At 43.1% G+C, this 260,753-nt stretch overlaps 6 protein-coding genes and 1 long non-coding RNA gene across 32 annotated transcripts; 4 read left to right on the forward strand and 3 right to left on the reverse strand.

The window, feature by feature from the left end:
- Positions 1-484: 484 nt before the first annotated feature.
- Positions 485-15,760, forward strand: JPT2 (Jupiter microtubule associated homolog 2). The gene is made up of 5 exons (XM_035131159.3): positions 485-588; positions 9,061-9,209; positions 10,400-10,542; positions 11,101-11,158; positions 13,332-15,760. The coding sequence occupies exons 1-5, from the start codon at positions 545-547 to the stop codon at positions 13,526-13,528; spliced, it is 591 nt and encodes a 196-aa protein (XP_034987050.1). The 5' UTR covers positions 485-544; the 3' UTR covers positions 13,529-15,760.
- A 1,094-nt stretch (positions 15,761-16,854) lies between these two features.
- LOC118092717 (lysosomal dipeptide transporter MFSD1) lies at positions 16,855-33,445 on the reverse strand. Of its 2 annotated transcripts, none has more exons than XM_035131157.3 (13): positions 33,235-33,445; positions 31,926-32,026; positions 30,398-30,519; positions 29,479-29,534; positions 27,975-28,118; positions 27,458-27,616; positions 25,988-26,103; positions 24,700-24,800; positions 22,049-22,160; positions 21,678-21,815; positions 21,288-21,427; positions 20,287-20,398; positions 16,855-19,374 (listed from the first exon to the last, which is right to left on the reverse strand). In XM_035131157.3, the coding sequence occupies exons 1-13, from the start codon at positions 33,257-33,259 to the stop codon at positions 19,261-19,263; spliced, it is 1,440 nt and encodes a 479-aa protein (XP_034987048.3). In that variant the 5' UTR covers positions 33,260-33,445; the 3' UTR covers positions 16,855-19,260. The 2 variants fall into 2 exon arrangements, with proteins under 2 accessions (XP_034987048.3, XP_088513477.1); XM_088657351.1 differs by lacking the exon at positions 33,235-33,445 and adding an exon at positions 32,933-32,951.
- Positions 33,446-45,700: 12,255 nt separating this feature from the next.
- MAPK8IP3 (mitogen-activated protein kinase 8 interacting protein 3) lies at positions 45,701-117,462 on the forward strand. 18 transcript variants are annotated; one of them, XM_088656537.1, is made up of 32 exons: positions 45,701-47,802; positions 58,187-58,307; positions 60,259-60,329; positions 60,649-60,740; positions 64,973-64,996; positions 68,456-68,597; positions 71,399-71,642; positions 72,006-72,105; positions 72,222-72,340; positions 77,074-77,085; positions 86,229-86,286; positions 87,155-87,307; positions 87,986-88,067; positions 90,887-91,038; positions 92,065-92,121; positions 94,122-94,292; positions 95,274-95,433; positions 96,053-96,148; positions 97,636-97,797; positions 98,934-99,099; positions 100,469-100,654; positions 101,813-101,999; positions 103,230-103,352; positions 104,214-104,294; positions 105,264-105,331; positions 106,283-106,431; positions 107,019-107,190; positions 107,326-107,439; positions 108,989-109,027; positions 110,838-111,020; positions 111,436-111,579; positions 112,532-117,462. In XM_088656537.1, exons 1-32 carry the CDS (start codon positions 47,485-47,487, stop codon positions 112,651-112,653), a joined length of 4,068 nt encoding a protein of 1,355 aa, XP_088512663.1. In that variant the 5' UTR covers positions 45,701-47,484; the 3' UTR covers positions 112,654-117,462. The 18 variants fall into 18 exon arrangements, with proteins under 18 accessions (XP_088512663.1, XP_034986694.3, XP_088512667.1 ...); XM_035130803.3 differs by having other exon boundaries at positions 95,307-95,433; XM_088656541.1 differs by having other exon boundaries at positions 90,908-91,038; positions 95,307-95,433.
- A 226-nt stretch (positions 117,463-117,688) lies between these two features.
- On the reverse strand, positions 117,689-124,159 carry NME3 (NME/NM23 nucleoside diphosphate kinase 3). The gene is made up of 5 exons (XM_035130800.3): positions 124,075-124,159; positions 122,873-123,003; positions 121,162-121,263; positions 120,534-120,646; positions 117,689-119,230 (listed from the first exon to the last, which is right to left on the reverse strand). The coding sequence occupies exons 1-5, from the start codon at positions 124,115-124,117 to the stop codon at positions 119,113-119,115; spliced, it is 507 nt and encodes a 168-aa protein (XP_034986691.1). The 5' UTR covers positions 124,118-124,159; the 3' UTR covers positions 117,689-119,112.
- Positions 124,160-125,138: 979 nt separating this feature from the next.
- ERCC4 (ERCC excision repair 4, endonuclease catalytic subunit) lies at positions 125,139-147,401 on the forward strand. 2 transcript variants are annotated; one of them, XM_088656550.1, is made up of 11 exons: positions 125,139-125,482; positions 128,715-128,895; positions 131,233-131,428; positions 132,450-132,657; positions 135,957-136,137; positions 137,290-137,424; positions 138,416-138,526; positions 139,898-140,621; positions 140,935-141,027; positions 143,314-143,426; positions 144,160-147,401. In XM_088656550.1, exons 1-11 carry the CDS (start codon positions 125,267-125,269, stop codon positions 144,891-144,893), a joined length of 2,892 nt encoding a protein of 963 aa, XP_088512676.1. In that variant the 5' UTR covers positions 125,139-125,266; the 3' UTR covers positions 144,894-147,401. The 2 variants fall into 2 exon arrangements, with proteins under 2 accessions (XP_088512676.1, XP_034986690.2); XM_035130799.3 differs by having other exon boundaries at positions 125,142-125,482; positions 139,898-140,468.
- On the reverse strand, positions 136,057-144,642 carry LOC148683696 (uncharacterized). The gene is made up of 3 exons (XR_015946771.1): positions 144,509-144,642; positions 138,404-138,474; positions 136,057-136,194 (listed from the first exon to the last, which is right to left on the reverse strand). It is a non-coding gene; the product is annotated as an uncharacterized LOC148683696 (long non-coding RNA).
- Positions 147,402-160,815: 13,414 nt separating the features above from the next.
- On the forward strand, positions 160,816-255,233 carry MRTFB (myocardin related transcription factor B). Of its 7 annotated transcripts, XM_060282875.2 has the most exons (18): positions 160,857-160,968; positions 166,883-166,944; positions 183,698-183,755; positions 187,620-187,786; positions 225,078-225,143; positions 227,718-227,773; positions 228,986-229,061; positions 229,618-229,779; positions 234,450-234,628; positions 238,011-238,151; positions 242,136-242,383; positions 243,925-244,078; positions 245,524-246,549; positions 248,242-248,385; positions 249,430-249,585; positions 250,400-250,537; positions 251,515-251,575; positions 252,710-255,233. In XM_060282875.2, exons 3-18 carry the CDS (start codon positions 183,709-183,711, stop codon positions 253,243-253,245), a joined length of 3,357 nt encoding a protein of 1,118 aa, XP_060138858.2. In that variant the 5' UTR covers positions 160,857-160,968; positions 166,883-166,944; positions 183,698-183,708; the 3' UTR covers positions 253,246-255,233. The 7 variants fall into 7 exon arrangements, with proteins under 7 accessions (XP_060138861.2, XP_060138858.2, XP_060138860.2 ...); XM_060282877.2 differs by lacking the exon at positions 183,698-183,755; XM_088656551.1 differs by lacking the exons at positions 160,857-160,968; positions 183,698-183,755 and adding an exon at positions 162,723-162,809.
- The last annotated feature ends 5,520 nt before the right edge of the window (positions 255,234-260,753 follow it).

Consider the following 260,753-nt stretch of genomic DNA (forward strand, 5'->3'; position numbering starts at 1 on the left):
CCAACGAAGTTGATGTTGAAGAATTATTGCTTCAACACTGGTGATCTTTGCTTCTTCCAGCACACTGATATTAGTTCGTCTGTCTTCCCAAGTGATGTGTAAAAATTTTCGGAGACAGAGTTGATGGAATCTTTTGAGGAGTTAGAGATGGCGTTAATAAGTGGTCCATGTTTCACAAGCATACAGTAAAGAACAATAGCTTTGTAAACAAGTATTTTGGTTTAATGTCCCAGTCCTCAAACACTCTGCACTTCAATGCACTCCTTCCAACGAGAGCGCAGAAAACTGCGCGCGCTTCAGGCATCTCGCCCCTTCTTCCCGCCCCCAAACCCCATCCTTGTATTGCGCTCATTGGGCACAGATCACCGAGTCGTCGATTGGTTGGCTGGCCATGAGCGGCGACTCCAACGGCCAATCGGCTTTTAAAGACTCCCCGGCGCCCTGCCTGAGGAAATCACAGGCGCGGAGCTGTAGCTCCGCTCGCAGTTGAGGAGCGCGTTGCTTAGCATCCGCTAGGCCGTTGGTCGCCGCCGTTCCCGCCACCATGTTTCAGGGACCCGAGACCGACTCGGCGAAACCCAGCTCGAGGTAAACGTGCTCGTTCATCTGAGGAAGGGCGGCCTTCGCTTCGTGGGGTGGGGTGGGGAGTGGAGGAGACGCCGGGGTCCCTCGCTCCGTTTCCCGCCTTTGTGGCTGAGGGGAGGCTCCTCAGGGGCGGAAGCTGGTGACTTGGCGGGGCCACCTCGCTGCAAACGAAGGGAAAAAGAGAACGCCGTCCCGGTGTTTGTTTCGTTTTTAAGAACATGTTGTGGGTTGTAAAAGCAGACCGCGGAGGACGCTTTCGATTCGAATTAAAGCCGTGCGTGTCTAGTTCGGCCTCGCTGCGCTTTGAGAGTGGGGGTGGGGGTGTGGCAATATGCCGGTTCAGGTAGGAGGCCTTCTGGTGCCGTCGGAAACCGGATCTCTTACCTAGCGCTGAGGCTGCAATCTTTTGCAGGCATACATGGGAGTAACCCTGATGAAATCGCCGGGCTTGCTTCTAAGAGACTTCTGTAAGGGGTGTGGCGGAGGTATGGGGGTGTTTTTTTGTTTTGTTTTAAAGAGAACAAAAGCTTTTATGGTGCCCGCCCTGTTCTCTAGCCTGCTCAAGCAAAATAAAGCCGGGAGGGTAATACTTATATTTCTGGGTGGTTTTTTTTTTTAAAAAAAATAAGTTTCTTGCCTGTCTTTCCCCCCCCCGCCCCCCCCAGCGGAAAAACTTAAAGTGACTGACGAAAATTTTAAATATGGAATCTGAATACACCAAATCAAGGCAACAATGCTGATCCACATTGTTTGGCAGTCATAAGGATTCTAGTGATAATGTATGGTGCTGTTTCTGAACTCCCCCCCTGAAATGCATACTGTATAGGTAGATGCAAACTTAATGCCTTTGCACTCAAAATGCTGCATTAAAGATCCCAAGGCCTGTCTGAGGAAGAAGGTATAGCACAGATGCCTGGAATTAGCTTTGTTGTGGTTGCAACTGGAGTAGTACTGTACCAGTATTTGTGATAAGGTGTCCTGACTTTCTTCTGCTTCCTCTGTCCATGCCCATGTGTAGGTGGAGTGAGTTGGCTTTGATTTTGCCTATTCTTGGAAGCTATAAATGGATTTGTCCTTGTCTGGAACATGTATTGCATATAAATGAAATTGATTCAGGTTACTGGGGAGGAAGAAACCAAATGCACTGAGCTGCATGTCCCCAAACTGTTTTGCTATCAACCTCCTGTTATAGCTAGATTATTCCAACTGATAGTGAAGATTGGAAGAGATTTTATTCTTTTCTTTTAAAATCATTTTATCTTTCAACACAAGAGCATGGAAAGTCATCAAAGAGTAATGGTCAATACAATTCTACATTGGAATAGGTTTTAGATATACAACTATGTAATTATTTTTCTTGTAATTGATAACTGTAAATCTTTACTTCATGTAAGAGTGTGTGTTCTTTTTGAGGTGTAATATCCTTTTTAATAATTTCCTCTTACTACTTCCATTGGATCTCATTTTTACCTGTGTCTAGTATAGTACAGTGGTACCTCGTATTACAGACACTTCAGTTACAAACGCTTCAGGTTACAGACTCCGCTAACCCAGAAATAGGTTTAAGAACTTTACTTCAGGATGAGAGTTTAAGAACTTTACTTCAGGATGAGAACAGAAATCGTGCGGTGGCGGCAGTGGGACGCCCCATTAGCTAAAGTGGCACCTCAGGTTAATAACAGTTTCAGGTTAAGAACAGACCTCCAGAACGAATTAAGTTCTTAACCCGAGGTACCACTGTAATCACTTGGATTGCTTTGAATGCTGAACTCACTTTGTTAATTAACCACCCCATGTGTGTGTGAGAGAGTGATATGCTCATTTGACAATTCATTTATATGTCACATTTATTGTGCAAGAATCCCATAGCTTTTATTAGTAGGTCCCTATAATTTCTGACTGTCCTTGCCTAAGAGACTTGGGAGTTGCTGAAACCTGGCTGCTGATAGGCTTCTATTCAGTTCATGCAAAATGTTTTCCTAGGAGAAGACTGTTTGCCACATAACTAAGTATATGATGCAATTACTAACTCTCTCTACTAGACCACATTGGGTCTTCTCTGAACTTTGTTTGCTGTGTCTGTCCCATGTGCATTGCTTTGTATGCAGAACACTTCTGGTGCCTATAAGCTGGAAGTGTCTTGGGACTCAAACTCTGATTTCTATAATGGCAGTGGAACTATTGTAGCAGAGATTGTTTTACATGCTATGGTAACCTTCCCCAGGAATCTAGTCAAGAGTTGTAGTCTAAAACATTTGGAGTGTGCCAGTTAAGGCAAGGCTGCTGTAGGGTATACATTCAATTAGTGACTCCAGTGTCCAACCCCAAGTACCACCAACTCTATTCATATCAGTTGCTATGCTAGAAGGTACAGAGTTGTGTGTATGGAAGAAGTAGTGCCTTTAGGTACTGTATATGATTTGTTGACATTTAGCTTGTGTGTGTGTGTGTGTGTGTGAGAGAGAGAGAGAGAGAGAGAGAGAGAGAGAGAGATGGGATAGTCTCCTACTTCACAATAACTTAATCTCAAAGTGGTCCTGATTGATTGCTGACTTAGACTTCAATGCAGCTGCTTAATCTCCAAAATAAACATTGAATATTTTAATTGTATATAGATTGGCATTTATAATTGTAAGTACCTATATATTTCTACTATTTCCATGATATGTAACTTCATGGAGGTGGATCAGTCTGTTAAGATTTGAATAACAGACTCATTAGCACTCCTCCTTTTGGATTCCTTTGGGGTTTAATAATTCATGCCACCCACTGTTTCAGAATAGATTTTTGCTGTAGGAGGTGGCTGCTGTGCTAAAGGGCACCAGACCGCACTGTCTGGTAGTATTTTTTTTCAGGGAGGCTCAGTTGTGACACCAGGCTTTGTTTTCCAGAAACCAAAACTCACTTTGAAGTCAACATCTTGCTGCATTCCTCTACCGTCCTTTAGAGAGTTTTGCTTCTTACCAGAGACATAAAATATTAATTCTAAAACTGCCTGTTAATCTCTGCTTCAACCAACCTAGAGTTCTTTACTTTTCTCATGAAGCAATAACCTTGGAGAAAACCTGGATTCTCTATCTCCTCTCCTCCTCCATCCCCATAACTTAGACCAGCATATGTAGAGAGACTTTGATAACAATGGGTTGGGTTACTTAAATCAGATCTTGCCACCTGAACACACACTACGGTAGTTAGAAAGCAGTGTACCATTTGAGTGACATCATTATTTTGGATATCAATGATTAATTTTTTAAAAAATTGCCTAGATGTCCTTTTGCACAAGGTGACTCATCATAACGTAACAATATATTCATACTGAATTGGTGTCAGGAAAATTTTTGAAATTTAGTGGATTTTTTACATTATCAGAATGCTCAAGGAACTTACTCTTGGTGTTTGCAATACTGTGAGGACATCATGGTTATTGAAAGCACAAGGGATTGGGATTGAATTTTCTGACTCAGAGCTCAGCCCTGGAATACATGATGTAAGAGATTTAAGAAGAGCCTGCTGGATCAGGGCAGGGGCCGTCCAGATGCCTGTGGGAAACTCACAAGCAGAATTTGAGCACACAAGAACTCTCCTCTCCTGTGGGTTTCCAGCAACGAGTTTTCAAAAGCATTGCTGCCTCCAAGTGTAGAGGCAGAACATAACCATCATGGCAACTAGCCCTTGTTAGCCCTCACCTCCATGAATTTCTCCAGTCCTTCAAAGCTATCTAGGTTGATGGCCATCACTGCCTCCTGTGGGAGCAATGGACTTAGTTTAACTGTTGTGAATCTTCCAACATTAGATGTCCATGAGAAAATCTTGTCTCTATTCACTTTCTCCATGCCATGCATAATTTTATAAACTTTTATTGTACCGTATTACCTCTTACTATATTTTCTGTGTATGAGACTATATTTTTTCCCTAAACTTTTAAAGTTTAAAATAAGGGGGCATCTTATCCACGGATAATGCATTTTCTTAATTTTGAGTCCCAAAAAATAGGGGGGCATCTTATACATGGGGGCATCGTATACACAGAAAAATACGGTACTTGCCTTTTTCTGTACAAAAAACTTATTAGATCATTTTGGTTGCTCTTTTCTGAACCTTTTTGAGGTGAGGTGACCAGAACTGTGCACAGTATTCTAAATGCAATCACACCATAGATTTGTATGAGGGCATTATGATTTTGGTAGCTTATTTAAAATTCCTTTCCTAATAGTCCCTAGCATAAAATTCTCTTTTTTCACTGCTGCTGTTCACTGAGTTGACATTTTCATTGAACTATCTATTACAACCCCAATATCTCATTCTGGGCCCATCACTGCCAGTTCAGACCACATGTGTAAATAAGATCCCCCCCCAAAAAAACACACACCATGCAACACTTTAATCTAGTTTACCCTGAATTGCATTTGCCATTTTACTGCCCATTCAATCAGTTTGGAAAAGTTCTTTTGGAGCTCTTCATGATCTATCTTTCTTTCATTGGCCCTGAATGATTTAGTATACAGTTGGCCAACTCACTTGTCACTCTAAACTCTAGGTTGTTTATGAACATGTTAAAAAGCACAGGTTGCAATACCAATACTTGGGGGACTCCACTTTCTACATCTTTGCTTCGTCCAATTTAACCAGTTTGTGGTCCACAAGAGGATCCCTCCCCTTATTCCTTGATGGCTAAGCTTCCTGAGGAGACCTTAGTGAGGTACTGGTTCAGGCACTGGACCAATCTGTCCTATTTCTTCTATTGTGAAGACAGAGGCAAATAATTCATTAAACTTCTCCATATCCTCCTTTCACATTCCTTTTACTCCCTTGTCATCCAAGGTTTGAACTGTCTTCCTAGATGGTTTCCTGATACCAATTTATTTAAAGAACTCCTTATTGGTCTCAGAATTTTTTTAAAGCATCTCTTACTTGCACTTTTTTGCTCCTTTTTTCTCTCTTCAGAATTGTGTATGCAGTAGCATTTCCAGCTAAAGAGGAACAGTCTGCCACTACCTTCATAGGATATGGCAAAGTAGAAGAAATTGATTCTATATGCAGTACAATAAGCGCATCAATAGAACTTCTAATGTAAAACATCATTAAAATCGGCAGTCATTAAAGAGCAGCAGAGTTCTACTGTATATTAAAAGTCTGTTTAAAACGAAAGTATTTCAGCCTAGGAGATAGTATGAGATCTTCTCTCCCCATAGACTATTGGATGGAACAGCAATCTCCCAGCATCACCTTCTGGGACTGATCTTCCAACAATGTAAGGAGCCACTGTAAAACAATATGCCAGTCTTCCCAGCTTCCTCAACAAGATAGTGTTTCATCACCAAGGTGACTAAGACACTTTCTGTTCCAAGGAGAAACCTTGTACAGAGTGATATTTCCTACTACGAGTTATCTCTTGCTTGGACTACTGCAATGCGCTCTATGTGGGGCTACCTTTGAAGGTGACCCGGAAACTACAATTAATCCAAAATGCGGCAGCTAGGCTGGTGACTGGGAGCAGCCGCCGAGACCACATAACACTGGTCTTGAAAGACCTGCATTGGCTCCCAGTACGTTTCCAAGGAACAATTCAAAGTGTTGGTGCTGACCTTTAAAGCCCTATACGGCCTCAGTCCAGTATACCTGAAGGAGCGCCTCCACCTCCATCGCTCTGCCCGGACACTGAGGTCCAGTGCCGAGGGCCTTCTGGCGGTTCCCTCGCTATGAGAAGCCAAGTTACAGGGAACCAGGCAGAGGGCCTTCTCGGTAGTGGCACCCGCCCTGTGGAACGCCCTCCCACCAGATGTCAAAAAGAAAAATAATTACCAGATGTTTAGAGGACATCTGAAGGCAGCCCTGTTTAGGGAAGCTTTTAAACTTTAAGAAATCAGTGTATTTTAATATTTCTGTTGGAAGCCGCCCAGAGTGGCTGGGGAAACCCAACCAGATGGGCGGGGTATAAATATATTATTGTTGTTGTTGTTGTTGTTACTGGTTACTGGTTACCTGGATCCAAACCTTACTACTTCAGGAGGGAATTCATCACAGCCTCTTTCCAGGACTGTAGGAACCATCCCCTTTCCTCAAGCAGTTTGGGATTTGTGTGTCAACTGGTGTCAAACAGCCTATATTGCTGAAAGGACTTGTGGTGCTCATCGTATGATGCTTTCTGAATTTGTTTCTGCTTATTGACAATATTCATGCAGAATTTGCAATGAAAACTCCCTCTGTTGTGTATACAATGTGTATCTTCAGTCAGGCACACTCATGTTACTGTTGCAATGCTTGGAACTGTGGTGTTGGAACAGTGCCTAAATGTGTAGTTCAGTGATCTCAGATAATCAGACAACCTTTTGTGGTCCAAAATGCAATCTTGCCAGTATTTATTTTCATTTATTTTGTTTTTGCATTCATATGCAACATTTCCTCCAGGGAGGTTAGGGAGGTGTATTTGGCTCTCCCACTCCCTACTTTATTCTTTCAACAAGCATGTGAGGCTGAGAGATGGTGATTGGCCCAAGGACCCCTTGTGAACGCAAATCATAGTGAGGATTTGAACCCTGAATGATTTCCTAGTCCAACACACTAAACCAGCCTTCACCAACATGGCCATTTGGTAGCTGGAGCTAATGGGGATTGTTGAAACCATAGCTAATTTATTAGCATGATACTGCCAAGCACTGCATTGTCAGTTGAGAAAGTTTGAATTTAAATTGCATGAGTGATTCTGTTATCTCCTTTTGATGAAGAGAGAGGTGATGACCACTGCAGACTTCTTTGCATTGTGGCATGTTGACAGAAAGCAGCAGTAACTTAGAAGCAGAATGATATTCTTACATAGTTTTTTCCTCCCCACCCCCACCCAACTCTTTATTCAGGCACTCCGATTGCACAGGAAATTCTCTTCCATGACTTTTGGAGAGCAAAGGTTTTATGGTCTGGAATGCCGTATAGCTGTGTCTTAAATCTGAACATATCCATGTCTCCTTCCTGGCAAATGATACAAGAAACATCTTTTCTCCCACCCTTGAATTAGTCTATCAACTTCCATTGTATTGTGAAATTGCTTCAAGGGTGCAAATGTTTGCATAGATATTGACTATTTGTATGGAACCAGCTTGATATTAAGTCAGCAATATAGGGTCAAAACTTGTAGTTTTGTTGTGCATGTATTGTACTGAGTGTCTGTCCTAGTTACCTCTTAACTGGTCATTTGCAATGCATTCTTTAATGACATTTTCATTCCATTCCCTGCAAACCTTGGCCTTGCTCTGGAATGTTTCTTTCCACAGAAAGCTGAATAACAGATTCCAAGATTGCAACAGTCTTAACAATATGTGTGTATGCTGCTGTGCTAGTCATGTACCACTGCCAGGCAATATAAGTACTGCTGTTGGACTGGTGTAAAGATTGTCTATTTCTTGAGGTGCCCTTATTTTGGCTGGTGAGATCTGGGGTTTATTTATTTTTTTGTCTCTGTGTCACATTCATATTTTGAACTCCATATCTCTTAGCAACTTTTGAGAAATCTAAGTCAATACAAAACCCTAATCTGTTATAACTTTTCCTTTTCCCAAATGCAGCAGTCAAATATCTCATATTTTGATTTAAAATGCTTGTGGATGGAGATGATAATCCAGTAAACTAATAAGAAAAATACACTTCATATACATCTTGGCATACTGCTGTGAAGTAGATTTCAAGATGGAAAGACTTTTAATAAGCCTATAAAAGGGTGTGGACTAGTTTGTAAGAAGTAAATGCATTCACTCTTGTTCAGTTTGAATTTGGGTGTGGTAATAACCTCACCCAACAATGGGAAAATATCCATCAAGAAGCATCAAACCAAACTGCTTATTGGTGCCTGATATGTTTTGCACAGACCTAGTTTGGGGATTTTTTATTGTCGAGAAGTATGTAGAGTTATGAATTATTTGCCCTATTTAAACTTATCCTGACCATCATATTCTTTATGCATTTAAGCTAGGGGTAGGCAACCTAAGGCCCATGGGCCACAAGCGGGGTCGTTTAACCGGCCCACGAGCTGCCCCCAAACCAAGCTACCCGCTCAGTGAATCCCGGCGCACTGCGCTAAACCAGCGCAGCACAATGTGGGCTCACGCTTCCGTGGCACCAGAAATCGTGTCAGCGCAGACACAGGCACCGGATATCGTGTATGCTCAGACACCAGAAATCACGCATGTGCTCACAATCCAGCCCACAGAGGGATCTCTGCTGGAGTAAACCAGCCCAGGCGAAGTAAACCTTACAGACCTCTGATTTAACCAAAGCTTAACTTTACAGAGACGGCATTAATAGGATGTGTAGGCTTACGGTATGCAATATTTGAACCATTAAGGTTTCTGCTTCCTACTAACGGAGTTATTTCCTTCCCCTCTCTCATAACCTTTGGATAAATCTCTCCATTGACTTGTCTGGTTGCACACTGCCTGTTTTCACTTATATAGGGGCTGACTATCATTTATTTTCTGTAAACAGGGTCCTGCAACCTCCTGGAGGAAGCTCCAGCAATCTCTTTGGAAGCCCAGAAGAAGTCAACTCCCCTTTCAGGCCGCACAGAATGACATCTAACATATTTGGAGGAGCTGAAGAAACTCAGAATGTTTCAAAGAGAACAAACCCTCCAGGTGAGAGTCATCTTCCTGAGGAACTTTATGTAAGGGAGTGGCAGGTTTGGCTTTGCCTGTGAATACATAACCTATAACTTGTCTTTCTCTATTCTAGCAGAGTTTTACCATATTGTATCGCCATTGAAAGCCTCTGTATGTTTCTGTCTATATCCTTGTTAATCAAAGAGGTGCTTAGGTTGTGTTCAGCCAATATCTTGCATGCAAGAGATGAATTGCAGTGCTTTGCTAATGGATGTAATTCAGCCTGACAAACAGATGTTTATCAGTTTGCACAATCTTGCAGTATAGATTGCATCTTACAAATGTAGATTGCAAGTGTGTGCTTTGGCAGAGGGGGGACCAAACCAGTAATTCAACCCTGGAAAGGCTGCATAATAAAACTTGATGAAAATGATCATTTAAATATGGTGGCAACAGATTGCAATGCATACCACCCTCACCCAAATACCACTGTTGTGCCGAGGATGTGGTAAGATAAGGTGTTTGATCTCATACCACCTAGGCTGGCTGATATTAAAAGCACAGGTTTCTAATTGATATTGGACTTCTAAACATTGATGTGTGTGGGATGTAGGACTCAAGCTTTCTGTTTATGGTAGTAACATATAATCTTTCAGCTGTGTTTAGACAGTGCTGCATTAAATGGTGGCTTAGGCAGAAGCAGTTCTTGGCACTCTCCCAGTGAACAAAGAGGTTACTTTTTAATAAATTGTATAAAGCAATTTGAACAATGGGCTTCAGTTTTAGAGCATGAAGGTGAGTCAAACCATTTCTAGAAACATGTCCATGCATGTTCATTTCCATACTGCTGACATCTGCATCCACTCGCAAACATTGTTGCAGCATATAGCTGTTCTTATTGCAGTATTGTGTGACATTGGGAATCAAGTGGAATGAACGTTCCTGGAATGGTCCGATGCATAACAAATGCTACAGTCAGTGCTAGCTGGGCAGCTTGTCTAGCAGTGGAACCGTTTACACATTAGACATCTTCAAAATAGTTTTGGTTGATTCCCAGCCTATTAGGTCAAAAGTCAGTGCACATTGCTCAGGGAAACTAAATCTGAATCCATCGAAAATACAAACAATGCTGATAATGGACTGACTCCTGGAGCTTATCATGAGCTACCTGGAAGAATCTGAAGGAGAAGTTCTTAGTAACTTCCATTAGTACTGCTGTCTTGCAGGTGGGAAGGACAGTGGAATATTTGAGGACCATAAACCTAATCCTTCTCGTCATCTTACAAATCCACCTGGTGGAAAAACAAGCAATATTTTTGGGTCTCCACAGCCTGTCGACATTGTCAAAGCTCACCCAAACAAACCCAAGGTAACTGTATTGTAGATTTTGCCCATTTCCTTTCCCCCCTTTTTAATAAAGCCACAGGAGAACTCAGATCAGGTCATAGGAAGAATGATCTGTGTAAATGAAGCAGCAATGCATTCATTTGTATCATTGAGGTTGCTGAATCTGGGGGGCCCTGGGTATGGAATTGAGAAGCTTTTGATTCATTGCATTCATTCCTGATCATGCTGACCCAGCCTTCTGTCCACTGCAAAGTGTTGAATTAGATTGCACATCTATTTAGAAGAAATGTTGGTCACTGTGAGATCAGGATGCTGGACTAGATGGGCCAGTGGCCTGCTGCAGCAGTCTCTTGAGTTCTTACAATAAGCAGAATCCCTTCTGCCTCATGTGTAGAAGACATCCCTGCAGAAATGCAAGCTACGTGGTAGAAGTTCTGCCCTTAAAAAAAGAGAATGGTAGCAGAAATTGCTTGTCTTTCTTGTGTGAAGGAAGCCTGAGCAAACCTAGAGTTGCTTTTTTTAAAGGGACAATACATTACCAAAGAACTTGGTTTTTTAAAAGCGTTTTCCCCCCTTACAGGATCATGTTGTTATCCTGAATGACAGAGGGGATGTGCCACAAGAACTAAAACCAAAAGGTAAGTGGAACAGGTTTTCTGGGAAGCAGAGGATTTCTTAAGGGTGGACTGTCTTTTAAAACCAGTATGAAATCAGAACAGAATGAAAAGCTAGGAGCAGAATGAAAAACATTTTCATACATATAAAAGTCAGGTGTAACACATCCAATCCACTGAAAGACGCCAAAAATATCTAAAACTCTCCAGACTAAGGGACAAAAGCCAGGGTATAAAGAAACATTCTTATCTGGTGCCTGAAAGTAAATAGTGATAGTGTCAGGCTGTAGGTCACTTTGGGACACTCCTCTGTGTGTCAAAAGTAATAAATAATAATAATAGTGTGTGCAAGCAAGACTTCTGTGGCTGATCCTGAGGCCCCAGGAGGTTCATAATTGTAGGCATTCTGTCAACTGCAGATGCCTAATACAGCTTGTGGGTGGCTATAGGTAGATAGAATCTAGACCAGGCATCCCCAAACTTTGGCCCTCCAGATGTTTCAGACTACAATTCCCATCACCCCTGACCACTGGTCCTGTTAGCTAGGGATCATGGGAGTTGTAGGCCAAAACATCTGGAGGGCTGCAGTTTGGGGGTGCCTGATCTAGACAAACATTGAGGACAACCTATCTCTTCAGTATACATGGGATGAACAAAATTCCTGGGAGGCTTGTTAAAATGAGATTTATCACAAACCACAGAAAACACCTTTAGGTTGAAGAGGATTTTTTTTTTATTTTCCAAAGAAACCAGTCGTTGGTATGTTAACTTTCTAATGGAAAAATGACTTGGTCAGTTTCTGGCTCTGTCAGCAGCTCCTTAGATGCTAGTTACCCACAGTTACAGCATTCAGTGCCATAAGTAGAAAAGCAAGCTCCTCTTTGGAATGAACTAAGAGTCCTTTAAATGCTTCAGCAAAATAGTCAAAGATTATTCAGAAATCTTCAGCTTTACAACAGATGCCAGAGCTAGAAGAAGAAGTTGGATTTGATATCCCACTTTATCACTACCCTAAGGGGTCTCAAAGCGTCTAACAATCTCCTTTCCCTTCCTCCCCCACAACAAACACTCTGTGGGGTAAGTGAGGCTGAGAGACTTTAAAGAAGTGTGACTAGCTAGCCCAAGGTCACCCAGCAGTTGTGTGTGGAGCGGGGAATCGAACCCGGTTCACCAGATTACGAGCCCACTGCTCATAACCACTTTACTACACTGGCTCTCAGAAGCTAAGCCTGATACAAATAATATGTATCTGATCTGAGCTTCTATCTACCAGTGTGTATTACCGTCTCCTAAGCTAGATGTCTGAGATTATTTCTACTTAATTGCTAATTATTATACAGTCGGTAGCACTAACCTTACTTTCTCCTGGATATGGCTTACCACTAAGAAGTAGATGAGCATAGTTCTTTATGAGCTGCACAGGGCTCGGGGACCACTCTGTAGGTGACAGATTGTTCACCTGTTGTTGCTATAGGCCAGGCATCCCCCAAACTGCGGTCCTCCAGATGTTTTTGGCCTACAACTCCCATGATCCCTAGCTAACAGGACCAGTGGTCAAGGATGATGGGAATTGTAGTCCAAAACATCTGGAGGGCCGAAGTTTGGGGATGCCTGCTATAGGCTTTCCAGGATGGATGAGTCAAGGGCAGTATCCAATTTTTATTTGAACTGGTTTTTTCCCCTGGGGTTTTTTGTTTGTTTGTTATATTCAATGTTTTACACAGCTATTATTATTCCAGATCAATAAACCTAAATGAAAAGACTTGTGGAGTAAGCCACAAGTATTTAGTGTGTGTCTATCTGCAGTTGTGACTGTATCTGTTCCTTAAATGCCTGGGAATGGTCTTCACACACTTTCATAATACTTATAGTGGCCTTCTTGGTGGGCCGATTTAATACATTTTTAAAGGTGTGTGTGTGTGTACGTGTACACGCGCATGTGTTCAGTACTGGGTGCCCTTCCATGCTCCTTGTAAAGCTTTTTAAGCAGAGTATTATTGGGGAGCAGCATTTCACAATGCTTCCGCAGCACACATGAAATAACTCTTACCTTGTTAACATGGAAATGGAGTGCTAATTGGGGGCTGAATGAAGTGCAGCTGGGTAAAATACATGTAATGCAAGATATAATTGTCATAAGACTGGGTGAATATTCTGGCATGGCCACCTAACAACATATCTTAATTTACAATTACAGAAGACCAAAGACCACAGGTGGAGGATACTAGTGAAAAGAGAGATACTAGTGAAAAGGGAGAGCCACAGAAGAAGGAGAGCGCCAAAGAGCCTGGAACCAAAATGGATGATCATGAGCCCAGGCTGGGGCCACGGCCACGGTCACACAACAAAGTCCTCAACCCTCCTGGGGGCAAATCCAGCATTGCCTTCTATTAAGGAAAGTGTTCTCTTCCCTTCCCCCTCCCCACAATAGAGTCAGCACAGAAACAGTTTTCAAGGTTTGAACCAGAAGTCTAGCCTCCTGGTGCTTGAAGAAAGAGCCACTTAGTGGTTTGGCATATTCAGTATGTGGCAGAAGTTAGCTTGAGTTTCTCTGGCTTTTAAAGTTGCAGAACAGACTTCTGAGAGTACCCTGAGCTCATGCACTTCGGAGGCTTGATGCACAGATTAGGTAATATAGCCCTGAGGGGATTTTATTTGTACTAGAGGAGGAGGAAGGCTGGTCTAAACTCTGACGAAAGATCTTCCTGAACTGTGGACTAGAGCTGCCCTTTGTCATCTTGTAAGAGGGAGAACCTTACTAAGCAAGCAGATCCTCTTCTGGAGAGTAACTGTAGTCAAAATGTACCGTGCAAGAATTCATTTTTTGAACTCTTGAAAGTCTTCAACCTTTTGGCTAGTTAAGGAAGGTGCATGTTGAATGACAAGATATTTGCAGTTCTGGATGGGATGGAATGATCTGAAAATTCAGCCAAACCACTCTTGTCTATAATCAGACCTTGAATCTTGTCCAATGAGATGGTTACAAATGTAGTGTTCTACCCCATAATTAGCCTCCAACAGAAGCTGTTTGTACTCAAGGTTCTTTCTGCCCTATAAGTGTCTAGTCTTATCTAATTCTGTGCCGACTCTGTTAGACTATCTGCCTTCCCTCCTTATTGACCACTTCATCCTATAATTTGGATAGTTTCCAACTCCTCTTCCCCAGAGACAGCACCTTTAACTATGCTGAATAAGGCTGCTGTGCTGCCCACCCTATTCTTCTAGCTCTCCCGACCTTGACCACCAACAGTACTTCAGAATTAAAAGTCCTGATTGTAGCAGGCAGAGGAGAACCTGGAGAAAGGCTGCAGCCCTGGTTATTGCAGTTAAAAGTATAGATAACATATTGGTGACCCCATCTGGAAGCACGGACTATCCCACCTGGTTACTTCTTTGCATTGTAGCTGCCTTGAGACTTCTGTTTGTCTCTTTCACTCACTCCATCCAATTGGGGATGGTTCCCGGATTTTTGCAATACAATACTCCTGGTGCACAGACTTCATATTTTTTTGCAATAACTTTATTGTTTTCTGGAATTTCATTATGTGGGTTTAGGGGGTGGGAGGGGCTCTTAAACTTCATGTATTTATCATGATGGATTCCTGACCAGCTGTACTTTAAGACTTGTTCTTTTTTAAAAAGATCAATTACAGTGGCATGCCTTTAGAACTCCCATTATATATAGAAGTTCATCAGGCTTGCCAAAGAACTAGTGGCCTTTCTTGCAAAATGGCTCTAGGTACCAGCAGAAAACATTTTGCAAATTAATTCTGAGAAACAAGCTCTGTGCCAGATATTAAAAGTAGCTTGGAGTTCTGTCCAAGTTAAGTTATTGTTTTGACTAAAAAGTCACCACAACTGGGGAAGAATAATTCTCCATTGCCATTCTTCAAAAACATATGTAGCACCTCAAAAGAAAAAGGGGGAAACCCCACAGTAGAACAGGGAATAAGAAGAGTTTGGTGTGGGGTGGATGTTGAGCTTTGTGGTGGATTTGTTCTAAAAAGGTGCAACATGGGAAGAGTTGGTTCAAACTTGCTTCTCTGGCACTATTTGCATTGTGTTGTGGACTTCCTCTTGTCGAAAGCATCAAGCTTTACCTGGGGCTGAAGTATTAAAAGGTGCATTTTCACCAGTGCCTCTGTTTTGGATAGCAGTTTTCCAGAAAAGCCTTAAATTATTACTGATTTAATTATACCTGTGCCATTATTTTTCTCAAGGGGTGCCTGGGGAGTACACTATGTATCCATAAAGGATGGTTTTATTATTAAAAAAGGTGGGGTTAATGAAAATTCAGAATGTGTTGAATCATGTACTGCTCAATAAACAGCTGCATTTTGTCACTTCATTATCGTGTGCCAAGGCTGAGAGTCCAAATAGTGTTCTTGTGTGTCTTAAATCACCTTTTGTGTTTAAATCATACTGAGACATGCGGACTACCAATTGTTCCATTAAAATAACTCTGGTGGACATATTTATATATTGCCATTCATCTGTACTGTACTGGGTAACTTTAAGCAAAAAGTAAATACAATTCCCTGTCCTGACAAGTTTGTAATGAAATTATGGATGAATGCATCAATTTCTTGGTAGAGAATAAAATTCAAATATTGTTTGAAATAGAAAGTATCTTAATTCAGAATCAAGAGATTCAGGTGTCTGTCTGTACAATCAACACTTGTAAGGAGGGCCTTTTCTAGTTGGAAGTTGCCACACCTGTGGTTCATAGCCCAAACTCATGCTTCCATTCTTCTAAATGACATTTCTCTGTTCCTTCAAAACCATCCTCTCAAAAATTCCAGCTCTTCTGTGAAGCATGTTTGGCACAACCTTCTCAATTCCTACTGTGCCCTAGCCCAAATACTTGCAACTGAATGAACTGCATATCATTTGTTTACCTCATCCCCATCCTTTTTCAGTTTCCACTTTGTCAACTTTATGATTGTAACCGTCTTCTAAGACCTGTCCTTTTGTACTCAGTGAAGCACCATCCAATTTGGCTATGCAAGTTATTAGAAGAGTTCCCCATGCTTTGCTGTGTAAATTCACTGATGCCAGTACTATTGCAAGAAAAAGTAAACAGAATACGCAGAACTTTATTTTGTGTGTTATTGGCCAGTGAAGTGGTATTGTCATTAGCTATGCTACAGTGACTTGAAACCCTTTACTGACTTGTTCTCACCTTAACCTTAACCCCTACCTTAACCCCTTTAGTGTTTTGTTGGAAGCCACCCAGAGTGGCTGGGGGAACCCGGCCAGATGGGTGGGGTATAAATAATAAATTATTATTATTATTATTATTATTATTACCTCAACATCTTTGGAGCAGGTTACAAATAGTCCATTTTCAAAATATATACAGTATGCAAGGAGGGGATTTTTTTCTACCTCCTTCACTTTTTAATATTGCTAACAGAATGTTTCTTTTGCAGTAAAATACCTTAAGGCTGACTCGGTCTTCAATCACTATGAAAGAAGCGTTAACTTTATTGGATTCATTTCTGTACCATCTGTTCTGTCCTCACATTAGCTGAAGATAGTAGCTGCCTTTCAATACAGTTCTCTGGTTGCCTGCAGATGGTTCTTAATTTGACCTCTCAGCAACATTAAGCAATACTCTTTTCTCCAGTACTTGAAAATGAGCAGTGTTGTCATTAAGTTAATCAACTTGTGCTAGTGATTTAACACTAAAGTGTGGTCACACAACTTCAAGGAAATCATTTAAGAAATATTAAAAATCTTTAATTCATTTCTCCTAGTGGCGTTAGCAAGCCAAAATCAGCATTCTGTTAATGTTGTTGCAGTATAGCGTAGAAGATTCTGTACATAATCACGAGGTGTAAAAAGAGATATTGTGGCAAAGGGGGAAAGACTGGAAGTTGTTCTGGGTAGAGTACTACATTTTAAACTTGTGTGTTATTAATCTGACAAGCCTCTCTTTGAGGCTTCTAAGAATCAAAGTACTGTCCTGCTTCAGATTTTTCTTTAGCCTTATGACCAAAAATATGGCCTACACTTTTCCTATAAATTTATGTTTACATTACTAAACTCTAGTACCACCGAAGGATGATGCTGGTAATAGCTGCCACCTTACCCATTGCTGGAGTAGGAATATTTAGTGATGTACATCATTCCTTTTGGAAGACTTGGAAGTACTTTCTCCGTAACAGTCCTATGTTAGTAATACTGATGTGGTGTGTGCTGGAAAGCTACATGAGCACAAAAGCCTCAACTCTTTGGACATCAGCAGAGCAAGAACTTCATAGCAGGTATGGGGGGGGGGAAATACTTTACTCCAAACACTGTATTGTTGGTGGAAGCTCTCTGCGTATGGGCATTTGCAGACTGGGCAAGGCCCACATTCATGCAATAGGTAAGACCTATTAGGTGAAAACCTTTTAAACTAAGGGCATTAATCAAATTCAGCTTTCTGAACAATTTTTACTGCAGAGCAGAGATAACTAGTAGTATTCCATATATTGTTGAATTCCCATAAGCCCCCAGCCAGAATGGCTAGTAGCTGGGCATAATGGAAGCTGTAATCCACCAATAATCTAGAGAGCCACAGATTCTACCACTCCTGATATTATAGATATGTTATTCAAATAGCTCACAGCCAACATTATCCATTTAAAAGCCTGGGATGAAAGCCAAGTACATGTTGTGTTGCTGGCTCCACATCCAAGCTCTTGAATGTAATCATGGACAAGTTTTGGCAAGATTTAATAGCCTGAAGGAAGGTGCTAGCATCTGCTTCACAGAATCGTAGAACTGTAGAGTTGGAAGGGACCTCAAGGGTCATCTAGTCCAACTCCCAGCAATGCAAGAATGTAGGAATTTGCAGGCAGGCAACCAACTCACTGAAAACTTCTCCATAGTGGATCTTGATCAATTTGCACTTATGTTTGTCAATAATTCTAAGACCATCAAATAAGTAAAGTATTTCTTTTCATCCACTGCATGTGCATGTATGTCCTATATACTAATAGCAAGCTCACTCTCCAATTGTCAATCTAAGCACTACAAGAGGCAGATAGCAGCTTGAGGGAAATGTTAAGGAGTGGATGCCCAATGAGTAGCCATCTTGGGATGGAATAAAGCATTCTGGAAAAGGGCACGGCTGACTGCAACCCAAGCAGTGCATGGTTAGAACTACCACAAAGTGTAGCGATAGCCCTTTCATCTGTAGTCTCCCTCACTTTCAGATGCAGTATGCCTCCGAATGTCAACTGCCAGGAATGACAGGTGGAGAGAACACTATTGTGTTCAGGTGATGCTTGTGGGCTTCCCATAAACATCTGATTAGTCACTGTGAGAATGGAATACAGGACTGGAGGGGCTTTTGGACAGACCTAGCAAGGGCTGCTCTTGTGGTCTTATAACCTTGAACTGGAGCAGTCCACAATGCAGTATTTTGCTGCAGTTCCTATTTGTTATTTTGGCTAACATCAAGGAATCAGTGTGCATACACACTAGGTTTTGTTTGGGGCCTCTGTCATAGAAAACGGATTAGGTCAAGACATGGGCATGAACCAGCATGAAATAATACTGACTCCTATTCATTCCATAGCTTTTTGAGGCTCACATTCACCAAGAGATTGTGCTACGTTTGAAGGGGATGTCCACACTACCTGCAAACATAAGAACAGGATAGATACCTAGGCCTGCAACTGAGATTCTTAGAAGACATGTTTTGAATATCCCAATGCTTAAGTGGGTCTTATACGATAAAGATGTAACTTGCAGATTTACTCACTGAATTCCCATTGATTTCAGTAGGATTTCAGTAGGATTTGACTTGACTTCTGTGCTTTTCAAGACTGCAACATGCAGAAAAATTCTGCCTGTACTGGAGAGCCAGGAGCTGGAAATAACTGTCCTCTTGTTCAAGTATTCTTCTATGACCGCAGCTAAACTGCTCCAGTGCCCAAGAGGCAGTATTACAGGGTTTCTTGGCACATGGCAGATTTGTAGAACCTCGTAGTGTAAGATTTCCCTTTTGTTCCTACCGGTAACATAAGCCCGACTTATATTTATACGAGGGCCTAAAAAGGGACTGTGCTGTAAGTTGGACTTATGTTTAGATTCCTTAATGAAATATTAGACAGTAGCCCACAGAGGGCTTCCTAGTTGATGGATCCTTCATCTTCCACCTCACTTAGGAGTGGGGCTGTGTCTACAGGCAGCCTGGCAGGCTCCTCTGTTGATGAGCGCTTTGTTGAGCGGTTCAATGTTCCACCCTAGAAAAAGATAGAAGTCAGGAAAATGAAACTGGGCATTATTTTGGGGTTTTGGAATCTCGCTGTCAGCTGGGGTGCTAGACTATAATTTTTACAAACCCTATTTCACCACCATATAAAACAGGAATCACATTCTATCAGGTCTGCCTGAGAAGCTTTACCTCCTGGTCATAATTACACCCCGTGGCCTTATTCAGGGAAGTTGGTCGTAATGACAGCAGCAGCAGAGAAGTTTTAACACCATATCTGCCACCGCCCACAAGCCATATCAAGAGGTAAAGGCTGCAACCTCCTCATCTCTATTTTAAATAAAGTAATTAGCAGTAATAACGAGTCAGGCTGGGTGTGTCTAAAGTTAAGACTCATTTGTTTAGCGACCTGCTTCCCCTCTTGCTCTACAGTTCTCTCATGAAAAAGGTGCCTAAGAACAGAAAGCAACTCCCTAAAACATTTATTTCTTACTAGAAAATGCAGCAAGACAAAACCCTCCATTTCTGGATACAGTGTGGAACCTCGTAGCTTTGCATAAAGTCATCCAATGTTTTCTTAATTAGCAACAACTAAATTTTAAAAAACCAATGTGCCGTGATATTGTTTTGGTAGGATTTGGGATTACCTGCACTACAGCATCTTTGCTGGGGAAACCTGACTTATTAGCATATGGCATAAAGAACAAGAGAGGACCAAAAATCAAAAGAAATGGACAGAACTCTGCTGCCACCGCCAGTCTTATTAATGGCTCAGTTTGGGATTCTGAAATTTTAGCCAATCTTCGCTGTGCAATATGATGCTTTCCTTAGGAAAACTTTGGGGCAGAACCTCTTTTTTTATTTAAAAAGGAAAGATATCAGGCAGGAATGTGGAGCAGAATTAGGCTTCTTTATGGCAAATGCCCCAAATACTGATCCTTACCTGCTTCTTGTCCACTATGTTGAGGCTGATGGAGGCAACAATGCAAGCAATGGTGTTTGCCAGCATGAAGACCATCATCTGTTGCCATCGCCACAATGGGATCTTTAACTCACTGCAAGGTAAATAATAATAAATGTACATATAGCAAACAAGACAGCCAATTGCTTGAGAATTTACATCCCCTCATGTAGTGGGGTTGCCATAATTCGAAGAAGTGAAAATCTGGAATTATTCATTTTTGGCCAAAATTGTGGGCTGCGTCTTCTTCTTCTTCTTCTTCTTCTTCTTCTTCTTCTTCTTCTTCTTCTTCTTCTTCTTCTTCTTCTTCTTCTTCTTCTTCTTCTTCTTCTTCTTCTTCATCTCCCCCCACCCAAAAATTCACCAAATTCACCAAAAATTCAACACTTCCAATATGGGCTGCCATACGCCTGGGTTTCCCCAGACATTTTAACTGGTTTCCGAAAATTCCACCCAGATGCCATTTTCAACAGACGAAATCGCGGAAATATGGCAGCCCAATCATGTAGACCAGGGGTCAGCAAACTTTTTCAGCAGGGGGCCGGTCCACTGTCCCTCAGACCTTGTGGTGGGCCGGACTATATTTTTTTGGGGGGGGGGGATGAACGAATTCCTATGCCCCACAAATAACCTAGAGATGCATTTTAAATAAAAGGACACATTCTACTCATGTAAAAACAAAAGGCAGGCACCACAAATAACCCAGAGATGCATTTTAAATAGGAGGACACATTCTACTCATGTAAAAACATGCTGATTTCCAGACCGTCCGCGGGCCGGATTTAGAAGGTGATTGGGCCGCATTCGGCTCCCGGGCCTTAGTTTTGGGACCCCTGATGTAGACATATGCAAAATAATGTGAACCCATCACCAAGCCTTGGAGCAACATGGGATCTGGGGTTCGGGAGTGATGGTGACAATGGTGTCATATTTTTTGATGGCACAACGGTGAGGGAGGAAGGAAGGAAGGCAACTATTCTCACCTCGACTTCGTTCCCAGAATCCGTCCCACAATCACATTAGAGAGGCCAATTCCAATCATCTGTACGGATGTTGCAAGCCCCATGGCTGTTCCCAATGTTGCCTGGGGGACCACAAGGGGTATAGAGGGCCACATGCTAGCCTGTTAAGAGGTGATTGAAGCAACAGAAACAGTGAGAAAATAGGTGATTTGAGAAGTAAGATTGTTAAACTAGGAGGAATGGGTTTTTTCAGCTTCAGCTTTTGTTTCCACCAATGTACCTAAAAGAGGGAACATGGAAACTTCCTCTAATGAGGCAAGTGCTAGGGTAAATGATGTAGAACCAATCCCATGTATTCTAGGGAAGAAGAAACCAGGAAGGGGAGATAACATCACATTTCTGATAACTTACTGCTGCAAAGGAGTAGGTAATGCCCAGCCAGATGGTAGAGACAAGTGGAGGAACAAACGTGAAAGCCAAGAGGGCAAAGACGGGCAAAGTCAGCACTGCGCAGCCAACTGCAAATACACCTCTCAGTCCAACATAATCCTGAAAGATGAAAAAAGTAGTAATTTTACATACACTGCTGTATTGCTTGGTGATCTGCTTGGTTGTCTAAAATGCAGTAGTTTTCCGTGTATAAAATGAGATTTCGATTTGCAAAATCCTGCTACTCCACTGGAATAGCTGAATGTGCAGCTCTCACCCTGCAGAAACCATGCCAAGGAATTCCAACCCCCCGCCCCAAGCATTATGCCAAAGCCAGTGACACAAGTACTTACGATCAGTATGCCAACTGCCGCTGAGAGAACAAGGGAGCTGTCGTAAACCGCACCAGCAATGTAAGCAGCTGCCTGTTGGCTGTAGCCAGGATACTTATCTTGGATAAACTTGCTGAAAAGGGTTGCATGAGAGAGAAAGCCCATTAAGATTCAAGATTACGTGACAGAAAGTTTTCCTCTTCATCCATATGGAAACAATTGAGCTCTTCTGCCTTGCTTTCTTTCAAGGGCCTCTGCAGACAAATGGCCACATCTGCACCATATATTTTAAATACTGTTTAACAATCGTGGCTTCCCCCAGGGAGTCCCTGCAGTTTCCTAAGGGTTCTGGGAGCTATTAGGAGACCCTCATTACAATTGCTAGAACTCCCTGAGAATAAAAACAATAGCTGATCAGCGCTATGGTACAACAGCATCTGGAGGCCACCACACTGGCTACCCCTGCCGTAGACCATGCCTGTGCCCAGAGAGTCTTTAAATCCCTAGCAAAACTCCTGTTCTGCTTTGCACTTACCTAACATAGTGGTGCTATCAGGGCAGGACTTTGAGGCAGACATCAAAAGAATGAGGAGGATGCCCCCCAAAACACAGCATGGCTAGCTTGCCACATTTCATAGTAAGTGGCGTAATACACATGACCATCTAAAGACAACCCCCCCCCTAAAAAAAAAAAAGACCCATTAAGTCCAGAGTCTAAAACTGCCTTACTGTACCTTAATGTCACATCTCAACCCCTCCAATCCAATGCTCATTTTGCTGATGTAGAAAAGCAGTGCAGGAAATCTGCCAAGGTCACAGCATTTTAAGGTGGAATCCAGAAGGATGAGATCCAAGCCTCCCAAGGCCAAGAAAAGGAGCCCCAGCCTGTGAATTTGAGGAAGCTGCAATACGACCCAAGAGCTGCCATGTAGGGCACTTTGAAGACCAAGCACAGCCCAAGAAGCTGGCCGGGTGCCAGGGGGCTTTTTGGCTGCAGCCACTCAGGATATATTGAAAGGAGGACTCTTTCCAGAATTAATGACTTCTGAAAGCTCTGCAAAAGTATCAGGCCTTTGGTTTCTACCCTCCTGCTTGAGGAAGAGGAGGAGTTGTTGCTGCTGCTATTATTAGGATTGATCTCCCACCCTTGAAGAACTTTCCCGAAACAGTAATGAGTTGAGGTTTGTCTGTCTCCCTCATTATTGGCTTAGCAAGAATTTTAAAACATTCCCGCTTACCCAGACATTTGATGGCTACAATGCAGTGCTCCTGAGGTCACTGGCTGAGAGAATGTCTTTAATGTTTTAGAATGTTTTATCTGTTTTAGAATGCTTTTTAAAAAAATACAGTGGTAACTCTACTTACGAATGTTTCTACTTACGAATGGAGCTCCGTCCGCCATCTTGGATGCGGTTTAGATAGGATTATTTCTACTTACGAATTTTTAGATAGGGTGGCTTCGACTTCCGAATTTTTTCTCCCAATGCATTCCTATGGGATTCGACTTACAATTTTTTTCGACTTACAAATGTGCGTTCGGAACACATTAAATTCGTAAGTAGAGGTACCACTGTAATAATAATTGTATATGGTTTTTACTGCATTTTGAAATCACTGAGATGCTTCATAAGACATTGAAAGACAGTCTTCTGATAATCATCTCATGCAACAGAAGCAAAAAGTCAGACCTTCATCTCCCCTGGTTCCAAGCCATAAAGTACTTTGAAGCAGGGATGGGGAACCTTGCAAACCTCCAGATGTTGGACTCCCAACTAGCACCAGCCAGCATGGCCAGTGATATAGGGAGTTGTAGCTGGCAACACCTGGGAGGGCCACAGGCTCTTCATCCCTCCTTTGAAGGTGTGCACTCCGAGACCAGAAAGAAGAGTCGGTGGAGGAAGATTGGAACAAGTTTAAAGTATATCTAGGGAAATATTGTGGTGTACAAGTGTGGACTTCTGTGGAAGATATTTATTTTAGGCTTGGGGATCTAGATAGATGTTAGGAGAGATATAAAGGTGACTGTAATGTGAAGTTTTTGATGTAAAGAATTGAAATATATTAAGGTGGAAAATGTTTAAGGCGACGATTACGAAACTGCTAGTGATGGTTGGAAATGGAAATCAGATAGGGGGGACTTGGGGAAGTCCCAAAGATAATGGTAAGAGAAGTTAAGGAAAAGTGTAAATGATTTTATGTTTTGTTATTGTTTGTAAAGTATTTGTTCTTTGTTATGTTGTTGTTTTCTGTGTTTATAATATTATAAAAGTAATAAAGTAATAAAAATTTCTTTTTTTAAAAAAAATGAAAGTGTGCACCAGTATTTTGAACTGGGCCCAGAAATGGACCTGCAGCCATTTAATCATAGTTCATCCTACAAGTTTAAAGTCCAACGGGGATGGTATTGATTTGCCAACAGGGAATACATTGGAAACTAGTAATCCTGAACCCTTCTAGGCCTAGTTTGTTCTACGGCCACATAGGAGAACCAGATTGGCAAGGCAGAGCCAGCCAAAACTAATGTAGTGGAGGGGACTCTGCTGCCCAGTCCATATGAGTTTGGGCCAGTCTGCCTACTTCTCACTTATTTCTTAACATTCATACTTCTTCCTGCTTCAACCAAACCTCAGCATTGGGACAAGTCACTAAAAGCACCACAGTAAACCGTTTACCTGGCATCCGCCACGAAAGGAAAGATCCCGTTGTAGAAAAACATGATGGTCAGGACCAGGAGCCAATAGCGAAGTGGCAGGTGTCGGACATCCTGAACCCGCTGCCAGTTAGAGAAAAAAAAATGCACATCATAGAATCACAGAGTTGGAGGGTCTTTTTCAACTATCTGGTTCACTTCGCTGCTCCATGCAGGAGATCCAGATATAAAGCATCTCAAGCAGATGACTGTCCAGGCTACATCTCCCAAGTCATTGGTTCAGTTGTCAGTCTGCTCCTAAGAGGTTTCCTGTAACTTACGCAAATGGCAGCATGTCCTCCTCCAAAACTCTGAAGGTTTAAAGCTCCAGGGCAGGGATGAAGAATCTCTGGCCCTTCAGGTGTGCCTGGACTACAATTCCCATCATTCCTCACCACTGGTCATGCCAGCTCTGGCTGATGGGAGGTGAAGTCCAAGATTACCTGAAGGGCCTCAGGTCTTCTGTCCCTGCTCTAGGGCTGAATTTTCACCACTACCACCTAAGGAAGGAGGATCACCACACAGATTATTATTATTATACCTTTTTAGTCAGGAAGGATAAAATCGGAAATATTCTGTGACAACACTAGTTCAGGGACAGAGCAGGTATCATATCAGAGACTCTGTTTCCCCGTTTCTTTTATTTTTAAAAATCAATTATGTAAAACTTGGGATATAGTGAAAAATATATATTTTGGGCCTGTAAACTATGGAATACTTAGCCTGTGCATAAATCCAGCACTAAGCCTAGTGCAGCATTTTGGTTTCATTCAAATCTGGCTCTGGCAGTTCATGCCAGTATCTTTATAGCCTGCGTTAGGGGCTCCCTACATTGAATGTAGGGGGGAAAGAGACCCTTTCCTGTTCTTCTGGTAATAAACCAACAGTGCATGAAGCTGCAGAGCAAAGCAGGGCCCCCACAAATAAGATTACATCGTGCCATGGCAATGAGAACCAAAAATCCAGGTCACTGCGGACTCAAAATCAGGGTCCAAATTCATGGGGCTGTCCTAGATGGGCCAAACAGCTGCCAGTCAAACATACTTGCTGGGCAAAAAGCTTTCAGGGTCACAGGCCACTCAGATAACTGCCACCCCACCCCTCTTTGCAGAAAAAGGAAACTGGAGAGCTACAGCTTGGAGACTTTTGCTAAAAGGCACTTGCTCCCTCTCCTGGCTGCCAATGATAAACGAGGCTCTGGGCCTTTACACACAAAGCTCACAATGGAAAAGCAAGCATATGTGGCTCAATGCAACTTCTGCCTCACGTACCACTTTCTTGGACTCTTGCTGGATAACTCCATCCAATCCGAGCTGCTTCGTGCCCACCTTGTCCAGCACACTGACGACGACAGCAGAAAGGAAGCCCAGGACACATAACAAAGTCCCTGCAGGCAGAGAGAAACGACTGATGGGTGGGACTGTGATCACTGGAATGCTTTAAGGGTGTGTTAGACAAGAACGTGGTTTGGGTTCTGTCAGGGGACCTCCGTACAGGGAGCCTCCGCCTCTCCTGTTGACCAGCACTTCGCACAGTGAGTGCAGCAGCAGCGGGTCAGGTGGGGGGAATGAGGAAGTTAATAGGATGGAGGAGTCAGGGCTCGGAGATATTAGAGAGCCTTTGCAATGCCCTGGCCAGCAGGTGGAGGGGAGCATGCAGCCCCTTCCGGTGCCTGAATTAAGGCGCGCCACCAAACGTAAGGTCGGGAGGAGGCGTTTCGGGGTGCCCGAACTCTTATGCTGGTCACGCAGCCGGAAACATCCACTCCTGGATTCTGCGAGTGACTGAGAGGTCATGTTTTCTGCTATCTCTGCACTGTAAATACTATGAACAATAAACCTCTTAAAGACAGAACGGACGGGGACGTCTTTACTCAAGAGTAGCCGCTACAGCACCATTACAGGTTCATTTGGGGACAGGAAGCCCAGCTAATTGCAAAAAAAAAAATGCTACAGGTGAAACTGGCATGAGTCTTCTCCCCCCGCAACACACACATATATTTTAGCTAGTCACTTATGGTCGTCTTTGCAGGATGACCACCCCTACTGGAACCAAAGCACAATTCCTACTTGGAAGTGCATTAACAATTGTGTTGTTCATCACCAATGATGCCACAGGGCACTAGCTGCCTGCACATGCATGCAACCACATTCCAGACAGCATTTCACATTGCAACGGACCTAATAACCAAGTGAAGAATCATATTGTGTCCAGCAACAAGCATTGCTACTTCTTACTGGTGAAAATATGGTCTTTCGGACACAGAAGTGCTTGTTTGAGGGATGACACAGTGTATTTGCTGCAATATAAACTGACCTTCTTGAAAGGCTCCAATTCAGGAATGGGAAATTTAGGGGGGGGGGGAGTTCCAACACAGCATTCCAGGTCTCTCTATCAAGCCCCTGGGACTCTCCCCAGACACCACACACTATCTCTAGTCACATCTCTCACCAGCCCTGATTGAGTTTGTTTGTTTTGGTCTGGCTGGAATGTTCCCTGGGACTCTGATAATGCTTCTTGTTTTGCCAGGATGGAGCAGAGAGGAGAGTGCGAGAGTGTACGTAGAAAACAGCCTACTGTACAAAGGGAAAATTCATGTTCGCTGTTCTGACCACTTTTTCCTCTGACCACACCGACCATTGGTATGTGGGCCGTGGAAAGTTGTCCAGAATGGAATGTGGCCCTCAGGGTGAAAATGGTACTCCACCCCTGCTGTAGAGGTAAGCTGACATGAAACTCACCTCCCCAGAGAGTCCACTGGATGCCAAAGTGACTTTCAAACTGCTGGGTGAAGAAGAAGTTGAGCACACTTCCAAGCCGGGAAAAGGAGAGCGTTAGCCCAAACGCCAGAGCCAACTCTTTCCCCTTGAACCAGAAGGCTGTGATACGATTCTGCACAACTCAAAAAGCAGAAAAGACAGCAGTGTTATCGAGTGATTTCATGAGAAAGATAGATGCTGAAAATGGAGAAGAGTTGATAACAAAATTTATAGCCCATATTTTCATAAAATACTCAAGGTAATGAACAGAGCAGTCACAAACAATAGCTAAATGTGAAACCACGTGAACACTAGGAGAAGGGAAAAGGCCAGAAATGAAAATCAGAGCGTCTTCAATCACCAGTACAGACATTTATCCATGAAAAACACATATGCTTTTGGATTCCCGGATTCCCCAAGGCAATGCACAGCAATTAAAATCTACAAAATTAAGCCACCCCTGTATTAACTGAAAAAAATGATTTCTTTCTCTCCTTACTTGTCAGTGACCCGTTTCCAGAGCCGAAAAGCAACCTGCCCGTCAGCATCAGCGGCAAGAGGTACGGAGTTCCTCTGAAGTGAGAGCCCAGAGCAAATATGGATGATCCCAGGACAGTGAGGAAAGAGAAGAGAAATACACCAACTAGGGAAGAAGAAGAAGATGGAAGAAGTTCATTAAATCAAGGCAAATGGGCTTTTAACAACTATGCAAACTGGAGGAGTAAGAGGATGCCAGTTCTTGGATCCAGGTCTATGACTATTTCAATAAGACTTGAGCATGCAATGCCTGTCTATTAACTGGAATGACATCCAACAGGGAAACATCACTGACCCATTTTTCATGTCTTTGGTTCACTGCAAACGGGCACATCTCAGGGAACGCTGTTCCCGTGATATTGTGTAATCCAAACCAGTGGCGGCTGGTACCCATTGCAAATGGCAGGGCAGGAGGCAGGAGGCCAATGGTATGTGAAGCCAGAGCAAAGTGGAGACAGAGCCAATGACAGGTAATTGCAGCTCTGTCCCCATCCTCCTCCCCCCTGAATCCCACAAGGGCAACACTGAGACTAAGGAGGAGGAAGTTGACAACCAGTGCTACCTTCTGCGGTGGTTGTAAGTAAGAACATAAGGCAGGTGGGGGTGAGCTGAGGGCAGATTGAGTTGGCCGGTCAGTGCCCCATTCGCTCTAATGGACTAGCCTCCACCAACCCAAACTCCGGATGTGTTGAGCTGGGAAACAGCACATCTGGAGAACCACTGGCAGAAGAAATCCCACATTGGCAGAAAGACTCTCTGCCAGCTTCAGTGTCTCCTGAACTGGGGTTTGGACGCACTGGCTTTTAATAATGATAATTTATTATTTATACCCCACCCATCTGGCTGGGTTTCCCCAGCCACTCTGGGAGGCTCCCAACGGAATATTAAAAATGCAGTAAAACATCAGTCATTAAAAACTTCCCTAAACAGGGCTGCCTTCAGATGTCTTCTAAAAGTCAGATAGTTGTTTATTTCCTTGACATCTGATGGGAGGGTGTTCCACAGGGAGGGCGCCACTACAGAGAAGGCCGTCGGAGCTGGACCTCAGTATCTGGGGCTGAATGGGGGTGGAGACGCTCCTTCAGGTATACTGGTAAGCTGGTGTATCACCAGTGGGAACTTTCCCACAGTTTGGGTTGTTCTGTTAAATGCTGGAATCAACCATAAACTGTGCACAGATATATTCCAATTCACACAGGTTTATTCTAACGCACACAACACCATTCTAAAACAGCTTCATTGGTTTCCAGTTTGTTTCCGGGCCCAATTCAAAGTGCTCATATTAGTGTTTAAAGCTGGGTGCCGCATAAGAAAAAGTCCCGTTTTGCATCCTTGCCAACTGCGTCACAGAAAACAAATGGAAAACAAAGGAGCACACAGAATGGATTCACCAGATGACCTCTGAAAGCAAGCAGTCAAGTGGGGAGGGCGAACAATCAGCCATAGTTCAACGCCTTGGAACTTACAGCGATTTCCCAGTTTGTCAATTAAGAAGCCAGCCATGATCACCACCAGTGCATTGCTGTGGGAAACAAAAGAAAAAAAAGAGTTATTGGGTGGGTTAAAAAAAAGTGTTTGCTTCTACTTATTTACTGTTTCTGTGTTAGAAGAGCCCAGCTGGAGCAGACCAAAGGCCCATCTAGTCTAACATCTAGCTCTCACAGTAACCAACCACATGCCCTATGCAAAGCCCCAAAACATGACTTGAGTACATAGTACCCTTTGCACCTGGTACTCAGATGTATACCAGCCCAGATTATAGCTCAGTTGGTAGAGCATAAGACTCTTGATTTCAGGGTTGTGGGTTCGAGCCTCACGTTGGGCAAAATGATTCCTGCATTACAGGGGACTGGACTTGATGATCCTTGTGGTCCCTTCCAGCTCTACAATTCTGTGATAGGAGAACATAGCACCTTCTGCACTTGCGATTCCCAGTACCTGGTACTCAGATACATGCTGCCTCTGACAGGAGAACACAGTCAACATTGTTAGTAGCCACTGACAGCCTTTCCTACATACATCCCCACATATACAGAGGTATAGTTAAAAGATAAATATAAAACTAGGCGTTTAAAGGAGGGGGTGTTTGCTCAGTGAAGTAGCCCTCTACACTCTGCCAAACCTTGCTGCAGTTGCATTTAATGGAGGGGAAAGCTTCACTCAGTTATTGGCCAAATGGCACTGTGAAGCGCGCGCGCGTGTGCACACACACACACACACAGAATTAAACAGCTCGCTTGGGCCACCTGCCACCCATGCTACTTTCTCACTTGCCTATCTGCCATTTGTCACACTGTAGTTGGCCTATCAGTAGCCCCTGAAACTGCAGCATGCCGATAGCCTTACTTTTTAATGTATATAGGAAGATATAGAAGAATGACTTACGTCCAGGCATAGATAGCATACAGAAGATTGTACTCTTCAGGCGTCATTCCCAGGCCTTCCACACAGTCAGTTCCATTATGCCCTGTGCCATTGTGGTGTGTGCCATTGGGACAGGTTAGATTCTATATAACAAGTCAGAGTAAAAGGAAATGAGTTCCAGAAATAAACAAGAGGTTGAGTAGGTGGACATCTGGATCCAGCCATTCCAAGACACCCAAGCTGCCTGTTTTGCCTTAGGTGGCTAGTGCTCTTTATCTATTTCCTAAGGTTATTTCATATAGCAAACTCTTAGGACTCTTGGGAATCATAGGTAGGGAGTAGGAACTGGTTGGCCCTCATACAAAAGGAGGGAAATGACTTTAAATCATTGGATAAGACATATACTTTTATGACAGGCCAATACCACAGCTCAGCAATCGATCAGTGCTCTGCATGCAAAAGATTCCAGGTCTATCTCTACTGAAAGGATCTTAGCTGACAGAGTTGGAGAGCTGAGAGAGACCTTCACCTTATATCTTGTTCCCCTCCCAACACTAAACCAGTGTTCTGTGACCACTGGGCTCATTCAGTCCTGGCTGGGAAGCTTTGGGGAGTTCTGCAAACCTTCATGTCTCCCTGGAGCCTACCAATACAGTAAAGGTAAAGGGACCCCTGACCATTAGGTCCAGTCGTGACAGACTCTGGGGTTGCACGCTCATCTCACATTATTGGCCGAGGGAGCCGGCGTATAGCTTCCAGGTCATGTGGCCAGCATGACAAAGCCACTTCTGGCAAACCAGAGCAGCACATGGAAATGCCGTTTACCTTCCCGCTGTAGCGGTTCCTATTTATCTACTTGCATTTTGACGTGCTTTCGAACTGCTAGGTTGGCAGGAGCTAGGACCAAGCAACGGGAGCTCACCCCATCACAGGGATTCGAACCGCCGACCTTCTGATCAGCAAGCCCTAGGCTCAGTGGTTTAACCACAGGGCCACCTGGGTCCCTACCAATACCTCTCCTCTAAATGGTACCACTTTGGCCATTCACAGAACTGAGTTTTCCATTTGTACATATGATGATAAACCTATCCTCAGTAAAGAATCCTTCTAATCCAGGGATGAGACACCTCATGTTGCTGGACTAAAATTCCCATAATCATCCCTGACCATTGGTCATGCTGGCTGAGGCTGATGAGGGTTGGTGTCCAACATCTGGGAGGTCATGTGTTCCCCACCCCTGATGTCTAAAGTACTCCAACTGAAGATGAATTCCAGGTCTGTTGCACTTTGCACAAAGATGTACAAATCTGGTCTGTAGAAACGGTGACGGCATTTAAACTATCAGTTTTCCTTGAGTCCTGGTGGCAACAAAAATAATTCCAACATATATGCCCTTCAGCTGTGGAAACAGCTCTCTTCTTTGACCTGGTCAGCTTGAAAAGACTTGGGCTCAGAGACATTTTGTACTTATACCCCACCAACCCATTTTGTCTCAAGACTGCAGTCAATATGACCTTTTACTGTTGCTCGATCCCACCTAAGCACTTACCCCTTGAAACTGCTCTTGCAAAACACTGGGGATATCAAAGCAGAAGTAAGATCCAAAGGTCAGGAGGCAATTGAAGAAGAGCACAAGGAATCTGTAGTAAGCTGCAGGGGGGTGGGGAGGACAGACAAGTTAATATGAACGTAAGGCAAAAGTTGCAAAACTAAGGGAGGGAAAAAGTTTCACAGATGGCAATTTTACCCATGACTGTGTTTCACAATTACACTGTGCAATGAAACAATTGATACTAAGGCAGTTGTGTCCCACTTGGAAATTGTGGGCTGTTGCTGATTAGTTCTACCCAAGAGTAGACTTCTTGAAATTAATAGCCATGGCTAACTTAGGTCCATTAATTCCAAAGGGAAACCCAGCCAGATGGGCTGGGTATACCATAAGTAATAAATTATTATTATTATAAAGGGTCTACTCTTAAGTAAAACTAAGCTGGACACAACACTGTGGTTTTGCTTGCTAACATAATTATGGGAGCACTTAAATCACCACCCTGAAAGCAGCTAATATGTTCACATCAAATATTGCAGTGTATTTCAATGGGACCCTACTTTCATGTGGTTCCCTGGCAGAGATAAGAGGTGGGGCAGGAATCACAGAAAGGAACTTCACATTGACCACTGCAAAGCTTACAATTTGCATGTGCATGCAGGGGTGCATTTGCTGCAGGTTAATTTTGTATTTTTCTTGGAAGTTTCAATATACATTTTCCTAGGTTTTAATATTTGACAGGACATCGAGTTAAGAAGCAGAATATAAATCTTCATATAGGTTAAATACGATATTGGGCTCAAACTGGGGCCACAAAAACAGACTCAGTGGAGCAAGAGAGAACCAAGGGCTCCCTAGAGGCAATGGCAAAACACAGAAACACAACCCCTCTAAAATGACCTGGCGATATTCAGTGAGGGAAGGGGGAGGAAATCTGCCCACTCAGCCCGTAAGAAATTCAGTGTGAAGGCAAGGAGGAATGCTTAAGCAGGGCTTGAGTACAAGACCTTATTTTTAACGCCCGGAGACGTGTGTAAAAAAAGAAGGGCCTCCAGGCAAGCGATCAAGAAGTCTATTCTGAGCTTGTGCACAGTGAACCTCTGAGCATGTGCAAAGAGCCTCGCACGCGCGCTCTTCAATTCTCTATTAATGGGAGGAAGGAACGTGATTTCCAAGGAAGCGCCTCCTTCCTCTTTCTCGCATCGGCAATTAAGCAAAAGAAGAAGAACGGGGGCGGCGGGTAGGGGAAAAGGCATAGCCCGTCACGTGCCCTAACGACGGTCACGTGACAGGCGCGGCTCACGCTCACCTTTCTCGGCTGCCGCCTCCGCCATGGCTTTTTTCAGTTCTGGCTGCTGCTGCTGCTGCTGCTCCGCAAGTTGCAGCTCACCGCGAGGAACCGGAGTCTCCGCCCCTCCACTCGGGCCACGCCCCTCCGCTCGGACAGACACCGGCCGGCACTGCCTGGCACTCAGACTCCGCCCACCTCCGCTCACTTTTCTGCCTTTGTCTCGCCAGCCCAGCCCATGCCTCCTTTGAGTGACAACCCCCCTCCAACTCCGCCTACTGCTGCGGAAACTGGGCGGGCGTTCACCGCCCAGCTTGGTGACGACGCCAACAAATCCGCTCGCGGCTGAGGCTGGGCCCCGCCCACTGAGCTTTCCTCTCTGCTTCGGCAGGCCCAGGAGCCACGCACCTTCCGAGGAGGAGCTCCGTTCTCTAGTCTCGCCTGTGGGCCTGTCACTCTCCCCTCTCCTCTTGCCCCGCCTTCTTAGTGAAATCCCGCCCTCTCAGGTTGGCCTCCTCTCTGAGGTGTGAGGGAATAATAATGATACTTTATTATTTATACCCTGCCCATCTGGCTGGGTTTTCCCAGCCACTCTGGGGCGGCTCCCAAGAGAATATTAAAAATGTAATAAAACATCAAACATTGAAAACTTCCCTAAACAGGGCTGCCTTAAGATGTCTTCTAAAAGTCAGATAGTTGTTTATTTCCTTGACATCTGGTGGGAGGGCGTTCCACTTGTCAATCTGTTTGGTTGTAAGTTACTTTGGTTTGCCCTGGGAAAGAAAAAGCGACGAAGAAATTTAATAAATAATAACAATATTTTAAAGAAAATTACCACACCCTAACTCCTAAATGCCAAGCTGTATGATCAGTACACTTCCCCTGTTGTTCTTCTTTCTTTCCTTTGCATTTAATTCCCCTTGACCTCACTGTTTACACCCCCACCCACACCAAAGCGACCTTGGGAACAGCGTCATTTTTATCAGAGCAACTGATGAAATCTGGAGCCGAAACGTTTTGTAAAGAAGGTAAAATTTCTGTTGTGTTAGTCACTGTTAGTCTCCATGTTTGGAGTCCTCCAATTGACCAAAACCAAATGAGTGTCTGGGCTAAAAACATTCTGAAGTGGCATTTTTATCCGGTAGGCAAAACAAGAGCCTTTCTCCCCCTAATATCGCCCTGCACTGAAATGAAATCCGAAAGGACAAACATGCCCAGGGGCCTCACTGCAATTGTGAGGGAGTCTTTAAAAATCACCGGTTTTCGATAGCTTCTCTGCCCTTTGGGTTAAGTGCAAGTGTAAAAACTACTGGTTTGAATTCACTAAAGTAACATGCATATTGCTCTTTGAATTGTCATTTTACAATGAATAATGTGCTATTAGGTACAAATCAAGGGAATGTGTGGAAGTGGGTCCCATGTTGCAGGTTGGGAGTCAGGGGTGGATCTCGGGTCTGTACCAGGTGCTGCTGTAATAAATACAGGATATGATTTCAGTGATTAACGGTATCCTACTAGGATCCAAAACAAATTAGTCTGAAGTGCTGTTGGATGCCTTCATTACTGTTTGATGCCTTCCTCCAATCCAGGAACCACCCACACCTCTGCTTCCGTCCCCTCTGAAATTCTTCCTGAATTTTCAGCTTTCAATTTGTAAAATAAATCTCTAGCAGACATCTAAGTTTTGCTGTTTTTGATGCCTGCTAAATACTTTCTTGTTTCAGCAAGCCTGTCCAGATTTTTTTTAAAATTATGTGGATTTTATCTGTGTTATTAAATTGTCTGCTTACTCTTAACGTTGACTGGTTTTATAAGTATTTTTGATTAAAAATTATACTATTTTATGTAAACCACTTAGATATTTACTTATTTTGTTACATATTCTATAAATGTTGCTGAATAAACTAACAACAACAACAATACTCTAATAATAATAATAATAATAATAATAATAATTTATTATTTATACCCCACCCATCTGGCTGGGTTCCTCCAGCCACTCTGGGCGGCTTCCAAAAAAACATTAAAATACAGAAATCCCTCAAACATTAAAAGCTTCCCTAAACAGGGCTGTCTTAAGATGCATTCTAAAGGTCTGGTAATTGTTGTTCTCTTTGACCTCTAGTGGGAGGGCATTCTACAGGGTGGGTGCCACTACCGAGAAGGCCCTCTGCCTGGTTCCCTGTAACTTGGCTTCTCGTAGCGAGGGAACCGCCAGAAGGCTCTCGGCACTGGACCTCAGTGTCCGGGTAGAACAATGGGAGTGGAGACGCTCGTTACTCGTTACTCATTACAGGTAGGTAGCCGTGTTGGTCTGGTATGGTCAAAACAAAATAAAAAAATTCCTTCCAGTAGCACCTTAGAGACCAACTAAGTTTGTCATTGGTATGAGCTTAATAAATACTCTTTATTAATTTTAGTGCATAACCAATACAATTACAGTACAGTGGTACAGTACCTCGTTTTACAAACACAATTGGTTCCGGAAGTCTGTACTTAATCTGAAGCGTACTTAACTTGAAGCAAACTTTCCCATTGAAAGTAATGGAAAGTGGATTAATCCGTTCCAGACAGGTCCGCCGAGTACTTAAACTGAAAATTCTCAAACTGAGGCATACTTAAACCAATGTATGACTGTATATTTCAACAACTTTTCTTATCTGTTTTTTCTCCATCCTCATTTAATTCCACAACTTTCTTTCTCACCTTCAACACAGTCATTTCAAATCCTAGGACTAGGTCAAAGTTCCTCCCAGTTAAAATGTCAGACCTTTTAATAAGCCTTTTACACAGTAAACCACCTTTCATATTGCAATGAAGAGATCAGTTGAAAGGCCTGAAAGAGGAAGAGGCGAGAAGAATGACTAAGAGGTAGGGAGACAGAAAAGGGAAATAGAGGAGGGGAATCACATCAGATTATCCTAAACAAACAGTGCAACCTTATGTATAGGAAGTACTGACTAGTAGCAGCTCTGGAGGGTTTCAGGCAATATTCTTCCCACACACCTGGAGATGCTAGGGTTATTGGATAGATTTCTAGCCTGCCTTTCAGGGCATGTTGCCATCACAAGGTAACAAAATAAAAGCATCAAATAAAACATAAAAGAATTATCACTGCAACTATTAAATAAAACAATTTCCATTTACAACTTACAATTAAGCAACAGCAGCTAAACAACATTTTCAAGCAAAACAGATGAACTAAGTGTACACTGGATTTAAAAAAAAACCAATTTCGGGTTTCTCTCTTTTTTCAAAACAAACAAACAAAAAAATTAACAAAAATGATGGTGCCCTATGTACTCCTGAAGAGGAAGTTCAAAATACCTACCAGGCTATCCTTGAAAAGGCTCTGTCTTCCCTGGTAGTAGATCTTTACCCAAAGAGCAACCAACATATTGCCTTTAACAGCAGTAGCTTGTGAGGATCTTTCAAAGTAAATTAACATACTACTATCCAGCACGTGAATCAAAACCATTCAAAACGTAGAATAGTGGGGAGAATGTGGCTCCTGAAGTCATCATTGATATGAGGTCAGGATTGTTGCAGGCACATTCCTATTTTCATCCGTGAAATGTTGGAGGGCATGGATGATATTCAAACTTCTATATCTTTTTCAGTTCCTGTTTCTGCCCCTTTTACTTTTGGAAATAACAAGAAGAGCATCAAAGCACTATGCCACCTAATTGTTGTTCTCTATGAAATAAATTCACTCCAGACTTCCAGCATTCTGGCCAATGAGTGCAAAGGCGGTGGGAAAACTGACAAATCCTATGATTCCTTGTTATGTCATTAACAGTTTACAATTTTTCAATTTTCAACATTTTACGTTATTTATATTCAATTCCAGCTGTTCTACAGTGAATGACCCTCTGCATGTAGACTTCCCTTCCCACCTCCATTACACAATTTCTGGCCAAGGGTTTAGAGATCAGTGGTGGCTGGTGCTCATTGGGAATAATACAGCGGAAGTGGGAAGACCAACACTAGGTGGCGCCCAGAGCCAATAGCAGGAAGAGCCACCCACTGACTGATTGCAAATATGAGGACAAGCCAGTAGGCACTGGCTGAGGACAAACTGAGGCTGGTGGGGTAGTAACCCATTCTCCCTAAAGGACCAGCCTCCACTGGTTTACATGGAGCTTGGATTAACTAGAGCAGTGATGGCGAACCTTTTAGAGACCGAGTGCCCAAACTGCAACCCAAAACCCACTTATTTATCGCAAAGTGCCAACACAGCAATTTCACCTATATATCTCTTTTTTTTCTGTGTGTTTCACGTTTCTTCTTTATGACTGCTGTTGTAATAAATAACCCTTCATGAAAGTTATTGCATTACATTCTTCATTAAACTGTCTTTCCATTGATATATAATTTTATGCTTTAACTCAGTGCTTTTTTCTCCATTAGGTTCCTTTCTCTTTTAAGACATGCACTATTTATTCGTTTATTAAATTTGCATACTGCCCTTCATGTGCAGGTCTCAGGGCAGTTCACAGCATAAAAATACAAGATAAAAAAACCCACAAAATACATAATGAAAACAAGAACAAACCAATAACCCTCCTCCCTTCCAATACTTATTCCATCTACATTCACAAGATAAAAGGATAAACACAAACCACATTACCTCAAAAGGGTCACCCTTTTGCCTGCCAACAATTAAGCACCTGTTTATTGCAAAATGCAACCTGCACAAGCGTGTTTACATGCACTCCTATCAGTCCCAAAGGAAGTCGGCTGGCTGAAGTCCTGTTGATCCACCCCTCAGATACTCTTTATAATGGGAAACAACCCTCCAGAGAGGACACCCATCCCTCACACCCCAGTGTTGCCCACCATGTTGCTCTTAATTCCCTCAGCTACACCTCGTCCCCTTTGAGTCCCTGCCCGGCTTCAAATTCCCACACCAGATCACCTCCCGTCTTGGATTTACAGTGGTACCTCTACTTACGAATTTAATGCGTTCCGAACGCACATTCGTAAGTCAAAAAATAAATAAATTGTAAGTTGAATGCCATAGGAATGCATTGGGAGAAAAAATTCGGAAGTCGAAGCAACCCTATCTAAAAATTCGTAAGTAGAAATAATCCTATCTAAACCGCATCCAAGATGGCGGACGGAGCTCCATTCGTAAGTAGAAACATTTGTAAGTAGCAGTACCACTGTATTTTATTTTTTTGCACTCAAGTTGCCTCCCTTTGTCAGGGGAGGCCGCCACCCTCTTCTTACCCTAACCCTAACCCAGCCCTCCTCTCCTCCTCACTTCACCACCACTGAACTAGAGCATTTAGAGAGCCCCAATTATTATGATGATAATTTAATGAAGCTGTTTACGAATGCTCTGCTAGGGCATGGTGGTTGTTTTTAATTCCCTTTAATTCCTTTAATTGTGCCCTCTTTATCATTTGGAACATTATTTTAGTGAAGAAAAGTTCACTACATATCTGGTCCCTGTGTTTCTTGTTCTAAAAGGCCTTATTAGTTTGCACCCCCTATCTGAATTCTACACCCAGAAGGCTTAGTATTGGATGCAAAAATCTGATGTAGCAGGTTCCAGTGAAGTTCCAACTAAGTCCCTGGTTGTAGAATTCAATAGGTGGTGCAAACCAATCTGGCCCTTACATTAAAAGAGAAATATTTGGCCCTCCAGCTGTTGCTGAACTACAACCCCCATTAGCCCAAGCAAATATAGCCAATGGCCAGGGACGATGGGAGTTGTAGTTCAATTCCTGATGGGCCAAAGGTTCCCCATGCCAACAGGACTTCCTAGTCCTGGTCCACTGTATGTGGATTGGGGCCCTGCATCCCTTCCCCTGAAATATATTGGCAAGAATTGCTTAAGAACATTGTTAATGTATCCTAGCCTACCTCACAGGGCTGTTCCAAAGATAAAGATAAAAAGAGAGGAGGGGAGGAAAAGCAAGATACAAATATATGTCATTTACAGATCACATAATGCAAAATAAACATCCATGAAGGCAGAAAAGTAGCCCCACCTACTGCTTTAACTGCAACATTTTTATGGTCTTAATAATCACAGTAAAATACCACCACCACTTCTGATAAATAACAAAAATGCAAATATAATAATAATAATAATAATTCCAAGTATGTGCAGTTTCACAACTTTGGTGTGAGAACTACCTACTCTCAGCCTAGGCTACCTCACAGGGCTGTTGTGAAAATGAAAAGAAAGACAATGTACACAGCCTTGTGCTCCTGTGAGGAAAAGCAAGATACAAATATACAACAACAAGAAGCAACAGCAGTGCCACAACTCCCTGCAACACATGTGGTTTGTTTGTTTTTTGCCAACCTTGATTAACAAAGGATCCTTGTGCGTTCCATGCCAGCCTTAAAGAAACACAAAGCCCAGTTATGTAGTTAACTTTTTAAAAAACCTCTATGGGGAAAGCAGGAACACCAGCATTCTGCTAACTAAATTGATTTCCCACGAACATATTCCATGTGATTCTTCTTCTTCTTCTTCTTCTTCTTCTTCTTCTTCTTCTTCTTCTTCTTCTTCTTCTTCTTCTTCTTCTTCTTCTTCTTCTTCTCCTCCTCCTCCTCCTCCTCCTCCTCCTCCTCCTCCTCCTCTTCCTCCTCCTCCTCCTCCTTCTCCTCCTCCTCCTTCTCCTTCTCCTTCAAGAGGGAATTCCCCCTGCTCTGCTCTGCCTTGTTCCTGGAGATGGATGCTGCTTATTTGCTGTTTCATCCTGGTCTGATGACTCACACTCTGCATCTCTGGGCCCCAGTGGGTGAAGCAAGGCTGGAGAAAGGAGGCGGAGCAGCTGTGAGGGAAGCTTTCCTCTGACAACCCCAGACCAGACCTGCTTAAATATTGCACAGCCCCCCAACTGAGCAATCCCTTCTCCCTGTGTCATTTCACGCATCGTGGCTCATCGGCAAGGAGAGCTCTAGCCAGATGATGTCATCTCTCATCCTTCCCCTGTTGTGTCTCATTTAGGGCAAAGCTACACGTTAAGAAAGCAGTACGGGGTTCCCAATTGCGAGGATTTCTTCATAAAACAATTGGGAAGTGGGTTGTACTCTTGCAGGCTAGAATTATCACTCCTGATGCTGTGAGGTTCTGGTTCCTCATCTGCTTGCAAGGCAGGGGAGCTGTCCAACAGGGTATAAGGACCCAAGGCAAGGCTGCTGAGGCAGCAAGGGAGCTGTCCAGCCATGTAGAGTTTGTGGACAGAGGTGGATCTGATCAGAATAGGACCTTGCACTAGGAACATCCAGGCAGACACTGAATGGCTCACATAGGCATCCATACAGTCAGGTACCAGGGATTTCCCTTAGCCCTGTATTCTGGGTGCCAGGATATAGTCTGAAGGCACATGTTGTAGCCACCTTGCTGAAAGCAAGTAGGTCTAGATCTGGCCCATTACCTGCATGGGAAACTGTCTGAGAGACCCCGGATGCTGCCTTAAGTTATATCATGGAAGAATGGTGGGGTATAAGTGTAATCATAATGGCTATAATAAAACAGTTTTGCATGTTTGTTTAAACTACATACTACCATGCAAACCCTGTTTAGGAAAGGCCAAAACAAAACAAAACAGCATAGACATCAGGAGCAATACACTTGGGCAAAAAAATGAAAGGCACAAATACAGGATGGGAGACACCTGGCTTGAGAGCAGTACATGTGAAAAGGATCTAGGAGTCCTGGTAGACCACAAACTTGACATGAGTCAGCAGTGTGATGCAGCAGCTAAAAAAGCCAATGCAATTATGGGCTGCATCAATAGGAGTATAGCGTCTAGATCAAGGGAAGTAATAGTACCACTGTATTCTGCTCCGGTCAGACCTCACCTGGAGTACTGTGTCCAGTTCTGGGCACCACAGTTCAAGAAGGATACTGACAAGCTGGAACGTGTCCAGAGGAGGGCCACCAAAATGGTCAAAGGCTTGGAAACAATGCCTTATGAGGAACGGCTTAGGGAACTGGGTATGTTTAGCCTGGAGAAGAGAAGGTTAAGGGGTGATATGATAGCCATGTTCAAAGGATGTCATATAGAGGAGGGTGAAAAATTGTTTTCTGCTGCTCCAGAGAAGCGGACACGGAGCAATGGATTCAAACTACAAGAAAGAAGATTCCACCTAAACATTAGGAAGAACTTCCTGACAGTAAGAGCTGTTCGACAGTGGAATTTGATGCCAAGAAGTGTGGTGGAGTCTCCTTCTTTGGAGGTCTTTAAGCAGAGGCTTGACAGCCATATGTCAAGAATGCTTTGATGGTGTTTCCTGCTTGGCAGGGGGTTGGACTGGATGGCCCTTGTGGTCTCTTCCAGCTCTATGATTCTATGATCCCTGTTTCTATCCAGCTTCAGTTCTGAGGTACAGGGACTTCACTTCTGCTTACATCCATCCTATAAATGCACTGTGCTGTTATATAGTTCCACCAGGTAACAGCAGAGGAAAATATAGGCATGTGGGCTCATTCTGTTGGCTCTGTCAAGAGACCAGGTCCATCAGGTCCCAATTTTCCCTTGCCCACTCTATCAGGCTACAGGAGGTATAGAAACAGGAAGCACCCATCAGCTCAAGTGTGAACCAAGCTCTGTTTGGGTCATCCTTTCCCAGAAGTCAAGCTGGCCATCATAAGAACTTTGGAATAATTTTAGGAGCAGGTGGCTGAATTTGCATGTATTCCTCTTTCCTTTTGTGTTATGCCCTTTAGCTTGTAAGCCTACAGGCAGGGACTGTTTTGTTTGTCATTGATACTATTTAGGCTACCTACTCTGGGAGATTTTTCCACTGAGGAATGAGCTAACATCCTCTATTGGCCAATATCTGGGAAATGAAGGAGATCTAGAGAACTGCTGCCAATCCATAGTCACACTGGTAGCACCAGATACATAATTTTCTTTCTTTAGCACATTTATTTATCTGAGAGAAAATTAGTGGATGTAGAAACCTTTCCAGCAAAAAAACAAAAACAAGGAGGCATAAATAAGCTCAAGCAGAAAGCAAAATTGCCTAAGAGCTTTGTGGCATCATTGCTGCCATAAGTGTGCTGGTAATTAGTGCAATACAGTACAATACAGTCATACCTCGGTTTAAGTACGCTTCGGTTTGAGAACTTTCAGTTTAAGTACTCCGCGGACCCTCCTGGAACGGATTAATCCACTTTCCATTACTTTCAATGGGAAAGTTCGCTTCAGGTTAAGTACGCTTCAGGTTAAGTACGGACTTCCAGAACCAATTACACTCATACTTCGGGTTAAGTGCGCTTCAGGTTGAGTACTTCGCGGACCCGTCTGGAATGGATTAATCCACTTTCCATTACTTTCAATGGGAAAGTTTGCTTCAGATTAAGTACGCTTCAGGTTAAGTACTCTGCGGACCGTCTGGAACGGATTAATCCACTTTCCATTACTTTCAATGGGAAAGTACGCTTCAGGTTAAGTACAGACTTCTGGAACCAATTGTGTACTTAAACTGAGGTACCACTGTAATGGCATAAAGAAAACTACTGTGATGGCTATAGTTGTGCACTTGGTGTTATTTAACAGCTCTTGTGGAGGTTTCCCAGTCTGATAAGACCAGGAGGAACATGCTGCTCTATAAAAAGAAGGTCAAGGGAAGGTCTTTATGATAGCAGCCACAAGCTGAGTGAAGATTTGTAACAAATTATAGAGAACCCATTGCCAGCTTGATCCTGGTCAGCGCTGAGCTGAAAGCAGCTTTCCAGCTGGAACTGAGAATAAAGCTGGAGAGGTAGAACAAGAAGGCAAAGACAGAGCCAGAAGGTATCTGAGTCCTAGGCAAACTCCCAGCCCGAGTAAGAGGTCCATATAGCAGAGCTCAAGAACACAAGGGTCACATTCCCTTCTGGGTAACTATGCCTGGACCCAAATTTGTAATATCTATTTTTTGTTTTGTACACTGTTCCGTTTTATTTATGATATATAGTTGTGTTTTGATTCCATTTTTCTGTAGTTTTAAAGAAATGTTATTAAATGTTGCACCTGGATTGTGTTTATGTAAAATACTTAAAGATTTTATTTTATTGTGTTTTAAGTAGTATTCAGTCCAAAAAAAATAAATGCAACAAATTCAAATTCCTTTCTTTGGTGACCATGTTCATTTGGGGCACTTGGCAAAAGCAAGAAAGACATCCTCCCATATTCTTTAAAATAAATTTAATCTGGAGATTTACAGCAGGCATCCTGACATCTAAAGAAGCAGGGCTCAGACATCCCTTCTGCATAGCTCTAGACAGATCCATCCCTTGTCTTGAATAGAGTGTGTTTTAGAGTGCTATTAGGAGCAACTAAGAGATCTCTCCTGAGGTTTCTTGCAAGCTTTTTGCCTCTCTCCCCATTCCTTTTTCCTTCCTCAGACCAGAACACTGAAGCTCACATTACAACTCTACCCAAATCTTTCTGGTGCCTCATTGATTAGTCATTAGAGAGGTTGGGGGATGGATTTTATTGCAGGGCCCTTGACATGCTGCTCCCGATCTTTCCAGAGATGGCACAGAGAATCTCTCAGCTGATGCTCTTTATTTTATTGTTTGCTTCACAGTTTGGGTTGCTGTTATATGAAACAGAGGTATCCACAGAGGTGTATTCCTAAGTCATGCAACTAGGAAATGTGTACTTTTTGTCAGTGTTAAGTGACATACGGTAGAAGGCTATTTATGTGACCTTGCATAGTAGGATTTTGAATGAGAAATGGCAGTGCCAGATACAGTACAGGGTTTCTTTTTGGGAGGAGGGGTTGGGGGAGGGCCTTGATCAAGATGCCTTCAGCAGCCTTCCTTTTCTATGCTTCCTTGATTTCTGGCTTAATGGTTTAAAGGTAAATTGAGCCTGTAGATTATCTGTTGGAATACAGTACTAAGGTAAAGATGCAGTCAGTCCCAACACATGATCAGGGGAAATATACACTAATTATAGTTAAAGTGGCTGATAAGTCAAAACAAATTAAGATATAACTATATGACTGAATGTGAGGAATATATGTAGGTGACAGAGTAACAAAGTAAAACAGAGAATGATTTCTGTGGTGTGCAGTTAGTTTTACAATATTTAATTAAATGTAAAGCTTGGTCATTAGTGTTTTCCTTAAGCTATTGTAGTTTCTGTTACTCTTGGTCTTCCTATTATAATTGTTATTATTGTTATTATTGTCAGTACCATGAAGATCTGTTACGTTAATTTAATAGAAGGCATCAAAAATAAAAATAAATAAAGGTAAATTGAGAGTATATTATTTCAAATGGTCAGCCAGTATGGATCCAACAGCACCACAGTAATATGCTCTGACTGACCAAATGTAGGCAGCTATCTGGCATTTTGCACCATCTAAAGTTACAAGATCCTTTTTTGAGGGCAGTCCCACAAACAGCACATCACAGTAGTCTATATTAGAGGTTCCTAAAACATGAATGATCAAGGCCTGGGCTGGCCTGTCTTCTCTAGGAAAGGGCACATCTGACACACCAGCTGAAGTTGGAGAAACATATTGCAGCAAACATATTGGGATGTGAAGTAGGGTCTGGTTGGAAGATGAATGCTCACTCCATGGAACCAGTGGCTGAGGGCATTTAAGAGGTGGATTTATCATATGATGTCTCCAGACTGACAGTATTTGTGGGAGGGATTCATGCACACACTGGGAATTGTAGTTTTGTGAAATCAAAGTGGAATTAAGTCATCTGTCACACAATAAATCCACTTTTAAGGAAGGATGGAGTTTTTGCGGTTAGCAAAGTGAATGTGAATTGCATTAAAAAGTGTTTTAATGAATGAACAATTAGTGGGAAGATGTACAAATGTCCTGTAAACAGGTCAGCATGACTGGCCACCTTATTTTTGTGTTTGTAAGTTGTTTTAAAAAGTTTTTAACAATGTGTTTTAATTGTAGTAGTCTTCTCTGGAACCTTAGAGTGAAGGATGGGTAATTAATAACAACAATAATTGTTGTGTAACCTTCCTACAAACAAATCAGACTGAATTTTCAATAAAGATAAGAAATTATCTAACCTCCACATAAACTTTGGGCAAGCAAATCAGGATAAATCTACAATAAATAGGTTGTCTGACGGAGACCTAAATATCTCCATCAAGTGAACTATGTATCAATTTGTTTCCAATGCAGAAACTCAGATGTGAGATGCAAAAAGTTAAAAAGCCGGGATTTCCGTAGAGATTATGATTTCCGTACAGGGTTCAGCCTCATTTGTCTCTCTGAAGGCATTACACATCCTTAATAAAGCATATGGAAGACCACACATTGGGACCTGTTTATATCTTTATCAGATGGAAATATTTTGCAACTGGGTTTTTGTTGTGCAGTAGTTAAAATGTGTTGTATTATGTGTAATGCATTAATTATATGGGTGAGATGATTATTTATTTATTTACAAAATTTACCCCCCCCCCCCTTTAAACTTCACAACTATATATGCATATGGTTTTGTGCACGGCTTAGGCTCCTGGTTTAAGAAAGTGGCTTTAACTGCACTGATCAGAAATGTAATGCATGGGAATTCTACAATGCATTAAAAAAAAAATGCCCAACTTTATCCCTGCAGGGATAGTTTCACCCACAGAATGATCTTCATAGCAATCTATCCTGTGTTCATTCTGAAGCAAGCCCTACCAGGCTGAATGTAGCTTACTTAGTATTAGGTGGTGATTCTTCCAAATCCGTATCTCATTTGCATCTCAGTAAATGGGAGTTTACTGAGCTGCAAATGAGATACGGATTTGTGTCCCTGCTTATTCAACTTATATGCAGAATTCATTATGTGAAAGGCTGGACTGGATAAATCCCAAGCCAGAATTAAGATTGCTGGAAGAAATATCAACAACCTTATATATGCTTATGACACAACATTGATGGCAGAAAGTGAGGAGGAATTAAAGAACCTTTTAATGAGGGTGAAAGAGGAGAGCGCACAATATGGTCTGAAGCTCAACATCAAAAAAACTAAGATCATGGCCACTGGTCCCATCACCTCCTGGCAAATAGAAGGGGAAGAAATGGAGGCAGTGAGAGATTTTACTTTCTTGGGTTCCATGATCACTGCAGATGGTGACAGCAGTCGCGAGATTAAAAAACGCCTGCTTCTTGGGAGAAAAGCAATGACAAACCTAGACAGCATCTTAAAAAGCAGAGACATCACCTTCCCAACAAAGGTCCGTATAGTTAAAGCTATGGTTTTCCCAGTAGTGATGTATGGAAGTGAAGGCTGATCGCTGAAGAATTGATGCTTTTGAATTATGGTGCTGGATGAGACTCTTGAGAGTCCAATGGACTGCAAGAAGATCAAACCTATCCATTCTGAAGGAAATCAGCCCTGAGTGCTCACTGGAAGGACAGATCGTGAAGAGAAGACTCCCTGTAAAAGACCCTGATGTTGGGAAAGATTGAGGGCACAAGGAGAAGGGGACGACAGAGGATGAGATGGTTGGACAGTGTTCTGGAAGCTACCAACATGAGCCTGACCAAACTGCGGGAGGCAGTGGAAGACAGGAGTGCCTGGGGTGCTCTGGTCCATGGGGTCACGAAGAGTCGGACACGACTAAACAACAAAAAAAGCATAAATGGGAGTTTGAGGATATTGTGCCATGTACCTAAAATGTAACCAATTAAATATACAGGCACACGGATTGTTGGACACGACTAAACGGCTTTTGTTGTTTAGTCGTTTAGTCGGACACGACTAAACGACTAAACAACAAAAGCAAGCAGGCTACCCTCATTTCCCCCTGTCTTTTGCCGTCGCAAAGCATTGCTCTGGATCTGCCCCCCACCCCCAATTATAAATAACGCGCCTTCTATACGGCCACAGCTCAGGCCAGCCTAGTAATGATGAAAACCTATTCCATATTGGAGGGAAGGAAGGAGGGATGCGCACGGGAAATCCGATTGTAAACCCACCTTTCTTCCTTCTCTCCCTCCCTCCCCCGCGCCTCCCAATAGCAGCCTGGCCGCAGCGGCGTCTCTGGTGCTGATGCGCCTGTGCGCGCAAGGCAGGGAGAGGAGAGGCGACGGCAACGGGAGTGGCCAGTGGCGCAGCGCAAGCGACGTTGGGCAGAGCCGAGCCGAGCGCTGGGGAGGCGGAGGCCGAAGCAGGAGGCGCAGGAGCAGCATCAGCATCGCCGCCGCCGCTGCCGCCGCCGCCGCCATCCATCTTCTGCAAGCCGGCGGAGCAGGTGCCGCTGTCGGTGGGAGCGCCTTCTATCCGCGGCGCGGGGCTCGTCGATCAGCGGAGGAAGAGGACGAGGCGGCGGCGCCAAGATGTTGGAGATCCAGTTGGACGACGGCGGCGTCGGGGGCTACCCGGGTGACGACTACTGCTCCGGCTCGGTGATGTCGGAGCGGGTGTCGGGCCTGGCCAACAGCATCTACCGCGAGTTCGAGCGCCTCATCCGCTGCTACGACGAGGAGGTGGTCAAGGAGCTGATGCCGCTGGTGGTGACGGTGCTGGAGAACCTCGACTCGGTGCTCACCGACAACCAGGAGCATGAGGTGGAGCTGGAGCTCCTGCGCGAGGACAACGAGCAGCTGCTCACGCAGTACGAGCGGGAGAAGGCGCTGCGCAAGCAGGCCGAGGAGGTGAGCCCGAGAGAGAGGAGCCGGAGAGAGGGAGACCCCTGCGGGCGACGCGCCTGCAGCAGGGGGAGGGTGGGGGTGGGGTGCGGAGAGGCCGCCGCGGCGCGCGCAACGAGGGCGCAGCGCTGGGCCCGGCCCAGGCGAGGAGCCAAGGGGACCCACCAAGGCCGCCGCAGCCCTCCTGCTCCCGAGCAGCCTCATAGGCAAGAGTGGTGTTGCCGTGGCCCAGATCTGGCCAGGAGGATGGCTTTCTGAAGCTCAGGCCCAGCTCATGTGGATTGTACTTGTGATTCATCACCTACTAATAGTGGATTATTATTATTTTTAGTAGTAGTAGTAGTAGTACTGTTGTTGTTACTATTATTCTACAACCGCATGGGATTTGCCATCCAAATGACAGATCCAGGACCTGCTTAGCTGCAGCAGATTCTCCAGGAGGATGAAATGTTCTGTAGAGCCTTTGCTGGACTCCTAAAAAAAACACACATGAGAAAGGGTTAGGAATAAGCCACCGCTTGTCCTGTCTTGTATAAAGAGCAGGTGAAAAGGAGCGAAGGAGCAGCCCACTGGAATCTGGCAAATGCATTGGAGCTCTGTGGATTAAGTTTCTTGAAATGGGAATGGGGGCAGAGGGGAGTCCTTGTGGACACCCAGGTTTCTTTTACTAGACTCCAGGAGACATTTAAAGACCCAAGTCGGAATCCATCCAGAGTGGGATGGGTGGAGGGAGGTGAAGCAAAGATCCAATGCAGTGAAGACGCTGCAGGGATACTTTCCATGGAGTGCTGTGTGCAAAATACTTTCCTTTGCAACCTGCCACCCACCCCCACCAAGTAAATTACCTTCTATTCCTCCTGATCCGCTTCCTAAAATAGTCTGCCCTATTGGTTGGGACCTTGTCCCTGTCTGGGTCCCCATCATCTGTCTCCCTTTTGTATCCTAGTGCCAGTCTTCCCCAGCCTGGTGCTTCTTATTTGTCTTTGGACTGCAACTCCCATCAGCCCTGTTTTACTTGGGGCTGATGGGATTTGTAATCCAGAACAACTGGAGGTCACCAGGTTGGGGGAAGGTGGGCCTAGGATAGCTGCGCCCACCTGCCTCCCCTGTCCATCAGCCCTTGGCAACCAGCCACGTACCTCTGCCACTCATACACTGATTCCTGTGCCAAGATGAGATAAATCTATCGCTAGACCCCAGTAAGTCACTCGGCCGGTTCTCCCCTGTTTTTCTGTTTTCTCTAGATTTTAATTCCCATAAATTCAGTTTGCCCTCTGGGCAATCTCTTCCCCTCCATCCCGCCAATCATTTGTTGGTGAAAAAAGAGGAGGGGAGGCTTGTGTGGCACACTGCTAGGCCCTGGAAGTGCCAGCCTCTGCTATCTTTAGTTCCCACCCTTGTGTGGTGCAAAGGGGGTGTTTGTAAATGCCAAGGAAGTGGACCCAAGTGCCAAAGTTGCTCTGTTTGATGTTGGCTGGTGTTGCAGGACTGGAATTGCTCTTGGTTGATTTCTTAGTGATTTGCCGTAGATTTGCAAGTTCTTCTGACTCCCAATTTTTTAACAGCAGCAACAACAGCCAGTGTGGCCTAGTGGTCAGAGTGTTGGACTAGGGCAGGCATCCCCAAACTTCGGCCCTCCAGATGTTTTGGACTTCAATTCCCATCTTCCCTGACCACTGGTCCTGTTAGCTAGGGATCATGGGAGTTGTAGGCCAAAACATCTGGAGGGCCACAGTTTGGGGATGCCTGGACTAGGGCCTGGAGGACCAAGGTTCTAATCCCCAAGTCTCACTGGGTGACCTTGAGCCAGTTGCTGTCTCTCAGCTGAAGCTACCTTGCAGGGTTATTGTGAGAATAAAATGGAGAGGGGGAGAACTGTATACACTAGGGTTGGGGGATTATTATTATTTAGCTTGAAGGCTGCATTCTCTTCTGGGCAACCTTCCAAGGGTCGCATGTCAGTGGTGGGCATGGGCAAAAGTGGGGGGAGAAGTTAATGTAACTTTTACCTTTGTACAGTAGCCTAGTTTCTACACACATACACACCCCCTTCTATCTTGCATCCAGGTAAGTAAAAAAAGCAACATCAGTAAAATTCCATCTAGGCAAAAAATAGACTTGGGGTGCAAAGGGGTGTGGCCTTGGGACAATTCTTAAGGCTGGATAGAGACACCTGGAGACCCCCATCCGACCCCTAGGCATGAGGTGACCCACTCAAGTTACACACCACCCTGAGGTTCTTGAAGGGAAATTGGATATAAATGTAATAGTAAGTAAAAATAATCAAAGTTGTTTAAAAAAATTTTTTTCTCCTTCCTCAATTAAGATACTGAATCAAGGCTGTATACACTCTATACACTAAAAGCACAGTCAAATCACATTCTTTCCCTCAAATAATTCTGGGCACTGTAGTTTGTTACGGGTTTCTGGGAATTGTAACTCTGCAAGAATTCTTTGAGAGAAAGAATGTGTTTCAGATGTGCTTTAAAGGTATAGTGTGTACACATCCAAAGAGAGTTTTTTTAGGTGGGAGACAATGGCTAGATTTTTGTGTGGAAAGAATTATGAACTTGGTTCTGGTAAGGAAAACCAATTCCTGGTTTTAAACATATGCTCAGTTTTGTCCGGGTTCTTAATTTGTAGTTCTAAGGCAGGCATCCCCAAACTTTGGCCCTCCAGATGTTTTGGACTACAATTTCCATCTTCCCCAACCACTGGTCCTGTTAGCTAGGGATCATGGGAGTTGTAGGCCAAAACATCTGGAGGGCCGCAGTTTGGGGATGCCTGTTCTAAGGGTATATCTGTAGCCAAAATGGTCCCCCATTCGTATATAAGAATGCCTCTGAACCAGCAGAATGAGGAAAACTCTAATGCAGGTGAGGGGAGCTTTTAATCTTTCAGACGTTCAGCAACTACAATTCCCATCAACTCCAGCAAACATGGCCAATGGGCCAGGGACAATGGTCATTGTAGTTCAGCAACAACTGGAGGGCCCAAGGTTCTCTATACCTGCCCCAAGTTTCTAGAAGTGCAAAATATATTTTTGAGCGGGGAAGACTTGAGGGAGGAGCCTCTGCTCACCCCAAAGCAGCCTAAAGAGGACTGAGCATGCTCAGTGGCCATAGAATGCTGATTGACTGTGGAGAGGGACAGACGGAATGGAACCCCTGGAATCTCAAGTGGGAGTATTCAACGCTGCAGCATTTTGTTGTGGTCCCATTTGTTATTTTTAGAGTGTGCTTTCCTTGATGTTTTAATTTGAGGAGGCCCACTGGAGCTGGGAGGTCAGGAGTTTTCTATGCCAAGGTTGCAGTCCTGCTGGAGGGTAAATTCTCTTTGCATCATCAGCCTTGGATGCCTCTTTCCCTTACATCAATTGTCAGGCCATTCTTTCTGGTCCCTTGGGCTGATGCCTGGTCTTCTGGCATCACTTCACAGTTTAAGAAGGATGTTGACAAGCTGGAAGGTGTGCAGAGGAAGGCGACCAAGAGGATTCTGCACTGCAGGGGGTTGGACTAAATGACCCTTGTGTCCCTTCCGGCTACAATTCTATGATTCTATGACCATGATAAAGGGTCTGGAGTTCAAGTCATATGAAGAATGGTTGAGGGAGTTGGTTAGGTTTAGCCTGGAGAAGAGAAGACTGAGAGGTGATATGATGGCCATCTTCAAATATGTGACGGGCTGTCATGTGGAAGATGCAGCAAGCTTGTTTTCTCCTGCTCTGGAGGGTAGGTATTCAACCAATGGATTCAAGTTTCAGTAAAGGAGATTTTGACTAAGCATTAGGAAAAACTTTCTGATGGTAAGAGCTGTTGGACAACAGAAAAGACTACCTTGGAAGGTGGTGGACTCTCCTTCCTTGGAGGTTTTAAAGCAGAGGTTGGATAGCCATCTGTCAGAGATTCTTTAGCTAGGCTTCCTTAACCTCGGCCCTCCAGATGTTTTTTGGCCTACAACTCCCATGATCCCTAGCTAGCAGGACCAGTGGTCAGGGATGATGGGAATTGTAGTCTCAAAACATCTGGAGGGCTGAGGTTGAGGAAGCCTGTTTAGTGGTGATTCCTTTATTGCTGGGGGTTGGACTAGATGACCCTCGGTGTTCCTTCCAACTCTATGATTCTATGGTTCTACATGGCCGTGTGGCAAGGAACAAGATGGGGCAGCTGTGAACTGATGTATAAGAAGCCTGAAACAGAAGGAGAACAAAATAATTCTCTTTGGTATTTATATAAAAGCACTTATGTCAGTGATGTGCTTTGCCAGCTGTTTAATCCTAGGCATATTCATAAAATTCCTTTAATCTTATCTAAATTAGAAACAACTCATCAGATTTCCCCTCCCCATCCTGAGAACCATGGCCTTTTCATATTTTTAATGGCTATGATCTTCCATAGAAGGAGAGATCAAAACTATTAGAGTCACAATCCAACCAAAGTTGAACTCAGTGGTTGAATTTATTTCTGAGTAGACATAGGATTGTGCTGTTTAAAGATTTCAATGTTTTCAGTGGGAGAAAGAGTGGGGTTTTGTAACAGTACAACCCTATGACTGTTTACTCAAAAGTAAGTCCTGCTGTATTCCATGGGCCTTGCTGTTAGGCAACTGTCCTAGAATTGCAGTCTCTTGTGGAAATCAGTGGGACATAGGATGTGCTGAATTTTGGCTGGTTCAGGCCCGAAGGTGCTTTCAGCTTAGAGAAGAGGTGGCTAAAGATTAACGAGTTACTACTGAGAAGTATAGAGAATGAATGGAGATATTGGATTCATGTGTACTTTCTATCAAATTCATTTTATGTGTCTTGATCAGAGTTCAAGAGCCTATTCCAGCAAGGCAAAAAACACTCCGTGTGCAAAGCAGGGCCAATGAGGGGTGTGGCTTGGGGAGAGTTCTGAGGGCCAGTTACGAGAGGCCTGGAGGGCCACATTTGTTCCCCAGCCCTGATGTGCCCCACGCCTGCTTTTAACCAATGATGGGGGCATTAATTGTTTGCCAAAGCTGTTCCAAATCATTACACTGTCAAAAATGACGAACAGGGAAAGGACAACTCAGCTGTGGGACTGGCATCCTGCATTTTTACATACTCCCAAAGTACATGGGAAAGTGTAGTCTAATGTGAGGGTTAGCAGAGCATGGAGTACAGTGGCCAAGTTTTCATCTCTGTCCAAAACTAGCCATAGCTGGCAAACCAGCCATAGCTGGAAATAGGCACTCCTAGCTGTAGAGCAGGCATCCCCAAATTGCCGCCCTCCAGATGTTTTGGCCTACAACTCCCATGATCCCTAGCTAACAGGACCAGTGGTCGGGGAAGATGGGAATTGTAGACCAAAACAACTAGAGGGCCAAAGTTTGGGGATGCCTGCTGTAGAGGTTACCTGAGTTTTCAGGGGCAATGTTGGATCAAGTAGGAATCCCAAGCTATGGACCTGTTCCCTCCAGGAGGATTCAACCATGTCCAAAGCTGATTACCACCAACATATGGCACCAGGGTTGAAAGATGTGCCCTGGCTACTGGTCCAGATTCAGGGTTCTAGAACTCAGAAATCTGAAACCTCCATCTTGTCTGTATTCCATTTCAATTTGTTGGTCCACGTCCAAGGTTGAAGCTCCCAGAGCGAAGGTTGTTGTTTTTTTGTCCCCCCCCCCCATCTTTACATTTTAGCTATCGGAAGGGAAAAACCCCAGAATTTCCAATTCCTAAGTAGCATCAAATTGATTAGGCATGCAGATGGCTAAGCCCTCATGATTTTTCCACCTTTGGATACTTAACGTATAGCAGCATCACAAAGTTTGTGGCTGCTTTGCAGGTGCTCTTTGTATGAGATTAACCTTGCATTGTCATTCTCCAACTGATGCCAATCTATAGTTGGCAGACACATTGCTCTTACTTTTTTTTTTTACAGTATTTATGTAGTGATTTTGAATCTTTCCAAATGTGGAAAATCTTGAATCAGACCCTGAGAAATACCAATTTCACAAGAGACAGAAGTGTATGCAGGTTTTTTTTTAAAAAAAACACCACACACTTCCCTACCTGCAGTCTTTGATTGGTCTTTGGAGAAAAGATGACGGAGGGCACAGACTTTGTTTGCACATCAGGGTGAGCAACTTTTCTTCACCTGAGGGTCACATCCCTTTCTAGGGGCCATATGCCAGAAGCAAAAGTGGGTGAAGCAACAGATGTCAGTTTACTTACCTCTCTGGAAGCTAGAAGCATAATAAGATTTCAAGGTCAAATTCAAAACTCTCAAGGAGGGTGTAAATCTGGGCTGGTGAAAGGTGTGGCTGTGGAGAGCATGTGGTCTAGGGAGAGTCCCGAGGGCCAGAGAGAGAGTCCTGAGGGCCACATCCCATCAACAGACCTGAGGTCCCCCATCTGTACTTAAAAATATAATTTGGCTTAACTATGGTTTGAATGTGTACTGGTGCACAGGGCTAAAATTGCTGGCCCTTAAATCCTCCTTCACTGCAGACCCAGGCTTGTGGTTTTTGTCTCGCTCCAAAACAAAGCCACAAGCAGTAATCCAAGAACAAGCCTTGGCTACAACTTGTGGTTTGTTTGGAGAGGAACAAACCATGAACCTGGATTGGGATGAAACGTGAAACCAAATAATGACTTATCTCAGCAGGAGCAGGGGTGGAGTGCAGCACCCGTGATTTTCTCCCTGGGCACCAGAGCATTGCACGTTCACCACTAAACCATAGTTAAGTTTAATATACACATGCAGACCTTTTAGATATTTACAAGTGGAAACTTCAACAAAATATTATGGTGAGTATGAAATACTCCTGTTTAGGGTAGCAGGCAGCCGTGTCCATTTCCAGGCTACTCCATTCCGTTTCTCTTTCTGGTTTTTATTCCACCCCTATTTACAGGCACTTGCTGTTGTGTGGACACTTGGAATGCTCAGCCCTCTTTGAACTGTTTTTGGGATTCCCCCATTGTGGTGGGGGAGTCAAACCTTGAAAGATGTGAAGGGACTTTTTTCTGATTAATCACAGTTTGATTGTCTCATATCTCAGGTTCTGCAAATGCTAGAAGCTTAGCCTTTTTTAAAAAAAATGAAAGCTGAGGATTATGCTTTATCATGGGGGTGGCGGTCCTTGCTGCATCCCTGCTGGACTCCCATGAGGAGAACATACGTTATTCTTACCATAATACAATTGTTTATAAGTGGAAATGGCTTTTGGAGGAAGATGTACTGTTGGACTGACATGCAGTTAGTTATTCTTATGATATCTTAAAAGTAGGGAGTGGGTGGGATTTTTTAAAATTAGTTTTACTGGCAAGAAAGGGAGAGCTTTAGAGCTCCGCGATTTTACTGCATATGTCTGTGAGGCCTTTATGGAAATCAATGTGAGGTCAAGCAGTTGATGAAGCTTTATGGAGTTGTTACGCTTGCTGATTTAGAAGCACAGAAGAGAAAGCTAAATAAGAGCAAGGGAGCCCATTAATGCGTTCTGTGTCTGAGTTAACATCTTTTGCATCCTCGGGGCAGTCATTCACTTCAGATTTTTGTTCTGAGGATTTTTTTAAAGAGTTCTTCATATTTATTACCCACCTTTCCCCATAGCAAAACTAATGAAGAGCTTTGAGGGCTAATTCTTGCAGGGGGGGGATTGAAGGTTTTCTTTGTTTACAAAAGTACATGCATTCTCTCTCATCTCAGGTTGTATATTTTGTGTAGGCAGACTTTGGGTGTGATGTGTAGTAATTTGAAAGTAACTGGCTGCGTGCATTTAAAGCGGGTGCACACATGCACACACAGCAATCTTGGGAACTGCAGCTTGCCCGTCGCTGTGCTGCAGTTTCCAGCACTCTTAACAAATTGTTGTTCCCAGTATTCATGGGCGGGGGGAACTTGCTTTAAATGGATGGTGTATATGCAGCCAGGATGTGCCTTGGCAAAAGAGAGGCTGAAGAGGGAAGGATCCTTGTCTCTAAACATGTTTCAAAATGTGCTACTAAGTTTTTTGTTTTGGTTTTTTTATTTATGTTCAGAATGCAGGTGGCTGATTTTATGGAAAGCTAGTGTGTTGTTGTTTTTTGGGTTATATAGGAACATAGGACACTACCTTGAACCAGGTCAGAGCAGGTGCCAATTTAGCATAGTGTTTCCTGTTCTGATTGCTAGCAACTCTCCAGGGTCCCTGGCAGAAGTCCTTCCCATTACCTTTTGCCTGGTCCTTCTAAATTGGAAGTGCCAGAGATTGAACCCAGGATATCCTCCACGTTATGCATGTGCCGTCCCAATGAGCTGTGATGCCTCCCGAAGGGACCTCCCTCTCATCTAGCTGTTTCCCCTATGTATGGTTCCAGTGTGATCAGCTTCACGCACTGTCCATTTTTGTACATGACAAACAGACCCTTAAGAAGAAGATGCTCTTGCTGCCCGTAAATATCGCAATGCATCGAGCAATTCCTGCTTGCTTCTAAATTATTTATTTGCACTTCGTTCCTATTGCCAAGATGGCATTCGCTGGTTTTGCTTTCTGGGCTTTGCCTTGCATGTTTACAGGGATAGCACTCTCAGCAGTTTTTTGTTGGGCTTGGGTTGTGAAATTGTTGCTTTTTGCTATGACGGCTCTCCTGTGCGAGAGGGCAAAACCAAAACCTATTCACACACAAACACATATACAAATGTAACTGATCTGTTCTGGTTGCTCAGCACACACCAAGACATGAACTATTTCTTACCAAAGTGTGCAAAGCTCACAACTTAAGTTTTCAATCCAACTGGGTTAAAAACCGCTTACATAACTTTTGAAAGGATAAAATACTTAGGGTAGAGAAGTTCGACACAAGTTTTTAAAAGCATTATATGTGAATATATCCTAAGCATAAATGTCTCTTATAAACATTACCATACTGGGTGGCCAGATACACAAATTGACCCTAGAGCTGCTGCTTATTAGGGTTGCCAACTTATTAAAATCATGCAAGATGCATTTTAATCATGATAACATGATGGTGAACCAGCGGTTGTAAATTGCACCTTTGTACAGTTGGCTGGTTTCTGCACACACTTGCACACCCCTCTCCATCCTATGTCTGGGCAACCCAGAGACAATGCCAGATTTTAAGGCAAAAACTCTTAAGGGAAGCGTAATGCTGTGCTGGTGAGAGGTGTTGCCTGTGGAGAGTTCTGAGGGCCAGGGACTCTCCATTTGGCCCCTACCCTTGTCATAAACCCTAATTTCCGGTGGGGAAACAAACCACAGAGTGACAGGTTTAGCATTGTGGCCTTAAGAATCCAAGGTTTATTGTTTTGTTTTAAAAAAAAAAACACGAGTGCTGGTGCAGACATAAAACTGTGCCACTCTGTGGTTTGCTGAAGAAAAGGAGGCAAAGTGGATGCGTTTGAGCTTGTGGACCTTTCTGACTGCTGCAGGGAGCTGGGCAAGGCCCCATATCTGCTATGCAGGGCCTAGATTAGGTATCGGGGGTGGGGGCCCTGTAGCCTTCCTGTCATTGTGGGACTCCCAATTCTCATCATCGCCAGCCAACGTGGTCAGTGGTTAGGGATTATGGGAGTTGTAGCCCAACAACATATGAAGGGTCACAGGCCCTAGATCTGCTAGTCACCTTTGGAAGCTCAAATGGCTGTGGGAGAACCTAGTTAGGCCCAAGAGATTTTGCCTGAGGGGAACAGCAAATGACTCCCACTGCGCTTCCATGTTCAAGGCAGACCAAGTTAGGCCTCATCTGCATTATACATTTCAGGAAGTATCATACCACTTGTAACAGTCATGGCTTCCCCAAAATAATGGTGGGAACTGTAGTTCGTTAAGGGTCCTGACAGTTGTTAGGATAATCTTACTCCCCTCACATCAGCTATAGTTCCCAGAGCTACCTGGGAGGAGAGCTTGCTTGTTAATCCACACTGGGTTATAATCACAAATTGATGTGGAAATGTAACAAACTGAATTTTAGACTGGAAAGTGAAAGAAACTGAAATCGACAACTTTACCTAATGGTAGGGCTGGCCCTGATAGCCTCTCTTTATTACATATTGGAATGATAATTTCTTTTAATACGGAACTGCATGTGTCCCCCCCCCCTATTTTTAAATTGTAATTATATTGTTCGTTTTCTGAGGAAGATGCTTAATAATACAGTATTACAGAATTCCTCCTCCTGAGCCTCTCCTTGCTATAACACCTCTGAGGACCAGTTCAAACATTCATTCGCTCAAATGACACCAGTCCTCTCACAAGACAGCACCACTTCAGTTTTCACATGGTCAGATGTTTAGGTGGAAGTGTCCTTGTGTGTGATATATCAGAGAAGACACCCCTTCAATCCTGTCACAGTGTCCATTTGATAGCTGTAATTTTCCACTTACATATATCCCGTTTTTCTGTTTGGATTTTTTTTTTGCCCATGTAGAAGTTCATTGAATTTGAAGATGCACTGGAACAGGAGAAGAAGGAATTGCAGATACAGGTCGAGCACCTTGAATTTCAAACACGGCAGCTGGAGTTAAAGGCCAAAAACTATGCAGACCAGAGTAAGTGAAAACCATGTGTACAGTTTGTCTGACGTTCTGTGAATCATACACAAGTTGTGTTTAATTCAATAGGGGTTTGTCCATACTGATTGAACAAATGCAATGGTGAGGAACCTGTGGTTCTCCAGATGACATTGGACACCAGCTCCCATCAGCACCAGCCCATAACGCCAAAGGGCAGGGATGATGGGAGTTGTAGTCCAACAGTACATGGAGGGCTACAGGTTACAAATCTCTTCTAAAGCATTTACCGTTTTAAAAAAATCTTCTATTCTAGGTGGCCACAAAATATCTGGACAATTGAGGGAAGATGGAGCCAGTATTGCTTTTTCCATTCTGTGCTCACACACATACAGTGGTACCTTTGTTTAAGTACACAATTGGTTCCAGAAGTCTGTACTTAACCTGAAGCATACCGTACTTAACCTGAAGCGAACTTTCCAATTGAAAGTAATGGAAAGTGGATTAATCCGTTCCAGACGGGTCCGCGGAGTACTCAGCCTGAAGCGTACTTAACCCGAAGTATGAGTGTAATTGGTTCTGGAAGTCCGTACACAACCTGAAGCGAACTTTCCCATTGAAAGTAATGGAAAGTGGATTAATCCGTTCCAGACGGGTCCACGGAGTACTTAAACTGAAAGTACTCAAACCGAAGCGTACTACTACTACTAATTTATTATTTATACCCCGCCCATCTGGCTGGGTTCCCCCAGCCACTCTGGGCGGCTTCCAACAAAACATTAAAATACAGAAATCCATACTTAAACCGAGGTATGACTGTACACACACACTTGTCTGAGCCAGTAAAATGGATTATCTTGAAATCGCTTATTTTTTCACAGGGCTTATTTTAACCAGCACTATCAAGTCACAGATCACACCAGTCTTTGTTGACTGAACCATAAAGTTTATGGATCCAGTGCTTTACAGTGCTGCCATGGGAGAAAAGTATGGATTAAAGGCGTGGATACTTATGGATTCTCATATTTTTTCAAGAGATCCCCCTTTAAACCACCATCAAATCATAGTCTGCCTCGGTGTTTACAGATGTGCAGTGTGATCTGTCAGTGCTGCTGTTGTCATCCTTGTGAAGAACCACGAGGATCTATACCTTGGATTATCGTTTCTATGGCAAATCCTGATCTGCAGTTTTTTAGTGTGTAGTCCTACCAACGCAAGCTCTAATTTGATGGTGGTTTTTTTTTGGGGGGGGGGGGGGAACCTGCATACAGTCATGCGACTTCAACAGGATCGGCTTCAATCCTACTGGACCCTATGAAAAGCCAGAGACAGAGCTTGTCCATTCTTGGATCTAGGAGAGATGCAGTCAGAAAGGGTGGTGCCTAAAACCAGGCATCCCCAAACTGCGGCCCTCCAGATGTTTTGGCCTACAACTCCCATGATCCCTAGCTAACAGGACCAGTGGTCAGGGATGATGGGGATTGTAGTCCAAAACATCTGGAGGGCCAAAGTTTGGGGATGCCTGCCTAAGAAACTGTTTCAAAATTCCAAAAGGTTGCTGACCGATGATCTATGCTATCCAGGGTTTCAGACTAAAGGGAAGGACCTTAATTTAGAGGAAAGGAACAAGTTTTGCATGCAAAAGATTCTGGATTCCATCCCTCATGTCTACAGTTGGCAAGGACTCCTGTCTAAAACACTGGACCATTGCTGCCAGTCAGTGTTGGTCATACTGAGTTTGATGAACTAATGGCCTGACTCCATGAAGCAGCTTCCTAGCTTGAGTCTTTCCTAGACCTACCTAGAGGTGTCAGTGATTCAACCGGGGACCTTCAGCCTGTCACGCCTCGGCCGTACACTGAGCTACAAATGGCATTCTTGTGCTTGCACCCTCATTCCTTTTGGTGTTTCCATGTTCACCCCTCCTGGAGATGATAGATCAAAAAAAATTATCTTTCTCTCCCTTCTCCTTTTTATTTTCAATGAACAGTTTCCAGGTTGGAAGAGCGTGAATCAGAAATGAAGAAAGAGTACAATGCTCTTCACCAGCGTCACACAGAGGTAAGTCGTCATTTCAGAAGGATAAAAATCCTTTTCAGACTATTTGCATTAGAAGTGCAGAAGGGCACAGATAGAGGAAGAGAGCTCTGCAACCCTGTAATGCTGTAAATTCTGCTCACTCTTGACTCTGGTGCTCAGTTAACTTCTGCTTTGGGCTAGCTGTTTTCCGAGAGCAAATGTTTTCTACAATATCGCTGGCTATTCCGATCTTAAAGGACATCCCTTTCTTTGAAAGAAATGGTTGTCCAGAAAATAAAATGTTGGGATCTTCAATCTTCATTTTTGCCCTTCCTTTTGCATTTCCCCGCTCCTTTCGCAGATGATCCAGACCTACGTGGAACACATTGAGCGATCCAAGATGCAGCAAGTTGCTGGAAATAGTCAGAATGAGAGTGGACTACCTGGAAGGAGGTAATGCGCTGCACCTTGGCTTTGCACCTGGAAAACAAAACAAAACTTAGAAGACTTCTGAACTGTGAATGTATATTTTAGGGGGAAGGCACTGACCCAGTCTCCTGTGCTCTCTGAGTGACCAAAAGTAGCAGTAGCTGATCTCTTTTATGGCTGGTGTCCTAAGTTTGATTGCAAACCATTCTTCTTCTTGTCAATAAATAATAATACTAATAATAATAATAATAATAATAATAATAAATCCACTCTTCACCCTGAGGTCCCACAGTGGATTGCAATAAGTAAAATGCAATATTAAAAACAGTTTAAAATAACTTAAAATCACAGAAATAAGGCGGGTCCTAAACATGGGTCCTGGGAACAGCCAATGAATGAGTCTGCTGCTTTGATCCTCAGCCAGCTCAGAGTGCGCTGGATGGTGATGGGGGCAATTCAGGAGAAGGATGGCAGTTAGGTGACAACCTGGATCTGAGGTCCCAGGCTTTTGTCGAAAAGTGGTGAAGAGAGGGTGTTGTTTGAAGCAGAAGGAGTGGTTAGAGTGCTGAACACTTCCCCTGAGCTGTGGCTTTCCCCTCCCCAACAACCTTCATATCCTGCCGCCCCCCCCCAAGATAACACAGATGGCCAGAGCTTCCCCATCTCTGTCTTATGCAGTTGTGTTCAACCTTGGCTCTCCAAGTGAAGTCCCTCTGGGCACTGGTTGGTGGCTTGCTTCCTCAGGAAAGAGAAGACTATGCCTGGGAGTCTCCCTTAACCAGCTATCCAGAGTCAAGGGGGCTTTTCCTTCATTCCAGGCTGCGCCTTGTGCACTTATGGCTCAAGAGCTGCAAACCTGCTTCACCATAAACCTTCCCCCTGCTTGCTCTCCATATGGCTTTTGTGTCTGTATCTGCTTAGCCTCTTAGGCCCCATCTGCACGATGCATATAAAGCACTATGATACCACTTTAAACAGTCATGGCATTCCTCAAAGGGTCCTGGGAACTGTGGCTTGTTAGGAGAGCTGAGAGTTGTTAGGGCACCCCATTCCCCTCGCAGAGCTGCAATTCCCAGAGATTCCTGGGAAGAGGAATTAATTGTTAACTCGTTCTTGGGACTCTGTGACGGGGAATAGGAGTCTTTTAACAACTCTCAGCACCCCACAGTTCCCAAGACTCTTTGAGAGAAGCCACGACTGTTTACCACTTTAAATCTACAATGTAGATGGGGCCTTAGAGAGGTGAGAACATGTTGTAGACTTCATGTGTGTTTGTGATGCAGCGTGCCTTGCCGCTCTCTAGATTGTTTTTGTGTATTGTTGCACTTTTGTATGTCTTTGGACTTCTTGTTTTCAGCCCCACCTCCAGCTCTCAACTCGGAGCTGGTGAGAGAACCAAGAGATTCTCTCCCTACCTTAGAGGTGTGGCAGGGAGGTTATGGCAATTACAGTTTTGGAGAGGTTGTCAGCAGGACAATCCAACATCCACTAACCCTGCTTAAAGACCTTCACAGCTTGGGACTCGGGTACCTGAAGAACCACTTGTCCACATCTGCTCACCTGAAAGCTATGGGTTTCACCAGAGGCCCTTCTCCAAGCCCCCCTGCCATCAGAGGTGCAGTGGGGTGGTTACTGAGGAATGGGGCTCCCTGACAGTGGAATGCTCACCTGGCCCTAGGCACCTCCTTTGCTGTACTCTTGGCCCCAGACAAAGACCTTTGCATTGCGCCAAGCTTTTAACTCCAGTCTGTTTTCTCTGGGTTATATCCAACTCTATTCCCATGCAGAGCAGATGCATATAAATTAATAGGAGTGACTAACTTTGGCCCATTAATTTGAGTAGAACTTAGTTGTCTACAATCCTCTGTCATTTTTATGCTGCTTATGTTTGCTTTATCTCTGCTGGTGTGCTTTTTTCCTTTTTTTTTATAAAAAAGTTCTGTGTGAGTTTGCTATCCCAGATCTTGCTGGACTACAACTCCCATCGTCCCTGACCATTGACCCTTCTGGTTGGGGCTGATGGGAGTTGGAATCCAACAAAGTGGAAAGTGCCACAAGCCCCCCCCCATTCTATGTTTTGAAAGCTGTTGCTTTTGATGCTTTTCTTTTAAATTGCTTTTTATTGTTTATTTTAATTATTTTGTTGTCTACTGTGGGAACTCCACTGATGGAGTGTGTAAAAATAGAAAGAAAAGCAAACACTCACCCCTTTTAAAATAATAATCACAATATGGAGACAGCCATCAGCCAGCTACCGTGTTTCTCATATTTTAAGGCGTCCCTATAAAATAAGCCATGGCACGATTTTCATGCTTTGAAAAAATATAAGACATACCCCGAAAATAAGCCGTAGTGCTACCGTAAGTGCAGTTCTAGAGGGCATCGCCAAAATACCCAGCAGCGCGCGCCGTGTGGAGCCCCGAGCCAGCGGGACCCAGCTGAAGCGCCGACAAAGCCTCAATCATCCTGTGCTGGGAAACGTTGTGGCTGTGGGGTTGTGGAGGTTACCCTGGCTACCCGGCGCTGCTCCTTTCACCCTCCGCTGTTTGTGGCGTGCAGCAGCAGCAAACTGGAAGGGCCAAGCAGCGCCTCGTGGTCTGCAGAAACGCTCACACAGTGCAGGATTGTTTTCCAATTATCTCGGGACAGTCGCTCCACCTGGAGCCATAACTTGCCTTTCTCTTTCGCCGTGTAGCGTCAGCGATTATTCCCCTCCTCCCTTTCTGCCCGCTCTCTCTCCCCTCCTCCCTTCCTTTCCCCTTGGCACGGGACCCGCTGAAGTGCCGACAAAGCTCCCGGCAGCGCTGCGCAGAGCGCCCCGAGCCGCAGCAGGAGTGGGTGAGGGTAACGGAAGTCGGAAGTGGTGTGTCTGCCGCGCGCCTTTCCTCTATGGTCTCTACGGGTGCCGCGGAGGAACCTCCTGGTGGAATTGCGCTCGCCCCTGGCTTTGCATGGAGCACTGCCGAGCGGGCGAAGCCTGGGACGCCCCGGGAGGGAGCAGGAGGCGGCGGCGCCTGCGGCGGAAACAGGAACGGGACGGCGGAGAGGCCGAGAGCCATTGTGCTCCTCCTGCGGCTCAGGGCGCTCTGCGCAGCGCTGCCGGGAGCTTTGTCGGCGCTTCAGCGGGTCCCGCTGGCTCGGGGCTCCATGCGGCGCACGCTGCTGGGCGCTTTGTCGGTGCTTGAGCAGCAGCAGCAACTTACCGGTTAGTAAAAGAAATAAAATAAGACACCCCCGAAAATAAGCCATAGGCTTATTTTCTTGAGTAAAAATAAATATAAGACATGTCTTAAAATGTGAGAAACACGGTACACAACTGGGGCTGCCGCTTTCCCCAGTTACTGAAGTTGCAGGAAAAGGTGCAGCTCTCTCTGTTTGCATTCCAGACTGTGTTAGGTAACATCTGCACCATACATCTAAAGCACTATGATACCACTTTCACAGACATGGCACACACACCCCCCCCCAAAGAATTCTGGGAACGGTAGTTTGTTAAAGGTGTGTTGAATGTTGTTAAGAGGCCCCTATTCTCCTGAGCTACAGTTCCCAGAGGTCCCTGGGAAGAGGGACCAGTTGTTAAAACCACTCTGTGACCTACCAAAATGAAGGAATAAATAATATTCTGCACGATGCTAATTTTGCAATGGACGGACCATTATGCAGATTTTTGCCTGCCTGCCTACATTTGCTTGCTTTGCAGTATGTATTCTGTTAGGGATAGTGAAGTACTATGTGAGGCAACAAAGCCCTCACCTTTGGAGAGCCTGTTCAGCCTCCCCATCCCTGATCTGGCTTCTGAAATCTTATGAGGCCTTGCTTGTGTATTTTCTTTACTGGCTTAAGGAACAGAAACAGCTCCCTAATCCTTTTTTAAAAACTGGAGGTAAGTTTTAATGCGGTGCCAGAAGGATGTTCCTGATAGCACCAGGCAGGGGTGAGCATTTCACAGATGGGGAGCTACATCTGCAAAGGCCCTCTCCCTCTCTTGCCACCCTCCGAACCTCCCTCACTGGACTGTATGTATAATCATTGTCTGTTCCAGACCCACTGCATGTTCATTAGGCTGGGTGTTTTATATGTGCCAATGTCTCAATCTCTGCTCAGGCAAGCATTTCTGTGAGCACATAACGACATGTCTCTGTGTGTGTGTGTGTGTGTGTGCTTGCATGACTGTTGCACTCTAATGTTTATTCTTTTGTCTTGCTTCTTGTGCCGTTGCGTTTCTTGTGTGGGCTGCTCTCTGTTTGTCACTTCAGTCACCGCCAGTCATGGAGGAAAAGGTAATTTGGGAGAATCTGTATCTGTTGGGTTGGGAGCTCTTTCTTTGCGGGGGGAGTAGCTGTGGCCATCAACAGCGCTTTTGCTGTTTTGTGTTGATGTGAGACAAGCTGGTGAGTCGAGGCGGGGCAGCCTATTTCCCTAGGCTCTAAAGAGGCAGAGGAAATGGTCTCAGATCACACCAAACATACGTTTGACAAAGCACAGGGTCCAGAATTTGAACTGGGCATTGCTGCAGCACTTGATATCCTCACACAGCAACCAGGGCCACACCTGCACCATACATTTAAAGCTGTATTATACCTTTTTAATAATCGTGGCTGCCCTCAAAGAACCTTGGGAATTGTACTTTGTTGAAAGTGCTGAGAGTTGTAAGGAGACACCCCTATTCACGTCACAGAGGTACAATTTCCAGAGTGGCTTAGCAATTACTCTCTCATCGGGGAATCCTGGGAATCGTAGCCTCGCGACGGGGTGAGGTCCCATTGCTCGGTCCCCGCTCCTGCCAACCTAGCAGTTTGAAAGCACATCAAAGTGCAAGTAGATAAATGGCTACTGCAGCGTTTCTCAACCACTGTTCCGCGGCACACTACTGTGCCGCGAGACGGTGGCTGCTGTGCCGCAACGTGAGGCAACGAGAAGGGCGATTTGCGGCCGCCAATAGGCAGCGCTGACCCGCCGGAAAGGAAGCCGGCCGGGTCAGTCTGGAGGGCGCAAGGGCGCGAAGGGTGTTTCTTCGTCATCTCCTCGCGCTCGCTCCCTGAGCGAGGCAGCGCTTCATGGCCAAGGTCGCCTCCTCGCGCTCTCCCCGCGCGCTCAAAGGAGAAGGCAGCGGCAGCAGCGGCGCAGGGCGGCGGGGACTCTGGAGCAGCAGCAGCCCCGTCCAGCGGCGGCAGTAACAGCAGCAGCCGCAGCAGCAGCCGCCCCACCTCGGCGGGCTCCTCGCCGTCCTCCTCCGCCAGCCGGGGAGGGCTCTTGGGCCGCCAAGGAGCAGCGGCGGCGGCTACACCAGCGGGGAGGCCGGAGGGAGGCGGCGGTGGCAGCAGCAGCAGCAGCCCCAGCTCAGCCGCGGCCAGCCCAGGAGGGAGCGGGGGGCTGGCGGCAGGCAGGACGACGGAGGCGGTGCTCGAGGGCTCTCTCAGCAAGTACACCAACTTCATCCTCCCTATTCCTCAGTCCCCCACCCATTCCCAACCCCCAGGATTTGCCCCGTCTTTTAATGGTGGTGTGCCGCGTGATTTTTTTGACGGAACAAGTGTGCCGTGGCCCAAAAAAGGTTGAGAAACACTGGGCTACTGCTCCGGCGGGAAGGTAAACAGTGTTATCCATTTTTTCCCCCTGGAAACTACTGGCAATCAGTTTCCTTAGGTAAAGGGACCCCTGACCATTAGGTCCAGTTGTGACCGATTTTGGGGTTGCGACGCTCATCTCGTGTTATTGGCCGAAGGAGCCGGCGTACAGCTACCAGGTCATGTAGCCAGCATGACTAAGCTGCTTCTGGCGAACCAGAGCAGCACACGGAAATGCCGTTTACCTTCCCACTGTAGCAGTACCTATTTATCTACTTGCACTTTGACATGTTTTTGAACTGCTAGGTTGGCAGGAGCTGGGACTCCGTCGCAGGGATTCTAACCGCCGACCTTCTGATCAGCAAGCCCTAGGCTCTGTGGTTTAACCCACAGCGCCACCTGCTGATCCCAATTAATCTGAGCAGGGGTGGGGGAGAAACCTCCCCCACCTTGCTGAAGTGTTGGATGCACCAGCACAGAAGTTCATGTCTTCAAGCAAGGAAATCTCCTGCTGGGCAATTTTGTCACAATTTCCCCACCCCACCTACAATAAAATTTGTTTGTCTTGACACACACACATATCCTTTTGCTGGTTTGACTTCTCACCCTCAAAGGAGTTTGAGCATGTCTCACCAGCCCTTGCGTTCACTGCCTTTGCTCTTCAGATTTCCAGGGTTTTCGAGTTCCATTACAGCAGCTTCACACAAGGTCACAAACAGACTGCTCATAACTGCCTCTCAGCTGGATCCCTGGGGAAATAGTTTTCTGTGTTCAGCAGAAGCGGTGATCCGTACCAGGAACAGCAGGGGAAAGGCTTGAAGCTTTGCTGCAGCACCGGTTTTGGCATAAGCTCAGAGAAGCTCAAGTGCAGTTAAGGCTGCCAGTCTATAGAGTGTTGCATGAAACTCCACCTCTGCTCCCTGCTCAATTCATGCTGGAAGAAAAGTGTTTTGCAAGTTGAAATCTGCCCTACTCCCTTTGCCAACATAGAGGTTCTAGGCTGAGGATGGGGAACCTCTGGCATGAGGTTGTAGTTCGCTTCCCATCAGCTCCAGCCAGCATGGCCAACAGTCAGGGATGCATTTTATTTTCAATTTATTCAAAATTATATACCGATTGAAATTATCAGTAAAAGCAGCAAAAAACCAAACCAAACCAACAAACAAAAAACCCACGAGACTGTAGTGACAGCAATGGATCTAGGATCACCCCTAAACTAAACACCTACCAGTATTCCTTCAGAGGAAGTGCAGCTCCATCCAGGGCAGGTACCCAACCCAATTCCTGGGGTTGATGTTGTGTGAATCCTGTGCTGAAAGGTTAGGGTTCCACACCAGGAAAGACAGAATTTTGTGAGTAGTACAAACCACGCAGATTTGCATTATGTCTCCCTATTTTTTCATAAATTATTCCACGGTTTTATTCATTCATTTGCCTTTTTGTATAATCAGGTCTGGTTTGACTTCAGAAGGATTGCTGCTCACTGGTGCAGAGCACACACTTTGCATGCCAATGATCCATAATTCAATCTCTGGTATCTTCCGGTAGAGCCAGGAAATTCTCTTTCCTGAGACCCAGAAGATACTCTTTCTTGATACCCAGGAGAGCTGCTGCCAATCAGCATAGACCAGGGATAGCCAACATGGCGGCCTCCAGATATTGCTGTACTACAAATCCCATAATCCCTGGCCATGCTAGCTGGAGCTGATGGGAAGTTCCACAACATTTGGAGGGTACAACATTTGGAGGGTACAACACTGTAGACAGTGTTGACCCAGGTGGACTATTGGTGTGCTCTGGTATAAGGCAGCTTCCTATCCACTATTAATGGAACTATGCAGGTGCCAATACCCCCAACTGCTGCAAAATGTATGCCACCACCCCACTGGCTTCAGAGATTTCAGCAGGTACATACACTTTTGAGCGTATTTTCACACCCAGATGTCTGGAAACTTGGTGTCTGTTTTTTAAAAGGAATTTCCACTTCTCGGGCAGTTGAATCTTATGGGAATGTTAACGGGTTGTCCTTGGGATACTTGGCCCACTGTTAACTACGATGGGTTTTGTTTTGCTGCTTTCTCCATGTCAAGGATCTGCTGGTTTCCTAACTCTTTCCCATGCTCTCTCTTTCTCTCCTTCTCTCTCTCTCTGACTTTCCTTTTCTCTCTCTAGCATGAAGAGGCGTCCCAATTCTCTGAACATCCCCCTCACAGATGACATGGTACGTGGGCAGGTGGGCGCCAAGATCGCCCCCGCAGTGGACCACTGGCACCTGAGTGACCTCGGCCAGCTGCAGTCCAACTCCGGCTACAAGGTTTTTCTAACACCATCATGGAAGCGAGGGCATCCTTGCCTACTTGTCAGCAGCACCTCCATCAGGACAGAGAGACCTCTGTGTGTCTGTAACCCTTTGCAGCCCATAGCCATTTCTTTGCTGATGCTTTGCTCAGCTAAACTCTCGTGTGTGATGAGTGTTCTTTTCCTAAAGGCTTTTATTTTTTTTTCCCTGGGGCAGCAGTATTTTAACATTCGCCCATCAGCTAGCATACACCCAAAGTGTTCCCATCAGGACAATTTATTTTGGACTCGATGTTGCCCCTGCTCAGAATTTTTTTTTGCAGTCTCCATGTTGTCCTAAAAATACTACCCCATGCTTTTTCTTCGTATAGTCATATAACCCAGATTTACCCTTACCCCACAGAAAATCCAGTAATAAAAAATAACCCATTATATATCTGCAATTATTGCTGGTGTGCCAGCTCCTTGGCATAAATGGTTTGGTGGGTGGTTTGTTACATGCATGGCAATGCATAAATGGCTTCCCTCAACAATTGTATCAGGAGTCCTCTATTTCTGACATAGAGCTCCAATTTCCATGGTTCCCCAGGAAGATGGACTGATAATCAAACTACTCTGGAATTGTAGCTCTGTAAGGGGGAATAGAGTCCCCTAACAACTCTCAGCACCTTTAACAAACTACAGCTCCTAGGATGCTTTATTGGGAAGCTGTGTAATATTTAGTCTAAATCCTTTTTGTTGTAACTTTTCTTGTAATCCTGACCTGGATTTCCTTTCCTCTCTGCCGCTGCCTTTTGTTAAGAAGGAGATATGTTATGCCCTGTGCCTTTAAACCATTAATAATTCCTGCCCCCCAACAAAAAAAAGGTTCCCTGAAGTTGGAAATGCAGTATGCTAACATACTTGGTAACAAGGCTTTGTTGGGGTTGTCGTATTTCTCCTCCCAAAAAAGCAATTTTAAGGTTTTGGAGCTGTTCCCACTGCTTTTTTCATTGCGTTGCCAGGTTTTCCCAGACATTTTGCCAATTTGGCTAATTCCTCCCCATGCTGAAAACCAGCACGTCAGGAATTTTCCTGACATATGGCAAGCCTATGCTTTGTTCTCTAGTTGGCAGGGTGCAAACAAAATATCACCTCAGTGTTGTGCAAACAACATTCTGTACCAGTAAAACCATTAGGGAAATAAATGTATTGTTAGTAGAGAACGCACCACTGTCAAATTACATTACTCTGGTTTTTTTCATCTCAGATGGTCCCTTTGTGATGGGATTTCTGCTGCTAGTCTGTTCTTGTTACACACCTGAAAACAACTGGTATCTGAGACCACATAGGCTACTTGAGGCTCCCCAACACAGTATATACAGGACTTGAAATTCTGTTGCTTATTACAGCATGCCATCCTTGCCTTTAAGAAATGTATGGCTGCAAAGGGTTAAGTGGCCATATTTTCAGTCTCCATTGCCATTTTGCTATGCTCTGTATGTGTGTATGTGTGTGCAAGTGTCAGCTGTGGAAGTATAGCTGGGTTTGCAGTAAGGGAATCCTTCTAATGTTAACAAGATCACCCCTGGCCTTGAAGAAATAGCCATTCTGTAAATTGCCTGAACAAAAGCTAAGAGTTCAGTGGTGCTTCTTGTGTTCTTACTTAAGTGGCTGGGATTTGGTGTAGAAGTCAGAAGTGCCTCTAGAAAAGAGAGTCCCCTTTCCTCCAGGGCTAGTCCATTGCTGGCACTGGTCCCACAGTGGTTCCTGTCAGCCATCAAGATAGCTGCAGGATGACTCCACGTGGTGGTTTCTGCAGTGGCCAAATATGGTCCTCATCCAGTCTCCTAAAAATGAACTATGTGTTATGGTCCTAGAACATCAATGGGGAACCTGTGGCCCTCCAGATGTTTGGGTGAAATAGGTGTGGTTTTGTGTAAATGTGTGTCTTTGTTTCAGTTGCGCTGCTTTTCAGATGTGCGTATGCGCTCTTGCTTTTAAAAGTCCTGTCACTAGTGACGGTCCCTTGAATGGATCCTTTGGCTTGTTTGCTTCTGTAGTTTGCCCCTAAACAATGAGTCCAGCATTTGGTCATAATTATGAAACTTGCCACTCTGGGGCAACAACAGCCAGTGTGGTCTAGTGAGTAGAGAGGTTTTGTGCCTTCTGACTGTGTGGTTGATTATTCCTTATATAATAAGCAAGGGTCAAATTATAACTCAGGAAGATGGGATTCACTAGCACCCACAGATGACACAAGGCCTCCAACACATTGTGGCTCCTTGTGGGCCATTATTCACCATTAAGCCCTCAGGCCAAGGGGTGAGCCAAACATATGACAAAAAAAATCTGAGGCGTTCTGGGGGGAAAAGAAAAAAAGAGGATGTTACGTAAGGATATTAAGTAGCAGAGAATACTAAACATAACTTTGGTTAAGCAGCACAATGAATCTCAAAAGCTGCTAACAGGCCATTAATAATCTTGGGAGAATTACAATATTTTTGTATGGTCTAAATTTATCCTTCACAACAACCCTGCAAGGTAGGTTTGGTTAATAGTGACTTGCCCAAGGGCACCCACTTCTCTTGATTGCTAAATGGAGACTTGGACCCGGCTGTTTATAAAAGTCCAGACACAACATTCTAAACCACTGCACCACACTGGCCTTCATTTTTGTAGTGGCCGTTATAGGCTTTTTAGTGCATAGTGCTCGTATATCACAGTACTACAAGGCAGCCACCTGGCCAGTAAATGGGAGGAAAAATTAACTGATGCATGTGATTGCCTCCCCACCCCTTCTCTTCCCACCCCTCCAAACAATGCTGTGCCCCTAAGTGCCTGCCTGATGAAATGTCTGAGTCTGGACAGTCCTCAGCAGCTGCTACGCCCAGCACCACCGGAACGAAATCCAACACACCCACCTCGTCCGTGCCCTCTGCTGCTGTCACCCCCCTGAATGAGAGCCTTCAGCCCATGAATGACTACATCACGTCAAAGAACAACAAGCGGTCGCGGGAGAAACGGAATAGTAGAAATATGGAAGTCCAGGTCGCCCAAGAGACGAGGAATGTGAGCATAGGTATGGCTGGCTGAGAAACTTCTATGTTTAACTTGTTTCCTATAGAAATGTGAGATGTGGACATAACATGCCAAGAAGGAATTCTTGTCCCATAATAGTGTAAATTAGCATATTCCTTATTTTTAGGGCTGCGATTAGATTGCGGTGCCCGGGGTTGAGCAATGGACTGCTTCTTAAACTTAGCTAAGTGCGTGGATGTGTGTGTGGATGAAGAATTATTGGTGGCTGCACAAGATCTCTGCTGGATTGAGCTGTCCAATATCCTCCTTAATAAATGGAGGTGCAAATGCCCATCTCTGATCCGAAACATTGGTTTGGTCTTCCTGACTACGAATATTTCCCTTTTTGCATTGCATCCTACAGGGATGGGAAGCAGCGATGAGGGATCAGATTTTCAAGATATTGATTCTACTCCGGAACTGGATATGTGCCAGGATCCCAGGCTGGAACGCACAGGAAACAGGTTTGGGTGCAGACATTCCCCTTTCTTTAGGCATGTCGCCGTGAGTGCAGAATGCAGCTTTTATTCATTTCGTGCCAGTCTGCAGCATTTCCATTCTTTTTCTCTTTGCACGACAGCCCTACTCAGGGGATCGTGAACAAAGCCTTCGGCATCAACACCGACTCGCTGTACACTGAACTTACTGAAGTCGGCTCGGAAGCCATTGGAGATGTGGATGAAGGAGCGGACCTCCTAGGTAAAGCCTGCTTCAAGAGCGCTGCTTTTGAAATTCTTGTCTTGTTTATCACAAAAGCCCTTTGAAAGTAGAGTAGGTGGAGAGATAAAGAGCTGGAAGACGTAATGTAACTCTTTATGGTCTAGAGCAGGGATAGCCAACAGGTTCCCTTCAGTTGTTGTAATCTAACTCTCATCATCCCTAACCATCCCTAATCGGCCAGGCTGGCTGGGGCTGATGGAAGCCAGCAACATCAGGAGGGCACTGTGTTGGCTACCCCTGCTCTAGATAAGATGCAGAGATTGTGGTGATCAGATGTGATCAGCAAACATCGGGATGAAATATAAAGGGCATTTCCCTCTGAATCATAGAATTGTAGGGTTGGACGTGACCCCAAGGGTCATCTAGTCCAACCCCCTGCAATGCAGAAATCTCAACTAAAGGATCCATGACAAATGGCCACCCAGCCTCTGTTTAAAAACCTCCAAGGAAGGAGAGTCCACCACCATCTGAGGTTCCACTGTCAAACAGCTCTTACCGTCAGAAAGTTCTTCCTAATGTTTAGTCGAACTTTCCTTTCCTGTAATTTATATGCATGTAGTCCACATAATTTTGTGACGCTTATGCAAATTATGCAAATTAAAGCAGAGTTACATAAATTATTTTGCCTAATTTACTCTGCTATTTTAGACTTGGAGGATGAGCCCTGTAGGGCACAGGTGCCTTTCTATGCTTTGATTACTGGGAACCTCGCCCTATGTTTTTGCTTCTGAGATTTCACCACATATTGCCCATATCCTTTCAGCCATACCGCTTCCCAGCTGTAAGGAATATAAACTTTTTAATGAACTGATTTTGGAAAACTGAATTCTGTGATCAGAATTGTGTTCTGTAGTTTTTCTTCCCCATGTGAGGAACTACACATAGCCTTCCACGACAACGACCCTGTGAAGTAAACAGGGTCAAATAAAATTAATAAATAGTTTACCTGCTATATTGCCAAGCTGCTAATAAAAGCAGAGGAACAAGTAGACAGCTAATAAGTGTTACGTTGATAGCCAAAGTAGTAGAATGCAGAATTATCAATGCCCAGAAGTCTTATTTAGCTGTCACTTCCAACACTTTAATTTCCTTTCCTCATCTTGAGTCCTTGTCACACACCAAATATATTTCCATGCTCAAATTCATGCTCATTACCACAGGTTCACTCCCTCTCCCCTGCAACATTCCCACTGAACAGTGCTAGATCATGCATCACCATTTATGTTATCATTATTTCATTAGCTAAATTTATATTGTACCTATTCATTGGCCTGCTCAGGGGTAGCACACCAAATCAGTATTGCCAAAAGCAATGGCAACAGTCAGATAAAAATCATGAGTTGTATCCAACTAAGGCCACATTTACTCCATACATGCACTATGATAGCACTTTAAACAGTCATGAGCTATGGGGAACTAGTTTCTTTAGTGTGCTGAGAATTGTTAGCAAAGTTCTATGAAATATCAACAACCTCAGATATGCAGATGACACAACTTTGATGGCAGATAGTGAGGAGGAATTAAAGAACCTTTTAATGAGGGTGAAAGCGGAGAGCGCAAAGTATGGTCTGAAGCTCAACATCAAAAAAACTAAGATCATGGCCACTGGTCCCATCACCTCCTGGCATATAGAAGGGGAAGAAATGGAGGCAGTGAGAGAGTTTACTTTCTTAGGTTCCATGATCACTGCAGATGGTGACAGCAGTCACGAAATTAAAAGACGCCTGCTTTTGGGGAGAATAGCAATGGCAAACCTAGACAGCATCTTAAAAAGCGGAGACATCACCTTGCCGACGAAGGTCCATATAGTTAAAGCTATGGTTTTCCCAGTACAGTAGTGATGTATGGAAGTGAGAGCTGGACCATAAAGAAGGCTGATCGCCGAAGAATTGATGCTTTTGAATTATGGTGCTGGAGGAGACTCTTGAGAGTCCCATGGATTGCGAGGAGATCAAACCTATCCATTCTGAAGGAAATCAGCTGGAAGGACAGATCCTGAAGCTGAAGCTCCAATACTTTGGCCACCTCATGAGAAGAGAAGACTCCCTGGAAAAGACCCTGATGCTGGGAAAGATTGAGGGAACAAGGAGAAGGGGACGACAGAGGATGAGTCTGACCAAACTGCGGGAGGCAGTGGAAGACAGGAGTGCCTGGCGTGCTCTGGTCCATGGGGTCATGAAGAGTCGGACACAACTAAACGACTAAACAACAACATGCCCCTCACAGGGCAACAGTTCCCAGAATGGTTTAACAACCAAGATTTTTAGAAGACATCTGAAAGCAGCCCTGTTTAGGGAGGCTTTTAATGTTTAATAGATTATTTTATTTCATTTTTCTGTTGGAAGCTGCCCAGAGTGGCTGGGGAAACCCAGGCAGATGGGCGGGGTATAAATAATAAATTTATTATTATTATTATTATTATTATTATTATTATTATTATTATTATTATTATCCCTCTTCACAGGGAACTCTGGGAATTGCAGCTCGGTGAGGGTAATAGGGATCCCCTAACAAATCTCGGTACTCTTTAACAAATGACAGTTCCCAGGATTCTTTGGGCTATGACTGTTTAAGGTGCCATGAGAGTGCTTTAAATGTGTCAACGTGGCTCAGGTTTTACTCAGAGAAGACCCATTGGATTGTGTCCAGTGCTAGTCCTGCTCATAGTAGACTCACTGAAAGTAATGGACATGACTAAGTTTGGTGTGTTAATTTCAGGGGGTGTACTCTGTGTAGAACTTAATTGGATTCAAGCCATCAAAATTAATGGAGTGAGATGTTAATGTCCATTATTTTCAGGGGTTTTTTCTGGAGTAGAACTAGCTTTGAATACCACTGAATGGTTATATCAAATTAGGGCTTAACACAAATACCCTCAAATTTTGTGCCTCTGTGGGCATTTGGATTTGGAGGAATTATTTTCTGGGGGTAAGAGGGATGAAATTCACCTTCAGATTGAGGAAATGGCTGTTTATGGTCCCCCCACATTCCCCCACTGGTGGCCACCATTGTTATGTGATGTTTGTCATTCCTCCCCACCTCCCAAACACAGTGACCCAAAACAAGGGGCATTGTTTGAGTGGGATGGGAGGAAATGGTGGTTTGGTCACTGGAGGAAGTGTTCTGATGTGGCTGCTTGTTTAGCCCTGTAATGGCTAGACCAGGCATCCCCAAACTGCGGCCCTCCAGATGTTTTGGCCTACAACTCCCATGATCCCTAGCTAACAGGACCAGTGGGCAGAGATGATGGGAATTGTAGTCCAAAACATCTGGAGGGCCAAAGTTTGGGGATGCCTGGGCTAGACCAATATCTTTTTTCTTTTCATTATCTGACCAGAATCTAAGAGGGCTGGGCGATTAGCCGATCAAAAGAATAGCTGTGACTCCTCAGAGAATGGTGGGTGGGCAGGGCAACAACTTAAATTTTACTTCTAGGTGGCCAGACTATTTTGGCGTGTAAAACTTATCTTGACCTCAACTAAAAGGGGATATTTGGTGATGAGAGGAACCCAAAGGATTTGCAATTGGTAAGTGTTATGAATTGCCTATCTTAAAACAGAGGAGATTCAATTCAGAGCTTAATACTGTCACGCAGGCCTGCTCAGCTCACATCCCACTGAGCCAAAGGCAGCCCACCAGCATTGCACATAGCCCACCACTGGCTCAAGGAGCCTCCTGTTTTTACTGCTTTTCTTGCAAGTGCACACTATTCCCATCACAAAAAAGGGCAGGGACAATAACCTATTGGTTGATGACCTGCTTTACATGCAGAAAGTCCCAGTTTCAATGCTTGGCATCTACAGTTAGGGCTAGAATAGACCTCTGTCTGAAACCCTGGAAAGCAGCTTCCAGTCAGTGTAGGTAATGCGAAGTTGGGTGGACCAAGGACCTGATGTGGTTGGTATAAGGCAGCTTCCAGAAAGAGCTGTGGCTCTTATTTGCATGCAGAAGTTCCCAGGTTCAATCCCCAGCACCTCCAACAAGGGGTTGCACATGTCCCTATTCTGAAACCAAGGAGAGCTGCTACCAGTCATCACAGGCAGTACTGAGCAGAAATGGACAAATGGTCAGACTTGGTATAAAGCAGCTTCCTATGTTTCTCTGAGAGCTGCTGCCAGACAGAGCCAACAATACTAGGCTAAATTGCCTAACTGTTAGACCTGGGAGAAGGTCATTTCCATTTTAAGGCATTAGGGCCATGATCCAATTCCTGTTGGGCTGCGTTTGATTTAGTGGGTCTCAAGCTGTGCCAGCTTTCATGAATTTTTGGAAAGGCTACATAGAGCGCTGCAGACGGTCGTAAGCATTCCAACAAATTAGGTTATTCAGAACACGTTTTTATTATACCGTTTGCCATGGTTGAGAAGACAAGGCTTAAGTCAGGGTTCATAGGAAGTCTCCAGGCTCCTCACTTATATCCTCATCTGGAAAAAAAAAGTGATTTCCTCACCCTCACACTCCCAAATGTCCCATATGTAGATTCACACCATTTGCAGGCCATAGCAGGTCCTGTCTTTACTATTTCATGCCTTTTGACATCGAAATGGCAAGATCATTGTTAATTTTTTGTTTCTCTTTTTAAAAAAATCCAGATTTTTTTATTTTATTTTGTTGGTTTCGGTCACTGATTGACTCTTTTTCTTTCCTTCCCCCCAATTCCTTCCCCCCTACCCCATCCTGTATCTCTGTGCTTCGCTGGACATGGCCCATAGGGGAGTTTTCAGGTGTGTATCTCTCCTCTGTTCGGATTCTCTGTTTCCTCCAATTTTTCTTTCTTCCTGCTCCTTCCCCCTTTCTTGAATTTTGAATTGAATGATGTGGGTACACACGTGTGATACTCCCCTGCTGTTGTCCAATCACGGTTGGCTTTGCGGACTTTGTCCCGCCTTTCCCTTGTTTGATTGGCTTGCGCGACTTAAGGTTCCGAACCCAATTGAACATTCTCTGCTTTTTGCTCACATGTCTGCTACATTGCGGTAAGCTTTATTTCTAACCCCTACCCACCCACCCCGGCTTTCTGCAGCCTCACTCCACGATCTGCTTTTTTTTACCTCCCTCTTTGAATCCTGGGGTAGAAGGTGGGGAACCATCTGTTACTTTATGTTTCCTGTAAGGTGGAATTTTTCCTTCCTTTTAGGGCAGGCAATGAACCCAAGTGTGGGGTCCTCATTCTGAGAGTGAGCTAAAGATAGGAGGTTTATCCGTCTTGCTGATTCCTTTATTAGTCCTTTCCCTCCCTCAGGATGGCTGCTGGGGTAAGAGAAGGTTTGGGACTTAGTGTTTGCAGGATGGGGGCTGAGCTCTCAAGTTCTGCAGCTTGTAAGTTTGGAAAAGGCTGAGATGGTCAGTCAAGAGTTCTAGCTGAAGGAGAAGTGTTAGAGGTCCAAGGGCATCTTTTCTAGATCAACTTGCTTAAATCAGTAGTGCAGTTAGTTAATTTAAGACTCTAGACCAGGGGTGGAGAACCTGATGTTGTTGAACCACCACCTCCCATCACATGGAAGGCCTATAGCTCAGTGGTAGAACATCTGCTTTGCATGCAGACTGTTTCTGGGTTAATCACTGGCATCTCCAGGTAGGGCTGGACAGTCCTGTCTGAAAACCTGGAGAGCTACTTCCAGTCAGTATAGATCAGGCACCCCCAAACTTCGGCCCTCCAGATGTTTTGGACTACAATTCCCATCTTCCCCGACCACTGGCCCTGTTAGCTAGGGATCATGGGAGTTGTAGGCCAAAACATCTGGAGGGCCGCAGTTTGGGAGTGCCTGGTATAGATGATACTGAGCTAAGTGAAATGCTTCAGTGGATAGTGGGAATTTCTGGAAACTTTCTCTGGTTAGCTATCTTTGCTTTCGTATTGTTTCGGAGAGTGTGAATTTGATAAATTTGACTTTGAACGTGAACTCAATTGCATTTCTTTCCATACCTATTGGCCACACATGATTGCCTGTCAATTTGTGAGCATGTTGGGTGTGCACATTTAGTATCATTTCTGAAGTTGGAGCATCCACACTTCCCTCCATGGAGTGGGACCTCCTCTATCCAGGGCTCTCCCAGTAATGGTGTACATGTTCATTGTAGTTGTGTTTTGAAAGGTTCGCGGAAGGGCCATGGCTCTGTGGTAGAGCATCTGCTCTGCAGGCAGAGGCTCCTGAGTTCTAGCTCCAGTATCTCTGCAAAGGGTTGAGAATATCCTCACCTAAAATCCTGAAGAGCCACTGCCAATCAGTGTAGACAGTATTGAGCGAGGCGGACCAATGGTCTGACTCAGTATAAGGCTACTTCTTATTACTGAATTGTATGACTTCTAAACACAATCCTTTGTGAAAAACGTGTCCAGTTTTGATCGAAGGAGAAAGAAAGAGAAGGGGTGTGTGTGTCTGCATTGGGTAGGATGCAAAAGTTCCCTTCCTTTGGTAATAGCAGTCTATCTCTGCTGAAGAACTCTTTATGCTGGACCCGGCCCAGTGTAAATAGGAAATAGATTCACTTCCTTTAAACATTTATTATTTGCTGTCAACCCAAGATTGCTGCCTTTTTTTCAGCCATCCGTCCAGTTGAAAATCAGATCTCGGGGTCTCCCAACAGCCCCTTTGCCCCAATTTTATTGTCCTCTCCTTCTGTTTTTCCCCTTAACCTGACCCATCCATGCTGTTGCTTTGGTTCCCTTCCGTAGAGGATGAGAGGCCCAAAGGACCTTTGCCTATCCACGGAGGATAATAAGGATGGAACCAGGAGTTGCTAACTTGATCTGTTCATTTCAAAATCTGAGACTTTCTTCCCTGCTTAGCTGGATCAGAGGCAGAGAGTGGTTCTTGTTGCAGCATAACTAATTTCCTTGCACGTACGTGCTAAGAGAACACCACCGTTTTGCTGTTTACAGATTTGTATTTAATGGCTGCTTTTTTCTCTCCCTTTCTTCCCCTATTTTTCTCTTCTTTGTCCCTATCTCTTTCTATACCCCTGACCCCACCCCTCTTTTCTCATATGGAATGACTTTCATAGTGCGGGATGATTTCTTTGGTAAGGCCAAGGCCTTTTTTAAACATATGGGTGTTCTCCTCCTCCTTTCTGTTCATTCAGCATCTCTTCATCCTTTTATTTTCTTCTTCTCTTTCTTTTCTTCTGTGATTTCTCGGGACTCTCTTTTGTTTCGTTCCCGTGATGGTGATGGTGTTGCTTTGTTGAGAATAAGTAGGTGGTTCTTCCATCACCCATTGTTTGGGAGAGATTCTTTTCTGTTTGGGGATGTAGGTGGTCATTCACTTTGATGTTTCAAACAGCTTGCAGGATGCAGGTCAAGAAATATGGCTGTGAAATATAATTCATTTCCTGGTTGGTGTTTTTATGGGAACTGTAAACAAACACACAAAACACATGTAGCACTCTTGACGGAAATATTCTACACAATTGACTCCACCACACTTCCCTTAGGTTGCTAAGGGAGCCAGGGCTTCTTATAACATTCCAGACACACAATTCAATGTGCTACTTTTCATGTTTTGAAAACCCATAGCTTAGAAATCACTTTGTATTGAGAAGAAAAGACAAGACCTGGCCTTTTTTTTTTTACCTGAACCATTAGCTTTCTAGAGGCAAGGAGCACTCAGTTGCAGCCGCGTCGCAAGCCCCCCTGGTACCGGGGGCGGCACCCCACCCCTTGACACGCAGTGCCCCTCCGTAGTGACGTGCTGCATAGTGACATAGGGACGCAGCACGTCACTATGGAAGGACACTGCGCGCATGCGCGCTATGGAGCGGGTTTGGCTGCAGCGGTGCAGGAGCTCTGCCACTGTCAAACTGTGAGCAAGCTGCAGCACAGAGCAAGTTTAAGAGCCTGTAAAACTCGCTCTGCGCCGTGGCTTGCTCGCAGTTTGACGGTGGCGGAGCCAGTGCCAAACCCGCTCCGTAGCGCTACCTGGAGCTTCGCCTGGAGCTCCGCCGCCGTCAAACTGCGAGCAAGCCACGGCGCAGGGCGAGTTTTACAGGGCCGCCCTGTAAAACTCGCTCTTCGCCGCAGTTTGCTTGGCTCGCGCTTTTATTCTTTCTGCTCAGGCGAGGGGGGCGGGCGCATGCGGCGGCCGTCAGTGGAGGTGGTGAGGAGGCGCCGTGCTGCCCCCCAAAGAGTGGAGCCCAGGGCGCCCCGCCCCCCCTGCCCCTCTATTGCGACGCCCCTGCTCAGTTGTGGCTTCTTCCCAACTGTATTTTAAAGCAGTAACAAGGGGGATGCTGGTAGGTGCCATCATCATCATTATTCTTACTATTATTATCATTATTAATCAAATTTATAGATTGCTTCATGGCCCAAGTTGGTAAGTGTGGGAGATAAGTATATGGCCCATTGGCCAGATTCAGTCCTGCAGTAAGGAATTGGCTACACCACCTGAACTGCCATTGTACATCCAGGACTGCCTTCACTCTCCAGCCACTGCTCTTTACTTAGCTCCAGTTCCTGAACTGCAGTGTTCTGGCAAAGTACAGTGGTACCTCTCAAGATGAAATTAATTCATTCCGCGAGTCATTTCACATTGTGAAAATTTCGTCTTGCAAAGCGTGGTTTCCCATAGGAATGCATTGAAATTTAATCAATACGTTCCTATGGGCAAAAAAAAAGCCGCTGCCCTCCGGGGTTCCTGCAGGTCCATCCCCGTGGCATGCTCGCTTCCCCTCCCCCCAGCTCGCCTCGGGAGCCGGAGCTCTTTCCCGCTGACTCACCCGCCGAGCCAGGAGCAGCCACAGCAGCCACATTGCCAAGCGCCACAGCCGCTTTAAGGCTCTTCCGCTCCATGGCCGTTTTAAGGCGCCCGAGAGAGGAAGAGAAGCCTCCCCGCCTCCCTCACAGCCCCGGCACTCACCAGCATCATTACCGGCGCTGCCGCTGAGGCCCGAGCCGGCTGAGCCGAAACTCCGCTCTGAGGGAAAGGGGTGAAGCGGGCGCGCAGCAGTGGGGAAGCGCAGACGGGGCCTGCTGCCGGCCAGCCTTCCCTTCCCGTCGTGAGGCTACTTTGTCTTGCGAAGCACAGCCATAGACAACTTCGTTCTGCGAGTCTTCGAAAAAAATCGCAAAACGCTTTCGTCTTGTGATTTTTTCGTTGCGCGAGGCGTTCGTCTTGTGAGGTACCACTGTAGATCCTGAAATCTGCCTATGTTTACATGCTTGATGTAGTCTGAGCTAAAAGAAATAAAGATTTTGTGCCAAGGAAAAGAAACGTATAAAACTAAAAGTGATGCAGGCCAAGCAAAACTGCATATATTCACTCAGTTTGCATAACTTAACTGCTCATAGCCTTGGGCCTGAGCAAATGTCTTTGCAAAGTATTGACACCTGCTCTTAACTGTCAAATATCTGAGCTTCCGCTCTTCCATGCTTGTGATAACCACTTGGCATTCTTCATACAGTTTCAAGACTATTTTTGCAGTCTTAAGGGCTACAAATTTGCTAAAGCGGTGAGATTTGCAGTATTCTCTGCTCTGTTATAGATTGATGCACACTTGTGATTTTCACATTCCCGATTCATACTTCTGACTTCAACGTATATCCTGTAGGCTCAGGATGATTTCCATTAGTTCTGAAAGAACAACAGACCTTGCCTCTCTGCAATATGTTTGGATTTTTGAGTCCAAGTATCTCCATTTATCCAAGGAAAGAAAATACCCTGCAACCACATTGCCCAGGCACCTAAAGACTGGTGCTAGTGCCTTGAAATATACACCCCCACCAACCTGCAGACCTTGGTAAATCAGTGTGTAAAAAAGATGCTATTTAAATTTCCCCTTCTCACAGCAGCTGGGATATAAAAGGTCATTCCACACTTTCTTTTTTAAAGTGTACTCCTATTTCAAATGTACACCAAGAAACATTATATGGGAATGAAACACATGCATGTGTCATGCAGGTACATAAACTGAGTACCTGGGTTTGGCTCTGCCTCCATGTGGAGTCTACATGAAATGGACTGAGTGTCAGTGAAATGTGCAGAGTGGCCTATAGTTTGCCTTCAGACTGGGATTCTTAAACTCCATTGTTGCATTTAAGTTTGCATTTTTGTTCTCTGCCCCAATAGACAGTATGAAGATCCCATGCTGCCTGAAACATCAGAAGTGATCTATTTCTTCCTGTCTTATTGATGGTTGTAGTGTTGTTGTTTTTCCTTTCTCTATATCTACCTAACTTTATTCTTTAAAAAAAACACCTGCTGCTTCTTTGCCATTCTTGCTGGGGAACTTTCCTCTGCCATCATCAACCCGTCCCATCTCATTGTTGGGAAGAAGGTCTGTGTACTTGCCTGAGTGTGTTGTGCTGTGTTCTCACTTTCTGTACACTGCCATGGCTCTCTTTTTTTAAGCGTTTCATTTGTACTGAGTGTGTGTTTGTCACTTACCAACAAAAGCAAGCAGAACAAACAGCGTAAAAGCATGTTTCTCTACACAGTGTGAAGTGGATGAGTGCGTGAATGTTGAAAGCATCCGTGGGTTCATGAGAACAGTTGAAATGAGATTAGGTGACTAAACATATTTCCCCTTCCATTCTGTAATGGAAGGAAATTCTAGTCCCCCTATACTGCACTCTCAACATTTGGGACGGAGGCTCTCCTTAACTTTGGCTGCAAACACACCCTAAATTTAAAGCACCAGAGAATCCTGTGAAGTGTTATTAAGGTTTGCTGGGGACTACAGTTCCCAGGGTTCTTTGGGGAAAGCCATGTGCTTTAAATGTATGGGGTGTATGCCAGCTTCGTAAGGTCACCCAGTGAGTTTTGCAGTGGAATAGGGATCCGTACTCTAGACCTGGCTCTTTTTTTCTTCTTGTTCTGCATTGGCAACTTTCATGCACAAAATCAGGAACAGCCAAAGAAGGGTTCAAACCAGGCAGAAGAAAACTGTGGCCTACCAGATGCTGCTGAACTGCCATCTAAATTGTAAATCTAATATATTATCTATCATCCATCTATCCATCTATCTATCTATCTATCTATCTATCTATCTATCTATCTATCTATCTATCTATCTATATCATCTCCCACCTTTTCCCCTGATGGAACTCAAGGTAGCTTAGAGATTAAAAAAAAGTGCTAAAAGTTCAGGGTTGTTTAAAAAAGAAAAGAAAAAAAGAGCTTGTGAAGCACTCCAAAAGCATCTCTCAAAACTGAAGGAATGAGCAGTAAAATGGCAAGTGCAATTCAACGTAAACAAGTATAAAGTGATGAATGTCTCCCCCCACCCCAAATATCCTTACATTTGTAACTCCCATTAATCTCTGTCAGCATAGCCGATGGTCAGCCATGATGGAAGTTGTAGTCCAGCAACATTTGGAAGGCCACAGGTTCTCCACCCCTGCCCTACTAAGTGTGTTTAGGATAATGTCATGTGTGGGGAAAACCCAAAGTTTGTGTAAGATGTATCTAAACTTTCACAAATAGTAGCATTTGCCAGATGAACAGAGCTGGAATAGTGATCTGATTTCTCTAGAATTACCTTCACCAACTACCTTATTGCACTCCAGATGATTTGGATAACAGCCGTCATCAGCCCCAGCCTGATGGGAGTTGTAGTCCAAAGCATCTGGAGGGCAACAAGTTGGGGGAAGCTGCTGTAGAGCGTGCAGGTTTAGCAAGTATATTGAGTATGTGGCCAATAGTAAGATTTCATGCTTCCTCCCGTCCTTCATCTTCCCAGCAACAACTCCATAAAACTAAAAATATGGGAGGAGAGAATGCCAGCCTAGTCGCAAATATGGAGCTTGCTGCAGTAGTTATGGAGACTAAGGTCTCTTCACACATCTGTCCTTGCAAAACTGGGAAGTGTAGTTCTGTGAGGGGAGCCAGTGATCTATAAGAGAATTCTTAGCCCCCTTGACAAGCTACAGTTCCCAGCATTCTTTGGAAGGGGCAACATGATAGTTAAATGGAGTGCTAATGTAGCCACAAAGTGGGAAAGACTCAATTGGGATTTATTTTTGGTAATAGCAGTAGAACATTTCAGAGCTGACCTCACTAGCGAGCCCCTCTACTCCTCCCTCACCCTGCCAAACTTCTTCAGGGATAGTTTCCTTGTGATGTCTAGCTGGGATTGGATCCTTCCACAGTGGGGCAACCCACTAATCAGCATAGATGTTCAGGGGAAGTCAGACAGTTAAGCTTCACTGTGTGACATTAGGTACTTCCAGTGAAACACATGGCCCAACAGCAAAGTCTTTAAAGTTTCCCTTTGTCGTTGGCAAACTAGTGACTAAGAGGACTGAAATACCTGACAGATGATCAAATTAGATAAGAGCTGGCTCTTAGATAAACAGAAGAAAGTGGATGAGGAGATGTTTTTCTCGCTTTCTCATCATACTAGAACTTGGGGCCATTCAATGAAGTTGAATATTGGAAGATTCAGGACAAACTCCCACAAGAGGTATTGATGGTTACCAACTTGGTGTGAAAGAGGATTAGACAAATTAATGGAGGATAAGGCTATTTATGTTACTAGCCATGATGGCTATGCTTCTGTCTCTCCTGTTGGAGGCACTATGCCTCTGAATACCAGTGGTTGGGAATTGCTGGTGGGAAGAGTGTTGTTGTGCTCAGGTGCTGCTTTTGGGCTTCCCAGAGGCAACTGGTTGGCTGGCCACCATGAGAACAGGATGCTGGACTAGGTGGGCCAACGGGGCTTTTCTTAACTTGCGTCAAGTGGCTTCTACCCACGAATCAAAGTTGGGTTCTACTTTCCTAGCATGTTCCCCCACAGGGATTGCACATGCAAAGCAGCACCCAGCATGATTGAACCCTGCCCATCAGCTGACAACACCCAGTGATAACAGCTGATTGGCAGGTGGGTGTGGTTTTGGGAAAATGGCTTCACAGGTCAGATTCAACTCCCTGGCAGGCTAAGATTGGTGCATGAGCTGGACTTTTCTCTACCCCTGCACTAATCAATACCCTAAATTAGCTGTGCATAATCTTGAACTTTGCTAATAACACATTGTGCTCATAATCCAGATTGAAAACAAGCAGGGTTGTGCCAAACAGAGGAGTTGAGTGACTCGCTCGTTGGCTGGGCCTGTTCAAAAAGCTTTTAACACATTATAGTGGGGTGGGGCCAGCTTTTAAGTCTAAGGCGGGCACCCCCAAACTTCAGCCCTCCAGATGTTTTGGACTACAGTTCCCATCATCCCTGACCACTGGTCCTATTAGCTAGGGATCATGGGAGTTGTAGGCCAAAACATCTGGAGGGCTGCTGTTTGGGGATGCCTGGTCTAAGGGCTTATGCACAATGACCTTTCCTCCACTCTTTCCAGGCACAGTCCACAATTTCAAGCTCTGTGTCTAAGCAACCCCCCCCTTTTTTGCTCTGGAACTTACTTCTTGAAAACCTGCTCTTTCAAGCTCAATCAGAGCAAATGTCAATCCACAGAAAACATGAATTGGTGTTTGTTCCAGTACAGCCTTAAAGAGCTGTTTTTTGCGGGGAAAGCTTAGGGCAAAACAAACAAACAAAAACCACTTGGCCATAGAGTGTTAATGTAAAGATCTCTGCCTGGGAAGTGTGGGGCAAAAGGTAAGTGTGGATAAGCCCTAAGTATAGCCATTTTAGTGCAGTTGTTTCTTCTGTCCCATCTCCTAAAGGAAGTCTCTGTACTTGAATGAATGAATGCATCCGTCTGCATTTTCAGAAATGTTTGCTTCTGTTCCGTGACCTCAACAGGGCGAGTGGCGCTTTGCACTGTGCAGCAAAACATATACGTTGCAGGCTCTCGAACTACGAGGCTGCTTCTCCTAAGTAAGAATTGGCCAGCAAAGCATAAGGCTTAAATCTTTCCAAAGGGTGCAGATCAAAAATGTGTGTTGCCTCGTGTTTTATTTTTTCTTTTCCACCCCTCCAGGGATGGGCAAAGAAGTGGGGAACCTGTTGATGGAGAACACGCAGCTACTGGAAACAAAGTAAGACACCAGCTCATGCTCTAGAAATACTTTGCTTCTTTGCTTAGGTGTATGGCATGGACATGATTTTCAGAGGACATTTGTGTGTTGCCACTTTGCTTGTTAACATTTCATTGACCACCAACTTCATTGGCTTTAAAAGAGGATTAGACAAATTCATGTATAAGGGTATCAGTGGCTACTAGCCTTGATGGCTGTGTTCCACTGTTAGTAGTTGCATGTTTCTGATAATTGCAGGAAGAACTTCCAAGCAATGGTTCTTAAGAGGGCCAAGAATTGTTTCTGAGAGGGATCACTGCTAGGGGGTGTGGTGAGAAATTAAATAGGGGATCTCACAAAGGTAGACATCCATACTTGGTTTCTGCCAGCAGAATGAGTGCTTCCCACAGAAAAGTCTCAATACAACCTACCATACTGTAAAATCCATACAAATGTAGTTCAAAACAACAAATTCATAACAAATATAACATTTGAAACCAGCAATAAGGCACTAAAAGCACCTGCAATAATCATGAAGAAACAAACCGCCCTTTTCCCCACACAACACAAGGATGATTGACAAGGGAACTAAATATGGTTATGCAAGAACCACAACAACAAGTCCTAAGAAGGTAAAAAATTCTTCAACTGGGGCAGGGTGAAATTCCCTGGGAAACCAGAGCCTACTACCCAAAAGCCCATTCTCTCTCTCACTGCTGTCCTCTAGACTAGGGTTGTAAGAAGGCATCAATTTCAATTCTTCCCTATATTCATCACAGGCTGCACAGGTTCTTCTGTGCTGCAGTTAATCTTCCGCCAAAACGATGCTATCCACCTCACTGTCTGCTGTGGCACATATGTTATTCTTTTCCTTTCCCCTATCTTAAAGAAATGCTTTGAACATAGTGAAGAACGATTTAATTGCAAAGGTAGACCAGCTCACCGGGGAGCAAGAGGTGTTGAAAGGTGAGCTTGAAGCAGCAAAGCAAGCGAAAGCCAAGATGGAAGCTAGAATCAAGGAACTCGAAGAAGAACTGAAAAGGTGAGTGTTCTGCTGCTGCTTGAGCAGGAGTTTGGAATTAAGTATTACTGACTTCTTTTTTTACATATACAGTCATACCTCGACTTATGAAGGCTTCGACATCCGAAGGTTTCGACTTCCAAAGTCGACAACCTGCGGAAGTCTTTTCGGCGCGCACGCAGTCGGCGCATGCACAGAAGAGCGAAATCGCACTTTGCGCATGCACCGAAGCAGCGCTTCGACAACCGAAAACCTCGACTTACGAAGACGGCCGTGGAACGGATTGTCTTCCTAAGTCAAGGTACCACTGCACATAAAGCCAGATAGCCAGATGTTCCCCTCGCCTCATACACTTTCTGTAGCAAATGTAGCAAAATGGCCTAGCTAGGGTTGCCATACATCCGGATTTTCCCGGACATTACAGGAATTTCAGTGGTGGAAGTGCTGTCCGGGGGGAGGGGGGGGGTTCTGAAAAGCGGCAGTATGTTTTGGATTTTCAGCAAAATAACTGAAAAATTGCTTGGGTCATTTCTCAAAAACAACTTTGGCGTTTTCAACAATTTGTTTGTGTCTAGATTTTCACTTCTTGAAATAAGGCAGCCCTAGTGAGCAACTGAGACCCAGGACAGTGTACCCCTGCCAAGAGGGGCTGCTGTTTAGCTTCTTCCCTTCTTTGATGTTCTTTGCTCTGTTTTCTAGAGTGAAATCCGAAGTGATCGTTGCCCGTCGAGAGCCCAAAGAAGAGGTGGAGGATGTAAGCAGCTATCTCTGTACAGAATTGGTATATTACATTATTAAAATGCCTTAGGGAAGGAGGGTTTTTTGCGGGAACGGGGGTGGCTGGGTTTCTTCCTCAGTTACTTGAACACTGACACCAAAGTGCATATTTTATCATCCTCAGGTGTGTGGGCCAGCCCAAAGGGGCTGTTCTCTTTGGGTTGTCACCACATCCATGACTACCGCAGCCTGGGTGTAATCATATCAAAATGGAAGTACTGGATGCCACTGCAGTCCTATCCCCACTTACCTGGGAGCAAGCCCCATTGAGATCAGTGGGACTTGCTTCTGAGTGGACATGGTTAGGATTGCACCATTAGGGTCAGGTTATCCTTACATATGTGGGTTTCCCCCCCCACAAATAGTCTCTGGTATGGAGAAGGTAGGGGACTTCAAGTCTTTGGCTCCCTCATTGTGGTCCCAAACCAAATCTCCCTTGTACGTGCTAACATGAGGAGGAACATAGGAAGCTGTCTTATCTGCAGTTAGGTGACTGGCCCTCCTAGATCAGGGCTTAGCCACACTTCCTTTTTGCACCATTCTGGTCAGGTCTGCATTTAAAAGCTCTATTTCCAAGTGTGGTGTGGTGGTGGTGGTGGTGTTTTTTTGCCCTGGAGCTTTCCCTCATGAAAACCTGCTCTTTACTGCTCAATCAGAGCAAATGTCAATTCGTGTTTTCCCCAAATTGCTGTTTGCTCTGATTGAGCTTAAAAGAGAAGGTTTGCTCCCAGGAAAGTTGCGGGACAACAGCAATCACATTTCTCACTACTGCTGAGCACCGTGTTTCTTCCTACCCAGAAGATTCCATCAGAATGAGGTTGGAAAACATTGCTTTCTGCTCCTGTGCAATCGCTCTGATGACATCATCCCCAAAGCTAGTTTAGAGTGAGGGCAGAAACAGGAAGTAGTGTGTCCTGTCCTCGCTCCCATCTTCTGGGTTACATGGAGCTGCACAGAAAAATTACACAAACCATTTGCGGTGAGAGTGAATGCCATGCTGATATGTGGGACAAACATTTCCCCTTGACACACACAACCTCTGCATACACATTCCTTGTTGCTGAAATGCCTCCCTAAACTTTGCAGCGTATGACAAAGTTGGGTGTGTATTTTAGCTCTTGTAGCTAGTTTTCTAGCTACCCAGCAATGCTTCCTGCAACCTCCTGAGGTAGGTTTTTCGCCTACCTCGTAGCATGTCGTCACAACTTAGGTTAGGCGGTTAGGCGTTGGAAATTTACATAACAATTAAATGGAGGAGGGGCAAGTCACGTCATCAGCTGCCCTAATCTGGAGAAGTAATTCCGTTAAAGGATTCCGGGGGCGAGGCTTGGTCCTGAGCCTGGAGTTGCCTGGGCCGTAAGGCACGCCCCTTCGGTGGCCACAGGGGGAGCTCTAGTAGATTTACGTCGCGGGGCTCCTCGCTGGTGGTTAACTTCTCATAGACTTCAACACACGGGTTGGAGTCGGATATAGTCCGTTAGGTTCCAACGCCTAAGCCAATTCCGCTTTATATGGATTAATAAAGTTGTGGCCTTAACCACCCAATTAATTAAATCTTATTCCGGTGTCATGAGTCTTTATTCTGGGGAGGGAGGGCATATTGCCACACAACTAGTTTTCTAGCTACCCAGCAATGCTTCCTGCAACCTCCTGATCAGCAGCCCATTAGCCTTTAGCACTTACTGTTGGGACGGATGAAAGGGGCTGCATTTCGAACCTGTCCCTTCTCTCTATGCTGTCAGTGGTCACTGGGATCTCCCCCAGAGAATCATCCAGATAATGAGTTTGACCAGGTAAGCTCAGCCATGCTGGGTAAGAAGGTCCAAGCCTTCTTCCGCAATAGAATCAGCAGCTCTTCCCTCAGTCTCCCACCACATGTGTTTTTGGGACTTCTTTGTAGAGAAAGGCAGGCTGATTTTAATCCTGTGAACTACCAATGTGTGTTTTAGTGCTGACTTGCTAATGCGGTTGATATGCCCATGCAGGGACCCTTAGTTCTGATGTAGAATTCCCTGTTCATTCTGATCTTGAGGGTGAAGACAGACGTAGCACTTTTGAGAGTGGCAGAGATTACTTGAATTCGCTTTTGACTTCCTGATCTACACATGCATCATTCTTCTTTTCTGGGAGAGGGAAACTAGAGTTTACACATTTCTGGCATATTGGGGAAAAGAAACTCTTGGTAGTTGCCTGTTGTCTAGTCTGTGAAGTCATTACCTCCCCAGGTCCCCAGAACCATTTTGAAATGGTTTCTTAAAAAATTATGAGTTTATTTTTTGGTAATGTGAAGGGTGAACAAAAAAAGCTTACAAATGCATATTAAATAGAAAGATGGGCAATCTTTATGAATCATGACAGGGAGAGGGATAAGACTGAATTCACGCTATAGGTGCATTACTGCTTTGGCCACTGTTAAGACTGTTACTTCTGCCTTCTCCCTTAAATAATTCTCTACTTTTGCATTGTATTGCACTGTTTACAAATTAGGCTTCCTCCTGTTGTAAGAAGTTTGGCTATGCATGGGCTTAATATGAGTTGACTAACCCATATTAACACTTCACTCCTAATGGCAGGCTAGTTAGACTCGGATGCTAACTAGCATTACCTTGGAGGCTTGCAGAACATGAGTTAGCTTTTCGTTCATCACTTCTCCAGATGTCACGTTTTCATTGCTTATATGACGTTGTAGTTAGATTCTCTTGGCTAAAATTATCGGGGGTGGGGGTGGGGTTTACACCTGGAAGAAGCTAACAATTGCTGCTTTAGTCTCCTGGCTTCATGCTTTACTAACCTTAATCCCCTTCCATTTCCCATTGGTTGAAGCCGTCCTCCTCCCCCCTGCAGGACAACATTCCCATAGCTCAGCGCCGGCGGTTCACCCGCGTGGAGATGGCCCGGGTCTTGATGGAGCGCAACCAATACAAGGAGAGGTTGATGGAGCTGCAGGAGGCTGTCAGGTGGACCGAGATGATCAGGTATGCGGGGGGGGGGAGTGGGGAGTGCTTTATTATTGCAGCATCATGAAAGTGTTGAGAGGAACCTAGCAGGTGGGCTAGAGGTGCTCTGTGGTTCTGGAGTACCTGTGGTCGTTTTGCACCCTGATCATCTCAGCATCAGACAAAAAACCCAGTGGGTTTCTAACTCTCATTGGCTAGGTCTAAATGTATTCCAGCACCTCAAGAATCTTAGTGTTCATTTAAAAGAAGAAGAAATGCAAGAACCCAATTATAGCCTTTACATGTGGCTTCATCTCATGTAATTGGGTTAGGGATTGCAGCCTTAAACTGTGACTATTATTATTTGTTCGTATACTTGGTTTTAACGTGGGGTTTGTTTGTTTTTTGCATTGTAAGTAACTTGAGACACTTTTGTGGGAAAAGCAACAAATAAATATACAGGTAAATACCGGTAAAATAAAATAGTTGCTTGCTTTTGTAGTGTGCAAGAGGTATGTATGATGTGGTTTATGTTGGATTGCATTATAATTAGGTGAGGGTTGTTGCATTAAAGCAGGCACCCCCAAACTCGGCCCTACAGATGTTTTGGGACTACAACTCCCATCATCCCTAGCTAGCAGGACCAGTGGTCAGGGATGATGGGAATTGTAGTCCCAAAACATCTGGAGGGCTGAGTTTGGGGATGCCTACCTTAAAGTATATTCTACGCATAATAAGGTTTTTATCATGGGTTTGTTCTGTCATGCCTAATGATGATATATATAATAATCTGTATTGTGCTTGATCTATTTATTTATATGGATGCTTTTTTTGGCTTTTTTTTAAATACAAATTTATAAAAAATTCTATTTACTGTAATGGTTTCAAGGCTTTCCATTTCTTTTTGCTTCTGGACCTTCATTGCATATGTCATTTGTAGTTGAATCCTGAAACCAACAGGCATACTAGTCTTCAGATCCCCAAATTAACCTTTTTTGGCCATTTTTATTGTCAGCTTATCTGTTGTCCAGCCATTTAATAATTATCTATTGTATTTGTTCACAGAGCCTCTCGGGAGCACCCTTCTGTCCAGGAGAAAAAGAAATCTACTATTTGGCAATTGTAAGTAGTGTGTTTGCTTGTGAACTATGAAATGCAGAAGGACATCTGCAGTAGAGACATTTCCGTACAGTAAAGTAAAAGCACAATAATTCTACCAGTTCATTTTTTACTGACAAACTTGCATATTTGCATGTGAGAAGGGAGGTAACATCACTGGTGCGATAGATAGCCTGTGCTGCCTCTTGACATTCTTTATGTTTAAACCTGGCACATTCCATCAGATGAGGGTGTGTGAAGACAACTTCAACACACTCAGCACTCTTGGGTATCTACGAGCTCTGGAGTTTCCAAAAAGCACATTACCTAACCACCCTTCTCTGTCCTCTCTAGCTGCAAGCTCCCGTTTTAAATTTCCCATTGTGCCACAGAGCACCGTTGTGGTGAGTGCTGCAGAGCATTGTGGGAAGTTTAAAAAGATGGCTTCCAAGGTGCTAACTGATAATGCCAGGTAAAGTAGGGGCCCCCAAGTTGGTACTTTGCCAAGACCCCTCTCAATCAAAGGGAATAAATAAAACATTAAAAGATGAGCAGTTGTGGCAGTGTGCTGCTTCACATCCTCCAACAACCCTGGGATTAGATGGATGGCGTCTTCAAGTTCAGAAGATGCGGCTTTCAGATAGGCATGAACTCTGGTCTGCTGTATATTGCTGAACTATAATTCCTGACCATTGTCCACACTGATTGGGACTGATGGGTATTGTAATCCAACAACATCTGGAGTGCCACAGTTTCCCCACCTGATCAGTTTCAGAAACATGCATACAAACAGCAGATGAAGTGCCAAATTTATTCTTGCACAAGATGCTCCCGCTTGGACTACTGCAATGTGCTCTACGTGGGGCTACCTTTGAAGGTGACCCGGAAACTACAACTAATCCAGAATGCGGCAGCTAGACTGGTGACTCGGAGCAGCCGCCGAGACCACATAACACTGGGCTTGAAAGACCTACATTGGCTCCCAGTACGTTTCTGAGCACAATTCAAAGTGTTGGTGCTGACCTTTAAAGCCCTAAATGGCCTCAGTCCAGTATACCTGAAGGAGCATCTCCACCCCCATCGTTTTGCCCAGTCACTGAGGTCCAGTACCAAGGGCCTTCTGGCGGTTCTCTCATTGCGAGAAGCCAAGTTGCAGGGAACCAGGCAGAGGGCCTTCTCAGTGGTGGCACCCGCCCTGTGGAACGCCCTCCCATCAGATGTCAAAGAGAAAAACAGCTACCAGATTTTTAAAAGACATCTGAAGGCAGCCCTGTTTAGGGAGGCTTTTAATGTTTAATAGATTATTTTATTTCATTTTTCTGTTGGGAGCCGCCCAGAGTGGCTGGGGAGGCCCAGCCAGATGGGCGGGGTATAAATAATAAATAATTATAATTATAATTATAATTATTAATTATTATTATTATCCCACATTAAAACGCAAACATGGTTTGCCTCAGCCCATGTCAGGGAGTTCTCTCTAATGTTTAGTTGGAGAAACTTTCCAGTAACTTCCATATAGGATTATTTCTGTTCCTAATTTTTCCAATTTTAAATTCAGTTCTCATTTTTGCTGCAATTTGCACTTTAGAAAAATCCTCATGAATACTCATCAGCATTTTAGTGCGCATTTCTCCTAATAAATATATATTTTTGGATAAAGTTTTGATTAATATGCACATTTTGCAAGCAATTTTTCCTAAGACTAAGCATTTTGTATGTTATCTTCACCAATAGATAACATTATCTATTTTTATGCATACTTTGCCCTAGTATAGGCATTTTTTACACATTGTTTGGTTGGAGAACAGCACTGCAAAATTTCAAGAAGTGTGAATTTCAAAGGGTTGCTGTGTTTTGATTTGTGTATTGGGTCTGAGAAGCATGAATTAGGTAGTTTCTCATTAAAATGCAAACAAATATTCCCCCCCCCCCAAAAAAATTCACACTCCTGTACCTCTTCTTCTTTGGGATTAACAAAACAAAACTCATGATTTAATACCCTTGGCTTCCGTCTTTCTCCCCAGCTTCAGCCGCCTGTTCAGCTCCTCCTCCAGTCCTCCACCTGCCAAAAGGAGTTACCCATCAGTGAACATCCATTACAAATCTCCCACGGCAGCTGGGTTCAGCCAGCGCCGCAGCCACACTATGTGCCAGATCTCTGCTGGGAATCGCACCCTTGAGTTCTTCCCGGATGAGTGAGTTCATCGACCACTTTGGCTAAAGTTCCTGCTGTGGCTTGTCCTAGTTGCTTGGCGGAAACCCAGAAAGTATACCTTCAAAGCATGTGCTGACCAAACTTTGACAAGGCTGGACATGGTCTGTGGCTGCTTGGAATCCAGCGTCCTGCAAATCTCCTTTTCATTACTTTATAATAATAAAAATAATTCAGGGAAATCTTAAGAATTAACAAGATAGTGAAGCACATCAAAGTAAAGAGGGGAACACATTTTGTGTGTTAATATTGATTCGAATATTTGCCCTGAAAAGCGCAACATGCTTGCCAAAGAAGAGAGGAAGAGATGCATAAATTGGACATATCAATATATTTCCTGCAATGTTATTTTTACTCAGAGCAAACCCATGAAAACATGAGTTAGTCATGTTCATTTGTTTCAATGGATCTTTGAGTAAAACTAAATAGCACATCACAACCCTAATAGTAAAAAGGGCCTATCTTTGATTCCCACAGAACCAAGGTTTTGACGAATGCTTTTTGGATCGATGCATCATGCCTCGGTGGATTTTTAGCACCCGGTGTTGCTCAGGAATTCTAAGGACCACCCCCAATCAGTTTAGTCTGGGAATCAGTAATTAAAATCAGTGCAGTTCAGAAAGGTTCGTTCCACCATCTTGGTTCAAAATGGTGTCCAAGTGTATCCAAACCTAGAAAAAAGAAACCCAGCGTCTTGATTTCAGGATCTATTGTGCAAAAATTGGCCATGCTATTTGAAGAGGTGTCCAAATGCCTGGAGAACAGATGATTTTTTTAATACTTTCTAAAATATATAGTAGGAGATCTCCTTGGTTGACTGCCATAGCTTTCCCCCCTGCTTTGTGTGTACTATTGACTGAGCTTCAACCACTCTCTCTCTTTTTCCTCTCACTCTGTGAATATCTATCTTTCTGCTGCCACGGCAATGCTTCCTTGACCCTCTGCCTCTCATTTCTAACCATAGATTAAGAAGTAACACTGTTGCGTCTCTCCTCAGTGACTGTACGTCATCCGCACGTCGCGAGCAGAAGCGCGAACAGTACCGCCAAGTCCGGGAGCACGTGCGGAATGATGACGGTCGCTTGCAGGCCTGTGGGTGGAGCCTGCCCGCCAAATACAAGCAGGTAGGCCTCGTTCACCGAGAGGCAGGGGAGGTGAAGTTCGGTTTATTGAATTTCCCACAACAACTACAAAAGTCCTAATGTGATTTACAGCAAGAATAAAATGCAGTAATTAAAATACATATGCTGTAACAATTGTCTGGGCAACCCAGGACCTCCAGGCACACTGCCCAGGCTTGCACCCCAGGGAGGTGACTTCAGTGCTGCTAACTCAGTGGTTTGACTTCACCTCCAGAGGCATACTCCATTGTCTCTTGAGGCCAGATGGATGCCAACAATTAACCTGTGGGCACTATCAAAATTGTCAATTAGCATATGAACTAGATAACTTTATTGTTGCCATGTAGCCTATACATCAGCCTTGTTTAGACATAATTGGGGACATATAAGAGTATGCAGTGTAGACCCAAAATTTAATCCTGCTTATCTATATTGTGTGTGTGTGTGTGTGTGTGTGTGTGTGTGTGTGTGTTATTTCTCCTGGTTGGCCACTGAAAGGAGCAGTTTGTTGGGCAAGATGGCCCTTTGATGTGCTCTTCTGATGCCCTTACGCAGTTTGGCAGCTGGAAATCACATTCTGGTTGAGAGTTGAATCATGTCCTGTCCTTTCTGTCCCCCATAGCTGAGTCCCAATGGTGGCCAAGAGGACAACCGGATGAAAAATGTCCCTGTGCCTGTGTACTGCCGCCCACTAGTGGAAAAGGACCCAACCATGAAGGTAAGTGTCATATACGTGCAAAAGCTTCCCATTTATTTTAGCAGATGTTTCTGTCATTGCTGAATGTTGCGTCACAAGTTCACGCATACCTTCATGCGAAGAATCTACTTGCCAAACAGAAGTGACGAAGATGTCCCAACAGTTGACGATCCCCTCCTACCAAGCTTTTCAAGGCAAGGCAAGCTAATTCTCGGGGCTCTCTTGCCCTACAAGTGTGCTGTGTGAACACATGATGCACACTTCATCTGGGAGGATGTGTCTGATTCCACCTGTGAAGGCAGCGCTTGTTTCCTGGCAACGAGTCTGTGTGCTGCCCCTTTGCCTCCAGCTCTACTGCCATCTCCTTCTCTGCCCTCTAGCTGGCCAAAGTCCTCCCACCTCCCTGATGATGCTCTACATTCCGCCAGGGGCAGAGGAGAGCCATCGGATCTGCTACTCACTCTCTGGCATCTAGAGTTCCAAGGGGAGGAGCTCTCCCCTCCATTCCTGGGTGCCAGCCTTCCAGCACCCACCCTTTATCTGCTCCTTCTCTGTTTTCTTCCTCGTCCTGATCTGTCTGGGATTGCCAAGCCATGCCACATCCTGATTGAGCCAAGGAGCCTGTGATGGGAGCTTTCTACACAGATAATAGTTGCCCTGGTTTTGATTGGTATATTTGTGTTACCTTTTAATGGGCATCTAGTATGTTTCCCATGCTGGTTCACATTCCCAAGACTCATCAACCTTTGTTGTGGAGGCCCAGTGGCACAGAGGTCTTTAGAGCTGTACCCTCACTTGCAGCATTTCCTTAGGATGGTTCATTGGGTGTGTGCTGATTTTTTTTAAAAAAAAATTTATTACAATTTTCCAATCAAACCAAATTATATATTCCAAATTATAGAAATTATCCCATATCAAACAATCCCAATGTTATGCCTAATTATAAATTATTATTATTTTTAGCTGACTTCCCATGCTTCGAGATCGGAGGGAGTCCTAATCATCTCATAGTTCTACTGCATTTCAAAATATTACAATAATTCCATTAATACATTCTGATGTTAATCCTTCATTATTTTCAACAGCCTCTGCATTCATTCTGCAAGTGAGTCCAAATAAAATGTTTCTGTGTGGATTTTATGTCTTTACTCTTCTTCTTTATAATCCAAATCTGTAGTCCAAGATTCTCCTCTGTAAATTCACATCCTCTCTTCACAAACTGGTGTTTCTGCCAAATCAGCTAATTTTTTTGGGGGGGGGGGGTAAACCTATAACATTTTACTTTTTGATACTTGTACTTCCAGTTTACTTGATTTTATCTGGACTGTGTGTTGATAAGGCAGCTACCTGCAGTGGGTTTGTGCTGAGTTCTGATTTATTGCAGATCATATTTGCGAACGAAAGCACCGCAAAGATGATCAAGGCATGCCAAGTGGCTCACGTCTTTCTACCCCACCCCATACAAAAAATATCTGCTCTTCTTCAAACTCCTTTCTTTGCCTTTTTAGTTGTGGTGTGCAGCTGGTGTCAATTTGACAGGTTGGAAGCCTGTGGAACCAGATACTGGAAATGGACAGAAACCAGATCCAGGATGTGACCCTCTCACTTGCGACCGAGAAGCAGAAGGAGAGAGCACCAAGAGTAACCACACATCGCCAGAAAAGAAAAAGGTTGGGGAAGAGAGCTGTCCATTTCTCCCACTTTCCTGCTTATATATTTAAGTGTGACTTCCTGAGCTATTTTTCATAAGCTGGATACACAACAAAGCAACAATCACATAATGCACTATAACATCCATTTGGCATTCACCATGCTTTTTTAATGAAGCATTTGTGGTTCTACAGGAGATATAAATACTGGATTTAGTGGCTGGTATCTGGGCTGCACTTAGATGAGAGAGGGGGCTGCAGTAGATTTTTAACAAGATGCAAAAAGCAGCCATGGGGCAGGGGAGCTATTCTGATCAGGAGCACAGTGGGGGCAAAGGGTTAAATCCCAGCAATACCTTTCCATAGCGGGGATCCCTCAGCAGTTATTTAGGTGTTTTGAATCCATAGAATTGCTAATAACATGAATAGCAGAGCCCTAAGAATAACACAGAGGGAGGCGGTTGTAAATTATCTCACCCAGAGACACTGGCAATCTTAAACTTCTGTGAGACCCTGTATATAGAAGCCCTATAGGTATGGGGAATCTCAGGAACTGGGGCTTAGTGTGGCCCTCCAAGCTTCTTTCTCACACCAGCTACCCCTGCTACTCATGCTGCTTTGCATTCCTCGAGTGTTTTTGCCTTTGAGCACCAATACTGCCTTTTGCTTACCTGGATGGAGAAACAGGTGTTTAGAAATGGCTCTACTGTACAAAGCAAACACTTACTGCCAGTGCTCCTCCCAGTTTTACCCCTGGCCCTCTGACGGTTGCACAGAAAAGGAACGCAGCCCTTGAGCTGAGAAAAGTTTCCCCACTCATACCCTAGAAATTCATTGTGAATGTGCTTTTGCACTCAGCGCCTCCCTGCCTCCCGCATTCCATGCCGGAGTGAGAGCCAGGTACCGAGACTAACTGTGAGTGAAGCCCATTCCCCCTGTCCCTAGGGTGAACTTGCAAGGATAATTACCCTCAATCATCCTTGTTTTTCCTTCGCCAACGATCTCCTGCTGTCATGGGAGCTGCCTCCATTAAGGCAGACTGGAACCAGAAGCCTTCCCACCCACCCCATTCTCTTTAATTCCTTCTCTCTCTCTCTCTCTCTCTCTCTCTCTCTCTCTCTCTCTCTCTCTCTCTCTGCATTTTTGTGGTTCTGCAGGCCAGAGAGTTGCACGAGATGGATGCCACATCCAGCAGAGTGTGGATCCTCACGAGCACCTTGTCTACAAGCAAAGTTGTGATCATAGATGCCAACCAGCCAGGGACAGTGGTAGATCATTTCACCGTCTGCAATGCTCATGTTCTTTGCATCTCCAGCATTCCAGGTAAGTGAAGAATTACTGACTCATAGCAGAGTTCAAGTGCTGTTTCCAAAGCTGACAAGCCTGCAGGGAAGGAGACAGCAACCTAGAATATGAAAGGGATCCTGCCAGTTCCACCCATAAGGCAGGTATTTTAAAAACCATAAGTCGTGCACACTTGAAATGTGGTACTGTAGTGAATCAGGGCCTGTGTATTGGCCCTGGGGCTGGGCTCTCTCAGCCCTGCTCTCACTCACTCGTCCACACACAGAGAGATGTAAAGAAACATATAACCTCTCTTGTAGGGGCAGAGGAGAAATTATGTTTGTTTAAGGGTTTTAATGTGAACCTATCTAATTCACACTTTCTGAAACAGTATGCGGATCAAAACATAGCCTATCCTGAAGAAAAGAAACAGAAACATAGCTTTCCTTTCAAATATAAGCTGCTCTGAATTTTGTTATGGAGTTCTCTCCTGAAAAAATGTGTTTAAAAAATTGTATATTAAAGGAAAGGGTGCATAAAAATTAATGAAGATAACATACAAAGCACATGTTTTGCAAAGAGTATGACTATCAGTCAAAAGTGCAAGCAGAATGTATATTAGGAGAAAATTGCACTGAAATGTTGCTTAATTTTATGAGTACATTAAAGAAATGCACCTTAAAAAAAATACTGCAGAAATGTGAACTTAAGCTTGGAAAAGTTAGAATGAAAGAAAACAAAACTGACGAATTTGGCCTACTCCTCCCATGCGCAAATGCGGACATGCACACGCCTACACAGAGCCTCTTCTCCCCCACAAAAAGCCAAACCTCCTTAAAACAACAACCATAATAGAAAACAAATGCTAGCAATACTTGCGGCTGTCAGGGTAAAGGCCAAGCTAGACATGACATTAGGTGTGTGTTTGCATTTAACATGTACGTTTTTAAAAATACAAATAGTTGCTGTGGAACAGGGCTGATAATAGGATTCATTTTATGAAACAATGTGTTTCTTAACAGTTTCGCAGAAATGTATTGTAGTGGGGCAAAATCCCACCCCACATCCCTTATAAATGTCAATGTATAAATAGCAGTCTATGATTTTAGTATTGCTTTGGAATATACTACATTCATTCATTTAATTTCATTGCCTGATTGTTTCACATTAAAACACAATGAAGCAATGTAACAATAAATAAATAAAATTCAAGTCCAATGCAGATAGCAGCCTGAGATTAAAAATCTTCACTAAATGGGAAAGGAAGATATTTAGTAGGTAGAAGTATAATTTTAGCAGGAGGAAGGAGCATTATTGGAACTTGGGCACAACTTGGCCTGGCATAAGGCTGTTGGGCACAGACATTGTATACACTGACCCAGGAGGCTTTCTTTTCCCTTCTTTGCAGCGGCCTGTGACACTGACTATCCTCCTGGAGAAATCTTTCTGGAAGGGGACATCAATCCCGAAGAGTCCTCTGAAACCGATGGTGTCTTGGCAGGCATCACCCTGGTGGGCTGTGCGACCCGGTGCAATGTGCCCAGCAGCAACTGCTCCTCCCGCGGAGACACTCCAGTGTTGGATAAAGGACAGAGTATGTCTCAGGTCACCATATGAGTATGTCAGTGAAGGGTCGCTTCAGCCTTTCTTCTTTAAATGCACCCATTTTACAGGTTTCAACGAAGAGGCTTCAAATTCAGCTATATGGGGCAAACACAGAGCAGTCAAATGACCGAACACATGATGAAATCATGATGATCATGATGTCCACAAATGTCCTTCCCAGTGTAAATAATGGGAAGGACGGAGGAAGGGGAAAAGTTGGGGGAAAGGAGAATAGAATGATGGGAAAGACAAAAGAAGGGGAGGAGCTGACAGATGTGTGTGTGTGTGTATAAAGCTTGAGTTTGACTGAAATCTTAAAACATGTTGCCACCATTACTATTAAAAGATTGACTTCTGAGTAAACATCGCTGCTTTGAATAAGATTTCTTGTGAATGCTGCTAAAAAGGCAGGTTATTCAAATTCAGCTGCGAAATGACAATAAATCATCTTTTCCTTCTGGAAAACCCCCTATGTAGAAATTATCATAGTTTTATTCAGAAATACGCTCCTTCACAGCATGTTGGCCACATCCACACCACATTGAAAGCATTCTTATACCACTTTAACCGTCATGGCTTTCCCCAAATAATCCTGGGGCCTGTAGTTTGTTAAGGATGCTGAGAGTTGTTCCCGCACAGAGCTACAATTCCCTGCACCCGTAACAAACTACAGCTCCCAGGATTCCATAGGGGGGGGGGGAAGCCATGACTTTTAAAGCTGTTTATGATGAGGCAGCAGAGGTCCTTATATTTGTGGTGGAAGGAAAGGGACGATGGAGTAAAGAAGGTATGACATCTGTTCCAGCCAAGCCAAATCCAAGTAGGGAGAAGGTGCTAGCAGGCTTCATAGTGAGGGGTGAAGCCTCAGGATACACCTACCCAATGCCCCAACGAGGGACTACTGGGTTGTATTCAGCAGGGAAATTAAAGTGTGATGTGACACCCTGTCCTTAATAAAAACAACTGTGGTTGCAACTATACGTGGGAAGGAAGAGAAGGGCATGGATATAGGGTCTTTTGGGGGGTTTCCCATGGAAGCCCAACAAGCAGTCAGCTGATACTGCAGCTGGCTGTTCATCTGATGAACATAACCTGCTTTCTCTGTATCCCATCTCTTGCCTTTTCCCTTCTGCTTTCCTGCCTTCAGGTGAGGTGCCTGCCGTGAGCAACGGCAAGATCAACCAGTCCCAGTCCACCGAGGAGGCGACAGAAGCTACAGAGGTGCCAGAGAATGGGGTACACGAAATGGAGCCAGCCCAAGTCCGCCCAGGCCCCCTTACGGAACATGTGTTTACAGACCCAACCCCAGTTCAAGTGCCTGTGAGGCAAAACAGGTAGGGGGAATGCTTCTTCGAGCCCGCTCTTCCTTGTCTTGAATGAGGCGGCCTATTAATTCAGGACAGACAAAAGAAAGTATTTAATTAAAGAATTCACTGCTCCCAGTAAATAGCAATGGCCACCAACCTGGGCGGCTTTAAAAGGGAATTAGACGTATTCATGTGGGGTAAGGCTATTAGTCACAAAGGCTATGTTCTACCTCTAGTGTCTGAGGCAGGATGCCTCTTAAGACCAGTTGCTGGGAGTTGCACAAGGGGGAAATGCTGTTGTATCCAGGTGCTGCTTGCAGGCTTCCCATAAGCCCATTATGAGAATAGGATCCTGGACGAGGTGGGCCTTGGGCCTGTCCCAACAAGGCTCTTCTTGCATTCCTATCAGTTCTATTGACAGTCCAAGAGAGGGGCCTGGAGAAATCACTTCAGTGCTGCTAATGCAGCAAAAACAACGCGGGAGGCAGTAGTTACGAGATATTAGTCTCTGCAGCCACAGCAGCAGCTATGGTTCTCCAGCGGTCTGACTTTACCTGCCGAGTCTCCCGTATTCCCCGGGAAACCCCTGTTTTTCCAGCCGTTTCCCGCTGGCAGCCCGGATTTAAAAAAACCCCCGTAAATCCCCTGGATTCTTACCGGCCCAGGGATGCTCCTTCTGCGCATGTTTGGAGTCTCTAGACATGTGTAGAAGCGATTTCTGGCGCCGCAGCCATTTTGGAACTGGGCAGAGCATGCGTAGAAGCAACTTCCGGTGCTGCTCTGCCCAGTTCCAAAATGGCGGCAGTGAGACTTCCGGTGCCGATCCCGGATTTTTCAATCTGGGAGTTGGCACCTATGCTCCAGAGATGCTCTCACTCCATTGTCTCTCGTGACAGGTGGATCATAGAATCATAGAGTTGGAAGAGACCACAAGGGCCATCCAGTCCAACCCCCTGCCAAGCAGGAAACACCATCAAAGCATTCTTGACATATGGCTGTCAAGCCTTTGCTTAAAGACCTCCAAAGAAGGAGACTCCACCACACTTCTTGGCTGCCAACATTTTAAAAACCATTTTCCACATAGCCTCCGAGGCAAACCAACAAACCGAATGAAAATGACACAAAATGGAGTGCAAACATTTAAGGCAGAACCATGTTAAGAATCGGTTAACAAACTTGCCTCTAGCAAAGCAAAAGTAGTATTTTTCAGTTTATTGCCTAGCCCCAACCTGTTGTGTGTTCCCCCCCCCTTCACAGTGAGAACGGGCAGCCAAAGATGGAGTCAAGCACAGCAGCCCAGGAGCAAGAGGCAAATGGAAATGCAGCTGGCACTACCACAAGCGCTGCCCCTACCATGTGGCTGGGAGCACAGAATGGCTGGTATGTCTGACAACCCATTGATAACATAGGTCTCCAGTCTCCAAGCAAGGAGCATTGAAAGCAGCATAGTGCAAGGCAGAATGATGGAATAATTGGGTTCAGAGCAAAATCAAACTCCCCCCAGATGAAAGCACTTCTTAGCGCAGAGTGGGAGGACCTGTGTCAGTCTAGATGTTGATATATTCCAACTCCCATCAGAGCTAGCCAGTGTGGGGCGGGGGGGGGTTGATGGGAGTCTCAGTCCAACATCTGGAAGAAATTAGGTGTCCCCCCCAACCCCATATTAGAACTTGCAGGGGAATCTGCCAGTAATGTGACTTACTGTCAGGGTCCAGTATGGGGCAGAGAGGCCATTCTGCAAACAAATCGGATGTTTGGGTCCTGGGGTACAAAGCTGGCTGTCAGTCCAGGGCCCCCAGATATAAGTAGTTTAGTCCCAGGCAAGTGGAGGTTGACTTCCAATAGCAACAACCAGATCGGGTGGGCTGGCAGCCTAATTCAAGGCAGGCAGGGAGGTCTGATGGAGGAAGTGTGACATTGCACAGTCCAAGCAGTGAAGCACACCGCCCAGAACTGAGAGACAAGCTTTGAAGCAGAGGTTTCACAGGGCCTGGTAGAAGAAGATTGGTCAGCTGATTGGTCAGCTCAGTCAGGCTCCATTCCCGGCATCTCTAGGTAGGACTGGGGAAATCCCGTCTGAAATTGTGGATAGCTGCTGCCAGTCAGTGTAGACAACACTGGGCTAGATGGACCAATGAGTCTGACACAGTATAAGGCAGCTTCCTGCGCCCTCCTTTCTGGCCCAGTTTGGTGTGGGGCTCGGGGACCATACTGCCTAACTAAGTTACCTTTCCCCCCCAGGTTGTACGTGCACTCAGCAGTCTCAAACTGGAAGAAATGTCTACACTCAATCAAACTGAAGGATTCAGTGCTGAGCCTGGTGTAAGTAGAGATGCTGAACTTGGTGTCTATGAATTGATACCTAACTAACTATGGATATTCACACCTTTTAGAAAACTTGCTTGTCTGGTCAGGAAAGGGACTGTATCGCTGTAGAAGAGCACAGGAAGGTCTAGATTTAGTCCTTGGCATCTCTTGCTTTAAAAAGTGCCTGGGGGTGGTGGGTTATGGGAAAATCCCTCTACCTAACACCTTGGAGAGCCATCCCTAGTTCAAAGCTGATAGCACTCAGCTGGACAGACGATACAGGAAAGCAGCTTTCTATATGTAGGGGAAAGGACCGCAGGTCAGTTGTAGAGTGCACACTTCTTATGCAGAAGATCTCTGGCTCAGTTCCTTCCTGTTAAAAGGGAATCAGTTGATGTGAAATATCTCTTCCTGAGACCCTGCCAGTGAGAGGGGACGCTACTAGGATAAATAGGCAAATCATCTGACCCTGGTAGAAAGCAATTTCCCATGTTCCATATTCCATATTTGCTTTAGACATCATCATAGAATTTTGGAGTTGGAAGGCACTCTGAGGGTCATCTAGTCCAACCGCCTGCAATGCAGGAATTGTACCATGGAACTTCATTCTCCATCAAGATTCCCAAAATATTTAAATTATGTAAACCAAGGGCTGAAGAGTCATACCACCCATCTCCCTGAAGCAACCAGAACCAGCAGAAATCCTGCTCAGCCCCCCAACCTGCAAACAGCACAATCTTCTGACAGTTCAAAAGGCCTTGCCAATGACCCAAAGGGGCTAGAAACTTTGCTTTAAAAAAAAGAAAAAAGGAAGAGCTTAGATCATCAAGATTTTTAATTCATCACCTGTTTCCTGTGCTTGCATGGTGTGACCATACAATATTATGGAACTCACAGTTACTGTTCATGTTCCTTCACAGTGTTACTACATGTCACTGCCTTGCTTTGAAACTAATCCTTCCCCCCCAATCCCATTACATCCAGGCACGTAAAAGGACGTGTTCTCGTGGCCCTGGCTGATGGAACCCTAGCCATATTCCATCGAGGAGAAGGTAGGTCCAACATTGTGGGAAATGATACAATTTTGCTGTAAAGCTGGGGAAACGCCTTGCAGTCAGATTTGGGAAATCAGGACTGGTGGGATTCAAAGGGACAAGTTTTCCTTCCACCTGGTTCAAGTAGTAGAGGGGGGTTGTTTGGGTGGGGGGGATAGAATTTCAGTTGGAACCACACGGGGTCAAAGTGTTAAAGCCCTTCCTCCTGCATGCCACAGTTCTGATCCAGCTACCGTACCTATCCAGAGCAAACTTCCATAGAATCATAGAATTGCAGAGTCAGAAGGATGCAGGAATCACGGCTAAAGAATCCCTAACAGATGGCCGGCCAACCTCTGTTTCAAAACCTCACATATAGTTTGACCCTAACTTATCTGCATATCAAAAAAAATCCTTCAGTAGCACCTTAAAGACCAACTAAGTTTTTATTTTGGTATGAGCTTTCATGTGCATGCACACTTCGTCAGATACTTCGTCAGATACACTTCGTCTGCATATCCTAACTAACAGAACCTGGCGATCAAAAGAGACTTTATTACATGCTGCAGAAGCTTGGGAAATCCCAGTTTTCCAAGGTACAAATATGAAACCGTTCTAGATTTGCTTCTCCCCAATTCAGCCCACATGGGTGGAGGAGAGCAAGAGCACCCCTGCTTTGGTTGTTTTTCCTCCCCTTGTAACTCAAGCAAGACTTGAACTGAAGCAGGAAGCCCTCTTATACTCCTTCCTGTCCGAGAGCATCCAATGTCCAGTGGTGGGCGGAGTCTGCCCAGCGTCTGAAAGTACTTCCCTAAGAAGCTGCTCCCTGCAGTTCAGTGGCTCACCACATGGGGCAGCGGTCCACAGATCCCAGAAACACCTGATGCATCAAGACCACTAAGAATCAAACCAGTCCTCTCTACCCATCTTCCTTCCTTCCTTCCTTTTTTCCTGTGTGTTTATCTCTAGATGGTCAGTGGGACCTCAGCAATTACCATCTCATGGACCTGGGTCACACACACCATTCTATTCGCTGCATGGCTGTGGTGTATGACCGAGTGTGGTGCGGCTACAAGAACAAAATCCACGTCATCCAGCCCAAAACGATGCAGATAGAGGTATGGCGAGGGTGTCTCTGAATGAAGGAACATGGCAGAGAATCTAGGTCCTAGGAATGCTTTCTAACTAAAAGTACTGTTGGCATTGAAAGTGTTTATTGGCTCATTAATCAATGAAGGCTTTGGGTGGCTAATTCATGTGAGGCTGTTTTAATCAAAAAGGTCAAGATTTTTACTGGGGAAACTGCAATTTAAGGGCACCATCTTTTGTTTTTAAGATTCTCTCATTTGGGGTGAAGGAGGCATCCAATGGAATTGGGTAGTCAGGATTTGCCAATGTGGTAGCTGCCTTACACCTGCAGAGACCTTCTCTGACCCCCACAGGCTTCCCTCCCCAGCTGAAGGAAGCAGGCATGGTTCCCTTCCTATTTTATCCTCGCGGCAATCCTGTGATGTAGGTTAGGAGGAAAGATAGTAAACAACCAGATCCAACTGAGCTTTGGGGTCAGGGCACCGGACCCTCAGCCTAAGAAGAGGTGCTATTTCCTGAATGTCATTTCCTGAACAACGACCCTGGTGATTAAGTAAAAGGGCAACCATTGTGGAAACCCTGAGAATATTTTCCTTTTTCTCCATGCCCTTTCCAGAAGTCCTTTGATGCCCACCCTCGCCGGGAGAGCCAGATCCGACAGTTGGCTTGGATTGGGGACGGTGTTTGGGTTTCCATCCGCCTGGATTCCACGCTGAGGCTGTACCATGCTCACACCCATCAGCATCTCCAGGATGTAGACATTGAGCCCTATGTCAGCAAAATGTTAGGTAAATAAAACAGCACGAGAGACAGCCTTTCGGAGCAGGGGTGGGGACTAGTGCTGTTTGAATGAATGAATATGATCTCGGCCTTTTCAGTGACCTACCCTACCCTAACTAACTCTGTTTGTGCCTCTCATCCAGGCACCGGAAAGCTGGGTTTCTCATTTGTGCGGATTACAGCGTTACTCATTGCGGGCAACCGTCTGTGGGTAGGGACAGGCAACGGGGTTGTCATTTCCATCCCATTGACGGAGAGTAAGTGGACTCCATTTTAATTTCTTCTGCTGTATGTGTTTTTCTCTGTATGTGATTTTCTCAAACCGCTTCCCCCTCCTAGCAAGAGGATTTTCTGTGTGTGGATTCCAGCCCTTCACACAAGCTGACCCAAATCCAGCAGACTTTTTTTTTATAAAAGCTTGCATTCATCCAGCTCTTAACTCGTTGCAGTGAAGCTTGCGCAACGAATATCCATTGCAGATTGTGCTTATCACAGAGGCAAATGTTAAGCTTACATGCAAATGCATCTAAAGAAAGCCCATTGGTTATTCTTTTTTAAAAAATGAAAAGTGTTACATCCAATATTAGTCCTACTCAGAGTAAACCCATTGGAATTACTGGACCTAACTTAGTCATGTTCATTCATTTCATTGGGTCTACCCTGAGAAAAACCTAGTTGAAGACCACCCAATGGGTCTACTCTGGGTGAATGTTAGATGGATACAAGCCCAGATTTGGAATGCATGATTTTGAAAGGAGGGCTAGTGTGGGAGTGTGCTTAATTCCACCTCCCCAATGTCTTAACGCACAACTGCTTTTCCCTCTGTAAAGTATTTGGATGCAAACATTTTCAATGCCACATGCATAATGCAATGTAGACTTTCTATTTTTCTGTACCTGACTTCCCGAGACCTTTGTATTTTCCCAGTATTTTCCAGTGACATGCTGCAGCTCACAGTGTTTTCAGAATGGAGTCCTCTGCAAAGGACTTTTGACATGAGACACCAGAGTGGTGTGGCAGCTGAATGAGGTGGTGTAAATAATGTGGTTGGTCATAGGTTTAGAGAACTAGAGACAGCTCTGAGCACGAAGGTTCCCAAACTATGGGACACAAACTCTCTGAAATCTGCGAAAGAGATGCATTGGTTTTTTCCTCAGACCAGAGAAGGACATGTTCTGATATTTGTTTGAAGGAACTTGGGGCAAGGCAATAAACTCGAAGAGAACTTCTTCCCAATCACAGTAGATAGTTCTGGACTAGACATACAAGTAGCCTGAACTGGTTTAAGGCAGCATCCTCTGTTCTTAAATCATGAGGGTTCTTGTGCCTAATGCCAGTTTTCTGGTCTTCTATCATTTGGCGAGTCCACTGGAATGTGCCCTCCTGTCCTCTAGGGGGCATGTGTTCATCAGAGGATCCATGGAGAACAAGGGATGGATCCCAGTCACTGCATGTGGCTTCCCACCCCAGAGGCGACACCTAGTGGTGCGAAATGGAGATGCAAAGCAGTACTCTGGGTGGATAATTCTCTGACTTCTAAGCACCTGTTGCTGAGACAGCATTTAGTATCAAGTCTCTTAATATATTTTATTATTATTATTATTATTATTATTATTATTATTATTTTATTTGGCTGTAATGCTGTGCCTCTTATTAAAAGAAATTTATGTATTTTTGCAAAAGCACTAAATGTCAATGTGCTCCTTTTGCTGCTTCTTCCAATAATTGCTGTTTTCTTCTCTTCCCCAACTTGTGGCTTCTGTTCCTATTTTCCCCTTCCTGCTCTCCCTCGCTTCCTCCTCCTAGCTGTAGTCCTCCACCGAGGTCAGCTCCTTGGGCTCAGGGGTAAGTCCAAGACCTCTTTCCGTCTAGATTCCAGATGCCATCCTATATTTAAACCACTGACTTCTCCATCCTTTAATCCATCCGCTCGCTTTTCTTCCTCTGCCTATTCATTCATTCATTCATTCATCTCATTTTCATTTGAAATCGCCAAAAAAATGTAAGAGTGGAAATATTCTTGTGAATCCGTGTTAGGAACGTTGAGTAGATCATCACTTCTGAAGGCCCCCCTTGCATGTTAAAGTTTCAGAACCTTTAAACCAATTCCTTTCTGTTTCTATCTCATGTTGAAAGAAGGCGATGAAGCAGAAATGTGGTCATATGCCTAGGAATTATTAGCATAGCTATACATTTAAACAGAACAAAAACAAAAACCCACAAGTAGCATTTGTACCACTTCAGAAGACAGATTGGAAATTGCATATGAGGACAGTGACATTCCTGCCACTGGCAAAACAGTGCTGAGCGCTCCTTGGTTCCCCCCATTCCAAACATGTCAAATGATTTGAAATATTTGAAAGCGCATCCTTAATCTAGCCACTTTTATTTTGAAAACAAAGCAGAAGCTTACATGGGGCCCCCAATCTGGAAAAATATTCCTAATCCAGATCGGGTGTCAGTTTCCTGATTATAATCACTCCCTTCCGGGATGTGATTTGCACCCAAAGGTACTTTTTGCAGTGAACTGTGGCTTAGGGTGGCAAAAAGCTGGGGTGGGGAGGGTATAATTTCAGCAGGAAAACTCATCAAGATGCTTTCCGGACTGTAAAAAACACAACCAGCCAATTTAAGCATGCTTTTACAGACCCATGCATAATGTAACTCTGGGTCAGTTCAACAAACCTCCTGCAGAATAGCTCCCCTCCCCACTCACAGAGGAAGGGGGTGTGGTGGGTGCGGTCTGCCCTGGGTGTAATCCCTGGGGGGGGGTTGACATTGCCGCCCCATCTCCCTGGGATGCTAGCCCCACCCCCAGGTACACAGCATGTGCACTGCTCCAAGTGCCAGAGCAGCTAGCTCTGCCTCTGCCCACCCCCCACCTTCTTGGAGCTCTCCCTAGCAGAACAAAAGGGACATTTAAAAAATAAAATAAAATGAAAGCAATGAAACCACTTCCAGACCAGCCACATTTCTCTTTACAAGTGTTAAATATGCTTTTGGAAATCTTTGTATCAATTCATGGAGCTATGCTTCCCAGGGTTCTCTGGGGAGAGAAGAGACAGATTCTTTATTATGTGGTCCTAGGCCTGATAGAACTGAACAAAATAAAACCAACAACCATATAAGTAGAATATCATAACATACAAAATACATTAGAATGGGTTGTGATATAAAATATCAGGGATATCCAAGTCTGATCCTTTTAGAAAAACTTAATCCAAGATACAAAAGAGGAGAGAAACTGAAGCATCTTTATCAGCACACAGTGCTCAGTAGGCTCCCTCTCAGGATATGGCTCTAAGTAAAACTTTTTATGCTAATTACCCCAAGTCTGGGGAGATGTTTACTCTGCAGGAGAACACCGTAAGATCTAAAATGTACTAACTTAAGCTATGATCTGAAATCTTAAAATGAGATGATATTTTTTTCAAGGGTAGGCGACATTTTAAAAGTTGCTAAGAACAGACCAGATTGCCAAACCAGACGTTACTGGACTTTCCCCCCTGACAGTTGGACAGGAGAAGGAATTCATGGCACTAACGCTTTGTAGGATAATTAAACCAGTTTAACCATGTGTGGTGCAGTCAGCCCTTACATCTTTTCCTCCTTCTTATTGCTTGCTTTTTTTAAAAAAAATGTATGTTGTCTTCAGCCAATAAGACATCCCCAACATCTGGAGAAGGGAACCGGCCTGGCGGGATCATCCATGTGTACGGCAGCGACGACAGCAATGACAAGTCTGCCAGCAGTTTTATCCCTTACTGCTCCATGGCTCAAGCCCAGCTCTGCTTCCATGGTCACCGTGACGCAGTCAAATTCTTTGTCTCTGTGCCTGGTAAGCAGACTATCTAGAGTACTCCATGAATGCAATTCTGTAAGTGCATCATGATGCTGAGTGGTTATTGGGAAACCCGAAAGCTTATGCAGAATTCCGAGGCTCTTTCCACTGCAATGGCCTTTCCTATGATGTTCCGGGACATCTTAAGAATAGCCCTGCTGGATCAAGTCAAAGGCATAGCTATCCAGCCCAGCATCCTCTTCTCACTGGGGTCAACCAGATGCCCCAGTGAGAAACCCAAAAGGACTTGATGCAACCAGTAACTTTTGAGGCCATTCTGCCAGTGACATTGGAGATAGATCATATCCATCAGGATGATAGTAGTGTTGATAGCCTTATCCTCCGTCCTTTTGGCTGCCCAAAGCTCAGGTGTATAGCTCAGCTGCTCAGAACAAGCTCTGGATACTTTCAGGTAACGTTCTGGCAACACTGAACGGGAGTGTGCTAGACAGCCCCTCCGAGAACCCCAGCACGGCCACCATCGAGGCCGAGGGCCAGAAGCTCAAGAACGTCCTGGTGCTCAGTGGTGGGGAAGGGTACATTGACTTCCGGATTGGTGAGTTCTTTTACATATATATCCTCGTTGTGCAGAGCAGCTCTGAGTAAAGCGCAAGCTAGCGTGGAGGTAGCTAAAGAATAATTTTCTACTGATTACAGGGTGTCTTACATATTGCATTTGTATGTACCACTTTAACAGTCATGGCTTCCCCCCAGTGTGTCCTGGGAACTGTAGTTTAGAGGTGCTGAGTTTTCCTGCCGTCGTTGTCCGTAGCAGGTGCAAAGAGCCCTGATTTTGATTGGGATTTCAGCAGGGACAAAGGGATGAACGGCCCCTCTCTCCATGCCGTAGTTCCCCTCTGAGTCAGACTTCCCCCTCACATCATCTATTTGTTAAAATAAAAAGCAACCACACCATGGCAAACATCTGTATCTTGTTTGGCCCTTTGGGAGTTACGGCACAGGACAGCCTGCTTCCATCCTTTCCTCTGCCACAGACTCAGCAGTTCCCCAACTCCCCTGCCTGCACAGACCACTTAGAAGTTGCTGAGAGGCTTGGTGGATCACTTAAGTGATTTTTTTAATATACCTGTTGTAGCAATTGAAATATGCTGCGCTAAATAAGGTGTGTTTCTTAATTGTATTTTTAATTGCTTCTGTAATTATCTCGTATCTTATTGTACTACAATAAAAAGAACCAATAAAACCACAATTAAAAATCAGTATGACTATGTAATGCAGACACACCATGGGCAACCTGAATCTAGCTTTCAATTCGGGGGAACTAGAGGAATTCCCACTCCTCAGCTATCCATTTGCAGAACTTGGATGAAATAACTTAGGTCTACAGAGTTGGGGTAAAGATTATAATAACGTATGCAAAGCACTCTCAGGCATCTAAAAATGCTATGTAAATGGTACATATTACTAATGATTGGGAGGCCTGCTCAGTGGAGCTTTGGTACTTCTGTGTTCTTCTCTTCCATTCATTGTACAAATTCTCTCCACAGGAGATGGAGAAGATGACGAGACGGAGGAAAATGCAGGAGAAGCCACCCAAGTCAAGCCCATCCTCTCCAAGGCTGAACGGAGCCACATCATTGTGTGGCAAGTTTCCTACACCCCCGAATGAGCTACTCTTGTCTTTTCTTTTTCTGCCAATTATAACTCTCTCCCCTCTGATCCCCCCAAACTCCCGGAATGCCAGTATGTACATACCAGAACTCCTGCATTTCTCCTACTGCTGGAAAACCGAGGCCCCAGAAAACCAACCGCAACAGCTCCTGCACTGGATAGCGGCACCCTCCCTCGTCTAACCTCCAAACCTGCAGCTTTCATCTTGGGCCTGCACGCTTTCCAAAACAGCTGGGTTACTGCCAGCTGTCCAAAGGGGGAGAATCATGGCAATGAAGGCCCCTCCGCCCCGCCCCCCAAGCGAGGCAACGAGAGATGCACAGGCAGAGCGGACTTGGCTTGGATGAGGTTTTCAAGACGGTCCCCTCCCTCCTTCCTTCATCTGCCTGCATGGAAGAACTAAGCTTTTTTACCGGCTCCCGCCCCTGCCCACTTCGCCACCACGGAGGCAGCGCTGACAGCATGCACTGGTCTGCAAACCTGGACGAGAGAGGTGGCTCCCATCGTAACAAAGTGAACATTCCAACCTTGTCTCCTTTGCTGTGTCTCTATGGGACCTGCTCACAGGGGATTACCTGGGATAAACTGGGAGGTTGGGAATCCAAAAGAGCGTATGGATGCTTTTGGGAACACTTTGGTGTGGAAGTCTACAGCGGGATGTCAGTGCCCAGAGATGGACCACAGGCACAAGATGGGCTTCCACCGCTGAAGCTGTTTAGATCTGGGCCTGGGCACTTAAAAGCATAACTCAAGTCGGTAGAGCATGAGACTTTTAATCTCAGGGCCGTGGGTTTGAACCCCACGTTGGGGTTTTGCAGGAGGTTATGGTCCCTTCCAACTTTACACTTCTGTGGTTCTATTTATGGGAGAGCTCTTTGAGAGTCCCAGTGTGCCCAGCTCTGAACTCCTTAGAGGAAGGGGAAGATTCAAGCCCAACAAATACCATATATAGTAATTCAGGTGAGAGGCACAATTGGTAGACTTGAAGGTGGGGTGGGCATCTCCAGCTCTTTGTAGCAGTGGGTGGTGTGCTGATGGAGAGGAAGGCAATATGTATGTTTTTAGCTGGTATGTGGAGAGTAATCGAAAGAACTGGGAAGTCCTCTGCTGTTGAAAGGCCACCAAGGTGTGCTTTGTGCTCCCTTGCCTGGTGCTGTTCCACTAGGGCCCCAATGGAGACTTGGGTGTTGGATATGGCTCTCAGAGGTATTCAAATGTATCTTGCAGGCAATTCAGGAAAGAAAGAGGTCCAGATGGAGACTAGGCCCCCTCCCTCTCCATGACATATATTGAAACCAATGAAAGCACACTTGGACTTGGGGGAGATGGAGCAAGGCATTCAGTGGAGAGGTATGTGCTTGAGGAGGGTGGGCTGGGGAAGAGTGGAAATGAAGAAATGGGGAAGCGAGCTGAGAAGACGACATTGGTCCTTCGTTAAGCGGCTTACAGATGCAGCAAGAGAGGAAGCAGAGATGGTCTTGTTGGGAGAGGATGCTGAGAAAGCAACACCCACAGCTGTGGCCTGCGAGTTGGGGCGCTGCCACTCTGCTGGCTGCTCACCAGGTTGGTGGCAGGTGTGCCACACTCATAACACACACCCCACCTGTTGCTCCCCTTCTCTCCCTGCCACATGCAGTGGCAGTGCCATCCCAGCCAGTGAGCCCCGTTTCATGCATTGTGGCTCGGCATCAGTGACTGGGAGTGGATTGCTACTTGAGATGAAGTTGTAAACAGCTGGTCCTCTGGGATATAAGGCGGTTTCTGCCATAGGCTGTTCAGAGGCTAATTAACTTTAAAGGCTGTGGGAGGAAGCAGCAGGAAGAAGCCCAGAAATGTTAAGTGCTCTTAACGTCTTATTTAAATCTCACAGAACCTTTCACATTTTAATTTTCTTTGAAGCCAGGGGAGACCAAGGTTTTTCAGAGAGGGAGGTGGGTCTTTCTTAGAGAGACAGAAAGACAGAGAGGGACCAACATCCTAGCAGTTCTTGGTAGAGTCAAAGTTTGGGACTGTCCACATGCCCCTTTCTTTGTGTGCTTTGTAGCAGAGGGAGATTATTGCAGGCTTTTCTCTCTTTTTTTCCTTTTTGCATCTCAGGCCTCCCCTGCCTGCCTCTGTGGGCAATGTTTTCTTTCTCCAACATGCCTGAATGAGGTCTGAGAAAACATAGACTAAAGAGAAAGTCCAGTCATTGTGGGAACACTTGCCCCAATCCAGTCAACTGTACCATGCTGTGACTTAAACCCACTTTCTTGTGTGCCCAGTAGTGGCTTGGGTACTGCAAGCACACAAGCACCATGGCACACATATCGAATGCCTTACAGCTCCATTCCTTAACACCTGGCCACAAGCTGGACCTGTGCCTGGGACCCCCACTCTATGTGTGGTTTTATGTCACTTGCTTACTCAAAGCCACCCAGAGCAACAGACTGTACACAGAGAGGAAAGAAATGCTGTATGGCAAAGGCTGAAAAGGTCTGTGGGTTCCGCACAACAAACCAAGATGTAGAAAAAACAAGAAAGAGACGTTAAGTGGTAAAGCTGGTGGGGTGGGGGGTGGACGTTGCGACTTGCAAGTCGACGTTGTTGATCTTTGACCCATAATTTTTCGCCGAGAGCAGGAGAGAGGAAATCTAGGAGGCTGGTGAAGTCATTGGCGTAGTTTGATTTGAAAGAGCACAAAATGTGGTTAAGTAGCTGCAGCAAGGCTTGAGATCAAACGGGGGCTTTATTCATGATGAGAAAGAGAGCGAGGCTTAAAGGGTAGGTAGCAAAGGCAAGGGGAACAGATATCAGGAGCAGGACATCTGCTTTGCAGGAAGAAGATTCAGTCCCTGCCATCTCCAGTTTTTAAAAAATGGATCAAGAAGAGAACGGGTGGTGGGAAAGACCTCTTCATAAGAGACTGGGCAGTCACTGCCAGTCAGTCTACATGGTACTGGGCAAAATGGAAAGTCTCAGCTGCTGTAAAAGCCGCTTCCTAGGTTCCCTTATTTTTATTCTGTCCATTAAGTTTCCAGATTTCAGGCCACTCTTGGTCTTAGGCCTTACCTTACCAGACCTACCTGGAAGTGACACACTAGGGAGATATCAACAATTTCACTGAGTGCAGCTGACACTTGTTATTTTCCATGTCACAAGGACGTTGTGGGGTTGGCTTTTCAGTAAACAAGGAGCCAGACCGCCTCCTGATATTGCTCCTAAGGAAAGGGTTTTGTTGCCCAATACCAGCTTACCCTAGCTGTTTTCTAGACTACTGATGAAATAATACTGTGCAGGAGAGAGCAGAGCAGAGTGTTCAGACCCCCTTTCATTATTCCACTCGAAACACCAGTGCCGTCAGCCAAGATTTGCTGTTCTCCTGGGGCAGGTTTGCAAGTAATACCACTAATCTATCCTGTCACATTCACCACCACCATGCCTGCCCCACTGCTACCCCAGTGCTCTGCTCAGAAAGATGGCCACAGTCCAGGTGGAGTTGAATCTCTGTTCATTAGAGGGCAAAAGACATAAAGCAGCTAACCCTCCTGTGCTTGTCCCAATTAAGGAGAGAATGAAGCAGATCTTGTACCGCTTGCTCTGAAGTGGGGGAGAGGGGAGCTGGGAAGGCGACATAGGGCCTGTAGCTCACAGGTAGAATATCTGCCTTACATGCAAAAGGTCCCGGGTTATAAATAAAAGCCCTGATGTCTCCAGGTAGAGTTGGGGAAAGCTGCCTGTCAGTGTAGACAATACTAAGCTAGATGGACTACTCGCCTGACTATTCTTATGCTTCCTATGTTCTTACTTTGTTTAGTCTGTCTGGGGGCGAAACAACTTTCGGAAGGGCTGGGAGGAAACTAACGTGAGCAACCTGACAACAGCAGAGCCTGGGAGGAGAGAGAAAGGAAAGTCAGTTTTTAAAAAGTGAGGACCGGTGAGGTGGGCAGCTTTGGCTTAGGCACTACTTAGCAATGGTGCAGTTAGGTGGTTTTAGGCCTTAACTGTCTCCCAACCCGCCAAACCTTTAGATGTAACATGTATTGCTTACTTATCCGCGTTTTTGAAGCAAGCTGTATTTGGGGAGGGGGAGCGCCTGCTCATTATGCTGAGTTGGGTCTGGGTCCTATAACTTCTGCCCCCAAAGCCCTATCCCTACAGCACCACTGCAGCTTAAGAGGGTGAGCATGTGGAGTCTGACAGGGTGCCATGGTTTTTAAAACTGATCTACCTGTTGCCAAAAGACCCGAGAGCAGGATTACTTCCTCATTCAGAACTGAACCAAGGTATGGTGTTATTTTTTAAAAAAACAACACAGATACAACTGCAAAGCCCCCCACAGTTCTCTGTTTCCAGCATTTATTAGTCAGGATACTGCTCCTTTTGCCTCCCCTGCCTACAAATATATGCCCAAAGAACCTTTCACAGTTTGAAGTTATGTTTTCCTTGAAAAGAAGCACATGTTCAAGGTGGGGGGGGGACGCGGGGGGGGGGGGAGAGGCATAGCTATGGGGAGAAAGCCTCACAGTGCTGGCTGTTGACTCCTGATAGCTACGTGCCGACAAGATAAAAGCTGATTTGACTTACAGACACCTCCCCGCCACATCTCCACTGTGATGTATGTAAAGTTAACTTGTATGTTATAAAAGGATTTTTTTAAAAAAGTGTCTTAAGGCCTGTCAACTGCTGTTTTGGTCTAAAGATGTAAAGAGACTGCTGTATGAAAAAAAAAACAACCCCACTCTCCCTATGCTTTGTCCCTTATACGCTATCCAAAAGATGACCATATCTGTTCTGTATGTAATAAAAAAAAACCGTGTTAACATCACAGGTTCGAGAGCATTGATAAACACACACTAGAGGTGGTATTTTTAAGGAGCTGCTGGCATGAAGTTTCTTGCATCTTTCGATGGTGCACACCCGAGTGATGGGGCGAGGGTTGTCACCTGCAACAATATGGTGCAAGTGTGAAGTGCCCTTGTTCTGGACTCCCAGCCAGCCATCCACACCCTTTTCCAAGATACACCACCCTGACGGACACATAATAAAAACGATTGCCTTTTCCCAAAATTTATTTTACAAAAGCAAAACGCAACCAGTATTTAAAAAGTAGCCCTGTACATATTTATAGATGTAAACAATCTCCTTTTGGAAAATATGTGGAAGAACAATAACTTGCAGTGGGATGAAAGCTCTCAGAGGAAAACACAGGAACCATGATAGCCTAGTATAACAATACTTCTCCAGCCAGGTGGGATTTGGCTATTTCCACTTCTATAAACAGTCTATCAGAGGCCTCCTCAAAAGCCAGCTTCCGCTCCCAAAGCCTAGCATTCTGTTCCTACTGAACATTAGTTGTCAGCTGTGAATAAGATTTTTTTTAAAAAAACAAACAAACACACAGGTGGGCAGTGATCCTCCAGATGTTTTTGTACTCCAACTCCCATCAGCCCCAGACAGCATAGCCAACAGTCAGAGGTGATGGAGGCACCAACATCTGGAGACCTGAATATTTCCCATCACTAAGATAAAACATGCACTAAAAGCAGTCACCCTGGACTATTGGAGGAAGCAGGATGGGTATGAGATACGAGCAGTGAATTCTGTATTTCTAGTCATTGCCTAAAAAGAAATTGCATTCACTGGAGAGAGAGAGCAGGACATAACAGCAGCCGTATAAGCCCTGTTGCTGAAGCTCGGGATATTGCTAGCTGGGAACAATTCTTTGTATTTGCTGCTGCTTAAGTAAACCGAAACAGAACAGCTCCCCTTGTTTCTGTCTTATTTGATGTTTCCTTTTAGAAAGACCAGGGGCAGGCTGGATCTGTGTTTCCTCCACCCTTCCCATGGGCCAAGTTGGGAAAGGAGGGCCGGCCAGCCACCTGATGTTGCAATTGTGTTGGGTGGCCTGTTTTCGCCTGTGTGGTTTGAAATAAAACTCTGTGGCCAGCGAGACATGGTGCTTTGCAACCCCAAAGATGCTGCAAATAGCAGTATCCAAGCCCAGGCAATCCGCTGACTAGGATTGCAAAGTGGGGTCTGTGCCCTGTAGCTAGTAAAACTGTGACCTAACCAAGTGGGGTAGTCTTTGCAGGCTTGGATTGGGAAGCAGCAGGAAAACCATTAATGAAGCCCTTTGAAAATACATTCTAAAAGTAAGAAAAGAGAACTGGAATCCCCTTGGTGTTTGCTTTTCCATATTGGTTTAATAGTGCAGATTTTGTTAATATCGCCCCCAAAGGGCTATAATTGGGGGCTGGGGAGGCAGGGAGAAAGGGAATTAAATTACTAGCTGTTAAACTGACACAATGTGTTTGTTCAGATCTAAAATACTCTCGCCCTTTCTCTTCCCCTCCCAACTCAACAAAAGAAGAAAGCTACCCAGGGAAATCCCAGATAAGCTGAAAGGGAATGGACGGGTTTGTGCAGTGCCTGAGTGACAGCAGCAGGGAGGGGGGCAGGCTTCAACTGCTCTGCCTTACTCATAAATCCAGTGATCTGCGCTGTCTTCCCAACAGGCCAGTTCATCTGTGCGGAACCAGAGCAAGATCTCTCGCTGGGCGCTCTCCACCGAATCGCTCCCGTGAATCACATTCCTGTAGGGAAAAGGAACAAGTATATCCCACGGTGCAGCTGGGTGCATTGTGCCATAGTTAACAAAGTTCTTGTGCAGTTGAGCATATATGAGTACAATGAGCTAGGTTTCAACTTAGGGCTTCATATGCAAAGGTCCCAGGTTCAGAAAAAGCTCCTGCCAAATCCTGGAGAGCTGCTGATAGGCCAGATAGGACAAATGATATGACTGGTCACATTCACACCATACATTTAAAGTGCTGTGGTTCCACTTTAAGCCGTTATTGCTTTCTCCCAAAGACTGCTGGGAAACTGTTCATGGTGCTGAGAGGAGACCCCCGATTCCCCGCACAGAGCTACAGTTCTCAGAGAGGTCTAATAATAAATCCCTCTTCAAAGGAAACTTTGGGAATTGTAGCTCAGAGAGGAATAGGGCTCTCCAAAGAACTATCAGCACCCTTGACAAACTACAGCTCCCACAATGTATGGTGTGGATTTGGGCACAAATAGGGTAGGGGGAAAGGGATGAAAAATGATAGAAAATTTTTAAAAATGAGCATTTCATTTCGATTTTTATAACCTTATGCAATTATTCATCAGAGTCTTTTCTTATTTTCCCATTCTATGCAAGATCTGTTTGTTTCCCACCTCCTGCTGCTGCCTCCCTCCTGCCCCATTTTCCCAGCCCTCTTTCTTTCCCTTATAAAAGGTCCATTTTACTGAGGGAGGCTGTTTGCTCACAGACGGGAAGGACTGTGTTAACATCTGTATTGGCAGGCAGGGACACGTGAATAATAAACCCTGGAAGAAGCAAAAATACTCCACTTGCCTCTCAGATCTATGAAGCTGGAGGTCATTTCTACCATTACTGGGAGACAGCTTAATATTGGCCCATTTTCACACAAAAATGCTTCCTTCTTACTTACAAACCCATAATCCACATTGGCTGCATCCACATGTCACAGTAAGCCCATGTCCACCCAAATCAGCCTGATTTGATTTGGAATTTGGCTAGATCTAGTGCACAGTCCTATCTGAAACATTTGTACTAAACAGGATTTTGATTATCTTTGCTGGACACACAGCATGTGTGAACGATAACAAAACAAAAAGCAGGCCTTCCCGATTTGATTTTTTCAAAAAAATCAACCTCTGATTCAGTTTCCACTCTGTTTACAGGAATGCCGTTTTAGAGCATCTCAGGCAGAAAACGGCACCAAGCTGAGCCCCCATTCCTTGCTGTGGTGGACCAGAATTGCATTGCCGGAGTCACACAAAACGGTCAGAAGAGAGAATGCCCAAAAAGTAAATGAGGTTTTCACTCACTTGCCAACTTCAATGCAGAAGTCACCTCGGATAGTCCCAGGCTTGGAATCCGCTGGGTTAGTTTCGCCAATCATGACGCGCGCCGTCTTCACCACTTCCAGTCCCTGCCAAACCTGGGGTGAAAGGAAGAAAAAACCCCACTAGCATTCGACCTTTGGGTGACCCGAGACACACCTTTAGTCCTATTGCACATTTGGGGAGCCCTTTCTTCACTTGTTGCTGCCTGTTTGGACGGTGGTCATGCTGTTGCTGGCGTCACCTGCCTTAGATCAAACCGTGACCCACTTACTGAAAACCAATGGAAAAGGCAACCTTCTCAGTGCCAATGGCCTTGTTCTGCCAAACCACTTGAGAAAACATTAGGAGTCCTGGGGAAGAGGGAAGTGATGAGCCTCCCTCTCTTCTCAAAGAGACAATATTTCTTACAAGGTTCTCCAAACACACACACACACAAGTGTTCTCCCAAATCTGGAGGGAACTTAAGCAAATCTGCTGTCTGAGATCTTGGAGGGTAAAATGTCAGAACGAGCCAACAAGGCTGCTCTTCCACACTTGGGTATTGTTAGAAAATATAGACACATTAGGAGATAGGAGCATCTCAAGATCCTCACATAGTTATTTCACTCACCATGGCCACAACAGGTCCAGAGCTCATGTATTTCACCAGGCGGTTATAGAAAGGACGCTCACGGAGGGCAATGTAATGCTCCTTCAACAAGTCTTCAGAAGCCTAATCAATCAATCAATCAATTTACTTGTATGCTGCCTTCCCAAAGTTAAAATCATATTTAAAAATTTCAAAATACAAACATAGCAAAAGTAATCATAAACAATAAACCAAACTTCAAAAAGTGCACAATTTGAACAATTTCCACATAAATCATAGGATCCAAAATAAAGATACAAAAAATCAACATCCACAACCCCAACAAACACACACCCCAAATCCCTAAACAATACTCCAGCTTTGGTAGTTGGTAGTTTGTCAGGGCCCCACCCTCCCGGGCTAAGTGGGAAAAGGCCTATAAGGCAGGAAGCAGGTCTTCCAGGATGAACACATGATCACACATGCCACAGACTCAATCAATGTTGTGTAGTTCTTTAAACAATTTTGCTGATTTTTAGTATGTTTTGACTGTTTTCAGTCTTTTATTTTGTGTGTGTAAACTGCCCTGGGAACTTGCTTGAAGGGTGGGAGTAAAATCTCCTAGGGTTATGATAATAATCAAAGACAGACATCCCCAAACTGCGGCCCTCCAGATGTTTTGGCCTACAACTCCCATGATCCCTAGCTAACAGGACCAGTAGTCAGGGAAGATGGGAATTGTAGTCCAAAACATCTGGAGGGCCGAAGTTTGGGGATGCCTGATCAAAGATCAGGAAATTAACAGTTGAGTCAGCATCATTATTATCACCACCATTAGCTTATAAATTTATACACCACTTTCCCACAGAATTGTGCCCCAAGCATCTCACAACCCAGCAAACAAACCAAAAAATAGAACCATGCAACATTAAGAACAATTTAAAATAACAATGATGTCAATGGATCCAGAAAATACTTACATACAATGTTCAATAAGGCAATACAAATAAGCCAACCTAATTTAATCGGTTTTAACTAGGGAAGAAGGCAGAGGCAACAACAGGTTCTGTTCCAGCTGGATTGTCCTTTCTCCACCCCCCACCCACCCACCCCGATCAACTTTAAATGTTATTTTGTGGTCCTTTAAGTTTGTAAACTGCCTTGGGTGCTGTGGTAGAAAGGCAGTTTATAATTTCAATGAATAAACCAGCCAAATAGAGAGAATAACCCCCAACACAAAAATAGAATGATGGCATGCAAAGATAATATACAACACTGGGTGCGATCAAACTGCCCTGGTGTGTAGCCTTCAACCTCCAGGTCTCTGGTCTGCAGGCTAAATTTGGCCCACCAGGCACCCCCCATTTGACCTATATGCCAATTTCCCCCAAAACACAGTCATTTCCTCTGGCATCCTATGTGAAGCAAGGTCTGTGGCAGGTAGAGCTGTAGCTGAATCAGCTGCTTCCTTACCCAATGCCTATAGAAAGCAGGATTGGACACCTGGTGTACAGGGAATTCAATCCCGCTTGGTTGTTGTCTCTCCCCCACCATGAGCCACCTTTGACAGATGGGTGGGGCAACCCACTTGTCAATCACCTGGCGTCCGATGACTGACAGGTGGGTAACCCTAACTTAGCTCACAGAATGGAGGTGGAGGTGGCAAGAAGATGAAGATGTGGTCCGCTGGGTCATAAAGGTTCCCCATCCATCTCTCGACAAAGGGCTTAGGTACTCAGCCAAGTATCCTGACCTGCATGAGCTTCATCGCCACCAGTTTGAAGCCCTTCTTCTCAAAGCGTCGGATGATCTCTCCAACCAGATGCCGTTGTACCCCATCTGGCTTAATGGCCAGGAAGGTGCGTTCATTTACACCGGTGAATGCTGGAAAATAAGGGGAAGAGAGAGATTTAATGTGCATATATTTAAGGGGGACATGCAATACATGCTGCACAGCTTAGGAGGGGCAGGATTTCTGGAAATCACAAGTGTATACTATTGCACTCAGGTCCTGCTTGCTGGTTTCCCACAGGCAATGCTTTCCCCCCTCTAGAATAATAGGTGCTGGTACTTGCCATGAAGTTCCTACAGTAAGTGCCACACTTTTTAACAACAAAAAAGAGCTTTATTGTGTTTTTCATATTCTGTTGGGAGCCGCCCAGAGTGGCTAGGGAAACCCAGCCAGTTGGGCAGGGTATAAATAATAATAATATATTGTTCTTATTATTATTACCCTTGAGTACCCCCTGGAACGCGGGGAAAGGGATGCGGGTGGCGCTGTGGGTTAAACCACAGAGCCTAGGGCTTGCTGATCAGAAGGTTGGCGGTTCAAATCTCCGCGACGGGGTGAGCTCCCGTTGCTCAGTCCATGCTCCTGCCAACCTAGCAGTTTGAAAGCACGTCAAAGTGCAAGTAGACAAATAGGAACCGCTACAGCGGGAAGGTAAACGGTGTTTCCCGTGTGCTGCTCTGGTTTGCCAGAAGAGGCTTTGTCATGCTGGCCACATGACCTGGAAGCTATATGCCGGCTCCCTCGGCCAATAACGCGAGATGAGCGCCGCAACCCCAGAGTCGGTCACGACTGGACCTAATGGTCAGGAGTCCCTTTACCTTTACCCCCTGGAAAAAGCACTCTCCACAGGCATCTAGTTGGCCACTGTGAGAACAAGAGATGGGCCCCCACCCGTTTGGCGTGATCTAATAGGGCTCTTTTTATGTTTGTGTGTTTTTATCTGGAAGGCACCAGGCTGGCGAAGGTTTACTTAGCCAATTGGGGGGTGGGCGGGGTGGAGGGCAGGCACGGGACGTTGCTTCTCGGTGGAAAAAGAAGCAGACATGCAATCCCTGTAGGGCTTATTCAGCATGACCCAGCTACAGAGAAAGGGAAGGGATGGTGAGGCACCCCCCGATCTCAGTCTGCAAAGTGGGGCACTCCCAGATCTCAGCAACGCTCACCTGTTTGGAAGATGCTGGCAAACAGGGCCAGCAGGAAGATCATGGCGTTAGCAGCAGCAGCAAGAAAAGACCCATAGAGTGAAGGGAAGAACTGGGGCGCACGCGCGCGCCGGCCGGCAGAGAGGATCGGGAGCGCGCACGCTGATGACGAGAGGGGGAGTCTATTCAAGGGGAAGCAGCCCCAGCAGCAGAAGAGATGGGAGATTCCGATCTTTTCTAAGGCTCCTATCCTGAACACACTTACCTGGAAGGAAGTCCCTTTGGACATCTGAGCAGTCATATAGAGAGGATTGTGCTCTGACGCTGGTCTTTTTACTGGCGGGGTTTCGCTTTCGCAAGTCTCCAAACGACGTTTAAAAGTTCTGTGCATCTGCATGTAAGTCAGTGGAGCAGACAGGTTTTTCTGTGCTATTTCATTACTCCGGTACCTTTGCTGAGGCAATGTCTTAAAAACAAACGAGCCGCAGCAACAGCATTTTGCCTGGTGAACCTGAACCAGCATTAACCCCACTTCGAACCTGCAATGTGAACCGTGGACGACATCGCAGTGCACTTGAAGTCGCTGTGTCTCAGCCACGGCCCGCCCTCCCCTCCTTTATTTGCAACCGAGGGAGGTGGCCGTAATCTGGCTATTGCTTTTAAACCAGGAACGGGGAGCCCATCGCCCGCCCCACGTTGTTCGACTACAGCTCCCATAACGCTGACCATCGGGCTATGCTGACTGCAGCTGATGGGAGTTGCGAGTCCCAACGGCCTCTTTAAGGCGACCTATTCACCAGATTGTCACTCTACACTTTTTCTATTTCTATGCTGCGGTTCTCGCTCTTCCCCCTCCCTCTCCACTTCCCCTTATCTATAGAAGAACGAAAAGTTAGAGAGCCGCACACTTCCGGTCTCGACATCGAACAACCTTCCCGCGCTCTTCCTTTCCAACGTAAAACAACACGTTGGAAGGCGACGCTTTCGTAGCAAGGCCGCGGGTGGGTGGGGAGGGCGGGGAAGCGCTTCAATAACCGCGAACGGCGGATGCTTTCCGTTTCCATGGGGAGTTTAAGGATTCTGCGTGCGTGTGTCACTCTTCAAGGCTTTATCTCTACGACTTGGAAAGCCTGAGACTTCATTCCCGTAGTACGCTCGCTTCCCGGTTTGCGCATGTGCGGTGGGAGCCGCGGCTCTTTGACAGCGACTTGCCATGGCGGCGGCGGCGGCGGCGGCTTCTTCGGTGGCTGTTCCGGCTGCGGTGCCTCTGGAGCACGAGAACCAGATCTTCCTGGACCTTTTCCACGACGACGGGCTGGTGGTGTGCGCCCGCGGCCTGGGCATCGACCGCCTCCTCCTGCGCTTCCTCCGCCTTTACTGCGAGCCGGCCAGGCTGGTGCTGGTGCTGAACACCAGCCCTGCAGAGGAGGTAGGCAGAGGCGCCTCGAGGCCCCGGAGGAGCCCGCGGGATTCACTTCTTTGAGTCTTTCCTATTAAAAGGTGCTGCCCCGCTTCTCAGGGCAGGTGTCCTCACTAGGCACCCCCCAAAACACACACACACACACCCAAAAAGCAAGCCCAGGCGCGCAAACAATGGAAAATGGAGAATTGCACCCCTCCCAAATGAGCTGCAAAAGCACCGGTAAGGTGCAGCAGATAATGAAAAAGAGGGTCGAAAGAAAGTTCTTGAAAGTTCCTTTAAAAGGCACTATGCAGTGTTTCCCAACCTTGCTGTTTTCAGACTACATTTCCCATAATCCCTAACCACATCAGATGTCAAAGAACTAAACAACTATCTGACGTTTAGGAGACATCTGAAGGCAGCCCTGTTTGGGGAAGTTTTTAATGACTGATGCTTTAATGACTGTGGCCGCTGCCCACAGTGGCTGGGGAAACCCAGCCAGATGGGTGGGGTATAAATAATAAATAATTTTATCATTATCATTATCATTATTATTATTATTACTGGTCTTGCCAGCTAAGGGTGATGGGAGTTGTAGCCCCAAAGCAGCTGGAGACCCAAGGTTGGGAAACACTGTACTACTGCAAGAGATGTGTGAACTTCATGGAGGATGATACAGGGCCAGCACCGAAAAGGGCCTGTTCCTAGTACACCTGCTCGGGGAGGGAGTTACTGGTTTGTGAGTGGTTTTTTGTTTTGTTCTTGTTCTTGTTTTTATTACATATCTTGTGTTTTTTGCTTTGTGTTTTTATGTTGTGAACTGGGGAAAGTTGCCTGTGACTCAGACTGCAACTAAGCTTGAATACACCATGTCATGAGTCCTGTGGAGCCATCTTGGTGGTTGTGTCAAGATAAGGAGTGAAAGGAGCTTGGAAGGACTGGAGGCCAGTGTTTGGGGAGGAACACAGTGGGTTGGGATTTGCCTCATTCAGGCCTCCTGAGACATCAGAGTTGCCCATGGCATAGCTGCCAAGTTATCCCTTTTTTAAAGGGATTTTCCATTATGCTGAATAGGCTTCCTCGCGAGAAAAGGGAAAACTTGGCAGCTATGGCCCATGGGGATGGAGCAGTTGAGGAGGCTGACCAGTGTGGCCTCTTATCCTGCCAGAGCCTTCTCTTGTTATAATTCCTGCTGGCAAGCCTCTACCTCCAGAGGAGGTGCCAGGTGCCAAATCTAGTTTTATATAGGTGTCGTCTCCTCTTGTCACCTAGATCACTGAGATGCCAATGCCTGCATCAGCTCAGTCCCAATCCACCAGAAGCAGTTCCCGTTTACCTGCCCAGTCAAAAGATGCTACACTCTGTACCAAGCCATGCCTGCTCCACTCCTTTATCACAAGAGTCTGGGAAGCTTGTCAGTGGACCAGTGTTTTAGCTTGCTTTGCCATGCCTTGCACCTGCTGTGCCTTTGGCCCTTGCTTAGTACCATAGTGATTTGAGCATTAAAGTTTCTACTAGAAACCAAAATCAGAATGAAAGTAGATCAGTCTGTAGAACGCAAGACTCTTAATCTCAGGGTCATGGGTTCAAGCCCCACGTTAGGCAAAAGTTTCCTGCATTGCAGGGGATTGGACTAGATGAGTCTTTTGGTTCTTTCCAACAATTTTATGATTCTATAATTTTTTTCATTCTTTGGGAGCCAGGGCAGTGCAAGTGAAACAACAGCTTGATTTTTCTCTGTTTATACCTGCCTCCACTACTCATCCCATCCCTCAGTCCTCCACCCTGTGTTTAATTTTAGATTCTAATCTCCTTGGAGCAGGGACATGTTCTCTTAAACCAAATGTGAGGAAAATTTGGGTCTCCAGATGTTACTGAATTACAACTCCCTTCAGCCCTCAAGAATATGGTCAGTGGCCAGGGGTGATGGACATTTTAGTTCAGCAACATCTGGAGGGACAAAGGTTCATTAAGCTCTGTGAAACACCAGGCATGCTGACTGTGCTATATGCATGAGAAATAATAATGGTTTATTTTAAGCAATTCCTTCCCACTTTTCAGCTGACAAGGTCCCCAATGGCAGGTTATGTAAGAGCAATATGAATAATAGGTTTTTAAAATAGCATTTCTTTTAAAAAAAATTAATGTGGTCTATTTAAAGAGGTGATGGTGGTGGTATTTTGCCTTGCTAACTAGATGCTGCTTCCCTTATTCACAGGGCTGTTTGTTCTATAAGGCAGTGAAAATGTAAATAAAGCACAGGTGTCAGAAACTGAACAAATAAGAAACAGTGGCAGATAAAACCAAAACTTGTATGAAATGACAAAAGAACCTCAGAAAACCAAAGGTGTATTGAAACCAAGCAGTATTCAATCAATATCTCATTCAGGTATAGGGAACCTCTGACTCTCCAGATGTTGATGAACTCCATCAGCTCCAGCATGGCCAGTGGCCACAGATGATGGGAATTGTAGTACAGCAACATCTGGAGGGGGAAAGGGTTCCTCACACTTGATCTAAATGCAGATGCCCAGAGGGGGGCACTACTGAATAGGCCCTGCTGCAAGTCTGTGCCAATCTGACCTGACATTAGGTTGGGAGGACCATGAGCAAAGAGCCCCAGGTGGTATCTTGCTCATATCATACTATAAAACAATGAAATTAACTTTTTATACAATGTCATGCGTTATTCCTATTTCTAACAGTGTTAATTAAAGTTTAAATGCCAGGATCAGACTAAAAGTGCAGAAAAGCAAAACATAACAAAAATAAAGTAAAGTAACAGCAACTATTTTCAAAGTCAGTTTTTAAAAGCAGCAGGTCAAATCTTTAAGCTTCATCAGAATTATGATTCCATGGAGTGTTGGACTCTTGGGCAAACTTTAGGTGCTCAGTGACTGCTATGCCTACCCTCTTGCTGTGGCTCACTAGCTCTTGCACACTAAGAAAGCAATGGAATTGGCATTTGTATTTTTAGCATGATTCAAAGCATGTTTACTCAGAAGTAAATATTGGTGATTCAGCTATCAGGCAGTGCCTCATCTGCCCTAATGGATCAGCCTGCACTTCTGGTTGGAACTCAGAGCAGGAGCGTTCCACCGTAACGCTTTGTTGACAGGTCCCATTGATTACTAAATATTTAATATTGTATTTAATAATAGCTTTTGCACTGCTTCTTACTCTACACCCACACAAAGTATCTCCCTCCCCCCCTTACTCCGCATTGGATTTGTTGTGAAAAATGTTACTTTGCTTTTAGGAGTTTTTTATCGACCAGCTGAGGACGGATAACGTAGCTCATCTTCCTCGACGCGTCACAAATGAAATCGCAAGCAGCAACCGCTATGAAGTTTACACCCAAGGGGGTGTCATTTTTGCCACCAGCCGGATTCTGGTGGTAGATTTTCTGACCGACCGAATCCCTTCAGATCTTATCAGCGGTAAGATCTTACCACGAGAAAGCGGATTCGAACCCACTTCCCTGCTCAGAATGTTAACGTAATCTAAGTCTAGGCTAAGAAACATGGCTTCCTCATGCTAATTCATCCACAATTCTGCAGATGTAAAGTTTATTGCTTCTCATTGTCGAAATGGCACCTTGCTCTTCTACAACAGAGAGTCTTGTGACACCTGGGCTGGTATCCACACCATACCGTTAAAGCATTCATGGACAGTCTTGGGAACTGTAGTTCATTAAGGGTGCTGAAAACTTAGCATCCCCAGGATTTCGGGGGTGGGGGGGGGAGCCTTGACTGTTAAAGAGGAATAAGGTAAAGGTAAAGGGACCCCTGACCATTAGGTCCAGTCGTGACCGACTCTAGGGTTGCGCGCTCATCTCGCATTATTGGCCCAGGGAGCTGGCGTATAAGACTGCTTTAAATAGATGCGGTGTCATAAATCCCTTCTCCCACTAGAGGTCAGTGTGACATAAAGCCTTGATTAGATCCTATACTGAGCAAGCTGCAGATTTGTAAGCAAGCCATGCATGCGTCTCTGGAGCTTATCCTGCCTAGTGTTCAATTTCCATACGCTGAGAACCAGGGATACAGAGTGGGAAAGATGCGGAGAAGCTGGGATTCCAAGTTCAGCCTTGAAGCTCACTCAGGCACCTTGAACCAGTCTGTCTCCTTCAGTCTAACCACCTACAACAGGGATACGGAGCTTCAGGCATGAAGGCTGAATGTGGCCCTCCAAGTCGCTCTGCCTGGCCCTTGAGTCTCTCCTCAGAGGGTCACACCTCTCTCTGTCCCTGTGTTTCTGCCTGGCTGGAATTTGTCCTGATAACGCCTTACTTCTTTGGCTGGAAAGGGGTGTGCGAATGTGTGCAGAAACTAGCCTAATGATATAAAGGTAAAATTTGCATGTATTGCTCTGCCTTCTTTTGCCACTGGCCTTGCCCTCCACTGAGTGTGGGAATGTGACCATCTCAAGCTATAAAAGCTTTCTCATCTGCAGGATGGGTGTCAGGTAGAGAACCAACTATGCTACCTGGAGATTTTGGGAGGAAAGGTGGCATAAACATACAGGGTTGTTGCCAACTTACTTTTACTAAAGAGTAGATCTACTGAAACTAAGAGACTTGAGTTAACCATGTCTATTCATACCAGTGGGTCTACTCTGAGTAGACTTACCATTGGAGAAAACTTGCAGTATTAATCTGTACCTATTTTAAAAATCTGCTGTGGCTCAGGGCGCAGAAAAGGAGGTCAATAGCTGTATCCAGCTCTATAAGTTAGTATGATGCCCTTATCCTTAAAAAAATAAAATTGTCCCTATAGAGGAGGGATGGGGAAACATTTTCAATCTGTGAGTTACTTTTCTTTCCGAGCGCCATGTGCCAAAGTTGGGTGGGGCCAGAGGCAAAAGTGGGTGCAGCCAGAAAAGTAAATTTCACCTTTGTACCACAGGCAAGCTTCTACACACACACACACACACAGAGAGAGAGAGAGAGAGAGAGAGAGAGAGAGAGAGAGAGAGAGAGAGAGAGAGAGAGAGAAAGAGAGCCCTATCAGTTATCAGAGTTCAAGGACATGTTCCAGCTATGCAAAAGCATTCAGGATGTTAAGGAGGGCCAAGGAAGGTTGTGGCCTAATAAGAATTCCCAGGGCTTGGTAGAGAAGCCACATTTATTACATGGGCCTAAGGTTCCCCCCTGTCTTATATAGGGAAATGACCAAGTGTTTAAAGGTGGATCCCCAAATGGAAATGCGGTGCAAATCATACTCTTTAGATATGATTCCAATCCACTGTCTTCACATGTCCTAGCACGTTGCAGAGGATTTTATTGTCGCCTTGTTTTCTTGTTGTCCTTTTGTTACCAAAATGTCATTATTTCTTATGAATACTTTTAAAGCAACAGGGTAGCTGGCTCCCACTTTACCTGTATGGTTGGTTTTATTTCCAGTGTTCAGGCTGCAAATGCCATTGCACCGTTGCTGTATTCCGAGAACGCGCCTATAAACAAATTAAGGTTGGGGGCTCTTGCCACCTTGTTTCTTTGAATAGAAACTCCCTTTCCCTACTTAACACATTTTAAATTGTTGCAGCATTTTCACTGGCGTGGCATTGAAGGCAGGAGAGATCTGAGCCCCGCTGAATTCCATCGGTTGGGGGGGGGGGAGCCAAAGGAGAGTTAGATGGTGTCATGCTCTTTTTAATTGGTTGAACCTTTGAAACTCATGGCCTACTCTGCAAAATATCACGTCCTGTGCTTTATTCTTGTTTTCTTTGCCTTTCTCCTGTGTGACCCGAGTTTATTCGTCTTGTTGTTCTGCCAGGTATTTTGGTGTACAAAGCCCACAGAATCATTGAGTCTTGCCAGGAAGCTTTTATCTTGCGACTCTATCGCCAGAAGAACAAGCAGGGTTTCATTAAGGCCTTTACAGACAATGCCGTGGCCTTCAGTACTGGCTTCTGTCACGTGGAAAGAGTGATGAGAAATCTCTTTGTGAGGAAGCTTTACCTCTGGCCAAGGTGAGGCCATATTCTTCCTTCGTAACTGGGCACATGAATTGATCACAGCCCGGGCAGATAATGTCGATCAGCAGCAATTTATGCAAAAACAGAACCTCCGGGATCAGTATATCTTTGGTTTCCTGCTGCTGGGGACCAAGGAAAATGATGGGTGCTCCTAGACATGCCAGGTGAGCAGTAAACAGGGCGGGCACAAGACTTTGTGCCGCCTGCGGTGAAGTGGACCAGCTGCTGCCAATCCATGTGCTGACCACTCCTGCTACTTTATTCTCCTGCGGTGGCAGAGTAGGTGTTCCCAAGGCTCTCTAACCCTTGTTTAGTTCTGAGGGGCATCATTCATTTATTTGACTTATTAGTTGCTACAAAAAAAGTCTCTAAGCAGCTTCCAAAAAGAGGGGGAAGCCAAAAGGGTAGAACAGGCACCCTCAAACTGCAGCCCTCCAGATGTTTTGGCCTACAACTCCCATGATCCCTAGCTAACAGGACCAGTGGTCGGGGAAGATGGGAACTGTAGTCCAAAACATCTGGAGGGCCGAAGTTTGGGGATGCCTAGGGTAGAATATGTACCGTGTTTCTCATATTATAAGACATGTCTTATATTTATTTTTTCCTCAAAAAAAACCACTATGGCTTATTTTCAAGGGATGTCTTATTTTTTTCCTCCTCCTCCTGCCACGGCTGGCATTGCTGCTGCGCCTATCACTATGTCTTATTTTCGGGGTATGGCTTATATTCCTTGAATGCTTAAAATCCTGCTATGGCTTATTTTATGGGTATGTCTTAAAATATGAGAAACAGGGTAAAATGAGGCATTTAATTAAAACTGTCCCGATAACCCATAAACAAGCCCAGCAAAAAAACAAAAAGGCCCACCAGGAGCACTGTAGGAGTGAGGCATTGTGGGCAGGGAGCTCACATCAATTTTTGCTATTCCTTGTCCAGGTGAGGCGAAGAGGCTTGGGATTTGCGTGGGTCTCTTGACACCCTTCTCCCTAACACCAGCCCGTCTTTCTCTTCTCAGGTTCCACGTAGCAGTGCACTCCTTCCTAGAGCGGCACAAGCCCGAAGTGGTTGAAATGCACGTCAGCATGACCCCGGCCATGCGAGCCATCCAGAGTTCCATTCTGGACATCCTGAACGCGTGTTTGAGAGAACTAAAGCATTGCAACCCGGCTCTGGAAGCAGAGGATCTGTCGCTGGAAGATGCTATCGGGAAAGCTTTCGACAAGGTAGCTCTTTCAACTGTCGTTGGTTTGTTCTTGGGTTTTCTTATCGGCCTCTAGAGGGTTTTTTTTATATGGGCACAGGCAATGCAGTCAGTGGCATCGGGGTCCTTGGCTGCTACGCCATCCTCGAAGGGCTGTGATCGTTCCCTGTGATGACGAGCATAGCTTAAGGGGGGACTGGGCAACCTGCAGCCTGCCAGATGTTGTTGGACTCCGATTCTCATCATTCCCAGCCAATGTGGCTCAAGGGTCAGGGATAACCAAGAGTCTGCTGGATCAGGGCAGCGGCCCATCTAGTCCAGCATCCGGTTCTCACAGTGGCCAACCGGATGCCTGTGAGAAAACCCTCAAGCAGGATTTGAGCACAACAGCACTCTCCCCTCCAGCAACTGGTGAACCATTGCTGCCTCCAATGGTGAAGGATGGCAGAGCCTAGCCATCCTGGCTAGAAACCACCATCAACAGACCTCTCTTCCATGAATTTGTCCAATCCTTTTTTTAAGCCATTCAAGTTGGTGGCCTTCACAGCTTCCTGTGGGCGCGAGTTCCATAGTTTAACTCTGTGTTGCGTGAAGAAATGCTTTTTTTTATCTGTCCTGAATCTCCTTTGTTTTATCTGCCTGGTGATGGGAGTTGTCGTCCAAAAACATCTGGAGGGCCACAGGTTTCCCCTTTCATAGTTTATGCCATTGTTAACATTTGTTAACAATCTGGGGGGGCGCAGGTTTCCCCTTTCCTAGTTTATGCCATTGTTAACATTTGTTAACAATGGCATAAACTAGGAAAGGGGAAACCTGCGCCCCTCCAGATGTTTCTGGACGACAACTCCCATCACCAGGCAGATAAATTTGTTAACAGATACATTTGTTAACAATCACTCTCTGTGCTTTTCTGCATTTCCTTTCCTTTGGGCATCACAGTTTACAATTCCCTCCCACCCCGCGTAATGTGTATATACACAGCTGTAACGTCTTCCATTGAAAGCAGCAGAGCAGAGCTAGACAGCATCCCAATTCCATTGCACTTCCCACTTTGCTCACTTTTCTGAATCTGCTCAGTGATCATGGGCACACATCTCTGTCACTCAGTCAGGGCAGCAGTATTCAGCTTCTTTGTAAAGAGATGGAGGACTATGTCTCATTGGACTCCTACAATGTCTGGCATGGATTCCATTTACCTGTATCCCAGGTGTCAGTTTGCTCAGCTGGCTGCAGAATCATAGAGTTGGAAAGGACTGTGGAAGTTGGCTTGTCAAACCTTTCGCTCAGGGCAGGGCCTGCAGTACATAAAAGTGCAACCACAGCGCCCCCAACAGATGAACCCATAACTCCAGTGAAGGAGTCAAACATGGTTTACCTAATGTGAGGGAACTGCTGGAATTAATGTCTGGCTGCTTTCTGCCATGAGTCACTGAATTTCAGGAGGCTGCCTTCTTGGTGTAGAACCTTTTGGACTAACTCCACCCAGCTAGGCAGAAAGGGCTTCCTTGTCCTGGCTCAAACAAGACTTGTGTGTACCCTGTTGTTATCCTTGATGCCTGGCTTGTTCTTCTCTCCTGCTTCCTCGTTTGTCCTCCTGGTCCTATCTTACACATAGGTTCCAACCACTGGCCTTTCTCCTGGCTCCTGGCTCGACTCAGTCTACTTGCCCCCAGCCCAGCCCTGACATCTACCCATGCTTGGGGTAGTCTCGTCTGGATTATGAGCTCACATCTCTCCCCAGAGCTCAGCTCTGGCAATTTTAAGTGCATTCCGGAGCAGGATCCCGGCTCAGATGAAGGGCTTGGCTAGTTCACAAGGAGAGCAGAATAGTGAAATATTTCTCTTGCCTGTGGGCCAGCTTACAAAAGCACTGCATGTTGCTTGGCAATTGCAGATTCATTAATGGCAGGTTCCCTTGTCTTCATTAACTTGGTGAACGTCTTTCCAGAGCTGTGTTTTTTTGCAGTGAAGCCATGCGATCCTTTCTTTGGCAAAATCTCTTGCATGTCACAGGCTCAGGCCGGCCAGAGCTCTCCAATTGACTGTCCTCCTTTCCCAACAGCTGCACTTTGTTTAGGGGAGGAAAGTCTGCTATCTTTTTTTTAATGGAGGGATTTAGACATCTGTTAATAGTTTAACTGTGTTTTTACATAAAAGAGTGTTTTATTAGCTCTCCAAGACTCTGGCTGGCTCATTGTAAGCTTGTTAACAATGAAATAAACGTTCTTTTGTTTGGGCATTGTGTGCCAGGATCATAACATGGTTGGAATTGTTCTTTGTAAAAATCCATATATCTGTGTTGAACAGCCTTGATCTACTGACCCTGAAAGTGGAGGGGGAGATTTCTAGTGGAACCAGCTGTGACTTTAAGTGGGCAAGCTGGTGAGCCTCTCAAGACATTTAGCATTCATCCTGATTTGCTTGCACAAAAGCTTACGCAAAAGACCATGTCCGGTCTTCACTGAGCATCCATTCTGATTTGTTTGTAGAGCAGTTATATAACAATGAGCATTCATCCTGATTTGCTTGTGTGGTGTTAGTACATCTTCCCGTTTAACTGTGCATTCATCCCACACTTTTCAGTACATTTCCCCGTGACTTTCCTAACTGCAAAAATCTGTTGTTTTATTTTAAAGTGGATTTGTTGCACTAAGGTGATAGAACACTTTAATCAGCTTGCACACTTATTTCTGTGGAAAGCACTATTTTGCATGCTCATGTATTGGCAGACAATAAATTGATGGGACCCTCTCCGTATTTATAATAATGCACATAGAAGTATTCCATTGTTGGGGGTGGGGTTTGTTTGTTTTGCTATTTTTGTCTAACCTGTTATATTAAAATTTATTATTATTATTATTTATTTTTATTATTAATACACATTGAATTCTATATACAGGCAATAGAGTTCAGGCAACTCACAATTTATGCAGCGGTTATGTTCCAAGGAACCACACTGTTTAAGTGAAATTGTTTATATTTGAAACACCTTTGGAAAAACCTGCAAACACCCCCCCCCCACTCCTTTTTGTGACATTTTTGGGTCTTTCCTGGGTTCGGCACAATGCACGGCCGCACACATATCAGATAAACCTAAAATGGCCGCTGCCTGGGTGGGTGCTGAGGGTCAGAAGGCAGGAATTATTGCCAGATTGTTCAGTTGTGTTCATGAGGACTAGAAACTTGTCTTTTTTTATTTTGAAAAGACACAATCCAGGATTCGGGTTCTAAAGCTGCTAGAAGTTTAGGAAGGCCTCCGAAGTTCAAGTTCAGATCATGACAGTACTGTGCCAGCAGTTCTTTCTAATTTTATATTTCTAGACAATTCGTCACTATTTGGATCCTCTTTGGCACCAGCTGGGATCAAAAACCAAATCTCTGGTCCAAGATTTGAAGATTCTCCGTACTTTGCTACAGTACCTGACTCAGTATGACTGCGTCACGTTCCTTAACCTTTTGGAATCCTTAAGAGCCTCAGAAAAAGCCTTTGGTCAGAATTCAGGTATGAGCAGGTTCTTCCTCCCCTTACCCCCACTTTTATACGAAGGAATCAGCTGGGCTGTTAAAAAAGAGAGAGTGAAGTTTTAATTTAAAAAAAACCCACACATGTGCATGAAAGTTCCCAAATGTTTTCAGCCAGCCATAAGGCTGTAGGATTTACTGACAGTGAATATATTCAGCCTCCCACTGAACTTCTGTTCCTTGAAAAAGATCTGCAAATGTTCACACAGAAAACCTGAGTTGTTGTTTCTTCTTTGGTCGATAATTACATAAGAAGGACTTAGCTGCAGAAGGAGGAGGAACCTCAGGACATGAGCAGCTTTGAGCAGCTGGGGGGACATTTGTCAGAAGTGTGGGGTCTTTGTGCCCCCTGCATGGGCCAGTTTTACATGATCCTGGGGCCAGCCTGGGGCAGAGTGAAGGTTTCACATCCACACCCACACCCCCTTTTCAGGCTGCTGATTTTGAAAAGAGTTCAAATCCCCACTCAGCCATGAAGCCTGCCAAGGGACTCTATGCCAGTCACTGTCTCTCAGCCTAACCTACGTTACCTACCTCACAGGGTTGTTATGAGGATAAAATGGTGAGGGGAGGAATAATGAGAAGCTTGAGCAACTTGGATAAAAGGTATGATAATGATGATGATAAGAATAATATAATGTCTGGAGCTGGCCATACCACCAGCAGTGTCAAGTGAGAAAGCTTCTTCCTGGACTGAGAGAGGAAGTGGGGCTGTGTATGTTCCATGTTTGGTCACACCAGGTAGATTAAGTCTGGGACATCAGGGCAAAATTACTGGACTAGATACATAGACTCACCCCAGTATAACAAGGCTCCACTTTAAAGTATTCAGGGCTGTATTATATTGCTTGTTACCACGTTTCCATCAGGGCAGTGGGCTGGGCTGTTTTCCTGTGTCCCCCCCCCCCATTAAAAAAAACACCCTTGTGAGGTAGGCTAGCTAGGTTGAGAGATGGAAACGAAAGCATGCTTCTTTCTTCAAAGTTGTTTTTATCCCTGCAAAACTAATTTGAAGTGAGCGCAACTGCTTCAAAAGATGATGGGGGAGAGGGGAAAGAAGGGGGCTAAAGTAATTATTGGTTGTTTTTTAATGGCGGCCACTGGTATATATTTGTCTCCCTCCATCTGCTAGGTTGGCTTTTTCTCGATTCTAGTACGTCAATGTTTCTAAATGCTCGGGGCAGAGTGTATCGCCTCCCAGATGACAAAGCAAATAAAAAAAGAAATGCTTCCAAGAAAGCAGATATCGGAGAAGGAGAAGGAAAAGGTACAGCAAAACCTTTTATTAAATAATAATGGATACTTTAATTATGATGATGGCGGCATCAGTGTACTTTGCAGGGTACAAGAGGCCATGTCCCTGCCTTGATAGCGTTGTAATAATACTGTGAGCTTATTTCATGTTTCAGTATAAAGGGCACAGGGATCAGAGAAGAGTCTGATGTTGAACTCTGTGTTGACAATTAGCAGACTCTAAACACACACGTATTTATCTGTGGCAATGACAGAGAGGATTTTATCAAGGCTTAATTTGGACGTCACATGAACCTATAGTTAAAGAAGCATAACAGGAGTTTAAACTTTAGAGGGTGTCTAAGTTAGCAAACCCTGGTTTGTGATGGAGTGGCAAGCCAGAGGTGCTTTCAATGCACTTGGTCCCGGGTTTGATCCCCCAGTGTCTCCAGTTAAAAGGATCTCTGGTAAAGGGCTGTGAAAGGCCCCTGCCTGATATATTGGATGGAGCAATGGTCTGACTCAGTACACAATAGCTTGGTGGGTCTTCGACCAGTTGCAGCTGCCACAAGAGGCTGCTGTACTGATTCAGAATTTATGAATCTGAGTCTACGTGCACACATTCAAAGCGTATAACACCTGCAAAGAATCCTGGGAACTGTAGTTTGTTAGGGGTGCTGGGATTTTTATCTTTCGGGGGGGGGGGGGGTAAACTGCAGTTCCTAGAATTCTTTGCAGGGGGTTGGGGTGTGCTTTAAATGTAAGGTGTGTATGTAGCCTGAGTGTAAGAGGCCAGAAAGCCAACAAGCAGCTCTAAATCATACAATGCTGGATCCAGACCAAGTTAGGTCCCATTCAGTTAATTCATGCTCAGCTTGTACTTTCAGCCTGGACGTTTGTTTGTTCAACGGGGCACAATCTATGTATAAGTGCCAGGCGGATTTCCCAGCATTCATAAAGCGCCTGAGAAAGGTGTAATGAGAAATTCTTAATTCCCCCACTCATCCACTGACCTTGTGTTCCAGACCAGAAAAGGGAGTTGATCCTGGAAAGCAACCCAAAGTGGGAGGCTCTTGGAGAAGTCCTGAAGGAGATTGAAACGGAGAATGCAAACAGTGAAGCTCTGGGTGGGCCAGGTGAGCTAGGAGGGGCAGGGCAGCGGGGTGGGGGTGGGGTGGGCAGAGGCAGTTATTGTTGCTGCTTTGCTAGAGCTATTATTATTATTATTCACCAGCAATAATAATATAATACTGTGCTTCTTACAACCATACTTTCAAAGCAGTTTTTCTTCTTCCCTAAGACTGGTTCCCTAAGGGACCCAGGTGGCGCTGTGGTTAAACCACTGAGCCTTGGGCTTGCTGATCAGAAGGTCGGCGGTTCGAATCCCTGTGACGGGGTGAGCTCCCGTTGCTTGGTCCCAGCTCCTGCCAACCTAGCAGTTTGAAAGCACGTCAAAATGCAAGTAGATAAATAGGAACCGCTACAGCGGGAAGGTAAACGGCGTTTCCATGTGCTGCTCTGGTTTGCCAGAAGCGGCTTTGTCATGCTGGCCACATGACCTGGAAGCTATACGCCGGCTCCCTCGATCAATAATGCGAGATGAGCGCGCAACCCCAGAGTCGGTCACGACTGGACCTAATGGTCATGGGTCCCTTTACCTTTACGACTGTTCCCAACAAGAACCTTTATCTCAGTGAGTTCTGGAACCTGCAGGATGTTTTGTGTATTATTTAGTTCAACAACGTCAATGTTGATACTGCTTAACATCCATCGGTGTGTATCCGGCTAACATTTCCTTAGACTGGATCCCCACCCCCCGAAATTAATAGGCCTAAGCTAGCCATATCCATCAACTTCAATCAGAAGTCACTTCGGTGCTGCTAAAGCAGTGGTTTGCCTTCACCCCCAGAGGCGTACTCGATTTTGTCTTGAGACAGACTCGATTTTGTCTCAGTAGGCACTAATGGTTCTATTCAGCGTTGGTCCTAACGCGGTCCAAGAGACCTGGAGCAAAGGCATTTGTAATCTTAGAACAGAGGAGTCCTCAAAGGTCACCTGGTCCAACCCTCTGCCAGTGCAGGAAATCTGCTGCCACAGCATCACTGAGAAGGTGGCCTTCTAGCCTCGGCTTAGGAACCTCCAGGGAAAGAGAACTTGCCATCTTCTGAGGAAGTGTGTCCCGTTGTTAAAAAGTGCTACCATCAGGAAGTTCTTCCTAAGGTTTAGCCAAAAAAAGAAACTTTTACAACAGCAGAGTGCTCAGTTTTGGGGTTGTGTAACATAGCAGGGGGAGATTTTACAATAGGTTGGGAAAGAAGGGGAGGGTATCAGTTCTTTGTCACCCTCTCTTGAAGCTTCCCCTGCTTCCGAGCCCCAGAGTCCTGGGCAGGTGGTGAGGATGCACTGCACCATTTTATTGTGGGACCCAACCATCTTTCCTTCCCCACCTCCTGTATTTTTTGGGGGGATCCTACCATCCCATTACAGCAACCGTTTCTCAATTGCAGGACGAGTGCTTATCTGCGCAAGTGATGACCGCACTTGTGCTCAGCTCAAGGAGTACATCACAGTTGGGGCAGAAGCTTTCTTAACTAGGTTGTATAACAAAACCTTTGGGAAGGACAAGGAAGCCGGCAAAGCCTGCCTGAAGGACGGAAGGGCAGCCAAGGGCCGGGGCAATGGTGCCAGAGAACCACGGGCCAAGAAAACCAGAACAGATTCCTCCAAACCGAAGAAGGCAAAGAAGCCAGAGCTGACCTTGACCCAAATGCTGAACAAAGAGGAGCAGGGAAACCTGGGAGAGGAAGAAGGCTGTGAGGAATTAAGCAGCAGCCAAGAGAGCGTTGGAGAAGCCAAGCCTGAAGACCTTCACCTGAACCTCTCCTCGGATGCCTATTATGGGATCTTAAAGGAGCCACTCACTGTGATCCACCCGCTGAACGGCTGTGGGGACCCTTACGCTCTCACTCGCGTCTTGCACGAAGTCGCCCCGAGATATGTCGTGCTGTACGACGCGGAGCTGACGTTTGTTCGCCAGCTGGAAATTTTTAAGGCAAGCAGGCCTGGGAGGCCTCTGAGGTACGTTGAGCCTCGGCGAGGAAAAGGTCGCAGCTCAGGGGCAGAGCATCAACTCTGCATGCAGCATGTCCCGTGTTCAGCCTGCGGCTGTCCGACAACCTCTCTGCAAACCTGGAGAGCCGCTACCAGCCAGAGTAGGCCACACTCAGCCAGGTAGACTAGCCGTCTTGACACAGTATGTAGGGCAGCTTCTTATGTCCCTGTGAGAGAAAACCTCCCAAAAGGGATTGCTTAGAATTGTGCACTACTCGACATGACTGCTAGGGTTCTGCCTCTACGGTCAGTGGCCGTATGTCTCCGAATAGCAGTAGCTGGGAGTAGAGGTAGAGAGCTCTTGCTCTCAGATCCCACTTCCAAGCTTCCCATCAGCATCTGGTTGGCCACTGTGAGAACAAGATGCTGGAATCGATAGGCTTTTGGCCACTGTCTTCTGGATTTGGAGAGGTCTTTGTGTCTTGCCTTGCAGGGTTTATTTCCTTATCTATGGAGGTTCGACAGAGGAGCAACGCTATCTTACTGCACTACGGAAAGAAAAGGAAGCTTTCGAAAAACTCATTCGGTAAGGTGCATCTTGCATGCTGCCCTTGGGAAATGCCGCCTTTCAAAGGAGGGGCCAGGCACCCCCTGCCAAGGTGCTGGGGTCCCACTACCTGCCCAGAGATGGCAGCCCTGCAGTGTCAAACAATATGTATTTTGCTTCCGCAGAATAAATCTTCCCCCTTTTAAAGCTGGCAGAATAGTAAAGCTAATTCTGGTGGAAGCCGGTTCTCTGCCAGATCTTCCCCTTCTGCTGGCATATTTCTAGCTGCTCGAAAGGCAGAGACTGCACATTGGTTATCCTATTGTTGCTATGCAGCTCTGAGCTCTGGCTTGTTTCATCTTTCCCCCACCCACTCCAAGTGTTACCAAGGTAGCAAACTTATGTAAGCAGCTGAATACCGTGAAAGATCGTTATGGACTTATATAATAAAAATGTCAAATTTGCAAAGGAGGAAAGAAATGTTCCCTTGCATCCAGAGCAAGCAACAGAGCCTTGTGACACCTTGAAGATTAACAGGTTGCTGCTGCAGGAGTTCATGTGGACTAGTGCCCACTTCATTGTCCTTGGGAATGGACTGTGCATCCAGTGGCAGAACACATCTTTTGTGGGCAGAAGGTCCTAGGTTCAGTTTATGGCATCTCCAGCTAAATGGATCAGGCGGAAAGTAATGGCGAGAAACTCTTCTTTGCCTGAGACCTCAGAGACTTCTCTACCAACCAGAGCAAACTGACAAAGAAGTCACAAAATATGTAGTAAATTGGACAGAAAGCAGTCTGATACAGTCACAGTATTAAGGACCAGCAGCATATTTGGCTATCCTTCAAGTTTCCGTCTTGTTTTTTAGGAGGCAGTGGGGAAGAGAGTTGTCCTCGGGAGGGGGAAAAAAGTGTTTTTTCCTGTTTTCTCTCTCTCCAGGCCATCACATCCCTAGCTGAGCCCACTCAAAGCTGTTCCTTCCCTGAATATTCAGTTCTCATTTTAAAAATAAACATTTTACTTGTAAAGATATGAAGCAAAGTCTTTCAGGCAGAATTTTAACAGATTGATTTGCAAGAAGCAAACCTGTTCCCCCTGTTCCAGCTTTTTGGCTAAAGGAAACTTAAAATTAGATAAATAAATTTTTAAAAAAGCAAAGCATACCCCTGAAACAACCTTCGCAAATGTTATGAATATTGTTCTGCGTTATTTATTTACAGAGCAATCCTAACCCTTGGTCGCTGCTGCTGCTGGGGGATAGGATGTAGCAGAGGTTCTCTCTGCCAGGCTCCCCTGGGTTCAGCCATTGGGGCAAGTGCTACTGCCAGTAGCATAAGTCCCCAAAACAGAATGTTCTAGAGTTGGAGCCACTGGACTGGAGTTATGGAGCCACTGGACTTAAAACTTCCCTGTTTCCTGGTGAGGGCTCCACTCTGGGTCCCTGTGCTGCACCAGCCTGAGAGCTGGCGGAGCAAAAAAAGGAAAATAAGCTACACACACACACACACACACACACACACACACACACACACACACACAGCCACTTCCCTCCTGGCTGGCAGGAACTAACAGGGCTGCAGGTCTGGTGGGGAATCTGCTGCTCTGTCTTTTCTGCGCCAAAAAGGATTGCTCCTTTAGTCTTGTTGTTGTTATTGCTGCTACTAATTTAAACTATATCCTGCCCGCCCTCTCCGCACTGCCTGGTGTAACGTCAGAAACCGGAACAAGTGTTTATTATGTTTTCTGGCGATCCGGGAACAGGGCTCCAATGTCTCGCTGTGGTTGGTGGAAGCACAGTTAAACAATGGAATAGGATCCCTCAATATACAACGATGACCGCCAACTTAAATGACTTAGTGGGGGGTTCAGGTCAAAGTAGTTGAGCTTTTTTTAGGGAGAAGGAACGCATTGTTTTCAGGGAGAAAGAGACAGCCATTCACCAACAAATCGCTGGGGAAACAAACAGCCTCACTTAGTAAACTCTGTCTTCCGTTCTGCAGATCATGCAACAATGGAGGGCAGGGCCAGATTCGATTTTACCAACAATAAGGGACCCAGCGATTGACCGCGATATACCAAAACCTCCCGGGGATCTACCAGTAGATTGCAATCAGCCTGCTATAGACTATCTCCATGCTCTGAACCCCAGTCACTGGGGAAAGAACATCAAGGGATATCCTGTTTGTGGAAAATCCCTAAATTGATTGGAGGGAGAGGTACTGCTGTAGCTTTTGCTCCAGCTCGGCAGCAGGAAGGTTTTAGAATTTTAACACATCCACTCTGAGGGAAATGCCTCAAACATTTCTGTTCATAATTCTTGTTTTTCAGTGAGAAGGCCAGCATGGTGATCCCTGAAGAAAGGGAAGGAAGAGATGAAACAAACTTGGATCTAGTAAGAGATGCAACCCCAGCGACCGCTTCCACTGATACGCGCAAAGCAGGTAAGTTCTTGATATCTATGGGACTATTCTAAAACACACCTTTCAGGTCTTTTGAGCTGAATTTACATGGACATCTTCAGTGTAATCATGTTTTATTGTGGTCAAATGGTGGGCTGCCAGATCATTTAGGGGCAAACTCAAATGGCCTCTGAATTTCACAGCTCTGAATGGTGGAAGGAGATCACTTTGCTTATTTGTGGGGGTGGGTGGGATTTACCATAGGGGAGGGGGCCTTACCCCAACAGTAGCAGCCTCCTTCAGTTTCTAAAAAACTTCATTTTGATGCTGTCACAAACCATGGCAGAGCTTTCCTCTGAACAGACCGGCTGCTGTTTTCTTTACTACATAATGCTCCAGACATATTATTTCATTCTTGGGAGGTGGAGAATGGTGACCACATACCCTATGCCCTGGAATGATGCTGTGTCTGAGGCATTCTTGGGGTAAAATAACAAAGGATGGGCTGGCAAGAGGGAGCCTCTAAAACTATTATTAAAATATTGTGTTTCTTACTCGCCTTTCACCAAAAGGTCCCAAGGGAGGGAGGCTGTTACAGCATATAGAAAGCCAATATTGTATATGCATATTTTAGACTGCTTTGTTACACCGCTTAGAGAGTGTTAAACCGTTTAGAGACAGAACTGCAGCTAGGAAGCTAGGATCCAGTGGGTCTCGCTTGTCAGCAGAAAGACCAGTATGTCCTCTCTTCCCTGATCTCTTTTGTTTTGCTCAGGTGGCCAGGAAGAGAGGGGTGTGCCACAAAGCATTGTCGTGGACATGCGCGAATTTCGTAGCGAGCTTCCGTCTTTGATCCACCGTCGCGGCATTGACATTGAGCCCGTGACCTTGGAGGTCGGTGACTACATCCTCACCCCCGACATCTGTGTGGAGCGCAAGAGCATCAGCGATCTCATTGGCTCCCTGAACAGCGGGAGACTTTATACGCAGTGCGTCTCCATGTCTCGCTATTACAAGCGCCCCGTCCTCCTCATAGAGTTTGACCCTAGCAAATCCTTCTCCCTCACTCCCCGGGCGTCCCTCCATCAAGAAATCTCGAGCAACGACATTATATCCAAACTCACCCTCCTCACTCTCCATTTCTCCCGGCTTCGACTCCTGTGGTGCCCCTCTCCGTACGTGACGGCTGAATTGTTTGAGGAACTGAAACGGAAGCGTCCCCAGCCTGATGCAGCTACAGCCATGGCTGTCACAGCAGATTCAGAAAGCCTCCCCGAATCGGACAGATACAACCCGGGTCCCCAAGACTTCTTGCTCAAAATGCCCGGTGTGAATGCCAAAAACTGCCAGGCCATAATGAATCATGTTAAGAGCGTTGCAGAACTCGTAACCCTTTCTCAGGACAAGTTGGCCGAACTTCTGGGCAATGCCGGCAATGCCAAGCAGCTTTATGAATTCATTCATTTGCCCTTTACAGAGGCCGTTTCTCAAGGGAAAAACAAGAGGTGATAAATTGGAGTGCCTTGGCTAATTGCTATCGTGTCTTAGAGTTGAACTGCCCTGTCAGAAAAGCTATCTGCTGTGATCCTCTTGGAACTAGACCACTTCAGAATACAGGTGAAGTGGTTAACATGTTGGAATGCTGTCCTATAGCCAAAGCAGTCCGCCCGTGGAAAGCTAGCACGTTGAGAAGGATAGCTTTCTCCTTGACACTAGGTTTCCACACCCAAGGATTTCATTTCAGTGAAGTGAAACACTTCAAACCTGTGATCTCCCATTGCCATATCCATTTTCTGAACGGGATGATTAGCTCCAAATGGTACAATGCCTTGGGAAGCTTTAAGGGGCTCTTATCAGCCTAGAAGCTTTTAAATGAAGTGTCTTATAATTATAATTATAATTAAAGGTTAAAGAATAAAAATAGGTAAAAAAGCTAGCAATTTATTTTGTATGATGGTGAAATGGTGGGTTGGAGGACCATGGGGCACACTGTATCACTCTTTATAAATGAATATTTTAGGATTAAAATGCATGTGTCTGAGTTGATTGTCTTTTGCAGGCATAAACGTGTGGGGCTGCTCAGATGTAGCCACATCCATTCCAAACTTACTGGTATTAGGTTTCATTTCCAGAAACTACTCCTCTTTTCAAGGAACTGATTAGAACAGGAGGGGGCTAACTTCTTTGCCTTTGTTTGCTTATTTACAAGAATTCCTGTTCCATCTGTTTCGTGAGTCACTCTATTTCTGGTGATCATGTTGTTGGTGCCGTGGTTTATGTAGCCAAAACTGCATTACCCATGCACAAGAGGGTAGTATCAGCAGGCTTGGCAAGAGCCTCAAGGCTTGCAGAAGTAATAAAAATATGTAAGGGGTCAAATGGGGGGGACGCCAACCCAATAGGGGGACTGTGAATGCTAGCTGACAGATGGGTGGGGCTGGAATCCTGAACGGCAGCACTCACCCTGCAGTGTTTTGCCGCAGCTCCTCTGAGCAAATCTCAGAATCCTTTAACAATTATGACATTACTGATTGGTGTTTAAACAATCCAAAGTCTGCTGTCGTAGTTAAGAACCTAGCCAGCACCTTGCGGATCAGACTGAGGTCTGCCTGGTCTAGCATTCCTTTGGAAGGATGTTGTTAGCAATCAGCAAATAGGAGCTGTTCCAGATGCAATTGGTCAATGGTCTGTGGTTTGCTTTTTTTCCATTGCAAAAAAATCAATTCCCATTGAATTTGTTTCAATGGGACTTTTTGGCACTACAGATTGCAGGAACAAAGAGCCTCAATTGATTAGGGATTGCAAGAGGGACAATATTATATCCACCTTAACCCCCACCCCAGATCCTCATCCAGATTGGGTGTCTTGCACTTGCAATTTGTGTGTGTCAGAGGAAGACTAGGGAGTACAGAACTCTGATGTTAAGGTCATGTGTAGTTTCCAATTTTAATTGCAAATACCAAAATGTGAAGTTTCCAGTTTTAAGGCCTGGGCAAGTGCAAACAGGTATACTATTTTTATGTGAAGCCTATCTGAATTAGGGATGGAAGAGAAATTTGATCCATTTTGCACTGAAAGGCAAAGCTGCCTAATTAACACATCCTGAAACAAGATGAGAACCAAAACACAGCCATCCTTCAAAATTCACACTTATCTGAAATTCATGATGCAGTTCTCCAATCAAGCAGAGTTTTCAAAAAAAATGCATATCAGGGGACAGTATGCATAACGATGAATGTATTTATGAAAATAACATACAAAAATGCATTATATTAGGGAAGATTCTTGCAAGGAATGTGTGTGTTAGTCAAAATGGCATACAAATGCATTAGGAGAAATTTGCCCTAAGATGCTGATGGATTTTCAGGAGGGCTTTTTGCTTTTTTTGTTTTGCTTTGTTTTTAAATCACAAATTGTTGCAAAAATGTGAAGAACTGGATTTAAGATTGTAAAATTAGAAACTAAGAGAACCAAAATTGACTGATCTTTTCATTCCTCCTCTGAATGAAGTTGGGTAAGGATCATGCCTGCCTTTTAGTATTTTGATTAGGAACTGAAGAGTTGGGGCTTCTCCATCTTTCATTCTTGGAAGACTGCAGGGACATACAAGGAGCAGCACACGTCTTTGAGTGTTGTCTTTATTTTTAGCCCACAATCCAGTCTGCAAAAATTGCCTGTGTGGTAGTCATTAAACATTTAATTATTGGGCCCATTGAAACAGACTCCCCACCCCTACTCCGCACACATGCACTCCTGGTCAAAACATTTAAATTATCTGTGAAATATTTTGGCTTTAGTGGAAATCAAACAAAAAATGTAAACTTGGGAGTTGAAAGATATCCACTTGGGGCTAGAGGACATGTTATTCCTAGCGGAATATTTCTGTGGATTTTTAATTCTATGTTGTAATAACCCCGAATTTCTTACAATTTTGAGTACTCTTCAAATGGTATATATTTGCAGATTTCCCCTTTCCAGAACTTATACCACAATAAAATGTGTTGCTCTTTTAAGGAACTACAAGACTCGTCGTTTTTTGAAGAGTTCCCTGCATTTAACAGGATTATTTTTTAAAAAAATACTTGCATTAATCTTTAGTAACTATGGTCAGGAAAAGAGGGGTGATCTGTGCCCTGTCTTCATATAAAAGGAGAAATGTCCTGAGCATGTGCAGTTTTGCATTTTAACTCGCCCCAAATCATAGCACCATCATGACTGCCTTGATGGTAAATAAGTTTCCTTGGGAATAAACAGCATTTTGCTGTAGAAAAAGGTCGTGACTTTCATGCAAAGTAGTGCCAAATCTCTTGTTCTGCAAGATAGAGGTGGGCAGACAAGCAGGTGGGCCAGTGGCCCAGGTAAGCTGCAGAGTAACAGGTGAGACAGACCAGCTCCCCCACAACCATCCTGCTCTGATGCCACTGCCTGCTACTTGCATCTTCATTGCACTCAACTGCTGAGACAGAAATGGTGTTGATATGAGCAGCTGTGGCAAGAGGTGTGCAGGCCAAGCCACCTGATAATTGTGTAATATCACAGTGATGCCATGTGATTCACAGGTGTGTTGCCCAACCCACCTGTCAAAGCTGGCCTGCAAGGTGGAAATGATGCCTTGTCTAAGGGAATCAAGTGGTGGGGTTTGGGGTACTGGGAGGTGGGGCAGTTTGGCAGGAGGGGGGGTTGGGCGGGAGCAATACGAGCAGGGGCACAGCGCCTAGAGCCCATGTGCAACACTTCGTGCATTTGATGAAGTGCCTTGATAAATTTGTCTTGATTTTAATGCGCTACAACGCTCTTAATGGATCTTACGCTCTCCTGCGTTTAAGAGAATGGGAAGCACCCCTTCCAACTTAAGATGATACCAAGCAGGGCAACTTACATTTTAAAAAAGCTCAAACGGGAGATACAAAAGACAAAACGAAAGCTTGCCCCCCACCTACAAAAAAAGTTTTTGCACATAAAAAGATGGGATCCGTCAAACTTTATGAGGGCAAATACTTCTATGACTAGGGTTTGACCCCTGATAACACTTCTTGTCCGTTTGAACCATTTGTCTGTGTGTACGCTAATGCATGCAGAATCAACTAGAACTCCTAGGGATTCATTCCTCCACCAGGATCTCAAACGTCAGACATGCTATTGGACTCCCAGATATGCAATTGGACTCCCTGCTCCCATCAGCCCCAGCCAGCTTGTTCAGGGATGAGAGAGATGCAGTCTAACAGCAGCTGGGAAGCACAGCTTCCCCACCCCTGCTTAAACCAGACCATGGTCCTTGTAATACAAAGATATCAAGGGTAGCCCCTGTTAAATTTGACTCTCTAGTAGGAGGATTGTTCAGAATACTAGTCGCCCTCTTCTATTTAAAGCTCCCACTGAGTGTGTGTCGTGCTCCCACCAGCCCACAGAGCCGTGCTAAATATTGCAATAGCACACTAAAAACAAATCTGAGACCATTAGTCTAACTCATAACACAGTCCTTGTTGTTTCTTAATAGTTAAGAACAACACAGCATCTTGAACATGTACCTACCCTCTGTACACTGAAGGAAGGCAGGAGGACAGCACTTGGAAGCAGGGATACACTAGTCCTGTTTAAATGGGGGCTGCTTATTTATTACCCTCCCCTTTTCTCCCGCTTCAGCTGTTGTAGAACCACGACAAATGGGCAGGGCCAACAAAGCCTAATAATAGGAGCTGGCACATCCCAAAGGCCAAAGGCCAAAAAGGAGAGGAGGGGGAGGAAGCATCCTACTGTAGGAACCTGCACCTGCAAATCCACAGGTCTGAAGAGAAGACAGTTTAAGCACAAGATCAGCTTTTCAATGGGAAATAATGATCCACTTCAACTTGCATAATAGATGGTCTAAATAATGAAACACGCCCAGTGTGCTGTAGGATTCCAAACATTACTTTTAGTTTGGTTTGCACAGCAGCTGCATTAATCTATAGGCCTCCTCTTTTTAATATATACCACAGATATTTTCAAGGTCTTCCCGTTCCCCAAGTTATCCTCACCTTTGGTGAGCTCCAGAAGAACTCTTTTTCAGTTTGTTTCTTTATTTCGCCCCCTTATGTATGTATGTTTGTTCGTTTGTTTCAAAATTCAGTTCATTGAGGGGAGGGGAAATGGAATGGAGTTTCCTAGAAAAGGGGCATGGTTAGCTTCTCTCAAACTCCTGAACAGGAACCTCATACTGCAACATGTTCTCGCAGGTCCCACTTAAGAACACTTTCTTTTGAGTAAGCCCTGTTGGACTCAGTGGGGCTTCCTTCCCACTGCATACGATCAGGATGCAGAAAGTGTTCTGGAAGAACCTCAAAGAGAAAGTATTGTGACTCATACTATATATGCAAAAGGTGCTGCCTTCAACAAGAGGCTACTAGTCTTCCGATAATGGATGTCTTCCAGAAATCAAGAGGCAAAACTGTGTTCCATTGTTTGGTTAACATTAACGGCCTACAGCTCTGGGTTCCTCTTAAAAATTACCTCACTATTTATTCTGGGTCTGGTCTGCAAATAAAACAGTTTCTATATATAAAGCAGGAGTTGTTCTTAGCTCACGTTTCCAGGCGTCATTTTCAGAGATACAGGCAAAGTCTCATATTACCAGCACAGAGAAGTCACGCCTGCTGGTGTATAAGAACTGTTGTTGATTTAAGGCAGCTTCCCCAGTGACATTTTTCAAGAGCAAATCCTGTGGATGAAAAGGAGTACAAATACTTTATAATAATAATAATAATAATAATAATAATAATAATAATAACAATAATAATAATAATAATAATAATAATAATAATAATAATAATAATGCAGTGGTGCATGTGGCTAGCCTGTGAAGTGCAATGCCATTCAGCTGGGTAAAGGGTCACCACTCTTGGGGGCCTGTTGGGGCCTTTGGGAATTTTGAGAATGGGTACCAGTCGCAAAATGGCTGCCGTGGGGATGTAATACAACACAAAATGCCTATAGTGAGATATATAACATAACAAAAAATGGCTGCCACACCTAAAAGAGCAGAAAAAGAGGACCACACAATGGTGGGTGAGTGCTCCCATCATCAGCTATTCCCATCAAGTGGGGGGACGGACGGACTTGTACTACTTCAGCTACCACCATGTTTGCCCCAGAGATATGCTCTTTGCACCTCTCTTCATGTCAGAATGCAGACACTCCAAGGGCCCCAATTTTCCAAGGACAGACACAGATTTACAGAAGCCATCCTGGTTTCTGATTTGATCCCGGAATGTCCCGCTTTTACGTACTTGGGATATCCCTATTTCTGGGGTATTGGAGACAAATCCAAGATGGCAGTCAGAAGCTGCTCAGCCCCATAGTGCCCATTTCTCTTTGTGTGTGAGGGGGATGGCAGATGTCCAGTACCTTGACCGAGCATGCCTTGTGCTAACACTGGGCTTGTCCACTACACAACTATTTTAGGGAAAGGTCGTCATTCGGTGGTAGAGTATCTGCTTTGAATACAGAAGGTCCCAGGTGCAATTATCAGCATCTCCCTATAGCGCTGGGAAAGACCCCCTGCTTGACACCCTGGAGAGCTGCTGTCAGTCAGTGTAGACAAGATTGAGTTAGATGGACTAATGGTCTGATTTTGTAGAAGACCACTTATGGTGTTCTATGTACTTGCAAGTATATCCAACTGGGAGCTCTGACGCAGCAGTGACTGTGTAACTTAGCATTACTCTAACTAGAAGCAGACTTGCAGCCCCACACTGAATTTAAATACTTGTTGTTGTTGTTTAGTCATTTAGTCGTGTCCGACTCTTCGTGACCCCATGGACCATAGCACGCCAGGCACTCCTGTCTTCCACTGCCTGGTCAAACTCATGTTCGTGGCTTCAAGAACACGGTCCAACCATCTCGTCCTCTGTCATCCCCTTCTCCTTGTGCCCTCAATCTTTCCCAACATCAGGGTCTTTTCCAGGGAATCTTCTCTTCTCATGAGGTGGCCAAAGTATTGGAGCCTCAGCTTCAGGATCTGTCCTTCCAGTGAGCACTCAGGGCTAATTTCCTTAAGAATGGATAGGTTTGATCTTCTTGCAGTCCATGGGACTCTCAAGATAAATACTTGTAGGACTGCCTATAGTCCAGTGCATTAGAGATTATTTTATATTCAGAGACCGCTGATGGCCAGTCGCTGCCATTGCTTGTGTTCCTCCTTCTATGTTGAGCTAGTTTAAAAAATGTGCCAGTAACACTTTCTGTTCATATATTAAATAGATTGAAAAAATGTCTCTCATGTGAGTGGTTACTTTATAATCTTTGTGGAGTTAGAACAGGGAAAATATCTTTGCTATTAATAGCAGATGGCAAGCTAAAAAGATGTGATAAAAGCTTCATAACTCATCTCTTCTGAACAATGTCAACCTGCCATGTCTAACAGTGAAATCCAGACCGGGACAGTTACCAACATCCTGATTGGTCACTATGAAAACAATTGCAGTCCAAGTTCATCTAGACAGCAAACTGGATTGAAATCACTCTGGATAAGATGACACACTTAAAAAAAGTGGGGGTACTATGGCACTGCTAAAGGAGTGACAGCTAAAAAAATGCTAGAGCTGTATATCCGAGGGGTAAACTGGGCTTAGTTTTCTCTTAGAATGCTTGTTCTGTTTTTCATTTTGTTGCTAGGACTGAGTGTTCTCTTCGTTTTGCTAAAGCCTCCATGCAAAGCCTTTCAATTCAGCTGAGAAAGAAGATATAAAAGCTGTTCATTTTTTAAAAAAAAGTTTGGCACCAGAGTTGTATTTAAAGTAAACTAAACCTCAAAGTATTTGAACTTCTTTTTTCCTGGTATCCTGGCTGTTATAAAATGTATTTCCATTATTATCATGTTCTAGTGATACTCAGATAGTGATATTATCATGTTCTAAATGATACTCAGTTCTGCATGGATTTCTGCTGGTCAAATGGGATTGCTCTTCCCTGCAGCCCCCCACATGCTGACCAAATCTGCTGCAAAGGCTGGGGTGGGGTGGGGTGGGGACCCTGCAGAACAGTTTTGGGGGCTGAAGAGGATAGAAGAGAGAAGGGAAATCCAGTCACACATCATTGGACTTCACTCTCTATACTTTTTTTACAAGTATTTATTTATTGATTTATATTTATTTGGAGCACCTCCTAACATTGATCAGTTGCCATTTTGGTTTCTTCAGTTTCTAATTTTGCCAGTCCTACATTCAGATCCCCACATTTCCATACATGGGCATAGCCGGGGGGGGGGGGCAGAGAGGGGCAGTTGTCTCCCATAATCAATAAAAATCAGTTAAAATACATAGCAAACTGAGGTCCCCCCCACCAAAGGTCTGCCCCCCCCCAAAGGCCTGGCTATGCCCATGTTTCCATACCAGTTTGCAACTTTTGTTTTCAAGTTCTCATTAAAATTCTTCAGCCTTTTTGTGTGAATGTATCCTACTATATATACTGTATACATTTTTATATGCAATTTTGTCTAATATACACAATTTTTTTTACAAAGCATTTCAACCTAACATGCATTTTTGCATGTTATTGTTGCTAATGTGTGCCTTTATATTACTTGGCTGGAGAACCGCGTTGCAAACTTCTAATACCTGCAAGCTAATTTCAAATGACATTTTGTTTCGGATTGCGTATTGTCTCGGAATGTACAGAATTAGATGAGTTTACCTTCGGATGTGAACTGAATAGAATTTCTCCCCCATCCCTATAACCAGGGAACATTTTTCTTTTGATATCATTCCTTCTATTTCCAATGTTCAGGCTATGAGTGCCGCTGCTTGTGTAGCCAAGAGTACCACACACTTACACATGAGCGGAGGTATCAGTAGGGTTGGTGGAATTCAAAGACTTTCAGAAATATTTTAAAAATAGGAGTGAGAGGTACACCCAAAACAGCATGATGAGGACTGAGTTTGCTCAGTGGACACAGAATGCTGACTATTTTGTGCAGAAAATGAGTGGTGGTGGTTGGTGGAATGGATGGGATTCTAAACAGCAGCACTCCACACAGCAATACTTCGTTGCCTCTCCCACTTGTTCTTTGTGGAATCTCTAAAGCTGTGTTTTAAGCAAATTTGCAGCCCTGTCTGATGCCTATTTATTCTGAGGTAGCCAATGTGGTGCCCTCCAAATGTTGCTGGACTACAACTCCCATCATACCATGACTGTTGGCCATGCTGGGGTTGGTGGGTGCTATAGTCCAACATCTGGAGGGTTACTTCTGGAGTAATTAGAAAGAGCGACAATTTTACTTTTTTTGTTTTTTTCTTCCTCCATCCCAATCTCTTTTCCTTTCGTGTTGTGTCTTTTAAATTGTAAATGTGAGGTCAGTGACTGCTGATTGGTTACATTTGCAAGCCACTCTGGGAAATGTTTTCAGCTGAAGCACATGATTAAACACTTTAAATAAACAGAAGACACAGGCTTTCCTTCCTTGACCACTGGTATTGGTTTCCAATGTCTTGTCTTTTCCAGGTGGCAACCTTGCTGTCATGAACTGGCAGGACAACAGGAAGGAGGAAGAGGATCCTGGCAAGAGGTGTAGCTGGGATTGGGACACACTGGGGCAAGCTGGGGATGGGGAAAGAGATGTTGGTGTAGTAGGAAGTGCTCACAGGGTGATGGAGGATGACAAGGGGATGGGGGCCAGTGCACAGGATCTAGAGCAGCAGGACCCATCACCAGAGCCAGTGGGACCCCTGCCTCCCCAAACACAGTAGGCTGTGAGGCATAGGGAGAAACAGGAGTGGCACTCCAGGAGGCTGAGGCAGGCAAGGGCCCAGAGCCCAGCTCCCTAGCTGGCCAGGTGGGGCTTGCTAACTCTGGGAGGGGTGTGATTCCTCAGCTGGAGTAGGCTTGGAACAGGTGAGGGTCACATGCGTCATCAAGCCCAGATGCTGCAATCGGCATGGAAAGGATAAAAAAGGCAGCATGTTGATGGATCTTGGCTTTGATGCTTCAGGATCTCTGTTGGACTATTTCGGTTTGGACATGTGGATTGACCCTGGTCTGGGGACTTGACATACGGACTTGCTTCCAGGTAGGCTCGGAGTTCAGGACCCTTGCCTAATTAACCACCAATGGACCCTGTGAGAGCTAGCATACAGTACATGTTGTTAGAGATTTGGAGTAAAGCCTAGAAATTAGTAACTGCCAGGGTTTTGATTAATGCTTTGGGCCATGCTGTAAGATCTGGACTCTCTCCATGTAGACTGAGGGTGTAAATAGATGAGTAAAGCCTATTTCTTAAAGCATGACAGCCTCCATTGTGTCTTCTGTTCTCCAAAGGGACACAGACCCTGAGATAACATGTGCTCTTGCCATGCCTTGGCAGAGGGAGGGGCTGGCACTGGGCTTTGTAACAATATATTGATTCAAAAAGTGGTAGTTGCAGCTCTAGAACCCAGAGAAACTTTTCAAGGTCACTATCATCATGGAATCTTTTCATGGTTGCTATGACAATGAGGTTCTGAGCTGGTTTGACCAATTGTGAACCAGGCTGGAGGTCTGGAGGTTCTGAATTTGCTCATTGACTTTTTGAAGTTGACTGCAGGCAGACACCCTTTCATGTCTCTCTTGCTAGTTGGTCCTTGTTGTATCAACTTCAGTTCCAGTTTGGCTGCAACTGAGCTCATTGCTGCTTATAAACTATGGAACTTGAAAGACTGCTCAAAGTGTTGACCGCTCAACCACAGACATGAAGGGAAAACAGACCATCTGTATCAAAAATGTTGAGAGTATTGGGATGCCCAAAGTCAGCCCTAACCTAGCCAGTCTCTCTCTCCTGATATGGATGGATTTATTTTCTTTTGCAGAATGTCCAAAGAGAGGTACAGTATTTGCTTCCACGTACTACCCATGCTTCCTCCTGTGAGGTGCAATATCCAGCTCCTCATTTATTATTCTTATTCAGCACCATCAACACACATTTACAGAGTTTAACAGACTTCTGTAAACAAAAATTAAAAATATCTCTCTGTCCCCAAGGAGCTTTCAATATAAATTGTGAGAGAGGGAAGTCAAACTTGCTTGCTTACCCACCATTGGACCCTGAGAGAGCTACCAAACTTGTATTGATTCAAAAAGTGGTAGTTGCAGCTCTGGATTTGAGGGTAGTGTATGTTTACATGTAAAATAAAAAAATTCCTTCAGTAGCACCTTAAAGACCAACTAAGTTTTTATTTTGGTATGAGCTTTCGTGTGCATGCACACTTCTTCAGATACCTCACGAAAGCTCATACCAAAATAAAAACTTAGTTGGTCTTTAAGGTGCTACTGAAGGAATTTTTTTATTTTACTTCGATCCAGACCAACACGGCTACCTACCTGTAACCAGAACTATGTTTACATGGTTACTGTGACAATGAAGCCCAGCCCAGCCCATTATGAAACTGGGTGCAGGTTCCAGTTGTTTCTGATTACATTTAAAATCTCCTATAAACTCCTTCAGTGCAGGGAGAAGTTATAGAGAAAATAATATATTCCGGATCAGGAGCACTTAAAACCTCCTGGACACTCAAGTTGGCTGCCCAGCAACCAGAAACACAGGATGTCCATTACTGTAGTAGTATTAACAGTGCCACACTTTTATCTAACACTTTTCTGTATGTGCTTTAAATGTATGCATCTTCTCCCAGCAACTTAACTGGTGTATTTGTGAATAAGAAGAAACAAAATGATGCTTCACCATCTTTGGCAAGGGTCAGAAAATGGGATTGCCTAATTAGATATATACTCCATGGTAAAACACTCATGGAACATTTCCCCATTCCATGTGTATGGTTTCTTTTTCTGAGATCTAATAATACACCTTTTATCTTGATTTTGTTTTTGGAAACTGGAAACTGGCTCCATGCTTTCTTTTGAGAAGCCCGTTTAGTTCTGCAGTAAAGTCAGGTTATTTTCTTATGATTATTTTTGGAAAAACACAATTGTTAAGGACTTAAAGGAGACTCAGTGGTAATACTTTTGTTTACAGAAATGCTAAACTAATCTGGCTGCTTTCCTCTGGACATTTTCTTCAAGCTCTAGCACATAGTTTGTCAGCATAACTAATGCTAAATTCAACTGCATTTTCCATCAGGAACACACCACTTTGGGGGTTCTTTGGTCTGAAACAGATGTGCAAGTGGGGATCTGTAACAAAATGCTGCTTTGTATCCTAGTAGCTAAGATCCCTTCCAGACATACTTTTTATTGTGTATTCATTGTGATTTGTGCTCATGTTGCTTTGGGGGAAGTAACACACAACCCCACTTTCAATATTGTAAACATTTGGGGTGGTAAACATTTGGGGTGGTCACTCTGTTTCATTTCCAGTCATTATTATTATTATTATTAAATTTTTATTTATACCCTGCCCTTCCCGATTTGAAAACTAGGCTCAGGGCGGCTCAGGGTAACAGCAATATATTCAAATCTTTATTGCGTTAGCATACAGCCATAGCAAAATAAAACAATACAAAAATGCCAGAGACAAGCAACGAAACATAATACAAGGTGGTATTGTTGGCGTAATAGCATTTAAATTACCCTAAGACAATGATGCAAAGGTTTAGGTGCCAGCGCCAAAAATCTAATATGCGGATATATGTGAAGCATAAAATAGCCCAAAATAGGCTCGACACATTGAGCTAGAAATATAAAAGAGAGCATTAAAACAGGTCCAGGCATAGGACACACTACCCTGTCAGGGCAGCCCTGAGTTTCAGAGCCTGCACTATGAAGATTGCCACCCCACGTGAAATTTGGGGATTTGCGTCCACAAGAAGCGATTTCAAACAGTCTTCCTTAGATGTAATGGTGGACGGGATCAAGAGGAGGAGCTTAGATCTTATTGGCTCATAAATGGGGCAGTAGAAAAAGAAATGTAGGAAGTCCTCTATTTCATTCATTGTGCATGGGCATAGGCGCTGAGTAATAGGGGTCTTAGAGTAAATCCCCTGCAGGAAGGCCGTGGGTATAGAATGGAAGCGGGCCATAGTAAACGCTCTTCTCAAATTAGGCTCCGTCAGGTCTGTCAAGTAGTTGGCAAGTGATCTTACCACTTCCACTTTAGGAAGCCACGTAGAGAGGTGGGCTGTGGTTGACCGTGCCCGGTCCATGGCCTCATCCCTTGTAAGAATCCAGGCCCGGATTTTATGTTGGTCCCAGGATGACAGCGTGTCGAATTCTGGGAGGGAGTAGCGTGTAATTATAGTCTCCATGCCCTTGGACCATTGGTAGCTATGGGAACAAGTTAAAAAGGCTTGCCTGGCTAATAGGGAACCTGGGGCTTTTATTAGGTGACAATAAAAACTAATAATTCTAATGTGGGCTCTCACAACAATGGAGGGGAGGCCCAGTTCTGTTCTTAACTGTGCAGCAACCGAGCCCTTGGGGAGACCCAGTATCTTTCGTGCAAAAGAGTTTTGTAGAATCTCCAGTCGTTGTAAAATTTTTAAGTTCCACCCCCAAATTTCAACCCCATACAGTAATATCGGGATGACTTTGCTGATAAATGCTTTTCTAATTGGTGGAACCAGCTGGCTGCCTTTTGCATAGAAGAATTTCTCCAAGGCTTTGATGGTTCTGCGGGCGGCCAGGATGGTCATATTTAGGTGAGCTGACCAGCTAAGCCCGTGCTGAAAGGTGATACCCAAATATTTGAATGCTGAACAATATTCAATGGGGTGGCTCTCAAAATTCCAGAATGACTTCCGAGTTTTCGTGCCAAAGGTAAGAATTTTGGTTTTGGCAAAATTGATTTTGAGGGAGTTGGTGTCACAGTATGTCATGAGCCCTCTGAGCATGTTGTTTAGGCCCTGCTTGGTTAATGAAAGTATCACCATGTCGTACGCATGTAGTATGGGGATCTTGAGCTGTTGTAAGGAGGGGGCAGATTGGTTTAGGGCCTTCATAGTTGTAACAATGTCATTGATATAGAAATTGAATAGGAAAGGGGCCAAAAGGCAGCCCTGTTTGACCCCTTTATTCAGAGGGAAAGAATCGGAAAGAGCTCCCAGAGGGCCGAATTTTACTCTGGCCGATATGTCATTATGAATTTCAATTAGAAGGAGGAGGAGTCTCTTATCTATGTTGGTGTAACTCAGCTTCTGCCATAGCCTATCTCTGGGAATGGAGTCAAAAGCGGAGGTCAGGTCCACGAAAGCCGCGTGTAATTTGCAGTTGAACCTGTTTAGGTATTTATCAATCAGAGTAAATAGAACAAGGCATTGGCCAGATGTGCTGTGACCTTTACGGAAGCCAGCCTGTTCCGGGTGGAATAGCTTTGTTTCTTCTTTCTTCTGCCCACTCGATTAATTTCTCTAGCAAGAATCTAGAGTAGAATCTAGAATTTGGGGGTAACAGCAAATATGAAACATTAATGAAAAGCGACTTAAAAAACAGCTTAAAAACAGCATAAAATACAACATAAATGTAGCATCCATCTCAATAAAATTCAAAAAAATCAGGGTCATTTTTTCGGGAATAGACCCAGTTCCGTAAACATTAAGTGATCACCAGGGCTAACTGGCCAAGTTGGTCCAGCTAGAGCCAGCAAGGAGACCAGGAGGGAAGAGTTTAAATGTGGGGTCCCAGAAGGGTTTCTTCATAGAAAAAGGAAAGGGAAAAGGGAATGGAGGATCAAGCTGATTCAAATTGAAGGCCAGGCGGAATAGCTCTCTGTCTTACAGACCCTGCGAAGGAGATCGTCCTGCAGAACCCTAATCTCGTGGGACAGAGCATTCCACCAAGTCGGAGCCATCACTGAAAAAGCCCTGGCCCTGGTGGAGGATAATCTGGCTTTAAGCTATTATTATTCATGGACCTTAGGGTCCTCTGTGGGACATACCAGGAGAGGCGGTCCCGTAAATACAAGGGTCCTAGGCCGCATAGGGCTTTAAATATTGCTACTGCTCGGCAAAGAACGGTGGTGTTGCAGGGGCCCAAAGGGCCACAATTAAGGTGATAATGTAAATCCTTATAAATTTTGGAATATGCTTATATTAGAAGAGTCGGGGGGCACCCAACTTTTGTAACAATACATATCTTGACAGGAAAGGTGAGAAATGAAAGGTGAAGAAAAATGGAGGATAGGCTGGGTACTGGAGCTAAGCAAATAACCAACTCAAATTCATACAAAGTATGTATTTGTAGCCAAGTGAAATGCTTTGGATTCCATTACAAAAGAAATACAGGATATAAATGTAAGTAAATAATAGCAGACCCTTGACCACTATGCTTTTAAAAATTAACAATCAAACAACCCTTAGTTTTGTACAATTGCTATCACAAGAGAGGTGGCCACTGATTTCCGGCAAGGTCTCCAACACCTTTGTAACATCTGTGTGACAGGAAGGAATTAATTAGGCACAACATTTCCTGGCTTGGTGATGGTTAACAATAGGAAAACTTTGCTGCTTGAAGGCGTGCTAACCGCATAGATTTTTGAAAATATGAAGGCTGGAGGAAAATTTCACCTTTAACTGCACTGATTGTGGGTTAAAACAGGAAGGGGAAAGAGGAGGCAACTAATTTGCAGTATATGAGCATGTGCAGGTTTGTAGCACTTTTGAAAGATTTTTGTGCCCTGAAGCAAGGTCCGGAGACCACCAGAGCATCTGCCACAACAGGTGAGATCCGATGCCAGTCCTACTCAGAGGAGACCCATTGAAATTAATGGACACAGCCCATTAATTTCAGTGGGTCTACTCCTGGTAGGACTGTTGGCTTCACAGCCAAATAAATCTCTTAAAGCGCAATCCTAACCAGGTCTGGTCAGAAAAGGAAATTGTTAGTTTTTCAAGTTTTCAATACTTTTATTATGAAGTTAAAATAAAAATCCAGTTAAGAAATATGAACTAAAAAGTCTTCCCCTCCTTAACATCGAATTCACAGTCTTATAAGAAAGTTATGAGGTAATGGCTGGGAACCGTTGTTTGTTTCTTGGTTACATTTCCTCCCTTTATTTTAAATCCTATTAAATTCAATGCTGCTTCCTCCCAGGTAAACCGGGGGGGGGTTAGGGGTTGCAGCTTGTGCATTTTTAAGTGCCGCAAGCCTTTCCTCGCGCGCTCCTAAACATTTCGTTTATGAGCATTTTTGTTTCGTGAGGAAGGAGGAAAACGCTTTAAAGAAGCTTCCCAAGTGTTAGGTGGCTCCGGCTGGCATTACTGGCAACTTCGCGCAACTTGTGCCAACTCGCCTCAGAAAGTTACAAAAGCAGCAGGAGGTGGAGGGGGTGAAAAAAGGTGGGAAAACACCCGGATGGAAGAGGTGGTGCTAAGGGCACCCACCCCCCTCTCCCCGAGGAAAGCCAACGGTTTTAGCGCGAGGGAGCGTCGCGTGCCTTCCCCTTCGCAAACACCTTTGCCCGCCTGGCGCTTCGGCGCTGAAGCGACGCCCAATCAGCCGAGCGCGCTGGGTCTCCCCGCCACGCCCACCGACGCAAACCCCCTCCCACACCGACGCTCTGGCTCTCTCGCGCACGGTGCTCTCCCCTCTCACCCCCACCCCACCCCCTCCTCTCACCCTACTTTTGTAAACTCTCGTCGCCAAAGCTCGCGAGAGGACATGTCCGCGGCTGTAGCGTCCAGAGAGGGTGAGTGAGGGGCGGACTTCGGGCTCGCGGCGGCGGGGTTCAGCTGACGAAGGGGAGGAGAGGGGTGTAATGTGTGAAACTCTATATATTTGAGAGAAATTATTTTTTCCCTCTTTCCCACCTTTTCCGTTCTCCGCACCCCCCGCGACAGCGGTGGCAGCGCAGGCTTGAGGCGAAGGGTCGCTGTTGGGCGTGTGTGTGGGGGGGGGGGGGGAGAAGGGGGCGACGGTTCTCCACCGCGCGCGCGCCCGCAACACACACACACGGCCGTTCCGCGGTCTGGTTGTTTGCGTGAGTGCTTACAGATTGTGACCTCGGGGTCCTGAGGGGGCGGGGCTTCCAGGAGGCTGCGAACTCCGCGGGGACCCTCCCCAGAAGTGGCTGCATTTCTAGAGCTGGCCGGGGTTGGGTGGGAGGCGGGTCGGGTCAGCGCGGGTTAGGCTTACATACGTGTGTGTGTGTATGTGTGTGCCAGCACGCGCGCCGCAGGGTCTTACCGGTAATTTTCGGGTTCTTTGGTACTATGTCAAGGTGCGGGGAAGGAGCCACTAGGTAGGATGGCGCCCTTCCCAAAAGTCAGCAGGACTGAGCATGGGCGTCGGCGGTTTTAGGGCCGACAGTGACCTACCTGCTGTACCTGGAAACTCGAAGGGGAAGGGTCTTAACGCAGTAGTACAGCATCTGCTTTGGCCAGCATCTCCAGATAGGGTTGGGAACAGGGCTGCCAGCCTGAATAAAAAGGGGGGAGGTAAACACTGCCCTGCATAATAGATGGGGTGCATCCACAACGGGTCAACTGGGGGGTGCTAGCACCCTCAAATACTTTGTTTGGGGCAGGTGAAAGGACCTTGACCCCCAGGAGTTGGCTCCTATTGTTGGAAAAGTCTGCCTGAGAATCATTGCCATTTGTCTCAAAATAAGGCAACTTCTAGTACTGTATTCTTGTTCTTACATCCTTCAGGAAAGGTAGCAGAATTTTAAAACACACACATGCAGAGTATCATAATCATAATACTGTGTAGACCAGGCACCCCCAAACTGCGGCCCTCTAGATGTTTTGGCCTACAACTCCCATGATCCCTAGCTAACAGGACCAGTGGTTGGGGAAGATGGGAATTGTAGTCCAAAACATCTGGAGGGCCGAAGTTTGGGGATGCCTGGTGTAGACCATGGTACATAAGGAGAGCTTTGCTGGGACAGGCCAATGACCTGTTCTGGTCCAGCATCCTATTATCACAGTGGCCAACACCTATGGGAAACCCATAAAAACAGGACCTGAGCACAACACTACTCTCAATTCCTGTGGTTTCAAGTACTGTATTTAAAAGCATACTGCCTCCAGCATAATGTAGTGCAGGGATAGTCAACACGGAACCTTCCACATTTTGTTAGATATACTCCAAATCCTGTCAGCTCCTGCTAGCATGGTCAATGGCAAGGATGATGGGAGTTGTAGTCCAACATCATGTGGAGGCCACTGTGTTGGCTGTTTCTGGTTTAGTAGTTAGAATGACCAGGGTTCAAGTCCTCAGCCACACACTTGCAAGGTGTTGTCAGGATCATACAGAGAGAGCAAGCAAAGTGTACATTGCCTCCAAACATCAGAGATGGGACAGGATAAAATGTAACAAGTAAAGTAAAATAAATTTATGGTGTACTTTTAGTATTCAAAAAGTACTTTTTATACAACAGGACAAATATATGCATTACTTTTCTAGCGAATAACTTATGAGACAAGATTCATATTTTCCTCAGAATTTTTCATTGGGACTAGGTAATCCTGAAATATTTCAGCTCACATTGCCTGGAAAAGTCTATATCTAGATTTGTATGGAAAATATGTAAGTAGCTATGCTTTTCAGTAACAATATTAACCCTAATGCTTGAGAATTTTAAATGAACAAGTTTGTGTCCGTGGAAGTTTTGCCATTTTACATGGAGTTGCAAGGGGGGGGGAATCTCTGGAATCAGTATGAAGGGAACTATGTGCTTTCTGTTGAATTCTCTGGGGCCCTGTGTTTCTGTTCTCTTAATTTCCCCAACAATTTGCCTGAGCTCTGTACTGAGGAAAGTAGCTCTACCACTTTATTCACCTGATTTGGCCCTGATCTAGTTGTTTGCATGTGTAGCAGTGGGTGCTAAGCCAGAGCTGTATGTATCCATGTCTACTCAGATTAGCAGGGATATGACTGACCACTGAGACTGTGGATACCTCTGTTGGTAGAGTGTGGTACTCTTAATCTTGGGGTCATGGGCTTGAGCTGCATGCTGGCAGATTTCTGCATTGCAGGGGGTTGGACTAGATGACCCTTGGGAATATCTTCCAACTCTACCAGTCTATGATTCTATGAAAAGGTGGGGAGCCAAATCTAAATGTCTGCATCCCTCAAGACACAATCTTAGGACTGATGGAATACAGATTGGGGCGGGGTAGAGATGGCCTGCTGCTGACAGTATTGCTTTTCCCTCTTGTCTTAAAGTGAGCTTTATAACTTTCACTTACGTTATCAAAATATTTTTTTCTTTTTTCGTTTGTGAGAAGTGGGGGATTTATTCTATTGCACTGATTAAGAGGGAGATGCACTGCCTTTAAGGGAAAGTCCATAAAATAACAGGGACATTGCTGCAGCGGGAGGGACTAGCTTTATTAATTTTTTGTCTGAAACTTTTATTATACCAGTTAGGGTTACTATAACTGTAAAATAACTGCAGTAAAATGAATAATAAAATCACAGAATTGTAGAGCTGGAGTGGATCTGTTCATCCAGACCAGCAACTCCAGGAAACTCAACTAAAGTATCAATGACAGAGGAGAGTCCACCACCTTCTGAGGGAGTCTGTTCCATTGTCGAACAGATCTGACGAACAGATCTTACTGTCAGAAAGTTACCGTATTCCCAATGCTTAGTTGGAATCTCCTTTATTGTATCTTGAAGCCAATGGTTCGGGTCCTACCCTCTGGAGCAGAAGAAAAGCTTGCTCCATCTTCCATGTGACAGCCCTTTAAATATTTGAAGATGGCTATCATATCTCCTATCAGTCTCCTCTTTTCCAAGACTGAACATTCTCAACTCCCTCATAAGGTTTGGCTTCCAGACCCTTGGTTGTCCTCCTCTGCACATGTTCCAGCTTGTCAATATCCTTCTTAAATTGTGGCATCCAGAGCTGGGCACAGTACTCCAGGTGTGGTCTGACCAAAGCAGAGTAGAGCGGTACCAGGACTTTCCTGGATCTGGACACTGTACTTCTATACTTTTACATCTTCTCCACACAGAGAATGCACATGAAAACTCATACCAGTGACAAACTTAGTTGGTCTCTAAGGTGCTACTGGAAGGAATTTTTTTATTTTGTTTCGGCTACAGCAGACCAACATGGCTACCTACCTGAAACTTGAGTTTCCAGTGTAAGAACAACTTGTGTCTCATTCCCCTCCCACCTCCCAGATTTCTGTATTCTGTAAAAGAGGCAGCTGGATTGCTCCAGTGGATGTATTTGTCACTTTTGAATTTCTGTAACCTTAGCCTTTTTGTACACAACATGAAAATAGTTTTTTGTTACCTTTGGGCCTGGGAGCCTGGAGATCTTAAGCTGTGCTACTTGTTGAACTTAATTATATAATCATTAGCCTCTCTTTTTCCTGGTACAGTACTAATCTTTTAAATTTTCCTGTAAGTGTTGAAGTAGTGAATATATCAGTTATTGAAAAGTTCTCTTTATCCATCACCTTCCATATGGAAAGCTACATGGGGGGGGGTCTACCATAGCTTTCTGCTGACATCATAGGTCAGCAGTGTGCAGACATTTTTTTCATGTAGCACACCCATACACACCTGAAGTCTAGAACTAGGTTTGTTGGCTCAACTGATGTTTGTGAGTTTTATCAAAGTAGATATCAAACATTACTAAAACTTGGGTGCTCGGTCTCTCAGGAGCTCTAGTAATGATTGTAATATTTGTTTTGTAACAAAAATGAGAATTGGAATTTCCTTTTAAGCTAAGAGGTGATCCTGATCTATGTGGCTTTAAGTGTATAAATGATCTGGGATGTGTCATCCTTCTTATCTTGGAACCCCTGCACACAAGGAGGCAGTTCTATCTGCCTGGTTTGTTGGGGATTGTATAATGTCTTGCCGGAGGCGCCTTTGCTCATTAGGCATAGAATACACCCTTCTATCCTCTACCTGAGCCTCTAAGGTAGAAAGAAGATAAAGAGAGCTTAGAGTCAATATGGTAAAATAAGATGGGAACCTTTGCATTCTTACTACAGTGCAGCCATTAAATGACTGGAATAGTTACCGGTATATGTGCAGTAATCAGTGAGGTAATATTTACATAACCGAGTGTATGGTTACATAAACATTGTGAACAAGAGTTATAACATAGGAGTGGTATCCTCCTGATCTTATAACAGTCATTTGTGAATATGAGACTTTAAAGTACATAAAAAATTAAGATGAGCAATGCTTTATACAAAATAGTTGGTGCACTGTATATTTGGACAAAGATTAAGACAAATTAAATAATAGTACAGCAGTCACTAGAAAGTAACCAGCAATTATCCTTGGATGACCCCGTCTTAATTCTATATATTTAACTGCTTTTAAACTTAAGTTTACATCCAGTATACATTCTGTATATTAAAGGAGATGTTTGACATAAAGCAGCCCCTGGGAAGGGGGGAGAGAAGTAGTCTCTGCATTTAAAAAAAAGAAATGGTACATGTTCCTATTCATTCCTGCCTTCTGTGTATTTCTCTGCAAAAGCAAGCATCATTATGTAGTTTTCTGAAATTGCCATTTGGGGAAATATTTCTAATTGAAATATAAACCGGTTATGAAAAGAAGAGAAAATGTTGGGTTTTCTCTTCTAAACCTCTCATTAGAAGTGTGTGAATTTAAATTATGAATTCTTGCTATGGTTCTGATAGCAAAGGCTCAATGCATAAGTGTTTGTATAATGGAGAACTTTAATATCTTTTAGATTGAATTCTAAATAGGAACAGCATAGCAGGCTCGGAACTTAAATACTTAATAATACTAAACCAAAAGATACCTCAATTCCCAAATGCCATATATAACCAACCTAGAAATACCAAAACAGCAAAGGGCCTTCACTTTGGCCCGATGTTACGCCCTCCCCTCAGCTATCCAGGAAGGCCGTTTTAGGAAGGTACCGTACGAGAAGGGGAAATGCCCCTGTGTCTCAAGGCAGCTAGAAACTATTGAACATGTCTTCTTCCACGGCCAACATTATGCACATGTGTCAAGTTCATCCTGCAAATTCTATACATCAATTCTCTGCACAGACAGAGCAACGCTATATCTCCTTTCTACTTCAAGATGCAAACCCAGACGTAACATACTCAGCTGCCAGATTTTGTGCTGCTATGATGGACATTCACCAAAGAATGGTTTGGGTCATGCACCAGACCTAAACTCAAGACCTGTGCCCTCTCTTGCACCCTCCCTTCTATAGTTACTTTTGCAACTGCTTGCTCTTAACTCTCATGCGTCCCCCCTTCTTTGAGTCACTCATTTTACCCATTTTATTTCCTAAATTACTGTGTGTTCCTATTTTAACCTATGCTGGTCTTAGACCGTAATAAAGATGATGACGACGACAATACTATTCTGTATTAATGGAATACCATTTTCTGATTCTTTAGCTGGGTGATAAATGTTACATTGTGCAAATATTGTACTTGAGTACTGTACTACCGTATGTTAAGTTAATCAGGGTCCCTTTAAATTAGTTTTATCTTCTCCATGTATTTAGTGGAAACAGGAAAACTGGACCTGCTCCAGCCACAAAAGGCAGCTTCCTGAATCAGGAACTAAGATTATTTGTATATATAAATAAATGTTAAGAGGAAATTTTAGATTCTTTTTTTTTGTGATCTTTCATTTTCCAGATTCACATTGAACGTATTGAAACAGACTGTAAGGGACACAATTTTAAGTGGTTAGTAGTGAGGTAAGTAAGTTTACATATCAGCATGTATTGGTGCTCTCAAAACATATTGTAGCTGAAATTTACCAGCTTTCCACAGGATACTCATAAAGCTCCTTTGGCTGCAGCAAGTTTATCATATGTGCAGGTATTGACAACACTACAGTTTCCATTGTTTGCTTATATATTCTTCAGTAGAATCTAAAACTAGTTCATGGGTAACAGTTCCTCGTTTTTTGCTGATTTTCCCAATTTTCACTTGGCAAAAATAATTGCTATCTCACATGATTGGCTTTAGATTCCTCTGTGAGGGAATGAGTCTTCTACTCACACATCAACCCACATCTTCTACAATCCCTATGTCTGCTGGAAACTCTGCCACGGAATGGGAAACACTACAGAGCAGCAATCTTTGGGGCAGTGGAGGAAAAGGGGGAGTACAGCTGGGGGATGGGGTGGGATTGGCAAGCCCCTATGCATTTCAGTCACATGGCAAGATCTTTCAGATCCAAGCTAATCTATCTGTTCCAATAATTTCCTAGTTATGCTTTCAAATTTAATAATAGTTTTACTCTTCCTTGACAGTTTTTCCTGTGCAAATATTTCACTCATTTTAAGAAATGCCATTCTGCTCATTTAAGAATTATTCACTGAATTTCTCAATCATGGATTCTAATCCTAACTCATTTTGTGAAAACAAATTTGTATTTATCAGTATTTTAAAAGATCCGTGTTAAAGTTTTTATTTACTGTTTCGTACTTTCATATTACTCAGATACTTGAAAATACGTCTTTTGAAGTAACTGAAGAATTAGAAAATGAAATATTACTACTTCGGAATTAAAACACATTTATATTCAGAGAATTATGAAACTGATTCCATTATCTCAATGGGGCTTTGAATGTATTTTTAATCATACAGTAGGTTCCCCTTACCCCCCACTGCACATGATAAACCAGTTGTGAAACTGAAGGGAGTTTCACAACAATTTGTGATATGCTATGATAGTCAGCAAAGAAATAAAGCCACACGTTCTTATGCACTGTAGCAAAAAATGGGCACAAACTTCTCTAATTTCAAGAAATGCTATATTTGTGCACGGTGTTTGACACACCTGCAGTTTGAATTTTGGTAGAAGTCCCAAGTAATTCATGCATTCAATAGGATGTTGCAGATTATGAATTAGAGTAAGCACATTAAAGGGCCAGAGTAATATGGAATTAATCAACTTTCAATCTCTGCATATGTTACATTTGTAGAATACCTGTAGTGGCTGCTGAAATGGAGCGAAGTGTGGTGTTTCTCCATGGGTAATTTTGCTTGTATTACAACTTTGTTTCAGCTTATTTAAATCTACTACCACTATGAAAGAGCAACTTGACACAAATAGTCTTCTGTAGGGCAAGGAGGCCTCCTCATGACAGAAAGTCTAGCTACCGGTATAAAGATGTTGTACTTAATACTGTGACTTAAAATATTCTTAGGAATTAGTTCTACTCAAATCACTTGCTTTGTAATAAGTGTTTTTAATATCAAAGGTCCTAATGTATTAAATGACTGTAAAGAAAAATGTGTGTGTGTTTTGTTTAAATTTCATACCATCATTTATTTATTTTTTGAGAGGACAGTATGAACAAGAGACACTATGAATACTTTGTAATTCTAACTGATTTACTATTCTTACGGGGCAGATATTCCCCCAACTCAATAATGATCAACATTGTTTTCAGTTTATCGCACTAAGTTTTGGATAGCCAGTTAAATCTTTTTCCTGTATCATGCATTGTTAGTCATGAAACATAAGTGGATCTGTCAAATAAGTTTTTATTAATTAGAGCTTGATTCTTGTTGGCCCCAAGGACTAAACTCTTCTTCCACCCACTTAGAATGAATTAGAGATGCAAAGTGATGGTCTGATACCAGTAATGGGCTTAGTATTTGCATAAAGGTTATTCTTTATTTTTTTTATAAAAAAACAACTTTTTAAGATTCAGAGAATACTTGTAAGAGTAAATAAAGTAGATTTGCCACGAACATAAAATGTTTTTAGACTTTAAAATCAGTTTTTACATTATGTTTACAGTAGAGTGGTCTAAATATAGGCAACATCTTTTTATTTGGATTAAAATATAATTTAAAAGTATATGTTCATTTTGTGATATTGGCTAAGTAGGCTTTGTGGGAAGAGCCTCTCATCAGATTGGTAGCTGTCCAAATATTGTATCTACATCAAACATGTATCAACACCACCATTTTCAGAGGAAATTGTGGGAAATTGGGCTTACAGGAAGTACATCCACCCGTCCGGCTGTTTTAATAACTTTGTTGTCATTATTTCTCTTTCTTGACAAGTAGGTGCTTTTTGTTTTAGCACTTTCAGGCAGCAAACTGCATCACACATAGAAAGTACTTTTGAGTAGAGATGTATAGGATTGCACTGTTCACGTATTTGCACTTCACTTTTCTAAATCTTCCATCTCTAAAAAAAGTTAGCTTGTACTGTGAAGCCAGGATTTCAGCACTTGTGCAAGTGCTTTTTCCTTTCTCCTTCCTCTCAACCAGTTGGAGCACTATAGCTTTCAGAAACCCAAGAGGGAGCTCAAAATAGTGTATTAGTCGTGCAATATAATTTAAACTCTTCTAAAACCTCTAATAATGTGCCTCACAGTTGCAAAATCTGTTAAGGTTTTGTTATATTAAGATAACAAAATATTTTATGTAGCAGCCATAACACAGTATCTTTACTAGGACCAAAAAGATTTGCTGATCCTAATAAAGATATTGTGCCTTTGAATTCCCTCCTGCCCCCTCTAATAGGCAACATGACTATCAGCAATACTACCATATTTACTCAAGTCTAATGTGCTATTGGATCTAATGTGCACCTCAATTTTCAGAACCTTGAAACAAAAAAAAAATGCTGGTGAATGTAAATGTGCCATTGAATCTAATGCACACCTTAATTTTCGCAACATAATTTGGCTAAAAACAGTGAGCCTTAGATTCGAGTAAATATGGTATTTATTTTAACATTTGGGTCCTGCCAGCATAGCTGCACGGAGCCCTTAGGGAATGAACAACATATTCAATAAAACATACACAATGAAACAGATAAATTTAAACTATTAGTAATCATTGCATTAAAAAACCACTCTACAAATGGGCAGCAGAACAAAATATAAAAACTTGACTGGTAGATTTGATTCAAGTTTCCTCATGAATCAGTAAGGCCTGAAACAGAATACCAGTAGTTTTCTTTTAAAAGGCTGGTGAAAATCTAGTTGACCTAGGGCAAGTCTTTCAGAAAAAAATGCTGCTGCAGGAAAAGGACATGTTCCTTGTCATCCTCAATCTAGCACATGACAAAGATGGACACCCTTGGTGTATTGGTATGGGGCTCATACCGAAATGATGCTCTCTAAAAATGCCAAAGCCATTAGAGCTTTATGGTTGGTTGAGCTTTAAAGAACTTTGAATTGTGTTTGGGAGCCATTGTAGATCTCTTGGTACAAGTTTTATGTGCTCTCAGTAACTCCTGATAATGAGGCTGTTGCATCTCGAACCCACTGAAGATTCTGAACAGTCTCCAGATGCAGCTGCTGCCCCACATAGAACATATTGTAGTAATCTAGTCTTAAGGTTATCAGCATGTAACCAGGTCACCATTTTTCAGGAGTGCTTGCTGCTGATGTACCAGCTTCAGCTGGTCAAGTGCTGTCCTTACTGTGACCTGTTGAGGTTCCAGAACACAGGTTCCGGAAACATTCCCAAACTGCACACTTGCTCTTTCCTTGAAACTGCTACCCATTTAAATTAGGGGAACACTCAGCTCCCAGATCAGGTCATTGATGACTACCAGACTTTTAGAGGACATCTGAAGGCAGCCCTGTTTAGGGAGGCTTTTAATGTTTAATAGATTACTGTATTTTATTTTTCTGTTGGAAGCCGCTCAGAGTGACTGGGGAAACCCAGCCAGATGGGTGGGGTATAAATAATAAATTATTTATTTATTTATTTATTTCCATCTTAACAAGAATAAGCTACTGCTTATTCACCCTTACCCAATCCTGTCACTTACGCCAGGCACCTGTTTATAGCTTTCACCGTGTTATATGATGTCCTCTTGTTCTAAACATCAAGCGAATTTATGCTCGCAAGTTCATGTAAATATCTCAAAACAAAGGGGAGAAAATGGAATCTTACAGCACTCCATGAGATGGAGCATTAAGCCCCCAGCACCCTGTTCTGAGGCCAATGTAAGATGCAGGAGAAGAATAATCACAAAGCAGTGCTTCCAATCACATAATGTGACCCAGAGGGAGGTTCAGGAGATATATTATACTTCCTTGTGCATCTCTTGGCAAAGGTAATCAAAATGGTTTCAGCCCTAAAGCCTAATAATATGGATCAATATAATTGGTAATATTCAGAAGTCTCTAAATCTGTGTTGCCAACCCTCACATTTCCTAGCATATTAGAAACTGGCAGGTAATTGAGATCCATGTGTGTCATTCTGTCCCCTCCTCCTGAAAAGGTCTTACAAAGGGGCAGAATACAGTTTTCCACAGAAGAGAGACAAATCTGGTCAGCCTATTCTGACTCAGTCAGGATGGGCAAGAGTAGTGTGTACACATGGCTGGATTTGCTTTTTAAAGAACTGTATCATCAGGTATCAACACCTGAAGCAAAATTGATAATTTGAGATTGTGGACATGTCTTACATAGCTAAGTTGTAAAGATTGCCCGTTACAAGCACACACACACATACTGGTACATGCACACAGCCTCCCTACCGTAGTACTGTATGTCACAGTACTCCACTGGCGCTTGAATTTTATCACAGAATGTAAGCCAAGTTGTAATAGGCCTCTTACTACTGTATCTGAAAATGTTTCTTTGGATAGAATGATTCAGAGAAACGAGGGCTTCAAGTGGACACCAGCCCGTGCTTCTTTATATTTATCCCAATGTGTCTTCTGCTTTATGTTCTCAATATTCCGGAATTCCAGGAAGAGTTATAGATTCAAGGGCATGAGAAGACTCATCAGAGCTATCATACAGACTGCCTGAATCAACCCCCTATTCCAGAGGCCAGCTAGAGCTTTGACAGCTAATGAGATTGACTGGTAACATTTTGGTACAGTAATTCATTGTACCCATCACCTTTAAAGGGATGGAACATCTTCAGTGACCACCACTCCTTCCACAGACTAAAGTATTCTCCATTACCAAAGCAGTATTCTCTGCCCTCAGAGTACCATCAAACTGAACGGAATAAAACATGTAATCCGGAAAATCATCTGCAGCATGCATTGTGACAGTTAAACATGGAGACAGACATAAGGTGGCACCATGAACTCAGGAGGTCACAACAGGGATCTTGAAATTGTCCACCACTGATAGGCTTGAGGACTTCAACACCAATTCAACCAGGCTGTTACTCAGTAGTCAGTCCAGTAACAGAATCCCTGGTTCTCAGGCTTGGCACTGGGCATAATTGCCAGGTTGGTTCCCTTATAAAGTTCTTGTTTGAATGGTGGCCAAAGTGATGTTGTAGAGCAGCAGCTGAAGGCTCAGTTAGCTCCACTCCTTGAATTCTCCAGAGCTGGAAGAAAGGCCAGAAGCAGGGATAGCCTTTAATGCTCTAATCCAGGCACCCCCAAACTGCAGCCCTCCAGATGTTCTGGCCTACAACTCCCATGATCCCTAGCTAACAGGACCAGTGGTCGGGGAAGATGGGAATTGTAGTCCAAAATATCTGGAGGGCCGAGGTTTGGGGATGCCTGCTCTAATCCCACTTCCTCTTTTCCTCACCTGCTCAGGCTTCACTCAAAAGCCCCACCATCCTGTCCCCCATACATTTGTAATAGAGGCATGCTCCACCTTAACAAATAGCATTGTACATTGCTATAACCTACCCAGGGACCTTGTGGTGGAGGGCAGTTAAAAAATTAATAGTACTTAATAGTACAAATTAATACTACAAATCAATATTACTTAAGTTGAAATATTTTCCTTATTAGCAGGGAGAAATAAAAACAAACTTCACTCCAGAACCATAGCACTCTTTCTCCAGCTGTCTCCTAGAGAAAACAGTTTCCTTGGGCCTTCATTCACAAAGTACCCACCACTATATTATCTCTCCCAATCTTTCTCTGTTTCTGTGTGTCCTCCCTCCCTCCCTCCACAATTTTTTCAAGATGGAAATCAAAATGTCATACATGGGTTTCCAGAACAGTTTTCCAGACCCACTTAGCTTCAGCAAGGCGGTTTCATAATGTGCCTTCTAACTTTGACCTTGATGTCACGCTTGCTCCCTCCAGGACAATTGCTCTTGGGTTCACTGCTTACGACACTGGCTTAGTCTTTTGTTGTCCCGGACTGTGCTGGAGTAAATACCTTCCTTTCTAAGTGTGAGAGACATAAACTACTAAAAAGTGCTTCAAACAGTTGAATATTGCAGATCGCAACAGACCAAGAATATTCAGATGCTATGAATTTTGATCTTAAGTGTTTGTATTTATGCACTTCCCTGCCAAAATGAATGTGGAATTAATTTTCAGGTTATTAATGTTTGGACATCTGACAAGCCATTTCTCAAAGTGTTTTGAAAATTAGGTTAACTCTGGGCATAGTGCCAGTAGGAATGTGAGAGAGGGGCCTCTAGTTATGATACCCCATAAGGTTTGATTAAATTGTGAAACCCAAACAAATCATAAGAAAGACAAAGGCTGCATTCTGCACAACTTTAAAAAATCTTTAAGCAGTGATTTCATAAAACAAGTACATTTTATAGGTATCTTTAGCAAGTCACTCTGCATTTTCTGTAATGTTCTAATATTAGAAATATGCTGTGAAATTAATAATGTAGTTCATGTTTAAACTGTATTGATATATTAAAAAAATAAATAGCTCCAAAGTAACTTTAAAAACATCAAAATTCTCTCTGCATGTTGAATGAAATGTTCCACTCAGTGCACTTAATATATAAAATAAAAGGTGTTGAAGCTCCCAGCCTGCCTGGAAGTTCCAGTATCTTGCTCAGAAATCTTTTATGCTCATCCTAGATGTGTGGGTCCAGGCTGAAATTTCTCATTGGTGAGAGGAAACAAGGCCTCCTCTTTAACAGAGATGTTGTTATTACTGCACATGTTTCAAACCTGAGTGCTAGCATTAAAATAAAAATAAAAGTTCTGAAATTGATGTCTTGTGCCAAATGTAGGCATGATGCCCACAGTTTTGTCCTCTGTGCTGTTTGTAGTTTTCTGAGCTGTGGACTCCAGATCTAATATGTGTTTTATCACAGTTCATGCTGTGGCATGTCTTAGAGCTCAATCCTATGCATGTTTTTGGCTGCAGTTCTAAACACATTTTCCAGCGAGTAAGCTCCACTGGGTACAGTGCAATGTATATCTGAGTAAACATGTGTAGGATTCTGTTGTTAGCTCCCTAGTTACCATTTATTTACCTTGCAAGGATTATTTGCATCCCAAGTCAAAGTGGAGATTTGTGCAGTGGGGAGCCTGCTATTAACAGTGATTTTATTTTAGGAGCAATGAGGTAATCAAATATGCTGTTCTTAGAGGCTTGAAAGTTGTCTGCATTCATGGAGACTTTTTGCTGTAAATCTGCATCTGTGTAAATTAACAGGAATTAAGTCTCATTGGGATGATTTCCTTCTAAGAAAACACATTGGGCTATGAAAGGATAATAATAAGTGGATACTCATTACTGTACATATTTATTTTAAAGGGCTCTGAGGCACTAATCTGTGGGCAATGAAAGTTTGATCAAAGCCAGAACAGAAATTACAGCAATAAAAAAAGGCTGGGCAGCAGATAATGCCAACCAAAAGCCTTAGTTTGAGTAGAAACTAAATTAATATGTGATAACTGTGATGCCATAATAAAGGACAAAAGTGGTAAGGACCTAACAGAAGTAGAAGACATCAAGAAGAGGTGGCAAGAATACACAGAGGAATTATACCAGAAAGACATGGAGGTCTCGTACACCCCAGGTAGTGTGGTTGCTGACCTTGAGCCAGACATCTTGGAGAGTGAAGTCAAATGGGCCTTAGAAAGCACTGCTAATAACAAGGCCAGTGGAAGTGATGATATTCCAGCTGAACTATTTAAAATTTTAAAAGATGATGCTGTTAAGGTGCTACACTCAATTTGCCAGCAAGTTTGGAAAACTCAGCAGACGCCAGAGGGTTGGAGAAGATCAGTCTACATCCCAATCCCAAAGAAGGGCAGTGCCAAAGAATGCTCCAACTACCACACAATTGCATTTATGCTCAAAATTCTACAAGGCAGGCTTAGGCAGTATGTGGACCTATAACTCCCAGAAGTGCAAGTTGGATTTCGAAGGGGCAGAGGAACCAGAGACCAAATTGCAAACATGCGCTGGATTACGGAGAAAGCTAGACATCTACTTCTGCTTCATTGACTATGCAAAAGCCTTTGATTGTGTCGACCACAGCAAACTATGGCAAGTTCTTAAAGAAATGGGAGTGCCTGATCACCTCATCTGTCTCCTGAGAAATCTCTATGTGGGACAAGAAGCTACAGTTAGAACTGGATATGGAACAACTGATTGGTTCAAAATTGGGAAAGGAGTACGACAAGGCTGCATATTGTTTCCCTGCTTATTTAACTTATATAGTGGTGCCTTGCAAGAAGAAATTAATTCGTGCTGCGAGTCGCTTCATCTAGCGATATTTTCGTCTTGCGAAGCGCGGGTTGCCGCGGCAAAGAAACAAAACAAAACAAAAACACCACCGGTGCGGCCATTGAAAACTTCGTCTTGCGAGTCACCAAAAACATCAAAGACACTTTCGTCTAGCGAGTTTTTCGTTGTGCGAGGCATTCATCTTGCGAAGTACCACTGTATGCAGAATTCATCATGCAAAAGGCTGGACTGGATGAATCCAAAACTGGAATTAAGATTGCCGGAAAAAATATCAACAACCTCAGATATGCAGATGACACAACCTTGATGGCAGAAAGTGAGGAGGACTTAAAGAACCTTTTAATGAGGGTGAAAGAGAGCGCAAAATATGGTCTGAAGCGCAACATCAAAAAAACCAAGATCATGGCCACTGGTCCCATCACCTCCTGGCAAAAAGAATGGGAAGAAATGGAGGCAGTGAGAGATTTTACTTTCTTGGGCTCCATGATCACTGCAGATGGTGACAGCAGTCATGAAATTAAAGATGCCTGCTTCTTGGGAGAAAGCGATGACAAACCTAGACAGCATCTTAAAAAGCAGAGACATCACCTTGCTGACAAAGGTCCATATAGTTAAAGCAATGGTTTTCCCAGTAGTGATGTATGGAAGTGAGAGATGGACCATAAAGAAGGCTGATCGCCGAAGAATTGATGCTTTTGAATTATGGTGCTGGAGGAGACTCTTGAGAGTCCCATGGATTGCAAGAAGATCAAACCTATCCATTCTTAAGGAAATCAGCCCTGAGTGCTCACTGGAAGGACAGATCCTGAAGTTGAGGCTCCAATACTTTGGCCACCTCATGAGAAGAGAAGACTCCCTGGAAAAGACCCTGATGTTGGGAAAGACTGAGGGCACTAGGAGAAGGGGACGACAGAGGACGAGATGGTTGGACAGTGTTCTCGAAGCTACGAACATGAGTTTGACCAAACTGCGGGAGGCAGTGGAAGACAGGAGTGCCTGGCGTGCTATGGTCCATGGGGTCACGAAGAGTCGGACACGACTAAACAACTAAACAACAACAAAATGTGATACAGTCAAAATATTGTTCTTGGGGATGAAATCTGTGTATGGAAGTGTACTTATATATAGCAACTAAATATGAACATGCCTCCTGCATTTTGGATAAATGCATACTTTGAATTGGATATTAACAGTTACTTGCATTGATTACCATAAAAATTCCAAAACACTTTGGTTCCTGTCTGAAGATAGATGCTCACAGTAAGTGGCCTATGACAGCAGATGTGAATACTGTACATGTTTGCCATCTGCCTTGTAATACTGTTGTAATACGCCGACTATGTGGCCGGGTAGTGTCTGTGAGGTTATCATTGGACAATTCTCATCCTATTTTGAATCCCAACAATGGATTCCATGCACAGAAGCGCTATTCCACACACAAGAAAAGAAGCATGGAAAATACATTACAGTCATACCTTGGTTTAAGTACGCTTCGGTTTGCGTACTTTCAGTTTACATACTCCGTGGACCCGTCTGGAATGGATTAATCCCCTTTCCATTACTTTCAATGGGAAAGTTCACTTCAGGTTAAGTACGCTTCAGGTTAAGTATGGACTTCCAGAACCAATTACACTCATACTTTGGGTTAAGTACGCTTCAGGTTGAGTACTCCGTGGACCGTCTGGAATGGATTAATCCACTTTCCATTACTTTCAGTGGGAAAGTTCGCTTCAGGTTAAGTACGCTTCAGGTTAAGTACAGACTTCTGGAACCAATTGTGTACTTAAATCGAGGTACCACTGTATAGCAACTCAGGCATTGCATGAAATGCTATGGAAGGATAGTCTAATTACCATGCAATGTAATCCACACACATCTCTGTTCACTCATTGTAATGCATTAAAAACCCTTCTGTGAAACTGTAGGTAGATAAGCAAACACTGAAACTAAATGTTAAAATATAGATATCCTTTCCTCACCTACTTTAAAATGCTTGAGAGAGATCTGCAGTTGTTGTCAAGGCTCTGCTGTTACCATAGATGCAGATCTGAAATAAATAGAGCTGCTTAGTCCTTTGTGGAGAATCACAAATATTGCATTATTGGCACAACCCTTCAAAAAAGTTAGGACCCAACAGGAAGCTAAAGAACCATAAGCCACTGTTCTCAGCAGGATGACACTACTTTATTTTGCTCTTTATTGTCACTTTTATATGTATTTCCACCTTTAACTTCACACATTTGAAAGGTGCCTAGAAGACCTTGCCCTTCTCTTCTTCCTCCACTGCCTCCCATTTTAAAAATACAATATTTACATGGTGCTCTAGATTGCTGACCAGGTTTCCTCAAATTATTCACTGGGGTACAAATTCACTGTATTTCTGCCCTAAAATTTCCAATGGACATCTGTCAAAGAGTTAATTCAGTTCATGCCCAATTAGCTTCACAAATGCTATAGCATGAGGCATTCTCAGCCACCAACTCCACCTCAACATGCAATCTTTTGTTTTAAGGTGTCAGATCAGTTCTGGCCTAGTTTTTTAAAAAACAAGTTGGGAATGAGTGAACTAACACACCAAAATAAATAACACAATGGTAGAAAAAGCAAAGAAGGAACTTAATGGGTTTTACCCAACTAACTTTTACTCAGAGTAAACCCATTGAAATCAATATATCAGTAAGTTAATCATGTATTTCATATTTTGGTATATTTTAATGTAAAAGTATATTTTGGTTCTCACTGATACTCAGTATTGTGTGTGTGTATCCTATGACCATGATGGTCAAAACTATAACAATAAACTGTACAATACAATCTATGTTCGATAGGACTTATATGGGATACAACTCGTACTTGTACCCAGTTATTTTTTTTAAAGATACGTTCAACAAATTCCAGGAACTTGAAAATTACCCTATCTGGTCTCCAGTGCTTTAGCAGGGTCCTTCATGCTTGCATAATACAGTGTGTCACAAGCAAGAAAGCAGAAGAGGTTAGGTCTTATATCAATACAGTAGACTGAAGGCATTCATCTCTACGTAGTTCCATCCTTATTCCAGACATCATGATATATTAGTATTGTATATTGAAATGTTGAAAACCAGATATTGCTCAGCCCTAGTGATGATGATACATATTTCCATTGTTAGAATCTGAGTATTTAAGCAGTCAGGGCTCTTCACAAGATCCATTTGTTTATCTGGGTACGAGGTTTCATTTTGCTGGGATATGTACCGTATTTATCCCTGAAATGCACAGTGTCATATCTTAGGTGAAGTTAAACCTAGTATGCACCTCCATCAAAGGTGTTGTAATAATCACATGCTGCAACATCTCTATTGCTTTATTTTGTGTCATTTTATAGTTAACGCTTCCTTGAAAGTGCTAAAGGCAGTGTACATTATTCTCTTCCACTCTCCCATCTCCCCCCCCCCCCGTTTCAGTTGCTCTGTGAGAGAGGGACTGGCCCAAGTTACCTAGTGATCTTCATTTCTGAGTAGGAATATGAACTTGGGCCTCTCTGGTCTTATTATGATATACTTGTCTGATGGCCACACCTCTAGCTAGTAGTAGAGTCTTTAATTTGATTTTTAAATACCTGTTTAGGGGTCTAGTTGGTGCAAAATGTGTATTTATGTTAAATCAACTGAAGATTAAACTTTTCCTTGAACCAAGTGCAACCTTTCCTTGTCCCTTCTTAAAGAGGTTGGCAATGGCATATAGAAATGTAGTTAATTGTGAGCTTACCAGCTAAGAAGGATTTTATAATGGACGGTTTTGGTTCTTGGGATTCAAAACTTAATGAATTTAGGCATAATACTCAGCCATGTGCTTATGCAGTTAGGGATTTTGGGTTTTGCTTTTAATAGAATATTAATCTCAAAATAGAAGATGTAGAGTGCATTGGACCTGGTGTGATAGTGTGAATTCTGTGGAAGTTTCAGTGAAACAAGTGTATGAGCAGCATTACTATTAAAGATACATAGGTGTTCTCAATGCTTAGGTTATAAGCTGAAGGTAGTATCCAAGGAAAATATCTGTGCAAATATTTTAAAAGTCCTGTTTCTGTGTTTTTAAAGCAGGTATGGAAAAGCATTTCTCTCTCTCTGTACATCATCCTTCTTTAAGGCATATAAGGAAGAGATTCAATATACATATTAAACTAAAGTCGTAATTATTAACTGAATTGTTGTTTTTGAGTAGCACTTGCAAGTATTGCAATTAAGTGATACAATTAGCTCCCATGCAAGCAGATTCTTGGGTGTTACCTTGGTTGCAAACTATGCTGCCTGAAATGGATATTGTGTTATAGAACTCCTTTAAGTTCCCTCTGTTGATCTGTTAACAACTGATCAAGCTTCAATATACTGTACTTTTCCGCGTATAAGATGAGGGTTTTTTACTCTGAAATAATGTTTAAAAATGGGGGTCGTTTTATACACTGACAGTGCATTGAGGGGATGGGTGATTGGTTACAGCTGTGAGCAGGAGCTTGCCAGCGGCAATTTGGTGTGTTGATTGGTTGCTGTTGCAAGGGCTGCTTTGGATTGGCTGCTGCTGCTGCTGCTGCTGTAATTGTGTGGGTGATTGGTTGCCACGGAAAGGGTTGTTGTGGATTGGCTGCCGCTGAGGCAAATGGGCGTGCAACTGGCAAGTGGGCACACACCTGTTGGATTCTGCGACATGAGCGTTTTCATGTAAGCGTTTTCATTCTGGTTAGTGATTTTCGGCATCCCCCCCAAAAAAGCTCAACATCTCTAGGCAATTCCCCACCCCCCCAAAAAACTCAACAACTCTGGGCCATCTCCCTCCATTTTCTTAAATGTGAGTCCCCAAAAATAGGGGTCATCTTATACCCGGAGTGTGTGTGTTATACACGGAAAAATATGGTATATTATCCTGCATTGATTTTTTTTTTTTTGGCTACTGCTGGAAGCTGATTTCTTTCTTTGCCTGTTTTGCTTTGTCTCCGAACACAGAAAATTGTGCTACTGTATTTATGCTATTAGAATAAATGTTATTCACAGAAGTCCATGTACAGGAGAGATGTTCTCAAAAAGCAGCTGGAAAAGTGTCCTGCTGTACACATAGGAAACAAACATGAATTTCCTTCCTCTGTAGTTTAATTCTAACGTTTTCCTTGCTTTGTTTGAATCAAGGGCTTGCTGGATGTGAATAAACAGAGCAGCACCTGCAAATTTGTCATAAATGGAAATAGCTTGATAGCTAAGCATAACAATGAAATCATAAAGAAATTTAACTGTTTATTAAAAGCTCAGTAAACATCTATCAACATTAAGAAAATACATGAAAATACTGTAAAGGAGAGGAAATATTGCATAAGAGTTTATGAGCATTCCATGTGGGGGATTCCATTCCCAGCCCCCACATGAATTGGCGGGACTCATATGAACACACCCTACCCTGTTATGCCTCATTATGCCCCACCCCTGTTATGCCCTCATTATACCCTTTTAATGATGTGTTTTGTGATCCTTTCTGTCAGTTCCAGGTTCAGTGCTGTGCATGTTTCTTTCAGACGTGCATTATTCAGTCATTGCCTGTATTGCTTTTAGAAATCGGTGCTGAATGGTAATATCTCCACCTAAAATATATTTTGGTGTCTCTTTATGAGCTGTCAGTTTTGAGGGCCTCAGCATCTCCTATAGTGTTGGAGAAAAAAATTGTATCTTTGCAAAAAGCTAAGCTCATAATAGTAGTTTATTGTTTATTGCAATGTTTATTGCAATGTTGTAAATTGGATATTCATGATCTTGGATATGAATGGAATATGGAGTGTTTCAATTCATTTCGAATCCAGTGCAGTGGTGAAGGGTGCCACTTGGCTGCCCGGGGCGGCACCCCCTGGGGGTGGGGCGTTGCTCCGCAGTGAGCATGCGTCCTGACGTCACAGTGCACGACACGCGTGCCAGAATGGACTGCACATGTCTGCACATGCGCAGTCTGTCCAGATTGGCGCTGCTGCTCTGCTCGGCCGGCGCACTCTGAAGCAGAGCGCACTATGGAGCGGTTTGCCGGCACTGCCGACACCTGACAACCTGCTCCGTAGTGTGCTATGCTTCAGACCGCCCCCTTCGCCCCTCCCTTGCTACGCACCTGATCCAGTGTCCTCTAATGCTTGTACATGGAATAGCAAAGCAGTAGATGTCATGATGTCCGAACTGGGCCATTGTTGTCCACTTTATCTTTCCTGCTGTATATTTTACCTAAGATATGTAAAGGTCTTTTGAAGTACTGCAGGGACGTGGGTCAGTCACGACTGGACCTAATGGTCAGGGGTCCCTTTACTTTGAAGTACTGAGTGCAAAACATGCCCAATCTGGTGCTCTCCAGGTGATTTGCTCTACAATTCCCATCACCCTTGACCATTGACTATATTGGCTAGTACTGATGGGAGTTGTAATCAAAAACATATGGAGGGGAACAGGTTAGGGAAGGCTGCTCTAGAGGCTAATTACAAAAACAGCCTGGCACCTTTTTGTATGTGACTCTTCCCTAAGCAAAAACTATGCTAGCAAGCTTCTGTGAACTAGTATCCACCAGTTTCACTAGCTTTGTTCAGATTGCAGTATTGGAATTTGACAATTGGGAACTTCCTGTATCTTTTTGGCAGATGCTTGGGCGTCAGAAGATTATGTGTAGTGGAATATTGGTGGTCATTAGTGTGTAGATTTGGAGCGTCAAGTAATGGGTGAATGAACACGTTGTGCTGTTAAAAGTGATAAGCCTGGCAGCAAATATTATTTGTATTGTTGTTTTATACCTTATTTGCCACATAATTCATATGTATTATCAGACTATTTTTCTGATAGTGAATTAGGGAAAAAGAAACTCAGGTATCTGGGACTTAAATGCCTAAAGATATGCTTCTGGTGTCTAGGCATTTAAAATATTAAAATCATTTCTGTGTAAGTTTGGCACTTTAAAAACTTTGGTGCTGGCTTCAGTCAAAGCTGGTGTTTCCTTGTTTGTAGAATGCCCTCCCTAGTGAGATGTGTCTGTCCCCATCATTATTAACTTTCAAGAGGCATTTGGAAACACTCCTGTGTATTACCCAGGCATTTTGATGACTGAAGAAAACTGTTCCTGGGAACTATGAGATCACTTCATGAAATAATGTTTTTAACTAAAAAATTTCCTTCAGTAGCACCTTAAAGACCAACTACCTACCTGTAACCAATGTTTTTAACTGTAACTGTAACTGCTTTTAGAATGTTTTTAACTGTAGCTGCTTTTTAAATGTTTTAACTAGAATTGTTTTTAGGATATTTTAATTGTTTTAGTATTTTTTCATTTTTAAATTATGGGTGTGTTTGCCACCCTGGACTCCTTTGGGAGGAAGGGTGAGATGTAAATGCAATAAATAAATATGTGAACCTGGACAAAAATGTTTTCTAGTGCTATCCATGACAGTTCAAAACTTGCTGCATATAATTTTTGAATGCTTGTTTTCCTTGGAATATCCACAGTTGGAGGCAGCAATGCTTCCAAATACCAGTTGCTGGAAACCACAGGAGGGGAAAATGCTCTTGTGCTCATGTTCTGCTTGCTGGTTTCCCACAGGCATCTGGTTGACCACTGTGAGAATGGGATGCTGGACTAGATGGGCCATTGGCCTGATCCAGCAGGCTATTCTTACAGTCTTACATTCTTACATTCCATTATCACTTTCTTGGCCTTCCTATTTTTCACATGCCCTTTGTAACAGTTGTCAAAGAGAGCAAGAGTTATTTTGCCTAATTTTGCCTTAGTTCATAACATTTGTTTTCCTCCAATCAATGCTCTTTTTATATTGCATATATCCATAGCAATAAGAATTGAGAGTAACCGGAGCAACTGTTGCTAGGTACTATGACTCTGTTTCCTAGTTTATATTAGAATTCATAAGTAAGCCTTTATGAATAAAATGAGAAATATAATAGAAAAGGCAAATAAAGCCTAACTTCATTTATATGCAGATAATTTGACATTTCAGTCAGAAGAAATTTGGATTTCCAAAATGCATCTTAGCAAGTGATTAATTTTTGGCATTTTAAACTGTCCTAATTTATTGTTTCCCCGCAGTTTAATTTCAAATGGAGGCAAACGTACAGCAAAGCTGTTGGTACACTTCTGATTTCATGTACGTTTATTAACATCTCTCATTTACTTTGGTGGAATTTAGTTCCATATGAACATATGCAATTAAACTGAATTTTATCTTATTGATGGAAATGGTGCTGAAGTCACTAAGCAATTTACATTTGTGTAAGAATTTTAATAGGAATTTTGCTCTGAAAAGATTCTCCTAATGATGTATCTATTTCAATGAACATGTGGGAGTTTGGGGAATGTATAATGTCATAAAATGGGAGCAGGGTTATGGCAAGCTATGCTTTCTAAAAGCTTATTATCAAGCAGTTAGCAGCTACATATGATTGTAAATTTGATTAAACTCCAAAGCCACTTCTCTTTTTCTATACATGTAAATATAGTTAGCCTTAGAGATGCACTTGGCTGTTTATAATGTACAAAGAAGCACATTTTCTGGAACATAGGCATGGAAGTTTCCAAAATCTGCTTTCCTGCTGCCCAAAAAATAGCATGTAAATTAAGGAAACATGAATTAATGTATTTTAGCAACCCTACCCCTCAGTTCTTTAACCTTGTATTCTAGGCTCTCTATGATTTTTCTTTATTTGAAATTGTATATTACAGAATTACCGGTAACTGTGTTTTACACACTTTTACACTAAGCTTTCTCAGCCTTCTAGATCCTTTGAACTCCCAACAGTGCCACCTAGCATGACCAATGGTCAGGAATGATGTGAATTGTAGTCCAAAACATATAGAGGGCAACAAGTTGAAGGAAGGCTGTTCTACATTTTTGCTCTCTCCCCATCTGGGAAAACTAGTGGTTGGGATCCCAAACGTGGTTAGTCCTAGAGGTTTTAACCACTAGGAATTTCATATCTACCACCAGAACCTAACCTCTTTTACAGCTAAATGATGCTCTAGGGGAAGGCTGGGTGGCGCGGGGCTGTCAGGGGGGCACCGCGCGCTGCGCCCGCCCACCAGCCGCGGCAAGAAACGGGGCGGGGGCGCCGGAGCGATCTCCGCACCGTGGCGCCCGGGCGCCCGACATGCTTAAGACGGCCCTGACGATGCTCTTGACTCCCAATGTGTATCTGGCTTTGCTTAGTTGAATTATTGTACCTTTTAATAATAATAATAATAATAATAATAATAATAATAATAGAGCATGACCTAGCCAATGCTATACACACTTTAATCTCCAATTTATTTCAGTGGAATAGTTAAACACATGCTTAAGCAGAGAACATTAAAGCACAGGATGGTAGCGGCACTGTGACAGAAAAAATGTATTTCTTCTATTAAAAAATCATTAACTGGAATATCTCTGCATCTGACCCACCAGGAAGTGGCCCCTGTGCCTCTCTGGTAACTTATGAATCAAACATCAAACGTTACTGTACTTCTTGTGATAAATTGTGGGACTTGAGACTTCAGTCCCATATTCCCATTTGAAATAGATTGGAATTGCTAAGAACGTAGGGAGACAAAACTGAATATTACATGGCAAAGAGCTACCTGAAGCTGTAAAAAAAGTACCAAACTTGTGGGGATGGGGAAAGGGCCAGGCGACGGAGAGTACAGTATAGATTGTAGAATTAAAATGGAAAATTATTCAGGCTTGGACTTAAAGCTAACATAGGGAATGCTGTTAGAAATTAAATGAAATAAAAAAATCCTTCCAGTAGCACCTTTGAGACCAACTAAGTTTGTCAACACGGCTACCTACCTGTAACTAGAAATTAAATGGTCTGTGAGAAAAAGGGGAAACACAATGCACTTTTTACTCCACTGCATCAGTTACAGCTGTCCTGATTCGAAATTGACAGAACATGACATTAAGAGAGAGGTCTCCAGGAGTGGACTACTTGCATAATTTCCATACCCTTGCAAATGGTGATGGTCAGCAACAATAAATCCAAATCTCACCAGAAAATGATCCATCCATGGTAATGGGGGCGACTCAGTGCCCACCCCCTGCAATCATCCTCAGCCCACTTTGTGGCAAACAGTGTTAACACATCCTAATGAATCTTTCGAGTTAAAGAATGGCCACTACACAGATTTTATACTGCTTGTACAGTGGTATTTCTTGTGAAACAAAGGCCATAGTAGTGGCACTCATTAGTGACCTTGGCTAGGACAGAAAGAACATTTGACTGTGGAATAGAAGGCAAGCAAGGCTGGATAATAAAAAAAAGGCTTCAAGAGGAGAGATGAGTCATAGACATACAATGATAAAAGCTTTGCAAATGATACACCCACGGAATCTTATCATAAGCAACATTTTACTTTAGCTCCTATTAATGGGAGTTTTGAGAAATTATGTAAGAACTTTAAAGAGCTCACTCTTAACTTGATGGGAGGTTATGAAAGAGAATATGTAGCCAGAATATTCTACTTGGGAATCAGAAAGCTTTTAATTTTTTTTAAAAAATATGCTATTAATATTAGTAGCTACTTACTTTAGCTGGATAGCAGTTAAGAGTTGTATGGAAATCAAGGGTTGTATGGAGACAGTTTGTAAAAACAAACAAACCCCAATATTTGATTATTTTTTTGCCTTTGTGTGTACCTATAAAAAAGACAAGAAATGTATATATTTGCTCATGCTTTAATAACCACAGATTTGTATAACACCATTATAATATTGGCGGTTTTATTTTCAATCCCTTTGCTATGGATCCCTAGTATGGAGTTTACTCTTTCACAGCATTTTGCACTGACATTTTCATCAAGGCATCCACCAGCAGTAGCCAATAGTCCCTTTTCTGTTCAGTAATTTGTAATCATCTGTATAAATAGTTAACATTAGTTCTTATAAAAAAAAAATCCTTCCAGTAGCACCTTAGAGACCAACTAAGTTTGTCATAGGTATGAGCTTTCGTGTGCATGCACATTTCTTCAGATATCTGATATCTTCTTCAGATATTCTTCAGGTATCTAAAGAAGTGTGCATGCACACGAAAGCTCATACCTATGACAAACTTAGTTGGTCTCTAAGGTGCTACTGGAAGGATTTTTTTTTTTACTGTGTCAGACCAACACGGCTACCTACCTGTAATTAGTTCTTATGTAGTCCCCATGCAGAAAGGTATTTAAAGTCACCTGGGCTTCCTTTGACACCTTAAAATAATTACTCAGATTATGGTGTCTGTGAAAAATGGTACTCAGTTGGACTGTTCTTAACTTGCTATGTGAATTGAGAGCCAAACTGCATATGCAAACTGAATCTCATGACTTTTTTTAGTTTGAAAGTGGAGAAGTGGTGTGGAATGGGAAGGGGGGAACTTAATATTTTACCTGATTGCAATTTCCAGTTTCCTTGCATCAGATCCTCCCAGTGGGGGCAAATATCCAGGGGTAAATGGGAAGTTTTCAATTTATTTCTTTTACCTTAAGCTTAGTTTCAAAAGATTATGGGAACTAGGGGGCTGGGCCCAAAGGCTTCAAGATAAAAGAGGGTTTTGCAAAGGGTTTTGAAGTAGGTAAAGGACCCCTGCACAGTTAAGTCCAGTCAAAGGTGACTATGGGGTGCTGCGCTCATCTCGCTTCAGCCAGAGGGAGCCGGCGTTTGTCCATAGACATCTTTCTGGGTCATGTGGCCAGCAACTAAATCACTTCTGGTGCAACACACAGGTGTTCTAGCATACTGTTTTAGGCATAAGGGGCATCAAAGAAGAATGAACAGAGTTATCTGAGGGAACAGAAGACTTTTGGAAGGAGGTATGAATGGGTAAAGATAGTTATCCATAGGAGGAGAGAGATAAAGGGGCCATGATGATAGAAGGCTTTGAAGGTAAGAATAACTTGTGGATCTAGGTGTAGTTATTGAACATCTGCATGTGATTACTTTTGATCTATTTTGACAACTTGTTGGCACTAAACCGTCCTCTGTTGTCAATATTTCCAGCTGTTTGAACACAATGGAACACTTGGGAACAGTAGAGCCAGAAGATGATTCAGGATTATTACCACGCCTAGCACCTAGTCCACACAGTGAGGCAGTTGCTCATGAATTTCAGGAACTCTCCTTGCAACCCATCCAATGTTTGCCTCCCCTCAATGAAAGGAAGAACGGTGAGTACAAAATATGACAGATATTTGTTGTACCGGTAGCTATTAAACAAAACTGAATTGTTACTTTTTAATTTATTTAAGTGTTCTGTGATTTTACGCCCACTGAAAAAATGAATATCTGAATGTTGTCCAATAATGTTGCAAAATATGTCATATACTCTATCATAAACATTTATACATGTTTCCCTGCTTGAAATACCAGGTGTTCTTCCAGTGCTTGCCTAATACAGTGTTTCTCAACCTTTTTTGGGCCAAGGCACACTTGTTCCATGAAAAAAATCACGAGGCACACCACCATTAAAAAAGTTAAAAAAATTAACTCTGTGCCACCCTATATTGACTATATAATTATGACTGTAAGAAACACTTGCCAATTGCTGTGTGGGTTGCAATCTCCTGTAATAAGGCTTCACAAGCCGCTGATTTCTCTGCCAGCACAATCCTTTGCTCAGCAAGTTTCAGGTTGAGCTCATCCAGCCAGCTTCTTTAAGTTTGTCTAAAACCACCCTCCCGTGGTGGTGGCTGTTGAGAGCTGCGCTCGCTCCGCGTCGTGACCCGGCCGGCTTCCTTTCCGGCGGGTTAGTGTTGAATATTGGTGGCCGCTAGGCACGTGACAATGCAAATCGCCCTTCTCGTCGCCGCACGTCGCGGCACACCAGCCAGCGTCTGGTTGAGAAACGCTGGCCTAATATATTCAGCACATCTGATGAATGCTGAGTACTTCCAAAAATATTAATACAGTATCTAGTTTTGGAGTTATCAGTTTTACATTTACTTTATTGGGCATTTATGGAACTTAGTGGTTGCTAGTTACATCTCTTCCATTTCTGTTTCTTTTGGCTAAGAGACAGGAGATTTTAATCAGGGCATGTCTGTTCTAAAACTGAAACATGTTTCCATTTGGTGTGGTCTTCATTCTTTGCATTTGTTTAGCAAAGCTAACATTTGTATGTGGTCATCTGCTGCTTGTTCCCTGTGCAGTTGTTTCCAAGTACTTGCAGCTTTGTTCTGAGGCATTTGGGTTTACCTTAAAGAGATACCTGGCTATAATTTGTGCAGTCCTAACAGCAAACAATTCTACTGTCTTTTTAAAATTCTATTATAACTTAACATGGAGGCAACTGAGGACAATTTTTAGAATGGGGTTAGAAAGTATCAAGTAAAGAGCAATAGCAAATCCCACCATCTGAAGCAGAAGCAGTGTACAAGAATAACAACACAGTTGTCAACACCACTGTTTCCCATTTCCTCATAATATTCAGATTTCAGCAATGCATTTTACATGGGTCTTCCTCTAAAGCTTACTCATAAATGTCTGTTGGTTCGAAATGCAATAGCCTGATTATTGACTGGAACTAATTAGTCAGAACATAGTTGACCAGTGTTGAAACCACCTTACTGGCTTCTGATCTGTTTAATTTTAAGTGTTGGTGTCAACCTTTTAACATCTAAAGCTGTACTGTATACCTTTTGGGACCCAAGTTTTTAAAGTAAAGGAACCATTCATATAAACTTGCTCAGTTAGAAGGATTGAGTTGTGTCCAATGGGACTTCCTCTTCCCTTCCTGCAAGCCCCTACTGAAATCTGCTCCAGAGAATTCCCTCTAGATTTTGAGAGGTAGAAGGGGAGAGAGGGCAAAGTTTTGTTGTCTGAGAGGAGCGCAGTGTTGGATGCAACCAGTAGTTATCAGAGGCCCTTTTTTAGGTGCCTCTGCTGTCAAAAAGTGAGGTGGATTCCTGAATATCTTCTTCAGGAATGCTCTCCTATAGGATTTGATTAGGTTCTTGCAGGAGGTATTTTTATTGTCTGGCCTTTCAATGCTTTTAATTATTAATCTCTTTAATGTTGCTATGTTTTTTGTTTTTTAGTTTGAGGATGTTTACTTGTGATTATTAGGTGAGGTTTTTACCATTGATCACTGTTTCTTCTATTTGCTATAATTTTGAGATTGTTTTAATGGCTGGTTGAGCCATCTTGAAAATTAAGTTTTGTAAGGTGTGCAGCAAATTCTTTAACAATACCTTGACAAGTTGCACCTTTTTATAGAGGGGTAAACAGAACCATGAATAAAAGTTAACACTTTAATTCAGCAGCTTTCCCCATAATGATACCTCACCGTGCTGTAACTGTATAAATTTTATGAGAAATTGGTGCTTCATTTAATCAGAAAATGTTAGGGTTGTATCCAGTGTTATTCCTACTTAGAGTGGACCCATTGAAATCAATGAACCTAAGTTATGTCTATTAATTTTTATTCTACATATGTAGAATTTTCAGAATGTCAAGCTTTGTGATGAAAATATCTTTATGTGGAAAAGAGAAGGAGATTAGAGCATGAGAACAGATCCAAAAGCACATTACACTGGAAGTAATGCAGTGCTGGTAGGCAACATCTGTATTCCTGTCCTGTGCATGGAAGCACCTTCTCTGAATCAGATCAGTTATCTTTAGCTACCCTTGTCTGTTCAAACTTAATGCTTGCTATGCTTATGCATAAATACTTAACATTGGATGGACCAGCACCTAAGAGCAGCATTAATAAGGCTGTAGTCTTGAAAAGATCTATAAAAAAAGAAATTCTGGCTGAATAGAGTGGGACTTACTTCTGAGAAAACAAGTGTAGGGTCATGCTGTGCATGTATCTAATTTTCTTGGCTTTGGCTCTTCAGCATAAGGAAGGTGGCACAGCGGGTTTGTACAAGAAATGCTACCAAGTTGATTCACAACTTGAAAATGAGTGCTTAGATTTTGTAGCATCTTATTGGTGATTTATTCTGAACAGACTGGATTACTTCCAGCACTCTTTTCAACCTAGAATTTGGACAGGTATTTATTGTAGTTCCGTTTGCAGCCTGAAACAAATTATTCAACCTCTGCGTGTTGTGACTTGATTCTGCAGCTCATATTAAGAGTAAACTTTTTCTGAAAGAAGACACCTTCAGAAAGTTGGCGAGTGTGACTATGTGCAGTGCTTTATTTCATTTGATCATATGCGAGTCAAACTGGTAGTTTCTAGCTTTTTATTTTTTTAAAAAGGTTGATTTGTACATTCAGTACTCAGTTCTTTTATCTTCATTTCCCCATTTCATTGTGGATCTGTTCTGACAAGAATTCTCCTTGTGCATTAACAGTACTATGGTAACAACTGTGGCAGGAATCCATTGCTATTGTCTCATGGAGGTGATGGGCATTCTCGCTGCAGTTTTGATACTTGAGGATGTTTTTTGAGGGGCAAAATAATGGACAGTCAGGTTTGATATTAACTTCAAAGGAATATCTTGATGGTTTGCTTTTTAAATATAGGAGAATAAGGACATTTAAGTTCCCAGGGCTTATGGTATGGTGAGGTGCCAGTTGAGGGGGAGGGGGAGAAAACTGGAGCGGTGAAGAGGGAATTAATCTGCTAAAGCTATAATAGGTTTCTTGAATTGGGTGAAGGGAATAATATTTTCTGAGAAATTTTGTTATGAGTTTTTTGCAGGGAGAAATCTCCCCCACTTTTTTGTTTTGTTTCTTTTTTTAAAAATGAATTCATCACAGTTTTAAATAGTGAGTACCGTCAGACAAAAAAAACAAAACAAAACCACTCTGTTGCTGTTTTACCAGTACATCTGGAGTTTAAAAATAACATCGTACATCATGTCTAATAGAGTTCAGTGGGTCATGGGTACAACCATGAACAGCTTTTTTGATTTCGTCATAAAACCACATATAAGGGGTTCGTCTGTCTTTTCAGCTTGGGATCAAATGTGGACGAAGAGACTGCAGGAAATTTTCTGGCCTGTGAACTGTTTGTTGTACACAGCAAGTAGATAAGATCAGCATTCCCAAAATGTAATACCTTTAAACATGTTCATCAAAAGGCTTTTGGTACCTATCTTGGATTTTGATTCTTGAAGGTCCTTTTCCCTATGTTTAGGGCTGGCAACTTAAATCCAATGTTAGAGATACTTTGTATAGCCTACAGATTTTCTTTAAAGTCCTGTAAACTTCCAGCTTTCCTTTTTGAAAACACTTTTTTTGACTCTCAAGTTAACAGGTTAAGACAGTTTCATCCTGGCAGAGACTCTAAATGGGCAAAATATATGTGATCCTGAATGAATTCCATATATCATGTTGGGCAAGCCTATCATATGATTCCTTAAAGTTTTGGCTCATTTCTTTCAGCCCTTTGTGTTGTTAGTACATGTCATCTTAAGGTTGAAAGGAGTGACAACTCCAGTCCCCCAATTCCAAAATAATGAAATTGTACTTTTGATTTTGGTTTCAAATGCTACCTACACCAGATTAATGTGGTCAGTGTTTTACATATGCTAGCATTTGGGAAGTGTGCAGGAAGACAGCTTTTCATTGGTTTGGAGATTGCACATGAGTTTCTTTATTTAGTATTTAAAACCAAACAAGTATTGTTGCCCAAAGTGAACATGAAGCATTTTTAGTTCTTCATAGTAAAGAAAGCCATTGACCAGTATTCAATAACCATTTTTTGAAGAAATGAAGAACCCGTGGCCTTGCAGATATTGTTGGACTGTAACCCCATCATTCATGATAATTTGCCATGTTAGCTAGTGCTGGTAGGAGTTGAAGTCCAAGCACGTTTTGAGGGCCACAGTTTCTTCATCCCAGTATTATTGCTTAAAGAGGCGCTTGTAGCCTGCATCGGCTTATTACACTAGACAGCTGTGCACAGACTTGTACGTTTCTGAATGTAGCCCTGACATAACATTGGTTCTCTCTAATTTAAGCATCAACTAAATATGACACTGATTCAGATTTACTGGTTACACAGCTTGATCCATGGTTGTCTCCTGTAACTTCAGTGGATTTTAATAATTCCTTTTCACAACTCTGTGTACCCTACCCTAGCAGCTCAGTGTCTGATGTTTTGAAAAAGACTTGAGTGGGGGGGGGAATGATGTGATGTGTGAAATAATTTTGACCCTTGGTGAGAATGTACATGTTATCTAAGGGATGGCATCTCTTATGCTATAAGAAATGCGAAGAGAGACTTTGTATATACTGGTTTCCCGTTCAGTCTGTCATTGTTACTAGTACTGCCAGTTCCCACAATCCTAACATTCCCTGGGCATCAGTCAGTGTCTGCAAGGAACAATTTTCATGTGAAAAGCCCACAGGCCAAGACTCAGTGGTCTCTAGAGAGCTGACCTCTGAAGTTGAGTCTCTTCTGACATTTTCACAAGCTACTTGAAGTGATTTCTGCAGATTCATTCCATTTGGTAAACTTTTGAACAAAATCCCTGTCCTTTTTAGTGAGATTTATTAAAGCCACTTCCCCCTTTCTCAGTGACAGAATGATGCAATTAAGATGGGAGATGTGTCTGGTGACTAAGTATGATGAAAAATATTGTTTACTGATTCTTATTTTTAAGAAGTAGTACAAAAATTGTCCACGGTGTTGTTTTACTTCCAGACATTTCTTGTTGATAATGAGGTATTTTGCTGGTAATTAATGTATACTTTTTAAAACTAGTTTTTTTAAATTATCTTTTGGGGGGATGCTAAGTGTAGTGGTTCTCTGTAGATGAATGTTGATAATTTTCTAGTTTCATTGAAATTACCCTTAGCAGTGTTGTATGCTACTGATGTTCTAAAAATGACCTGTCATCAGGAAAAGATATTGGTGGAATAATTGTCAAAGAATGGGTTACTGTAAGTGTTGCAAATACTTTTTGTTCCATGAACACACTTCAAATGTCTTGCTTTTCTTTCTTCACCCCTCCCCCTAAAAGTTATAAAGAGAGAGAGAGAGAACACATACACTTTCCTTTTTCAAGGGTTCTGTGTAAAATACAGCTTCAATAGTGTTAAAATGCGTGGGTGTAGTCAAGATTTATTTTAGGGGGGGACTTTATGTTGAGGGGCAGAATTGTGATATCTGTGATGCAACTGGTCAGTTAGTTAAGGATTTCTATTTATTTACTTGATTTAGGTGGGACAGCTGCTCCCTCTGCCCCTCCTGGCTACACCCATGTTAAAATGAATCCTCTTGAATTTGCATGGTGTTTCACAGGGTCCTATCGCAGCAACCATTAAATTAAAGCTTACATTGGCAGACTGCAAAGTAAAAAAAATCATAGATGTGTCTGGGACAAAAACACTGATTCAAGCCATGGATCCTCATCATGGTTCTTTTTTACATAGGATATCAGTCAATTATATCTATGCACTTAGAGGTGACTTACGATTTGACTCATGATTTTAGGGCATAGTTTGTAAACAATTATGAGAATCCATAAGGATTTGTGCCTCACACCCATGTTTTTGCACCAAGGCAGTACTAGAAAGGGCCAGATCTTTGATTTTTATGGTTCAATCAGTGGAGACAGATGGGATATATGACTTGATAGAAGGGTGGGTGTGTCTGTCTGCCTGGGGACAGGTAGCCCATTACAAACTTACGAAATTTCAAGTGGATCCATTTTACTAGATTGTGTGCGTTCCATCTCTCTGTTTCTCTGGTACCTTATTTCTCCCGACTCTTGTAGCACCATGTCTTCTCCACATTGCACAGTCTGTTTTCCTCCCCCATTCCCAATCTCAAATCTCTCCCCTTTTTCTCATACCATGTCAGGTGCTTCACTGTCTGTTCAGCTGCTGATGTGCTGATCTAAGACTTGGAAACCACATAGTGCAAGAGATTACAAAAAGTTCATTGAAAACTAAACACAGCAACACTATTACGCCAACACCACATACAGCTGAAAGAGGAACTGGGAAAGAGTGTCCACCTTCCCACTTCCTGTTTCACATTCATGCATTTCAAGGCTCAGATTGGTAGCTGATGAAAAAGCTATATATGTGAAATATATTCTTATGAGGAAAAACTGCCACAAACACATCTAAGGGAGCCCAACTCTTCACTTTACTGAATGTTCACATTTAAGGCCTGTTCTTTGATTTTAAAGCAGCCATGGGGAGGGCCCAATCAGGATTCGAACAACAGAGGGTTGTTCGGGAAAGAGGGTTTAATTGAGTCCCCCAGTGAAATCCCTTTTTCCCAGGGCAAATTGCAACGTTGAGGGTTTACAGTTTTGGGGGCACAGACAGCTGCTATTTTAAAAAGAAAACTGATTTATTAAAACTGTGATTGTACATTTTAACATAATGTGTACTTTAGTTCTGTGTTTTAATAGCTCATATATTCATGTTTTATTGTTTTTAATTATTGCTTCCCCACCCTATGTGTTTAGCGGTTTCTATTTTAGCTGTAGAGTCCCTGTCAGGGAAATGGGCAGGATATAATAATAATAATAATAATAATAATAATAATAATAATAATAATCGTGGTAGCAATCCTATATCCAATTTGCTTTACTACAAGCTGACATTTATAAGGATTTTGCTTTTAAACTTTTATATTATTGTTGCGCACCACCCCAATCTCTGAGTGATGTGAGATTCCAGAGGCTCCAGGCAATAACCCGGAGCTTTCATTTTTCATTCAGAATGATGCATAGTGGACACTGGGGTATTTTTATGATATATTGTTTATTTACACATATATACAACCTGAGCCTTGCTTCTCCCATAGTCACAACCTTAGATTCAAAATAGAAATCAAGTATTGCTTCCTCTCTCTCCCCAGCTCCCTGCTTTTCTTTTACCTAACATCACTTCACTCTCTCCTCTCAACTTTAGCTTTGTCCTTCTAACTATCCATGAGTTGAGGGAAGGTGCCCCAGGCTATTTGCCATCTCACACTGAACCATTTAATTTGTTCCCCTTAATGGCCAATTACTCAGGTGATCACCTCACCAGGAAGTTAACCTGGCACCTCCACCTCACAAAGTCACTCCATGCGGCCGGCACTGCAGGAGCGCAATCAGCTGTGAAGCGGCGCTCCAAGAGCTCCGCTTAACAGCTGGTCGTGCTCCCGCCTTGCTGGCTGCATCCCCGCACTCCACCTTCTCATCCACCGTCGTCCCTGCCGCTTCCGTGCTTGCCACCACCGCTGGGCTCACTGCTTCTTCCTTGCCTGGCCCAGCCAAGGAGCTTGGAGCGCCCTGCAGCAGCCTCCGCCTGGCCCAGCCAAGGACGCCTGCCGCTCCGCCACCCGGAACTGGCGGCTGCTGCAGCGCCAAACACTCAAGAGAGCCCAGCAGCGCCCTGAGCCAGCGCCCTGAGCCGTAAAAACCGTACCGGTAATAAAAAAAAATAAGACACCCCACCGAAAGTAAGCCACCCTGTGTTTTTTTGAGGAAAGAAAGTTATAAGACGGTGTCTTAAAAAGGGGGAAACATGGTAGATCCAGGGGTTAGAAAGGCCTCAGCTTTCTTCCCCTCCCAACTCATAACATTATAAAACGTGTGTGATTGGTGTGTGTTTGTGGTCTGTTTGTGTGTGAAAGAGTGGATGTGACCACACCAATCTTTTGGAGGTTTGGCCAACAGTAAATGCAGCCCTTGGGCCAAAAAAAGTTATCCAGCCTTGTTTTATAGCATTCTCAAGAAAAAATGAAATGATCAGTCTCATGGAGGGGTACTGAACTACTTCTTTTATCTGAGCTAGTCCGTAATCTGTGTTTTTGGTTTTCTGTCAGTTTGAAAAACAACAACCAAAAGGCTTGTTCAGCTTGACATTATGAGGAGAGGGAGAATGGATCCCATAAGATAAGGTCCAAGCAGTATTAAATACTTGTTTGTGCATTTACGTCATGTTTAATGAGGCAATAAAATTGTCCACATATGTTCCTGTTTTCATTTCTCATGTAAATGATACTTGAAATTGAAGCTAGCCATGCTCCCAAAGTTCTAGGCAGACTGGCGTAGTTGAGATAACAGAGGATGCATCATTTCCTATAGAGCCTTTCTTAAAAAATTTTGTGGTTGTTTCCCCTAGCCCTGATGTTTCTTGAGGTGAATTGGATGGTGTGAATGCAAACTATTTGTAAATCTGTGGGAAATGTGATGTTAAGAGATTATTTATATGGTTTATTTTGTTGATGACACAGCAGATGTTGGGAAGAAGTAGTGAAGGGCCTTTGAGCAGAATGCTCAAAACAAGCATGCTGCTTGTCGACATTAATCCATAGTTTGTTTTAAGACCAAATGACTGCAGTATATGGGATTGTCCTTGGTTCTGGTTTGGAAGCTCCAGCTTGTGCAGAAAGAAATGACCAGACTGCTTCCCTGGCCAAAGACATGTGATTGTGACACACCATTGTTATGGCATCTGCACTGGCTGTATGTCTGCTACTGAGCCAGGTTCAAGGTCGTATTGATTTACAAAGCCCTGTGCAATGTAGTTCCAGGGTACTCTGGGGATTACCCTAACCTAACCTTTATATTCCAGCTTGATCACGGAGATCATCTACAGGACCGTCGTTGGTCATTTCCTATGTTTGCCAGACTCATTTGACAATGAAAAGAAACCAAGTCTTTAGTGTCGTTGGCTCAGTCCTGTGGAATGCCCAGTCCTGTGGAATTCATCAGGCTCTTCTGTTTCAACTTTTAAATGCCTGCTAAAAACTTTTCTACTTGTTCAGTTTATGCAGGAAATTAAGAATGCATATTTGCATAACAGTTAGCTTTTTTTAATTTTAGCACCTTAATTTTTATATTGTATGATTTTGCATATAATTATTGTAAACTGCTCTGATATTTCCAATGATTAGCGGTCTATAAATATTTCAATCAATAAATAAAGCAATAGGCTTTGTGAACCACACCATTGTGTTTGCTTAACACCATCATTACAGTCCAAATGGGATTGTTTCATGCCAGGCAAATATATTCTCTTTAACATGAAATAAATTTATCTAACATGCCTTTCATGTTTAAGCTTGCTTTTACAAAAACAACAACCATGAGTGATAAATTTTACTCACAGCAGCCCCATTGAAATTAATGAACATAGCTAATTTAGGTCCGTAAATTTAAAAGTACAACTTCATTAAATACCATTCCATATTTACTTGGTACATTAATGTCATTAATGTAATGTGCTATGGTCCATGGGGTCACGAAGAGTCGGGCACGACTCAACGACTAAACAACAACAATGTAATGTTTAGTCTTCCAGAAGAAAATCTAGTCATAATTTTAATGATTTTGATAGGGTGTTCATAATATGGGATCTTATCTGGCAGCTACTGAAATCAACTGAAATACTTCTTATTGACTTGTATAAAAATATTGAAATGTTAGTTATCAAATGAATGTTAAATGTATGTTTGATTACAGCTTTCTTCGTTTGGTGCAGTGCTTCAAAACATACTTCAAAGGGTCAGTTGTAGTAGTTCATCTGAAGAGACTCTCATTAGATCAGACATTTTTGGGAAGGCTTCTATGTCACCTTCCTGTTTCCATGTTTACGGTACCATGCCAACATACCATTGTGAAACATTGGTCTGTATGAAATCCTACTTGATTTCTTTTAACAAATTAGTTTTATAATTGCATGAATTTCTTTAAACTGCAAGAGACAGTTGTTCAGCAATTAAATCCACATGTTTGCTTCTCTTGCTACATAGTTCAAAGCTGTAATAAGTGTATAAAAACTTTGAAGCAATTAGTTGTTACAGCAATGATTGCTTTCTTTACAAAAAAAAAATGCTACAACTTTTGAACTGTTGATACTCCTGGTTTGTAGTGTTCTAGTGATCAGACTAATACAAGAACAGGATATCCTCCTACATTCTTAGTAGACATAAGTACATTTTCTCTGGTCGTTGAGCTGTTTTTTTAAGAGCACGTCCACATGTTTATTAAAAGCACCTAGCTGTTCCCTTTCTTCCTCCTCCTTATCTTACCCAAGTGTCATACAAATGCTATTAGTTCACATTTATTTGAATGCAGGGATAGACAACACAGTGCTCACTGGGTTGGTGTTTCTTGTTATTTTAAGTCACTTTTTAATTGAAATGGCAGGCACTTTGGTCATCCTTGGAGGGGCTTTTCAGAATGTGTTAGTGGTGGGGTGCGAGAGATAAATTTGGGCAGAGAGGGGGGGGCAAGGTATGTGTGACTGTGCATAGATGAAGTATATGAGTGCATGTGTGTGAGGCAGGTGCTTGTGTGCATGTGGTTTTTATGTGTGCAGTGTGTGTGTGTGTGTGTTGTGTGTGCTAGAGTGAGTAGCCACCTTGTATACTTTACCTAGTGCTGGGGAATGGACCCTTTTATTAATAGATAGCAACTACATAAGTGTGTGTGTCCGGGGGAATCAATATTGTGTGATTTCCACAGTCAGCACCAGCAGGTCATTGATGACTTCCTCCCATGGAAAGCATGAGATTCTCTGACAGGGAAGGGGGACAGCAGCAATAACTGTACTTTCCCTGCTTTTGTGTTGTGCCAATGACAGACAGCATTTTTTCTTATGCTACACTCGCATGGCAGCAGGGCCGTCTCAAGGATATCTGGTGCCGTGGTTCAAAGATCCCTCCGGCGCCCCCCTCCCCCATTTCACCTTTTTACAGCAGGGAAGAGGCGGAGGCTCCGGGGCTCGACCTTGGTGGCCGGCCACCTCCTGGCAGCCCTCATGCACTGCAAGGGTTTAGCGAAGCGCCCACACGTTGTGGTGGGCCTTGGCGCTTCGGCAGCTCCCGCCGCCATGCCCTGAGGGCCCCTTCGCCGAGGGGGAGATGGGAAAGGCAAGAGGCAGCCCTCTGGGTGGGCAGCACTCCGATGGGATGGAGGCTCCGGGCGCCGCTTGGCATGGCAGAGGCGGGCGAGGGCAGCTAGCTGATGCGGGGAGGCGCCGCGTCCGGCCTCTGCCTCTTCCGTGGCGCCCTCCAGCGCCCTCCAGAACTTGGCACCGTGGTTCTCTGCGCCACTAGCCTCTATGGCTAAGACACCCCTGCATGGCAGCCCATTTTGTGACTGGCACCCACAGCACTTCCTCAAAATTCAAAATGTGTCTGCGAGTCCAAAAAGGTTGACAATCCTTTCTACCAACCATAGGCATTAGAAGAGAGCTTGGCCAGCCCACCTGACAGGAATAGAGGAAATCAACAAGCTGGTTGGTTTGATCAGGATATGAGAAACAGTTTTAAAATTCCTATGAAGCTATCCGCTTGTCAGTTTTACCCCTTACCATTTTTGCTGTCCTTGCTTCCTTTCTCTCAGCTATGCTGTTTGAAAGGTCTTACGCCCCAAGGAGTGAAGCTCATGGATTTATTAACACACCCTTGTCATCCTGCTGGCATGCAATTCTTTTTTACATTCTTTTTTACATTACTGTATAGTAACCCAAACTGTTATAATGGTAGTACAATAGCACTGACATCAATAATTTGAATTCACTTCTATCTAGTTTCAGGCCTGGGCTCAACACTGAAACACTCTTGATTGTCTTGATGAGCAATCTATTCTGGGAGTTGGAGAAGGACTGATGGAGTGTGACCCTGTTATTTTTCATGGTCTTTCAGTTTCTTTTGTTATCATTGGCCATGGTATTCTTCTGAAGCAGCTGTTGGGATCAGGGACGATGGAATCCAGTGGTTCTGGTCCTTCCCCACTGACCTGTTTCAGAAGGTGGTGATGGGAGGCTATTGCTCTACTCCAGGAATGTCTAACTGGTTGACCCCCGGTTGATATTAGTTGATCGCAGTCAATCTGCGGGGGGAAAGGAGCACCTGGATCCGCCCCCTCGCTCTTTCCTGTATTCGTGCACTATTTCAAGAATGGAAGAGGGAGTTACCGCTGGCAGGATTACTTCTTGTTTATCGATTAATGGTGTGCTCCCCTCCCCCCCAAAATCGGCAGATGTATTTGCTATTTCCCCTTAAAAAGGTCAATAACTTTGGCACCCCCCTAAAAAAAACTCAACAACTTTGGCTTGCCCCCCCCCAAAGGTCAGCAACTGTGGGTAGATCACAGTCTCTTGGGAGTTTGACGTTTCTGCTCTACTCCATGGCAGTTAGGCTGTTGTATAGCACATTTTGAAGCTGGGTGGCAATGTTCAAAGCAGCACACTCTACTGATTTAATATCTTACTTTCTAAGACATGGAAAACTTTCAGTCAGTTGTGTAGGTTGCTACAGTTGAAAGAAAAGCAATTCTAAAACTGTTAACACAGGAGGAATGATTTAAAAAAAATCATGAATTCACTTCTGTTCTATTTGCAATGCAATAATTAGGGCTTGAGACTGCAATCCTATACACAGTTACACAGGTGTAAGTCCCATTTTTACTTAATAAGACTTACTTTTGTGTAGGGATTTACACAATTGCCCGGTAAGAAATGTTTTTTGTTTTTGTTCAGTGCAGAACACAGAAAAGGGCATTGTTGGTAGATGATGGCATTTGTTGTTGTTGTTTAGTCGTGTCTGACTCTTCGTGACCCCATGGACCATAGCACACGAGGCACTCCTGTCTTGCACTGCCTCCCGCAGTTTGGTCAGATGATGGCATACATACATAATATTGGAAGATGAGCAGATGGATCAACTTTGCTGTTGTGGATAATGTTATTAGGTCCTGTAATAGTGCTGCCAAAATAGATATACAGGCAGAGTTGAAATCTGGCTCTACCACAGGCTCTGGTTGCTCTGACCATATCCTTGCTGTGTATCCTGTTCTGAACGGTGAGTAGCTGTTTTAGATTGGGAGGCTGTCTTGTCTGTAAGCCAGTACAGAGCTTTGAGAGGGCCAACTTAAAACAACTACTCACTCACAAGAAGAGGACAAAACTTCATGCATCTGATGGAGTGTAGTCTATGAAAGCTTTTGTCCTGTTTTGAGCAGCTCATAATCACATGTTGAGCTTGCACACTTCTGTTAGTTTTGGTTACAAATTTGGTTACAAAAATGTATTAAATTTGGGAAGATGAGCATTAATGATGCAGAAGAATATAGAGCTCTTAAGGAAATCTATTAGTGTTTCAGCTTTTTGCTGTGTTTTATATTCTTTCTATGAGTCCTTAGTTTCTTTGCACAGAAACTAAAGAGTTAAATAATGTTTATCTGAATATGCTCATGGTCTCAGGGCTCACAAACTTGAGTGAACACTTGATTGGCTCATCTACAAATGCCCTTTTCGTGAGAGGAGATTTCTGTGAGTGAAGAGAGAAGATTGTTTCCTTGTATTGTTAAAGGGTCTGGGGAAGCCCTTTTGAATGGTTGATCATTTTTGGAAATTCTTGATATTTTCTTGGATTGTGATGAATCTACCTCCATTTGAAGTTCTTCGGGTTCGATTATTTCTGCTCTCCACACTTTTTTGCCTCGCAGATTTTGCATATTCTGAGAGTTTAGCATCATCCATGTAAGTAATTGACACCTTTTTTACTTTTTCACAGGAAAAATATTAAGTTTTTCATTTTATTTTATTGAAAGTGTGCTTTAATGTTCTTGCTTAAAGTACGTATGTTTTTCATACAGAAACTATTTGCATTGTGCGGGAAAAGCTTCAGAATTGCTGAAATATTGACACTCTTTTTAAAATAAGCAGTCAGTCACAGAGTTTCTGCTAAATACCAGGTTTTCCATTAAGGTAGGGATAACACCATTTGCCAATGTGCAGGATGCTTTAGCAAATTATCCTGTTCGTGTTATTTCAGTGAATTTTCTTGTTTTGCAAAGATAAATCGAAAACTGGAGGGAGGCACCTTTATAAAAAGGACCTTATTCCTTAAAATATTATTAGAACATGTAAGAAAAACTGGTCCATGCACTGAGAAACCACCTTATACAAAATAATCAACAGTTAGCTCTAAATAGAAAGTTATATTTTATTGTAACTTGGTCAAAAAAGTCTTTAATTCTATCTCCACATTACAGTGTCAATTGCAGTACAAAAATTCCATCAAACTGACTAGTGACACTCTTTTAGAATAGGAAGCCCCCCCTATTCCTTTAACAATGCTTTGTGGTCCTTTATGCATTGATATGCTATGGGATAATATTAATTTTAGATACCCTTGCCCTAATCCAGACTGATTATACACGTGGGGGGTTAAGTGAGCACGCTGGGATTTTGCGTAATCATGCATTTCCCTGTTCACTGCATTGTGGACCATGCTCAGCATATATCTATGTCTATATCTATATCTATATCATCTATATCTATATCTTCCCATTGCATGGCCCCCACATTGTAGTGGTTGAGGCAATCATGTGTGCATTGGATTTTTTTTTCTTTTGGGATGGACCCTATAATAAAGATAATAGCTTTAATGAATGAATTTATTTATGGAAGATCAAGCATATTTTAAAGTGGAATTTATTTTGTGTACCAGTTCTGCGCATATATATATATATATATATATATATATATATATATATTCTAGGTTTGCAACCCAATCACAGGTTGCATGAATCTGTATTTTTTCATCTGTTTTTAAATCTTATATTCAAGAGTTAGCCCCAGACAGTAGGTCAGGGTTGAAATATTTCCAGATAATCCCTTTCATAGTACAATTTACCTGTCTTAATATACAGCATGCAAGTCAACCATATACAGTATGTGTTATAATTGTGGGAACTATTGATGCTGCTATCCCATATCTAAAGCCAGTGTAATGACAGATGGCTGACAATGCACCAGTTTTTGTTCAATGGTGACATGGTTTCTAGTATTAAAAGTGAGTTTGATCACATTTTCTAACATTCTTGTTCTCTGAAGCACTCAAATTGTTTTCCTGTTACAATTGAAAACAACATTTTGAGCCTGACTTTCACAATGAAAGTCTTCCACTCCAAAGTTGAAATCCATCATACCCATTTCCAACTGAAAGTAGATCTTGTAATGGAAAATCTTACCCTGAATTGTAGCCAGCAGTGGCTGAGAAATCTCAGGATACATGGCCTTTCTAATCCAGTAATTAGTACTTTTAATGCTTTTTTATTCTGTGAAGATTTTTTGAATAGGAGATTAGATGAGCACCTCTTAGGATACTTTAGGACTAGACAGTCCTACTATTGCAAAGTGTTGAAAGCCCACAAGGTGTGGGGCGAAACTGCTGCAGCTCTCACCATGGGAGCTGGAGCTTGGATGGCGGCTAACAGATTGAGGTTGAATCCTGACAAGACAGAAGTACTATTTCTGGGGGACAGGAGGCGGGCAGGTGTGGAGGACTCCCTGGTCCTGAATGGGGTAACTGTGTGCAGCCTGTGAGTCATTTTGGACTCACAGCTGTCCATGGAGGCGCAGGTTAATTCTGTATCCAGGGCAGCTGTTTATCAGCTCCATCTGGTACGCAGGCTGAGACCCTACCTGCCCGCGGACTGTCTCGCCAGAGTGGTTCATGCTCTAGTTATCTCTCGCTTCGACTACTGCAATGCGCTCTATGTGGGGCTACCTTTGAAGGTGACCAGGAAACTACAATTAATCCAGAATGCGGCAGCTAGACTGGTGACTGGGAGCAGCCGCCGAGACCACATAACACCGGTCTTGAAAGACCTACATTGGCTCCCAGTACGTTTCTGAGCACAATTCAAAGTGTTGGTGCTGACCTTTAAAGCCCTAAATGGCCTCGGTCCAGTATACCTGAAGGAGCGTCTCCACCTCCATCGTTCTGCCTTCTGGCGGTTACCTCGCTGCGAGAAGCCAAGTTACAGGGAACCAGGCAGAGGGCCTTCTCGGTAATGGCGCCCACCCTGTGGAATGCCCTCCCACCAGATGTCAAAGAGAAAACCAACTACCAGACTTTTAGAGGACATCTGAAGGCAGCCCTGTTTAGGGAAGCTTTTAATGTTTAATAAATTAATATTTCTGTTGGAAGCCGCCCAGAGTGGCTGGGGAAACCCAGCCAGATGGGTGGGGTATAAATAATAAATTATTATTATTATTATTATTATTATTATTATTATTATTATTATGAGGCACTTTCACCCCAGTGTCTTGTGGGCCAGGACGATGCAGCTTCTTTGCACAACTCAGCTGGTAGGGGGCAGAAGATCTACTGCTCCTCCAGCTGAGTGAGCTGTGGTGTTCCTGCCGCTCACACACAAGCGTTGGGGACCTCAGGGCTTCTTTGCATGGCTCAGCTGGGGGGGGGCAGGAAGGCTCCCCGCCCCAGCTGAGTGAGCTCCATGCTTTTCCAGCTCATGTGCGACTCCACAGTGCGAGGCATCGGGGCTTGCTCCTCTGGGGGGCAGGAGCAGTATAAGGAAGCCAAGGGAGGAACAAGCTGTATTGGCTCGGTGATACAGCTTGCTCCTCCCTCTGTGGTATGAGGGGCAGAGTGATGACAGCTTCACCTGGCGGTATATTACGGGTGAAACTGCTGCTGCTCCTGAGTCCCTCTGCTACCAGTGGCCCAAAGTTGAAAGCGGCGCTGGTAGCAGAGGGACTCAAGAGTGGCATCAGTTTCATCCACAATATACCGCTATCACACTCTGCTCCTCATACTGGTCCTGGGTGATGGATCAATACATTCCAGTGTTAAGCTAAGGTATCTCCTCAGAAGCTCCAGACAGCATAAAAATGTAAAGCCACCCTACAGGTAACATGTAAATACTGAATCAAACTATGGCCTCCTACTGCCAAACTGCTCAAAGCTAAGCCATGGAGTCTGGTCTTGCTCCAGATAAACTACAACCTGTAGCTACAGTTTCTTCTTGGCTTACCACTTGTGGTTTGTTTTGGGAAACAAACCATGAGACCAGGTTTGGTTGTAATGCTAACCCATGGCTTAGCTCTGAGTAGCACAGTAGCAGCAGGACCAAAGAAGTAGTGAAATGGCTACAATTTTTGTTCGGAGTTTCCACACACTTTCTCATTCACACTTAGTCATGGTTTGGTTTGGGGAACCAGACCTGTGTCTCACGGTCTCGTAGCCCCACCCAGCTATTTTCTAGGAAAGGATGTGGACACTGAGACATATGTATAGAGCAGCAAATCTTTTTCACCCACCCTTGCATCAACCCCAAGACTTTCTAATACATTCAAGTAACATATCTTATCATGTTATGCTAGAGAGGTTAAATCAAGAAATGCTAATTGGGACTTAATTTGGATTTGATAGTGTGTTCTGGTATCCTAAAGGTATCTGTTATAAAATGTTTGTGGGAATGGTTACACAACAGAGTAATTGCTTCTCTCTTCTCAGATAGAAATAGCTGGCTAGAACAGCCTTTGAAGCAATTCATTGCTCATTTCTACAGAATGCACATTAAATCTAACTGTTCGTTAATGGTCTTGAGGGAAGCACGATAGTGGGGCAGTATGATGCTGGTTAGCACATTGGATGACTTTAAGTTGGAAAAAATGGCATAATTGGAGTAATATCAAAGCATATGCTTGTACCAAAGCTTTCTGTGTCCTGAAAAATTAGCCAGCCTACCATGTTGCTGGAGGGGCTCTGCATTACTCAGTATTGTTTATACTCTTGCATTGTTAGGAGCTGTAGTAATGTAATATTTCCCATATTCTGTCTTGAAAGAAAAGGACATTGAGACTGAGGGAAAGGGGGTGGTAATAAGTTATTTCCTTATCAAAGTTTTATGAATATAGTTATCTTGTTCATATATATTTTTGTCAGCAAAAGCTGATAAAGTATTTAAAATAACTACTATATGCATAATGTTCTCTGAGTGTCTTTCAAATATGTGAGCCAAGAAAATCCTTCTTTTTCTCTTTCTTTTCTTTATGAATTTGTAAAAAATAATACTCTGGTGTAATTGTGTAAGAATATATTGACCCTGCCAAATTTGATATCCATCCTTGGGGAATTGTTTGTTTTCACTGCAATTGCCAGGAAGCCCTTTTTTGGCTGGCCCTCACTTCTCAACAGTATGGCTTATTTTTTCTCACGCTTAATAAATAATAGTTGTACTGAAGTGGTGGGAAAACTAAGTTGATTTATGAAGTTGTTAGTGTTTTTGAACAGTAAAAAGATCACCATGAAAGAAGATTTATTATAACATAAAGATTGATCTCACTCCATGTGGATAGAAGGGTGAGATCATTTTAAACCATATGCATGACAAACATTATCTTTCCCCATCAATGGGACTACATGTTACTGAAGGGAAGAATGATTAAAGTTAGGAATAAGGCATTTAAAAAACACAGGAAGGAAGAAGAAATTTAGCAAGCTGCGTAGAAAGCAACAAAAAGAATTAAATTCTACATCTAGGAGGATACATTTTCATAGGGAACAATTTTCAGCTTGAACCATGGGGGAACCAGGGGAGAGGTTGACAGTAGAATTGGATACTCCAATCAAACATGACCATGTGGAACTGGATACAGCTCAAGTGGCAGAGTTGGGCCATTGGTAACTTTTAAAAATCCAGGATGGTGCAAGTAAAAGGCTCCAAAGTCCATATCAGGACAATACCTTTATGAGGCCAACTGAAACATCACAACATAGTGTACAAGCATTCAAGTTCTCCAGAACTCTTGATCAGGCAGATGAAAGACAGAACACTGATTGGGCTAATGTTGAAGCCCTGATGCCTCTCTCTCTAGTCACAGTCTTTAGATTGGATGGGGAGGACATAGCAGACATTCAAATGAGGCTGTTGAGGTGCTATGTAGGTATCAGGTTGCACCTTGGACATCTGGTAGCAACAAGCATAGCAATGGATGTACTTGTATAAAATTCAACAATTTCATCATTTTTTGCAATATGCCCAATGGGTATTTTATTCAATTTTAAATCTTTCTTAATTGACTTCAGTTGATGGACTACAACCTTGTATAGAAATTATTTTGTTGAGTATTATGAGAAACTAGTGCAGGAAAAAAATCCATTATATTATTTTACTTCAATGCAGCCCCCCCCCAAAGTAGAGGCTTTACGTATTTAACCACCCAAAATGTGTTTTCTGCTATTTTTTTTATTCCCTGCCATAAATGCTAGTTCCTTTGGTTTCTGCTGAATGCCTTCATTTCAAAGCATTCTAGCCCACCATTTTGGAGGTTTACTTGGTGCATTATATTATTAAAATATAATCTTCAGTTTGCCTTTACAACAGATTATTGCTGCCAATAAGTGTGGACCATAGCAACAGTGGTAAGCTAAGTGAGGAACCTGCTGTTTTGCTTTTTAATGAGATTCTGCTTCCATAGTGCTGCTGTTTTTTGTTTTTTTAAATGCTACTTTCAGATTGATTATATAGAGGGATTCAATGTTGTGCTATGCCAATCATTATTTCAGGGGAAGCATTTCAACTTGCCAGATGGAACAGTCCCCCCTTTCTTCCCACGCACTGATTTGAGGGTTCTCTAGACACCCCCCCCAGTCAGTTTTGGGGAAACGGGAAAGAGGGTGGGACTTTATTGAGCAACCAGATGTCATTTTGTGGGCATCTGCTGACAGGACTCATTATTTTATTTTATTTATTCATTTCATAAAAATATTTACTGATTGATTGATTGTTTTTTTAATAAAAAATACCCTCAGAAGTTAAAAACAATAAAACTAATCACTAAGAAAAATGTACAACTTTAACTTGAGACGTTTGAAAAGTTAAAATGACAATAGACTAAAAAGAGATTAAGACCTTTATCTTAGTGTTTTTGTGACAATGTTTGGGGGTTAACCTGATAGTCTAGTCTAGTTGAGTGAGAAGTATTGTAGACAGTGCAGCATTAGGAGGATTTGGTAGGTTGAAAGTATTGTTCAATGTAGTTAAACAAATTGCATTAGTTGAATAACTTGCAGGGTTTTGTTGAAGCCTGTAAGGTGAATTTGGTAACCAGAGCAGCATAAGGGCAACAAAATTAGCTGACATTTGAGTAGAAGTAATTTCCCTTTGCCACAAAATTTTGCTCTGGTTGCTCCAAAGGATTCCAGGGGGCCATTAAGGAAATCTGTTTTCTCCTGTTGGGTGGTTGACATTGAAGAGCTGCTTTCAGTTACTAATTGAAAAGATAAAAAAGACTGCTTGCAGATCAAAAAGCTTGTGGGGGAAGAGGAGGTGTTCTGGAGTGATGTAATGAGGGTAAAGTGCTGCTGCACAAAAGAAAGCAATTGAAGTTTGCTACATTAGAAATGCTACATGGAATAAAATGAGAAGAGAGCCATGACACTGTACAGTAGTACCTCGGTTTACAAACACAATTGGTTCCGGAAGTCTGTACTTAACCTAAAGCGTACTTAACCTGAAGCGAACTTTCCCATTGAAAGCAATGGAAAGTGGATTAATCCATTCCAGACGGTCCGTGGAGTACTCAACCTGAAGCGTACTTAACCCGAGGTATGAGTGTAATTGGTTCTGGAAGTCCGTATTTAACCTGAAGCATACTTAACCTGAAGCGAACTTTCCCATTGAAAGTAATGGAAAGTGGATTAATCTGTTCCAGACAGGTCCGCGGAGTATTTAAACTGAAAATACTCAAACCGAGGCGTACTTAAACTGAGGTATGACTGTATGCTCTTGTAGAGCAAGAATAGCAACATTTGTATTGCTTTCATGTTTCACTTTATGCTAGTGAGATGGCCCTCAAGTGTTGAAACATAGCCATAAAGATTTGATATAGGAGAGTGGGCAGGTGAGTGCCAACCCCAACTTTCCTTCTCTGATTTCAGCTGGTTTTGCCTTTTCTTACCATCCTTTATTTCTGGTTCCTGGCAGTTTTCCTGCAGTTGTCCTTTTACCCCACCCCACCCCAATTCTAACACTTCTTCCATACCTAAGTTATCTGCTTTTCTCCACTTCAGTTTTGCTCAGCTGTAGCCAGTCTTTATAGATACAGTATATGGAACTGTTGCATACCCCTGTTTCTCCGAAAATAAGACGTAGCCATAAAATAAGCCATAGCAGGATTTTTAAGCATTCAAGGAATATAAGCCATACCATGAAAATAAGCCATAGTGATAGGCACCTTAACCTTGTAGGTTAAACTGTACCATACTTAATAAAAAAATAAGACATCCCCTGAAAATAACCCATAGTGTTGTTTTTAAAGGAAAAATAAATATAAGACGGTGTCTTATTTTCGGAGAAACACTGTAGACGTAGGTGAGTCCTGTCACAATGAGCAGATTTGCTCATTTTCTTCTTATTGGATGTGTCCTTCCTACCCTAAGTCTGGCACCGTCACTCATTTGTGTGTCCAATTCTGTAGCAGTTCTATCTTTTGTTCAACTTTGTATGACTGCAATCCATTAGAGCCTAAACAAGGCCCCTGCTTTATGACCTAGTGCCTTATTGAGCTCTTTACAGATGCCTTCTTTCTTTGCACACTAGAAATACATGTGTAGATGCTGTTAGTGGGGAAGCTTATCAGATGTTATTATTGGATGTCTGTGAGAAAAGGGATTGGATTGGGGCATTGGCTGGTGATGTCACAGAAGCACTGAAGGTTTCCTTCTCAGGTTGCTTTGAAGTGTGTTTCTTGCATCTTGGATTCACTTCCAGACATTAATGTCACATACTTCCCAAACATCTTTCTCTCTTTTACAATACTGTAGTACCTCTTTAGCCCAGGTTTCCAAAGCGATTTGGTGGGGGAAAGGCAGACAGAAAGGTTAGCCTGCTTATGGACATGCAGAATGCTGTTAAATTCAGTTTCTTGAAATGAACACATGTACACAATTCTAGTTGCTTCACCACCACCACCTTTTACTTGTGATGCTACAGATAACTCCTTGATGATTGTTTTGCATTATGCTTCTACAGCCTGTGGCTGTAGCAGGAGAAAGAGAGAGAGAGAGAGAGAGAGAGACCACAACATCAATATGTCATCTTAGGTATCGCCAAATGCTGCTCCTTCCAACTGCTGAGATTTATTTTTAACTGCTTGACTCAGTGTTTGTCAGATGATTCTGGCCATCAAACTGCATATTGAATGCAAAGTACAGAGAAAGCGAGGGTGGCTGAAAAAGGGGAGGGGTGAGGGGTGGTTGTCTGGGGAAGGAGGTGGGACTTGGAAGCTCTCCACATAGGCTCACAGGCTTCTTATCTCAGAGAGAGTTATGTGCTTCTAGCAGTTTGAGTGTACTTTCAGGTCAAGCTGAGAAGTAAAGGGTAATGGCTGCTTTCAAATGCTTTAAAGACATAATTGCTCAATTATTGCTACATTGAGCAAAAGGAGCAGCATACTGCTGGTTTGTAAATTGGTCTCTTTCCTGTGCTGGATGTTGCCTTTCTAAAGGAGTCCCATCATGATCGATAGCTCTAAGAAGCAGCAACAGGGTTTCCCAGAGATTTTGCCTGTTGGGGATATTGAATCATTGAAAGAAAAGGAATGTCTTGACACGAACAACCAGAAAAGTCTTAAGGAAGGTCAGTTTCAAGGCTTGGGAGATAAATGGGAAGGTAAATATGTAATTGGGTCTGGCTTAATTTTGATGGGTTAGAATTATAAGTGAGTGTGTGTGTGTGTGTGTGTGTGTGTGTGTGTGTGTAAAGATTGCAAAGCAATGCTCTGAAATCTTTAGTTTGGTTCCTAGCTGTTTACTAGTGCTGGTTCTTGAAGAGAAAGTAATCTTCCAATGATATCTTGGAGGTAAATGCTCTTTTCACAATCACTTTGGTTCACAAAATCTGCTGTTTCACAATTTGAAGTCAAATAGAGACAACAGAATCAGAAATATCTGCTTAGGAATCTTATTCACAGTCATTTCTGACTTCCTCCTGCTGCTAAGTACAATTCTGCTTTGCCATGTTTTTATATTTAGCAGCTTCATATTGTGTCTCTTGTTAAATGGCCAACAGTGCAATAAAATAAAGGAAAGCCCCTTATCCCCCCCAAAGTCTAGGAAAGTTGGGAGAGTTATAAACACTCCATGATGGCATCTGTACTAGCAAATTTTAAAAAGACACAGCAGGATGTATCCAATGTATTGTTCTAGTTGTAGCAGAAATGTATCTATTCTCTGAATCAACAATTGTGGCATTTTTATACAGTATTGTGAGGCAAACAGCAGTACAGTATAGGAAGTTGTAGTTTTATTTCATTCCTCAAGCATGACTTTTATTCCTCAAAATGAGATTTTTTAAGACATTATGCCCCTCCCCCCCAAGCAATATCCTGCTTCCCTGATGGATCTCTATCAGTTTTCCTTTCTGGATTCTTATACCTAATTGCTTTGGAGTATCTGGTAGTGAGCCAGAGAACACTGTTTGTTTCCTTTGATACAGAACTGGCACTTCCTTCAAACCAGAGACTGCTTTTCCTTCTTGACAGAAAGTGTATAAATATATAAAAGTACATTGGGAAATTGAGGAAAAGACCATTTCATTGCAGTTCATGTTAGAGACCAGTTTTTTTTAAAGAGGAAAATGTTATATTTCCATCCCTTCTAACATTTAATGTCAGTTTATGCTTTTAATTGTCACCTTCTTGAAAGAGTGACCACTTTTCTTGAATAAATGGAAAGCAGGATGTCAGGAATATAAATAACTGTAGCTAAGAGCAAAATGATAGTTCTGTGTCTTACCACAAAACAAAACCACTAATAAAAATAGTGAACAAAAAAAAAGAAAAGGGAAAAAAAAGACACGCCCTGCAATTTTTGACTGTAAGTAGAATTTTACTCTACTGTAAATTCTCCCCCTACCACCACACATGAGAAGTTATACCTCCTCCTAATGCCCAGAGTTAAAGTGTTTTGTGTGAACTGCTTCTACACAGGTAAAACCACAGCTCTTCCTGCAACTGTGACTGCTGGGATAAATGCAACAATGGTAAAACAGCTGCCTGTGGTCTTTACGTGCAGCTTGGTCATCCTTCCCCATGCTGGTGTAATGCCATGTTTGCTCACATGCAGGGAGCTTTGTATAAACCAGATGTCAGGGTGTAGAGGTCAGCATATGTTTTCATCTTTCAAATGTCTATATTGTTTAAGGCATGCCCTTGAACATTATTCACATTTGTATCCCACTTTTCCTCCAAGGAGCTCAGGTGGTGTGTATGTATATTTTGTCCTCACAGCAATCCTGCATGGTAGGTTAAACTGAGAGATAGTGATTGATGCAAAGTCACCCAGTGAGCTTCATGATGGAGCAAACTCAGCTTAGAACCATCTGTTGTAAAGAACATGGTGGACCAATCTTTGACAGTCAGGTCAAGCAAGAGTATCTTCATTTGATTAGTGCTTTAGCATCTGCAGTGGCATTCTGTCTTCAGGGAACAAATCCAAAGTGTTGGTTTTTGTCTGTGTGTGTAGAGCCCAAAAATATACGTATAGGGGTTGGGCTCCATATACTTAAGCCACACCAATCTCATACTACCACCATTCTCATACTCTATCCAATCCCTTTCTACCTATGGAGCTTCCATCCCTTAAAAATGTACCCTGAACTTCAACACCATTCAGAAGACCTTTCTGTTAGACACAACTTTTAGCATGTGGGTTTATTCTGATATACTTGGATATCTTATATATATTTGTTTGTTTATTTTAAAAATGCTTATATACCACTATATCAAAAAACATATCAAAACGGTTTACAATGACAATATCTATGCTTTAAAAACCAAGGATAATCATCTAACTATTACAGAAAGATGTTTTTCAACTTTTGCATTGTAGTTAATCTTAGCCTTAAAAATCAGGTTGGTTAGAAATCTAAATTAATCGTGTTAGAGTCTCCTCACAGAGTTGATTATTTACAGTGTAATGCAGCTTTTAGTATCAGTGCATCCCAAAAGATCCTGAGGGCTAGTATGGGGTTATTGAGAATGGTATGACAGGATGAAAACAACAGCACCATACTGGAGGAAACAGAACGTAGCTGCTAGCATGTACATAGCAGTTAGCATGTTCTTATACAGTATATCCCTAATGTGTGTTTTCTAAACTAACTGTTCCCACAGAGGAAGGTGGATATCCATGCATGAGTTGTCCCCTCCCACTTGCTCCACTGGGCAGGAAAAAGTAAATGAAAAGAGGTCACCTAAGCTGGCAGAGCAACTTTCCCCCAGTTCACATCCTGCCCAGCTCCACACCAGGCTGCTTTTGGGATGGCTCCAAGTCTATCTTGGACCATGGGATCTTTCCCCTTGGCTGCAGCTCATCACCTTCCAGCCTTAGGACCGCAGTTATTTTAATCATCATCAACAGCAAAAAGGGAGAACAGGAAATTTGGGGTCAGATAGCAGAGGGGGTGGATAGGATGAGTTCTCCAACCATCTCTGATGATACCTCTGAGGACTAGTCTCTGAGAGGCCCCAGGTTGCCTGTTGTTCTTGAGGAGTGGTTTTACCCGCTGCCTCCTTCAAGCAGGCAGAGACCACCCTTTCTCACAGAGAGGCATTAAACACCTCCCTGGCCCAGCTACCGGTAGCTGTCTCTTCCCTGGCAGCTTTTTTATCAACCAAAGGGACAAGGTTCCAGAGCGCAAGGCATCACCCTGACCAATCCGAGCACCTTGTCTACACAGTTAGTAAATTAGCCTTACTATCTGAAACTCATCCAACACAAAAGGACTAGGCAGTGCTCTGGACACCCCTTCCATCCTTTTATCTTCTCTCCTCCTGCTTTTATCTTACAAACTGTAATTAGTGGCATTTAATAAACATACAGATAATAACTATAAATATTAATTTACCCTTCAAACTCTGCTGCCAGGATCTTTAACAAACCATTTAAAATTGTTTCCAGTAAAGGGGTTCGGTTGCATTTTTAAAAATCATGGTATTAAAAAATCTGCTTTATACCAGTCATGGTTCTGTTACTCATTTTTAGTGAGTTACCATACAGAAATTCTAAATTACTGGGCTTCTCCCCCCTCCCTCTTTCAAAACTGGAGTAGAATGATAACTCATTAAAATGGTGAGCTGGCATCTTCTATCACCCTTCATCTTGAAATCTTTTTTGATGGGGCAGAAAAGGATTTTACAAAGAGCATTCATTAATGCACAAAACCGTGAAGATTTTGACAAAAATGCAGAAAGTAGAATCCTCTTAGTATCAGATGTCTTAGGTTAATCCATAAAGATGTTAACCCTTTGGAGTGACTTACAGAGATGAATCCTATATTGGTCCAAGCACGATCATTTTGATTTATTTTATCTATCTATCCATTGTTTTCATGAATTTCAGTCTTTCTCTGGAAATTAACAACAACTTTTAAAAAATCGATTGGCTCTTTGCTATTTCATGTTAATCTTAATATGTTTACAGTAGTTCTGTGTGATTTGTTGTTGAAAAATACAACATTTGCCCTGAAAGCCACAATAAAAAGATTATAATATAATGTGCATTCTAATTTTTGAGATGTTGAATTTAATTAAATGATGGCAAGTCTATCATCTTTCAACAAAATCAAATTATTTCTGGAATCAGTTTACAAAAAATAAATAAAACATTACAATCTGTATATACAGGGCAAAATGTGGATTTCAGTACTCTTGAAATACTTAGCAACCAAATTTCCAAGACCCAGTGAGTTTTTAGAAATGTTTCCATTTTCAACTGAATTTTTAGCTGTCTGTATAAAATAGGCATGATCTTCAATATTCAAATACTTCATCTCTCTTTCTGCACTTTTAGAGTAATTCTAATTGATGCAGCCACACAATAAATTATTTTAGTCCAACATTAGGACAGCATCATATATTGCATTGTGAGCAATTGCCAAAGTGGAAAAATTGCTCCATTTATTGTTTTTTAAAGGAGGGGAAATCAGTTTTGTAACAACTGTGATAAATTCAAAGGAACTCACCAGACTTCTGCACTGTTTCCATGGCAGCAAGAAGAACAGCTGTAGTGCCTTCTGTAAATGTCCAAAGTCAAATACTGGAAAACCTGTTTTTTAAGCTCTTACTACTTTACTTCATTGCAGCTGGTTACCTTCTGTTGAAGAATGGAATACAGTGCGAGATGGAAGATTAAATTTTGACCAACATTGCAATTCATATCTCTTTATTTTACTCAAGTTTAAGCAGATGTACCCCCATCCCTACTATAAAAATGATATCCAAAGTAGCAGAATAAAAAGATAATGATCAAATGACAAGATCTGGGATTGCCTGAAATAACAGTATAATTAATAACAACTGCTAGGATCAGCAACCCTTTCCAGACACACTATCTGCTGAATATGACCAGTTTAGGGGGGGGAGAGAAAAAGAAACTCTTGCACTGCACACAAGTGGAAAAAAGAAGCCAATATTTATCACTCCTCAGAGAACATATCTAGAAATGGTTGCCAAATTGAGTTTCATTTCTTGCAATTAGCCCTGCTGTAGTTTGCAGCTGGTTATTTAGTGGATGAATCGAATAGGTCTTCAACACAGTTTTCTATTGTTGGCAAAGAGTGTGACTTCCCAAACTACAGCACAATTAGTTTTACCAAGAGCGGTGTTTTAACTGTTCAAAGCACAGCTGTTTGTGGATGGATCCAAGAATAAATCTATTTATCTATTTATGACATTTATGGGGTTCCTCTCAAGAAAGCCTCCCACCTGTCTGCTGGAACATGCATCCTGGTCTAATTAATGACTGTGTTGTTGTTTTGCTAGAAATTGATTTAATTGGCTTGTATTCTTCTTATTGACTTGATTTTATTGTGTGCCTCCCTGGGAATCCTTGAAGGCTGACAGGCAGTGCCTAAATAAATAAATAAATAAATAAATAAAATGGGTGCTCGGTACATCTGTGAGGGATGGTACCAGGGACATAATGTAGCAGTGATGACAACACTATCTCCTGGGGGTTTATGTGAGAATTGTGTGTTTGTTCATTTTGTTGTTTGTAAATCCATGCTGCATATTTTATTTATTAATTGGTTTATTATTAAATATATATTTCAATGGTGGGTTGGGAAAGATCTTTACCTGAAAGGCTTGTTGAAAGAGGAATGGCTTCACTAGCTGCCAAAAAAACCAATAAAGATCAGGCATAGGCAAACTTGGCCCTCCAGATGTTTTCAGACTACAACTCCCATGATCTCTAGCTAGCAGGACCAGTGGTCAGGGATGATGGGAATTGTAGTGCCAAAACATCTGGAGGGCCGAGTTTGACTATGCCTGATGAAGATGGTGCCTGTATAATATTTGATGGGAGGGAATTGCGAAGGATAGGTGCCCAGTTCCTATATTGTGGGGAACAAACCTCCTGATAAGATGGTATCTGCAGGAGGCCTTTGCTCACAGAGTGCAAATTATTCATTCAGTTATTAAATTTCTATACTCCCCTTCATCAACGCATCCCAGGGCAGTTTACAATACAAAACACAAAAATGTACACCATAGTAACAAACGAAAACAATATTCTCACAATTCAAAAGGGCACAGATTATTTTTGCCTGGCACCTAAAGATATGTAGGGCTGGCCCAAAGGCAACGCTGGGTGGCGCAATGCGCCAGAGCACCGGGCCGCCAGACAGCCGCGCTGCGCCCACCACCAGACTCCCTTTCCGAGCCCCTCCTGCCGCCGCCGCATCATCCAACGTGGCCACCGAGGCATGGGCGCCAGGGAAGAGGTGGAGGATGGAGAGGCGAGCGCTGGTCCCGGCCGGCGGCCCTGGTGCCGCGCAGAGGAAGAGGAAGGAGAGGCAGGCCCCGTACTCCCTCCGTCCCTCCCTGCCCCCCTCCTCCCCTTTCGTTGCGAACACCCCCGGCGGCTCCTGCACCACGCAGTGCAGTGCGGGAGTGAAGCCAAGCTGGAGGGGAGGGGCCAGAGCAGAGAGCAGAGCAAAGAGGAGGCGGAGGGTGCGGGGAGCCGAGCCGGGACTCCTAGGTCTGCCCTCCAGCCGCTGCCCGCCTCCTCCAAACCTGGCTCCCAAAACTTGACTCCCCTCTGGCGGGAGAGAGCCCTGCCGTCGCCACCAAGCATTTCCCGACGAGGGAAGGCAGAGCAGGGATCACACAAGCACCACACTGCAGCCCAGCAGCAACAGCGAGACCGGCGGCTACCCCATGGCAGCCCTCACTGGGCAAAAGCACCGAGCTCACGGGCGCAAAGGGGCAGCTCCCACCGCTGCCTCCGAAGTCTCCCCGGGCTGCTGTGAGGGACTGCAGGCGACGCAGGTGGAGGGTAGAGGAACAGGAGGGGGGCGCCGGAGGGATCCTTGAACCACGGCGCTGGATAGGTTTAAGACGGCCCTGAAGATATGTAACAAATGCTCTAGGCCAGCCGCCCTGGGAAGAACATTCCACAAGTGGGGAGCTGCCACAAAAAAGGCCCAGTTTTGTGTTGTCACCCTCTGGACCTCTCAATTGGGTTTATAAGGGGTGAGATAATCTTTCAAGTATTCTGGTCCCATGCTTTATAGAACTTTATACACCAGAACCAGCAGCTTGAACCCCATAGCTAATTGGCAACCAGTACAATTCTTTCTGTAATGCATTTTGCACTTGCTGCAGCTTCTGGGCCTGCAATACATAGAGTACATTGCAGACCCTCCAAGTGTCCCTATTTTCCAGGGACTTTCCAGATTTAGAGAAGATGTCCTGGTTTCTGATTTGATCCTGGAATATCCCGCTTTTCCTAAGGATGTCCCTATTTTCATTGGAGAAATGCTCAAGGGTATGGAGTTATCCGACCCCCGAGCCATCTGAAGGGAATGCTGTATAGAATTCTTTTCAATGTTTAATGTTTTATTATGATTTTATATATGTAGGAAGCTGCCCAGATTGGCTTGGGCAACCCAGTAAGATGTGTGGGGTGTAAATGGCAAAATTATCATTATGGAATGGGACGTCCCTATTTTCATTGGAGAAATGTTGGAGGGTATGGCATGACAGTATTTTAAGTTCTCTTAGCACCTCTTCTTTTGGTGTGGTGGCAACAGCTCAAGGCTAAATTGATTCCTAGCTATGGTTTGTGCAGATGGACAATAAAGTCACATTAAATTATAATTAAGATGCCTGCAGGGGAAAGCCTATCTATTTTTTTAAACAACAACAGCCCATCTTGTTTTAAAAGTAAAGAGAATACATGCTTTACACTTTGTGTCCTGCTTCCCCCCACTGTTCATACCGGTACTTCGTTTGATATGTTTATATATGCCAGTGAATCCCACATTATAAATCACAGTGTTTATAATACTTGTACATTCAAAATGCAGCTGGACATTTTAGATGACACATTTAAAAACACAGACAGAAGTTGAACAGAACATGCTACAAAACTCATTGGAGCTGGAATTAAATAGTTCTATCACCTTAAAATTGCTGAGGATCTTGGTGGACTATTTAGTTATTCTTTTCTGCCTGTTGTAGCTATTATAATGCACTGTGCTATATGCTAGGGTTGCCATTTGTGAAATCCCAGTTGCAACATGAACGGAATGGTAGCTTGGTCTTGGGCAAGCTGCCATTTTTCTCCCACAGCACTCTATTGATAATAGAGGGAAATAGCAATATTGCCCATTTTATAAGTTTGCTTTGTGGATTACTAATGTATGTGAAGCAGCTTTAGTGCTCAGGAAATAAGCAATTTCTACTTGAATAATTATGGATTGATTTAATATGCTTTTAATACCTTTTTATTTCCATCTGTAATACTTTTCAGGTGCTAAACTATGAATTAAATGTGTTGCTTCTCAGAACTGCATTACACCATTTAAAGATGAGCAAGTGATTTTCCTCAGTATCACGTGTATTTAAATACAACTTTGTGTAGATTTCACAAGGGGTCCTGCCGAATTCCTTGAAGACTTATGAAGGCAAAAGGCAGACTAAAAATGTCTTAAATAAGTAATCAATACATAAACACACTGAGTTTTCTGTGTATTTGAGTTGTGGCAGTCTTGTGGAATAAAAACATAAGACTGGAGCACAAAGAGCTACTACTGTGTAGTGCTGTAGATGTCTACTCAGAAGTAAGTCTTATTTTCATGGGACTTACTCCCAGGTAAGTGTGGAACTGCAGCAAATTAAAAAAGGGATTTGCACTAGCTCTATATAATTTATTTTTGTTTGGTTTTGAACAGCTGATATCCATGACATACCACATACTGTTTCCCAGAGTGCTCAACTATTTAAAAGCAGAGTGCCATGGGGTTGGCTGGGGGTACTGTTTGAGAAGAACAAGTTGAGAAATTGGAATTGTGGGATCATGGTATAATTCACATTGTAGCATAGGTAAAACTCAGATAAGAAACAAACAAAATATGGCAGATATCCATGCAACTGTAAAAGCGCCAACTATAGGCCTAAACCTTGTATTCACCTTGTATTCTTGATTAATTTATTACAAATATTCATGTCCCAGTTTTCTGATTCAAAAGTGAACCACTGAGGTGGCTAACACAAGCAGACGTTTTGTTGTTGTTGTTGTTTAGTCGTTTAGTCGTGTCCGACTCTTCGTGACCCCATGGACCATAGCACGCCAGGCACTCCTGTCTTGCACTGCCTCCCGCAGTTTGGTCAAACTCATGTTCGTAGCTTCGAGAACACTGTCCAACCATCTCGTCCTCTGTCGTCCCCTTCTCCTAGTGCCCTCAGTCTTTCCCAACATCAGGGTCTTTTCCAGGGAGTCTTCTCTTCTCATGAGGTGGCCAAAGTATTGGAGCCTCAGCTTCACGATCTGTCCTTCCAGGGAGCACTCAGGGCTGATTTCCTTAAGAATGGATAGGTTTGATCTTCTTGCAGTCCATGGGACTCTCAAGAGTCTCCTCCAGCACCATAATTCAAAAGCATCAATTCTTCGGCGATCAGCCTTCTTTATGGTCCAGCTCTCACTTCCATACATCACTACTGGGAAAACCATAGCTTTTCCATACATCACTACTGGGAAAACCATAGCAGACGTTTAATACCACACAAAAGAGAGTGATTAAAAAGCTAACTGATGAGCAGCACACAAGCACACATCCCATAATCCTGGTGGACATTTTATTAGATTTTAATAGAACCTTGTGACAAACCTTCTGGAATAATGACAGTGCTTGTATTTTAAAAGTCTGAGATTATAACAACATCAGAGCTCTTTGAACAATTTGAAATACCGGTAATTAAAAGGGCAAACATTTTGCTCTCTAATTTATTATGAAAAAGGTTGCTTGACTGTGTGTGTGTACGTACACACACACACACACACAAAATATACTTGGCAACATTTCAGTTTAACTCACTTTATTTGGGGAATGGCTCTTATTATATTGTTTGGGGTATAGTTCCCACTCCGGAGCCTTCACATTGGAACCTTGGCTTGCACTGCATTTCTGGCAATGGCAAATGCATTGTTAATCCCCATAACTAATAGCATTTCTGCTTGTCTCATGTTGCTTTTAGCAGTAGGCTTTTTAAAGTGCTAGTCTTTCTGATAGACTCAAGGCATCAGATGTGTTTATACTATCCTGAGCCCATGCTGCATTATAAAATGAGCACCAGCATCTTCTGGCATGTCCATTGCAGTAAACAGGTATATTTCACAACAGGACACTAGATAAAAATGTTTGGCACTGCAACACAATTTAATTGCTTGATGTGCTCTTAACTGAACGAATGTATTTTTGAAAGGTTGTTATTCTAAAAGATGAGCCACAGTTTAGTATTAATTTGTTTTCATTGGTAAGTTTCATTTGTTGCTCTCCACATGGAGGAACAAGTCTTCAAAAGTTAAGGCACAGGCTTAGCTCAAGTGTCTGTTGTTTCAAATAAGTTATAAAAGCAAATGTTACTAAAGGTGTATATAAAAGGTTTTTTAAGTGATATGGGGATTCCTTGCTCTTCATGTCCAGTAAGTACTTGACCCTACTTAGAGATTTTAGCCTGTAAGTGTAGAGATAACCAAAATGACTTTCCTGTGTAATCCATTTCTCTCTCCTCTCTCTCTCTTTTTTCTCACAGTGACTTAAAGTTCATACCAGTGAAAGAACTGAACACTCTAATTTAGAATGTTCTGAGATGGTATCTGAAGTATTCTTCACAAACTGATCAAAGGCTAATTTTACTCTTCTGTCCAGACCTCACAGATTCCCTGCAGTTATGACTGAAAAGAAAGGCTGCACATTTACACTGTAGTGTTACAGCTGCATGGAGTAACAAGTGGTCAACCTGCATCTTATTAGGCCAGTGGTTGCTGCAGATAAGAAAATATTATACCTGCCACCCCCAAACTTCAGCCCTCCAGATGTTTTGGACTACAATTCCCATAATTCCTGACCACTGGTTCTCTTAGCTAGGCATCATGGGAGTTGTAGGCCAAAACATCTGGAGGGCCGCAGTTTGGGGATGCCTGGATTATACCCATGACTTAAGTCAGCAAATAAATAAATAAATAAATAAATAAATAAATAAATAAATAAATACCAACAAATTTGGCCACATTTGTGTATACTGTAATTGAATGTGGCGGCAAACCTTCACCCTCATATACTGATGATCTCATCTATTAGCCTTGCTATAGATCAGGGGTCCCCAAACTAAGGCCCGGGGGCCGGATGAGGCCCAATCACCTTCTAAATCCGGCCCACGGATGGTCCGGGAATCAGCATGTTTTCACACAAGTCGAATGTGTCCTTTTATTTAAAATGCATCTCTGGGTTATTTGTGGGGCATTGGAATTCGTTCATATTTTTTTTCAAAATATTGTCCGGCCCCCCACAAGGTCTGAGGGACAGTGGACCGGCCCCCTGCTGAAAAAGTTTGCTGACCCCTGCTATAGATACTGAAAAGATGGAGAGAATAGACAGTGACCCATATTTTCTTGGTGTAGATGTGTGATTACACAAGGCAAAAGTCATGAACTAGAAAGAATAACTCCCTATGTGCTCTTTCCAGTCATGGAGAATTAGAGTTGCTTTATACTAAGTTCTCTATTCTGAGTGTGCTGCGCAATTTATAACCCTAGTGCTCTAGATTTATTAGGATCAGAACTACAAATAGGGGCATGAGAACAAGTTCCTTTTTTTGGTTAATAGAGACAGTGTGAGGCAATGTGCAGTGCATTACCTGGAACATTGCATTGCAGGGTATGGCCTAGTTGCACACCACTCTAAGCCAAAATTGAACCACAGGTTATTGAACAAATGGTGTGTAAACCACAAGTTCAGTTGATTGCAGCATGGCTTGTTTGTGTGGGGGGTGGGGGTAAGTTGTTGGGTCAGGTTAGCCATATTGATTTGTATGCTGTTGGCCGGGGGACTCAGCATTGCGTGCGAATGTGGCAATTTTTTGGGGGGGGGGGCTTTCTAGAATAATAGAATGGTATTGTTTTCTAAGTTTGTTACGCACACACTAATTTTTGGTGCCTGCAAGCCTGCACAGATATCTAGAATGGTGATATATTGTTTAGTTTATTGCCTGTTTTTTGAATGTTTTAAATAGTTGTTTTAATTATTTTTAAACAATAATTTTATTGTTTTATTCTATTTGTAAACCTCTTTAAGGATTTTTTTTTAAAAAATAAAGCAATGTATAAATTTTATGAAATAAATATAGAACTAACAGAACTCATATTTTAGACTAATAACTTTTTTATATGGCAATATGATACTGAAAATCAAGTTTTTTGGACATTGAAAGTGTTTGTCATTCGAAAACAAACAATGTCCTAAAATTATAGTGTTGAGTTTCTTTTGACCATCTGGCAACTACTTTTGTTTTGTTTCCATTAAAAAAAAGTAGAATGGAAACTTCACATCCTAAACATATACCGGTATTCTTAAGCTATCAAGAAGAAACAGGAGAATGCAATGTAGTTTATTACAGTATATATATTTCCTATCTTAAATCTCTTTTCAAAAAAACTTTATTTGAAGAGAGAATGTATACATGCTTAGATTAATTGTTTGCTTAGATTCCCTTTTGTTATCTCATATCAAGTCTCAAGGAGAAGTATTAAGATGTAATCATTTTGTTTTGGCAATTAACTTTAAAAAACACACACCAAGATCTACGGAACCAATTTATTTTTGACCTGCAATTCTTTGACTAGGAACTAAGTCCTATTGATATCCTTGCAGTCTAAAAGTTTGTAACTGCCTCCCACAATGTGGTATCTGGCAGGTGTTTTGGATTACAGCTCCCATTAGCCACAGGCAGTGTGGACATTTGTCTAGGTCGGGGTAGGCAACCTAAGGCCCGGGGGCCGGATGTGGCCCAATCGCCTTCTAAATCCGGCCCGCGGACGGTCCAGGAATCACCGTGTTTTTACATGACAAAAAAATGCAGGATCAGGTCCACTATGGCTAAGTTACTGATTTAAACCAGCCTGTAAATGTGTTGGTAGTGTCATTTGATTGCTGAGTGGAAATTTAAAAAGCAAGCAAGGTTGTTTTGGCCCTGAAGGTGTGACTTAATTTTCAAAAGAGAGAAACAGTCTTTTTCTTAAAACTCTGTGAGATAAACTTATTGGCCTTTTGCCGCACACATGGCATTTTATATGTGACATACACACAACTGTGGAGTTGTGATAACTGAGGAAGCCTGTAATGAGTTATGCCAACTCAGAAATACAAGAATTGAATAAGTAGGTGGAGAGTCAGTTATTCAGTTTGGACCAAAAGCAGATGTAAAAATACCCCCATTAAAAATGGATTACCAGAAACCTTACGATAGATCTTTAACCTCTGCATGATTCCCTGAGCACACAACAGAACATGTCAAACTTCCAGTGATAGTTCTTTAATAACAAATATATAGTGGGTTGGATTGAATAATATCTTTTCCTGAGCCAGTGCATATGCATGGTAGAATGTGAAAACACATTTTCTTTTCTTGCCTACCCATTCAGCCTTCCCTGCTTACGGGCATTCATGCAGGAGCATAGCATTTGAGTAGGGCCACTATGTATAAAAACCAGTCTGCACAAGGATGATTCCTGGATTTTATCTGGGGTAGAACTATGCTTTGGACCTATTCACATAGGACTTCATGCTAGTAGGTTACTGTATGGATGACTGAGGACACTGGAAAAGAGTTGGGTAGGGAGTGAGATGATTGTGGTGGACTGGGGTAAGGTCTGATCCCAGCCCAATTTGTATTAAGTGTTAAAATCACTCCTTACACTTGATTTTAGTAATCCTTTCAACAGTCCTGACAGACTAGTGTTATAATCCCTGTATCGTAGATGCAGGGCTAAAAGAATAGTGCCGTCCCTTAAATCATTTAGTAAGTTGGGTGAGATTTGATCTGGGGACTTCCCTGCACTAACAGCACCAGCTCCTAGGGAATTGATTGTAGATAAGGACATTTACAAAGAGAAATCTTCCACAGATAATTTGCCTAGTGTCTTGGCAATATTCCACTACCATCAAAACACAATGCAATATAATAATGCACGAATTCAAGTTAAAATGCCTGTGCCACTCCACCATGGAAAGGAGCATATTCTGTCTGTGTTGATGCACCTAAATCCTATGGAAAACAAGGGGTCGTAATGAAACATTAAGCTGTAGGGCTTAAGTCCAATTAATTTAGTGAGAATTATGTATTCCTCTAACTTTCTCTGGATAGCACCCATTGTACTTAGCTACTCGTAAAACTGCGTTCCTGATTGTCAAATAATTATTCCCTTTTTTCTGTTGCCAGTACTTCAGCTAAGGCTACAGCAAAGGCGGACAAGAGAACAGCTGGTGGATCAGGGAATCATGCCACGTAAGACTAATTTTATTTTTTGCAGCTTGTGCAGCACTGAATTCTCAGACTTCTTGCTGAAGACAAAAGGAAATAACCAATAACATTTATAACCCCCAGAAAACAAAGGGATAATCAAAATTATGTGCTTGCACTGTCTTTTTCTCTCTCAGACACGCACACAGAGAAATATTACACCTTTGTGGAATATGTCTACCATTTTTAAGTTTAGAAAAAAACTGGGAAAATACATTTTTTTGTTTAAAACCAATAATATACTTCATTGAAGTATTATGGATTAATTAGAAATTCAATGAATAATAAAATGATTTATTGTCACATGTCTCTGTAATAGCTAATATTAGGATGTCTGTATGTCAATTTAGAACTACTGCTTCAGAAGCAACGAAAAACCTTTACTGCTTGGAGATATATATATAGGCATGCACTGTTTCTAAAACATAATTCAGTTGGTCAGAACCCAAAGATACCTTCCACATGAGAAAGTTGCATGACACATGTGGAAGTTATGATGGAAAACCTAATCATGTGGAGCTGGGTGGGTTTTTGGTGTGAGAGGCTAGAATGAGGGGCTGGTTTTGTATGCTGAGTGGCGGTTTGGGAAGAGGTGGCCCAAGGCAAGAGGCTGGGTTGCACTTTTTAGTAGATTGCTTGGGTCTGTTTCCACTGCACTTTCAATAAACCTTAAAGATATGAGCCTCTTAGGGTGTGTAGGAAATGGGCTTTTTGTGTGCATTTTTAGAAACATCATATGCACTTTGTTTCCTGCTAATTGTTTTATTTTAGCTTTGCTAAGTGCTTGCTTTACATGGAGTTTGTTCCTATTTATGTCGTCTTATAAACTTTTCCTTCATTTGTGTGTTTGTGAGTTGGATAGTTTATGTGTTTGGGTGGAGGAAGGTGAGGCAGGGGGAAAGAGATGCCCCAATCCGGACAGTCCGTGGCAAAGTGAGATGCAGCACAGGTGGATGAAGAGAAAATAATAGCAAGCAATTAATTGTGGTCTGTGGCTTTTTTCTGTTCTACCAACCTGTCCTCCAGGCTGGTAGTGCTGTTGCAGTATGCCAGGTTGGTCATTGCCATTCCTTATTTACAATTTGATTTTAGGTGAAGGAGCTGACTTGGCATATAGTACCATGATGTGAGTGTATGTGCTAGGTGAGACAGATTTCACTCAGTTTGTCCCCATGGTACTTGGTACCATATCAGCGTAGGCTGGGTGGATGACACCCTGAGTGCAAGTTACATAATCTCATAACCAAGACAACTGATGATATCAGCAAAGAAAGCTTACTTCTGCCACCATTGCATCCTCCAGTATTCATCCAGCAGAGTTTTTCTGTGATGAATGAGTTAAGCTCTTGCCCTGTGAAAATAGCTTGGAACCCTCAGAAGCCTGCTGTGACAAGTTTGCAAGGCATTTTGAGAGCAAAGTTATTTGATGCCATTGTTTATACAGCACTAGAGAAGGTGGTTAGATCCCCATCAAGTCTGGTTGTTTGGTATCAGTTTCAGATATCAGGGCCTGATAATGCAAAACAAGATGCTTGTGGATACTTGAAGATGTCAAACCCATCACATGCAGGTCTAACCTTTGTCCAACTTGGGTTGTTAGAGCTAGCTGGGGTATTGAATGAGCAAGCCCAGAGGGTATTTAATTCTTCATTGCAGGAGTAGGTAATGCCTTCTGCGTTAGAGGTGGCCATAGTGCACCCTCTCCTCAAGAGATCTCCCTGGATCTGGAGGGTTGCATCAAGTACTACCCAGTTACAAAGATTCCCCTTTCGACAAGATGCTTGAGAAGGTGGTGGCTGCTCAACTTCATATGCATGTGGGGGAAGCAGGCCAAATTATGCTGTTTGGGAACTCCTGAGTACAACCAATCCCTGGCAAAAGTGAGGTTGCCAGTCAGCTAATCAGTCCTAACTGTGAGTCCCTTTTGGCAGGGATGGGGGAAGAGTAATGCAAGGGAAAGGGGAGAATAATGAGAGTGCATGAACGTTATTTTTGTTACTGTAAGGCAGACACTTGAAACCAACCTATTATTCTCCACGCACATTTACCTTATTTGGTTTCTGTTTGCCGTTTCTAAACAATTGTCACCTCATGCTCTAATACTTACTGGTATATAGAGGGAAATTAATGCAAGCACCTCATTTTTCTGCTCATGGTCCTTTGGATCCCATTCAATAATAATGAAGTTCATTGAACTTATTGGTCGATGTTAGGGTTGCCAGACTCAATAGAGGACAGGACTTCTGTGCCTTGAATTGCCCTGCTCTCTTTTGAGTCTGGAAACCTTAAAGAGAAACCAGCAGACCCTTTGTTTAATTTCCAAGCAGTCCTGTCCTCTATTGAGTCTGGCAAACCTAGTCGATGTAGATGTAGGTTTTATTATTACTAACAAAAGCCCCGTCATTATGACAGGTAGGGGAGGGCAACAAAGAGAAGGCCATATATTGTGGATAGAGTGCATTCAATGTTAGTAGAAACAAATATCAAGGAGTATAAAGTATCCATCTTTACCAGTATGTTCTGATAGTTTCATGTCAGTCTTTTACTTCTCCACTGTAGCTTTGAAGAGCCCAGCTGCATTCCATGAACAGATAAAGAGCTTGGAAAGAGCCAGGGTAAGGAATCAAGTTTAAACGTGTTGCTTCATTCTTCACATATATTTGCATTTGGAAAGGGTAAGATATGCAAGATATGTGAAACAAGATGAAACAAAACTAGATTATAATCTCTGGAACTAAATTTTGGGGTCATTTTTAATGAAATTTAAAGTCCTACAGTAACTAATACAAACAAGCCAAAAACAGGCAACAGTATGATTACTTATAATATCCTTCAGTCCTTTCCCCAGTCACCCTCATCTTCCACTGAATATAGATTTACAGTAGATAATCCCAGCTGAGATTCATTTTCTGCCCAAACAAACCACAATGATGTAAAGCCCAAGGGTTGTTCTTGGCTTACGAATTGTGGTTTGTCTGGTAGAAGTAAACCCAGAGCACTGGTTTGCATGTCACTCTAAGCCAAGGCTCATGATTTGTTACTCCTGGCCCAACAAAATGAGCATTGGTACACTGCTCATTCACAGTAAGCCATGGTTTATGGTTTACCATGATAGGTGCCAGTGTGTTTCATTGTAATACAATATAGGACTCAATCATAGAACAGCTTAAGCTCAGTGCTGCTTAATGACATTCAGGGGGAAATGCTGACTTGTATTTCCTGTGGTAAGTGTGTTGCGTATTCATGTTTAATCTGCTCAATAGAAGTGGCCTTAAAAAATGGGCAAACTGCACTATTGGGAAGTCATTCTTGCATTTAAAAAAGTCAAAACAGTTCAAAACACCATAAAGTCTGGTGGTTGTAACTGCTGACTTGCTAGGAATCCTAAATTAGATTTATACCACATTTTGTTCACTAGCGTCACTATGTAGAGGAATAGGTTTGAAATATGTCATCTACAAAGAGTAAATTTGTATGAGTTGGATCTTGGATTGTAAAACGTGAAGGGGAGACGTCTGCATTTTATCCCTTATTGTGTGAGTTGCCAAGAACCTGATGTTCTGTAGTATTCTCTAAATGATTTAATAATAAACATAAAACATAATCTTCCGATGTAAGGCAACATCTTGCAAAACATTCTCAGATGGCTATGTTTTTTCTGTGACCAAAGAATTTCAATAATTTCCTTCAATGACAGCCATTCAGGACTGCAATAAAGACATGTACTCTGAAAGCTATTTCCCAAAAATGTTTCCTTAAAGTGAACTGATTTGGGTGAATTGCCAGTAAATGTGGTATATTTAACGTTCATGAATTTTTTCCTTCAGACTGAAAATTTTCTGAAGCACAAGATACGCAGTAGACCTGATAGATCAGAGTTGGTCAGAATGCACATTCTTGAAGGTGAGGACCCTGATGTCATATTTTCTGGTTGAACAATTTAAAACACTCAATATGGCTTCAGAACTTGAATATATTCCAAACCTTTAGACAAAGCCAATGAATCTCCCTTGAAAAATGAATTATTAATATGTGTTGATCAAATCTAATTTACTCGATTTACATATTTAACAATCTTTGATTTAAGGTAAAGTAGATGTTAGGGATGTTAACTGTGATGTGGCGTTTCTAGACTACTTAATAAAGAATATTTATCTGCTTATTTCAGAAATTTGTACTTTGATTTCTACTTCAAACACAGATATAGCTGCAAAGATTGTACAGTGCCAGAAATGCATAGCTTGTGGTGAACTGTGCTAGCCATTAAAAATATTTGTCCTGTTATACCGTATCTAATCTGAGGTCAGCAAATGCCCCTCTAGAAATGCATAAATAATGTGATCTAGATTTACCTTTAGATGTTGAAAATATGGTTTTAATATTAAAATCAAAACCAATGTTCATAAAAAGGAGTTGGAAATTGTATAGTTCTTTTTAAAATGTGTCCCCTTTCTTCCAGAGACCTTTGCGGAACCCTCTCTACAAGCAACTCAGATGAAACTGAAAAGAGCACGATTGGCAGATGATCTGAATGAAAAGATTGCTCAGAGGCCTGGTCCTATGGAACTTGTAGAAAAAAACATCCTTCCTGTAGACTCCAGTGTCAAAGAAGCAATTATAGGCAAGTAGGGAACCTGTGACATCATCATCATCATCATCAATTATTTATACCCCGCCCATCTGGCTAGGTTTCCCCAGCCACTCTGGGCGGCTCCCAACCGAATATTAAAAACACAATACAGCATTAAACATTTAAAAGTTCCCTAAACAGGGCTGCCTTCAGATGTCTTTTAAAAGTAATATAGTTGCTTATTTCCTTGACATCTGATGGGAGGGTGTTCCACAGGCCAGCGCCACTACTGAGAAGGCCCTCTGTCTAGTTCCCTGTAACTTCACTTCTTGCAGCAAGGGAACTGCCAGAAGGCCCTCGGTGCTGGACATGGGTCTATTGATGCAGAAAAGAATGAGAAGTGAAAACCTGAGCCTTAAAGGACCTTCCAAGTAATGAGGTTTCGAAAATATACATTTAAAAAGGTGCATTTGTGAAGTCATTTGTTGTAGAAGATCCAGATGGTTTCTCTCAAAATGCATTTTTAATCATAATATATTTATTTTTAATAATAATATAATGAATTAAAAATAAAAATGTGTGCCCCACCCCATTCTAACTATCCAACCTCCCAAAAAAATTAACACCTCTTGCAATGGTTTGACCCCTTTCCATTTTAACAGTACAAATTCTACAAATACCTTCCTCAAAATCCTCAAAATCATTTCTCCTGCATATTTCCTGTCTTAGCACGTTAATTTATCATTAACTAGTGGAATTCAGCCCGTTAAAATAAACGGGCGCTAGAACAGATTTTATTGTTTTTTAGTGTGCAAAGCAGAGAGGAACGGGTGTGCAGCCCCGCCGAAGCGGCGGCCGTGGGAGGTGCCAGCCGGCCCCCTCCACGCACCGCCGCCACAGAAAGAGGCCGAATTGCGGCCTTCTTCTGGGCGCCCGCTGCCCAGCTGGGCTCAGCGGAGCGCCCCAACAAAGCGGCGGCTGTGGGAGGGGCTAGCCGCCCCCCCCACGCGCCGCCGCCACAGAAAGAGGCCGAATTGCGGCCTTCTTCTGGGCGCCTGCTGCCCAGCTGGGCTCAGCGGAGCGCCCCAACAAAGCGGCGGCTGTGGGAGGGGCTAGCCGCCCCCCCACGCGCCGCCGCCACAGAAAGAGGCCGAATTGCGGCCTTCTTCTGGGCGCCCGCTGCCCAGCTGGGCTCACCGGAGCGCCCCAACAAAGCGGCGGCTGTGGGAGGGGCTAGCCGCCCCCCCACGCGCCGCCGCCACAGAAAGAGGCCGAATTGCGGCCTTCTTCTGGGCGCCCGCTGCCCAGCTGGGCTCAGCGGAGCGCCCTGCCGAAGCGGCGGCTGTGGGAGGGGCTAGCCGCCGCCCCCACGCGCCGCCGCCACAGAAAGATGCCGGATTGTGGCCTTCTTCTGGGCGCCCGAGCCCAGCTGGGCTCAGCGGAGCGCCCCAACGAAGCGGCGGCTGTGGGAGGGGCTAGCCGCCCCCCCACGCTCCGCCGCCACAGAAAGAGGCCGAATCACGGTCTTTTCTTGGGCGCCCGCTGCCCAGCTGGGCTCAGCGGAGCGCCCAGACAAAGCGGAGTAAACGGTAGGCAGAGGGGGGGAGCGCACGTGTGTGTGCGTCCTGTCTCTCCGTCCAATCCCTGTGTCTCTAGGGTACATGCGCAGTACCCCAGGGACACACGGGACAACTTGGACGCAGGGACAACTTGGACTTTATTATATAGGATAGCTTTACCGGTAGCTATCATAATTTATTTCTGTGAGTATAAATACCTTTAAATACCTTTGTGATGACTCACATATTTATTTATATGTTTGTTCTGCTGGTGCTGTGGTTGTCATCAACGGAAATGCAAAGCATCTTATTTTTTTGCAAAGACAATTATTAATTGATAAAGATTTTCTTTCAGTGTCATCTGCTTCCTTTGTGGGGGATTTTTTGGTCCCTTTTCTTTTTCTGTGTCCCTTACAGTTGGAAGTGCTGTATATCTGACACTCATTGGATAGTACCTATGACGTCATTAGTGACGTCCTTTCCATGATATCCAAGCCATTTTGTGTCCTTTAAAATTTTGAGAAGCATTTCTTACACCACCTAATTTAAAAAAAAATATTAAATACTCTGCACTCCTCTCCAGATCTGAAACGCATATTTCCCTTATACTTTCCCCCCCAAAAGCAAAACACATAGATGTAGTTATGTCCCACAGCAATACTACAATTTGCCCCTTGTTCATTTTGTGGAACAGGATACTGACACCAGATCAGGGATTGTTCTATTTTTAAAGGGGGAAATAGCAGTATATTAAACAGGGTGGATTTGATTTAAATCAAACTGATTTAAATCACGATTTAAATCACTAGTCAGGAAAGCTTGATTTAAATCATAGTTGTCTACATAAAGACTAATTCTTGCTGGTATAACTTTAATATGCAAGTAGATGAAGATTTTTAGAATAACAATTTTCATATTAGTTTTTTATCCCCAGTTTAATAGGTTAATCATTCATATTTGGACAACTTTACTGTTGTACTTAGGAAGGAGAAAAATAACCATTACCTTAATAATAACAATTTAAATAGATTTATTCAACTGAAACAATAACATTACAGCATATGTTATTTGCTTAAACAAACATCCATGTTTGTTAACTAATTTTTGCTAAACAAAACAATATATATATATATATATATATATATATATATATATATATATATATATATATATATATATAAAACTTAGACTGTCAGCCCATCCTACACATGAAAAACTTAAATACTGTCCACTCCAAACAATCAGAAAAATTTTGTTTCTATTCAGTTCACTGAACTTCTTGAAACTTAGCACTGAAGGGGTTGTTTCTGTATTCATAGGATTGTAGAACAATAGGATTAAGGTCTTTTTCTCAACTCTGTTCATGTTATAACATTTTTGCTGTGAAGAAGAGGCATGTGATCTCTGTTGAGTCAAATTCAGTTTTGAGAACTGCAAAAGTAAACCAAGCATCTGTGATAATATCTTGTAGGCAGAGAAACTGCCCAATAATCTTACAAAAACCTCTGGAAGAGCATGACATTGTGAATGGATTAATGGAATTTATTTACCCAAAAAATTAAACATATACAACCTTATTCTACATAATTAAAAAAACTAATCTTTATTTCATGATGGAATAACCTTTGGATGGTAATATATTTTCCTCAAAAAGCATTTTATTTTAAAAAATCTGATTTAAATAAAAAAAATCCGATTTTTTTGATTTTTTTTTAAAAAATCATTGATTCTTATCCACCCTGATATTAAAGGAATCGTGTGTGTGTGTGTGTGTGTGTGTGTGTGTGTGTGTGTGTGTGAAAATATTTTTTATTAAATTTTCCAAATAAACAACAAATAAAAAATATTTTTTTTTTCACATTCCATCTTATATACCTCTCTCATTTCTATCTCGCTCTGCCAAGCTATGACTTCCCTCCCTCCGTTCATTCGGCTTTCTTGTTTCCTCTTATCTCGCAGTTATTTTATACTAACATAGATAAATTAAATTCGTAGGATTTATTTCAGTCCTGCAAGTGTCTTTAAACTTCTACAGTTCTTCTCTATATAATCAATAAATTTACGCCAGTCCCCCTGGAACTTTGCATCTCCTTGGTTTCGGATCCCACAGGTCAACTTTGCTAGTTCTGCATAGTCAAACATTTTTGTCCGCCACTCCTCAATTGTTGGTAATGTATATTAAAGGAATCCTAAGAGCATATATAAATGTCTGTTTTGTGGAACTGTGGATCTGCAGTCAGTGCACATTTGAGTCCCACATTCCGCATACATAAATCATTCAGACTATGTCACTCACACACTTGCACTTGAAAGAAAACGAGCCTGCTTTTTCAAAGTACACATGGCATTCTCCTCTACCCTGATTTTTAAATCTTTTTTCAATATGATAATAAGTAAGCCAGTTATTGCCTTCAAGAGTACTGCTTTGTCCTCGTCCTCAACTACAGTACAGGAGAGGTCCCCCCCAGCTTTTCCTAGAACACATTCTTTTAATCAGGTTAGTCTTTTTTATTACCCTCTCAAGTTTTGTTCAGCTTAATATTTAACTTACGACAGAAAGCATGTTTTGTTTTATGGAATAGTTGCACAGAATGTGCAGTGTAAATCAAATTTCTCAGTGGTAATTAGGAAAAATAGGAAAAAATGCAGCCAAATGACAGGGCCATTGTTCCTGGCCTGCCTGGTTCTCTCATATAACGCAGGGGGTGGAGGACATGGAAGAGGGGTGCCAAATGCCCCATACCTTACTTCTACACACTTTGTTGCTCCAGGCACTTTTTTTTACCTTCTTGACCTCAATACTGAGTCAGAAATGGAGACGATTACCTGGAGCTGAGAATACAGAGTATCCTCAGTAAAACATGGAACCAAGGAAGGTTTAGCACCTCTCTGCCATGCACTCTTGTACTATTAAAATCTCCAACCTGTTTTATGTGGAACTGGAGTAGACATATGATGAAAGCAAGTGCCCAACGCTGCTTTGTTTAGTTTGCTCCAAACTCATACAAAGAAGACCTCCATACAAGAAGGTCTGTTACTTGTGAAATGTCCACAGGTCTTCACCGAATGAGTGTTGGATACATGTCAAAAATAACAAGTCAATTGTTTCTGCATTATCATGGCATTTAAAGGTGGTTTCCCACCCACCCACTTTCATTTTAGCGGTTGGCCAGGAGAACTATCCTCAAGGATTGGATGAATCCTTTGATGAAGACAGCAGTGATGCTTTATCTCCAGATCAGCCTGCTAGTCAGGAATCCCAGGGCTCGGCAGCATCCCCTGGTGAGCCCAAAACAAGGGAGGCACCATCTCCAGTCTTGCCAACCCCCACTACTAACCAGGTAAAGTGTATTGATTCCATGCCATAACCTTAGTTATTGTCATATTTTGCTGTTAACCAAGCATTCTTAAGATATTCTTTCTCTTATTTGATAAATGCCTGTTGTGTTTTATGAAAACCCTAAAGTTTTGGTGGGTAGAAAATGTTCATTACTTCCAGTAAGTCTGTCCATTTTTGTTAGATGCGTATGCTCAGCAGGTTGATATCAAACTCCGCTATGAAAAGCGGTAGAAAGTCTTCCCTGTCGTTCTTCAATATGAGCTCCAACATGCATAATAGTCAGGGATTTTTGTGCCAAGAAAAAACCCGGAATCCGTATACTTTCCATAAAACTTACATATAGTGACTTCTTTTGCATACTTTCTTATTCTTCCCAAGCTTAATGGCAATGAAGGGATTGCAGTGAGGAGGGAGTGTTAACTCTCGCCTCTTCAGCCGTGACCACCCCCTTGAAATCTCTTCCTGCTGCAAATTGGCTTGGAAGAAGCCTTCTGTTGGCTTTAATAAAAGACTCCACCCCCACCCCCACCCCCAGATTGGTTATTGATTGGATCTTTTTGGAGAGTGTGGCTGGGGAGGAAAGGCTAACTCCTTCCTTCCCAGGCTCAAAAAGGTTGACAACCCCTGTGATATCTTGATGCCTATAGATGAAAGTGCTAGACCTGTTTGATTCATCTAGAATAAATACACACAGCACTGTGGCTGGGAAATCTCTTAAATAAGTATCTGTTAACTATCCACACATCACATAGAATGGCCATAGCATATTTATTTTTAGATTTAGTGTCTTTAAAACGTGACATGGAAGATCATTTTGACTGGAAATGAATTCTCTTCTCCTTTTTCCAGTTGTACTTGGGCTGAAAAATCTCCCTTGTTATTATTATTACTCAGATTTGCTGGAAATCTCTGTGTGTGGTGTCATAGCTGTTTCTTCTTTCTTCATGCTCTAGATATTTAAAATTTCTTCATATGTGCAATCAAATAGTTAGCCAAGAACATAAATTTCTTTTCATTACAGTTAGTACAAATATAAATTAGATTGTTTTCATTTTAAAAACTAAAAGCAGGATGAAAGAAATGATTGCACAACACAAGGTGTTCCTTGCTATTGTGCTCTTCCCAACTAGTTTTAAAGTAACATTTAATAACACTTTTATTCATTTAGTTCCATTGAGAAACATTTGTAATTTAAAGTATTTCAGTGCTGGAAATTGTAGGTTTTTCTTACAGAGGTTTTCTCTTGTGGTTAACAATTTTTGTGTAAAATTGCTAAATCCAATCTTCACCATGCTCCCTTGAGACCAGACCATATATTACACAATAGATTCATGTAAGTATGAGATATGAGATAAGTATGAGATATTCATATGTAAGTATGAGATATGAAGAATTTCATATCCTCTATCATTTGTAAATGATTTAAGCAGTGTAATTATTTTTAAATATTTGAGCAATGCAGCCTAGATCTAAATTTTCCCCTTACTGTTTTCACCACATTTTACTTACACACACACACACACACACACACACACACACACACACACACGAAATGCCCAGTGCTGCCTAGGAATTTGAAGACACTAAAATATGTTGCAATTTTTAAATGGATAGTGTAATTTGTGGGTTTCTGGGTTTGGGGGTTGTGTGTGTGTGTGTGTGTGTGTGCGCACGCACGCACGCACGCACACACACACACACGCACACACACCAACTCAGGACTCCAACCTGACCTGGGAAGAACCTGAACTGGCACTGAATAATAATAATAATAATAATAATAATAATAATAATAATAATAATAATAAATGTTGGGGAGCTAATATTTAATTATGGTTAATTTGGCCCACCATCTCGCTTCAAAATGGTGCCTGGCATCCAAACATAGATGAAGACTGATGATGATATTTCCAGAGGCATCCACATATGTGCAGGCTGATGCCATCCTGCCAAATTGGGCAGCAAAACCTTCAAAGCTATCCAGATTGGCACAGGTTAGAACTGTCACACCAAAGTTTGTGAAGACCTGCCAAATGGTATGATGAAATCTTCAGATGTGTCAAAAGTAGTGGATCCAACCTATGCCAAAAAAGAGCAAAATCATGCCAGAGTGATGCTTTGATGTGCCATCTTGATTCAGAATGCTGTCCGGCATCCAAAGTTTTGTTTTGTTTTTTGTTTCAAGAACAAACTTGTCCTTCTCCCAGAGGAAAAGAAAGCAAACATGGTTTCAAATATAGAGAACAATGATTCCCATTTTAAGTAATCCAAGTCTTTATTATGTAACCAAAGGCCATCAGGACCAGGGCAAGAACACAGTGGCTGCAGTCTTCACTCTGGGAACCTATGTTTTTCTCCTTTGTACTAAGTCATGGTTTGGCTAAGCAAATCAGATCTGTATATCCTTGCCTCTCTAAAAGGAATTTTGTTCAGAATGCCTCCCACCCAGCCAGCCATTCCTTCCTCCAGCAGGCATTCCATCCCCTTCCACCTCTCTTCTCCTTTTTCCATGTTTTCCCTTTTTCCAACTGATACTATGTCTGTGACTAATGAGCCTGGACAATCCTTATAGGGCTAGGTTTCTTTGGGTGGGGGTCAACTCCATCATCATCATAATCAAAATCATCATTATTTGTAGTTCTGCAAATAATGTTCCAGGGGTTTCCCCAAGCATTCTAATTCCTCCCTTTTTTCAGTGATTTCATTTTGACTCCACTTCTATTGACAGTCACTGCCTGAGTGCACAAGGAGAAAAAATGACAAATTGTCATTAATAACATTCCAAATATTTGTTAAATGCATTTAATTTTTTGTTTAAATTTGCCAAATTAAAATTATTTTAAAATGTAATTCATGCAGCCAGTATGCTTGCAGCTGGTGAGTGCTGGGAACATTGTTTTCAGCAGTCCTAGTGCTTTGACCTAGAGAAAACTTGGCAGCAGTGGGATAAATTGGAGGAACCAGACCAGACCCTGAGTGTGGAGGGAAACCCTGGCCACACTCAACAAAATGTTCTCAACCTTTAGCGTGAATTTACTCTCTCTGACATGCTATTTCCGGTGACTTTTTCTGATAAATTTAGATACTTTCAGTAGCAAAAGGAAGACACAAACCTTTTAAGGGTGTGTGTGTGTGTTTAATTCTACAGGCCACTTAAAAAACATTTTATTGATTTTTCAAAATTCTACTGGGCACTCTTGAGACATAAATGTATCTAGAGTAAGACTTTCCTTTGCTCTTCTTGAGAATTTTTGGAGAATTTTGTGGCTCTAGTTCTTTTGGGGAATATGTGTGATGTAAATTCTCTTAGAAAAGCCAATGCCTATGTTGAAAAAATGTTTGGGCAGTAGTTACTCATTTTGTTTTGTTTTCTTTATTATCAGTACCCCACATTAATACCATCACTACCTGAATTTCTGAAGCCGCCTGTCACTGATCAGCACACTACACGCTCTGCAGCTGCTTCTCTTAGCCCAAATACCGTGTTGGCAACAAAACTCAGCAGTGGGCCAACACTAATAAAGGTATGAGAAAACAGTCATGCTTGATTTGTTTGGTTTATTTACTCTATTAACAAAAGAAAAATCTCACAACAGGAGAGATTAGAAAAATTGCCAGATTTGTGTACTAGTGTTATGGATCTTGCAAGACAGACATTTGAAAAATGAAACAGCATAAGTAAAGAGAACTTTGTATAAGTACAGGTGCCACTGAAGCCATCACAGAAGAGCACAAACCATGGTCAAGTTGTTATTTGGCTGATATGTTAATTTTAAGCACCATGTTTTCGCCAGAATCCAGTTCTATACATTAAAGTAGAAGGTATTTCTGAAGGAAAATTAGTGATGTAAAAATGCATGACATTTACAACATTCACTGAACAGTTATTTGTAGTTGGACTTATGGTGGTTTGTTTTTTTGCAAGTGTTGTGTTCCCGACACTGCATTTTCTGAGATGATATGGGAGCAAGTAAGATATTGGCAAGGGATGTTCAGCCTTCCTTAAAACATACACACACCTACACACAAAACCTTGCACTTCAGTGTCAATACAGATTTAGTATTGCTATCACCAAGGTTTATTATTATGCCAGCTGGATTAGTGGCCTTCAGAGGATTGCAGGAAAGGATAACCCCCTGCCCGTTTCTATAAAATTGTTTTACAAGGCATTTCCCGCAGTCAAATAGACACAGTGGTGATGTCACCTATAAGCGAACCCAGCTTTTCCTGCAGTGGTTAGATTTTAAAGATCAAATACCACCTAAAGCTGTGTAATGCAACAGATCTCTTCCTTGTGAGGCAACTGTCCCTAAGAAGGGAGAGGTAATTATTGGGGAGTAGGGTAGTCAGATATGCCAATATTTGTGCCCTAACAAATACTAGCCAATGCTGCCTTTGCATCACATTTCCACCAACACTTACTGCTCATCCCTAGCATTTAGGAAGCCACAGACTGGAACAATCTAAGTTTTCTAGGCTTTGGAGAGTTTGCTTAGCAAAATAGTTAACAGCATGGGTTTAAGCGAACTGAACCTGTTAAGGGTATCTGGAAGATGCTACCAATATACACTGGCAGTTATTGTGGACAAGTCAGAACTTTGCATGGTTGTGAGCAGATGGAACTTGGTGCAGGGAGTATGTTGCATGTTTCTGGTTACAGGTAGGTAGCCGTGTTGGTCTGGATCGAAGTAAAATAAAAAAATTCCTTCAGTAGCACCTTAAAGACCAACTAAGTTTTTATTTTGGTATGAGCTTTCGTGTGCATGCACACTTCTTCAGATACCTGAAGAAGTATCTGAAGAAGTGTGCATGCACACGAAAGCTCATACCAAAATAAAAACTTAGTTGGTCTTTAAGGTGCTACTGAAGGAATTTTTTTATTTTACTTCGATCCAGACCAACACGGCTACCTACCTGTAACCAGAACTATGGAAGGCACCACATTGAGCCGCATGAAATGGAAGTCCATCAACTGGTATCTGAAGAAGTGTGCATGCACACGAAAGCTCATACCAAAATAAAAACTTAGTTGGTCTTTAAGGTGCTACTGAAGGAATTTTTTTATGTTGCATGTGTAATGGGAGTCCCCATTTTCTCCACTCCCAAGTGCTAGTTCAGAAATGCAGCTGGCAGATACGTAAGTTCAAATGTGTGCGGGAGCCTCTGTGCGTCATGAAACATGTGGACATATGGTTTCAACTTTGGAAGACTTGGGGAGGGGACTTTTGGATATGATTACCATAAATAGGAGACTAGTGCTTTTGATTAGGCTCTTGCACAGTGAATCTGTCCTATAGTTGTTTTTAATTCTTGATTTAAGCCAAGTCAGTTTGTTGCAGTGGTTGTGAGGAATTTCCTCAATAAAGTTCCTGTAACTGTAATACTGGACTGTGATCTGCCATTTTTGTTTATAAACATGGCCTGCAGCCCAACAAAAAAAGTTGACTGTTACATTTGCTTTCTGTTCTCATTCATTCATGATTATTTGTTCCAAAGCTACAAATTATTACAGACTAGTAAGACAGTCTGCACATTCACATTGCAGCATCCATATTTGAAGCATCCTTCAGATGCTCATGAAAATCAGCCAAGGTGATGCATCTCTATATAGCATAAGAACATGTCTAATCCTCTTTTAAAGCCAGCCACATTCATGGCCATCACCATTTGAGAGAGAGAGACCTACTTTCTCCAATTCATGCATAATATATGTCTTTATCATAATGTCCCCTTATTCACCTTTTCTTTCAACTAAGAAATCCCAGATATTGTAACCTTTCCTCATAGGGAAGTTTCTCCACCCTCATTTTCATTGCCCTTTCTGAACTTTTTCTAGCTTTACTCTCTTAGAGTAGATGCAGTATCTGTCATTGGTATCTAAATAGAAACAATGCAACAAGAGAATCACAACATGCACAATGACTGTTATGAACCCCTAAATCCCTTTGCCTATCCTTTTGCCTATCCGTTGTGCTAAGGGTGGAGAACCTGTCAACCTCTGGATTCTAGTGAACTCCAACTCCCGCCAGCCCTAGCTAGCAGAGCTAATGGCTGGGGATGATGGGAATTACAGTGGTACCTCGGTTTAAGTATACAATTGGTTCCTGAAGTCTGTACTTAACCTGAACCGTACTTAACCTGAAGCGAACTTTCCCATTAAAAGTAATGGAAAGTGGATTAATCCGTTCCAGACAGGTCCGTGGAGTACTTAAACTGAAAGCACTCAAACCAAAGCGTACTTAAACCAAGGTATAACTGTACAGTTCTGCAACATCCAAAGGGGGACAGGCTCCCTACCCCTGCTCTGTATAGTTCTCTGACTTAGACAACCTTTAATAAAGTTACAACTTAGGTTGGAATTAGCAGTACAATTTCTCTTCTTGATATATTTGGTAGAAACAAATTTGTGATCAGTGCAGTTCCTAATCATGCAGTTCCTAAGCATGTTGGGTAGATCACATTTGCCTGACAGAGAATATACAAGCACAGAATAGAATTGCCTTTTGTTTGCTAAAAGATAGTTGCACTACAGTATCCAAAGAGGAGACTGGCAGTCATCTGTACATAGCCATTGCAGATGCAGAAGTGCATCTGAATAACCTCTCTGTTACCAGTTTGATGCTCCATTGGGCCTCATTGAAGTGACTGCTTGCATCTTTTGATTTGTATGGGGAAACAGCTGCTTATCTTGGGTCACCAGTTAATATAGTGATTGGTTGCCAGAGACTAAAGCTGGATTGGAGCCAATGTAATTTGTCGTCAATGTATAATTATTTATTATTACTTATTTATTAAATTTATATACCACCCTCCATCTGACGATCACAGGGTGGTTTACTGCTAACCTAACTGGTATAGAGAGAAGTTTTGGGGTGGAGGGGGTAGTGTCTTACCTCACAGGTAACTAACACAATTTGGAAGGTTAGTCATTTTATTTAGGACTGCTTCAGACATACTATGGTCCACCCTTTCCAGCCAGATTTGACAGATGGGTGGGTTCACCCATTTATCAATAACCTGACATCATATGACATCCAGTATATTCGATCCCACTGGAAAGCAGTGGGACTTGTATTGAGTGCTGAATTGAAAAAGTGCCAACTGTAAATCCAATTGCAAAGGAATCTTTGGGAGTGCACGCTAAGCTGACTTGCATTCAGTGTTGCTTAAAGTCAACACTGAATGGACAAGCCAGCATCCTAGTGCACACTGCTAAAATTGCTCCTGCTCCACTCCTCCTTTTCATTTTTGTTTGGAGAGAAACAAATCACAAGCACTGGTTTTCATATACACCTAAGCAAGCACTCTTGGCTTCTTTGGATACCAAGAGCTATAAGCAAAAGGGAAATCACTATGTGTACTTTTGCAGAGCGACATCTTTGGGTTTAGCTGCACTGTTCTTTAGCTGCACTGTAGCATTCTACTGCAAGGTGTAAAAGAGCCCTTCCCTGAGCAGAAGGGAACCTTTGGCTCCAACTCATTGTTTATGCTGTCTGTCTATGAATAGCAACCCCACCCCAAGAACCCAAGTGACAAACCTCGGAGCAAGAAAAGCAAAGAGCCAAAGCCCAGAGTGAAGAAACTGAAGTACCATCAGTACATCCCACCTGATCAGAAAGGTGAGAAGAATGAGCCACAGATGGACTCCAACTATGCTCGCTTGCTGCAAGAACAACAGCTTTTTTTGCAACTGCAGATCCTGAGCCAACAGCAGCAGCACTACAACTACCAGACGATTCTTCCTGCACCACTCAAGTATGTGAAGCTTTGTCAGTGGGAGAGGGGATGGTCTTTAATAGGGAGACATATCAACTGCTATGCTTGCTTTGGTGTTTTGGGGCTTCCAGTCAGTTTTGGGGAGAGAGTAGGTTTCTGAACTACAGAAGAATTCTGTTGGAAACAAGGGAATTGAGGAACACAGGACTTGTCTTGCTTCTATTTCTTCTAGTTTGATAGGCAGGGGTTGCCATCCTCTTAAACAAACCACACACACATCAAATTTGTTTCATCTGTTTAAACAGAGAGAGAGCATAAAACCCAATCATATGATCTGCTGTGCTAGGCAAAAATGGATGCATCAACAACCCCCAACCCTAGCACATTGCAGCAATTCAGTCCAGGACAACAGTACTATTTAAAGCCTTGCACATCAGGTGTATATAGGATAGCAAAGGCAGAGTGGACACATGATGGTACAGCTCCTTGATCTTCACCCCGAATGAGGTGCCAAATCCTGTTATCCAAACAGATTAAGGACTAAACTAGATGGAGCATTAATTGTGTGTTTACAATAATGTGTGCTTTCTGCAATGTATGTAGCAGCCTTCAGACTATGGGGATGGGGGAGATTACTCTTTCTCTCTCTGCAACAGTGCAGATGAAAATTGGCTTTCAAAAGCTGCTGTCTGTGTTATGGTCAAAAGGAGCTTCCAATGAAATGCATATTGAACCTGTGAAGAGGCAGTGTTGTTGTTGTTGTTGTTACCATGACGGAGTAGAGGAGTTAAAATTCTTTCCCCCATCTCCCACAGCACTGAGGCTGTTCAGTTTTCCCCATTGTTATTGTAAGAAAAAACCCTGTATGCTAATTACATGGGCGCAATTAATTCTTGTTTAGTCCAGATGATGCTTCTGAAGAGTAGGCTGTGACTGTTAATCTGGAGCTAGCACTGTTGCAGGCAACAGGCCTTTGCAGACACCCATAGAAATGGGGCTTCCAGCCCTTACCATCAGAGACAAAGGGTTGTCTGTCTCTTATGCACACAGCATTTCATATTAAACATGTATTGTATAAGTATGTATTAAATGCCACTGCAGGCATTCTCAAGGATAACTATTTTAGTGTCAAAAGATAGGCTTCCTGCTTCTCTGAGACATTTACTGAAGTTATTATCCTGATAGAAACTGCCAGATTTCCCTTTTCTGGGAAGATCAAGGCCAATTTGCATGTACTGCCCACCCTGTGAAATGTGAATTGTCTGGATTCACATTTCAGCTGAGCCAATGAGGAAGCAGTACAAAGTGCTTTACAAATTCTTACTTTATTTTAATACAAATTCCCGCCAGCATTTTTAAACAAAGGCCCTATTGTTACGCTAACAGAATAAAATATATTTTAAAGAAACAAATGATTTGGGCATTTTGCATTTCTAGTGGTATGCAGTACTCGGACTTGTGTAGCATATATAAAATACTTCATAGTTAAGTGGAAAATCACTTCACATTCAAGGCAATGCATATTACAATGAGGTCATGGAGAAAATGGTTGAAAGCGTCAATTCCATTTTTTCTTAAAGGCCAGTGAGTGACAAACAGAGCAACACTGGGAATGTACCACTGAATACTTTGAACAATAGCACATCTTCCACGGCAGCCAGCACTCCGAGACAGAACAATAATATTTCCAACAGAAAACCTGGGCCCCTGCCTCCTAGCTTGGATGATTTAAAGGTAAAAAAGTGTCATGCCAACATTTCAAAAGTGATTTTGGTTTGCTTCTTATGATAGCAGTGCTTTCATGGGACTCCAAATGTTCCCAAATCATACCCTTCTCCCTTTACTCACCTTGTTCACTGCTACTTGGTTTGGATTGCAGAGACCTGGGTTCAATTCACTGTTTTGCTATGAAGCTCACATGGTGACATTGGGTCATTCCCCACCTCTCATCCTAACCTACCTCTCTGGGTGGTTGTGGAGATAAATGTGTAGGAGTGGGAGTAGGAAGGATAGCATCTGTGGCTAATCTGGGCTCCTTGGAAGAAAAACGGGATAAAAATGTAGTAAATTATAATTCAGGTGCTTGCCTATAAATAATTCTTCATGCCTGCAAAGTTTACCGCACCTGACAACAGCTTATATTAATAAATAATCATAAAGGTTACTTTGTAAGGTGCCATCGGGCTTGCCCATTAAGTGCAATGTTGCTGTCGGTTCTGCACACATAGGGAAGGGAATGTATGTGGAGGTAGGTGATCAAGCAGCACAGTGAACATGAAAACCTTGTGCTGGCAGGAACTTCACTTGCACATTGTTGCTCCTTGTTTCCACTCTTTGACCAGGTCCTACTACTTCTTTACATTGTTCTTTTCGCTGGTTTCCTCTCACTTCTCACCTTCTCTTCTACATTTCGTGTCTCCCTGGTATCTCTCCTCTATATCTATATTCTCTTCTATCTCTAAATGCTCCTTTCAGTTCATGCTCCATCTCAGAACACTTACTGTGCAGGTACTAGTCTTCTATTTCAACCTAAGATTAATCTCACTGTTCCTACCAGTGCCTTTTCCATTCTAGCTTCATATCACTGGAAAGTCCTTCTACCTTACACATTTCTCTCTTGAGAAAGGGCTGTAGCAGGAATCCCCAAACTGCGGCCCTCCAGATGTTTTGGCCTACAACTCCCATGATCCCTAGCTAACAGGACCAGTGGTCAGGGATGATGGGAATTGTAGTCCAAAGCATCTGGAGGGCTGAAGTTTGGGGATGTAGCTTTGTATTCAAGAGGCCCTAGGCACAGTCTATGGCATCTCCAGGTAAGGCTGGGAGAGACTCCTTGCCTGAAACCCTGTAGAAGTGCTGCCAGTCAGTGTAGGCGATACTGAGATAGATGTACAAATGGCCTCATTCCTTATAAAGCAGCTTCCTATGTTCTTCTTCCTTTGTTTTTTCATTCAAGCACCTATTAAGACACATGTGTTTACTTTGGCTTTTCCCAACTCACCCTTTCCCCCTTTTACTTTTCTTTCTTCTCTAATTTATCTTGTCTTTAGTAATTTTAGGCACCCTATAAGTCATAGTATTTCCTGTGTGCAGAAAAAAGCAATGTGTCAGAGTTATCCTGATACTAGTTGGCTTCTTTTTCACAAATGCTTCTTTTTTCCTTAAAAAAAAAACCTCAGGTAGCTGAACTGAAAATGGAACTCAAGATAAGAGGATTGCCAGTGTCTGGGACTAAAATGGATCTTATTGAGCGTTTGAAACCCTATCAGGATCTTAACAATAATTCTATCAATGCTAGTCATACAGCGGCAGTTACTCCTTCCACTAATTGTACCAGCCAGCCTGGAGAAATAACTGCCGTATTCCCTGTTGCTACATTAAACAAGCCAATAGCTAGCTCAGTTTCCAGCTTTTCTTCAGAAACAACATCTGGTGGAACTGGCAGCAAATCAACACCTATGGAATGCATCAACTCCCCGTTGCCCATTTCCCCGTCACCTTCAGAGCCGTCCAGTCTCAGCACGGATGACACTAACATGGCAGATACTTTGACGGAAATCATGACCGTGATGTCTCCATCACAGTTCCCAAATGCATCACCTCCTCTTCGAGCTACCACAAATGAGGACAGTCAAGGCAGTGGAAGCATGTTCAGCATGGAGCTTGATGCAGCAGAAAAGGACCGTAAGCTTCAAGAAAAAGAGAAGCAGATTGAAGAGCTCAAAAGAAAACTGGAGCAAGAGCAGAAACTCGTGGAAGTGCTGAAAATGCAACTTGAAGTTGAAAAGCGGGTTCAGCAGCAGCAACCCCAAGCCTCAGCTAATATTACACTGACTTTGAATCAGAAGCATGTCGGTCATGATGTCAAAGAGGAAGGCACTTTAGCAGATTGCTCTGATGCAAAACAACCTGTATCTGAAGCCAACCATTCTTTAGGACAGCCAGCATCAGTGGATGTCCAGAACCTAGTTGCCAAAAAGGCTATTGTTATCAAGCAGGAGGTACCTTTGGCCAAAGCTGAACCACATAATGTCATATCTCAGTTTTATGTAAGTTCGCAGAGACAGCCACAAACTGCTGTTGTTGCCCAGCCTCAAGCTCTACTTACTGCACAAGGAACAGCACAGCTGCTACTGCCACTCTCTCTCCAGGGTCCAAATTCTGCCACTTCAATGCAACTACCTGTGGGCAGTATCCAGGTACAGGTACGAAAGGTTCCTCCATTTTGAGTTATTTGTCATTGTCACTTACAATCTGATAGTCATGGGGAATTTTCTTCATGTGACTTCAGTGACTACTTTATCTATTGTGATTTGTTATGGATGTTGAGGGTCATCGGTGCAACCCTGTTCACCTCACAGAGCTACAATTCCCAGATTGGTTTAACAACCAGTTCCTTTCACCAGGGAACTCTGGGAAATGTACCTCTCTGAAGGGAATAGGGATCTCCTGACTACTCTCAGACCCCTTAAACTACAGTTCCCAAGATTCTTTGGAGGAAGTCATGACTTTTTAAAGTTGTATGATAGTGCTTTAGATGCATATTGCAGGTGGATCCTGCACTGGCCATAGGATCTAATGTAAATGGATTAAAAAGTCATACCAGTTGTTAGATTAGGGCTCTGGATTAGGCCTCTGGTACCAGTGCAAGGGGGATTTACTGTGAGTTGCTGCTTCAACACAGTGGCTGACAGAATTTGATTATTAATCCGTTCTGTTATTACCATAAGAATAGTTGTTCTTGTGAACAGCTTGCCATAAAACATAATAAGAGAAATTCTCATGTGCCTAGATGAATGCAAGACATAAAATGTGCCACATATACAAATTCAGGGATTTTCAAGAAACAAACAAACAAACAAACAAACACTTTCTTGCAACGTGTATAACTGGAAGTGGCACCAGCACACCTTTTTGGGATTTCTCAAGAAGTGCCTGGTGGACTGGCGCTAGAACAGGCAGTGATGTCAGTCAGAAAATTCATTTCAAAGAGACTTGGATTGACCAACTCACTCTCCTGCCATATTTTTTCTAGAGCAGGGTTAATGATCACATGCACACCTTGGAATGCTCCTCTCAAGTGAGTGTGTAATAAAAATGCATAATTTTGGCTTCACTCGTTGTTTCCCTTATCTCTAAAAGATGCCTCTATTCATCTTAAGGAAGAAGGCATAGCTCAGTGGTAGAGCACATGCCCAGTTTGATGTGCGCCTTTCAAGTAATCTAAAAGGATCTCCAGTAAGTGGAATGAGAGATGCATTTGTAGAAGACCTTGGAGAGCTGCTACTTGTCAGCACAGACAGTACTGGGCCAGATGGGCCGGTGGTTTGGCTCAGTTTTAGGTATATTTATACGTCTCTTGTTTCAGGTGAAGATGGAGGGATGCAACTGAAATAGATAATTGCATCACACACACACAGAGACACACACACACTACCACATATACAAGCAGCAAGCATCATTTGCTTCTTCACTCTAAAAGCTGCAAAACTGCTTTACATAGCCACACTGACCATGACTCTTTCTCTTGCAGAACAGGACAGTGAGGTTTAACTTAACAAGAGTTGTTGTGGTTGTTGCATTTACCATGCAGCTCTTAATTTCCCCTTCAGCTTTCTTTTCCGCAGCTCTCAAGGCCCACTGTGACATCACAGAAGCCAAGCCAATTGAAGCCACAGTGGTCATAACACCTGTCTGTCCATAAAGCAGCATTTGCTGCTCATGGGCTGTGAACATGCGAACCCACCATCTTCCTTAGCACTGTGTTTAGATACTTCAGGAGGACTTGATGTCAAACATTTAAAGATTCATTATAACATCCCTGGGTTTCTTTATTTATGCAAATAGTCCAGCTGTGTCCTGTGTTGTGAAATCAAGCCATACTCTTTCTCCTGTAGGCCCAGCCACAGTCTGGCATTCCAGCCATGGCACAAGTATCTACTTCTGCTTTGTCCCAGAAAGTACCACAGATGCACTCTTCAGCATCCAAAGAAAATGCTTCCCCACAGCATCTGCTTGGTCACACCCCACAAAACAGACAGGTTGGTGAATTATGAATATAGATAGACTGCATACTGTCAGTGGAACTATTTACTTTTCTGCTTCCTAACTAAAAGTATGTGATATTCTTTAAAGTAGGATATAGCATTGAATAGCATTGAATAGGATTCATAAATTGTTATTACATTTCTCTGATTCTTAGGTTAGAATTTTTCCTCATATAAAAATATTAGAACAGTATAGTCATCCCCAAAATGCTTGAATGGAAGTCATTTTGCACTGGTGAATGTGGTGTATCCTCAGCAATACTTAATGATTTCAGGGTTGTTGTTTTTTTTTAAATCAGTTGTGAAATGTACTACAACCTGTTATTGTGTCTTCTGAAAACTGCTATACTGAATTAAATCACACAGCAATGAATAATTCTCTAAACTGCCATAGCATTTTCATACATAAGGCATACATACATTTCTGTCCCAGTTGGTGTGCATTTGTGGTTCATTAGAGAGAAATGGTAGCACTTCATTAGGTTTCTTCTGTTTAATAGGAAATGTGCAATACCACACCTCCTTCATTTTACTAAAGTGTATGCAGGAGAAACTACTAGGACATTGCTACTACAAAAAAAGCCTACGGCTGCAATCTTACATCCAACACAAATAGAGCAGGGTGTGAAATGTACTCCTTGCTTGGTGTTCCACTACCCTGCTGAACTTATATCTCCACAGGACCATCCGTCCATGACAGGACAAGCCAACACGGGGCCCTTCAGAAGTTGTTGAACTACAGCTCCCATCTTTCCTTGCAATTTGTCTTGCTGACTGGGGCTGATGGGAGTTGTAGACCAGGAACATCTGGCAGGCATCACCAAAGGTTGGCTACAACTGCCTTGTTAAGGAAGGCCTTTGTACTTTCTCCACTTCAGTGATATTGCACACTAGAGCATTTTATTCAACTTAAGTTTTAATATTATTGTTGGCCACACTAGGAGCTGCTTGATTGTTGTTGTACAGTACACCATGCTCCTTTTGCTTGAAGAAAAATGGCATGCATGAGTTTTAAATGCATACATTTTGTTTTTACAGATATTTCCTCCTACCTCACCAAATACAGTATTTTCCTATCAGAATCAGTCTGTGACAGCTCTACAGCAACCTTTGTTTAATCAGACAGCAAATACCACTGTTCACTCAGGGAACCAGGTGCCCTTGGTGCAAAATGGACCCAGTGCTCCTCAGAAGGTATATTCATTTTATTTATTCAGTTACTAACTTATTTAAAGCATTTATTATCTTGCCATTAAGCCAAAAAGAAGTTCCTGAAACAGCTTACAAAGATCAGGAATCAATCAGTCCCTGCCTTTAGGTTTACAATCTAAAAAATGCAAAACAAAAGGAAAAGAGATCAGGAGAGATTAGCGGGGAAGCAAACTCAGACACTGCTTCTTAGTTACAAAGGCCGTAAGACAACCAGTTTGAATGAAAAAAGTTCAAGGACAGGAGGTGGTTTCTGGTCTCTCGATATAGCAGCTGCCTTTGACCACTTATACTTTGTTCCCATACCCTAGAATATATACCCTCTATATACCCTCTAGGAGGTTGCTAGAGTAACGTATTTGAGGCACTCTGACCATGGCATAAAAACAAGGAGGCACCCTCTCTTTTTGACTTGAGAACTTTTAAATCTCAAGACAACTTCCAAACAAGATGGGGCCACATTTAAATGATAGGGTTGTCTCCAAAGTTAATCCTACTCAGAAACAAGTGAGCACGACTAATGCTGGTGCATTCATTTCAGCAGGTGTACTCTATATGAGTCTTAGTCAGAGTCAACCCTAAATGCCATAGGCTACGCTTACTGCGCAGCCATATAAAGGGAAGTTGTTCTTTATGTGCACTTTTCATTTCCAGTAGATTAATGGAGATGACATACAAGGTGCTAAATTAGCACATTATTGTTTTTAAAGGAAAGTCATGTAGATTTCTGTAGAGACGCTGTTTGAGAACCTTCTGCTGCCACAATTATTTGCGAACTGTTTGCCATTGTTTCACACAGCTGGCCTCCCAGTCTCAACCCCAACAGTACATTTTGCAGCAATCTCTGTTCAGCAATTCAGTAACCAAGGCAAAAGACCCTCCACGCTATGAAGAAGCCATCAAACAGACTCGCAGCTTGCAGGCTTCTCAACGAGAGGTAAGATGTATGCAGGAATGCAACAACTTGACATGTTTCCCTGTTCTACACAGAATAATCACATTCAACTTTCTTCACATCTTTCCATAATGAGCAGCCATGGGGAGACTAAGGGAGACACGTTCTCTCCCCCCCCCCCTTTTAAAACTCTGTCACTATCAAAGTTTTGCCTTCCTTTTGGCTTTCTTCCCCTCTTTAGTAGGCTGAAAGTTTCGAAGCCCTCATATTCTCTGATTATCATTCTTCATTGGCCGTCTGCTAGCAGCCTAATCCAGCCAAGATCTCATTATAAGATGTACCTAGGACTGAATAATATCTAAGTAAGGGGACAACTATCATGCTCTTCTGCACCATGGTAGCTGTAATGAGTGAAGAAGGCTTTCTCTGCATTTTGTACCCTGTGTGTTGCTTTATGCCTATTAGAGCATTCTTCCCATACCTGCAGTTGTGTAGTACACCATTCTCCGGAAACAGTGATTATATTAATTCTTAGCAGAATAGCTGCTAATGATCCTACAGCACATTCTTATATATGCATCCTCCCAACTAAATTCAGCAGTGTTTATTCCCAGGTAAGTGTGTAGCACTGCAACCTTAGTTGGATCAGTCCTTTAGAAAAGTGTCACAGATCTGCAAAATGTTGTTCTTTAGCTAGTAAAATTGTGTTAACTTAAATATGCATAAGCCTGTTCCTTCTTTGGGATCAAAAATGATATGAGATCTGTATTTGTTGAATTCTACTTTATTGATTTTTCTTTTCTTTTCCCTACACTGCAACTTGGTTGAATAATTAATAAAATACATTTTAAAAAGAGCAAATGGGATCACAAAAGCATCCTTATTTAGGTAGATACATAGGGTGTATGGCATCAAAACCAGCACACAATCCGCATGGTGATCCCCACATGGTGCAGAGCATGCATATATTTTAGGGAAAGGTGTGTGACACAAACAATAAAGAACTCTCTGTGTTACAGATTTCCAGTGTTCACAGCCAGCAAATGGATGACCTCTTTGATATTCTCATTAAAAGCGGAGGTGAGTCAGATTGAAATGGATCAAATGGTAGAGCGAGCTTCCTATTCCTATTTTTTGGTTTAACAAGAACAGCTGTCAGGAAGGGGTAGCACTGTGGGTTTGGCGGCCCAGCACTGGCTTTGCTGCTACTTACAAGGGTAGGGTAGGGCAACAGTGTGGTTTGGGGTGGTGTGGGAATGCTGGATTGGCTCCACCTGTGCTGATGCCCTGCCTGCTCCTACATGGTCCTAGTAAGTGTAGTGACACTGGTACCAAGAGGCAGCTTCCCTTCCAATTTGCTGCTCTTGCTGTTTAGTATAGAGCAGGGAAGGTGGCCCTGTGGCCCTCCAGATGTTCATCTGTCCCAGATAGCATGGCCAGTGGTTAGGCAGGATGAGACATAGTCTAACAACATGTTTTCATCCTTATCTCTGCTCAAGAGGGATTTTGCTATGAGCATCCTTGAGGGTGACATTCATAAAAAGGGTGTCTCTTATTGGATTTCATGTTTGTTATTCAGCATAAAAGGCAGCTCATTCTCAAAGTAATCTCAAAGTAATGTATTTTTAATATTTTGTTGGAAGCCGCCCAGAGTGGCTGGGGAAACCCAGCCAGATGGGTGGGGTATAAATAATAAATTTTTATTTTTATTTTATTTTACTTTATTATTATACTTGACATTTATATACATCAGGCTGATAGTGGCCTAATATTTAACCAGTTAGTACAGAAAGTTATTGACAGTTCATTAACTATCAGTGGTTTGCAGCATGAGCTCAGTTAATCAATTTAGAATCCACTGTGTTGAGTAGAGATCTTCTCCCTTTAGTCATTGGAATAATCTGTGAAAGTCTGGTAAAGAATGAGAAGATAACAGGCTCTCTAAAAAGGGGGTGGCTATTTGACTCCTTTGGGTAACGTGGGCTTTGCAGCACATGTCTTCAATCATGTTGATAGTTGTACAAACATTAGCTTGATAACTTAATTATCTCACAAGACTTAATTGTATAAATAATTCACCGCTTTCAAATTAATTGTATCAAAAGCATAAATTTATTGCTACAGTGGTGCACCAAAGTGAGTAAGGGGTTCCCCCCCTTATATGTAATAAATAAAATATCTTACTGATTTTATTTCCCATTGCCTTTTATGCAGAGATTTCTCTGCCTACCAAGGAAGAACCATCTCTGATTTCCAAAATGAGACCTGTTACTGCCAATATCACCACAATGCCAGTGAACACAGTGGTGTCTCGTCCGCCGCCACAAGTCCAAATGGCCCCTCCTCTCTCCTTAGAACCAACAAGCAATTTCTCTGTATGTCTGGAGAATCAGCTAGAAGCCCTCTTGGAAGGAACTCTGCCTTCAGGAAATGGAATGCCTCATCTGGCAAGCAGTAGTGAGGACAGAGAGTCTTTCTCTCTAATTGAGGACCTTCAAAATGACCTCCTTAACCACTCTGGCATATTAGATCACTCGCAGTCACCTATGGAAACAACAGATTCTCAATTCACTGCTTCTAATTCCTGTTTATCTCTTGATCTTCCGGACACAAATTTAGACAACATGGAGTGGCTAGACATTACCATGCCAAATGCTTCTTCAGGATTAACTCCTCTCAGCTCAACTGCCCCAAGTATGTTTTCAACAGATTTTCTTGACCCACAAGATCTACAGTTGCACTGGGATTAACTAAAAAGGCACAGCCTACTTGACCACGGTTTTTAAAGATCCATTTACAGCATAGGTCCATTATTTCACTTTCCTTGTTTTCAGGGTAATCTTGAAAATTATCTTTAGGGTGTAAAAAACAAAAACATGTTCCACAGACAAAAAGCATGATTCCCCCCCCCCCGGCAATCAGTTAAGGGGAGGGGAGGGGCAGGGGGAGAGTGAGATTGGATCTTCATTCATGTAGCTGGGATAAGTCATAATAAAACTGCACCTGACTGTTGCTATAGACAGCCTGAGCCAAGCTTAAGCTGCCTTGTCAAAGCTCTGGCTAAGTTAAAGAAAACTGATGGGATTTGGTGAAAGGATTGAAGTTGGCTATATTTGGACTGCCTCATGAGTTTAAAAGGTCTTGAGCTAATACTTTAGGGCTACCACATTTAGTCATTTTAATCGGCTAGACTGAAATGGTGACTTTGATTACTTGGGCATCAAAACAAGTAATTTTTTTTTCTATTAAAAAACTCTGCACATAGGAAGCACCATCTTAGGAATTCCCCTTCCCCAATTATGTGACAAACGAAATGCCTCTTCTAAAATGATGCCTGCTGCAACATGTGTGTGCATCATTAAAAACAAAGGAAATATATGCTTTGGTCTTTGACAACTATTGGTTTTCTCATATGCAAATGTATGATTAATTATTAGGTTAATTAAGTAAGGCTGTAATCCTAACTGCACTTCATGGGGAATATATCCCACTGAATTCAGTGAGACTTACATCTGAGTAAACATGGTTGGGACTATGTTGTAAGTAATCAAGTAAAATCCAAGATTAATCAGCTAAGATTTCTTTGGCCAGAGCCTTATTTAATTTTCACCCAGAAGAAATATAGGAAGTGCAGAGGCATATGCTGTACATTAAAAACACAGTGAGGTGTGTGTTTTGCCCTCTATATGTTGGCATACAACCAATTTTACTTCTCATATTTTATGTAGGATATCATACAGGCAGATTAAGATACACATCAATTTTCTTTCATTTGTTAGGTGTTCATAAGCTATTTGGCAATTAAAATGCCTGAATTTGAATCCGAGTGTGCCCTTGCATATGCAGAAGACATCTTCCATTTATAAAAGGGGCTATTTTACTCTTTGTTCTAGAATGTTTCTAGAGAAAAATGAAACTAAATCCAAAGAAGTTGGATAAGAAGAGCTCTTACTAGCTGTTTCCCTTCCCCTCATAATTCTTTGAATCCAGCCCATATGCTGACTTAATGTTAACACATTCAAAATTAACAAAAATCAATGTTTCCAGATCCAAATTCAGAACTATCATTGTTTTTTTATATTAGGTCCAAAATTTTAATTACAAGAACACAATGAATGTGAAATGTACCAACGTGTGTGTTTGCCTCCTTCTAAAATATCTAAATTTTCCACTTTTAAAAGATTTTAATGGAACACGTAACAGCATGAATGACAGTCACACAGAGGAGTTACCCATCCCCTGCTGCCTGAGCCATCTAACTGGAAATGCCAGGGGTTGAACCTGGGACCTTCTGCATGCAAAGCATGTGCTTTGCCACTCATTTGCAGCTGATCATTTGTTTGGCAGGAAGAATGAGGGATATTACAGTTTAGCTAGCCATCTACTATTCTTGAACGTCTCTGGATTCAGGCCCTAGAATCAAAAAACTGTATAGTTGGAAGATACCTCAAGGGTCATCTAGACCAACTGCACTGAAGTAATCGCAACATGCGGTCACCCATCCAATTTGAAACCATACTGGACCCTGCTTAGCTGTGCAAAGCAGCTGGCAGTTTTATTGCTGCACCACTTGTATTCACAGTACATTTTCTAAGGCAACAGTGGAACAGCAGCATTTGGTAGAAATTAACTATCTGGATATTAAAATATATCATCAAAAAAGTTACAGTTCAAATGAAACTTCTTTCAGAAAGCTCTGTCCTCTTTTAACCATAAATAAATATTGGAAAAACTACAATCATTCTACAAGTGTTGTGGATTTCAATGAAACTCAAATGAGAAAATAATCTTTATTGTATGGTAGCCTTTTTCAGAGCAAGGTTACTTTTTCATACAAATCACAGCATAATACTTAGACTTCCTTAGAAAACTATCAGAATTTTAATGTTCATTACCCATAACATTTGATCCTGCATTTATGACCTTGTTTTGTTAAAAAAACAAACAAACTTGTGAATCCCTTAGAATTGACAGATGCAAGGATCACTGATAACAAGTACGGTCAAGTGAACTCATACCTGCATAGGTTGGTTTATTCAATGTGCAGTATTTTGAGCCAATTTCACATTGAGATTGCATATTTGCAATTTATTTTCTCTTAAAGCCACAACTGTGAAGATGCCAATTTAGACAGTGTGGTTTAGAGTTACCTTGGGCTTTCACATGATAGAAAATATTAGTAATGTCAGGGTAGCTTCACACCAAAAAATCAAAATTACAATTAAACTGGGACCTATGTTTGGGAGAATATTCTTATGCCACTTTGCCTGCCTCAGGTTACTCGAGGGTCATATTCAGCAACTGGATACAGTTGAAGCACTAGCCTTGTATTTCAACACTAGTGTGGTAAGCTATATACAAGAAGGAATTCCATGCTGACGAGTGAATGAGCAGGTCTATGCTGAAAGGATAGAGCACTCCTTCCTCTGCAACCAGCATAGGAATGAGAATAGGAAAAGGTGTAGAGAGAGATCACGTATCTTCGACTTTACCATTCCGCTTCACCATCTTTGGATGGAAGCTAATCTTTTGAGGTGCTGAGTATCTCCCAGTGAGATGTCAAGTTTCATTTTCTCCCAAAAAGTCAGTTTAAGATGCTGAGAATTCTGATGGAACCTATTCTGGGTGTAGTGGGATCACCTATGACGTTCAAGCTCCACACTGCTGTAAGGAAGTATGTTTCCTGTGATGTGCCGCATACAATGTCATAGACCAAAGGAAATAGTAAAAAGATGGAGCCTGTTGTTTGTACCTTATATTCAAAATGTTGCAGAGCCGAATAGGTATAAATATAAAGTTTTTGGCAGGGCCAGAATTCAAAGAGAAGGTGAGTACATGCAAGAAGCAGGTTGGAAAGCCTGCTGTCAAATAGGCAAGCCACCATTCAGTTTAACAGGCAGGTTGTCTTTTCAACAATGAGAGCTGATGAAAAGGAAACTCTCTCTGCATGTGTAGTTCCCATTTGTGTGCATCTCTTTGGATCCTGGCACTAGGACAAAGGGGCAAAGGCCATAACGACCTAGCGAGCAACTGGTTACTTGTGGTATTGATGCAACAGCTTATATTATCAGGTTCATATGCTATAGCTGTGCTTCACAAACTTTTTGAAGTGGGGAGCTTACCTGTAAACTTTTAGAGCTTTTGTGGGCACCCACTTATAAACTAATTCCACCTTTCGTGCCCTACTTTCTCTCTCATTTTTCCAATCTTAAATTCAGTTCTCCGCGTTTTCCACATTGGTTGCGAATTTTCCCCACACCCTGCAAAAAAATTCACTAACATTTTAATGTGATTTCCCCCCAAAATGAACATGTTTGTATGCAACTTTGCCTAATAAACATTTTTTTTGTAATTCAGTGTTTCCCTAATAATGCATTTTTTAATGTTCTTTTCATGAACACACCCATTTTTATGCAAACTTTACCCTCGTGTATGCATTTTTGTACACATGGCAGGAGAACTGTATTGCAAAATTCAGAGAAGTGCAAATTTCTTAGGATGGCTTAGTTTCGGTTCATGTATTGTTTCAGAAAGTGTGAATTAAGTATATTTGGCCTTAAATGCGAAGCAAATAAAATTTCTCCCCTTTCCCTATTTTTGACTCACAGTTTGAGAAGCACCTTGCTACAGCTAGTAAGCAACAGCTTATATCATCAGATTCATCTACTGTACTACCTTCCTTGGTTTAGAACGTGCCACAGTTAAGCCAGTTCATTTCTATGGTGCCTCAGATCTTTTTCTCATCATATTGCTACAGTCTGACTGGGCTACTCTTGGCCAATTGGCAGACTGCATATAAATATAGCTGAAAATTGACAATATTGTGCGATGCTGCACTGCACAAATATTTCACGCTTAGTGTGCTATCCAAGCCACTGGAGCATGTCAACGAGGAACACCCCCCCCCAACCAAATCCTTTCAGGTGTATGATATCCAGTGCAGAACTTTCTTCTACAAAATCATTAAGGGATCATGAAATGTTTGTAATAAAGTATTTATTTTTTAGAGTAGGAATGCGTGATATTTTCTGTGCATTTCAGAATAGAGCTTTATTATAAAACATTTCTAAATAATGGTTTGCTTTTGATCATATGTTCTGAGATGTGCCGCCTATTGTACTATATTTACCACTTGTATGTGAACCTGGTATTTGTGAAAAGGGGTTATATATATATATATATATTGTATATATATAAAGTTGCTTGGGTATCTTTTGTGCACTTGACAATTTTTTGTAACACAATATCTTCGAAATATCTTTATCTTTAACAGGTGACTTGGTCCTGTGACTGTCACTGCTAGCGTAGTTTATTTCAGTGCAGATTTGCAATGTTTATAGAAGTGCTAGAGGTGTCCTATTTGCTTCAGTTGCAGAAACATTTCGTTCACATGTTTGTTCATCCTGGTTTCTTTATTTTTGAGAGTGGCCCACTTATGGGAACTTGAGGATCTCCCTGCTTTGGCAGCTTTTGCCATCTGGAATGTATATTTTGGAGCCCCAATTGCTGTGGAAGCTGCTGTGGCAGAAATTCCATTTTCTCCTGTTGTGTGTAAGACATTCTCATGAGTCAGTGCTGTGAAACTGAAAAGTGGGAAAAGAATACATGTGGATCAGCCCAAGCCCCACTGACAGCAAATAATGCCAGAGAATTCTGACAAAAACAGACATGGAATCAGAAATTGCCCCTGTTCTCTTACTCATCCCATGTCTGGAACGGAAATCTTTCCAGTGCATAAGATTGGTATTCCTTGTTGCTGTTTCAGTCCGCAAAGGACATGTACTTGATTATGCCCCAGTCCCCATCTGCATTTCCTTTACATAGAAATGATCAGGGTAGAATGACATACAGGCAACTCCCAATTTATGTGGGGGTTATGTTCCCCAGGCACTGTGTGTTTAAGTGAAATGGCGTATATTTGAAACACCATTGACAAAGCCTGCACACACCCGGTTCTTCCTCTTTTTTGTGACTTTTGGGGTCACTTCTGGGTTCAGCGCAATTGCACACATATCATGTTGCTGCCTGTTGTGACAATATATAACTTACATAGTTTACTTAATTATGTAAATTAAGTAAGTTATGTAATTTTGACCCAGCAGGTGTTGTTCTGGGCAGAAGAACAGCAGTGCAATGGAATAAATGGGTGGGTGGATGAATAGAATAGAAAATGATGCCTTCTTCCATCCCTACTGTTCTTGATTTAACTGTACATAGGCTGTCAGTGTAATCCCAAGTTAACTACTATTCCGCATCTTTCTGGATGAGCAAATGCTTTAATGAGGGGAGGCTAATGCATGGCAGTATTAAATGTCACATTTGGAAATTCAAAATGGAACTGCATTGTCATGTTGATGAGAAATCATCGTTGCCAGTTCCATCTCTACCCACCCCATGTTCCTTTCAAACAAGTACGCTGAACTAAGAAATCACAAAGATCATGTAAACTACAATTTCAGCCTGTTTATTCCAGTTGAGGGGAAATCAATTTTTTCAGCTCAGAGAGACTTAACAAGCTTACTCAATGCGGCAACACATTTTGCAGTGTATTGAATGGCATAAAGTTGCGACAAATCTCAGCAAATATCTTATTTAACTGCATCTTGATGTTCGAAAGGCATTCTGCCCGGGTGTTGCCTGCAACACAGTGCAGAATGTGTAAACTTTGGCTAAACTAATGTGTAAACTTTGGCTAAACATCTGGCAAATACCATGATAATCACAAGGAGGGATTCATCAATGAAAGTGCAGTGACCTGTAATGGTGACATGTCAGCTTTTCTAATGAAACCAGGAAACCAGCATTTTTACATTTTTAGTTTTGCACATGATGCAATTTAAAAAGACCCAGAGCCTTAAATAAGTGACAATGGGAAGAACCAAAGTATTGCTACTTCTACTGCCAAGGAGCACACCCTTTAATTATATGGGGTGGGGGGTAGGGTGGGAATTGCAAGTCCTCCATCATGCCCCCACCTCAAGTTTTCTCCATGGACATTTTTTGTTTTAAATTGAAGATGTATATATTTTTGAAGTTGCTTTTGTTTTGGTGTCTAGCAATACAGATTCCTTTAGTTGGTTGTGAAACTGAGCTAATAAGTGCAGATCCCCACGTAAGCAGTGGCACGTCTCTTTCTTGATCTCATTGTATTGTTTGCAGTAGAAATCGTGCTTGGCATGATACCGTAGGTGTCCCTCTTCTTTTCATAGAAACAATTACGTCTTAGCATCTCACTTTATGGGAAAAAAGAGAAAATAGATACCAATTTGTACATGCCTCTTCATTTTAAATACTAGATTAAAGGGAAAAATAAACATATTATGGCAAGCAGAGCATCCTTTGGTGTGTTGCCTTTGTAAAAGAAACCAAGATGCCTTTGTATTTGCTGTTTGCACCCCTAAAATCAATTCCATATGTTGATTTTTTTGCCATGTTTTGCACATTGTACTGTATATACGTATTGCATACTGTATTTTTATATGTGTAGTACCTTTAAGCATAAATTTTGTACATAGTGGCAATATTGTAGCTAAGGAGAAGATGTTTATCTCGGCAATTTTGCAATTTGTGTGTCAAAATAAACAAGTTAATATATGTGGTTGTCATCTGTGGAACTTGCTTGGCAATACTCATCCCTTAAAACATGGTGCCCCAATCCTATGCAGGTTCAGGCAGATGTCGAGCCCCACCGACAAGGCAGACATGTTGGAGGCTCAAGCCCTGGGTGTTGGAAGGTGGTGGGATCCAAGTCCTACAAAAGAGCAAGCAAAGAGGAGCAAGAGGATTGAGAAACTGCCCTATGAGGAAAGATGACCAGATGGCCGTGAGGCTTTTCAGTTTAGAGAAAACGCGGGTAAAAGGAGACATAATAAAGGTGTATAAAAGAATACATGGTGTGGACTTAAGTGGATAACCTTTCCCCCCTCAAATGTAACATTTGAAGCTGGATGTTGGAAGAGACAAAATACTTATTAATGCATAGTTAAACAATGGAATTTGCTCCCACAGGAGGCAGTAATGGCCAACTTGGATATCTTTAAAAGAGGATCAGACAAATTCATGGAGGATGAGGCTATCAATGACTACTAGCTGGGAAAGAAATGTTCGACTTTCACGGTCAGATGCCTCTGAATGCCAGTGTTGCTGGGGCTCACAAACAGGGAGAGCTCTTGTGCTCAGGTCCTGCTTGTGGACTCATCTGGTTGGCCTCTGTGAGAACAGGATGCTAGACTACATGGGCCACTGGCAGCAGACTTAC

This window comes from Zootoca vivipara, chromosome 13, assembly GCF_965207765.1.
Source record: "Zootoca vivipara chromosome 13, rZooViv2.hap1.1, whole genome shotgun sequence".
In the NCBI taxonomy this organism is placed as follows: domain Eukaryota; kingdom Metazoa; phylum Chordata; class Lepidosauria; order Squamata; family Lacertidae; genus Zootoca; species Zootoca vivipara.

What these genes read in the sequence shown, in the direction of transcription:
- JPT2 (XM_035131159.3), top strand. Translation starts at nt 545, where the DNA reads ATGTTTCAGGGACCCGAGACCGACTCGGCGAAACCCAGCTCGAG. An exon ending in TCGGCGAAACCCAGCTCGAG is followed by an intron (nt 589 to 9,060) that starts GTAAACGTGCTC and finishes TTCTGTAAACAG; the next exon opens with GGTCCTGCAACCTCCTGGAG. An exon ending in ACAAGAACTAAAACCAAAAG is followed by an intron (nt 11,159 to 13,331) that starts GTAAGTGGAACA and finishes TTACAATTACAG; the next exon opens with AAGACCAAAGACCACAGGTG.
- LOC118092717 (XM_035131157.3), bottom strand. Translation starts at nt 33,259, where the DNA reads ATGGCGGAGGCGGCAGCCGAGAAAG. An exon ending in TGACAAACTGGGAAATCGCT is followed by an intron (nt 28,119 to 29,478) that starts GTAAGTTCCAAG and finishes CTTCTTCCCTAG; the next exon opens with TTGGTGTATTTCTCTTCTCT. An exon ending in CGGCAGTTGGCATACTGATC is followed by an intron (nt 21,816 to 22,048) that starts GTAAGTACTTGT and finishes TTCATCTTTCAG; the next exon opens with GATTATGTTGGACTGAGAGG.
- MAPK8IP3 (XM_088656537.1), top strand. Translation starts at nt 47,485, where the DNA reads ATGTTGGAGATCCAGTTGGACGACGGCGGCGTCGGGGGCTACCCGGGT. An exon ending in AGTGGACTACCTGGAAGGAG is followed by an intron (nt 60,741 to 64,972) that starts GTAATGCGCTGC and finishes TTGTCACTTCAG; the next exon opens with TCACCGCCAGTCATGGAGGA. An exon ending in CTATGTCAGCAAAATGTTAG is followed by an intron (nt 107,191 to 107,325) that starts GTAAATAAAACA and finishes CCTCTCATCCAG; the next exon opens with GCACCGGAAAGCTGGGTTTC.
- NME3 (XM_035130800.3), bottom strand. Translation starts at nt 124,117, where the DNA reads ATGATCTTCCTGCTGGCCCTGTTTGCCAGCATCTTCCAAACAG. An exon ending in TGCCAGCATCTTCCAAACAG is followed by an intron (nt 123,004 to 124,074) that starts GTGAGCGTTGCT and finishes CTTATTTTCCAG; the next exon opens with CATTCACCGGTGTAAATGAA. An exon ending in CTGGACCTGTTGTGGCCATG is followed by an intron (nt 120,647 to 121,161) that starts GTGAGTGAAATA and finishes CTTTCACCCCAG; the next exon opens with GTTTGGCAGGGACTGGAAGT.
- ERCC4 (XM_088656550.1), top strand. Translation starts at nt 125,267, where the DNA reads ATGGCGGCGGCGGCGGCGGCGGCTTCTTCGGTGGCTGTTCCGGCTGCG. An exon ending in CCCTTCAGATCTTATCAGCG is followed by an intron (nt 128,896 to 131,232) that starts GTAAGATCTTAC and finishes TTGTTCTGCCAG; the next exon opens with GTATTTTGGTGTACAAAGCC. An exon ending in GCTTTCGAAAAACTCATTCG is followed by an intron (nt 141,028 to 143,313) that starts GTAAGGTGCATC and finishes CTTGTTTTTCAG; the next exon opens with TGAGAAGGCCAGCATGGTGA.
- MRTFB (XM_060282875.2), top strand. Translation starts at nt 183,709, where the DNA reads ATGGAGGCAAACGTACAGCAAAGCTGTTGGTACACTTCTGATTTCAT. An exon ending in TGGTACACTTCTGATTTCAT is followed by an intron (nt 183,756 to 187,619) that starts GTACGTTTATTA and finishes CAATATTTCCAG; the next exon opens with CTGTTTGAACACAATGGAAC. An exon ending in GACCCAGTGCTCCTCAGAAG is followed by an intron (nt 249,586 to 250,399) that starts GTATATTCATTT and finishes TGTTTCACACAG; the next exon opens with CTGGCCTCCCAGTCTCAACC.